The 288,358-nt window shown below is 40.3% G+C and overlaps 2 protein-coding genes and 2 non-coding genes across 6 annotated transcripts; 2 read left to right on the top strand and 2 right to left on the bottom strand.

The window, feature by feature from the left end:
* The first annotated feature begins 12,028 nt into the window (after positions 1-12,028).
* LOC126268208 (serine palmitoyltransferase 1) lies at positions 12,029-115,809 on the top strand. Its single transcript, XM_049973836.1, has 10 exons — positions 12,029-12,596; positions 40,597-40,704; positions 40,796-40,894; positions 62,675-62,837; positions 80,555-80,687; positions 86,992-87,121; positions 94,519-94,716; positions 100,675-100,786; positions 112,538-112,791; positions 115,394-115,809. The coding sequence occupies exons 1-10, from the start codon at positions 12,510-12,512 to the stop codon at positions 115,652-115,654; spliced, it is 1,545 nt and encodes a 514-aa protein (XP_049829793.1). The 5' UTR covers positions 12,029-12,509; the 3' UTR covers positions 115,655-115,809.
* Trnas-cga (transfer RNA serine (anticodon CGA)) lies at positions 78,851-78,925 on the bottom strand. Its single transcript has one exon. It is a non-coding gene; the product is annotated as a tRNA-Ser (tRNA).
* On the top strand, positions 79,256-79,330 carry Trnas-cga (transfer RNA serine (anticodon CGA)). Its single transcript has one exon. It is a non-coding gene; the product is annotated as a tRNA-Ser (tRNA).
* Positions 115,810-137,964: 22,155 nt separating the features above from the next.
* Positions 137,965-249,940, bottom strand: LOC126268207 (PMS1 protein homolog 1-like). 3 transcript variants are annotated; one of them, XM_049973834.1, is made up of 13 exons: positions 249,660-249,939; positions 249,451-249,571; positions 232,786-232,950; positions 232,391-232,671; positions 220,040-220,165; positions 207,289-207,435; positions 180,078-181,043; positions 176,418-176,556; positions 176,026-176,335; positions 168,269-168,463; positions 151,192-151,319; positions 150,948-151,105; positions 137,965-138,836 (listed from the first exon to the last, which is right to left on the bottom strand). In XM_049973834.1, the coding sequence occupies exons 1-13, from the start codon at positions 249,795-249,797 to the stop codon at positions 138,678-138,680; spliced, it is 3,033 nt and encodes a 1,010-aa protein (XP_049829791.1). In that variant the 5' UTR covers positions 249,798-249,939; the 3' UTR covers positions 137,965-138,677. The 3 variants fall into 3 exon arrangements, 2 of the variants coding, with proteins under 2 accessions (XP_049829791.1, XP_049829792.1); XR_007549113.1 differs by lacking the exons at positions 137,965-138,836; positions 150,948-151,105 and adding an exon at positions 162,904-162,989 and having other exon boundaries at positions 151,231-151,319; positions 249,660-249,940; XM_049973835.1 differs by lacking the exons at positions 150,948-151,105; positions 151,192-151,319 and having other exon boundaries at positions 138,738-138,836; positions 249,660-249,940.
* Positions 249,941-288,358: the final 38,418 nt, after the last annotated feature.

Here is a 288,358-nt window from a genome sequence, read left to right as displayed (position 1 = left end):
GATGTCCGCTGATAACTGTTTAGAAATATTTTCCGCTTAATTTTGTCGTTATATTCAAATTGCCGACTATGTATGGCCTTTTGAAATAAATGTCTAGCATACTGTGTACCAGTTGTTTGCTGTTCTGCCAGTAGCATGATGGTTACACGGAGTGTGTACTTACATACTAGCATCATACATAAGATGTAAGTGAAACATTTTGTGATTTTAATTCAAACAGAGTGCACTAGTGAGGATGGGAGTATTACTTTCTCGAGAAATTTCATCTTTACATTTAATCTGCACTTGTGTAAGACTGAAGACTTCGTTTTTCACTTCTACTGTCTGTCTCTGTATTTCATTTGTAAGTATGCATGGTTCTCCTTTTTTCATGTTAAGTGTACTGTTGTTAATTGGTTGGATTCAATATTTACCAGCAGAAAGAGTGCACAGATGACTTCATTAGTAATCTTAATTTGGACTTTATATCTCCATATTTTTTTTAAATCCGATTTTGATGTTCTTTGGCAACATACGCTATGTAACCCATCCAAGTCCATTTTTTGCATCTGCTGAGCAAGTACTACTACTACTACTACTACTACTATTTACTGTTACAAGTGTGCATTTATTCTCACATGCTTATAAAAAGTAATTTTTGTTTATACGATAATAACATGCGAACCTGAATACTTTTATCTAAGTCATTGTTTTGCATATTTCAGATAAATGAAAGTTCTAATGAAAACGATTCTGTGGGATCTTCTACAAATAGTGGAATAATGATATTGACTTTGCAGAAGAAATGGAGATTGTAGTTAAAATCATGCCACCAGCAACGACGAGTGTAAGGCAGAATGCTGCATCAGGAAAAATAAAGAAAACTGAATGAGATTATACAGAGTGTTACAAAAAGGTACGGCCAAACTTTCAGGAAACGTTCCTCACACACAAATAAAGAAAAGATGTTGTGTGGACATGTGTCCGGAAACGCTTAATTTCCATGTTAGAGCTCATTTTAGTTTTGTAGTATGTACTGTACTTCCTCGATTCACCGCCAGTTGGCCCACTTGAAGGAAGGTAATGCTGACTTCGGTGCTTGTGTTGACATGCGGCTCATTGCTCTACAGTACTAGCATCAAGCTCATCAGTACGTAGCATCAACAGGTTAGTGTTCATCACGAACGTGGTTTTGCAGTCAGTGCAATGTTTACAAATGCGGAGTTGGCAGATGCCCATTTGATGTATGGATTAGCACGGGGAAATCGCCGTGGCGCGGTACGTTTGTATCGAGACAGATTTCCAGAACGAAGGTGTCCCGACAGGAAGACGTTCGAAGCAATTGATCGGCGTCTTAGGGAGCACGGAACATTCCAGCCTATGACTCGCGACTGGGGAAGACCTAGAACGACGAGGACATCTGAAATGGACGAGGCAATTCTCCTTGCAGTTGACTATAACCCTTATGTCAGCGTCAGAGAAGTTGCTGCTGTACAAGGTAACGTTGACCACGTCACTGTATGGAGAGTGCTACGGGAGAACAAGTTGTTTCCGTACCATGTGCAGCGTGTGCAGGCACTATCAGCAGCTGATTGGCCTCCACGGGTACACTTCTGCGAATGGTTCATTCAACAATGTGTCAATCCTCATTTCAGTGCAAATGTTCTCTTTACGGATGAGGCTTCATTCCATCGTGATCAAACTGTAAATTTTCACAATCAACATGTGTGGGCTGACGAGAATCCACACGCAATTCTGCAATCATGTCATCAACACAGATTTTCTGTGACCGGTTGGGCAGGCATTGTTGGTGATGTCTTGATTAGGCCCCATGTTCTTCCACCTACGCTCAATGGAGCATGTTATCATGATTTCATACGGGATACTCTAGATGTGCTGCTAGAACATGTGCCTTTACAAGTACGACGCAACATGTGGTTCATGCACGATGGAGCTCCTGCACATTTCAGTCGAAGTGTTCGTACACTTGACAACAACAGATTCGGTGACCGATGGATTGGTAGAGGCGGACCAATTCCATGGCCTCCACGTTCTTCTGACCTCAACCCTCTTGAATTTCATTTATAGGGACGTTTGAACGCTCTTGTCTACACACCCCCGGTACCAAATGTAGATACTCTTCGTGCTCGTATTGTGGACGGCTGTGATACAATACGCCATTCTCCAGGGCTGCATCAGCGCATCAGTGATTCCATGCGACGGAGAGTGGATGCATGTACCCTCGCTAACGGAGGACATTTTTAACATTTCCTGTAACAAAGTGTTTGAAGTCACGCTGGTATGTTCTGTTGCTGTGTGCTTCCATTCAATGATTAATGTGATTTGGAGAGAAGTAATAAAATGAGCTCTAACATGGGAATTACGAGTTTCCGGGCACATGTCCACATAACGTATTTTCTTTCTTTGTGTGTGAGGAATGTTTCCTGAAACTTTGGCCATACCTTTTTGTAAAACACTGTATAGTGCACTTTAGTTGATTGCTTACAGACTGCAGTCCAATACCAGTTATGATGTTGCTATATTTGTTAAATACTTAGCCACTTGCGAAACTTGTTTATGATGTGGTAATCAATCAGTAAATGTGTGAATTTTGTGTGCTGTTTTTTATTATTTCATGGAAATACACAAATTCCTTATTACCTCCTTAGATATCAGTGTATCCATATGATACCTGGCTTATCAAAATAACTGTCAGCAGTAGTAATGTACCTTTGAGCTGGCAAATCACTTTAAATCTTGTCAATCATAAGAACTGCGTGGTATGGCATAGATGTTGTCATATTTTGATCATCATTTATAGGTACAGCTGTGTCAAGTCATACCATACTTTCTTGAATTTGCCCATCATTGGTGTGAGCTGCACTATAATCCTTAAAGCAATACATGGTAAACCAATCTCAGAAATGTTGTATAATTTGTATACCATAACTATGGGACCAAATGAAATATGATAGCTGCATGATTTGTGTGCAACAGTACTGCTGACTGTATTTTGATAGGTAAATCACTTCAAAACTTAAATGATATATGGCTCTAAGATTTGTGTGTATTTGCACCAAAACTCCCACTTATAGTGTACATTTTAAAAGCCAAATAGGTTAATTTTTTTAGTTGCCAGTTTATTAGAGGAATGTCAGTGAGTATAGGTTTTACAGATAAATTAATTTGAAGACATAAGTGGTTACTGTAGCGTTCAACCACAATATTTTACATTGAATGTGAGTAAAATCAATACCTAGAGGCAATGTCTAACATCCAGTTTTTTCATCTTTGTAACCAGTAGCAACAGAATTATTAATGTGTTATCAGCAAGTATAACTGTAAATGACTTATAATCAAGTACATAATAAAACAAAAATAAACTCATTATAATAAAGTAAAAAATGATGAGAAAATTTTTAGGCCTCTAATTGGCTTCAAATTCAGATCAAATTGTCACAATCATGGAAGAATTAAAACTTTGTCATGGGATTGTCAGGCAACTCAACCATACAGCAGTCTATATTCTGTTGATAGTTTAATGTTCCATGGATCATTTTCATGATAAACTGTAATGATTTAGAACAAGTCATTTTGTGCACACTTTGCAAATTCACTTTTAAATGTGGCTACATGCTGAAGATTTAGAAAGTTACATCTGTACATACATACATATGTTAGTAATTCCTACCCATCATGTTTCACATACTGTAGAAATTCTTCTACAGAAGAGAAGTTAAGGAGAAACTTTAGTTTTCAAATTTTACTTTGCTGTTTGTCAGACATATTAGACCACTGGGTAATTTACTAAATTTTTGTGGCAGCATAGTGCACACCCTTTTTGTGCTAGAGGGACCCTACAACCTATGATATAATAGCTATTTATATTCACCCTTCTCTAGAACTGTGAGTGATAAGCACAAGTGCTAGACAGCTAAAGGTCGGCCACATCTCTTTCCAAATATTTTCCTTGACAGCATGAAAATAACATAGGCAGTATTTACAGCATCATCTGTTTCTCATAGCAACTGCTGTAAATCTTTACTGTTAAGGAAAACTGTAAAATTTTTCCAGTGCTAACAAAATCAACTTTTGTGATGCGTATTATACTTGGGAAAGTATGTTAGGTTGTTGATTACAGTTTATGTATACAACACATATTGAATGCAAAATGCAGAATAGAAACATTGAAGGGTTTACAAAAAATTTGTTTGTTATATAACAGGTATAGAATATGTGAATTATTATCACATCCAAATCTGTACAAAAATATATCACATAGAAGTCAGTACTGTTTGTTAAAGTTCTACATTAGTCACCACCTCCCAGAATCAATGGACCCTTCTTGCCAAGGGACAGCACCTATGGAGTTGAAATACATCTTGAAGTCATTTCTGGCTTTCAAAGCATCTGCAGTTGCATGCTTGCAGTGTTGTCTTGGAACCCCTTCCACCCCAGAATTCACAGCTGTGTTATGCGTGTCTCCTGGAACATACCACCTCAGATTCTGTTTCATGATAAAATTGTACGGAGCACAACAAGTTCTTATCATTGTCTTGGAACCCCTTCCACCTCAGAATTCACAGCTGTGTTATGCGTGTCTCCTGGAACATACCACCTCAGATTCTGTTTCATGATAAAATTGTACGGAGCACAACAAGTTCTTATCATTGTGACAATCTTATTTGAAGCTAAACGAATGGGGTTTAGCAGAATACCAGATTCATTGGATATTATACCAAAAGCATTCCCTGCAAATCTTCAGACTCTACTTAATGTAATTATTTAAACACCCTTTGGTCTTTTGACAACCCTCTTTCTGGATAGGTTTCCATCATATACAGTTTGAGAGCAAATGCGTCATCTGTTACAAATATGTATGGCAGGTCAGGCCCACAAAAACTCTTCACATTCTCAGGAGGTGACACATTCGTGTTATCGCTCTAGAACATGTCTGACAGTTTCCTTTGTATAAAAACTGCCTCTTCATTAATTCTACCATTGGCACCAATGTTGGTATGTAGGAAACTGTAATTTGTTTCACCGAATGTTAGGAGCACAGTGCTGTGCTGTGAAGTAGGCTCCTGTTGGTCTCAGTGCCTGGAATGGAACCTTTTTACTATCAACTGCACCTATACAATGTGAGATCTGCCGCATTAAAATAAGTGAATGTGCTACTTGTTTGCATTCATTAGCTATGTTTGGAATCTGAAACAAAATATTTACATTGTCCATTAACATCTTTAGTGAAAATCTTATAAAGTCCCATCTTATAATCGAGGTGAGTAATTTAAAATGTTAATTTTTAAATAACTTAGCAAAACAGTCCACAAGAAGTAGTTTTCACCATGTGAAATGAAGCAGTCTATTAAGAACAGTTGTTCTATGTAATAGCAAAATAAAACATAATGTTATCGTTCATGAAAGTCTTTCACTTTAAAGCTATCACTCCTTTCCAAAATATGCAGTCTATGTCAACCTGCTTCAAGATGAATAATAGTTCTTGTACAGCTTAGCGGTATGCATTACAGACCGCTGGTCTATGCAGAAAAATACAGAATGTAGTGTTGCAAGCTGCTACTGTAGAACTGCCTTGTGGGAAGAGGGGGACATATGTCTATAGAGCATGAAGTGGTAAATCACTACTCACATTATACATTATCTGGTACAAAGTGTGTATTATTGAAAAATGTTGTACAAAGGGACCAGTACAATGTTGCAGTGCAGTTATTAAGACACTGGTTTCATATGTGAGAGAATGGAATAAGTCCTGTCCAGCCATCCTGATGTAGGTTTTCTTAAATCATTTCAAGCAAATTCTGGGATTATTCCACCAGCAGGGCCACAGCTGACCAGCTGTACTACCCTCAGGAAAATATAGTTACATATTCTGAGTGTACATACGTTTTAGTTATCTTTCATTGTACTATGCTGACAGATACTATGTTACAGATTGATGATCGCAATATATAAGTAAATAAATACACAGACATGGTTACCAACAAAATTGGACAGCACTATATACTAATATATATTACAGATCATTACATTTTCAAAATCAAAATTATGTTCACCCCACTAAAAAAGAAACCAAAATGCAATAAACGAAAGAGAAACTTAGATCCCCACCAGTTAATTAGAAATGATAAATATAGAGAAGTCAAACAAAACATAAAACTGACTGATAATTTAGAAGAACTGGTTCAAATTCTCAGGCAACCAGCAGAAACTTTAGCCCCATTGAACCCACATAAGAGACATTTCTGGTGGAACTCAGAATGTGACAAAATTCATGAAGAAAGACATCATCATGGTTAAAATTTCAAACACACAAAACAGAAGAAAATGCAACCAACCTAAAAAATACGAGGAAAAATTATCAGGCAACCCAAGAGAAAAACACAGAAAGATCTAATCGACTCAACAGAAGAAAATTACCATGAAACGAATTCCAGAGACATTTACAAAATGTTTGGAAGACAATTACAAAAATTTGCCCCTGACACCTTAATGCTGAAAAGGAAAGATGGAAAGAGGTACAGCATGACAAGGAAAATGCCGAAATCATGACAAAAGCATTTAGCAAACTTTTGAATTGTGAGGAACCCCAGGAACTTCCAGCAATTAATACAGACATACACATCAAGAATCCACGTCATAAATCCTCCAACAATCCAAGAGGTGGAAATGGTACTCAGAGAGATGAAAAATTATAAGGCATGCAGGGAAGATCAAATTATTCCAGAAATGTAGAAATATGCCAGTGATACAGTTTGAACATCCTTACACATATCCCTAATAAAAACCTGGACAGCAGGAAAGTTTCTCAGACATTGGACCACAGCCGTAATTCACCCACTCCACAAGAAAGGAGATAAAAGCAACCCAGATAATTACAGCGGTATCTCTCTCTTAGACTGCACATACAAGATTTTCTCCAGAATCCCATACAAGTCTCAAAGAGCAACTAGAGGAAGAATTAGGTGAATACCAAGGAGCCTTCAGACCTTGGCGAAGCATATTATAAGAAACGAAATGCACCTCATGTGATAACCTTCGTGGACTTTAAAAAAGCATATGACTGTATCCATAGACCTTCAATTTTAAAGTCTTAAGATATTTTGGGATCCACACAAAATTAATCAAATTGATAGAACTCACCTTAACCAATACTATATCAAAAGTCAAGTTAAGGCAGGAACTCTCTGAGCCATTCATCATAAAAACAGGTTTAAGACAAGGAAATTTCTTGGCTCCCCTCCTGTTCAACTGTGCTTTAGTATACATAATGAGGGAATAGTACACGATTAACCCAAAAACATCCAAATTGGAGACCCAAAGACAACATAAGTTTAAATAGTCTAAGGTTTCTGATGACCTTGCTCTCTTGTCCAACAGTATTCAGGAAACCAAACAACAAGTTATCTCACTACAGGAAATAGTAGAGAAAACTGGTCTTGGAATATCCTTTGAAAAAACAGTCATCATGTTAACTGACCCAAAATTTATAAACAAAATTGTCATAGGAAACCAAGAAATGAAAATTGTAGATAAATTTAAATATTTGGGAGAAGTCATAACATATAACCTCAATGAAAAGCCAGCATGACATAACAGATTAAACAAATTGACTAGAGCACAATATATCACCAAGAACCTTTGTCAGTAGCAACAAAATTAAAACACTGCAAAACAATTATTCAACCAAAATAACATACACATGTGAAACCATCTTCAAAACAACTAACACTGCACAAATAAACAAAATACTCAAAATACAAGACTCAACAGAATGTGCATCAACAAGTCGTAACAGAAACATGGACACTAGAGAGTAGCTACAAATGAAACAGTCTACAAGGAAATAAAACCAGTAATCGGTACAATCAGGAAGAAACGCATTTCAGTTTTTGGACATCTAATCTGAACTCCAGAGAACAGGACCATCAGGAGAATAATAGAAAAATTCTTTAATAGTAAGTGCAACATTAAGTGGATTACAGAAATCAAGGAGGATATGAATGAGCTACAAATTACATTTGAAGATCTAAGAAACAAAACTGACATAATCAGGACACTCACAAACAAACAAACCAAACTGCAAACGAGAATCAACAAACAGACAATAGGAAGGGTGATTTCCGATGAAGAAAGAAGGATGAGAGCCGAGAGAATAAAGAAGTACTGGGCTGACTGGAAACTGAAAAAATATTTTGTATAAAATTGGCTAATAAAGACCATGAAATGTAAATAAATAATAAATACATTACGCTTCCTGCAGTACACAAAACTAGATAATAAGATCACCATGACCAGTTAGTGAGTAAGTAATGTATGTATGAGGTACACATTACCTTTGTGCACTTCTTTTACAAATTATTAAGAACTGCCTGCAGTGTTTCTGGGAAGATTTTTGACAATGTATTTGGCGCTATTTTTGTTGTGTAATCGGGAGACTGGAATGTTTTTCCAGTCGCCAAAGATCTTAAAGTGACTGCCAGTGTCCACCAAAATAAGGATAAACATAATAACATCACACACAGGACCTTGTTGCTACCAATGAGCATTTAAGTAGGAGATACTTACCTATCTCCCGGTTTCATTGATTCTCTCATATTCGTACATTGGTGGCAAATGTCATTGATAATTATACTCAGTAACTTTGAAAAATGTCCTCATCCATTCTGGTGAAGTTCTGAAGAGACTATGAGTGTTGAAATGTAAGTTTTAAAGTAAGTTACAGAAGAGCAGTAATTCTATAAAAGTTCGAGAAAAATGTAATTATTTAATTGAAACCTGAAGGTTGACGCTATATTTTAACTGTATCCAATACATTCCAAAATGTCTGACAAATTTTGTATTGTTGAACAACTACTGCAGGCATGTACCTCTGATCATTGTGCAACATATGAATTGTTTCTCTACCATTACCATGCAGCCGAATGCAGCGACGTGTCCATAAAATTATGCAGGTTTTTTTCTGCTCATCTTCCACAATAGACAACAAGGCCAACAAATCTAATTCAGTTTGATTTATTTTCACCTTTTACTATGCGTGCTTCGCTCGCCAAGCGAACAGCTAATGATTCGTCCAGCAAAAAAATTCAACAATTGCCGCTAGAGAAAGCTGAGTGTGCGAAATAAAGTTAACTTGCTCATTACGTGTGCCGACGGCGCTGTGTCTCGTGACAGCACTGTGTCTCGTGACGTGGGATTTCTCGTGCACGTCCATGTCAACTTTAGCTACCTCGTTCCATGTGTTGACGACTTAAGGACCAGTTGCACGGCCCCCGGTTAGCAGTCATCTAAGCTCTATTCTTGGAATTGCGTGGAAAACGGAGATAACTGAAATGGTGATTCTGGCAGGGTCAGTGAAGTTACCCAGGGAATAAGTTTCGACAATGGCAGGAATAGTTACAGAATTAGTGATGACAAGATTGTTTGTTAGAACGAGGAGGGAGAAGAAACATCACACAACTATATGGAAAAATTTGACGATTCCAAATTTATATTAAAAAATTCATACTGCTAATCTACTTTCCGATCTCATGAGATTGCTACTTCCTGAATTATATTCTGTCATGTAATTGATGTAAATGAGGCACATAAAGATGGCCATAGGTCTTTTTTGGCGTGTGTTACTGTTGCTTCAATATTAGGAAGGCTTATTTTGTTTTATCTAGGATACAGTGACAAAATAGACACAATAACATAGAGAAACCACACCAGTCGTTGGTACTCTTCATATTAACAGCTTTTTCAGACCAGGCAAAGACATTTTGATTTTTCTTGTAGCGAAACGTTTGACAAACTTTGATAAGGTAATAGATTCTTTAACAAGGGGAAGCATGCCATGTAAAGCTGTAGTAAGATTAGAGAAAAAATGCTGGGACCTACGAACTGAAGAAATGTGTACTGTCTTGCTTGTCTGTTGTATTTACTGGATTTATCTTTCGTATATTTTAACCTTATGTCACACAAAAGAGAAAGTTATTAGCTACTAGGCAATAAAGAGTCCAAATTTTCTGAAGAGTTCTTATTCTCCTAGTCACAAATAATCGCATCCAGTATTGACTGTGAGTTTTTTAAAGGGTTTATAACGTTAAGTGCCTGTCTGTAACTTAACATGTCATCTTTCCAGTAAGTAGCAATCTATCTTTTCCTACATGGTAGATCCAAAATTGATTTCACTCATCCTAAAATGTTTTCCGAACGAAATGTCGTCTTCGGCAGATAGCTCTCTTATTAGCATGTTGGATGTCTCCAAACAATTTATTCGAGATATCCATTTCTGAGCAGTACATTTGCTGGTCCTTTTTGTCAAATTCACTATAAGCTCTTTGGCTAAAAGCTGCACAGCCATATTAACTATGGCATGAATAACTTCACTTGTCACCTTCTTGAAAGTCAGGTAAGTAGTGTTTCCAATTTCGGCACGTGGAAGCGTTAACTTGTATGTAAGGGTAGTGTTGGGGGGATACATTTGTAAGTATTTAGTGCCTATGGGAACCTGGCTTAATGTCAACAGTTCACAAACAAAAACTACTTAAGACCTTTATTGGTACGCTGACACTCCAGCTGGCCCAGGAGATATCGGTGTCCAGCTACAACGCTAACACCCCTCCACTAACACATCCGAGCACCGACACACGAACTGTCGCTACTGGCATTAATCTGCCTGCAGCTCCACTACCCGTCCCACTGTCGCACAGTTTTTTTCCCATGGCGTTTGCCGTGGCATTTTTTCTCTCTCTGCCCTTAAAACCATCAACCTTCAATAGTTTTCCTGTCTACTATCGTCTAGATGGAATCGTATTAGTAACCGATTGCACCCAGACGTAAGCCTAGCTTATACGACGACACTAGGTTGAAGTCAACTGCGCTAACGGCCACTGCGCATGCGCGCCGCTCGTTTTCCCAACTCTTCGGTGAAACTAGACACTTTCGGCGTGATCCTACTTTGGCGATACTTGTAGCATGAGTTTTGAGGTTATGTGTGCTCGTAGAGTGAGACAAACTGAAATATGCAGTGAGGACGGAGTACAATGTTCGCTCTTTGGATTTCTTTGCTTTGCATAGGTGTTTGTGGGATTTCATTGATGCTGACTACAAAAATAAGAAATATATTGCTGCTCATGGGACCTTCAAGTGCGATCAGAACACACAAAGTTTGAACATATCTGAGCTGCAGGGCAAAATTTATTGAATTAGAAGCACATATACAACAGAATTAAGAAAAATACAAGCAAATGTAATTCTAGCTGGGGAAATGCTGTCTACAAGACTAAAATCCCATCGTTTGAGTTGGCCGACTCTTTTTTTTTTTTATGGAATGTAGTTGACAGGAGGGAAGGCTACACAAATCAAGAAGCTGCATTCTTTATTCAATATTCATCTTTTTAAAACGTCGCAGCAGTGCTAAACATTCACGTATGTTTGAATTTTGAAATATTGCCACTGCCAGATCTATCTTCAAGACAGTAGTTTGCAAACAATTCTCTTATTAATGCGGCCTGTTCGAATAATTACTGCTGTTAATGTTAATAATCATTAATGTTAATAATTATTGGCGTTAATGAAAAAAATGTCATCGCCAACTAAAACCGCATCTTATAGCATGTCGAGTGTTCTCAATTGTAATCCACGCAATGTGATATGTAATTTCAGTTCTGGCCAAGTGCTTCATGCATTACAGTATCTTTATTCCTTATAGCAAAATTAACTCTATTTAGAAGAAACGTGAACAGTTCTGGTGACATTCTAAGGTAATTAAAATAACTTCTTGAGACTTCCATTACAATTTATCTCAGCAAGAATGCCGAGCAACCGAGCTGACGTCTTTTCTTCGTCCAGTCACGAATCGAAACAGGTTTCTTATATTTTTCTTATGCAGCGATTTCACGCAACCAGCTTTAACTCCACCACAACTCGGACGACGTGCACCTGCCAAAGCTTTCATTTTAGACACGACTCACGAGCCCACAAAATGACGGAACTTAAGTGTATACCACGAAACCTTTTGCGTGCAACTCATTCCACGCAACGAGTGGCGCAACCCAATGTCGTCGTGTAAACTAGGCTGTACGGACGACATCACAGTCCCCCGTGGTATGCTTCTTGATTAGCATACTGACACTTTTTGCTGAGGTGACAGTAGTACTTTTTGTGTTGGGCACCATGCTAGTAGAAAGTAGGTTCAGAAATGGAGAAACCACCATACGTTGAAGCTGTTGGGCGGTAGTGGGGAAATCACGCGAGACTAAGCTAAACTGTTTTTAGCCTTTCTGACTGTATGATGTATGTGTTGACCAATTGGTCGGCACAAGGGGGGAGGTATGAATATGAAAGTTTTCATTGCCTATGGAAGCTTAGTTAAAGACAGCAGCTCTACAGAATATATCTTTGTAATGGGGACTTTGACATGTTACGCCCTTTTGATGTGAAAACAAGAAGTGGTTGTAGTTGTGAGTGTGGATGGCTGGTGTATTAGCGTCGTCAAGTGATTGATACTGAATTTGTGTGTTGTTACGATGGCTACGAACAGTGATGATTCGTTATGCTTGTGCGTCAAAAACCTGGAGAACTGGTTCCCTGTTGTTATGTTTGAAGGCCTAAATGTAAGTCTTGTTGTCAAACATTGCAAGATAATCCATAAGTGAATTTTAGTTCTTATTGTGGTGGCAGAACTGTACAATACATCTGGATAATCTTATAAGAATTTTTATGTTTACATTTATTGTGCGTGTTCTTACTATTTAAAATATGATTTACTATCGACGAATGAGTTTCTTATTCTACGGTGACATATTTTAGGTCCCTTTTTCACTAAATAGTAAACTGAAATTGGTCACTTTTCTCATAACATATATATATTATGGCCTACAGCTCTTGGAAAAAACAGATTATGAGTACGTTATGTAGAGTCTTTACTCGGTGGTCATAATGTTTAATCTGGCACTGGACTATCAAGGCTTGTTTGCGTGATATGGAGCACAAGAAAATACACATTTAAAGTAAAGTTTCCAACAAAGTCTAAAATGACATAGTTAGATATGTGATGTTTACGGAAGAAGAAATTAGAAAAAAAATATTTATTTACCTGGGAAGATCAGGGCCCTCCTGCTCTCTTATACATACAAACATTCATACATAATTAGCAGAATTGCTATTTTCTGGAGTGACTTGATAGCATTAGAGTAAAATTGTTAAATGTTTATTATCCACATCATTGTTTTGTTAAAAAATAGCCTAATAACTGCAATAACAACAAGAGTAATAACAGTGTCACTACTAAGATGCTTGTCAGATTACTATTAATTCTGCTCATAATGGCAGTAACCTAAAGTGAAAAAATGAAATGATTGTATGGCATTCATGGCTGGGAGTCCCCACCTGGGAAAGTTTGGCCACCGAGTTGCAAGTATTTTCAGTTGATGCCACATTGGACGGCATGTGTGTCAATGATGATGCAATGGTGATGAGGACAACAGAACACCCAGTCCTTGATCGGAGAAAATCTGCTCTGGAATTATATCAGGGCTCACTGCATGCCAGTCAGACTTGCAGGACACTCATATAAGGGGACGAATAGTCACTTGGAGTGATTAGGAACTATGGACCATTTGAAATGCTGGGTACACATTGTAATGGCTATGTACAGTATGTAACTGAGCAGATGAAGAAAAAAGACTTTTGGAATTTGAATGCAATAAAATACCTTTTTCTAAGTTAATCGCAAACTATATCTCATAGCCCTTGGTGATTTTGAGAGATGCCAAGAGCCTCAATACTTCAAGAATAAATTAAGTAAAAATTGAAGATATTGCCAGAATAATGATAGAACTCAGTAACGTAGATAATAAGCCATATCAGTTGAGGAAGATAGTAGCATGGATAAAAAATGTTACAAAACATAATCAGCTGCTGTCTGATAGCCACTGCTGTGTAAAAGCATCCTTCAGACTTCCCCCATGCATTATAGTCTTCAGGCATGGCCATTCATTTTACTCCTTGCTGTTTGCCGGCCGTGGTGGTCTAGCAGTTCAGGCGCTCAGTCCGGAACCGCGGGACTGCAACGGTCGCAGGTTTGAATCCTGCCTCGGACATGGATGTGTGTGATGTCCTTAGGTTAGTTAGGTTTAAGTAGTTCTAAGCTCTATGGGACTGATGACCACAGATGTTAAGTCCCATAGTGCTCAGAGCCATTTGAACTCCTTTCTGTTTTCTCATCTCTCAGAAGCAGATTTTCTGTTTCCTTCAAATACTTAAGCCAGTTTCTGGGCGGTTCCTTCTGAAGGGAATGGCCAATTTCCTTCCCCACCTTCCATCTAGCTGAGCTTGTCATCCATCTCTAATGAACTTGTTGTCATTGGAACATTAGGCCCTAGGCCTATTCTTCCTTCTTGTTTTTCCTTTTGACCCCCCAATATCTCTCTCCCTCAGTTCAGATGCACTACTTTATCTATTTATTTTGGGGGGGGGGGGGGTGGGAGGGGGGGGGGCTCATTTGCAGCTAATTCTTGTCTCTTGATGGGGCAATTGGTTGGAAGTGTGTGGGAAATCTAGTCTGCAAGCAGATTTCGTCATGACTCCATAAATATTATAAAAATGGACCACGTGTGTGTGTGTGTGTGTGTGTGTGTGTGTGTGTGTGTGTGTGTGTGTGTGTGTGTGTGTGTGTTTTCCACAACTCTTAAACCACAGGAGTGCTTTCAACCAAACTTTGTACACATATCACTTACTTTCTGGAAAGAATCGCTGTTGCGGTAAGAACCACCCACCTATCAAAGCATTGGGATCAGGGTGAAAAAGGAGTGTAACCCACGGCTTGCAAAATCCAGAATTTATTCATCGAGTATTTGAGAATGAAAGCACTTAAATGCCTTGGAGCAATTTTTTACACATAATTTTAAACCTTTATCAAGCTATTTCTCACTGATAGTACCCACAAAATGCTGAAAGGAAAGAAAATTTATCAAGACATGATGTTTTCATTTATTTTTCTTTTGTACTAACTGTATTCAAGACACATTTTGCAGATAGTGTTCAAAGAACCTCTGAATGCAACTGCAAAATTATGTCATTGTATGACCCAAAGTTCCAGAGACATGACATCATAAACAGAGAAATAGGTCCTATGTGAAAAACTGCCACCTAATGCATGATTTGTAAATTTATGACTTCTTTGCTACTTACTCTATTCGCAAAACATTTTGCAGACAGTGTCCCGATTTGCCACTAAATGTACCTACCAGATTATATCATTGTGCATTAGTTCAGGGTGTATGACGTTATAAACCTTAAGCTGTGTGAAAACAAAACTGCAGGACAAAATTCGCTGGAGATACAGGTTAACTATTTGTACAAATATGTTAAGTGTATGTGACATACATGTGATATGTGTGTATGCAAGCAAAGCCATGGGTGAAAATCTGCTCCTAAACCCCACTACGTAATGTCAGGAAAGAAATACTGTAAGGGCAAGAACCAGCAACCTCATATTGGGAGAGGGGTGACACCATGGAGTGAGAAGTGGGGAAGAGGAGATGGACAGAGAGGGGGAGGGGGAGATGCACAAAGAGAGGGAGAAGAGCAGAGTGACAAAAGAGAGGGTGTGAGGAGGAGATAGAAGGAGAGTAGGTAGGTAGAGACAAGGGAAGGAGGAGATGTACAGAGGGCGAAGAACACAGATGGACTGAAACAGTGGAATGAGGATATGGACAGTTAGAGAGGGTAGGAGGTGGGCAGAGATAAGAGTTGGAGAGGATGGATTAGTAAAGGATTGGAATAAATGCATATCTGTTGGGTAATACTAGATACTCAGCTAGGTGTGTATGTTACATAAGTCTTACAGTATTCATTTGGAGTGTAGCATTATTTGGAAATTGATAAACAGTAAACATTGCTCATCACATTTTTGCAACTTCACAGATAAATGCTTTTAATTGTGTGCTGAAGTTACTAGCAATATGTTTCTCTTCACATTTGGTAAGCAGAAATATTTTTTCCTACCATATGAACATCAGCATAAACTTATCCGAGCTATATTACAAATATTTGTGTAGTTGATGCAGGTCCCCCTGCGGGTCCGAGGGTAAGAATAGGCCCACGGTATTCCTGCCTGTCGTAAGGGGGGACTAAAAAGAGTCTCAAACATTTTGGCCTTAATGTGATGGTCCCCTAAAGGGTTTGAGCTCTATTTTTCAAAGTTTTCTGTTAGTGCATACCATATGGGGAAGGATACCTTATGTGGTGCATCATAAATCCATCTTGCCCTAAGATCCAGCACACTCGATATTGTCATGGAGTTGGGCTTACACCGAGCTTCCGGCCACTTCGGCTGCAGTGTATTCCAGGTAGCATACATTCTCTCCATTGTGCACTTCCATCTTCGCCCTCATGATACAAATGGATTTTCGACACCCGAAATCCAGCACCGTAGCCAGTCCATTGTGGTGGGGTCGTCATGTACCCTCTTGGTGGTAGCCCCGTAACTATACAGGGATCGCACTGCTGATACTTGAGCTGCTACCTCCCAGTGTATGCTGAGGGGTAGATGTCTGTCTGCCTGGGGCATCAGCACTCCCGGCAAAGGCCATCCTGCCAAGTGGTCTTTGCTGTGGCTGGGTGGCACCCATGGGGAGAGCCCCTGGTTGGAGTGGGTGGCATCAGGGCGGATGATCTGCAATGAAGCGTGGGCCTCCACCAGCAGTCTCTAAGCGATCGAGGTCTAACCTCAACGGCAGGAAATATGATCAGAGATCATTCCCCTCCCTGGCCACTTCATGGGAGGAACGCATGGCTATAGAAGGCAGCAAAGGTTATTCACCTTGGTACCTTGTCTGTATGTGAGTTGATGGCGAATAATTTATGTCAACAAAGCCTCAGTTTTTTTGTGGAGCATTTAGAGGACATGTTTGGGGAGGTGGAGGGCTTGTCAAAAATGCGCTCTGTGTCAGTTTTGATCAAAACAGCATCCTTTGCCCAGTCGCGAAGGTTACTCGCTTGTGACATGTTGGGGGATGTTTTAGTTACCATCACACCTCATAAGACTTTAAACATGGTCCAGGGTATTATATTCCACAGGATCTTCTTTTTCAGTCAGACGATGAACTGCGCGCAAACCTAGAACGACGAGATGTTCATTTCATCCGGTGCGTCCACTGGGGTCCGAGGGATAATCATGTAGCCACGGGTGCCCTCATCTTGGCCGTAGAGGGTGATGCCTTACCCGAAAAGGTCAAGGTGATGGTTTACCGCTGTGATGTGAAGCCAGATATCCATCCTCCGATGTGGTGTTTTAAATGCTGGAAGTTTGGGCATATGTCATCTCGATGTACTACTGTAGTCAGGTGTCGAGATTGTGGACGTCCTTCACATCCCAATACTCCGTGTGCCCCCCCTCCCATCTGTGTTAACTATGGAGAACACCATTCCCCTTGCTCGCCGGACTGTAGGATTGTACAGAAAGAACGAAAGATAATGGTATATAGGGCCCTGGACCGCCTGACCTACACATTGAGGCTAAGCGGAAGTATGAGAGACTCCTTCCTGTGCCTACGACATCTACCTATGCCGCCACTGTGACAGCGGTTCTACCATCTCCTGTTATGTCACATACAGTTGTCTCTCTGATTCGTCAGACTCCACCTGGCTCCTTGATGGTGGGGGGCACTTCAGTCCCTGCTGCACCTGCTCCACCTACTTCAGGAGCAACATCTCCCCAACCATCAGGGACATCAGTCCCCACTTCCTAGCTGGAGAAGCGTAAGGTTTCTTTGGCTCCTCTCGCCAGAAGGGGTCTCTTGGGTCCCTCGCTTCCCAGGTTCTGACCAGTGGAAAAGTGGACACCTGCTAGTCGCTGAAGCAACGACAGGTCGCTGGTTGTAGGGCTTCACAGTCCTCGTCCGTTCCAGAGACAGACACAGTGAAGCCCTCCCAGCCAGTATCACTGAAGGCACAGCAAGAAAAACAGAAAGAAGAAGGCACCCAAGAATCCAGACCTTGCAGTGGCACCCATCCCACTGCTCCCTACACCTCTGAGGACGAGGTGGAGATTCCGGCATCCGCTGAGGACCTAGATCTCGCCGGACCCTCAGACACAATGGATGTCAGTCGCACAGGTACCCAATCGGTGCCAGCAGGTGACCCAGCGGCATAATCTGCCTTCTCAGTCCCTTCACACCTTTCTCGGCCATGGACAATGTCATCCTCCAGTGGAACTGCAGTGGATTTTTCTACCATCTTGCTGAACTCCGACAACTTCTCAGCCTTCACCCTTTCCTCTGCGTTGCTCTTCAGAAAACTTGGTTTTCAGCTATGCGAACCCCTTCCCTCCATGGCTATCGGGTTTATTATAAGAACCGGGCAGCTTATGATAAGTTATCTGGTGACATCTGCATCTACCTCCTTCACTCTCTTTACAGCAAGAGTGTCCCTCTACAAACACCTTTAGAGGCTGTCACTGTTCGGGTGTGGACGCCCCAGGCTGTTACTGTCTGCAGTCTCTATCTTCCACTGGATGGTGATGTCCCGCAGCATGTCCTGGCTGTGCTGATAGCCTAATTGCCGCCACCTTTTCTGTTACTGGGCAACTTCAAAGCCCATAACCCTCTGTGGGGTGGATCAGTGGCAACAGGCCGAGGCAGCGTCATTGAGCAAGTGTGGCACAGCTCGACCTTTCTTTCTTAAATAGTGGTGCTTTCCCACATTTCACTGCCACAGCGTCACTCTTCTGGGCGCCCCTGTTGATGGGCTATGAATGAGGCTAATTGGGACTTGTTAACCTCCATTGCCACTATTAAGCCTCCTTCCAATTACACCAGTGATGCGGTGGTTCACTTGGTCACCACCGGTATCGTTACTGCTGCAGAATCTGCCATTCCCTGTTTTCTGGGTCCCCTTGGTGGCAGACTGTGCCTTGGTGGTTGCCTGAAATCGCCGAGGCGTTTAAAGATCGCAGGCAGGCCCTTCAGCGTCACAAGCGGCATCCGTCATTGGAACATCTCATCGCCTTTAAACAGCTCTGTGTGCAAGCCTGCCGCCTCATTCGCCGATGCAAGCAGGAGTGCTGGGAAAGGTATGTCTCCACCATTGGCCTCTGTACCTCTCCACCATAGGTTTGGGCCAAGATTAGGAAAATCTGTGGCTATCAGACCCCCATCAGTGTACCTGCGCTTTCACTGAATGGAGCGATCTGTACTGACTCTGACACATTTGCAAACCACTTAGCAGAGCATTTTGCTCGGAGTTCTGCTTCTGCGAATAACCCGCTGGCCTTCCGCTCCCTGAAAGAGCAGTTGGAACATTGGAGCCTTTCATTTCACACACGCCACCCGGAATTGTACAATGCTCCATTCAGTGAGTGGGAATTCCAAAATGCCCTAGCTGCTTGCCCCTGATACGGCTCCTGGGCCAGATTGCATCCACTGTCAGATGCTCGAACACCTCTCGGTAGACTGCCAGCGATGCCTCCTAGACCTTTTCAACTGTATTTGGGTTGAGGGTGAGTTCCCGACTCAATGGCAGGAAAGCATCCTAATCCCCATGTTGAAACCTGGGAAGACCCCCCAGAGGTGGACAGCTACTGCCCCATTAGCCTCACCAAGTTTCTTTGCAAGTTGCTCGAATGTATGGTGAGCTGGAGGTTGAGTTGGTTACTTGAGTCTCAGGGCCTTCTGGCTCCATCTCAGGGTGGGTTCCGTAAGGGCTGCTCTGCTGCCGATAATCTGGTGTGCCTGGAGTCTGCCATCCATACTCCCTTTGCCCGCTGTCAGCATCTGGTCGCCGTCTTTTTTGACATGCGGAAGGCGTACAATACAACATGGCAACATCACATCCTCTCCATGCTTCAAGAGTGTGGTCTTCGAGGTCCGCTCCAGATTTTCATACAAAATTTTCTGTCGCTTCACTCATTCCGTGTGTAAGTTGCGGCCTCTCATAGTTCATCCTGAGTTCAGGAGAATCGGGTACCGCAAGGATCTGTCTTAAGTGTCTGCCTCTTTTTAATTGCAATTAATGGGCTTGCCGCAGCGGTGGGAACGTCGGTCTCAGCTTCCTTGTATGCTGACAACTTCTGCCTATACTATAACTCCACTGGCATTGCAGCTGCAAGGTGCAGTCTTGGGCTGTAGCTCATGGCTTCCAGTTTTCGGCTGCCAAGACCCGCATTATGCATTTCTGCTGGCGTCGCAGTGTTCACCCTGAGCCATGGCTTTACCTTGATGGCGAACCTCTTGCTGTGGTGGAGACGCATAGCTTTTTTGGGTTTGGTTTTTGATACCCCGTTGACCTGGCTGCCTCATATTCAGCAGCTTAAACAAACGTGCTGGCAGCATCTTAACGCTCTTCGTTGCTTGAGTCACACCAGCTGGGGTGCTGATCCATCTACCCTTCTACAGCTGTACCAGGCTTTAATTCAGTCCCGTCTAGATTATGGTAGCGTGACTTACAGTTCGGCAGCACCTTCCACATTATGGTTGCTTGACCCCATCATTCACAGCGGGATTTTACTCGCCACTGGAGCTTTTCGGACAAGCCCTGTCAACAGCATCCTTGTGGAGGCTGGTGTCCCTCCAGTGCAGATCCGGCGCCACCAAATGCTTATGCTGCACAAGTTTGTAGCTTGCCTGGACATCCTAGTTACCATCTGCTGTTCCCCAACTTGGTTGTCCATCTTCCGGAATGGCGGCCCCGGTCAGGGTCATGCCTTTGGCTCGATCTGGCACAGGGACCGAAGGACTCAGTCCCACCTGAGGCCCTCCGTCTCCGTTTTCTTTCTATACTTGCCGCATTTTGAGACTCTGATGTGGTCTGTACCGATGGTTGCTGGTCGCATAGGTTATGCTCTTACTCTGGGGAATCATTATGAACAACGCTCGTTGCCAGCTGGCTGCAGTGTTTTCACTGCAGAGCTGGTCGCCATCTCTCGCGCCCTAGAGCATATCCGCTCCTGCTCAGGTGAGTCCTTCGTTATCTGTAGTGACTCCCTGAGCAGTTTGTGAGCTATCGACCACTGTTTTCCTCACTCTCATCTGGTGATGGCTATCCAGGACTCAATCCATTCTCTTGCCCGTTGTGGCCGCTCCATCGTTTTTCTGTGGATCCCATGTCATGTCGGCATCCCGGGTAATGAACATGTTGACACCCTGGCCAAACAGGCTGTCGGTGCATCGGCCTTGGAGATAGACCTTTTGGAGTGTGATCTCCAGTCAGTTTCGCCGCAGAAGGTACTCGGTGCCTGGGGTGATGAATGGCGCACCCAGCCTTCACCCAACAAACTTCGCATAGTCAAGGCGTGATTTGACTCGCCACTGGAGCTTTTCGGACAAGCCCTGTCAACAGCATCCTGGCACCTCTCCTTGCAAGCCTCCCACAAGGACTCAGTTGTTCTCTCCCGGCTATGCATTAGCCACACCTGGCTGACGCACAGTCATCTCTTGCGCCGTGAGGACCCACCTCTCTGTCGCTGTGGATCAGTGTTGACAGTGGTCCACATCTTGTTGGCCTGTCCGTGTTTAACCACGCTCAGGCAGACGTTTGCGCTGCCTGATATGCTCCCTGCACTTTTATCGGGCACCGCCGCTGTGACAGACTTAGTTTTGAGTTTTATTCATGCAGGGGGTTTTTATCGCTCAATCTAATGGTTTGTGTCCTATTTTATGTTGAGTCTGGCCTTTGGCCTCCAGTTTTAGATTGTGGTTTTTAGTGTGTTTCTTGGTGGTTGGCTTTTCCTTTTTTGTTTTCATGGCTGGCCAACCACTGTCACACTCTGTGTGATTTTAATTCCTTTTGTCTGGTCTCTGTCTGTGTCTTTCTTGTCTTGTGTCGTCCCTTGTCGTCTCCGTTGTTTGTTTTTATTCTTTGTGGGTGTTTAAAGTTCGTGGAAAAAGAGACCAATGGCCCTTGTAGTCTGGTCCCTCCAATCCCACAAACCAACCAGCCAAGTTGATGCAGGCGCCCATCTCTGTATTTGTATTTAACGCATTTAATTCAGTTCATATATACTCAATTGTTACATATTCAGATGAGGAACTGAATGAAAAACAAATAACGTACTTAATTAAATCAGGTACTGGGTTCCCAGTTTCAGAGCTAATTCTCAGTTACAATAAAACACAGTACTATCAACTCCTTACATATTCTGTTGATGTCACATTGTCGTTTCAATAGTAAGGTGAGATAAGGGATCACTCTTACGACTGTGTGAAGAAATTGAATACACTTATGTCACAGGTTGGGTGCAGTGACCACTGCAGAGGGGTGGAAGAGCTGTTCTTATTGTTTGTAAGGATGGCAATGTCTTTTCTACAAGGGCATTGTGGGTTTGTTGGGTTGACAAGAGCTACGGAAATCTGTTAAAAATGAAGGTGCCTGCAGCAAGACATAGATGGTGGGCATGTAAACTATTTATCATTCCAAAAAGTTACAGTAGTTTGAAATGGATGTCCGTGTTTCGCAGGCATGTTCAGACGTTGGTCTTGTGCCACACACTAGCGAGAAGAGGTGTCAAGAAGATGCTAATAGCTACTGCCCTAGTAGTGCCAAAGCCTTGCATGATTGGCATACTAGCCCATACTGCATCAGATGTAGCAGCTTTATGTTGTTATACTGCTGGTGTGGTGGCTGAGTCCTGTCCAGCTGAGGCAATAGATGGGAAATGCAAGGTGTCCACAGCTCGGTGACTAGGAGGGCGTTGGTTCGACTGTCAGTGGTAGCAGCAGCTTGCAGTGGAATGGGTGGCGGCCTCACCAGCCTTACGGCACTGGCCAATGCACAGCATACACCAGTTCAAAGCCCAGCTGTGACAGCATCCCAACCTGGCTGCATGAACAGCTTTTATTCACACTCAGGCAGGTCTTGTTGCAGTTGAAGTCACATACATGGCCTGACAAGTGCCGTCGAAATATCTTGAAACAAAAGTTGCTGCCCCAGCAATGGGTGGAGTTGCTGGTGTGGCGTTAAGTGCTGAGCTCATGAATGGTAGCGGGTGTCTAGATTTTGACAACAGACCCTGGGTCAGTCCCTTGTCACTACATTTACCTCTACAATCAGTTTGTTGTCCACTATCAGCAACTGCTATATACTGGATTGTTTTGTATGCTTTTACTCTTTGCTGTCATATAGTATGACATTGTAGGTTAACAGTTAAATAACGGGGCACTTTTTACCCAATAGCATAGCATTCTTGTGACCTGTGGTGTGACAGTGTGAACCATTATTTAATACACTCAGAATTTTTATATTGTCATTACACTAAATTGACTCTTATCATGTTTGCTGTTGACCACATGTACTTGTTTCAAAGGAACAGTTACATCAGTTTCACAAACACATAGCAGAGAAATAACCAGTGTGTTGACCTCACATTCTTATACATCATTGTGAAAAGTGTGCAGTACTCTTCTGTATATACAACAAATGCAATAGATGTAGTTTTATAACCACATTGTTCAGATGGAAGAAACTGTGCTGAAGTAAGTTAGCTTCACGTTCCAGGGTTCATTTGCACAATTAATCATGATGATGTGGAACAAGTCATTTCTCATTCACGTCAGATATTATTTTGTAAATATGGCTACATGCTTGTAATTTAAGATTTTTTTAAGGAAAACAGAGACATACAGATGTGAGTTATTAATTCCTACTCGCTACCTTCTACACATTACATTAATAGAAATTCTTCTATGGAATAGAAGGAGTTATCAAGGAGAAACTGTTTCAGTTTGTTTTTGAAATTTATGTTGATTTCTGTCAGACATTTTATATCACAGGGTAAGTGATCAAAATTTTGGTTTCAGCATTATGCTCCCCTTTTTGTGCTAAAGACAACCTCAATGTGACATAAAGAATGCCATTTTTTCTTCTGGTGTAGTAATTGTTGTGTACAGCATTGTTCGTTTTGAAATGCAGTGGACCATTTACAACTAACTTCAAGATGAAATAAATATACTGTCAATCAGTAGTCAAAGTGCCCATCTCCTTGAACAGATGTCTACAAGATGATCATGGTCAAGTGCCACATATTGTTCTTACAGTATTCTGAGAAGGCAAATTGCTGCTTGCTCACCATATAGTGGAGATGCTGAGTCTCAGATAGGCACAAGAAAAAGCTTTTCACATTTAAAGCTTTCGGCCAGTGGCCTTTGTCAGTAAAAAACACACACACACACACACACACACACACACACACACACACATGCAAGCTACTCACACATGCAACTGCAGTCTCAGTAAACTGAAACCACAGTTGCCTGAGACTGTAGTCGTGTGTGTGAGTTGCATTTGCATGAGTGTATGTTTTTACGTATGTGTGTCTATTCTATTGTTGACAAAGGCCATTGGCCGAAAGCTTTAAATGTTTTTTTTGTTTGTGTGTGTGTGTGTGTGTGTGTGTGTGTGTGTGTGTGTGTGTGTGTGTGTGTGTGTGTGTGTGTGTGTGAGTGTGTGTGTGTGTGTGTTTCCAGCATTTCCGCTATATGGTGAATGGCAACTTTCCTTCTCAGAATATAGTTACATTCCATCCTTGATTTTCCATTGTTTGTTATTGTTCTTACAGCACATTTTTGAGCAATGAAGACTTTCTTTCTTAATGAGTAGTTACCCCAGAACATTATAGAGTGAAAATATGCTAAATATGTCAGCTTACTGACTTGTCTCTTCCCAAGATTTGCAGTGATTTGAAGTACAAATGTGGCTGAACTAAGTTGTTTTAGGAGTTTTAAAATGTGCTTTTTCCTATTTAAAAACTCATCAATATGGACAACTAAGAATTTGAAGTTTCTACCATATTTGTTATTCCGTCACCAAGTTTTACACTTATATTTGGTGTTATACCTCTATATGTGCAGAACTGAACATTTTGTGCATTGTTTACCATTTCTTCAGTTGCTGTATGTGTGCTTGGATTGATTACAGTACTAGTTTCAGCCGCAAAAAGAACTTAATTCTGCTTGTACGATGTGGTTAAAATTAAACTTTCACTACTTGTGCCTGTGCAGACAGAAAACTATTTACCATATGGGTACGCAACCTTATAGGAATGATGCTCAGATTGTACGTAGCAGGAATGTGTTTGTAGTCTATTGTCATCATTTGCCATTAGGCAGTGGTACTGGAATGGCAATGTAGGGTAGAAACACAAAAAGTCAGTGCATGTTACGGCTACTGACAATTGACATGGATCTGGGCAAAGTGAGCAGGGCTTTACTTGTAAAGCTGTTTTATGAGAACAACAGCAATAGTGCTGCTGCTCTTCGTGAGTATTGACTCATTAAAGGAATACAGAGAAGTCCTCCTCCTTCACTCTGTTTGAAGAACATTATTCGGAAGTTCGAATTAACTGGAGATTTGGGAAGTGCTCATGGGAGAAGCTGATGGACAGCTGCACCGCAAATTGTTTAAGAAGTTACTATTGTCATGGCTGAGAGTGCTGAGAATGTGCAATCTTCAAGAAGATCAGGAGCTGTTACGATAGCTGAACATTCCATAGGCCATCATTTGAAAAGTGCTGCGAACGGTTTTGACATGTATCCATGCAAACTTCGTTATTCACCAACTTTTAGTGTGTGATGCAGACATTCAACTAAATGTTGCTCTTACATTTCTTTCAAGGGCCGAAGTTGACAATATGTGACCTTGGAAAATTTTGTGTAGTGATGAAACACACTTTACGCTTATTGGGGCAGTGAACACTTACAGTTGTTGCATTTTGGGATTTTCACCACCAACGAATATTTATGAAATTCCCCTGCATAGTGAATGCATCACTGTTGTATTGTGGCTTCACAGCAAAGTTCATGATTGGTCCATTTTTCTTTGAGGATTTCAGATTCCAATGACCAAGAAAATGCAGTGTGAATGGCACACATTACTCTCATTTCCTTCACCACATAATCCATCCTCTGTGAGAAAGAGGTGCTGTGGACGCATCTGTTTTGATGCATTTGGAGCTCCACTTCACATTGCTTATGAGGTCACTCGGTTACTCTGTAACACATTTGGAGAAAACAGAATAATTGGCCAATCGTTCCGTGGCTACTAAGATCACCAAATTTGAACCGTCTCATGTGGAAATTAAAAGGTGTTTTTCATTGGTTTATTTGTCATTTCTCTTCCGCATATCCTTACAAATGTTTTTACAAAGTTCCATTGTTCTATGATCTCTCATTTTTCATGCAGACTCTCTCTCAAGTAGCAAAAGTTTAATATATATGAGGAACAAAAGCAGACCTAAAATTGAATCTTGGGGAATCCCATAGGTGATTTCTCCCCAGTCAGAATAATATACAACTTTCTGCATTCTTTTAATAATGTGAGACATTATTCATTGGTTGCCTGTACCATCAGTCTCACGAAACCTCAATTATCTAGGAGAATATTGTGTGTCATAGAAAATACCAATAGGCACTATTTTGTTATTTAATGCTTGTAAAATTTTGTGGATGAGCGTGTCAATGGCATACTCGGTAGAGCAACTCTTCTGAAATCCGAACTTTGGTTTTTGATGTTGTTATTGTTCCTCAGGTGAGATACTCTTCTAGAATACATCACCTTCTCAGAAATTTGGGAAATTGATGTCAGCAGTAAAATAGGTCAGTAGTTATTGATATCTATGTTGGGAACACCATCAAATTTATATGGGCTTTTATTTTTGAAAGAATATGTAATTTTCTTAATTTCAGAAGGAGAAGTAGGTGATACACTCTATGATTGAATTTTATGAGAATGCGTTTTCAATATACTGCTGTGATTTTTCTCTTGAACTGTTTGTCCCTATATTGTCTACTATAATTAGAAAATGGTTATTTGACAGATCTCATACATGTGATCCTGATCATTTAAAGCCCTTCCATTTGATGCAATAGAGATGTTATCCTATTCTGTGGCTGCTTGTCTTGTGTCTCATTTCACTACAGTCCATCTAGCCCTTAAGTCTGTTCTCAGAACTACTGATTTCTGACACAGTGTATCTGTTTGTTAAGTTAATAATGACTTTTCGTTGTAATTTTGAGTAGTTCTTGTAGTTTACATGTACTGCACGATCTCCACTTGTTCTTGCCATCAGACACATTTTTTTATGGCTTGGTCTTTATGAGGGGGCGAAGACAACACACAGATGAACAGTTCATGGTCCTGCAGCAGAATAAAAAATAAGAGCCACTTTCGGTAGAGTGACCTAGTTCTCACTAGTCACAATCAGTGTCCTCATCAGTGTCTGGTCAATTTCTGGTTGATGTCCTAGATGATTATCCGGTTGATGTCTGGGTTGGTGTCTGGTTAAGTCAGTAAAGGCAGGTTGTTTTGTTGGTTGGAGTCTGGGGCAGCACTGGGTCACATCCAGTCAGAGATAAAGATGGCACTGAAGACTGCTGCTGAGAGCCGCTACCAATGGATGGGCCGCAAAGAGCAGTTGGTGTTGAAGCTAGTGGGGGAGCGAATGCTGCTGGTTAGTAGTTGTGGAGCATCTTAAATAGTCCAGCAGAAGGATGTCTGTGAGGATCATGTGGATGTACTTCACGTGGTGTGTGGACAGATTATAGTGCCGAGGTCATGGTGCATTGTACTGGCAGCCAATGCTGGTACCACTTGTGTAACCCTCTGGAGTCTGGCGTGTGCACAGAGGGATGCGCATGTTGCTGTTACCCTCTGACTTGTACACAGTGGTATGTGTTGCTGTTTTCATCTGGTGCATACACAGATTGGCTTGTCTGGTCGGAGTTGGGATTGATACAGAGGATGGCCAAGGGTATGGAAACTGGCCAGCCACATGTGTGTTCTGTTGTGGTATGTTGCCAGGCAAGTGGCCAGATACTTCAGCCACTACCCCTTAAAAAGAGATGGTGAAGCCATCGCATGTCGATGGGTGGAGGGAAGGAGGAAATGATCAGGAGGTGGAGAGGTGGCTGTGGGTGTAACAGAGGCACCAAAAAGTGGAGAACGGTTATGAGCAAGCAAGGATGCTGGAGGACAGGGAAAAGGCCCATGGAGAGGGCACATCAGATAGAAGAAGCTGTTGTAGGCTGTGACTTCAGTTATGCACAAGGAAGAAATGGACCAGAACATTTGAAGAAAAGTCACTGAAGGAAGGGAAAAACCTGAGCATGAAGAATGTGTGGTGACGGTACTCACGACTCAAGTGAGTATCTCACTGTGGTCGATAAGCCGCACTCGAAACAGTTGTAGCACAGCAGCTGTTTGGGTTGGCAGTACAAACTAAACTATACCGAGGTCCGCAAGGGGCCACAGGTGCCATCCCATGGGCATTGTGTGTGTGGGTAGCGATTGGTCAATGTGACCTTAAATACTGGAGCACTGAGATACAGTGGACAGTTCTCTTCAGAGAACCAAGTCATGTTCAGTTTCCACTTCCTGCCGAGTCTACAAGCTGCAGTGTTCGTCCATTGTCTCCAAGACTTAGGCTCCATAGACATTGTAGGCCATCTCTGGACTCTACGTAGGCATCACTGAAAGGAATAGTGACAGGACTTTAATATTTTGGAGGACTTTCAATAATTTCAGACGTCTAATAGTGCTGTACATTTCACAAGAAGAAACACCATTTAAGTTGAGTATTTCCTCATATATAATAAGTATCATTTTTTTCTAATTGTTGGGAATCTTCCTGATTGAAGATCACCTACGCCATCCTCCTGCATTCCCAGCAGACTGCACTGATGAATACATTTGCATTGAAGAAGCACAAAAGGAAAATGGAAGACTTATCCAGAAAAGTTGGCATCAGAAAGTGTAGCAACACCTTGCAGATATGTGGGCCCAGATCCAGTTACGGAGGCAGCCACAGGTGCGGGAGGCTGAAGGACATGTGTGGACACCTGCAGTAGTGCACATTGGAGCATGGCAGTGTGTATAGGAGCATGGTGATGCATGTAGGAGCACAGGAGGGAACATAGGTGGGGATCTCAGTGCCAGTAGACAAGGTACGCTACCCTCGAAGGGCAGGCTGTCCATGTCTGGGTGCATCATCGCTACAAAGGGACAGGAGGACGGAAGTAGTGTCGGGCTCATGGCTAGAGGGAGCAGCAAGTGAGGTCAGGTGCAGTGATGAGTGCTGTAGGAAGATTCGTGAACACCCTGTTGCGCCAGCATGTGCACAGAAGCACCCTCGAGAGAAGAGACGACCATAACACAAGTTTCAGTCATCAGTCAAGATGCTCAGTAAAACTGTGAAGCTTTTGTTGACTGCAAAAAGCTTCTTAGACACACAAAAGAAATCTGCATGCCAGTGATGGTGGTTGAAAAGAACTTCGGATATCTAAGCGTCACGAGCAGCCCCAACTCACCCCTAAATACGAATGCACGGAGGCATCTGAATCAATTCAGGAAGGACAGCTTAGTGTCGTTGGTGAAGAATCATGTTCCACTATCACCACAGACAGTGCAGGGAGGAAGCTACTACCAAATTGGCAATAGGCTGTGGTGTAACCGAGGAACAATGTTGGCGATTGACAGTCAGTCTACTTACAATTTTCATATCCTTTGAAATCCAGAGTAGAGGAAAGACAGACCAAGTGGCCCACAGTAAAACACTGTATCAACTCTGGGGATCAACCACCAATTATCTGTATCAGCCACTGTAACAAATGCTAATAATGGAAGCAGGTGACAAACTACCTCTGGGGCATCTAGTACAAATCCCGGCTGCAGCAGTGACATTCCACCAAATTGGAATTGACCTCTTGGGTATGTTCCTGAACTCAACAAATGGGAATCAATGGATCTCTGGATCTGATGTGACCCCCAGGGAAATACTGAAGACATTGCATGATCACTAGTCAGCAGTATTTGCTCTTGCTCCGGTATCAATGCCAGCTGCTTCTTGCAGCTAATCCATCAGTAGCCACACTGGACTCGCATTCGGGAGGATGACTGTTCAATCCCGCGTCCAGCCATCCTGATTTAGGCTTTCCGTGATTTCCCTAAATCGCTCCAGGCAAATGCCAGGATGGTTCCTCTGAAAGGGCATGGCCGACTTCCTTACCCGTTCTTCCCTAAACCTATTAGACCGATGACCTGGCTGTCTGGTCTCCTTCCCCAAACAACCCAACCCAACTCCATCATCAGCCACCTTCAGCACTGCCCTGATCTCCAACCAAATGTCAATCCAGCGAGGTCCAGGACTCCACTTAGCACCTACACTGGCTGGATCACAGTCTAGGACATCAACCAGACAATGATTGTACACCGATTTGGACTATAGTGAGAACTATCATTCAATCAGAATGGCTCTTATTTTCTGTTCCACATCAGAACATGAACTGTTAATGTGTGTGTTTTTTCATTGTAAACTGTGGAACAACTTTATTATGTGCTGTCCTTGCCAACTTGTAAAGACCAAGACATAAAAGTGGTGATTAGGAATGATCTTACATGTGCTACTTTTGTTTCATGGACATGTCTCTAAATCATCATTGTGATCCACATGGCTCCTCCCATACTAGAACTTCACTACTGTAATTTTTCCAGCTACTGGGTGTGCAATTAAAAGTCTCAGCCAGGGCATTGCTTGCTTGGCTCAGCACTAATTGGTGATAATGCCCCCATGTGCCACAGACAGGACAGCACAGCTTCTCCACCTCACACATCACCACCTGTGCACCACTGAACTTCTTCGACGGCACCTCGCCTCTGCCAATGCACAAACTCTTACCCCTGCTCAGAACAGTTGCCACCATTTCCTCCAGAGCTCGAAAATGTTCAGGTTTGTGAACCGTCTTCATTGCAGGAGTGAACTATCTTCTCCACATCTCTGCACTTCCCAGTGGTTCTCTCCTGGCTGCCACTGTCTCCTCTGCCTGCAGCTGCTCCACCTCTGGCACTACCATCTTCAGTGCCTTTTCCTCAGACTTCAGTGCTACCCCCTGCTCTCACTCACCTTTGGACTCTGGTACCCTCTCCTGCTCTAATGCTTCCTCGCCCTCCACTGCCTTCTCTGGTTCTGACACATGTTTTGGTTCAACTGACCTCTCCAACCTTGCTGTCTCTTTAGGCTCTGCCACTTCTCCTCAGCCTGGAAGCCTCCTCTGAACTAGTTCCTACACCATCAACCCCACTGGCTTCACTGCCTAGAGCCCCATCAGTTTCACCCCCACAACTCCACACCCCCACAACTCCAATGCTTCCACCTGCGACAACACTGGCTCCTATGCTGCCCGCTCCAGTGCCACTGCGGCCCTCACCACTGGTCAATGCACCCATCCCAGCTCCTGAAAGGCCAGCTCTAGCACCACTGATCTGTCCACCACTGGCCCACACACCTCATGTCTTCGACTCGCACGCCACCAGCCTACCCAACCTCCACCCTGCTTCAGACCTCAATCGCTTTCTGTGCCCTCGGTTCCCACCCATTCCTTGGACCCCCTTTCTTTGTCCAATTGTGACATTGCCGCTCTTTTCTTTTCTGACTCTGTAGGCCCAGGCGTGTCACCTTCTGACATGTTACCCTTTGTTCTGCCTTCCTTTCTGCTTGCTGCAAATGATTCCCCCGTGTCCCTGGTCCCTTGGTAACCTCCTGGGCCTCTTTCTTCTGTGCGTGGGTCATGCCCATCTCGTTGCACTTTCCTGGCGATGACTTTGCCTGTCTCATGCTTTCTAGGTCTACTTCATGCCTTGTCTGCCACTCTGTTCTGTTGCCCTTCAACAGCCATGCTTCTCCTGAATGATGCAAGCAACTGCACTCAGCAATCTTTGTTCTGTGTGCATGTTGGAATAGCTTTGTCAGTCTGGAGCTCTGATCTATCACAGTCTTTGACTGCTTGTGATCCCTGGAAGAACTCCCATCTGAGAATGTCATTATGACGACTACATTCTGTTAAAATGACAAATTCAAATACTAAGTTCTGTCATTGATGGTTATTCTTGGCAGTACTTGTTCCATCGTCTCAATGTACTTTCCATTTGTGACATTCTGCACAATCACTTTTGTATCACAAAACATAGTTTCCTTTAGCTGACGACTACAAGCAATTAACATTACTGAAAAAGGAAGTCCGGCTCAACTAGTGGCCGCACAAGTAGCTACCAATGATGATGTCCTGGCATCTTGTGACTGTTTTCCATGGAGTATTTTCATCTATGGTGGCCTCACCACCATTGGTTATCACCTCACTTAGTTTTCATGACTTTGGTAGCCAACTAAGTGTCTGGTACATCTGTACAGCAACAGGGAATGGCTACGGCGTGTTAGTGTACGACTACGTCCAAGTACAGTGATTATCTTCGCCCACATGTTGACTATAATTGGCTGCAGTAAACTGTTGCTATTAGGACGGTTGTGATGGTTTATGTCTTGCAGCATAGTAATCAGACATGTATTTTCTCTCTCTGCAGTAGTACACAGCATGCCCAAGGCACTTAGAACAAAAAAATACCTGCATTTTGTTCTCTATCCTCCAAATGTCTGTTTGTCTGCTGGCTGTTGTACTTGGCAGAGGAGTTGATTACCCCAGAGGGATCACAACTCTTTTGTGAGTTTGTGCTTGCTCAAATGGGGCACCAGACTTTGCAGCACTACTCTGCTGCAAGTGTACACTTCCACCATCCCTGTCCTCCTCTCCCTTTCCATCAGATGGTGTTTCTAGTTCAGACACAGCTGGACCTGGTATGTGATTTAGGACCTTGGTTCTCCTTTGCACTCCCACTGCTGTGTACATCTTGTCATTAATCAGTACATGGTCCCCATTGTGGGTTTGACCTGCCATCACTTTCCAAATTTTTCAGAAATTTAGATCAAGCAGGGAAGGTCGCCCAGTGTGGTGTATGTTACTCCTTTGTGCCTTCCCATCTTAGCACCCTTCATTTCTAATAAGGCAGAGTACACAATTCGCCCAGAACCGACATGGTAGCCATCCCTTTGTATGGGGGTGGGGGGGGGGGGGGGGGGGGGAGGGAATCGTCAAGTACTTGTCTGGAAGTAGCTCCCTGACAATTCAGGAATCACACTTTTGCTGCCTGAGCTGGAAATTTCCTACGTATGCCAAGGATTACCTGCCCATCATGACAGGTACCAGGACTCCAAGCAATGGATTTCTCACCAGAGGCTGGGTGGCATCCATGTGGAGAGCCCCCGTTCAGAGTGGGTGGCATCATGGCAGATGCATGAAGCAGATGAAGGTTTCTGATGCTGGTGATAATATGGCCCCATCTGTCTCATGAGAAGAAAAAGAATTCATTCTACATGAAGAGATACAACCCCAAACTATTTCCTTCTCTGGTTATGTCATGAGAGGAATGTAGGATTAAGAAACAAGCAGAGAAATACTCCCCCAGTACCTGATTTGTACAAGGACAGATTAGGATTCTTTTTTGGCCAAAGAGCATTAATTTATTCTTTGTAGAGAAAAAAGAGCACATGTTTGGAGAATTTGCACCCATCTCTAAGACACAGAGTGGATTAATTCTGATTGAAACAGCGTCCTGTGCCCAGTCACAGGTGTTGGTCACATGTGACAAGTTGGATGACATTCTGGTGACTATTACTCGCCATAATAGTCTAAATCTGTATCAGGGCATCATTTTCGGTCATGAGCTGCTCTTACAGTCTGATGATGAGCTGCATGCCAACTTGGGGCGACATGGTGTACACTTTGCCCATCATATCAATAGGGGGCAAAGGACAGTAAGCTTGCTACTGGGGCCTTCATCATGGCCTCTGAGGCGATTCGTTCCCTGAAAAAGTCAAGGTGATGGTATACTGATGTGACGTGAAATCTCCTGCCTCCCGCCCCCTCTCCTCCGGATGCGGTGCTTCAAACGCATGAAATTCAGACACGTCTTCGTGTTGCAATGACAGCCCAATCTAAAGGGACTGTGTATGACTGTTGCACACAAATGTTGCTTGTGCCCCTCCCCCCCCCCCCCCCCCCCCACACCCATCTGTATCAACTGTGGAGACCAACATTCTCCCTCCTCATCAGACTGCGCTATCTTTACCGAGCGAGGTGGCGCATTGGTAAGGCACTGGACTCGCATTCGGGAGGACGACGGTTCAATCCCGCGTACGGCCATCCTGATTTAGGTTGTCCGTGATTTAGGGAAATCACTGCAGGCAAATGCCGGGATGGTTCCTCTGATAGGGCACGGCCGACTTCCTTCCCCATCCTTCCGTACACCGATGAGGCCGATGACCACACTGTCTGGTCTCCTTCCCCAAACAACCAAAGAAAGAGAAAAAAATACAGGAATATAAGACTCAGGACAGACTAACATACCATGAGGCCAAAAAAACAGTACAAGTGTCTACTTCCTGCAGCATGACAATGCTGTATGCTACAGCTATGACGTCACCCTCTGGCAACAGTACTTTCGCCCATTATGCCTCTTACTGCAGGCCTAAGTGTTACTCGACCATGCCTGCCCCCTTGCTGGTCGGGTGCTCTCCTTCTGCTCCTTCACACACACACACACACACACACACACACACACACACAGTAGGAGCAATGGCTCCCCACCCGCCAGGGACAGCAATCCCCATTCCTCAGCCAGAGATGCATCGCCCTTCTTTGGCTTCTTACACCAGGAAGGAGTCCCTTGGGACACTCCCCTCCAATATTTCTGCTGTTCTACAACTAGATACCGGCCAGTGGCTGAGGAAGCCACAGGCTGCTGGTTATATGACTTTGCAACCTTCCTCAGTTCATGAAACTAATTCAGAGGAGCCCCCCTCCCCCCCCCCCCCCCCCCTCCATGCCACCAGATCCTGCATGTTCTGCTTCTGTGGTTGAGGCAGAGATCCTGGTGGCTCCTGAGATGTCAGATTGCAACAGACAATGTGTCTCAGAACCTATTTGTGTTGATACCATAACCTCTCAACCAAAGGCAGCAAGTGACACTGGGCCGTAACCTACCATCTTGGTCCCTCCACGACCTCACAATATACCGACAGCATGATTCTCCAGTGGAATTGTAGCAGTTTTTTCCACTACCTGACTAAACGACATTTCTTAATCACCTCCCTACTGTAATGCCCATCAGGACATTTTCCAGCAATGTGGACCCCTGACCTCAACAGATACCAGGTCTATTTTAGGAATAGTGCCGACTGTGATAGGGTGTTGGGTGGAGCTGGTACATATGTTGTGGATAGTGAACTCGTGCCTCCTGATACAACTTTATAGGCTAAGGCTTTTCGGGTAACGGACTCTTAGGATTCTACCATCTGTAATGTTTATCTTCCTCCTGATGGTGAAGTGTCTCTTACTCAGCCATTGATCTTTCCATTTGCAGCCCTGGTCTTCTCCCATCTGACCACTAGAGTGTCCACGATGACCTGTGTGGTAGTGACCACTTCCCTATCTCCCTCTCCTCCCTCAGCATCACCCCCCTTGTCACCCACTCAGAATGGCTCTCAACAATGCCAACTGTGACGATTTCACCTCCAGTGTAGTCCTTAGCTCCCTGATACATGGAGGTGTTGATATGGCTGTCCAGAGTACAACAGCAGCCATCCTATCAGCAGCCAACTTAGCGATCATTTATTCTTCAGGATCATGCCATTGGAAAACAGTGCCTTGATGAACCTCAGAAATCACCAAGGCTATTAGAGATAACAGGTGTGCTCTGCAATGCCATAAGCAGCTCTATTGGTGGAGCAACTCATTGCCTTTAATTAGCTCCAAGTCTGGGTATGCCACCTAATAAAATGACAGAACCAAGACTGCAGGGAACGGCATGTTTCAACCATTGGACCACAGATCATTCCTCCACAGGATTGGGTGATGATGAGATGCCTCTACGGATACCAGTCCTCTGCAGGTGCATGTGGTACTTCCTTGAACAGTGCTGTCTTCACAGACCTAGATGCTGTCACTGAACAGTTTGCTCTGCACTGTGCTCCAGCCTCGGTGTTTGAGAACTATCAACCTTCCTTTCATGATCTCAAACAGCAGTTGGAGCGAATGCACTTATCCTTCACTACATACCGCCTGGAGCCGTATAATGCTCCATTCAGTGAGTGGGAATCCTTCAGTTCCCTAGTCGTTTGCTCCGATACAGCCCCAGGGCTAGACTGTAGCCAAAAGCAAATGCTAAAACACCTATCACTGGAGTGTGAGTGTCATCTCCTTACTATCTTCAACCATATGTGAAGTGAGAGTGAGTTCCTATCTCAGTGGCAAGAAAGCGTCATCATCCCAGTGCTGAAACCATGTAAGCACCATCTAGAGCTGGACAGGCATCACCCAATTTGCCTCATCAACGTTCTTTACACTCGAACACATGGTGATCTGGTGGTTGTGTTGGCTGCTTGAGTCTCGGGACCTTGTGGCACCAGTCCAGAGTGGTTTTAACTAAGGCCGTTCTAGTGCTGATAACTTTGTTTGCCTGGAGGCTGCCATCCGGACAACTTTTGATCAAATGTCAACATGTTATTGTTGTCTTCTTCGACCTGCAAATGCACGTGATACCAAATCCTTGATACCTTACGTGAGTGGGGTCTGCAGGGCGTGCTTTCAGTTCTTGTCCAGAACTTCTTGTCTCACTGTTCTTTCTAGATACAATTTGGTGCTTACCACAGTACCCACCAAATCCCATATATAAGAAAACAGTGTCCCACAGGGCTCTGTGTTGAGTACCCCCCCCCCCCCCCCCCCCCCGCTCTCTCTCTCTCTCTCTCTCTCTCTCTCTCTCTCTCTCTCTCTCTCTCTCTTTGTAGTGACCATCAGATCTAGCAGCAGCTGTGGAGTCCTCGGTACCACCCTCTTTGTATGCCGATTATTTTTGCTTTTACTGTTGCTCCTTTAGTGTGGTTGTTGATTGAACTCTGACTGCAGGTCACCATTCAAAAGGCAGTCATGGGCCCTCACCCACTGCTTTTAGTTTTCAGCCGCCAAGCTTGGGTTATGCACTTCTGTAGATGTTGTACTGTTCGTCCACGACCAGAACTTTACCTCAACCACAGATTACTCAATATGGGGGAGCCTTACCACTTTTTGGGACTGGTCTTCAATGTCCATGTGTCTTTCCCATCTTAGGCAAAAGTGCTGGCTATCCCTTAATACACTTCACTGCCTCAGTAACACCAGCTGGGGTGCAGGCCACTTTACCCTTCTGTGGCTTTACAAAACCCTGATACTGTCCCATCTCGATTATGGGAGTCTGGCATAAGATTTGGCATCAACCTAAGCATCATGGCCACTGGACCCAGTACACTATTGGGGGGGTCCAACTTGCAACAGGAGCTTTTAGAAATAGCCCTGTGAACAGCCTACTTGAGAAGGCTGGGGTCCCTCCCTTACAGATCAGGTGCCAACAAGAGCTACTCAGTCATGCTACACGCCTTTACAGCTTTCCTGAGCATCTGAACTACCATGTCCTTTTTCCTAGTAGGGAGATTCACCTCCCACCATGGGGATCCAGAACTGGGGTCACAATTGCAGTTCGAATACAGTGTCTATGCTCGGAACTCCAACTTCTACAGTCCTTTGGATGGAAAAATTCAGTTGTCCCCAAGGTTTTTTGTCGCCTGTTCGTCACTGTTCTCAGTGCATTTCCAGGTTCAGAAGCAATGTACACTGACAGCTCAACAGTCGATGGATGAGCCGGTTTTACATATGTACATGCAAGGTGGAGTGAACTATGCTCCTTGCTGAGTGGATGCAGTGTCTTCACTGCAGAATTGGTGGCCATCAAACAGGCCCTTAGCCATGCTCGTTCTTACATATGGAAGATGTTTCTGATCTGCTGCGATTCCCTGAGTAGCCTTCAGCCTATAGATGAGTGCTACCATCATCACCCATTAGTCGCAAACATGTAGAATCTTCTTTCTGATCATCTGGATGGCCAGTCATCTTTGTTTGGACCCCTAATCATATTGGGATATCAGGGAATGAACTTGCCATAGCCCAGGGTCCTCCAACAGCATTCTGGACCGAGACTCGCTCATCTTACTCCCTCTTACTCCTCTCCTGCTTCTCCCTTTTTTTTATCTCTGTGTTATTGTATCTTTGTTGCCATCAGGCTTCCCAGGATTTGTGTTTTGCATCCTTCCTTTGACGATTACGCCTGGTTCAGTAGATACAGGATGATGGGACTACTGACATCACAGTTTGTTCCCTTTAACTCAAAAAAAAAAAAAAAAACCAACCAACCAGAGGAATTGGTTGTACCTGTCTTGGTTGGATGCTATTGGCAGTGGTGGTGTATGCCAGAGATGGCCAAGTTAAATCTTCAAGGGACATTGCACTGGTAGAAGGATTGGTACCAAAGACTGATAAACCTCCTGTTGTTCTCTGTTACCTCCTGTTGTACAGGGTTAATGTTCATGGGTGCTACCTCTTATGTACTTGGTTAGACAGTTCTGGCTCTCATAAAATGCCGTTTGTCTTCTCTCACAAGCTGGTATGTGAGAGAAGTGAGGTATTGGTGGTGTGCCGTGCCACAATTGCCAAAGGGACTACACTTGAGAGTCAAACATGGCTCTTTCATCTGACTCTTTTTCTGTTGCATTTCCTTTATGCATTTTCACTACTTGATGAATTCTTGTGTTGTGATGTCCTTTCCAGAAGAACTTCATACATGTCCCCTGTGACTCCCTTCACAAAGTGTGAGGTTTCGTTGGCTTCTGTCATATTCAGATTTGCAATGTTCCAAAGGGCCACACTACCCTGTCTGTATGACTGTGTTGGTTCACCATGTTATTGGACTCTGTTTTTCAATTGTTCACTTACTAAGAGGACTTGCTGGTGACTGTCACTAGATGTTTCCTTCAGTTCAGCCTGTAATTTTTTTATGTTCATTTTTCACATCTAGTTCCATAGGACCAAATTGAGGAGCAAATCTCCTAGGTCATGGAACATGTCAGTACTTGAAATTACAACTTAAAAGTAATAACAGATAAAATAAAATATTTATGAATCCAAAAAAAGACACGCCATAAGTTTACGTAAACTCAATCAACAATATAACACAGGAATCAGCTTAATTTTTCAGGGAACTCCTTGACACAATAGAAGGAGTGACCCATGGGGAAACACTTCAGCATGAATTGCTGCTAAGATCTTTGAATTATTGTAGTAGCTTATTCAAAACGGATGGAGCAATATACTGCACACCTTTTCTGCACAAGAATCAAGGAAGTGTGATCCAAATGCAGATTGAATTTCTGCCTAGTACTAATTGCGTGAAATCTGCTAATTCTTGGGAATAAGCTGATATTGTTAACAATAAACGACAGTAAATAATATGTATATTGAGAGGCCAAAGCTAGAATATCCAGACTTACAAACAGGGGTAAACAAGAGGTTCACAAACTTACACCACTTATTGCCCAAACTGCCCATTTCTGAGCCAAAAATATCATTTGAGACTGGGAAGACTTACCCCAAAATATAATACCACATGTCATAAGCAAATGAAAATAAGCAAGGTAGACTACTTTTCATGTTGAACTATCTCTTACTTCAGATACCGTTTCAATAGTAAAATGGCAGCATTGAGTCTTTCAACGAAATCCTGAATGTGGGCTTTCCACAAAGGTTTACTATCTATCTAAACACCCAGAAATTTGAACTGTTCAGTTTCACTAATCATATGCCCATTCTGTGAAATTAAAATGCCGGGTTTTGTTGAATTGCATGTTAGAAACTGCAAAAACTGAATCTAGCTATTAAGCTTCTCCTCATTTTTCTGAAACCACTGTTGAACTGAGCTTCCCAAGTAAAAGTACACATTTGCAAAGCACAACATTTCATCCCACCTGTTGTATGTGGTGACTCAGCTGAATCCTTTCATCAATTTTGCTGTTTTGAACAGCATTTCCGCCTATTTGAAGCCACAGTGTTTGTGGTTTGATGTAGTGGTAGCCAGTGCTCCCACCTAATGATGTCATGTTGAAACCACTATTAAGTCCAAAGCAAGGTCGTCAGTGAAGTAAGACACTTAGCACTGAAAGCACGTTTATTACTGACACCAACATACAGCCAAAAGAGAACTGATCTCATGTGCAGAGCTTATAGCTATTTATGCAAGTATTGAATATTCCATAATGCTGGTACCTATACAAACCTCAAATACTCCTGCTCATACAAATATCATAAACATAAGATATTTCAAGAACCCTCCAGAAATGATGAATACTAAATAACAAATGATTGCTGATGGATGGGGATGAACTGGTGACCTGCAGCACACCAGCCAGCATGGCTAACTACTATGGTACACTGCACACACTAGAGCTCACGGCAGTATATCTGATTATAAAGGAGAACCTTCAGGAACATACAACAGGTCACGATATGCATTGGCAGAAAGAGAAACTTGCCAAAAATAAATACATGAGGCTGTTTTAGTAACTATTATTGAGTTGTTGTACTCTGTTGGTGCTTATGCAGGCTCCAAATAATAAAGTAATAAACTTCGAAATATTCTCAAGTCATAGTATTTCTGTCTCCATGAATTGAGGGATTGATCACAAGAAATATTTTAGTTTAATGGTATTATTCATTTAGCCTATTTAATTACAGCTTTTAATAATAGTTCTGTCTGTCATTTGGCATAATATGTTTTCTTATTATGCCATTTATTTCTATTTTTAGACTCCCAAATTATGCGGACAAATAGTTGGATGGTATCAGTGGAAGTAACGTTATTTCCTTGCATTCACAGGTACCAGCATATCATCTTGTTCTGGAAATATTCTTGGGATTATGGGTCCTATGGCTTATATTCCATAAAAGCTACAATCCTAATGACTTGGTGAAGTTGTCCAAAAAGGTATAGTATGTCTTTGTTATTGATTTTACTGAGTGCTTTTGCTGGAGAAAGATGGAAAATTTTAAAATTTTTATGTTAAATATATGTACAGGAGAAAGAACAACTTATAAAAGAATGGCAACCAGAAGAACTTGTTTCGGATGTACCAGAAAATCACAGAGCATTGAATCCATACATTCTGAGTGGGAAGGTAATTTCTTTCTAATAATTATCAGTTATTGAAACTATTTACATATGTCTTTAACTTGCACCATATTTACTTAATTAAGAACTATATGTCTTTAGGGTATTTCTAAAATTCACATGCCACTATGACCTTCAGTTTGGAAGGTTAGCACATTACTTTACCGTGGCATTTCTAACACTGAATATACTCAGATGTTATTTTTTTTAAAAAAAAGAAGGCATTTTTGTTAATCTGAGAGCATATTTCTTCCTTGATTAGAACTTCACATGTGTATTTCCTGTTTTCATTGTACTTGGGTAGCACAGTGGGAGAGGAGATAAATAGCAATAGCAATAGTGGTAGTAGTAGTAACATCAGCAGATTATACAACTGAAGATCACTGTTAGAGTGATGTTGGACATTTTGTGGTAGTACAATTTAATAAGAACAAGGAAAAAGACATAAATCATATATACAGGTGTCTACATACAGGTCTAGTTTGGCAAGGATGGGACAGCTGGTTAGCTATGACCTAATAGTAGGAACCATCCTGGCACGTATGTCTCAGTTTTGTAAAATTGTGTTGTTAAAATTATAAGAATAATTACTCACATTATGGCTGAGATTTGTCTTGTACTGTCTGCTGTTGGACCCTTATTTACATACATGTCACGTTCTAGTGTTACCTAAACTGTGAGCCCATTCTATAAGTTTTCTTTGCACATCCTGCTTTTGTTTAGATATTCCAGGACTTCTGAAATTAACAATAAATCTGGGTGAACAAGTGTCTTTTAAGTACTTTGTGAAGCACCCTCAGCTAAGTTACTGGGCCTGTATTAAAGCTTAAAATTTTTATTACCCTTAAATGGCACAAAATGCATATATTATACCCATATATCTATTTATTCCTATTCAAGAATTCATCTACGTTATAGAGGAGACATGATTTCAATTTATTTTTAAAACTTACTGCTGACTGTCAGACATTTTATTTCATGTGGTAATTTATCGAAAAATTTACAGCAGCATATCTTACCCATTTATGTGCCAAAGATAGGCTAAGTAGAGGATAGTGTAAGTCTTTCTTTCATCTGGTGTTATAATAATGAGTGTCACTGTTGTTTTTAAACGAGTCCACGTTATTGAGACCGAGCGAGGTGGCGCAGTGGTTAGCATACTGGACTCGCATTCGGGAGGATAACGGTTCAAACCCGTCTCTGGCCATCCTGATTTAGGCTTTCCGTGCATAAGGCAGATGCCGGGATGATTCCTCTGAAAGGGCACGGCCAATTTCCTCCCCATCCTTCCCTAATCCGAGCTTGTGCTCCATCTCTAATGACTTTGTTATCGATGGGATGTTAAACAGCAATCTCCTCCATGTTGTTGAGAACAAATTTCGTTACTGAGTAACTGTACTGTGAGGCTATTGTAAGAATTCCTGACCTTTTAAACAGATGCCTTCAAGACATGTGACTATTATTCTAACCACTTTCTTTTGAGCAGTGAATACTTTTTGCCTAAGTGTTGAGTTGCCCCAAAATATTATTCCATATGACATCAGAGAGTGACAGTATGCGAAGTATGTTAGCTTGCTAATTTCTGTATCCTCAAAATTAGCAATTTTTCTGATTGCAAAAGTTGCTGAACGTAGTCCCTTTAGGAGATCCAAAATAGGAATTTTCCAATTGAGATTATCACTTATATGTACACCCAAAAACTTAGTATGCTCTACTGTGGCTACTGATTTCTGTTGATGTGTTATATTTATTGAAGGAACTGTACTCCTTGCAGTAGAAAATTGGATGTAATGTGTTTTATCAAAGTTCAGAGCAAGTTCATTCACAGGAAACCAATCAATAACTTTTCCAAAGACATTATTTGTATCATTTTCTATTGGAGTTTCTTTTATTGGATTAATAATGATGCTTGTATCACCAGCAAACAGTATCAGTTTAGCTTCTCATTTCAGATAAGAAGGGGGTCATTCATGTACATCAAGAACAGAAGGGGGCTCATAATTGAACCGTATGTAACACTTAATGTAATTTCACCCCAGTTAGATAAAGTGGGAAATTTCCATAAATCACTTAAACCATGTAAAGAAACTTTTTGCTTCCTATTCTGTAGGTATAACTGACATCACTCATATGCTGTTCCATTTATACCATAGAATTGTAATTTATGTAACATAATGCCATGGTTCACACAATCAAATGCTCTGGATAAGTCACAGAACATTCCTGTTGGTGATATTTTACTATTTAAAGAATCTATTACGTGGGCAGTGAAATTGTATATTGCTGTCTCAGTATAACAGCATTTTTAAAATCCCAACTGTGATTTACTAAGTATCCCATTATTGCTGAGATAGCTAACCACTCTTGAGTACAATACTTTCTCAACAATATTTGAAAATGCTGTGAGCAAGGCTACTGGCTGGTAATTGTTGACATCCGTGGTATCCCCTTTTTTTTGTGGAGAGGCTTGACAGTGACATATTTTAACCAGTCTGGGAAAATACCTAAGTTATTGATGCATTACATATGTGACTGCTCCACATTGTTTTAATATCTTGTTAGAGATGTCACCTATTCCAACACAACATTTATTTTTCAAAGATTTAATGGTTTTCCTTATTTCACAAGAGGTTGTTGGATGAAAACTAATCTGACTAGGATTTCTCAAAACTGATTCTTCCTTGTACTGCTTGACATTTTCTTTTGAACTATTCTCACCAATTTTCTCACCTACATGTAAGAAATGGTTGTTAAATACATTAGCTACTTGTGTACTGTTGGTCAAGATGGTCTCATTCTCTTTAATAGTAATACTACCTACTCCAGTGGTTACTTTTCCTGTCTGTCTTCTAACAACATTCCATACCGATTTGATTTTATTGCCCAAGTTGTTAATTTCATGTCCAATATGCATATCCTTTGATTTCCTGACAACTTTCCTCAGTATGTTACAATAATTTTTATAGTATGAAATTATCTTTGGGTCTTTACTAATTCTTGCTGACTCATACAATTTTCTTTTCCTTTCTGAAGACAGTTTAATACTTGTAGTGATCCAAGGTTACTTTGAGGACTGTTTGGTGTTACCTATAGTATTTTTTGGGGTGCAACAATGTTCTAAAAGGGATATAAATTTATCAAGAAATATGATGCATTAATAATTGGCGTTTGGCTCATTATATACATCTCCCCAATTAACATTTCTTATACTTTCTCTGAAGTGCTCTATAGATACCGGTTTACAAGCCTTACACTTTTACTTAATGGTTTCTGAACTGCACACCCTGCATTTTGTAAGTTAATTAGTTGCCCATCATGGACTGATAACCCATTTATCACAGGCAAAGCATGTGTTAGTTTTACATCCTTGTGCTGCATGAATACATTATCTATGAGAGTACTACTGCCTTGAGCTATACATACAGGGAAATTGATCACTGATTGTATGTTACATGTCATTAATAACACTTCTAGTTCACTTTTCCTATCAGAACTGCATAGAAAGTTTACATTAAAATCACCACAGATTAATAACTTCTTTTTGTCTACATTATCTAGCTGTAGTTCACATGCACAAACTTCAAAGTGCTGATAGACGCAAAATTTGCTTCCTTCTACAGTTTTGTACTTATAACTGACACTTTCCATCCCCACAGTTACATGATGTTCAGAGAGACAAAACATATTAATCTCATTCTTATTGTTGAGATCATCTAAACACACTAACAGCCTATCTACTTTATTTTGTATTCCTCTGATATTTTGATGAAGTAAATTGACACTGCCCTTAACCTTATCCCTATTTACTGTACATGAAGCTTCTTTTATTTTATTTTTCTTGATTATTGTCTGTCTGGACTTTGGATTTAACCTAAAAAAAAGCCCATCTGCCTGGTCTCATTAACCAAAGGTATCATCCCTTGTGTGACTGTGGCCCCTTTACAATATGTGCTAGTAGAGAAGCTAACTTATCTTTCTCCCTCCTATTTAGCTGCAGGCCATGTGTAGTGTACCCCAACTTACAAATAGCATCAGCAGGAACAAAACTCGTGAGATTTTGACAGTGTCTGGAGCATCCTGTTCAGCTCAGTGTTAACATGCCTTACAGCAGAGTTTACCCAGAGCCAATTATGGCGCTGAAAGACCTCCCCAAGCCCCACATTTGTGTGCCCAGTTTCTGCTCCTATTTTGTCCACGTCACTCCTAATACTATATAAGTGGATTCATAGACAGGCTGTTTCCTGCTCCCCAAACTATAATTACCTGATCTTCCTTCCCAAAGTCCCTGCATAGATGACCTATGTTTTCTGTCATCAGGCTAAGGCTAGCACTTGGTTTCACAAAACTTGTGACCTGGTACCCTTCACCCAATTTCTCCTGAAGCTACTGGCCTACAGCCCTCCCAACACTGCTATCTAGAAGCAGAATTCTTCTTTTCCTATTCAGATTTGATCCTGACCTGTCTTTTTTTCTTTAAGCTAATATTCTGCGTCAACCTACATTGAGCCACAACTGGGTCTGGTTTTCATAAGTCATTGCAGGCAAATGACCAGACGCTCCTTTAAGTGGGCCGCATTCTAAAGCTCTGCATGTGAGCCTCTTCTCTGATGGTCTTAGCATCAAAGGACATTAACTCTTTTTTTCTTGTTAGGAAACTTTTAATTATATTGTATTTGACAGTATAGTATGTAGATGTAGAGTCATATGCAGTCCGGAAGGTGCAGCATCATTCACGCCGGTTTTTAATTGTCCTGAAGCCAAAATGCACATAAAAAGCATCAATCACTTCGGTTTTTAATTGTCCTGAGGCCAAAAACCGCATAAAAAGCATCAATCAAAATCGAATCAGATTATTAATTTCCTTGGGACTGGCACAAAACAAGTTCAGTATGCTGTCCACCATTTTCTGCAACACATTGAAATCGAGAAATTGCATGTTCCACAACTGATTGAAGTGTTTCTGGGATCATGTTCAGGATGGGTTGTGCAATGTGTGCCCTCAGTGCAGCTAAGTTTACAATCGGAACACTGAATACAACATCTTTCAGATAGCCCCACAGCCAGAAGTCATGTGGCTTGAGATCAGGTGATCGGGACAGCCAGGTTGTAGGGAAATGGTGGCTGATATTCTAGCATTTCCGAAATGGCGCTTCAGCAGCTGCTTAAATGGATTTCAATGTGCGGAGGTGTGCCATCTTGTATAAAAATGATCCCATCCATATTGTTGGAGAGATGGAATGATGTGGTTTTGCAAAAGACACTCATTGCGCTTACCAGTGAGTACAGGTAACAGGACCGGAAGCACCTGTCCCCGGAAGCACCTTTCTCTTCAAAAAAATTTCACCCTATGATAAATGATGTCGTAAACCTGCACCACACAGTGACCTTTACAAGATGAAGTGGTGCTGGTTGATTTGCGTATGGATTTTCCATTGCCCATATTCGACAATTCTGTGTATTGACATATCATGTCAGATGGAAGTTGGCTTCATATGTCCACAAAATCTTCCACAGCCAATCATTGTCCACTTCCATGTGAGCAAGAAATTCTAAAGCAAAGGTCTCTCTTGCTGGCAGGTCAACAGGAAGCAACTTGTGCACATGAGTAATTTTGAATGGATAACAAAGAAGGAAGTTTTGTAGGATTTTATGCACCTTGCTCACAGGTATGTCCAGTGTTCGGGCAATTCTCCATGCACTACACATTTGCACACCACCACTCATCTCCTCGTGCACTGTGTGGCCACTGTTTCCCCCCCTCTTATCCCAACAATGAGTGGTAGGGGGGGGAGAGAGATCTCCTGATCACAGCACGCATTTCTGGCATACAATAGCATATAAACTCACGTTGTTGTGTCTAGCTGCACGAAATATGTCGGTAAGAAGTTCCACCAAGTGCAAGCCACGTTCTATGATCCGCTTCCTACTTGCAGAAGAAATAACACCTACCAAAATTTCTTCGGGAATCAAAATGGTTTATGGCAAAGACATTATGAACAAAACAGCCAGTTTTAACTAGTGTATGAAGTTACAAAAAAGGAAACTGTTCATTAACTCTCTTTTACACTCACAGAAACACTGGGATACCAGGAACTGTGTGCAAGATGGTTTCCAAAACAGATGACAGAGCAGCACAAGAAAAATTGTGTTAAGAGTGCCCATGAGTTACTTGAGTGACTTGAATTGGAGGATGTAGATTTTCTGCACTTTATTGTGACAGGAGATGAAACATGGGTGGCCCACCACATACCTGAGGCAGAAAGACAATCACCACAGGGGCTCACACTAATTTCCCATCTGCCAGAAATTTCAAAATCACAGTGTTGGGTAAAAAATCATGGTCTCGTTGTTCTGGGACTGAAAAGGCATTGTTCTCGTTGGGGAAGAGATGAACACCAATTCACAGCAATATTGTGAGACCCTAAGAAAAATCAAATGGAGCATTCAAAACAAAATGAGGGGGATGCTTATGAGAAAAGTGTGCTTGTTGCCCAACAATGCCCATCCTCACACAGCCTTAATCACCTAGGTGCACTTGGACTCATTTGGTTGGAATGTTTTGAACCCCCCACCCTTCCAACACTGCCCTGACGTGGCGCCAGCAGACTGTCATCCACTCTCCTTGGTTGCACACCAAAAGAACCCATCCAAAGCATTTTCTCCAGATTCACGGCAGTCATTGGACCAACGCCTTTTTTAAAACCCTTCAGTGCCTGGAACTTCTGCAGATCAACCTATGCACAGTAATCATTCTTGTAATACAGCTTTACAAGCAGAGTGCGATTCTACATTGAGACAGTCACGGCAAACATCGCAGACATGAAAGGAGGAAAAGCCGTGTGCCTAGTGTGTTTATACAAACTTCAATGGGTCGTGCGCATGATAGGTGTTTTCATTTCTGGATATTCTGACACATACAGCGCCATCTATTGATCAATTTTCACACTATTTTTTTTCTTCTGCTGACATCATTCTTACCAGTGGTGTTATTTCTACAGAGTTTTCAAAGTTTAACTTTCGTTATAAAAAAGTGTAATTGAAAAAGAAACATTATATTGTTGATTATTTTTGACATAATTGCCATATGTTTCAAAGCATGTGTTGAGCCGTGGCACAAGTTTCTTTATTCCCTTCTCAAAGAACTCTCCTACCACCTACTTCCCCACATCAGAACCTCTTTCTGCGCATGCTCATTGGTTGAGAAGTTAATTCTACTTATGTGTGCCATCTGGGAAGAGAGTGGATGACAGTCTGCTGGCGCCACGTCAGTGCAGTGTTGGAAGGGTGGGTGGGTGGGTGGGGGGGGGGGGGGGGGGTTCAAAACATTCCAACAAAATGAGTCCAAGTGCACCTAGGTGATTAAGGCTGTGTGAGGATGGGCATTGTTGTGAAACAAGCACACTTCTCTCATCAGCATTCCCTCCGTTTTGTTTTGAAAGCTCCATTTGATTTTTCTTAGGGTCTCACAATATTGCTGTGAATTGGTGTTCATCTCTTCCCCGACGAGAACAATGCCTTTTCAGTCCCAGAACAACGAGACCATGATTTTTTACCCAACATTGTGATTTTGAAATTTCTGGCAGATGGGAAATTAGTGTGAGCCACTGTGGCGATTGTCTTTCTGCCTCAGGTGTGTAGTGGGCCACCCATGTTTTATCTCCTGTCACAATAAAGTTCAGAAAATCCTCATCCTCCAATTCAAGTCACTCAAGTAACTCATGGGCACTATTAACACAATTTTTCTTGTGCTGCTCTATCATCTGTTTTGGAAACCATCTTGCACAGAGTTCGTGGTATCCCAGTGTTTTTGAGAGTGTAAAAGAGAGTTAATGAACAGTTTCCTTTTTTTTGTAACTTCATACACTAGTTAAAACTGGCTGTTTTGTTCATAATGTCTTTGCCATAAACCATTTTGATTCGCGAAGAAATTTTGGTAGGTGTTATTTCTTCTGCAAGTAGGAAGCGGATCATAGGACGTGGCTTGCACTTGGTGGAACTTCTTACCGACATATTTCGTGCAGCTAGACACAACAACGTGAGTTTAGGTCACAGTACACTACTTTCTGAATATGCCTCATAGATTACATGTTTGATTGAGTGAATGATTTCCATACTTACCACCAAGTGAGTCAGTTTACAACAGTGAATATTGCCCAAACTATTCAACATGTTCATTATTTATTAAAACAATAATGAGACTTTCAGAGCACACACATATTCATGTAAATGAGTAAGCATAGATTACCACATATGTGGTATTGAAGGTAACATTCCCATGCAAGCTGTCATTTCATTGTTCTGTGGAAGTACCAGGATAACCATTAAGTAGGTTGCTATCAGTTAAAATATTCTTGTTCCATGAAGTTTTGAGCAAACTGCTAGATGTCTGCAACTCACTGCCTTAGTATTTCAGCACAGAGTCTTCTGGTCATCTTCAGGTGAATACCAGCAAAAATACACTGAGCTCCAATATTTAAGACTGTGCTGGCACATGCTTGGTGTACCCAGTCGGTGCAGCACAAATGCCGCTTGAGCACTTTAGTTTCTGCTGCAACTCTGTATGCTGCTTCACATAATGCATGGTGAAAGCTCAGCTCATCAGTATCAAATTGACTATCTTCACATGGTAAAATCACAGAACAACATCTGCTGCATCATGCATAATATTTTCTCCATGGTTTTATTCCATGCAGAATTTAACTACAAACTGCCATCCTGATTGAATTCCACTGTTTCATTGATGAGGGAACTCCGAAAGTTTGACATGTGAGCCACAATTTTTGCTTCATTGTATTTCATCAGATGACCTATAGAAATACTCCGTTCTAAGATAATGGACTTATTGACTTGGAGAAGGTGAGTACATCACTGACATTCCATGATGCAGTCTTGAAGTGGTGCATCTTTTGCTCTATGTGGGATTTGTCACATTTGTATGGAATCCTGTAAATAGCTGGTTTGCTTAACTCTAAGTCAATTTTGATAGATCTCAGTAGTGCCGAGAGTTTGGAAGGATGAGTAAAGTTCGCTTTAACTTTAGGTCGTCTTAACCTCCTAATGTACCTACTCGTGCCACAAAACTTTCAAAATCTTGTCTATTTTGTCCTACTTAATTTTACACTTTTTTGAAAATATATTGTTTTGGCAATTCATTCCTGTGTTTATCTTGAAAATATAAGTCAATATTGTGGGTGGAAGTGGATAAAAAGTATTACCTCGTGATAACTCAGTTCATCAAAAATCTCTGCAAATAGTCATCATAACACAGTATTTCTTCCAAAGATGAAAATTTTTTATTTGAATATACAAGTAAGATGTTAGATAAGATGTGCATATGAGAATCACACATTAAAATGGTATTAGAAATCCATTAGTGTATGATAGCTTCTGAAACACGGTATGACACACAGGGGGACCTGGCACTGGGGGGGCAATAGTATCGTGTTTTTCTCAGGACGTGGTTTCCACATGCATCCTGCTTCTTGGAGCAAACAATACACACTTTTGTCAGGTTGCTTTTTTCTTCTCTGCTGGCTCGAGTTCTTCTGGGAAATGTCTTTCTGTCAACCAAAGAGGGTGGGGCCTTTATCCATGCAGCCTGGCTTAGGAGAAATTACACTCCCTTTATACTTCGTACCTGTTTTTTCTGAGAGTTTTACGATAAATTCCAGTGAGTCCTTTTCCCCTCCAGATATGCCATGCAAAATAAGTGAATTTCACACAGAAATTTCCAGCAAACAGTCAAAGGTTTTCTTACAATACTTCTTGCCTTGCTGTCTGAGTATTATATGCAATGCGATTCTCTGATTGGCTCGATCCACTCCTCACAATTTCAGTGTAGGGAAGCACAAGCTTTGGCTTCATTATTTTCTTTGACCTTTCCTCAGTCTCCATCGTATACATAGTGTGGATACTTGAAAGAACTTGTCCTTTCATTGCAGTACTATAACTTTACCTTGTCTTTCAGGTACAATTTCCTCGTTTCACAATTTTTTTTATTTCGGAGAGATTTTGCCACCTCTTTCCAGGTTATTTTTATTGTTCTATAACTACCAGTGGACTTCAAAATTAGCAAACCTGCTAACTGTGGGGATGTGTAAAAGTTGTATGTCAGTAGACAGTAATCTTGCTTCAGGAGTGGTTTTGCAAGTGTTAAAACAACTTGTGATGACATTGGAAAATCCATAAAGTCTGAATTCAGCTTTGTCCCTTTCCCTGTGTAAATAATCAGGCATCACTCATATCCACTAGGCAATTCAAAAAGCATGTAGAATTTTATTCCAAAACTTGCTCTTTTCATCAGCATATATTGTACCCAACCCAGTTCACCCTTGTACAAAAGTAGACTTTCATCCATCATAATGTCCCATTCATTAACATAAGAAGTTTTGAATTTGTTTACAGGGTGTTGGTAAACTTGCCAAATTGTGTTCAGCTTTTTAGGATTTGGGTGATTTTCAGCATCATACATTTCATAACTAGAAAGCTGAAGGTACTTTTAGATTTGGAGAAACGTCTTGTAAGACATTATGTCATTGAAAAATGGATTTGATATTCTTGCCCACCATAACCAGTACATCAAATTCCTGAACAACACTTTGTAGAATGATTAGAACAAGGAAAATTCTAAGTGCTTCACATGAAGGCACCAAAACATAACATCTGGTGGTTGAAACACATTGGCTGGCATATTTAATTGTTTCCACCTGTATCATTTCCATCAGATCTCTATCAAAAGGGATCTTTACATCTGGTATTAGCAGTAAACCAAGCGAGGTGACGCAATGGTTAGCACACTGGACTCGCATTCGGAAGGACGACGGTTCAATCCCGCATCCGGCCATCCTGATTTAGGTTTTCTGTGATTTCCGTAAATCGCTCCAGGCAAATGCCGGGATGGTTCCTTTCAAAGATCACGGCTGATTTCCTTACCCATCCTTCCCTAATCCGATGAGACCGATGACCTCACTATCTGGTCTCCTCCCCCAAAACAGCCCCCCCTCTCCCCCCCCCCCCCCCCCCCAGAAATAGGCCATTAGCAGTAAATGGAAATCTTGGGTGAGCACTATCAGTATTTGGCTCAACAACATGCCACACTCTAACCTGTGACCAATCTACACTCCTGGAAATTGAAATAAGAACACCGTGAATTCATTGTCCCAGGAAGGGGAAACTTTATTGACACATTCCTTGGGTCAGATACATCACATGATCACACTGACAGAACCACAGGCATATAGACACAGGCAACAGAGCATGCACAATGTTGGCACTAGTACAGTGTATATCCACCTTTCGCAGCAATGCAGGCTGCTATTCTCCCATGGAGACGATCGTAGAGATGCTGGATGTAGTCCTGTGGAACAGCTTGCTATGCCATTTCCAACTGGCACCTCAGTTGGACCAGCGTTCGTGCTAGACGTGCAAACCGCGTGAGACGACGCTTCATTCAGTCCCAAACATGCTCAATGGGGGACAGATCCAGAGATCTTGCTGGCCAGGGTAGTTGACTTACACCTTCTAGAGCACGTTGGGTGGCACGGGATACATGCGGACGTGCATTGTCCTGTTGGAACAGCAAGTTTACTTGCTGGTGCAGGAATGGTAGAACGATGGGTTCGATGACGGTTTGGATGTACCGTGCACTATTCAGTGTCCCCTCGACGATCACCAGAGGTGTAAGGCCAGTGTAGGAGATCGCTCCCCACACCATGATGCCGGGTGTTGGCCCTGTGTGCCTCGGTCGTATGCAGTCCTGATTGTGGCGCTCACCTGCACGGCGCCAAACACGCATACGACCATCATTGGCACCAAGGCAGAAGCGACTCTCATCGCTGAAGACGACACGTCTCCATTCGTCCCTCCATTCACGCCTGTCGCGACACCACTGGAGGCGGGCTGCACGATGTTGGGGCGTGAGCGGAAGACGGCCTAACGGTGTGCGGGACCGTAGCCCAGCTTCATGGAGACGGTTGCGAATGGTCCTCGCCGATACCCCAGGAGCAACAGTCCTCTAATTTGCTGGGAAGTGGCGGTGCGGTCCCCTACGGCACTGCTTAGGATCCTATGGTCTTGACGTGCATCCGTGCGTCGCTGCGGTCCGGTCCCAGGTCGACGGGCACGTGCACCTTCCGCCGACCACTGCTGACAACATCGATGTACTGTGGAGACCTCACGCCCCACGTGTTGAGCAATTCGGCGGTACGTCCACCCGGCCCCCCGCATGCCCACTATACGCCCTCGCTCAAAGTCCGTCAACTGCACATACGGTTCACGTCCACGCTGTCGCGGCATGCTACCAGTGTTACAGACTGCGATGGAGCTCCGTATGCCACGGCAAACTGGCTGACACTGACGGCGGCGGTTCACAAATGCTGCGCAGCTAGCGCCATTTGACAGCCAACACCGCGGTTCCTGGTGTGTCCACTGTGCCGTGCGTGTGATCATTGCTTGTACAGCCCTCTCGCAGTGTCCGGAGCAAGTGTGGTGGGTCTGACACACCGGTGTCAATGTGTTCTTTTTTCCATTTCCAGGAGTGTATATCTTTGTCTTTTTCCTCACTGGGATGAAAGTTCAAAAGAGTCATCACCAGTTTCCGAAGCAGGGATCTCTTCCCACTGCTCTTCCTCGCTGGAATAATCACTATTCATTTTAGAAAACTGCAAGCACACATAATACAACTGCACCAGAATGCTTTGAAACAAGACAGTAATATTGCAACAACTTTATGAGTTCAAGCCAGTAGCAGTACACTGCAACAGAATGTGACCCTGCAAAAAAACACTAACTAGTGACAGCAGAAGGAACTACAATGTTTATAATCAGACACACAAAATTTGGGACCCAAGTTATCTTGGGGCAGTCAGTTAGGAGGTTAATATTCTGCATATTTTTGTGGGAACATGTCCAGTAACCAGTCATTCTGAAGGCCTCATCCTCTTCTCTTTCCTATCACTTATATATCCGTAGCATTTTCTGTACTTGCTAAGATTAAAATCTGTTGTTGAGAAATGCAGTTTGCAGGTGTTCCGGTTCCATTCACAGATTGTCAGCATCTGAGATGGTATAGTTTCTGTGTATTAAGATCCTCAAAATGTGCCTCGTTTGTGCTGGATGGTGGCAACTAGTAGCTTGTAAAAACAAATCTGTACGAGTGGGCTCCAGGAACACTGAGTTGCTCTAATGTCACACCAAGACATTTAAAAACAGCAAACAACCTTCTTTATACATCTTCATAGCAAATTTGGTGTTTTCATGTAAGGAGACTGTCCAAACCATGAGGCCAGACTACAAAAGTGCCACCATTGTATTGCCAAAATACTGTCACTTTTGAAAAAGCCGAGACAAATGCTCGCTTTTCAAAACCTATAAAGAGGTTGGCCACCAGGGTTGACAAGTACTTCCCATGGCGACATTGTTAAGTTGTTTGAAAAACTCTTTTCAGAAATCCATCGAGGAGAGAGTTTGCTCAAACAATGCTCTAATGACAGCCCCAAAACATTTGCTGATGTGGTGTAGTGAGCCCACAAGAGGCGCATTTGTAAAAATTGAAATGACCTCAAAACTGACCAAAAAGTCATTGCTTTCCAACTTAGGTGACTTAAGTCTGCTGATAAAATGAGCACAGTTTCTTACACGATGTGGACACTTGCTTACAGTGGGTTGGCCAAATCACAGGTGGATACTTGCAACAGAATGTAGAAGCAAAATACAGGAATATAAATCTGTTGACCCGGAAAGCGCCGGTAGATAGGCACAATAAATAAAACACACAAACACACACACAGAATTTCTAGCTTTCGCAACCGAAAGTTGCTTCTTCAGGAAAGAGGGAAGGAGAGGGAAAGACGAAAGGATGTGGGTTTTAAGGGAGAGGGTAAGGAGTCATTCCAATCCCGGGAGCCGAAAGACTTACCTTAGGGGAAAAAAAGTACAGGTGTACACTTTTCAATGTCTGCTTATGTCTGTGTATGTGCAGATGGACATGTGTGTGTGTGCGAGTGTACACCTGTCCTTTTTTCCCCATAAGGTAAGTCTTTCCGCTCCCGGGATTGGAATGACTCCTTACCCTCTCCCTTAAAACCCACATACTTTCGTCTTTCCCTCTCCTTCCCTCTTTCCTGAAGAAGCAACCGTCGGTTGCGAAAGCTAGAAATTCTGTGTGATAAATGCCTACACCCTGTTGATATGATGACCAATTATGAAAAGTCACAGCTTTCATCCCAATACCTCAGTTTTTTTCAAACCAGTTCTACCACTGCCCTCCCCTTTTGTGTTTCCCGTGGCACCATCTTCGGAAACCAATTCCCACACACAGCCAGAGACGCAGCTCCCTCCTATGGCATTTACCATTGAGTCCCATCTCCCGGAAAACTACAGATCAGATGCTGAACACCAGCCAGTGGTTGAAGGAAGTGTGGCTTGTGGGTTCCAAGGCTGCCCACTCTTTATCTGTCCCCATGCTTCCAGAATGAGATTTTTCTCTCTCTGCATGGGAGTGTGCACTGATATGAAACTTCCTGGCAGATTAAAACTGTGTGCTGGACCGAAACTCGAACTTGGGACCTTTGCCTTTCGCAGGCAAGTGCTCTACCATCTGAGCTACCCAAGCATGACTCACGACCCATCCTCACAGCTTCAGTTCTGCCAGTACCTCGTATCCTACCTTCCAGACTTCACAGAGAGCTTCTGCCCTCATGCTTATTGCACATAGACCCTCGCAAGAATCTTGGTCACCAAAGACTACAAAGGAGAAGAAGAATCGAGGGAAGGCTACTCCACTGACCCTAGAAGCACCAGATCCCCCCATACAGCCAGTTTCTGAAAGCCAATCGCCACTGATGTGTTTCCATCACCATTAATGACAGGCAGTGATTCTGGGACTTGACCAGTGTGCCTGTCCCCTTAACCACCTAACCTGGACACCCATAACGGGAACATTCATTGGAAATGTACTGAATATTACTATCACCTGTCTGAATTACAGTACCTTATTTTCTCGTCTTCTGCAATTTGCATTGGTCTGTAAGAATCATGCATGACAGATGAGCATTACCCAACACTCTGTGGGCACTGTGCATTCTGTCATAAGTCCTGGACCCGAGAAGTTATCTATAGAGTCTGTACATTGATTTGCACAGATGTCGGCAGTGAGTGGATTCCCCTTCATACAACAGTTGCAACAATAGCAGTGTGGGTGCAAATGGCCTTAGTAATCACCGTTTGCAAAGGTCTCCTCCCCTGTCCCCTTTTTCTCCTTCTTGAGAACTTCAGTGTTCACCACATTCTATGGGAGAGTACCATTTCATCTGGTAGGGGCCTCCAATTGACAAGCTTCTTACATACCATAATCTGTGTCTCCTCAATGGCAGTGCTCCTCCCCTCTTCAGTGCTGCCCATGATACTTATTCAGCTATCGACCTAACGATCTTTTCCCCAGTCTTGTGACTTCACATCATACTCCACAGACCAATCTTATAACTTTTACACATCTTCATGCTATGTGACGATCCTTGTGACAGTGATCACTTTCCAGTGATCCTTCACTTCCTTTCCACCACTAGATGGATTAACTATCACACTGGGTTCTTCGAAGAGCTGATTGACAGTTGTATGCCTGTGCTGTTACCTTTGCCCCCTCTCCGCAGATTGGTTCAACAAGGTTGTGCAGGACATCTCCGACGTTATCACCTATGGCACTGGAACTGCTATTCCCCTTTCCACAAGTCCCCTCCATTGCCAGCCAGTGCCATGGTGGACCAAAGGCATTTCAGCAGCTGTTCAGGATTGCCAAGGAGCCCTGCAATGTTTTGAGGTACTTCCTTCACAGGTCGACCTTATCACTTTAAAGCATAATCATGCTAAGGCTCACTATCTAATCAAACACAGTAAAAAGGAATGCACCACTATGTCTCCTCCCTGAAATATGCCTTGTCATCCCAGCTGAAGATCACCCTCCGTAGCCGTCTGGGCCACCACAGAACTACATTTGTACTGGGTTTCTTACGTAGTGATAGTCTCTGTACCCATACATCACCTCTTGCTGAACTCATTGTGACCCACTCTGCAATGGTGTTGGTATTCTCTTCTTACGCAGCTGCCTTTTGGATGCATGAGCAATGAATTGAAGACATCCATGTCTGCTATGCCCCTTGGCATGCCAAAGTGTACAAAGAACCATCCCTTGACTGGTAATTGCTTAAGGCTCTTGTCTCATCTCATGATTTACCCCAGGTCCTGATTCCATTCACATTCATACGGTGCAATATCTTAGTGTTCCTCAATGGCTACAACTCTTCAGAGTCTTCAAATGTATTTGGCTTGACAGAGTCTTCCCTTCAAAATGGCAAGATAGCACCATCATTCCAATCCTTAGGGTAGGCAAAAGCCCAACATCCTTTGACTGTTATTGGGTTTATTAGCCTCACCACCATGCTCTGCAAACTGTTTGAAATGACAGTTGTATATTGATTGTGCTGGTCCTCAAATCTTAGAGCCCTTTGTCTCCCTACCAGTGTGGTGTGTGGGAGGGGCAATACATAACTGACCATCTGGTTAGGTTGGAAATGGCAGTCCGACAGGCTTTTTCTAATTGCCGACATTTCATTGCAGTATTTTTCTACCTACTCATGGCTATGACACTGCTTGATGCCATGACATTTTACTTACCATACATGATGAGCTTTTGAACCTCCCTACCCATTTTTATCTGTCAGTTTTTATCCGACTGGTTGTTCCATGTTACAGCTGGCACTCGGCACAGCTTTCTACAGATCCAAGAGAACAGCATCGTACAGGTCTCCATGCCGAGTGTATCGCTTTTCCTCAATTCCATTATTGAGCTTGAGATCTCTGTTGGCGATATGGTCACTCCTACACTATGTGTTGATGACTTGCATTTGGTACCGCTCCCACAGCCTTGGCTGTGTGCCAATTTCAAGGCACTATGCCACAGCTCTCTGCTTGGATCCTACACCATGGTTTCCAGTTCGATTATGCAAAAACAAGGGCTGTGGATTTTTGTCATTGTACCACAGTTAATCCTTACCCAGAACTTTACTTGGTTGCACAGCATCTGGACATTGTTGCACTGTCCCAATTTTGAGACTCCTCTTTGATAAGAAGCTGAATGGCCTCACCCACATTTGTCAACTAAAGACTAACTGCACACAAAATCATAAACCTCTCTGCTTCCTTGCCCACATCTCTCGGAGTGTAGATAACGCTACTCTCCTTCATATCTACCAGGCTCTGCTCTAGTCTCACTTGGACTATGGTCGCCAGGTTTATGGCTCAACACCCTCAGCTTTGAAATTGTTAGACCCATTACATATTCCATCATCCTTAAGTGTGACTGGCCACTAGCACCTTCCAGATTAGTACCATAGACAGTCTACTTGTCAAAGTGTTGATCTTCCTGCTACAGTTCTGACAGTACCAACTGTTGCTTGTCACTTTTCCTTCATTTCTTCTGGAAATAATCCACTGTTGTATGTCGTCTCTACATTTGTCATACCAGGCCAACCCATAATTTTGTTTTACTTTATGATACACCGCCGTGTTGTTGTGGAGCGTTACTGACAGTCGCTCATATGCTGTTAGAATGTTCCCTCCTCCTGGCCGTCCATGTTAAGTATGATCATGATCAAAACTAATTGTAAAATGATTTACATAAGGTATCTGTGTGGTGTAAAAATTGGCAATTGACCCAAAATAATGAAAAGTGCGAGGTCATCCAAATGTGTGCTAAAAGGAATGTGCTAAACTTTTGTTAGACAATAAATCAATCAAATCTAAAGGGCGCAAAATTCAATTGAATACATCTACATCTACATCCATACTCCGCAAGCCACCTGACGGTGTGTGGCGGAGGGTACCCTGAGTACCTCTATCAGTTCTCCCTTCTATTCCAGTCTCGTATTGTTCGTGGAAAGAAGGATTGTTGGTATGATTCTGTGTATGTTGTCGGAACTTTAACAAAAGCCCGTAACGAGCTACTGAGCGTCTCTCCTGCAGAGTCTTCCACTGGAGTTTATCTATCATCTCCGTAACGCTTTCGCGATTACTAAATGATCCTGTAATGAAGCGCGCTGCTCTCCGTTGGATCTTCTCTATCTCTTCTATCAACCCTACCTGGTACGGATCCCACACTGCTGAGTAGTATTCAAGCATTGGGCGAACAAGTGTACTGTAACCTACTTCCTTTGTTTTCGGATTGCATTTCCTTAGGATTCTTCCTATGAATCTGTCTGGCATCTGCTTTACCGACGATCAAATTAATATGATCATTCCATTTTAAATCAGTCCTAATGCCTACTCCCAGATAATTTATGGAATTAACTGCTTCCAGTTGCTGACCAGCTATTTTGTAGCTAAATGATAAGGGATCTATCTATCTATGTATTCGCAGCACATTACACTTGTCTACATTGAGATTCAATTGCCATTCCGTGCACCATGCGTCAATTCACTGCAGATCCTCTTGCATTTCAGTACAATTTTCTATTGTTACAATCTCTTGATACACCACAGCATCATCTGCAAAAAGCCTCAGTGAACTTCCGATGTCATCCACCAGGTCATTTATGTATATTGTGAATAGTAACGGTCCTATGACACTCGCCTGCAGCACACCTGAAATCACTCTTACTTTGGAAGACTTCTCTCCATTGAGAATGACATGCTGCATTCTGTTATCTAGGAACTCCTCAATACAATCACACAATTGCTCTGATCTTCCATATGCTCTTACTTTGTTCATTAAACGACTGTGGGGAACTGTGTCAAACACCTTGCGGAAGTCAAGAAACACGGTATCTACCTGTGAACCAGTGTCTAAGGCCCTCTGAGTCTCGTGGACGAATAGCGCGAGCTGGGTTTCACATGACCGTCTTTTTCGAAACCCATGCTGATTCCTACAGACTAGATTTCTAGTCTCCAGAAAAGTCATTATACTCGAACATAATTCGTGTTCCAAAATTCTACAACTGATCGACGTTAGAGATATAGGTCTATAGTTCTGCACATCTGTTCGACATCCCTTGAAAACGGGGATGACCTGTGCCCTTTTCCAATCATTTGGAACGCTACACTCTTCTAGAGACCTACGGTACACCGCTGCAAGAAGGGGGGCAAGTTCCTTCGCGTACTCTGTGTAAAATCGAACTGGTATCCCACCAGGTCCAGCGGCCTTTCCTCTTTTGAGCGATTTTAATTGTTTCTCCATCCCTCTGTCATCTATTTCGATATCTACCATTTTGTCATCTGTGTGACAATCTAGAGAAGGAACTACAGTGCAGTCTTCCTCTGTGAAACAGCTTTGGAAGAAGACATTAAGTATTTCGGCCTTTAGTCTGCCATCCTCTTGTTTCAGTACCATTTTGGTCACAGAGTGTCTGGACATTTTGTTTTGATCCACCTACCTCTTTGACATAAGACCAAAATTTCTTAGGATTTTCAGCCAAGTCAGTACATAGAACTTTACTTTCGAATTCATTGAACGCCTCTCACATAGACCTCCTCACATTACATTTCGCTTCGCGTAATTTTTGTTTGTCTGCAGGGCTTTGGCTCTGTTTATTTTTGCTGTGAAGTTCCCTTTGCTTCCGCAGCAGTTTTCTAACTCGGTTGTTGTACCGCGGTAGCCCTTTTCCATCTCTTACAATCTTGCTTGGCACATACTCATCTAATGCATATTGTACGATGGTTTTGAACTTTGTCCACTGATCCTCAACACTATCTGTCCTTGAGACAAAACTTTTGTGTTGAGCCGTCAGGTACTCTGTAATCCGCTTATTGTCACTTTTGCTGAACAGAAAAATCTTCCTACCTTTTTTAATATTTCTATTTACGGCTGAAATCATCGATGCAATAACCACTTTATGATCGCTGATTCCCTGTTCTGCATTAACTGTTTCAAATAGTTCGGGTCTGTTTGTCACCAGAAGGTCTAATATATTATCGCCACGAGTCGGTTCTCTGTTTAACTGCTCAAGGTAGTTTTCAGATAAAGCACTTAATAAAAATTTCACTGGATACCTAGGGATTACAGTTATGAACAACTTAAATTGGAAAGAACACACTGAAAATTTTGTGGGCTAGGCAAATCAAAGGCTGCATTTCATTGGCAGAACACTTAGAAGATGCAAAAGGTCTACTATAGATACGCTTGTCTGTCCTCTTTTGAAGTACTGCTGCTTGTTGGGGAATCCTTACCTTATAGGATTAACAGAGTACATCAAGAAAGTTCAAAGAAGGCAGCATGTTCTGTATTATAGAGAAATAGGGGAGAATGAGTCATGGACATGATATGGGATTTGGAGTGGGCATCACTAAAACAAAGGCGTTTCTCATTGTGAATGGATCTTCTCACGAAATTTTGATCATCATCTTTCTCCTCTGAACGCAAAAATATTTTGTTGTTACCAACCTATAGAGGGAGAAATGATCAACATAATAAAATAAGGAAAATCAGAGATCTTACAGAAAGATATAGGTATTCGTTTTTTCCGCATGCTGTGCAAGAGTGGAATAATAGAGAATTATTGTGAAGGTGGTCCAGTGACCACTCTGCCAGGCACTCTGGGTTGATTTGCAGAGTAGCCATGTAGCTGTAGATGTCAATGGATTATTTGCCTCTCGTATTGGTGTCGACTCATGGCCAATTGAACTGGTTCTCCGTCTTCTCCACGACAGTGATTTTTGTTCTCAGATATAATATTTTAAAATCCCTGCAGGGGGAGATGGGGGAAGGGGGAGGGGGGTCTGGGGGACCATGTGTGCTTTGTCTGCTGCCTTCGTTATCCCTCCTATCCTTTGTTTTACTGCTTTTAGGCAGTATGCCTCTTTTTCTACCACAACCTGTTTTCTGCTTTAGAAGTAGCACTCTGTTGATTAGTGGGTACTATCCTCCTCTTTAATGTTTTGCTGAATAGTGAGTGCTAACCTCCTTTTTAATGTTTGGCTATGTTGGACTGGGGGTGGAACAGCTGTGGGAGGGCCTGCCCCTTCGCATGCAAGGCCTATGGGGGACATCCCAATTGATGTTCTTTAAATACTTGACCTTTTCCCTTTTACTTTTTCTGGATCTCTTCCCTAGAAGACATTCTGTAGTCTGTAGCTGTCTTTGCCCTTAATGGGTTGCGGGTGTCAGATGCGGGTGGGTTTTCTCTCGCCATGGCTGAGCCCTGGGAGACAAGGACACTCATAACTGGAGACAAAGGGCACCTCCAGCCTCTTCCTAGCTCTCAGGGGAAGGAAAAACTATGGTTTAGTCAGGTGTTTCTCTTTCAAAAAAGTATTACACAGGTCTTTAACAGGATCAGAACTGGGACTTATTTATGGCTGGTTTTAAGTTGCATTCACATGAAAACTTCTTGCTTAGAAAGAACAAAGTGATATCAAGCATTTTTTATTTTTGATCTGGGACTTTGATATATGATTTTCATGCTGATAGGGTGACACACTAATTGGTGCATACATAATATGTAATTCATTACTCCAAGTTTTAAAATATTTCAATATATTTCATTATAAGAAAAGAGGACTGTACAAAATGTTTAATACTTCTGCTTTTAGCAATAATACAGGGATCACTTTGTTGTAAGGGCACACATTAAGTTTGCAAGAAGGGTGGTTCTTACTGTTAATTGTAAACTTTTTTGATGTATGTTATCAAATATATCTGTGCACATACATTCCCATTTTTGGAGTAGCATGTTTAACTTCCACACCAGGACTCATGTTGCGGTCCATTTTTAAGCTGATGTCCTTGTCTTCTTTGTTTAAGGCTGGAAAGTACATAACATTAAGTGGACATCATTGCTTGAATTTGGCTTCCCACAATTATCTGGGATTTATTGGAAATGCTGAAATTGAAGAATGTGCTGTTCGAACTTTAAGGAAATATGGTGTTGGTTCATGTGGTCCAAGAGGATTCTATGGGACTGTTGGTAAGATCTGACTCTCTTGAAAGTTCTCTGTTTCTTATAAAATTGCAGTAATGTGTATTAAAAGGTATTATTTCAGCCATAATTCTGTACAGGTTGGAGATTAATGATGTTAGAAGTATTGAATACACACAAAACTCTCGACTGAACACAACTAAGTAAAAATCATTTTTTAAATTATTCTATTGAACACAGAAATTGACAATTGTAGGTGGCGTGGATTTATTTAAAAAAATTATTAGCACCTGTGGGACAAGATTCAAAGAATTTTTTTTAAATTGTAGGACATAAGTAACATATCACGGCTTTATTGTAATTGAATAATGACGATCGATTCAACATCCACTGCTGGACTGTGTTTTTGGTCTTCAGTCATAAGCATCCATGTTGCTCCTGCATGTTTCTAATGTCACTGTCCCCCACTCATTGGGTCATAGTCTTGTGAGTTTGTGTTATGTGGACTGCAACTCAACAGAGTACTTCCTTTCTCCTCCTACTACCTGTTCATCCGGCTACAGGTTCCACACACCTCCATTTCATGCTCAGTATGGTTCATAATTATTTCATCCATTTCAACTTGTTTCTGCGAGGGTCTCCCCTCCTCAGCAGTTTCCAATGTCAGTGAGCTTCTCTCCATTTCTGCTGTGGAACCACCCCCCCCCCCCCTTTTCCCCATTTTTTAATAGTTTAGGCATTGAAAGGCCATGTCTCACTGCCCTCATTATCAAAAGCTTTGTTATGAAAAACTTGTCAATTTTACTAAAACACTCTAGGCCATTTATACTTTATACTTTTAATTATAGGACATAAGTAACATATCACGGCTTTATTGTAATTGAATAATGACGATCCATTCAACATCCACTGCTGGACTGTTCTTTTGGTCTTCAGCCATAAGCATCCGTGTTGCTTCTGCATGCGAAGTTCAGAAGAACGCGAAATCCCGAAGATTGGCTAAAATTTACAGATGCGCGAAATTTGCCATGGACTTCAATGCGAGATGCCTTTAATAGGTTCCACAATAAAACATTTTCTTGAAATTTGGTAGAAAATTCGAAGAAATTCTGGTCGTATGTAAAGTACACAAGTGGCAAGACGCAGTCAATACCTTCGCTGCGCAGTACCAACGACTGTGCCGCTAAAGCAGAGTTATTGAACACAGTTTCCCAAAATTCCTTCACCTGGGAAGACGAATGCAATATTCCAGAATTTGAAACACAAACAGGTGCTAGCATGAGTTTTTTAGAAGTAGATACCTTAGGGGTTGCGAAGCAACTCAAATCGCTTGATACGGGCAAGTCTTCAGGCCCAGATTGTATACCGATTAGGTTCCTTTCAGATTATGCTGATACAATAGCTCCCTATTTAGCAATCATATACAACTGCTCGCTCACCGATAGATCTGTACCTACAGATTGGAAAGTTGCGCAGGTCGCACCAGTGTTTAAGAAGGGTAGTAGGAGTAATCCATCGAACTACAGACCTATATCATTGACGTCGGTTTGCAGTAGGGTTTTGGAGCATATACTGTATTCAAACATTATGAATCACCTCGAAGGGACCGAGCGAGGTGGCGCAGTGGTTAGCACACTGGACTCGCATTCGGGAGGACGACGGTTCAATCCCGTCTCCGGCCATCCTGATTTAGGTTTTCCGTGATTTCCCTAAATCGTTTCAGGCAAATGCCGGGATGGTTCCTTTGAAACGGCGAGGCCGATTTCCTTCCCAATCCTTCCCTAACCCGGGCTCGCGCTCCGTCTCTAATGACCTCGTTGTCGACAGGACGTTAAACACTAACCACCACCACCACCACCACCACCACCACCACCTCGAAGGGAATTATCTATTGATACGTAATCAGCATGGTTTCAGAAAACATCGTTCTTGTGCAATGCAGCTAGCTCTTTATTCGCACGAAGTAATGGCCGCTATCAACAGGAGATCTCAGGTTGATTCCGTATTTCTGGATTTCTGGAAAGCTTTTGACACCGTCCCTCACAAGCGACTTCTAATCAAGCTGCTGGCTTATGGGGTATCGTCTCAGTTTTGCGACTAGATTCGTGATTTCCTGTCAGGAAGGTTGCAGTTCGTAGTAATAGACGGCAAATCATCGAGTAAAACTGAAGTGATATCAGGTGTTCCCCAGGGAAGCGTCCTGGCACCTCTGCTGTTCCTGATCTATATAAATGACCTGGGTGACAATCTGAGCAGTTCTCTTAGGTTGTTCGCAGATGATGCTGTAATTTACCGTCTAGTAAGGTCATCCGAAGACCAGTATCAGTTGCAAAGCGATTTAGAAAAGATTGCTGTATGGTGTGGCAGGTGGGAGTTGACGCTAAATAACGAAAAGTGTGAGGTGATCCAGAAGAGCTCCAAAAGAAATACGTTGGAATTCGATTACTCGATAAATAGTACAAATCTCAAGGCTGTCGATTCAACTAAGTACCTGGGTGTAAAAATTACGAACAACTTCAGTTGGAAAGACCACATTGATAATATTGTGGGGAAGGCGAGCCAAAGGTTGCGTTTCATTGGCAGGACACTTGGAAGATGCAACAAGTCCACTAAAGAGACAGCTTACACTACACTCATTCGTCCTCTATAAGAATATTGCTGTGCGGTGTGGGATCCTTACCAGGTGGGATTGACGGAGGACATCAAAAGGGTGCAAAAAAGGGCAGCTCATTTTGTATTATCACGTAATAGGGGAGAGAGTGTGGCAGATATGATACGCGAGTTGGGATGGAAGTCATTAAAGCAAAGACGTTTTTCGTCGCGGCGAGATCTATTTATGAAATTTGTCACCAACTTTCTCTTCTGAATGCAAAAATATTTTGTTGCGCCCAACCTACATAGGTAGGAATGATCATCAAAATAAAATAAGAGAAATCAGAGCTCGAACAGAAAGGTTCAGGTGTTCGTTTTTCCCACGCGCTGATCGGGAGTGGAATGGTAGAGAGATAGTATGATTGTGGTTTGATGAACCCTCTGCCAAGCACTTAAATGTGAATTGCAGAGTAGTCATGTAGATGTTATAATCAGACCATTCATTTTTAATTATACTATATACAAGAACACAGCTGGTATTATGACTTCATACAGTTTTCCTTTGGATGTGTCCATTGAACATTACATTAGTTTTATTGTAATTACTTTTTAGACCTATTTTTAAGCATGTCATATTAAGTTTTTTCATTTATTGTTGAAATATATCTAGTCTAGTTCACTGACTACAATGTCATCAGCAAAGTAAAGATTGCTTTATTTATTTATTTATTTATTTATTGTTCCGTGGGACCAAATTAAGGAGAAGTCTCCATGGTCATGGAACGAGTCAATACATGAAATTATTACACGATATTAGAAACAGATAAAATGAAATATAAAAAAACATATTCAGGTGACAAGTCGTAAGTTTAAATAAAGAAAATCAACAATGTAACACTGGAATTTGCTTAATTTTTTAGCTCTTCCCGGAGCTCCTGGACAGAATAGAAGGAGTGAGCCATGAGGAAACTCTTCAGTTTAGACTTAAAAGAGTTTGGGCTACTGCTAAGATTTTTGAGTTCTTGTGGTAGCTTATTGAAAACAGATGCAGAAGAATACTGCACTCCTTTCTGCACGAGAGTCAAGGAAGTGCATTCCACATGCAGATTGGATTTCTGCCTAGTATTAACTGAGTGAAAGCTGCTAACTAATATTGCTAACAACAAACAACATTAAAGAAAATATATACTGTGAGGGCAATGTCAGAATTCCCAGACTATTGAATAGGGGTCGACAAGAGGCTCTCAAACTTACACCACATATAGCACAAACAGCCTGTTTTTGAGCCAAAAATACCCTTTTTGAATCAGAAGAATTACCCCAAAAAATAATACCATACGACATAAGTGTATGAAAATATGCGAAGTAGACTACTTTTCGTGTTGAATTGTCACTTATTTCAGATACTGTTATAATGGTAAATAAAGCAGCATTTAGTTTCTGAACAAGATCCTGGACATGGGCTTTCCACAACAGCTTACTATCTATCCGAACGCCTAGGAACTTGACCTGTTCCGTCTCGCTTATAATATGCCCATTCTGTCTGATTAAAATATCAGTTGTTGATGAATTGTTAGTTAGAAACTGTAAAAACTGAATCGTACTGTGATATAGCATCAAATTATTTTCCACAAGCCACAAACTTATTTCATGAACTACATTATTTGATACTGTTTCAATATTACACACAAGATCCTTCACAATCAAGCTGGTGTCATCAGCAAGCAGAAATATTTTTGAATCACGTATAATACTAGAAGGCATATCATTTATATAAATAAGAAACAGCAGTGGCCCCAGCACTGACCCTTGGGGAACACCCCACTGAACAGTGCCCCAGTGGGACTGAACATCACAACCACTCTCAATATTGCGGAGAATTACCTTCTGCTTTCTGTTCTTAAAGTAAGAGGTGAACCAATTGTAAGCTACTCCCCTTACTCCATAGTGGTCCAACTTCTGCAGTAATATTTTGTGATTAACACAGTCAAAAGCCTCCGTTAAATCAAAGAAAACACCTAGCGTTTGCAACCTTTTATTTAATCCATCCAAAACCTCACAGAGAAAAGAGAGTATAGCATTTTCAGTTGTTAAACCATTTCTAAAACCAAACTGAACATTTGACAGCAAGTTATGTGAATTTAAATGCTCCAGTAACCTTATATATACAACCTTCTCGATAAATTTAGCAAACACCGATGGCATAGAAATAGGTCTAAAATTGTCAACATTATCAATGTCTCCCTTTTTATAAAGTGGCTTCACTACCAAGTACTTTAATCGGTCAGGAAACCGACCAGTCCTAAAGGAAAAGTTAAAGATATGGCTAAGTACTGGGCTAACATACATAGAACAATACTTCAGTATTATGCTAGATACCCCATCATATCCATGAGAGTTCTTGGTCTTTAGTGATTTAATTATTGACTCAATCTCCCTCTTGTCAGTATCATGGAGGAGCATTTCAGGTAACAGTTTCGGAACACTTTTTTCTAAGAGCACTATATGATTCCCTGTTGGGACTAGGTTTCTATTTAGTTCATCTGCTATATTCAGAAAGTGATTATTAAATACTGTACATATATGCGACTTATCAGCTGTCTTTGCAAACTAGCCACTTCCTTTACGACTGACCATATGGTTTTAATTTTATCCTGAGACTTAGCTATTCTATCTGCATACCGCATACTTTTTGCCTTCCTAATAACATGTTTAAGCACCTTACAATACTGTTTGTAATGGGCTGCTGCATTTAGATTTTGACTGTTTCTAACGTTTTGATATAATTGCCACTTTGTTCTACAAGATATTCTTATCCCTCTAGTCAGCCACCCAGGCTGCCTGTTTGTGCTAGTACCCTGTTTTGAACGTTCTAATAGAAAGCAACTTTCAAAGAGCACGAGAAAAGTCTTGAGAAAAACATATTTATCGTCTACTGTATCAGTGCTATAAACATCTTGCCACTCTTGTTCCTTGATAAGGTTTACAAAGGTCTCTACAGCAACTGGATCAGCTTTCCTAAACAGCTGATGACTATATTTAACACGTGTTGCAGCACAAAAATGTTTTAGAGTTAAAATTTGTGCATCATGATCTGAAAGGCCATTCACCTTTTTGCTAACAGAATGCTCTTCTAGTAGTGAGGAATGAACAAAAATGTTGTCTATGGTTGTTCTACTGTTCCCTTGCACTCTCGTTGGAATGAATACGGTTTGCATAAGATTATATGAATTAAGGAGGTCTACCAGCATCCTCTTCCTTGCACAATCACTTATACAATTAATATTGAAGTCACCACATATAACTAATTTTTTGTATTTCCTATAAAGTGAACCAAGAACCTCCTCTAGCTTTAGCAAAAATGTTGTGAAATCGGAGTCTGGGGATCTATAAATAACAACAGTTAGAAGTTTAGCTCTGTTAAATTTAACCACACCTGCACAACATTCAAAAACCTTTTCAGTGCAGTACTTTGAAACATCAGTTGACTCAAATGGGATGCTGTTGTTCACATACATGGCTACTCCGCCACACCGCAAAGAGCTCCTTGAAAAGCTGCCAGCCAACCTGTATCCTGGTAAAGGAAGCCTCTGAATTATCTCCTTATTTAAGAAGTGTTCAGATATACCAATAATTTCAGAGTCAACACCTATAAGCAGTTCACTAACTTTATCTCTTATACCCTGTATATTTTGATGAAATATACTAATTCCCTCATTAATCGGATACCTAAGCTTTGTCGAAAGTGGTTTCTTTGTTAGAGGGACTTCCCTTAAGTAGGAATACCTATCAGCTGACTTCAGTCTAAAAAAAGGTGCAGCTCTAACACCCACTGCTGCAGGAATTTTCCCATGAGTGATCCCACCAACCCCACCTATGCTGTCACCTATAAGCTTTGCCAACCTCCCCTTCTCATACCTATTGAGGTGCAGGCCATGTCTAGTGAAACCTGTCCTGCTGATAGACTCCACCGACACCACTGAAATGTGACCCATGCTTTTTGTCATCAGTGCACCCCCAAGTCTCTTGTTATTATGCCTGACGGCTGTATTAAGATGAGGCCGATCGTGAAGCTGAAACAGTTCCATGAAATGCACATTCGTGTTGCCAGTCTGAGTGGCTATCTTTTCCAGGTCACCATCTATGTCATACTCCATATCCCTATCAATACTATTACCAGCCCCACCCACAATCACTACCTGATCCTCTTTAGTAAAATCCCTACATAACACCCCCCCCCCCCCCCTTATGTTAACAGTCACCTGAGCCAATCCTGCATTAGGCTTCACAATGCTGGTGACCTGGTACTCACTCCCCAGCATTTCCTGCATCTGCTGGCCTACACCTCTGCCATGAGAACTACCTAACAGCAGAACCTTCTTCTTCCTCTTCGGCTTTGCAACTGTTCTAGCCACCATAACTACTGAGGTCTGCTGCATACTTCCTACATCTACAGCTACTAGAGATTCCTCTCCACTAGACACTGACATTTGGGCATATCTATTGTAAACACCAATAGTAAAACTATCTGAAAATCTTCTTCTCCTAGCAGATCTCTTGCCAACAGCTAGCTCCCATTCCCCAACCCCCTTCTCCCCCCTCATCCTATCTAGCTCCTCCTGTGCGTTTTTCAACTGCACCTGAAGAGCACAGATCTTACGCTCCTGCTCCTCTATCACATCCTCTTTCCCTGTTTTCCCAGTTTAACAATTTGAAAACTTCCTTTGGAATTGCTGAGAGTAGTTCTGGTGATACAGAATCTCTTTGCCTGCTCCTTTCATTTCTAATTTCACACTATTGTGATGAAATCAGAAACTTGTTCATATAATTTTTCTTTTGTATACTGACTTAAGTTTAATTTTTACCTTGCTTCTCAAGGGCTGTTAGTACAGATTTTTTGGAAACTGAGTCAAATGCTTTCTCATAAACGATGAATCCCAGGACCAGTGATGATTTATACTCATTGATTCGTACCATAATTATGCTAATATTTTGTTCTACTATGGTCTATCCACTTCTAAAACCAGTGTGTTCTTTTGCTTTATTAAAACCAGCTTTTTTCCTATGTGGCTGGTGATAATTCTAATGAATATCTGTTTGTTTGTCTCATTTCTTCAGAAGTATAATGATTACATTAACTGTAATCAAATATAATTGTCAAATCATTAAAGAAACATTGGATGACTACAGATATCAAAGTCACACCAAAATGGAGAAAGGACTTGCATAAAATAGCCAGAAAAAAGTAATGAAATCAGTACGGAATATTGCTAAAAGAAAGCCAGGGATAGAAGCCACAGAAGATGACATTACTTCTGTTCAAGAGAATAGAAGGATTGTAAAAGGATGTTCATATGTGGCAGATATTTTTAATAATTAATTTTTAAAAATAGATGAGAAAATTGGTGCAAGTAGTTCAGAAGAGAAACCAGAACAGTGAACTGAAGATGCAACACAGATATTTCATGAATTAAAAATTAATCTCCCATCCCAATCTAAAATAAGGAAGATTGTGACAAAGGTGTAAAGTAAAAGTTCAAATGTAGTGGATAATATCTCCAATAAGACACAAAAAGTTTGTGGCCCTGTAATATGTAATGTTCTTAATCATTTATGTAATGCATCATTAAGGCAGAGTGTTTTTCCTGAAAGATTGAAGTATGTAATTGTTAGGCCTCTTATAAAGCAGGCGACTTTGCAGATGTTAGTATCTAGCACCCAGTGACGCTCCTTAGATCAATTTGTAAAATTTTTGAGAAGGTACTGTTGCCCATCTGTGCAGTAGTGGGATACTTAACCTATCATAGTTTTAACTTGAAAAGGGGCTGTTCTACTGAATAAGCTATTTATATATTTGATGAGAACATAATAAAACCTTTAAATGATAAAATATCATCAATTGGTTTCATTTGTGACTTATCGAAGGCATTTGGTTATCTTAGTCATGTTATTCTGTTAGAGAAGTTAAGTTTTGTGGAATACATAGTTCAGTAAATGCCTGGTGTAATTCTTAATTACGAAGCCGAATGCAGAAAGTTACTCTAGGCTGTTCAAGTAACACAAAAAGGGAGCCACACCATCAGCATGGGGAGGAATTACAATTGGAGCCCTACAGGGTTAGATCATAGGTCCACTGATGTTCCTGCTTCGTGTTAATGAGCTGCCATTTTATTTGAATCAGGAGACAGAATTAGTCCTATTTGCAGGTAATACAAGCATTGTTGTAAAGCCAAGCAAAGAACCAGTAACTAGGAAAATGTTAAATGATGTGTTTTTTGAAAGTTAGTAAATGATTTTGCACAAATGGGCTAGCTTTAAACTTTGAAAAAACACAAATTATTCAGTATGGTACTGTCAAAAATATTCCACCTCCTATTACTGTAGTATATCAGTGAGAAACACTAAACTAGGTGGAAAATTGTAAGTTATGAAGTGTGCTTTGTGATGAGAAATTAAAATAGAAACACCGCATAGTAGACCTGCTAAAATATTTTGGTTTAATTTCTTTTGCCATAATAATAATGGTCAACTTTGTGGATAGCGAAGGCAGTTAGTTAACATATTTTGCATATCTTCGTATATTGATGTAGTATGGGATAATACTCTGGGTTAACTCCTCAGTTAGACAAAAAATATTCACTGCACAAAAGAAAGTAATTAGAATTATGTATGGAGTTCACACATAAAAATTTTGCAGGTATCTCTTTAAACAACTCAAAATATTAACCACAGGCTCAGAGTAAATTTATTCATTTATGAAATTTGTTGTCGACAATCCATCTATATTTGAGAGTAAGAGATCTACAAAGTGCAACATCAGAAGGAAAAAGGATCTCGTCACCCTTTAATGAATCTAACTTTTGCACAGAAATGGGTGAAATATGCATCTATAAATCTCTGACAATCTATCCGTGGAAATGAAATGTCAGGCAGCTAGCAGAAATGTTTACAAATGTAGATAAGGAGTTATCTTTTTAGGAGCTGCTTCTGTAACTCAGAGGGAGTGTTGCATAGAGGTAGCATGTGTCCATATAAATATTAGTTTTTACGTGGATGTATAGAAGCGTTCTAAGTTTCTTCTCTTGACATATTCTACATCAAAATGTTTAACATGAATTTGATCTGTAGAACAACTATGTAACATTATTCATCTTGAAGTTGAAGCTTATTCTCATGTCTGTGTTTGCTTACAAATAAATTTGTTTTTGGATGGGATCAGCCTTGAGTAAACACATTTTTCTTATTCTTTCTTTTTACCCATACATGTTTAGCTGAAATTACAGCATCAATGTGTGTTAATAAGAAAGAAGGAGAAAAACGACTGATGAAGCTGTAACATCAGCTAAACATACTGTACACAAGAAGAAATGACATTAAACAATTTGAAAATCCAGGATGGAATGTCACAATATGACGGAAATGATAGTTGTTACTCACCATATAGCGGAGATGAATTGTTAAACAAGGGCTCTAGACTTACAACCACTGTTTATATCAATGTTGACACACAGTTATCAATTACAATTGCATGGGGCATAGGATCCTATCTGCAACTCAGAAAAAAAATTGTTTGCTCAAGGCAGATTCCATCAAAAAAAATTTAACAGCTTTATTTTAGTTAATAGGTATTGCTGTCCTCTGGAAATACTCTACAAACAATGTTATATATTCTTTCTGTATATTCTTGACTGCAACTTTAACTGTTTCTATTAAAACACCATCTCCCAATGCCTTTCTTTTCTTCATACCCCATATGGCTTTGTACATTCCATCTGGCATTAGTTTCTCATTATTTTCAACACTTAATATATGTGTTTCTGATTTATCTCTTTCAGTGAAACCTGGGACTGCTTGTACAATGTCCTTTTTGTTGATGTTTCTTGTGCCATCTGCCATCTTAGCTAATTAAACACCATGTCTGCACAACAAGAATTTCTGTTCTGTTTCTTTGTATTTTCATGGTTTTCAGTTATTTCTTTTATCAAATTTTCATTGTATTTTCCAACATCCTCTTGAAGACATTGTTTAATTTGGCATATGTTGTACTGTTCCTAATATCATTTTTTTTACACTCGCATCTTATTGTTAATAATTGGGGTTTGATTTATATTTTTCTTTTCTTGTGCATTCTTCATACTCACTCATAAAATTGTTTGTTGTGTGCCTAAGTCCTTCATTAACCCTTTGACTGCTGCATTGTGAACTCAGTGGATGTACTTCAGGACTTGTCTCTCAAAATTCCTTGGCTTTTTTGTTGTTCTGCACTGCACATAGGCTCTTGATGACTTAGGAGTATTCATTCACAATATTTACTCTATATGCTGCAGTATTTAACATTTAGTCTCACAACAAAGCACAACAACATAAAAGTCTACTGAAAACTGAATGTAGTATGAAATGTCACCTATTATATTTACACCAAACAGTGTATCTGTATACAGCACATTGAAATGCCATGGACCTCTTATTGTACCACAGCTAAAAAATAAACAAGCATATGTCTGAAAAATTGAACAGAATTTCAACTCACTAATTACAGATTGCCACTGAACTGCTGTAGCAGTCAACAGCACAGGGCGTGGCGCACTTCGACTGCTGAGGTAGCCAGTTGCATACAAAAAAAACTGAACAAGCGCCTCTTTATCCTTGTGTACATAATCTTTGTTTCCTAAGATGCTACACTTGTTGGTTAATTTAATGTGCCAGTATGAACTGTCCAAAAAGCATTTTGCATGCCCCCCCCCCCCCCCCCCCATGACTTTCATCATTTGTTTTTTTGTTATTGGAAACTACTTTTTCAGTACTCTTCTGAGCACAGAAAATCACTACGTCCAACTACCTGTTTAACAGACATAAAAGCAAATCTACATTCTCAGTAGTGCACACTACCTCTCCAACCACAAATGGGACAGTCCAGCTTGTGTGCACTTTTCAATCTGCCAACATGCATTTAAGGGTTGTTTGAAGCATAGGCCATGTGTACATTTTATTTAATAACAATAAGTGTTATCAACAGTGAAAGTTGGCCACAAAGTTGCCATGTACCATGACGACACCATTTGAACATTCAGCCGCTATTGTGAGTTATAAAACAACAAAGACCTGCTTCGTAATGATTGCCTACAGTCAAAAACACGAGCCCACTACATAATGGATTGAAGATACCCAGATGAGAATGATACAAAACCGTGTGCTGCCTCTTGGGAGGCAATTGGGAGGGCTGTGTAATGTCAGGTGGTACACAACCATTTCCACAGTGTCAGACCAGCCTTTAGGGATCTATTGCAAACAACAGTGCAAAGCTTCCAACACTTTTGTGCACTATGGTGGTTTGCAAGGGAACACCTGCAATAAAATTTAGGGCAACAGCATTTGGTTCTCTTCACCAGCAAATAGACAAATTCTCTGATGTTTGATGACTCTCATGTATGTTGGTGGAGGTGGAGGGGTACCAATGCACATCTTGTACATGCACTTACATGGGTTCAGCAGGGATGTTCAGCCCAGCATCTTGCATGAGTATCTCATATGTCTTGTCACTACGAAGAGGATTTCGTTGGCTGGTGCAGTAATGCAGCAGGGTCCTCCAATCTACTGTCCAGCCTCACAATCAAAATTAGTCTCTCAAGATGATGTATGGAAATAATATCTGCTGCAGGATAACATGATAATGTTCAGTAACATGTTGCTCCAGGCTGTGGATTACTATGCCTATCCACTTTTTGATGGGCATCCTCCTGGGGTAACCAAGCCTGTGAAGAGAACTCTTCCAACATTCTGTAAGTTTCAACTATACACAAGAACGCTCATTTGAGTTCATGTCAGTAGCTTGATTTACACCTGCCAAATGAATGTGTTCATGAGGTGGTCACAGTCTGCTCACACTTTATCATTTTGAAAGACTAATGTTGATTGTGAGGCTGGACAGTAGATTGGAGGACCCAGTTGCATTACTGCACTGGCCAACAAAATCCTCTTCATAGTGACAAGACATATCAGATACTCAGGCAAGATACTGGCCTGGACATCCCTGCTGAATCAGGATCCACATTCGTGGGTGCCAGATATTAGATACCTCCCCAGTTTAACTGGCCCATAGGGAACAGGACAGGTGGACATTCCTGCAAACAGCTTGATCACAAGTGAGACCTTTTCTGTCAGCAGGGGTGGGAGTGCCATACCTGGGAGCAGTAGTTCAGCCTCTATAGGCTTCCACTAGTTTTAGCCATTCTGAGAACAGAGACTGTTCTCATGATTCGCCAAGGGTTGAGATGAGGAGCGTTGGTGAATAGAATGTGGTAGCATGGTCAACTGGACTTGTGATGGCAAGGTCATGCCAGGCAGTGTGGGTCATGTAGTTTTTGTGATTGCACCCAGTATGTGTCGCACTATTTTCTCTTGTTTCGCAACTTCTTCCAACAGTGGAAACCCCTATGACCAGTGATGACCCATTGAGTCTACTCCAGTGTATCTGCGAGTGCAGACTGTACGTTAGCACATCTGTGACCTTTTGGGCTGTGCTCACTGGTTTGGGCCCATCACCATTTTGTTCTTTTAAAACATGAAAATCCTGACCAACTGCTCTACTTCAAAGTTTGATGCAAAGTGAAAAGAAGTCATGGTCATGTGTGTTAAGCTTTCTCTTTGGAAAAGGAACAGAACTCAGCCAGTGTGAACTGTAGGCTACTGTCACATATAAATGCATGTGGCGCTCCCTCTATAGTTAAAACTGTCACTAGTGCCCAGGTTGTAGCTGAATGTTGTTAATGACATCTGAACAACAAAGAAAGTTAAAGAAAGCATCCACCACAAGTAACCTTGTAGTCACCTTTAACAGGCTTCTGAAGGTGATATGACACCTTATCAATGCCTGTACCTCAATATCCTCCAGTGTGCCTTGTGTAGTAACTTGAGGGTTTTAGGTTGAAACATAGTCAGGATTATCACCTGGCACTCGGACTCCTCTGTGGCCAGCAGGTGTTTCTGGATGGATTTATCAGTGACTTATAAAAAATAAGTCTGTAGTATCAGTTTCTTAGCTTTGGATAGATGCTCTGACCAACTGAAACATGCCTAACATTGTACTTCGCTGAGTGTGAGGCCCTGATCTGTGAGTCTACCCACCTGATAGGTCTTCACAGTTAATTTGTCCTCCATGTTCCTAATACTTTTGTGAAGATGGAGAAAAAGTGATTCTTGCTTTTTGAAATTATTTTCTGAAACCACCAATAAATGCAACAGGGCTTTGGTGTGGTGAGCTGTGGGGTTGGGCCAGCAGTGACGTTTCGTAATGGTAGTTGCTAAAAAAACAATGCCAATTGCACTAATCATCACACCATCTTATCAAGTAGATTTACTCAGGGTAAAAAAAGTGAAATTAGTTATTTGTGGTCTGTGATCAGGTGGAATTTTTTTGCATGTGAGATGCAGAAATTTTTGATACTAGAAATAACAGCCGGTACCTTTTTGTATTTGGCTGTAATTCACCTGTGCAACTGTTAATGTTTTATATACTATTCAATTGGAGCTCCACATCGGTGAATTTACTTGACATTGCAGTGTATCTGTTACCAGAACTAAATATTTTCCTGGTGTAAACTTGGGCAGGCAGAAAGCAAACTTCAAATCAACACTTTCTGAAAAGTAATGGTTCACTGAAATTTGATTCCCTTTCTTTTAAGCTGTTGGGTGGGGTGGGGTAGGGGGGGGGGGCATGGTGAAATCAGTGTAGCATTTGATATATTAATTTACCTTACCCAGGAACTAACAACTGGCGTTACTTAAAATGTTTAGGCGTAGTTGTTTCAATGTGGGTTGATGTATGTGTGGGACCATATTTGTTCAACATATGGTTGAGGTACTGAACACTCAGGTGGAAAATATCTATACTTACCTATTTTATATTTGAACCCACCTAGTAACTCTAGGTTTGTTAAATAACTGTTATAAGTTGTTGAGGAGATGCTCCTGAATAGATACAGAGACTATCGCCATGTAAATACATTAACAGAAAAAAATAGCAACAGCAAAAAATAAATAACACTGAGTAATGAAATTTCGGGAATACATTTGTCAAGGTAACATATTTAAGTGATTAACATTGCAAGATCACAGGTTAATGTAAGTGCAAAATAAAGCATTGCAAATGTGAAATGCTGGTACATTAATAACCAGTTTAACTACCAGAATGTTGAATGCAAGCAAGTAGCTGTACAGGCATTGTGTCGCACAGATTCCATATGCCGGTTTGTGCGATGGAGTTCCATGCCTGTTGCACTTGGTTGGACAAGACAGGGATGGTTAAAGCTGTTTGTGGATGACACTGGAGTGGTTGTCCAGTGATGTCCCATATGTGTTACATTGAAGACAGATCTGATGTTTGAGTAGGCCAATGTAACGTGTTGATACTCTGTGGAGCATGTTGATTTACAGCAGCAGTATGTGGGCGAACGTTGTCCCATTAGAAAAACTTCGTGCAATGCTGTTCATGAATGGCAGCACAACAGATCAAATCACCAAATTGACATACAAATCTGCAGTCAAGGTGCTTTGGATAACCACAAGAGTGCTTCTGTTGTCAAATGAAATTTCTCCCCCGACCATAACTCCAGGTGTTAGTCCAGTTTGTCTAGCAAGTAGACAGTTTAGTTGCAAGCTCTCAACTGACCTCATTCTAAAAAAATAAATAAATAAATAAATAAATAAAAACTGGCACTGAGACAGAACCAGCTTACTTCAGAAAACGCAACAGACCTCCACCCTGCCCTCCAATGAGCTCTTGCTTGACACCACTGAAGTCACAAATGGTAGTGGTTTAGGCTCAGTGGAATGCACGCCACAGGGCCTTGAAGTAAACGATGTGTAACAGTTTGCTGTGTCACTGTAGTGCGAACTGCTGCCCAGATTGCTGCTGGAGATGCAGTACGGTGTGGAGGAAAGGGAAGGAATGAATGATACCAGCTGCATCGGAATCAGCAGCGGCAAGTGAAAATGTGTGCTGGACTGGGACTCTAACCCAGGATCTCCTGCTTAGTAGGCAGTTACGTAACAATTGCGTCACCAGGACACAATGTGTATTACAGATTTGTGGACTGTCTTGGCACACTCTCTGGCCAGCACGCATTCCTATCGAGCACCATCTACCTGCAATCCCCGTTCAAGTCTTCCATGGTCACTAATTTTAAATTCCCACTGGAGGCCAAATGTAAATGTGCATCTGCACTGAAGGTTGTGGGTTCATTGCCCATCAGGGTGAATCAGTTATATGAATGTGTGGTGTCTGTTCTTTCTATGGCTGAAAACGTAATACAGAGCAAATGTTAAGAATGCAAGTAATGTGTGCTCTAATTGGTGCAGATGAAAATAAAAGCCATAATCATCTTCAGCAACACCACACACAGTGTTTAATAATCAATTCAAAATCCAGAAAGTGAGTTAACAGTTGAAACTTCCTGGCAGATTAAAACTGTGTGCCCGACCGAGACTCGAACTCGGGACCTTTGCCTTTCGCGGGCAAGTGCTCTACCAACTGAGCTACCGAAGCACGACTCACGTCCGGTACCCACAGCTTTACTTCTGCCAGTATCCGTCTCCTACCTTCCAAACTTTACAGAAGCTCTTCTGCGAAACTTGCAGAACTAGCACTCCTGAAAGAAAGGATACTGCGGAGACATGGCTTAGCCACAGCCACAGCCTGCAGAGTGAAAATCTCATTCTGGAAACATCCCCCAGGCTGTGGCTAAGCCATGTCTCCGCAGTATCCTTTCTTTCAGGAGTGCTAGTTCTGCAAGTTTCGCAGAAGAGCTTCTGTAAAGTTTGGAAGGTAGGAGACGGATACTGGCAGAAGTAAAGCTGTGGGTACCGGACGTGAGTAGTGCTTCGGTAGCTCAGTTGGTAGAGCACTTGCCCGCGAAAGGCAAAGGTCCCGAGTTCGAGTCTCGGTCGGGCACACAGTTTTAATCTGCCAGGAAGTTTCATATCAGCGCACACTCCGCTGCAGAGTGAAAATCTCATTCTGGAAACATCCCCCAGGCTGTGGGTAAGCCATGTCTCCGCAGTATCCTTTCTTTCAGGAGTGCTAGTTCTGCAAGTTTCGCAGAAGAGCTTCTGTAAAGTTTGGAAGGTAGGAGACGGATACTGGCAGAAGTAAAGCTGTGGGTACCGGACGTGAGTCGTGCTTTGGTAGCTCAGTTGGTAGAGCACTTGCCCGCGAAAGGCAAAGGTCCCGAGTTCGAGTCTCGGTCGGGCACACAGTTTTAATCTGCCAGGAAGTTTCATATCAGCGCACACTCCGCTGCAGAGTGAAAATCTCATTCTGGAAACATCCCCCAGGCTGTGGGTAAGCCATGTCTCCGCAGTATCCTTTCTTTCAGGAGTGCTAGTTCTGCAAGTTTCGCAGAAGAGCTTCTGTAAAGTTTGGAAGGTAGGAGACGGATACTGGCAGAAGTAAAGCTGTGGGTACCGGACGTGAGTCGTGCTTTGGTAGCTCAGTTGGTAGAGCACTTGCCCGCGAAAGGCAAAGGTCCCGAGTTCGAGTCTCGGTCGGGCACACAGTTTTAATCTGCCAGGAAGTTTCATATCAGCGCACACTCCGCTGCAGAGTGAAAATCTCATTCTGAGTTAACAGTTGTTTTTGGATATCAGTGTAGTATGGGCTTCAGTGGCGAAGTATGAACTGCCAATCAAGCCACTTGGTTGGATATGCATCATCAGCACTATGCAACGTATTTGGTATAACAATTAGCATCCAGGCCACCGCAAGTGGAGCTATCTGCTACATAGAAACTATCGCCATCACTGTCTTAGTCAGTTGTGATATCTCAGAAGCCAGAAAATCAATTTCCATGTTTTGTATTTTTGTTTTTAAAGTGTGCTATACAGTTCATTACATCACTTACAGTTTAATTCTTCTGTCAGAAACAGAAACATATTGAAGGAATTTGTTCACTAAGCACTATCAAAGATTAATTTATTACATTACCATTTTTGACAATGCCCAGGACATCACCAGCTTATAGGACCATGTGCCATAACAAGTGAATTCAACTTACGTTGCATGTATGTGGACAGACAACCTGATCACAAACAATTGCAGCATATAGTTATATGGTAAAATTAAAAATTCATTGTCACTTTCTAACTGTGGTAATGGTTTTTTTCTAACTTTCTTCCAGATGTTCACTTGGAGCTTGAGCAGAAATTAGCCGATTATATGCTAATGGAAGATGCTGTTGTGTATTCGTATGGATTTTCAACTGCTGCGAGTGCAATACCTGCTTATTCCAAACGTGGTGATATAATTTTTGTGTGAGTTGTAAGAAGAGATTGTAATGTGTTTAGATAGATTGGCCAGAACTAGTTTATGCTTTCGACACAGAAATTTCACTTTCATGTGTTCACACAACAGAACACACTGTGGTAATCTAGAGGCATTATAGCCAGTGGTTGCAATTATTTTGAAACATAGTCGTTGCACGTACGTTGAATGAGTGGAGGTGACAACTCACCATATAACTGGAACATTGAGACTATAAAAAGCGCTATTTGAGTGGGGTAACTTTGCTGTAAATGAATAATTTTTTTTTTCAAAAATCAAAAATAATTTTTTTATTCTTAAAGAAAGAAAGAAGAAGAAAACAGAGCTCATAGTTGAACATTGAGTGGCTGAGTAGTCATTAGGCACATAAACAAGATTGAAGTGTTAATAACCTTTCAGGCCCAGTTGAGCAGTGTTAGTACAATTAGGACACCAATACAACATTCTCAGTCTTTTTTATATGTCTGTCAACAGATCAGTGCCTCATATATAGGGTGTGTTGAGAAAATAAAAGGAAATTTTGTTTTTTGGGAAGAATATTATGTAGTCATCTACATCAGTGTTGTCGGTGATAGTTGTTGTTGTCTTCACCATTGTTGTGGTCTTCAGTCCGGTGTCTAGTTTGATGCAGATCACGTCATTGTTACCTGTCAATATAGTCCCCAGTAGATATTATACATTTATGCTATTGCTTCGTCCAGTCTCTGAATCTACTGGAGCCCAGTCTTTGAGATAGCTTTTAGCTCTCTCAGCAGTGTGCTTTTAATTTTGTCTATGCTTTTAAAATAATAGACCTTCAAGGTTTTCTTGGGTTTTTTAGGAACAGAAAAAATTGCATGGGGCTATGTCTGACATATGTGGAAGCTGATAACTTAATTTCTGATACTACCAAAGCACATGTAACATTTTGGCAGCTGAAATAGACTAAATGTCCAATACAACTAATACTTTGCAAATACATTTCATGCAGGATTACATATACAACAAAAACAAAATTGCACAAATCAGACTAATACAACACATGAAATTACAAAATTCCTATTATCTTTTTTAGTTCTTCCATCATTTTTATATTCCATCCAGGTTTTGCCATTATCATAGTTATATAACATTAAAGCATACAAAATCATTAATACAAATTGAAGTTTCAGTAAACACACATTGGCCATACTGGACCACACAGTGTACATCAAAGGACATTTCAAAGTTTTGTTTTAGGCCTTTTTTATGCTCGTGTTACTTATATTCTCTAAGAATGGCTTCTTTTTCTATTATCAGACCAAGTAGTTTCAGTCTCCTTTGGTTTTTCTACCAGGCTAGGTGTCTAGTCATGATTTTTCTGCTAAGATTTCTTTTGCCTGGTACGCCATTTTGAGTTAGACCTGATTCTTTCACATCTTCTTTTACTGCACAGATCCACTTTTGTTTCCTGAACTTTCAGCTCTACTGTGACTTTCATAGAATTCAGCATCCTGTCTAGTTAATCTGGTTGTTTCCATTCTGTTTATGTTCCCATAAAATTTTATCCTATGTTTTTTCATATCCAAATAAATGTTGGCATATTTCTCAGTTTTCTTATTTGCATTTAGCGTGTGTATTACTTATTCAGTATGATTTGGTCAGGATATGTATACCTGACAGCTTGGCTAAATCAATTTTTATTCCCATGTTCAAAAAAGGAGACCTGAAAAATTGTGATAACTACCAAGGATTAAGCTTATTGAACTTGAAATATAATATTTTTTCCAACATCATCAAAAATAATTATACAGACAATATTAAACCATCATGGGTGAGGAGGAAATTTGTTTTTGAAAAGGAAGGTCATGCTGTGATGCCTATTTTTCCATTGAAAATGCTTATAGAAAAACATGGAGAGTTCAATGTAGAAACACACATTGCCTTCATTGACTTCACAAAAGTTTTGATAAAGACAATAGAAAAAAAATTATTTCAGTTTCTGGTAGATGACCATGTTCCCCAGCAGCTTATTGATAGCATATTCAAAATTTACTGAACAGATTTAATCTGTGTCAAGTAAGAAGACAAATTATCGGAGTGTGGCAGACTATATGCAGGAGAATGACAGCGATGTGGCCTTTCACAACACTTTTTATTATTATTTATATGCGTAAAATCATCCAAGAGTAAAGACAAATGCCACAGGGCTTCATTCAAATCAACAGAAAAACAAAGCTTGATCTCTTACTACTTTCTGCAGTTGATTTAGCTCTTGTAGGATCTTTAGAGGATGACCTGCAGTGTTCTGTACACTATTAACAGATTTATTTCCAAGCAATACAGCATAGACATCAAAACCTAAAAAACGAAAACTATGCGCTTCTGCGGAAAAAACCCAATATGAAGTAAGGTCTGTTTGAGAAAAACCAGGCATACGAAAAGAATGGGAGTCATTCATAATGTGATTAAACCTTCCATAGTCCTGGAATGCCACAAAACACACCTTTATAAGACCTTGTAATTGGATAATAATAATAATAATAATAATAATAATAATAATAGTAATAGTAATAATAATAATAAAGATTTTATTGTCTTTAGCCCATTACAGCAATTGACAATGTCAAATGAAGATACAATTTATAATACAGTGTGACAAGGTATTGATTACTGAAATATTTTAGCTTACATTACCATAAATGTACAGTGGGTCATCTGTTGGATTACTGCATTTTACAGTTGAAGAATTCAATGATATCATAGAACGGGTGGGCAGCAAACCATTCATGTAGTCTTTCTTTGAATGTACGTTCAGGAAGATCCTGTATAGCATGTGGCAGCTTATTAAATAGTTTGTACCCTGTAACTTCATAGCTATTATTGATTTTGATAATCTGTGGTAAGGTGTGTATCTGTGTTTGATGCTTCTTGTGTTGTAACGATGTACATTTTCTCTACGTTTCACATCTTGTAGGTTTTTCTTCGTAAATGTTAAGACATTGTATATATATATAGAGGTTTATTACTGTCATAATTTTTTGTTTAGTAAATAAGGGTTTGCAGTGAGCCTTATGTGAAGAATTTGCAATTATCCTAATGGCTTTCTTCTGCAATAATAGGATGTCATGTATATGACTACAGTTACCCCACAAGATAATGCCATAGGATATTATACTTTGGAAAAATGCAAAATAAGATTATCTGATGTATGTTTCAGGTACACAATTTCTGACTTGTCTTAATAAATAAATTACTCTAGATAGCTTACTACTAACATAGTTTAGATGTTGGCCCCAGGATAACTTTTCGTCTAAATAAACTCCCAGGAATTAAACAGAACTAGGGTCATCAGATAGTGGCTTGTCTCTTAGAGTGAAGATTACCTGCTGAGTTTTATTTTCATTTAGCAGGAAACCATTTGCTCTGAACCAATTTGCTGCATGAGTGAGTGTATTTTCAGCACAGGTTTTAAGATCATTAAGATTGTTACTGCTATGAAGAAAAGTCATATCATTTGCATACAATACAGTGATGGATCTAATAAACGAGGGGAGGTCATTGATCATTATCAGAAACAGGAAGGGGCCCAGTACAGATCCCTGAGGCACACCTACTTTAACATTTTCTATGTTTGACATTTCCTTACCAACACAAACTACCTGTTTACGGTTGTTGAGATAAGCTTTTAATAGTCTGAGACTGTTTCCTTCGATACCGTAGAATTCTAGTTTCCCTAGTAGTGGCTTGTGCTCAACACAGTCGAAGGCCTTGCTTAGGTCACAGAATGAGACCTGAGCAAAGCATTTGTTCTCAAAAACTTTGAGGATGTAACTGACTACCGTGTCGATTGCATCAATGGTTCCTCCTAAACCCGTATTGTGTAGCATTAATTATTCCTAGATACTCAAAGTGAGATGATAATTGTTGGTACATGATGCATTCTATTACCTTGGAGGGCACGGGTACTATTGAAATAGGCGTATAACTATATGGAGAGTCTTTATCTCCCTTTTTGTATACTGGAACGATCCTAGACAGTTTTAACTCATCAGGAAAATATCCCTAGTGTAAGCACTTGTTTATGCAAAGGGTTAAAGAGTACAGAATGCAATCACACACTGTTTTTAGCAGGTTGCATGATATGCCATATATATCTAAGCTATCAGATGATTTCAGTTGTTTTATGACCCCTTGTACAAATTTAGGCGATACTTCATAGAAGGTTAGCGTGCTTGTATTTAGTGACTGTCTACCCCAATTTTGGGAGAGTAACTCTTATGGACTAATGTCAGGTTTGATAATTGACTCTCCTATTTCTTTCACTGAATTAATAAAAAAAACTCATTGAGTGTTTGAAGTGGGATATTAATTATGTCTTTTTTTAGTATCTGTGGCAGCACTGTTAATTACTTTCCAAGCGGTTTCTCATTTATTGGTGGAATTGTGTATGCTGTTGGCATTGTAGGTTTTTTTGGCTTGCAGGATGGCTTTTTTTGTATTCATTCCTGCATTCCACATAGGCTGATTTGGCATAGTCAGACTTCATACTATTGTATGTGTTGTACAGTAACAAAACTTCTTTCTTTAGATCTGTCTGCTGTTTAGTGTACCATATATTTTTTCTGTTTTGAGATCTGGATTTGTGGCTGCCATCCATTATTTTTATCTTCTTTATGGGAATACTATGATTAAATAGGGTCAATAATGCATTTAAAAATCTATCACTTGATGTGTAGTGTCCATTGACACTACAATGGCCAAACCAGATAAATAAAAACTCCAACACACACACACACACACACACACACACACACACACAATGATTTAACTTTTACAAGTTTTCAGAGACAGTGGCTCCTTCTTCTGGAAGAAGAGTTGAAGAGGAAGGAAGAGGAGCGAAGGAAAAGGTCTGGATTGGTTTAGGTAAAAGGGTACAGTTTAGGAAAGTCATCAAGAACCCCGTATCAGGGGGGACTTACCAGATTGTTTGAGAAGGAAAGACCTTATTAGCAGGACACCTGGACAATAAAGGCTAAAGATACAAAAAGACTTAACAGCCTATGAAATGAAATTCTTGAGACAGACAGCTGAGTATACCAAATGTAATCACAAAGGGAATGAAGATTTGTTGAATGAACCCATCACACATTATATTCTGAACTATTAAAACAACTGGAGAAAACATCTACATCTAATGAGCTCAAGGAAGATCCCAAAATCCATGTTACACTACACCCAAATGGTGTGAGATTGCTAGATTGACCACTGAAAAGATGGATGGAGAAATAACTTCTCGATGACGCCATAAGAGTCAAGAAGCTTAATATTTGTAAGGTGCTGGTGGTGGTGGTGGTGGTGATGATGATTACGATTACAGGTGATTGGTCCTGATTACTAAAAGGATCGTTTCAGCCCCATAAAATAGGCACTCTGGTTTATAACTGCAAAGCTCTTGTTTTAGTTTATTTGTTGTTTTTTTATTGCCAGATGCCATCAACATACATCATTGTTCCTATATCCTGTACTTCATAATATTTAAGTAATAAATTAGAAAGAAGTAGCATTGTGTTTTAATTTTTTCCAGTCATTTGCATTTTAAATGTTCTGTTTCTGATTATAAACCTCCTGAAAGCATGATTCTTTCTATGCTATTACTATTAGTTACACCAGGAAGGAAAGGTTCAGACATAAAATCAGAGTCGATGAATTAACTCTGTGAACTGTGGTGAAATGGAAGGTGAATTACTTTTTATCTTGTTCACTAAAATTTATTACATGGTCATTTAAAGAGTAGAGCAAGACGTATCTACATTACATGCTCTGTTTTACACATTTTTTCAACAAGTTCAATGTTGTATATAAGATTCACTCATTGCAGCTGCCAGACCATATTAAATGTTTTGGAGGCAATGTGATGAATTTGTAGGTAGAATTAAAGAACTTTCAATTGGGCAACTCTTCCAAGTCGCTGAAGAATATCTTAACATAAACACTAAAAATGAATGTTTTAAGTTATGGTAGAATTAATATTAGCACTCACTTGAGAAACGTGTAAAATTGTGAGACAGAATGGCTGTCCAGTAATTACAGTTCGTAGGTGACATGTCGAAACTATTGATATGCACATTAAATAAAGAAATAAGCATGTTGTTGGAAAAAGTATGACTTTCCATGAACATACGTATATGTGTGTGTTTGTTTTCATTTTGCCAAAATCTAAGAAGAGCAGCTACTTCTTATACCTTTCTTGAATTTTTAATTTTGATTGCTATTTTCTAAAAGCACACTTAGCTATGTGTCACTAATGTCACTCATTACACATTATAATTTCAGGGATGAATGTGTGAATTTCGCTATTCAGAAAGGACTTGATGCATCTCGAAGTACAATACAGTTCTTTAAACACAATGATGTTGAGCACTTGGAACAGCTTTTGAGAGCTCAGTATGAAGAAGACATAAAGGTATGAATATATATTACTCCTCATATTATTGTTTTGTGCTAATTTTGTTCTGTTGGAATGCCAGGGGACTATTTCTGTCAATTTTCTAATGTGTGCAATAATAGAAAACTCTTATGGAATAAAACATGAGTCAAGACTACAACTCTCTGTATAGACGAATTATTGAGAAAGAGGCAAGAACAACAATTCGTTCAGCAGAAACTAATGATTAAGGCCATTGTTTGCAATAAGAAGAAAGTCCAAGCTTGAGTCCTAGTCCGGCTGTTTGCAGGGAAGGCCTTCAGACTGCTTTTTCAAAATTTGTATTGGTTGGTTGGTATGTCATTCTAATTTTTGTCTTTAATGCAAATAGCACTGCTATTCTTTCAGTGTGCTACTGATTGTGTACTTGTTTATCATTAAACAAGTAGAATGGAGATACCTCCAAAGAAAGTATCTTAAAATTGTTCTTAAGTGCTGCCAAGGACAGGAACAGAAAGGCCTTGATACCCTATTATAAAGAAGTGAGCAAACTGTGCAGATTATTTCAAGGCACTGTGAGAAGGCCAGAAATAATGGAACATATTATAACATTGGACAAACACAATACCAGAATTCCCGGCAACCAACTTTAATCTACGTACATGTGAAGGAACGTAACTAAGACACTGAGCGACTTAGTAATCAGTATATCCACACAAAACCAAGGAGTCAATTATGGCACATTTTGAAAATGAGGTGTAAATTTTTCCCGTAAATTTTAGAGTGACAGAGAGCCCAGTGCACCAGTTTATATAAGGCTGTTTTTCACACAGCGCAGTGCTTGCTGCACCATCTGTGTTGATGTGAGGCAGTCTCTTTAGGCCAGCCATGGAGGCACGCACTATTTAATTATGCGCTCTCCTTCCCCTTTTGGGGGATAAATGTTCATCATGCAGATGTCTATGTATTCATCGGAAGAGGATGACTGCTGGAGCAGGTGTCGTACCATCATAAGAGAAAACAGTCTGAAATGACACTGGTGTGGACAGATCCTCACGAGAGACTGTAAAGGAACACCAGCGACGGAGGCACCATATCCATGTCCATATCCAGGCAGGCACTCATTGACAGGGGCAGCAGAGAAGACAAAGGCAGCAACTGCAGTATCGACAGGAGCTGCAGAGAAGTTTGGAAAATACGGACCATCTGAACTGCATCACCATTGGACTGAGTATGAAATGGAGAGGCCATAATGTGCCAAATGCCACTCTTTGCACAAAAATCTTCAAAATTCTTCGACACAGAGTAAATTGTAATCTTTCCAAGGGTAAAATCTTTGCGAGGGCCGTGACCTCAGTTGCCGTGGATGTGGACAAGCAATGAAACATATAAGGAAATTTTGAGAAAGTGTCATTGCAACAAGCCAAAAGGATTTAAGGAAGGGACCAGCAAAATGGGCATGAATACACTTCCAGGGGCACTGGGGAGGGGGGTTATCGAGGAAGAGAGGGGAAAGGTGCTGCTTGATGGGTGGCACACTGTAGGCAGGCTGACACTACACTCATGAACTCATTGTCAATAACCGTCCAAAAGCCATGGCAGCAGGCCAGCAATTTTGTATGAGAAACACTTCAGTGGTTTAGGTGCAGACGGCGCATGACATCCTGGCATAATGCGGACAGGGTCACAACCCTGGGTGCCTACTCTTCAGTAGCTAACAGTAAGACACCGGACCGATGACCGTAGCAGTCTGGTCCCTTTAATCCCACAAACGAACCAAGTAAGACACCATCAAGAATGGAGAGCATAATAACTACTCAAGGGATCCAACACCTGACCCAGCAGTTCATCTACAAGGCATGTTTTTTAAGTAAGTACCATTTAGAAATTAAAAAAAGATATCGTAATAATTTTATTTTTACATGAAAGCCTGTATCTTAATCTACTATTCTACATACTTTCCGTCAATATTGAGGCACTTAACATAACGTTGTATCAGTTTTTTTAATACTCTCCTCATAGAAATCTGCCGCCTGACTTGTTAACCACTGCATCACCACTGTTTTGATTTCGTCATCGTCTTGAAGACACTGACTGCCCAGGTGTTTCTTAAGTGCAGGAACAGATGGTAGTCACTGGGCACAAGATCGGGGCTGTATGGAGGATGATCTAGAGTTTACCATCGAAAAGATGTGATGAGATCTTTGGTCTGATTCACCGCATTTGGACGGCCATTGTCTTGCAGTAAAACAATACTGTTGCTCAACTTCCATGGACTGTTGCTTTGATTCTGGTGTGATGTAGGCCACCCATGTTTCATCGCCCGTAACAATTTGGCTTAAGACGGTGATGACCGTCGTCGTGGTAAGCTCAGGGAAAGTCAATGCACTGTCTAAACATTTGGTTTTGTGCACATCTGTCAACACTTTCGGTACCAAATGTGCCCACAATTTTTGGTAATTCAAGTGCTCGCTCACAATGCCATACAAAAAACTACGAGAAACATTACGAAAGTCATCCCGCAAGGAGGAAAAAGCATCTGTTTTCTCTCACCTTATTGTCCACTTACTGCACCAAACTTTCATTAACGACCCAAGGACACCCACTCCGTTGTTCATCATGCACATTTGTGCGTCCATGTTTAAATGCTCTCACCCACTTTCATACTATTCCATCACTCATAATGTTTTCTCCGTAAACTGCACAGATCTCACGATGAATATCTATCGATTTTAGGCCTTTAGCACTAAGAAATCTTATAACTGCCCGTACTTCACAGTTGGCGGGACTCACGATTATCGGAGGCATCTTAAACACTCATTACACAATGTACACAAGTAAAATCAGACTGTAATGGCGTCAGTACGTAGATTAAGGTACAGGCTTTCGTGTAAAAATAAAATTATTGAGATATCTTAGCACATCTTTTTTTAATTTCAAAATGGTACTTACTTTAAAAAAACATGCCTTGTAGTCAGCTGTGGTGGATAAGTTGAACAACCTGACTTAAGACAGGATCAGTTTCGACAGCTGCCGAAATCTGGCATCTGGTAATAGGAAAACCATTCATGGCATTGCGGGTGTCAACGTCTAAATGAAACCACAGCAATGCACCTTGATCAAATGCTGGATTGGGTCCAGCCGGCAGTCGAGAAAGAGTATCGACATTATCGTGTTGTGCTTTGGAGTGAAAATGTAGTTATAGTGCAACAAGTGATGGGTCACTTTGTCCAGAACAGATGCCGAAGAATGGAACAGAGAAACCAGAAGTTTATGATTAGTAATTGAATTTAGAACCTATAGGAAAACATGAATTTTTTTTGTGTGCTCACAACAGCAAGAGCTTCTTTTTCTATCTGTGAGTAATGCTGTTGTATATTATTCAGGGTTTTGGAAGATGGAGCGTTTGGAACTGTCCACTTTTTGTGCACGAATACTGTCCCAGGGCCATACTGGGAGGTGTCTACAGCCAAAACGAGATATTGGCTGGTTGGGAGGTAACCAGACAAGGTGCCAAGTGTAATTTTCACTTCAACAGGGTAAAGGCACAATCACAGTTGGGCGGCCAGTGAAAAGCAACACCTTTATGTAAGAGAGCGTGAAAGGGCTGAGCCACTGTGCCCACATCAGGAAAAAATTTATGGTAGTACGCAATCTTTCTGAGAAAGGCCTGCAAGTCTTTGACATTGGTAGAACGCAGCAGCAAAGCCACAGTGGTGTCAGCATGATGGCGTCACTGCTTTACACCAGGGGTACAAGACTTCAAAATTGAGATAGACAGTAGAGGGTGAAAAAATTGTAATCTGTCAAAGTTACATTTCAACGCAACGGCCTGCAGCACTATGAACAAGGCACAAAGGTTCTGCAAGTGTTCATCTGTTGAGTTACTGAAGACCACAATATCAACCAGTTAGTTAATGTACCCTGCCACGGGGGCAGTGAATTGCCCCAAAAATCATTGGAAAATAGCAGGGGTGCTAGCTGCGCTGAATGGCAGGTGCTGGTATTGCTATAACTCGAAGAAGGTATTCACTGTGAGGCCATGTTGGGATCATCATCCAGATGCAATTGCAATTAGGCTTCTGACAAGTCTATTTTGGAAAAATATTGGCTCCAGGAGAGTCATCCTAAGAGTTCTTCCTGACAGGATAAGGGCTAGATATCTGTTACAGACTGTAAATTTACAGGCTTTTTAAAATCGCCACAGAGGCAAAGGTTGTCATTAGGTTTTGTGACAATTACCAATGGAGCAGACCATTCACTAGAGGAGACAGCTGTGACAGTTGATGGTACAGAACTTGATCCCATACCAGATGTATTTTGTCAGAAAGAGAATCCAAAAATTCTGAAGACAACTAACCCAAATGGTTTTCAGTTTTGGCATTATCCACCACCTGAAATGTCAAAGGTTGAACAAGCGCTTTATATGCTACAGGAGTAGAAAACTGTCCCAATATGGGTATTTGTTGTTTGTTTTAACTCATCAGCCAATGAGAGACAGGGGACAATGCCTGTGATCCAAGATCCACATAGGTTTGAGAATGTAACAAAGTTACTACCACACCTCTATCTACTTGCATTTTTTAATGTCTTGTTTATAACACATACTTCAATATAAAGTTTGTTTCAGGCTACCATCAAGTGGGAAACATTGTTCACATCAATGTTCATCTCTGATGGAGGAGTTTGAGGGCTGCACACAGAACCAATATGTCCCTTCTTTTTTACAACAGTTGCATGTCACCCAATGCTTTGGGCACACAGGCCACTCATGTTGAACAAAACAATAAGGTGATGACGCGAGAGGAGCACATATTCACCTTTATGACAATGACTGCTGTTGCTGTTTAGTATGGCACTGCCCCATGCATCATGGAGATTGTGACGGCATGGCCACGAAGTCATCTTCCCCCAATGTACTAACCAATGGTGGCTGAGGAGAAGAAGCAACGGCTACTTCAAACCAAGCTTCTATCTGATTTTCTGCTTCCCTAGATACTTCCAAAGATTGGGCAGTGTTCAAAACCCCTGTGAGAGAGAGGTTTTCACATTGTAAAGCGTGTTCACGAACTTCTGTATCAGGGGCTAAGAATATTATAACATCACAAACCATCAAATCAGCATATGAGTCCCGGTGACCTCCAGTAATAAACTGGAAGATGGCTAAGCCTTTGATGTTCCCCTGCACAAACTCTGTACGACTGCAGCTGCTTTTGGCAGTGCCAGAACTCATCACAAGCAGCAATATCATGAGTAAGTTTGCAGTGATACATAGAGAGCAACTGACACGTTTCATAAATGGAGAGATTGAAAGGTTCCTGAAGAGGAGCTAGCTGACACAAAAGGTGATGAACACATGGAAAAATCCATTACACACAATGGGGTCGCCAATGCCAAAAGCTTTGAAATGTTTCCGAAGGGGTTTTTCTTGTGCATCCCAATTTTCTGCAGCGTCATCATATGGTGAGAAGCAGTGAATTGTGGTATGTGAAAGATGCTACAAGATTGTTTACTGTCACAGAGAGAGCTTGCTGCTAGTTGGTGAGAGCTTGCTGCTAGTTGGTGAGTGCTTGCTGCTAGTTGGTGAGTGCTTGCTGCTAGTTGGTGAGTGCTTGCTGCTAGTTGGTGAGTGCTTGCTGCTGTTCAACAAGAAACTGATGAATTTCTTCTGCTGACAAATTGGCCATAGTGAGCCATGAAACGAAAACACATGGAACAGATACCATATTCATCATGAAAAATATCATAATGTTGCACAAACACAATATCAGAATTCCCAGCAACCAACTTTAATCCACTTCCATATGAAGAAATATACTAAGACACTGAATGCTGTTAGGAAATCAAGGAGTCAGTTATGGCACAGTCTAACAGTGAAGTGTACATTTGTTACACAAACATTAATGTGACCGAGGGCTGGCGTGCCGGTTTATGTAAGGCTATTTTGCATATGGCGCAGTGCTTGCTGCACCATCTGTGCTGATGTGAGATAGCCTCTTTAGGCCATAAGCGGAGGCTTGCGCTATTTAATTGTGCCCGCTCACTGTGTAGAGTTACAACAGAACAGACAGAATACACTGCCATACACCAACATGTCCACATTATCTCGGCCAACTGTTTTGTACTGGTACTGCAGTTTGACTGGTTTACATAGATGGATTCATATTTGGTACACAGCAAGTAATTCTTGTCAGCATGATGAGATTCCAGAAGTCATGATAAACCTATGTGTTGGAGTGAGAGAGATTATAATGTGGGCTAGGAATTCAATGGACTCCACTGAAGGCACGAAATATGATTCTAAATTGGTGTCGCAAACTACCAAGATAAGATGAATATTACAAATTGCATTAAAAAGTTGGATGTACTAGTCATTTTACCTCCTCCCCCCCCCCCCCCCCCCACTTCCCCACTGCGAAATGCATTATTGTGCTTTGATAGTATTGTTGAAACCTTTCCAGAGACTGTTTCTATAGATTCCTTGTAAGAATTGAACACCCATGTATAAAAGAGCTACAGATCTCTGATTCTTTACAAAGAAGTTAATGTGTAACATATTTGGTGTTAAGTGTGTAAGTGAGTAGTAGTTTGGAAAAGGTTTTAAATTACATTTAAAGTTTGTTGGAACACAGTAAGTGCTCTCATTATGAAACCCTGGATGAATATATTCTGGGTAATATGTGCTCTGCTTTAAGCAAAACATAGTTTTCACATGTATCGACATTTATGATGTTGTAACTCCTAAACTATGTATATAGTTAATTTTTCCAGCACATGTAGTGACATATGTGGATACTGTGCGAAATGTGTTGTGAACAGAGTTAGTAGTAAAGAAGTAATAAATTAAAACATGGTACCTGATGCTGAAGTTTCATTGTTTGAACAGCAAACATGCAGTAAGCAATAATTTTTTTTTTCCTTTCGTTCTTTTATGGGGGAGGGGGGGGGGGGTTGTCAGCAATAAAAATCTTGGAAAAGGTTTGAATTTATGTGTTGGAGATCGCTAAGTCCTCTCATTCCCAAATACTGGCAGAATGCAGTCTGGGTAATTTACATGCCGTGAGTTACACAGCCTCAAGCCCTATACACAGTTCCTAACTTTAATACTTGACTTTCTGTGTTAAACCTATAACATAAGATTATAATTCTTAATGAGTAGATTATGACAGCTTTTTATATTTGGGCAACAATTACATGAAGTATTGAAAATCAAAATTTTGTTGCACCTGGAAACTATTAGATAGCCAGTGTGCAGCTAGAAGAACTGGGTTAGCCGTTTAGTAAAGAAGTAATAAATTAAAACATCGTACCTGATGCTGAAGTTTCATTGTTTGAACAGCAAACATGCAGTAAGCAATAAAAATTTTTTTTCCTTTCGTTTTCCTTGTGTAATAGCAAATTTATGACTCTAATGTATCAAATTTCTTTTTTTCCAGAATCCAAAAAAAGCGAAGAGAACTAGAAAGTTTTTAGTAATTGAAGGGATATATTTAACTCAGGGTGATATATGTCCCCTGCCTGAGCTAATAGAAGTTTGCAAAAGATACAAATTACGAATTTTCATAGACGAAAGTGTTTCTTTTGGCACACTTGGTGCACATGGGAGAGGGGTTACGGAATACTATGGAGTTGATGTGAGTATTGTTTTGCAAATTATAAATTATAACTAATGAGAATCTTTTGTCTATGATTTGTCCTGTATATCTTAGACTTGCATGGTGAAAATGTCCAAAAGCCGCTTGCATGTGTACTTCACTTTCATGCAGTTGCAGCTTGTGATTTCCATACTGGAGAAATCTGTGAAACTGTTACCAGTGTGGTGTGCGAGAGCCCTGCTAATTCTTTTGTCCACATCAGTTATTACATAAAGTACATGTTTTTGCCAGTTCCATCTAACACACCCATTGTGAAGAAACCTTCAAAATGCACCTCAAGTAATAAAAGAAATTTTCACTATATCAAACAAACACAGTTCTAAGCAAGGAACTTCTTGGAAATTATTAAATAGTCTTCAAAAATCTTGTAAGGTTCCTCTAAAATTTTAATTGGTTTATTGTGAATTTCTTAACTTTTTCTTATGGCTTGTTTTGGGATTATCACACCATCTGATTTTCAGTCCAATGTAGATTTCTCAGCAGTTAAAAATAATGGCATTATGTAATCATTCATGAAACTTTCAGTATGTCATGACAAATACAGGGTGTTCATAAGTAAAGTTCCAGTTTCAAAACACTGTAGTGAAAAAAAAAAAAATGCCAATAGATGGTGCTGTGAGGACCAGAATATCCACATCAACAAATGTGCAGCAGTTCCCCATTTTGCGTCCAAGATGCCCGGCATGGCTGTCTCCATGAAGGATCGCGCTGTTTGTGAAGCTCTTTTACAAGAAGATTGACTGTGTGCCAGTAACTCTGCAGGAGTTCTAGACACTCAAGGGTATGAAAAAAGGCATTGGTCTGATGTCTGCTAAGAGTCAGGAGAAAATCATTGCAAAGTTTGTAAAGACAGGTTCTTTTGAAGTGGAATTGGCAGAGGGTAAACACCATGAGAGTGTTTTGCACACCAGCATCATTTCAACCCTTCAACAGGATGGAGGATGTGTTGGTAGGGTCATTTTTATGCAAGATGGCGCACCTCTGCACTTTGCACAGTGAATGAAGGAGCTGCTGCAGAGGTATTTCAGAAATACTAGAATTATCAGTTATCATTTCTCTACAGCCTGGCCATCCAGATCACCTGATCTGAATCTATGTGATTTCTGGCTGTGGGGTTATCGGAAACATATTGTGGTCAGTGCTCCAGTTAAAACTGAAGGAATGCATTCTGAATGTGACGCCATGAGTCCCTCCCATGTATTGTGAAACATGCTATTTCTCAATTTCAACTTGTGCAGAAAATGGTGGACAACATATTGAACATGTCTTGCACCATCTCACAACAATTACAAACCAACATCATTTTGCTGTTTATGCAGTTTTTGGGCCCAGCACAATTAGAAACAAGTGTCATTTTGTTTTGTTCTTTTTTATGTGGTTTTTGGCCTCAGGTCAGTTAAAAACTAATTTTTCCCATCCAATGTGGTATGACCTCACCATGGCAGATTGGCTTACCTATCTAGTAGTGCACAACTGTTGACTACCAGACTTGTGCAGTAGTGCACATTGAACAGTATAGATGGTATTGTGATTTATGTGTCATTTGAAGCCGACCTCATTTGTATTAAGTCTCTTACAGCACCATCTATTGCTAAAAATTTCTTTACATGGTTTTGTTCCATGTTGTTTTGTCCGACATCAATAATGCACTCATCAAATACATCTCATTCTGAGCACTGGTTCTCTTTTTACAGCCTTTTTGAAACTGGAGCTTTAATTATGGTCATCCTGTATATCCACGGATTCTAGTGCACTCCTGTGAGACAGTTACAAACTTGACATCTTCACTACAGTGGATAGAATTTCCATTGCAAGAAGCAACACCATCAAAACATGAGTATTAAATATTGATTAATAAAGCAACACATCTTAACAGAGCGATATAGAGATTGAGATTCGAGATGGAAGTTCAGGAGTCCTATTGATTCCCCTTCTTTGTACGTAGCAGAACTTGAAAAGCATATCAAGGTTGGCAGAATACCTTAGGCTATGACTGTTAAGCCTTGTAGGGGCTCATAAGAGCCTTACCGCATAGAACCCAAAGCTCCAAACCCCTGTCACACAAAACTGAGTTCATGTCAAGGTGTAGCTTTAGCTACTAGATGTTTTTCCAAATGATCTAAATTCTGTAATACGTTATTGGAAAATATATTTTAATCTATCTTTTGGCATGGCTCCAGTGCAGGGCTTTTAACTGTGAGTGACTCCTGCTTTTATATACCAGTACTTTCTTCAACACACATGGTAATGCTACTGGTACGCAGAAAGTTGTTGATAAAGTTGCAAGTTGTTATACACTGTCCATCATTTAGAAATCAATAAAAATCCATCCATAGGCTGAAAATGTGAACAATTTTTAGGCATTTTGTAAGTAGACTAACACTGATACACCAGAAAAGCATTTAACTGAACAATAATATGGCAGTGTAAGGTGCTTGAGGGAATATACATAATAGAAGGAGTGAAGCTAACAACTCGCCAAATATTTGAGACATTGAGTCAGTAGGCACTTAAAAAGGCTAGGAATCTTTGTTAGCTCTGAAAAAATCTTTCTTCTGTTATACCATTACATTTATGCTTTATCATTTGCAGCAGAAAGGCATAAGCCATTAGATAGCATTAAGCCAGGAAATAGCATTAAATATTTGTATTAAATTATTCTTCACTCAGTCTTGCTAAACATTCTGTACTTAATTTATAGAAAGACATCCATGAGTCTTCTTTTGATGTATGCCCCTTCTGACAGATGAACTGTAACTTTAGTTAACCAAACATTATAATATAGCATAAATGTGGACAACAGATGATGGAAGTGACAAATACAGGATCACAAATTTAATATAATAGTTAATGCAGGTTAAAATTAATATTTGTAAAGCATAACAGCTATAATTATTTTGGGGAAAGACAACCAAATTTCTTTCCTTCAAAAAATCTGTCAATGAAATATACAAAGAACATGATTGTTAAAAACAAGATGCGTAACACTTATTTACGAATTTGGATTTTATGGTAGCATGATTTTTGTCTATGGTATGATTTGACTCATGATGATTTATGCCCTGCCTCTCCTCCACCCCACCCTTTTCCTCATCCACAACCTTTTTCATTTATATTCAGTTTAAATGTTTTTGTGATATTTCAATTGTTGAGTCAAAGATATTGAATGAAACAACAGGTTTGCGCTGTTATGATTCACTGTTTAATTTATTTCCACAACACATTTAGAAGGTTTAAACGTCACATCAGGGGGACTTTCTCTCTCTCTCTCTCTCTCTCTCTCTCTCTCTCTCTGTGTGTGTGTGTGTGGGGGGGGGGGGGGGGATTTGCTTTATGATTTTGGGGTAATCAAAGTTAACTTTTACTCTCGAGTTTATGCCACACACCTTTCAGTTGTAACATCTTTTCCAGAATTGTTCACCACAGTGCTATTTCTTTGAGGAGAATACTTGTCTGACAATGGCCTTGGTAGCTGAAAACTAACAAACAAGATTAATAATTACTGTAGATATAGTGTTCTCTTATCATTTTATTTGAAATACATAAGAAATGAGTGTTGGACGGTATATGCAGAACAAAAGTGAACATGTATGCAACACGCTTGGAAATAGAATGAGAAGAAAAGTCCATGAGAATTGTGAGTAGCCCGCATCTCGCGGTCGTGCGGTAGCGTTCTCGCTTCCCACGCCCGGGTTCGAGTCCCAGCGGGGTCAGGGATTTTCTCTGCCTCGTGATGGCTGGCTGTTGTGTGCTGTCCTTAGGTTAGTTAGGTTTAAATAGTTCTAAGTTCTAGGGGACTGATGACCGTAGATGTTAGGTCCCATAGTGCTCATAGCCATTTGAACCATCTGAATTGTGAGTAAGCAGTGTGATTAGGGTTAGGTGATACTAAATGAAGTTGATATTGGGAGCCAAATGTGGTGTGTTTTTTTAAGTGTGGGTGTTATTTATCTCTTTCTCTCTTCACTGTTGAAGAACAACTACTATAAATATCAGTAAAGTACCATTGTTGGTGCCCAGGCTGCTTCTGCTGAAAACTGGGTCTCAATATATTTCATAGAGTAAAAATAATAAAATCATTTATGTACCAAATTAGATAGAAATGCTGTAGAATACTACTACACATATTCAGGTTAACAAAACATGTTAAAAATTCTTGAGTTAAATATAGGTATGATAAAATAAAAGGAAGAGAAAGGAAAATTTTTAAGAAATACCTAAGAAACTTAACTCAGAAACAAAATCAAGGGACAGTCACACATTAAGCGATAAGACCTGCGTTAGCTGTGAATGCAACAGATGAGAATAGAAAATTTAAGTACTGTTTACAAAAGTGACATAGGGAACAGTGAGCAAGTGAGCAAATCAGCAGATGAAAGACAAGAGAAGGAAAGACTAGGAAAAGTAATGTACACTATATGATCAAAAGTATTTGGACACCTCCATCTAATGCAGCATTGACCGCTAGATGTCACGAGAGGCAGACGCACCAGTATAAAAGGAGATGGGGAGTATTGTGTTGTCATCAGATAAGCAGTAACAGCAAAGTGGTTCATTGAGAAGAGCTCAGTAACTTTGAACATGGACTGGTCATTGGATATCACTTGAGTAACAAATCCTTCAGAGACATTTTTACCCTTCTAAAGCTTCCCAAGTTGACTGTTGGTGATGCAACTTTGAAGCAGAAACATCAAGGAACAACCTCAGCTAAACCAAGACTGGGCTGATGGATGAACATTGCGGAGGATGATTTTAAAAAAATCACTTTAAATTATTGGAAGGAATCACTCATGAGTTCCAAAGTGCTATCTGTAGTGCTATCTGTAGTCCAGCTCGCACAATGACTGTGCATAATATTTCCTAATAAGCCACAGATTTCTGTAATCAGTGCTAAGTGCAGCAACATTTGAGGTCATGCAAAGAGCGTGGCCAGTGGATGACTGGAAACAAGTATTTTGGAGTGATGAATCATGCTGTACCCTGTGGCAATCCAGTAGAAGGGTTTGGGTTTGACGAATGCCTGAAGAATGTTATCTGCCATAATGTGTAGTGTCAGCAGTGATGGACAGAGGAGTTGGTGTTACAGGCTAGGAGTTTGGGGATATTGCAGTTGTAGCCAAGGTATGGTCTCCATATTACACATACAAAAATGCTAAATACAGAAGTATATGAATACATTTTACAGCATTGTGTACTGCGCAAATAGACGGGCAATTTGGAGATGATGAGAGTTTATATTAGAGTGACAGTGCACCCTGTCACAAAGCAGTATTTATGAAAAAAAAATTGTGGACAGTATCATTGCTGGAATGGATTGGCTTTCCCAGAGTCCTAACCTGAACCCAATGGGATGAGTTAGAACATCGACTTTGCTCCAGATCTCAGCAACCAACATTGTTACCTTTTGTGGTTTTGGCTCTTGAGGAAGAATGAGCTGCTATTCTTCTACAAATATTAAAACACGTAATTGAAAGTGTCCCCAGCAGAGTTCAAACTGTCATAAAGGTGAAGGGCAGACTCAACCAATATTAATATCCTCTAATACGTGTCCAAATACTTTTGATCAGATAGTGTACTGGAGATGCTGGTATTTAGATGTTGAAATAGAACAAACAAGTTAGGATGGGAAAAAAAAAACCAACTTGGCGAAAGCAGCATAAAAGATTCAAAATAAATAAAAATGATTGAATGATGAAAAGTGAAATATTGAAAGGTAAGCGACTGGTGAGAACAACACAAAGGCTTAAATAATTACGAGGAAATGAAGAGATTGAAGGTGGAAACAAATTGCCATCTGAAAATATAATTTCATATAATTTTACTGTGTGTCGGAATTTGTGTTGTTTAAATGTCACAGTAATCTTCGTTAGACATCTTCATTAATAGATTTTAGAGTTGACACACATTAGAGTGAGTTATATCTCTCTCCTGTTACAGCTTGCAGATGTTGACCTGATAATGTGTAGCATGGAATGGACATTAGGCACAATTGGTGGATTCTGTGTAGGAACATCCTTCATTGTGGAGCATCAGCGCCTTTCTGGCTTAGGTAATGTACTGTTTGTAAAGATACTCTGCACACTTTAAAATGTATATTTATATTCTTTATTTCAGTATAGAGTATTGGCTTATATTTCTCATCATCTATAATTTCTTGATCTAGTTTGTTAAATTATTATACAGTGGTGAGGAAAAAATACACTTCTAGGTTAAACTTTTGTTTCTAACATCCTGCTGTTTGAAATGAACATCAACTACTGGATTTTTGTTATTATGTACATATACAATAATTCCACATTCAAGTATGCATTGGGCTCTTTTTTGTGTAACAGACTCCTTTTATTTCCCCAACATACTCCTCCTTTTCACTTTTCACCTGTTCCTCAACTGTAAGAATTTCACAGTTCTTCAACTGTTAACATATGAATTGAGTTAGATTGTCACTCTTGATGATTTTGTCATTCACCACACCAGAAAACTACTTCCTCACTTTCACAAATGATGGATCACCATCAGAGATGGACTCTTGGGTATACAGTTTACTCCTGTAGTACCTAATAGGCTACTTCAAAAAATAGGTTTCTCACTACCAAAGGGCAATATAATATAGTGATCAAAAGATAATTTTTGTCTTAACTTTCTCTTTGTGTCCAACATATGAATGGCCATTTGTGTGTGCTGCACCCGCTCTGCCATTTATTTATGCTATCGTTTGGAAAGTTAATAGCATAAACATTAGGGTTTTTTCTGTACATCTAATTGCTTCAGTATATGACGAATAAACCATTTTTATGATTCAGACTTCATACTTTCATAGTACTTTGCTAGAAGTTTCTTAATTTACTTGGAACATTACTGTCTTGAAGATTTGCTGTTAATGGTACAAACATTTCAGATATAGCAATAATAAAAATTCCTGGTTGGATACAATGGAACAGCAGCCACTCACCTACAGAGACTGATGGGTGCTGCATAGATACATGTCACAGGAAACCGTATTCACTAGCTCTTGAGCTCTCACTGTACTTCTACCAGAAAGTAAACACATTCACTCACACAACGACACAGACACCCAAACGCACACTATGGAGGCCAAGGCAACACTGATTATTGAGAAAAATTGCTTAGGCTGTGGAATGTGTAGGAAAGGACTCTCGAAGCAAGGAGGCTGTTGAATAGTTTAAGGCAGATGGCACAAAACAAATGAAGTTCTGAGGGGGGTAACGAGGATATAAGAAATATAGAAAGAGGAGAGGGCGAAGGGAGCAGGCAAATGAGGGATCATGAGGGGCTGCAGGATGTACTGGAGAGAGAATTTCAAACCTGAGGAGTTCACAGAAATTTGTACTGGAAAGGAATATACAAATGGCATGCATAGTGAAGCAGCTATTAAAGTCATTTGTGTTGTGGTGTACATCATGTTTGGCAGTGGATGGTCAGTTTTGCAGTTTGCCATTCGTGTGGTTAGTTCCGTCATGCCCACTTAGGATGCTGCCCAGTAATTACAGTGTAACTCATTTATAAGATGTGATGATATAACAACAAACACAATCAATTTTTGACAAAATAATTTAATTGGATGGATAAAAAATCTACTCACCAAGCAGCGGCAGTGTCTTTCTTTCTCACCCCTTTGTGGTAAGTCATCCCTGACCCGCGGTTCTGGGTTACTTTCCCAAAATCTACCCCTTTTTCTTAGACCTCTCCAGTCCTTTCCCTTCACCCTACTTACTTCCCCTTCAACCCGTCTGCCTGAAGAGGGAGCCACTGGCTCCGAAAACTTGCCTAATTACAACTCTCTTTTATGTGTGTCTTCTGCCGCCGGTTGGTGAGTAGATTTTTTTATCTAAATGGTTTATAACGTGGCTGCTTTCACATGTGGCCGTGCCTTTTATTGGATAGGAAATTCCTGTGACTGGGCTGTCATAGGAGGTGGTGGGTGGGTGTATGGAACAGGTCTTGCACCTGGGACCTGGGTCATCCTTGAGGAAGTGATACGGAGGGGGGCGGGGGGGGGGGGCAGGGAGCAGGATTGGAATAGGCATGGACAAGGAATATTTGCTATGTGAATGTAGATATTTCCACATTTGAGTTTCTTGATTTCTCATGGCTTTCACTTTCTACATCTGAAATAACTTACATTACAACCATGTAATGCAGCTGGACAGAACTTTGTCGATACTGTAGTTTTTGAGTATGCTGGAATTGAAATGCTTCAACATGTATGAGACTGTCATTAACAGACAGGAAGAATTCCCTACATTGTCTCAAAAGTGCAACAGCTTCATGTGTTTGCAACTTTACAACTTGGAGAGCTGGACACAAGTTGAGTTCCTAGCCTCCGACATAAAAGTTGTAACTCCAATAAATCTTTTGGGTTAAAGGATTGATGTCACCCCCCTCCACACCCACACCCACACCCACACCTATGCCACTACATGGTGCCAGCTGAAAGTACACTACCAGTGTTGCATTTCGACAGGTAGACTGTTTTTTGTTTTTTTTGGGGGGGGGGGGGGAGGATTCTGGCAGGTGGGGTGCATATAGGGGGAGAGAGGCAGGATTCATTTAAAGGGATTGGGGGTGAGTGGCTAATGGCTCAGAGTGAGGCAGTTGGTTTGCAAGCTAGGAAAGCAGGAGGGCGGGTGATGCACAGTTGTCAGAGCCAGTTGTGGGCAGCACACACTGAAGATGACGTGAGGATCTGAATTGGCAGGGGGTGACACAGCAGAGGAAGGGGGAGCTGTTGAGTGGTGGATGTAGTGACTGTGTTTTAATGGAAGTTGAGGTCAGGACAATTATGGGAGAGAAGTGCGTGTTGCAAAGAAACTCCCATCTGTGTTGTTCAAAAGTTGGTGGTGGCAGTGGGGGGGGGGGGGGGGGGGGGGAATCCAATGGCCCACATTGCGAAGTAGCCATTGGAATTGAGCAGGTTATGCTTGGTTGCAAGTTGTGCAACCAGTTGGTCATCATTGTTCTTGGCAACAGTTGGGCTATGGTCATCCTTCCTGGTTGACAGCTGGTTGGTAGTCATACTGACATAAAAAGCCATGCAGCATTTTCAGCAGAGCTGGTATGTGAGGTCAGTGCTTTCATAGGTGGCCCGGCCACGGACAGTGTAGGATAAGCCTGTGACAAGACTAAAGTAGGAAGTGGTGGGTCGATGGATTGTGTAGATATTACACCTTGGTCTACCACGGGGATATGATTCCTGTACCAAAATGTTGGGAGTGGGAGAGGTATAGGCATGGACAAGCACATTGTGGAGGTTAAGGGGATTATGGAACTTCACTTTGGGACAAGTGGGAAGGATCTTAGTGCAGAGTATTATACCACAAGGAAGCAATGGAGGGAATGTTGTTACGGTTGGCCGGTATCCTCTTTCTACAACACAAATGCACAGGTGGATTAATATGATTCTTTATCCACATAAACTGGAACATTTATGTAGCTTGAATAGAGTCCATGTTTGTGGTACAAGGTCATCAGTAATAGTCCTCCTGTAGTCACTAAGTTGGTCACTATGCACTATCATAGCCTGTGATTAACTAAATCACCTTTGTGAGTAATTGACAGATGCCAAACTGGATGACTGGGTGAGTGAGGCCCTACAGTTAGCGGTGGCAACCTAAACACATGCTGTCGAGAGGGTATTGATGGCGTATTGATATTGCTTGTGGGAATGTCTCTGGCCTCTCTCATGATAGGCACACTAGATACAGCACCTACTAATTGATCTTTGCACTTCATCTTTGCTGACGACAACTTACACCAGCGCATTGCCCCCCCCCCCCCCCTCCCCCCAAAAAAAGGATGTGGATGACAATGGGGGAGAGGCAGGTTGCTGGATGTAGAGATGAGCCAGGAGCCGTGACTGTGGAGGACAGTGTACTTCGACCAAATCCCACCATCTGGCCTGCGAGGCAACAGGAACATCCTCCAGAAAACTGCTGCCTGGGCACAAGTCAAGGCCTGAGGGCGTGTGCTGGGGTGGTGATGGCGATGGCGACAACGAGTCCACATCCATTGGGTTGGCAAGCGGGGATGGCAGGTGCGAGGCCACATCGTCCACATGCTCCTCCTGGGATGCCCTGGTGGCATCAGCAATTGGCTGCACGGTTCTGTAGGCCGTGAATCTGGGGGAAGAAGAGTAGCAGAATCACAGGGCAGATGACACCCATGAATTTGGTTCTGGTGGTGGCGCTGTAAACCATCAGACCTGCAATCAAGTACATAAAAGAGCCAATGCGTTCCTGGATCACACTTCTTTGACAGTGCCCACAGTTGCAATAAAGCCTGAAAAGAACAAGATTGCACAATGGAAAGCGATACTTGTGGACCATTGGTGGTGCCGGATGCTGTGGTGGTTGTAGCAAGTGGAGTAGCACTCGATGGCGGCGGCCATGCAGAAGTTCCGCTGGTGGTGGTCCGTCTCATGGGTGGGAGTAATAGGAGGTGAGGAGGAGTTGCAGTGCCTGTTCCCGTGTGTGGGAAGTGCAAAGCTTCACAATCTGTTGTTTAAAAGTGGCCGACGCGGTTGACGCGAAACACGTAATTCGGCATTAGTCACTCTCTGTTTCGTATCACTCGCGAATCAGAATTAGTGAGGGTCCACACCCCGACGATCAGGGGGACGTGCTCACTCGTCATACTCCAGAGAATTTTACCGTTTACAACTCACTCGACCACCATTCTTGCCTGTCTCTCCAGCACTACTTCTCACTCACCACTTTCCCATACTACTCCACACTCAACACTCGTCTCACTGCCTACTGCAGTGCTTGACAATCGACTCCTGTCTGCTATTGACCTGGGCGTTGGATACTAGTGTTTATGTTTGTGGGATCACGGATCCCTTACACACAGCAGTGAAATTTATAGTTGTGCTTGTCAGAAATATTCAGCTGCTACAATTTAAGCTGTGCTCTTGGGATCCTACCTAAACACATGCTCGGTGAAAACAGCAAAAATTTTTTGAGGATCTGTATTGTATGTGTAAAGCTTAGCTTTACTTGATGAAAAATGTTATCTAGTAGTTGCTTTTCGCAAAGCAAGAATACATATTATTGCACCATATTTTCCTGAATTCGATGGTCACTGCCAGGCCATTCAGAGCACTGAAATGGTCTCTGTTTCCATATTGTAGCATGATTTTGGTGTTCTGTGTATGGAAACTACTATACTTTATTTGGTGGATTTGAATTTATACTTTCGTGATACCAAAATATGCTGGTGTACACATTGTCACACATTAAAGATATCTCTCTCTCTCTCTCTCTCTCTCTCTCTCTCTCTCTCTTTGGGGTGGGGCGGAGGGGGGGGGGGGGGCGGTATTGTCAGGAAAGTGTACACTGGTGTATAAACCCTTTACGATGCAAAGGATTCATACCTTTTGCAGCTCTGAGGGAAAGCATATTGTCACTTAACATGGAAAAAAATGTACTTTCACCTGGGCTATAATCTATTTTCATGCAGGAAAAAGCGCATTCACTCAGAGTTTCTAAGCAGGAAATCTGGAGAAAATCCAGGAATTTTTTTTCTTTTCTGGTGTACTCCCTGACATCCTTATCCATCTGTTGCAGAATCTGTTTTTTGATTTCAAACATAAGGGAGGATCGCAAACAGAATGAACTACTCAATGCTAACTAAGATGGATTGTGAAAACATCAGTTTGTGCAAAACCCATCTTGGGCTTATATCACATGACATCCTAAAAGCTATGGGTGCAATACTTCTTGACTACTAAAAAGCATTTTACTCATACCACACCAATGCCTATTAACAAAAGTGCAGGGTAGTTATAATTAAGCTACTGCTACTTGAGTGTGCTCCCATGAAAAATGAGTGAGTGTAGGATAATGAAACTTTGTGGAAACATTTGTAAGGACATGTGGAAGAGAAGTAACAATAAATCATTGAAAGAAACATATTATAATTTCCACATTAGATGGTAACATTCGTTAAATGTGTACCATGTTTACGTTCCAGGTTGCAAACGTTGCTCCATGTGATGACCATCTGCATCCACAGCATCCAGAACCCGCACTATAGATACCATTTCACAATTGTTCGCAGCACTTTTTAATGGTGGACCGTGGAATGTTCAGCTGTTATGACACAGCTTGCGCACTGCGTAATGATTGCACATTGCATCCAGCATTCTCAGCCCTGGTAACAGTAACTTATTCAACATTTTGTGGCACAATTGGCTGTTGGCCTCCCCAAGAGCAGTTCCCAAATGGCCAGTTTATTTGAACTTTCTAATCATGGTCTTCAACCCCAGTCTGAATAGAGGACCTCTCTGTATTCCTTTAATGTATGGATACTCACAAAGAGCAACTGCACTATTGCTGTTGTTTTGATAAAAGACCTTTACAAGTAAAGCACTGGCCACGTTATCCAGACTGTCGGCAACTATAATACACATTGGTGCTTGAGTTTCATCTCTTTACGTCACCATATAAGTACCAGTGCCTAATGGAAAGTTATGAGACTAAAACTACTAACAGCACAGATCCTGCAGCACAATATGCTGAATATCATTCCTAGATAGTTGGGTATCCATAAAGTAAATATTTTCCATTATACTGGGTCAAGTAACTAAAGTTTAATCATAACCATCATATGCAATTATAGGAGTTATCATACAGAATTAATGACTGACTTGTGAATTTATTGGTAGAAAGAGTGCAGCATTTTATCCTACATGGAGAGCCACTGACAGGTGTAGAACTAACTAGAGGCACGCCTTAACTTTCATGTTGTACAGGGTGTCCGAAAAGTCTTTCCCTGATTCCATAAATTGATATCTCAGGCTAGAAGTAAGATAAAAATATGAGGCCGGTGTCTAATTGTTTACAAACTATCGAAGTTTTTTTCACACATCAGTAAACTTCCACATGAGCACCCTTGGTAGCACGTAGCAGATCTAGACGATATTCAATTTCTGTCCACACATTAGCCAACATCACTGGATTCAACGAATGTGGTTATCTGTTGCTGGAGGGTTTCAAGATCTGCTACATGTGTTAGGTAGATCTCGTCCTTGACATAACCCCATAAAAAGAAGTCTATTTGGGTTATGTCAGGAGAGCGTGGAGGTCAAACCGTTGGCCCATTACAACCAATCCATCACCCAGGAAAGGTCATATCGAGATAGGCACAGACGTCCAAACCGCAATGAGGCTTTTTTGCACCATCAGGGTGATACTGAAGCAGCTGAAGAACAGCATACAGTTGCAACATGTCCAGATACACTGCAGATGTGATGGTAGCCTCAGCGAAGAAAAATGACCTGATAATTCGATCGTGCAATAGAGAGCACCAAACATTCACCTTTGGATTGCTTCTGGTGCATTCCATGACCATGCCAAGGGGTTGTGAACCCTAAATGCTCACATTATGGCGATTCCCTACTCCACTGACAAAAAACGTTGCTTCATCGGAAAAGGCAATTCATCTGAGATAACCTTCATCGTCCTCAATACGTGATAGCATTTCGACCACAAAGTCATATCAATGTGTACTGTCATTGGGCAACAAGGCCTGAACGATTTGCACTTTGTATGCACGAAACAATAAAAGTTTGTGTAAAATGTCATGGAGAGAGCTTTTTGGCATCTGTAATTCACGTGAGGCCCTGCGCACCGATTTCTTCGGACTTTGCAGAAAAGACTGCCTTACAGCTTCCACCCTGTCTACTGAGGTTCTTGGTCGACCAGACCTCGGAAGGTCAGCAACTGATCCTGTGTTCTTGAACTTCTCATACCAGGCCATTCCATCCAAATGTTGTCTGGAAGTGTCTCAGCACTGTGGTTGGTGATCGTGTCTCATGGTACCACAGGACACACTGTGCCTTCTCCTGATTAGTTAACATGGCTTCTTGGGCACTGCACCTCATCCACTACTTACGTACTGCGAACCTAAAACAGAAAAAAAACTTTGATAGTTGTAAACAATTCGACTGAAGTTTCATATTTGTATCTTACTTCTAGCCTGAGTTATCAATTTATGTAATCAGGGAAAGTCTTTTCGGCACCCTGTATATTAATGAGGTGGGGAAGAGAATATTAATAATAACCTCAGATGTTTTGTAGATGATGCAGTTATCTCTAATTAAATACTTACTGAAGTAATCTGCACAAATATTCAATCAAATTGTGACAAGATTTAAAAGTGTTGCTAAGGCTAGCAAATCCTTTTAAACGTTCAGAAATGCAAAACTGAGCACTTTACAAAATGAAAAAAAAAAACATAGTGTTCTATTACTACAATATCAATGAATCACATTTTTGATCTGTAAACTCTTACAAATACCTCGGTGTAATAATCTGTAAGAATGTTAAAGCAGGCAGCAGACTTTGGTTCATTGGTAACAGATTGGGGAGATACAGTCAGCCTCCAATGGAGATTGCTTACTAAGCACTCATGTCACTCATTTTAGAATATTGCTCAGTTTTGTGGGATCTGTACCAAACAGGACAGATATAGTTGACGTTGATATACACTGTTAGCTGCCCCAAGCAGAAGAAATGCATTGTTGGTGCTCCACAGTTATCACAATTTTGACTGTGATAATCTAGTGCTGTAGTGTTCATCCTTAGCATGCCTGTGTACAAGATGTCACAAATTCACCATGTTTTTCTGTTTTAATATCTCATGTTAGCTGTTAATAACATCAATTCTTAAAACCAATTGGTAGTACTGATTACATACCAGACCTGTAAATTAAAAGACAATCAGGAACCTAAGTTTTAATTAAAGTTATTCGTTTACTGTTCTGTAAAATATTACACTAGCCTCAGTTGATCTCAGTATGTATGCTATTCTCAGGCATAGAATGAGTTAGTTGATGTTCATAAGGAGTTGGAAATTGCCCTGGCTACTGTCAAGTGACTTAAAGCTTCTGCTAGTGGATGTGCTGGGAGGCCTACTTAGAGTCATGTACCAGATTTACCAAAAGTACATCAAGTACTGTCCTCTACTATGGATACTGATCCCTTGACAGGAAGCACAAGATCTCTCACTGTTCAATTACTTGACTGTGAATAATAAGTCAAGTAGGTCTAGATGCTCTATATAGGGGAGACAGGGACCAGAGAACTCATGGTATTATACAAAGCTGCCTAGCTGACAATGTGGAGGTGCTATCTTCCATTGAAACCAAATTGAGCCACTGAGATTCACTTCACTGTTGGGAAATGTGTTGTATTCTGTGTCAAGGAGAGGCAGTGTAAAATGATAGGGGTGTATCAATCCTCGGCAGTTCAGACAAGCAACGAATAATGTTTCCCCTGAGAGAAGTGTCAGCAATGGATTGGAAGTGAACTCGGTGTATATGCCTGGAGGCCTTTCCGACAGCCATTGAGGGAACATGGCGCAAACCAACAGCAGTTTTTGGCACATGTTGGGACAAATGACGCTTGTCATCTGGGCTCTGTGGTCATGTTTGAGTGGTTCCAGCAAATGGCGTAAAAGGTTGAGAATATTGAGTTCAGCAAAGCTCACAATCTGCAGCATTGTCTGCAGAACTGATCGTGACCCATGGTTCTGAATTAGTTCGAAGCTACAAAGAGATTGTAGAGGTTCTGTGGCAAGCTAGGCTCCTTCCTAGACTTGGTCCATAGATTTAACTGTAGGGACACTCTAAATGGGCCAGCTGTGTACTACATATCAGAAGCTGCTATATGGGTAGCTGACTGTGTGTGGGATGCACACAAGGGTTTTTTAGAATAGGGAAATATCAATCCAGTCCAGATAACAAAGTTGTAAGAGACCGAGAAATATCAGTGTAAGATCCAAAGAAATGTGCCCCCCCCCCAGGCAAGAATTTTAAAATCCTAATGGTTAACTGCAAAAGCATTCACAACAAAGTTCCAGTATTTGAAGTGCTCCGAAGAAGCGGTGAAACTCACGTGATTCTAGTTACAGAAAGCTAGTTAAAGCCGACAATGTGAGAAGCCTTAGCTGTTTATTATCAAAAGATCTCGCACTAAACCCAAAGAAATACCATTTGTATGTAAAGGCTGTTAGTGGGTCAAACTTGGTGTACAAACACTCATGAGTAAGGCAAAGCTCCAGGGCCTGATAGAAACCATGTTAGATTCTATACTGTATTTGCCATTGAGTTGAACTCAGAGATGATGAAGTATCCCAAACAAAATGAGTTAGTCACATGGCACTATTGGCTGAGAGTAAGGGGTTGTTCAGCTGCCTGAACAAAATCATTTTCTTCCTCCACACACAAATGCTTTCTTTCCACAGCTCATAGAAGAGGTACATCGTCTAAAGTAAATTTTTTGAGCATAGGTGATCGCAACGTGAGTGTGTGTGTGGGGGGGGGGGGGGACTGTACCACCAGGATTCAAACTGGTAACTTTCAAATTGAACACCACTGCACAGATGTGCACTAGCACCCTTGGATATAAAGATGGATTTGAGGCACCAGTCACAATAGTTTGCTGAGTATGGGTGTTGGTGCAGAATGGACCACTAGCAAGACATAAGCAAAATAATAGAATGGAGCAAAGACTATGAATTAGACCTTTGTCTGGATGTCATAGATTTTGAGAAAGCTTTTATTTTAAAATCAGCTACCATTCTTTGAGAAATGAGGCATTGATTCAACATATGTTAGTGCACTGAAGAATGTACACACCAAGAGACAAAATGGCGAGTGTAGATTAGAGGTTTCAAGTGGCCCTAAAGGAAGTTTTTGGAGCTTCAACTATAAAAATGGAGGAGGAATAGCGTTATCAGTGATTGTTTATCATTTCTGCTTGTTTGTCTACTAGTTTTCTTTGTTCAGTGATCTCTCATTTTGTAGTGTATTAATGACCATCTGTCCTTGTAAAATTATCAACTTAGGGTCTCAGAAACCTGCCCCTCCACCCATCTCCCCACCCCTCTCCACCTTCAAATCTTTCCTGTTTTCTCCCAGTAGAGGCATAGTTAGTGGTTAGTTATGAAAGCTAAGAATATTTTTATTTCTCAACATATAGCGAAGATACTGAGTTGTGCATATGCACGCAAATGCAACTCTCACTCGCAAGTTGCATTTGTGTGCGTGCGTGCATGTGTATGTTGTCAATTTTTGACGAAGGCCTTGTTGGTCGAAAGCTTATTTTGTGACATTCTTTTTGTTGTGCCTATCAGCTACTGAGCATCTCTGCTATATGGTGAGTGGCAACTTTACTTTTCATAATATTGTTAAATTCCATCCTGGATTTTCTATTGTTTAATATTGTCTATTTTCTATTTGAAATGTTTCTCTTGACAGTTGTGAGAATTGCACCTCCTAAAGAGAAGTACTGGCCAGCCGTTTTGTCTTCCTTTAATTTTAAGAAGTAAATATTTTGCTGTATTTCAAGACATAAAGGAAAACTAAAAATCTGATCAATAGTAACTGGGTGTATAACATTAGAAAACCTGCTGAAGTAGCATATCTGCAGGTTGCTGAAGATCGTATGTGGTCTTTATCCAACAGAGATGTCAAAAGATAATTATGATAATATGTGGTCCTTTCGTCATACTCATACCTGACAGTAAATTAATTAAATTTCACTGCTTGTAGTTGAGTGTAGTGCAACCTGCCCATTTGTGATAAACTAACATTTGTTTACATAGCTGACAAGTAATAGTTAGCAGGCTCAAGTATTGATAACGGAGCAGTTCTGAAGGTTTGAAGAGTGCTGTTCCATAACAATTCTCGAAAATCAGCTAATCAGTTTCCACCAAATAGTGTGAATGGTATTTTTTACAGTGTCTGGGAAGCAATAAAGGTTCATTTTGTTCTTTTCAGGTTATTGCTTCTCAGCATCTTTGCCACCCTTGCTCGCAACAGCTGCTATAACAGCTTTGGAACTAATGAATAGAGATCAAAGCATGTTTGTGGATCTTCGGAAGAAATGTGAACTTGTCCATAGCAAATTCCAGTCAATAGAAGATCTGAAAGTGATAGGCCATTGTTATTCACCTGTAAAATATTTGGTATTTAAGGACCACATAAACTCTGGACTGCATTCCAAACGTACATATGAAGCCATTGCTGACTATGTAAGTTGCTATAATAATATACTCTTTTATGTTTACTGTGAAAGGTACTTGATCATTAATGTACAAATGCCTGGAAATGTAGTCTGTTGTTGGTACTCATTTAATATTTTTTAACATTTTCCTGATTTCAGTGAAATACTATCAGAAGTCTATGAAACGTCTAGGCTATCCAAACATCTTGTTATATTTTCTTTGATTGGCTTATAGCCAGAAAGTTGTGGAGACTGCAGAAATTTTTTTCAGTTTATTTTAAATATATAGTTTAGTTTCTTAAATGACTCCATGTGACATTCAAGTGTTAATTTCAATATTATAAGAAGTCAGTGCCCCACAGTTCATAAATATTTGAAAAATGTCGTGATCACAACCAAGAGCTGCTGATGTAAATGTCCTTATTGTACAGTGAGTTTCAGTCTACAGATCATCATCAGGTATCATAAGATATTCACTACATCATACAACAAAGTATAAAATCAGTGACATCAAATAATGTAAAATCCATGAGTTCTGTCATCAAATAATGTAAAATCTATGACTCATCACTGTTGTTAAACAGTATTAAAAATTACACTGTCAGTAAAAACGTACCAGACACTGTTCTCCTCTATTCATCCCACACAAAAAAAAGTTCCTATTTAGCTTGGTCACCTGTGGGTGGTGTATCTGAAGTGACGAAATTCCCTTGCCCAGTATGCTGAAAGTCTACAAAGTTCTTCACATACAGGCACTGTTCCCTAAATATAGTCCACAAACAGTTTTCCCACATAGCATTACACACCACTAATCCTCTGACCAGCACGAGAACCAGCTAGAAAGAAGCACCCCCTCAGCATACATTATCATTCTGGACTGGAGCAACTAAACCATGTCGTTCATCAGGGCTTTCAACTAACTGTCATCATACCCAGAAATGAGGTACATCTTACTCATGATCCCTGAGGCAAAACTTGAGAGTGGGAGTGGCATAGGGAAGAGTCAGGTTGTTTTGTAGGTTGCGGGGTGATGGAATATCAGTTTTAGGACGAGTGGAAAGGATTGGAGGTAGGATATGTCTAGATAGTCAAAACCCTGGTGAAGGACATAGTTCACTTACCCCAGTCTGCGACGACACTGAGGTGATGAGGGGTGTGCTCCTTTGCAGCTAGCTCTTGAGAATGATGGGAAGATTACGGGAGCGTGATGCTATGGTGTGGGAAATCTGTTTGCGGACTAGATTCAGGGATAGTGTCTATGTCTGTGAAGGCCTTTGTAAGACCTCAGCAAACTGGACAAAGGAATTCTTATCACTACAGATGTGGCATCCATGATTGGCTGTTAAGTGGGAGTGATTTTTTGGTGTGGAAGGTATGACAGCTGTCAGAATTCAGGAACTTTTGAAGGATAGTTTGCTTGATATAGGCAGAGGTATGCATGGAACCAAGAGAGAGGTGAGGTCAATGTCCATGAAGAGGGCACATTTGACTGAGGAGGACCAGGTGAAGCAGATGAAAGAGAAGGTTTTGAGGCTGTGGAGGATAGGTTGTCTTGGCCTAGACCCAGATCATGAGGATACCATCAATGAACTAAACCAGAGAAGAGGTTTGGGAGGCTAGGTAATTTTCTTCTAGATGTCCCAAAAACAAAACAAAATTTTGATGACCAATATGACATGTGAAAGCTTTATCTTTACTCGTAGCTGTACTGTATGTATATTATTTTAAACCATTAACTTTTCCTGTTTGTGTGTTTGTATGCTATACTCTGAATATCTGCTGTCATTGGCTCTCAAGATCATGTGACATGAGCTGTGATTGTTTGACAAAAGCGCATTGCACAATGTTATCTTATTTCAATGCTTAGACACTGCTGTGCTATATTTGGTGGAATTCATGTTTACTCTTCCGTACAAAGATATGCAGTGTGCATGTTGCCGCACATCAAAGATCTTTCCAAAATGAATTGGTTTTTTGCTAGGTTCATTTTTGAAAGAGCCCGCAAGTTATTTGTTGGTGTATAAAACCTGCACCATTCAGAGGAACAATAAGGTTTAGTGCTTTGAGGAAAAGTATATTGTCACATAACAAGAAAAATTGTGCTTTGGCCAGGGAAAAAGTGTATTTTTAATTGGGAAATCCAGGAATTCAAATTTATTTATTTACTTTTTCCATGGATACGGCCTGCTGATTTTTGATTCGGTACTTCATCTCATGTTTTCATAGGTTTACTGAGATTGAATATTGTTGCAATTCAGTATAACAGTTATTTCTTTTGACAAGTGAATTATTACCTTCATTTCTTGCACATTCAGGACAATGACATTTCAAACCTTCATCCAGCCATTTTGATTTAATTTGTCCGTGATTTCTCTAAATCACTCCAGGCAAATGCCAGGTTGGTTCCTTTGAAAGGGGACAGTTGATTTCCTTCCCCATCCTTCCCGAATCTGAACTTGTGCTCCATCTTTTATGACCTCATTGTCAATGGGATGTTAAACACTATTCTCCTCCTTCCTTTCCTGTTTAATATGTTGTTATATCAAACCTATGTACACCTATTTTTCCTTAAAATGAGTTGTTTAGCAACAATTCTAATGGCTGCTGCTATAACATTTTCTTATTTGCAGTGTATCAAGCATGGTGTAGCGGTTATCACGCCATCGTATCTAGAAGACAGAGAAAAACTCGACAGGGAATTGCAAAAAGGCATTCGTGTGACAGTGAATCGTTTGCTGACTGAGGATGAGATTAATCATGCTGCCTCTGTGATAAATTCTGCCTGTAAGGAAATCCTGAAATGTTCAAGTGACTCTGTTGTGAACAGTAACTGTAAAGATTTATTGAAAGGTTACAGAGTGTCCGATACATTAATCAGTGCTGTTGCATGATATTCAACCTTTTTAAAAGCCATTCCATGAAGTTTGTAGATATGTTGAAATGCACCTGTTTATGGGGAGTTGTAATTTTATAAAGTATCTAATGTCACAAATTCGACTGTTTGTTTTATGTACATTACAATATACACTAAATATTTTCCAACTGAGTATTGTGTCTGTTTTATGTAATTCAACTGAAGTGACAGCAGAAAATTTGTGCTGGCTCAAAGACGTAGACCAAGAATTCCTGATTTTACAGACAGTCACTGTGCTGTTAAGTTTTTCAGGTGCTCTGATCCACCTCAAAGTCTCAATGTCATCCACTGTTCCCTATTATATGTAATTTCTTGCAACACAAAAAAATTACCAGGTACAGAATAAACAATCCTCATGAAAATATTAATTTTCAACAGATGGTTCACAAGCATGATTGTCTCATGAAGGAGGGAACTGGTAAAGTACAATCTGTATTTGGTCCACAACTAGATGGTATACCAGAATTTCTGTTTATTTTCAGAATTTAAGATTTTTTGTAATGTTCTAATGCATAATGGTAATAATTCATTGGTATTAATGATTTACAAACATATGGCTTGTGCTCTGATTTTTCTGCCAGCATCTCCAATGCTTTGGAACACAAGGTCTACTGTTCCTTCTGTGATTGTGCAATTTCTACGTCAGCTAATAACAGTGGCAATAACTTGGTGGCAAAACCTTATGAGATACATAGTAACATTTAGTATAGTGTGGAGGTTAACTGTGTGGCAATACTGGGACCAAATCCTATTGATGGTGGCAGATTAGGGAAAAGGACAAACACACAACCAAGGTTCCAACAATTTATTTTTAAAAAAGAATAATTTTTTCTTTTTCTTGGAATACACTACCACATGCAGAATTTACTGTACCATGTTAACAATACATTTTACTATCAATAAATCACTAGAAATAAGTTTTAAAAGACCAAGGAGCTCTGTTGAAATCTAACCTGATACGTTTACCCAGGATGCTTTTATAATCATCAGTTGAAATTTCCTTTAAAAAAATTATAAGGTATATACAATTTACAGCCAAGATATTTACACTGAGCTTATACATCTTTTAATTAAAACATAATTCTGTGAGAGAGAGATTTAAATAACATTTAAAACACTATACATACAGAATTAAGCCACATCACAATCCAGTCTGTAGTAGCTGTCTCCAATTTTGTTTTGGGAGCTGAACATGTTGGAATGTATTACCTTCAGTTATCCACATCAACAAGAAATTGGGTTCATGGACATGCCCCTTGTACACATAAAAAAGATTATCTTCTTAGTTAAGTGTAGAGTGTCTCTGAAGCACAAGTACTTTGTGAACAATTCAAGTGATTAGTTTATACATAGCCACAGCACAAGTTTCACTATAGATTCCTTCAACAAGTATCATACTCCAATAACTGCTCACCATTGTGAAAGCGAAGCCAGAAAGAACATGAAAAAAATACATAAAAACACATAGTTCATAATACTAGTCTGACAAGGCTGCATCCGTGTAGGAAGAATCCACAACTACAACTGTCCTACATACACCCATTAAAAGTCACAGTGCTGAACATATAAAACATACCATACAAATACGGAGTCATGTAGAGTCCACTTATAATGTGCATCTGTCTGGACCAAGCCACACCTGTCACCCAATGCTCAACACACTTTTACATGCGACAGATATTCCCAAGGATCTGCTTAATAGCAAATGTACTTAGTACTCACGTCTTTATTTGCGGCTGTCATACGGGTTCCACCTGAAAGAAATTGTGCTCTGTATAATAGCCACTTAAGAAACATAGGTAATTCATGTAAACAACTGCCCAGCAGGTAATCTCTTTCAGCGTAAAGAATTATCACACTGTTCCACCCAGAAACTTCCGAACATAGGCGTCTCGCACACTACTACTCAGTCGTTGCCAGTAGAGAGAGACAACCACACCATGCGACTGCCCAGAACTACTAACTTTCCTCTTCACTCCATGGACATGCCACTCCACCTCCCTGCATCACAATGGTGGCTAATTTTGGTGCATACAATACACATCAGTTTTTTTTATCATTACTGTATCCTTAGGTCCACTGTGTTCCTCAACTGAGCTAACTTCGAATAAACCTACCATCCAGCCACTTATAACCCTATTTTGTTTAATCTTTTCTTACCCCCTTTCTACTCCAATAAACCCACACCCATGGGGAGAGCTGTAGGTCAAAGTGGATGACACTTTGGTGACTCAGTCACAGTGAAGAGAACCAAGCTGAACCGCACTTGTTGCCTTATGGGCCCAGCAGTCTTAGCAGAGTGATCAGTTTACTTTTTTTTAACACAGAGGGTCCTCACCCCAGTAAGTTTGCCTCATTAGTTGCTAACAAGATGAAAACCAAACTGTCAAACAACGGGAAATATATGAGCTTCAATTCTTCATCTGTAGCAGGCTGACGGTGCATTCTTCTTAAGCACAAATTGGTTTTTTGCGGAGGAAATTGAAGACAAGTACAGCAAGGTCACTTGAAGAACCAAAATTTGGAATGGATCCATACTGCTTAAAACTGCCTCCCACAACTCACAGGCATTATTAAGCTGTGAGAAACTTGCAACATCCCAGTCACAATTACCCCTCACAGGGATCATATACAGGGCTACTCCAAACGAAGGAACAAGTTTCAAACATTTATGGCTTCCAAACGACAAAAGATAGAAACACAGTTCCAATGTTCCTGGAGAGAGAAAAGTTCAAATTTATAGGCATTCAATGTGAGCACCATGTGTTATGATGGCTCATTTCCTATCACACTCGAAGCAGCTAGTCTCTCATTATCGAATTCACAGCTCCAATATTGTCATGTTCCTGAATTTCAAGAGTGTCAGGCATAGAGGGAGGAGGGGGGGGGGGGGGTAGAAAAATAAAGGTCACAAGGTGTGAGGTCTGGCAACGTCCTGGAATGGTGTCAATCAAGTAATGTCAGACGTGCTTGGAGAATTTCTCTAAGGACATCCAACATTACCTGAATGACACCATTCCAGGATGTTGCATTAAAAGCGAAGGAGCAGAGAATCTCCCCCCTCATTGGAAGCCAGTTCCATGGTGGATTGAAGAGATTGTAAAGACTATTGAGTGCTATAGAAGAGCAATGTGACAGTATTAGTGCCATTTGTCAAAAGACACTCATATCATCTTTAAAAATCTTCAAGCCACAGTCTACTACCTCATAAAAAGACAAAAGAAGGAACTGAAATTTGTACTTTTCTCACAGACATGGACCAAATTCTGGTGTATCTTTGGTCAAGAAAGAATTACTTATATCACAAGCAATTGTAAGGATGGCGTACTGATATCTGAATCTACTGTCATCACCGGCTATCTAGCAGTGCACTATGTCCGAGCTTCAGTGTCTGACATCTACATTCCCCTCCCTGCCCTTTGTCCCACAAAAGGTTAGCAAGAAGTGCCACTGTGTCTTTAAACACGAAATGTTTGGCTCCCTATAATGCCCCTTATTCTGAATAGGAACAACCCAGTGCACTTAATAAACTGCTGAAATACAATTCTGGGCCTTGATCAAATACATGATGAAATGTTATGGCATCTAGCCATTAAATGCAAGCACTACATCCTTGCAATTTCTAATCAAATCTGGCTTGAGGACCAGTTCCCTCCCTCCCCAATGGAGGGAAGTATGAATACTCTGCTTTTCAAACCAGGCAAAATCCCACAGGAAGTGGATAGCTGCACACCAATCTGTCTTATCAATGCCCTTTGCAAGAGGTTTGAGCACACGGTAAGCCAACAACTATGGTGGGCCCTAGGGATGAAGAGTGTATGGCCTAACTTACATTGTCATTGGTCTGCAGGTGGTCATCTACTCTGCCTGGAGTCTGTTATATCTGCTTCGGGACTGATGACCTTAGCTGTTTAGTCCCCCTTAAACATCCCAACAACCACCACCATATCTGCTTCTACCTTTTGTCACCATCTTATAGCTGACATCTTTGACCTAAATAAGACTCATGTCACCACCTCACACGAGAGGGGCTTCCATAACTCCCTCGCTATCAACAATTTTCTCTCAGTGATTCTTCACAGTTCAAGTTGGTAATTCCTACACTGTTTCCCATGTACAGGAAAATGGAATTCCGCAAGGCTTTGTTGTGAATGTGACTCTCTCCTTAACAGCAGTCAATGACCTTACACAGGCAGTGAGATCTATAGTCTCACCATTCTTATATGACTTCTGTGTGTACTACAGTTCTTCCAACTTTCCAAAATAAGGGTTGCTGAGCAACAAATACAGAGCACTATCAGGAAAGCAGAATATCGGCATTAACTGATGTGTTCAATACAGCTTCACCAGCTCACAACCGCGCGCATCTTGTGGTTATGCGGTAGCATTCTCACTTCCCACGCCCGGGTTCGATTCCCGGCGGGGTCAGGGATTTTCTCTGCCTCTTGATGGCTGGGTGTTGTGCGATGCCCTTAGGTTAGTTAGGTTTAAGTAGTTCTATGTTCTAGGGGACTGATGACCTAAGATGTTAAGTCCCATAGTGCTCAGAGCCATTTTGAACCAACCAGCTCACAACCAAACTGCAACCTTTCAAACTAACGTAGACCTCAGACTGTGCTACAGATCAGTCAAGTCACCACAACTTACGTTCAAGAAAATAATATAGATGCAACAGAAATATTGACAGTGATGTGTTCTCTTTTTGCACTCTAAAATGTTATGTAACACATCATCACTACTTTATAGGATGAAGCTGATGTCCAGAATAGGTAAGTTCCATGGCCCAAAATATTTGGCAGTTAACATCATGATGATTTTTCCATTGGCAAAATATTCTGGATTAGTCCTCCATTCATGTCTTCGAGAGGGTACTGCTAAAGGGAAGGTAACCCAGAGAAAAAGATTAATTATTCAATTAAAGGGTAACACTGTATGAGATGAAATGAGGAATGTCAAAATTTGAATGTTGTAGGAATGCAGAACAATGTGAAAAGGGACATTCAGGGCACAATCTGGATGTAGTAGGGGTCATTGGAGTGAAATGGAAATAAGATAAGGATTTTTACTCTCATGGATATAAGGTAATATCAACAGCAGCAGAAAATGGTATAACGGAAGTTGGATTCATTACGAATAGGGAAGGTAGGTAAGAGAGTGAGTAAAAGCGAACAGTTCTATGATACGGTTGTTACCGTCAGAATTAACAGCAAACCAATGCCAACAACAGTAGTTGAGGTATATATGTCAACACAACAAGCATAAGATGAAGAGGTAGAAGTAGTATATTAGTATAAAGAATGAGTAGTTCAGTATGTGAATGGCAATGATAATCTAATAGTCTTGGAGTACTGGAATACAGAAGAATGAGTTATTGTAGAATGTGTGCTGGGAATGAGAAAGGCAAATGACGAATTGAGTTCTGCAATAAATTTCAGCTAGTGATAGCAAAAACACTATTCAAAAATCACAAGAGGAGTTGGTACACTTGAAAAAGGTGCAGAGACATGGAAAGATTCTCACTGGATAACATAATGTTCAGACAGAGATTATTAAACTAGTTGTCTTTTAAGGCATGCCCAGGGCGTGATAAAGACCCAGATCACAATTTAGTAACGATGAAGAGTAGACTGTAGTTTGAGGATAATTTGGAATAATCATTGTTGAAAAAAGTGGGATGCTGAAATACGGGGGAGTGATGAAATGCATTTGAAATTCATTAAGGTCATAGATGTTGTGATAATGAATATCACAGTATGCAGTTCAGTTGAAGAGGAATGGACAGACAAACATAAGTACAAGGAAGGCAATTATGAAGAAACCTGGGTAACATAACTGCTACAACTGATCAATGAAAAAAAGAGAAATACAAAAAAGTTTCAGGTCACCATGTTGTAACACCCCCCTTATGCTTACAAATACATTGACCAAGTGCATAGGGTGATACAGAAAGATGAAATGTAGTTAGCAAAACAAGGAAAAAATGTCCTGTAAACATGGGCTCTAAAGTGCAAATATGAGGTCTATTAAAAAATTCCGGAACTTTGTCCACACAATTTTTTTTACACTTACCTTTTAGTTAATGTACACGATTTCCTTCGAAATACTCGTCTCAATAATTGATACACAACTTCCAACATAGTTTCTCCTTCCAGAAGCAGTCTTTGTACACCTCTTGCTGGTGGATTGTGTGAAGCGCCGTCTGCAAATTTTCTTTTATCTCGTCTTTGTCCAACTATCAGGGTTTTCAACTTTGCAGGGGGGGGGGGGGGACGCAAGGGCCAGGTCTGAAGATTACAGAAGATGAGGGAGGACACTGATTCTGTTTTTTACACAATAGTCATGCACCAATAGGGATGAATACGCGGGTGCATTATCGTTGATGCAAGAGCCATGAATTGTCTCACCACATTTTAGGCCATTTCCTTTTCAAATTTTCTTACAGTCATCCAACACGTTATAATAGTACCACTGATTAACAGTTCGTCCCTAATCCTGCAAAGTGAAAGAAAACTATCAGCATGGCTTTGAAATTTGACCTGACCTGTTGAACTCTTTTTGGTCTTGGAGAAGCTTTCCCGATTCATTGTGGAGATTAAACCTTGGTCTCAACATCATAACCATAGACCCATGTCTCATCACTAGTTTTGATTCTCCTGGGGAACATCTTGTTCTCATTTGAGCGATCCAAAAGCTCTTCACAAATTGCAAGGCAAAGTTCTTTCTGGTCTTGACTCATGAGCCATAGGATGAACTTGGCAGCAACACAATGCATTCCAATATTCTGTGTCAGGATTTCATGACACGATCCAACTGAAATTTTACATCTCGTACAGTCAGTCTTCGATTGGCACGCACAGTTTCGTTGATGTTCCTGACATGAGCGTTGTAGGTATATGTCGAAGGGCTTCCTGAACAAGCTTCATATTTAACTTCTCTCCAGCAATTTTTAAACCATGTGAACTATTTATAACACCAAGTATGGTTTAAGCACTCATCACTGTAGACTTCCTTCATCATTTGGTGTGCCTCTGTAAAGGTTTCCTTGAGTTTCATGCAAAATTTATTGCAGACGTGTTACTCCTCTAACTCTGCCATTTCGAAATTCACAATGTTCTGCTCAGTACAGCACTGAACAATACCTAACAGACATACAACACTGAAACTTCCAGCAGTTACACATTAAACACGTATGCAGGGATGCCAATTGCATTTTGCTCCAGCAGTTACACATTAAACACATATGTGGGGATGCCAATTGCTTTTTGCTCCAACACACCATTGGCATGAAATTACGGATGTTCCAGAATTTTTTGAACAGACCTCATTTTAAGTTTATTAGCACTTTTTGTCTCACTATTGCGAAACAGCAGCTCCCACATAGCTCTTAAGGTATGCATTGTAGAAACCATATTCACCAGACAATTTTTTTCTTGTTTAGCTTCATACTACCCCCTTCCAAACTATGGAGAGCAAAGAGCTGTATATAAATGCACTAACATGATTGAATATTTGTATTCCTGTTTACATGCTGGTAGCATTGTCTCGCATGAAAAATGTTACTGTCGCAATATGAAAATATCCTAACCAAAATGCAATGATTACTGTATGTTTATATTATCCTCTGATGGATTATACACTGAGGTGACAAAAGTCATGGGATACATTCTAATATCGTGTCGGGTCTCCTTTTGCCCAGCATAGTGCAGCAGATTGATGCGGCATGGACTCAACAATTTGTTGGAAGTCCCCTGCCAAACTATTGTGCCATGTTGCCTCTATAACTGTCCACAATTGTGAAGTGATGCTGGTGCAGGATTTTGAGCATGGGCTGACCTCCAAATTAAGTTCCATAAATATTCAGTGGGATTCATATTGGGCGATTTCAGTGACCAAATCATTCACTCAAATTGTCGAGAATGTTCTTCAACCTAATCATGAACAAGTGTGGCCTGGTGACATGGTGCATTGTCATCCATAAAAATTCCATTATTGTTTGGGAACGTAAAGTCCATTAATGGCAGCAAATGGTCTCCAAGTAGCCGCCATTTCTAATCAATGGTCAGTTAAGTTGGACCAGAGGATTCAGTCCATTCCATCTAAACACAGCCCACTCCATTATGGAGTCATCATCCACAGGCACAGTGCCTTGTTGACTACTTGTGTCCATTCGTGGGGTCTGAACCACAGTCAAATCCTACTGTCAGCTCTTACCAACTTTAACAGGGGCTCATCTGACCAGGCCACAGTTTTCCATTCATCTAGGAACCAACCAATATGGTCACGAGCCCAGGAGAGGTGCTGCAGGCAATGTGCCGTTAGTAAAGGCACTTGTGTTGGTCATCTGCTGCCATAGCCCATTAAAACCTAATTTCGCCCCACTGCCCTAATGGAAACATTCATTGTACGTCCCACATTGATTTCCGTGGTTATTTCATGCAATGTTGGTTGTCTGTTAGCAATGGCAACTCTACCCAAATGCCGCTGCTCTCGATAATGCCTGAAATTTGGTATTGTTGGCACACACTAGACACTGTGGATCTTGGAATATGGAATTCCCTAACAATTTCCGAAATGGAACATTCCATTTATCTTGCTCCAACTATCATTCCTTATTCAAAGTTTGTTAATTCCCATCATGCAGCCTTAATAACATCAGATACCATTTTACATGAATCACGTGAGTACAAATGACTTGTGTAAGTGGTACTACTGCCATCTGTATGTGTGCATATCACTAACCCATGACATTTGTCACCTCAGTGTATTATCTGCATCAATTCACTGCTGGTACAGGGTGCAAATTAAGAAAACATTTCTTCGCTCCTTACAAGTATCGTATTCTTCAGTGTCATGTGCAACATATCCTTAAAAAGTTTCCATCAGTTTTAAGCTATTGTTTAAACTTAGCAAACAGAAGAAAATTGATTCTGTTTACATTTTAGCTCCTATCGTGAATAAGTAAGAAATGTCTGTACTGTTCACTACATTTATACTTCGCGTGAACCACACGATGTCTGCATGTGTGTATACCACAAAAACCATAGTAAATAAAAAAGTTACAACCAGCAATTACAAATTAGTAAGTGGCACTTGTTGAGAAACTACTCGAGAGAAAAATAAATGTATTTAAAGATAGACAAGTATTATACACATTGTACAAAACATTTTTATTGGACACACTGCTGTCTTTATTGCTTGTGCACTTTACTCGAAAGAAAGAAATTAAACACATTGCTATGCTTTTTATTCTTTCTGATAATAATGTTCATAAATCACTTCACAGTAATGTTTTGATGTCAGGAGTACTGAGGAGGCTACTGAAATCTCTAATTAAACGGCACTGGGAATCCGCTGCCCTTTTATGTAGGCTGCCAACTTAACTTTCGGGCTATCTTGAACATTGCATCACTTGTGAAACTTTGCCATCTGTTTCACTCCCTTCCAGGCACCACAGTGACATCTTGTATGGGGAACGTAGCAGATGCAGTCACTGTCAGACCTAAGCCCCACATGGCGACAGACCATGAAAAAGTCAACCAATGTGCCGCAGAACATTTGCCGTGTCGCTCTATATGCACATGCTCACAAGAATATAAAAAACTGTTCTGGTCCTTGCCTACTCTGTGAAGTTAATAAATCATGCAAGCACAGTGTATTCCGGTACAGTCATTCATGTTCACTTTACAGCCTACATAACAAGCACTTATAATATCACTGCAGTTGAAGCACCTAAACTATTATAACTCATTGCAGCTGAATACTGGCAGCCTCTTGCAACATATGTGGTACATAGTTTATTTGTTCAATTTATTCACATTCTGCAAATAAGTTTACATCTCACTAGTTTCTCCGGCATCCTGATCTGGATTTGCACTTCTCATCACTGGTGATACAACCTGATGTTCTGTATATGCTGAAGCCAAATTGTTTCCCCAATACAACTTATTTTGCTTCTGCTGCATTTGTGTGTACAATCTTAATAATATCAAAGTGAACCCTTATAAATTAGATGGAATTTCTATATCTTGTTGGTCAATTTCAATGAGTTACTATGTGTTTTAACTATAGTCTGATTAAAATTACTTGGTAGTTGACACTTCACGTGTTGGAGCTTTCTTTCTTGAACCAAGCTCTCAACATCACACAAGAACTGTTTGCCATAGCCAAACTGCCACAGCAAATAGTTAACTTCCAATTCCTTGGGTGGCATATTTTATTCTTGTGTTTGAAGCCCCAACCCTGGGTCCGGCCCTTTTATTTCGCATTTCACCACACACACACACACACACACACACACACACACACACACACACACACACACACACACACATGCGCGGCCGCATAAACGTGGTAATGAAATACGCACATTTTGTACACACCACTAGCCAGAAACTACTGGATCATTTAGCGCAAAACAATTAGGCTTCATATTTTCATTTATCATCACAGAGATCAGTCTACAGTAGGTAAAATTCATACAATATGGTGTAAAACTGAACATTTTGAAGGCACAAAATGATTGTTACAACTGGTTGTTTGGATACACAAATATAATGATATAACCTGAAGGTTTTTCATATTGCAATGGTAATTGCACAGTGTACAATGCAAAAGGATGTGTGTTCGAATATCACGAGGTGACAATTATTATTTTCACTCTTTTTTTGTGTTTAATCTTTTGTTCCATCATTATATTGATGTTTTTATTTGCTCTTATTTTTCTTCCTATCACTCTTCTTCCTCTTGGAATCTGCCTGTGTCGCGCATAACCTATAATTGAGATGCAACTAAGACTGCTCATCGGTTGGTATTGCATCAGCTTGCATAGAAAAAGAGCCAAGTTACAATTTGCTTTTTGTGCTGAAACTGATTTTTTTTCTGTTCCTGGTTTTGTCATGCACATACGCTTCAGTCACTGTGAGCAAAGCGAGCATGATTAATAGTTCTGCCGCAGATTGCTGACCGCTGTTTTCTCAGGTACATTGCATGTCAAGTGGTTGTGCTTAAGTTAGTATATGAGTGTAAATTCAGGGCTACAAGAAACGTCTGCTGCAGTTCAGTCACTGGTCATTTAAAATCAGCTGTGGACAGAGCATCCCATGTTCCTGCCATACATGATGGCAGCATCTTCAGCATTGGTCCGCCATACATGGACAACATTTCAGCACTTGTGGACTGACCCTCTGTGTTTGTGTGTTACCTTTAACTGAGTAGTAGCTGATGTGGCACACTAGCAACAAGTGACAAACATCAACTATCAAGTAATTTTAAATGGATTATAAAATCCAGTTCCCCACATGATATATGATTGGCTTCAACAATTTATCATACCATTTCTTCCTCTCTTCAGCTCTTTTTCATATCATCTCCAACATTGATTTAATCAGATCTTCTTTCGACATTGATTCTCCTGTTGGAAAACCTATCATAGCAGTAAACCAGCTAACTCTTGAGACTTGTTTAATTGAATAGACATTTAGCACATACTTTATGCTTATTTCTGCAATATGTCCTAAAAGAGATGCCCTAATTCTTTCAGTGTGTGTCCCAATGGGTTTGATCCTGGGTCCTAGTAGAAATCCAGATCTGGTTTGGTGCTGGATGGCAGTGGGAAATCCAGATCTACCTTAATTCATTTGATGTTCAATAATGTTTTCAAAACAGTCTTCTTGCAATTTCCTAATTATGATATCTGCATTATCCTCTCTCAACATATATTTTACAAATTTCAGAATCAAATCGTGTACCACTATGATATGTATAAAGATAACCATAGTGGTGATATTGATCAATGGCAATCGTTTGTCCAAGCTGTTCTGGATTAAGTGATGCCTTAGTTCCTGGTGTTGCACAGGCAAAAGTGTGTTTTTATGGCATTTGTTACACATTTGCAGTAGTTTTCTAGTTTATTTCAACATATTATCAAAAATACAGTGTTCCTGCAATTTGCATGCATTCATTAGGGCTAAACTGTGTGGACTTAAGGTGCATATATTTTTCTAATTCATCTATGGTGTGATTGGGAATTCATACCTTCCATTTATCAACATTTGAATTTGTTCATCTGCACAGAACTTCCCAATACAACAAGACAGTATGTTCTTATTTTTTTTATGTGAAATATCATTATACTTATCTTTTATCATCTGCAGAATAAGGACAACATCTTGTTTTGGCTTACTTCGACATACAGTATGTACCAGGGGGGATAATACAGTACCAGGCACACTTTTACATCTACCCAGAGGCACTTTCCAAACTGCAGCGGATGCCACAAATCTCTGTGCGCTGAACATTTTTATGTTATGACTCACAAAGGCAGTGTAAATGAAAGAAAAGAAGAATGTCTCATTTAAAAAGTAGTGGTATGCTATTTAATTATTAACATTGCTGTTGTGCATTATTTTCTTTGATTATACAGCTGACAAAGTGATGTAAATCATTAACTTCTTGTTATAATTTTTTTACACATGCACACACACACACACACACACTCTTTCACTGCTGCAGAATATGAGTATTGTTAAAACAATATGGAATGTGCAAGAGATTGAAATATCATATACTCATTTTACTTATTTTTCACATGTAATAAACACATTCTCGAACAAGATTTTTTTCAAAACATGTTGGACACATATAACCACCTAGCTTTCCTCTTCCTTTCCGTTCAAAATATGATAAATAGGAGGGCACTGGTTACGACTCCACAGTGTAGTGTTCCACTCACACATTATGCATCTGTAGAAGGACAAAAGTGAATGACACAATTATGCATGCAAAAGTTTGTTATGACCTGACAGCACAGCTTTCAGAGTACTATCAGAATTATGGCCCAAACTAACACGCGGGATTGGTTGCTGAGGCTGATATCATGCAAGTGTGTGTTTTTCTCCTTAAAATACAAGGTCAAGTTGGTGATGTCTCCCTATTAGATAACTATCACTCACAATGCTGGTGGTAGCAACACTAACTTCTTTCTGTTTAGCTTAAAACATTGTAGCAATTTCTTCACACAGTATGTCTCGCTTCCAAACTTGGTAGTTACACTTTTGCAGGAGATGTGCAGATTTGACAAATTTGTTGCTGCGACTCACTACCGCGACTGAACTCTGCTGGTCATTTCAGTAAATGATTCTTTGTTTGCCTAGCATACACCTTTTGTTTATGGGAGTTTGCTGTTCAGTTTCTTATTCTGCATGGATAAATTTGTCGTTTTTAATCACACCACACTTAGTGTTGTACAAATTCTCCTTTAAAGACCTTGAACCTCATTTTCTCTCTCTCCTTCTCTCTCTCTCTCTCTCTCTCTTTTTTTTTTTTTTTAAAGCAACGTTTATATGACTCAATGCATCATCTTCAGGCCTTAAGCTTCAGTTGTATACTTAATCTCATCAGTGGCTAAAATCTATGAAATGGCTTCCTTAGAATACTGTAACAGTGGTGAAGTGCCAGCAACCATCAGCTACCAACAGACTCACAGAGTCTAAATCTACAGCTACAAACATACTCTGTGAACCACTGTGAAGTGCATGCAGAGAGACTGAGTGTGGTAATACATTTTTTTTCTAATCATGTATAAATCACAGAATGAATTACTGTTTAAATGTTATAATTAGTTTAATCTTGCCTTCACAGTCATTAAGGGAGTGATGCACATGGGGCTGAAGAATGTCTCTACATTCTTCACTTAATACTGATTCCTGAAACTCTGTAATCAGACTTTCGTGAGGTAACAGGCATTTAACTTCATGCATCTGCCAATTCAAGTCTTAACATTTGCGTAACACTTGCCTGTGTGTCAGATGAACCAGTAGCTGTTTGTGCAACCTTTCTTTGCAGACTTTCAATATCTACAGTTAATCCTGCTTGGTATGGGTCCTGCACAGTTGAGCAACATTCTAAAAGGAGGAGCCCAACCGATTTGTAAACACTCTTATTTGCAGAATTATTGCATTTTTCCAGTATCCTACCAATAAACCAAAGTTTGCCACCTGCCTTGCCCACTATTTAGCTCATGCGACCATTTCACTCATATCCCTACAAATTATTACTCCAGAGTATTTGTACGAATTTGATTCCAATGATTAATGTGTTGACATACTGGTACAATACTACATATATGTGTTTTGTGAACTATAGTTTTACATCTCTGAACATTTAAAAAGAGTGCCAATCAAACACCAATTTGAAATCTTACCAAAATCTGACTGGATATATTTGTATAGCTTTCTATAGACAACTGCAAAAACTGAAATGTTACTTGTAAAACTTGTCTACCAGGTAAAGTATACACCATGAAAATCAAGGGTGTGTACGTAGTTTCCTGGGGCATGCCTAAAGTTACTTGTACATCTGTCGATGATTCTCCATCCAAGATAGCATGCAACTTCCTCTCTATCAAACTGACTCTCACCCCATATAATTGTATTTTATTAATAAATTTTGATGTGATACCAACTTTACAATAAACCCATCTCTCTCTAAGTGTAAAATAGAATTTGCCTGTTAACATCGCTGGCAATGCTATCAAAATAAATTTGTCTTCTTGTGCTTCCACCACACTGCACAGAAATCTGAATTCTCACGAAGTTATTCTTGCTAGATGAATCGAACAGCACAACTATGATAGTAATACCTAAGAAATGATGTAGCAACCACTAACTGTTTCATTAAACTCTACCGGTTAACTGTTTCTGATGCTTTCGCATCCATCTTCTAAAGCTACGCGTCTCTTATGCCATCTTAACACATTTTAGATGTACTGAAACAATGGTTTCTGTTTGCCTCTGTTTCTTCATCTCCACTTAAACTGCAGCCCATTTCTTAACCTTTTAGTAAGCAGTTTGTGATACGCCCAACACTCCCAAATGGGTGTTGTGTTGGTTTTATCCCCTCAGTATGTAAAGCAGCATGTAAAAATGTTATAATGTGCACAGTGATTCCACACTTAACATGACTGCAGCATGCACAGTGATGGATGCTTCACTGCCAGGCCAGGTCCCAGTACAAGTCTCTGCTGTCGCAGCTGGCAGACTCGTGACAGTCAGTGTTAGTCAACAAGCCTGAAGGACAAATAGTGACAGCTACATTTGGACAATGCTAGTTTCTACTACTTGACAGTGAAGTCGGCTAGGTGCTGGCAGTGTATGCCTGAAGTTCTACTATTCAGCCAAGCCATACTCCTCCCGATGTCTCTGTCCAGGAATCTTAGTGCACCACTAACTGCCATTCAGCCGAGTGCTCCTGAGACAACCAAGGGTGTCTGAAGCTGGTCTTCATTTTACTGCCCCGAGCCATGAGTGAAAAGAACCATGAATTTAGTAAAATAAAAAAGAAATCTGCCTGAGGGCATAAAATACCTGGGATGAATTACAGACTGTGCCTTTTTACTGATCTATTCTGTCAGTAGATCAAGGAAATAAATATTAATTTTTTCTAGTTGACTTTCAGTATCTTGACCACAACAGCTAGTTTGCTGTGTGGAATAGGCTGTGGCCCTAATTTTGCAGTGTGTGTGTTGCCTAAAACACTAATGATTGCACCCCAAATGTGTAAATATACCATGAATCCTGTGGAACTGACAGTTTACTTTTGACATAAGGTGTGACTGCTGGATAAACACCTGCAAAGTTGTCTGTAGCTATGCACAGTGTGTATTACAGATCACAAGATTTTGGAATCAGTGATTTCCTGAGTTGCAGCAATACAGAAAAAGTAATTTTGATTGTGGTTAGGTGTAACATAGCCAATAAAGAGCCTGACAAAAAAATGAATTTACAATCAACACAACTAAAGGTATAATAGCCAGTCAAGTACAAAACTGTGTGTTAAAGAATGTGAGTAGCAATGACATGCAAAGATAACCAGAAGCAGAGGCAGTTTATCCATGCAGCATGCCACATACTGTCAAGAGGCCCACAGCTGCAGTGCCGTATTTTGAGGTAAATTAACCATTTGCAGTTTTGCAGTAAAAATAATAGTACCATGGATGAATATATATGCATGATTGTACAATACTTTTAAAGTACTTGGAATAATAAATTAAACAATGGAATATCCAGGATGGAATACTAACAACATTATGAAACGGTTAGATTGCTACACACCATACAGCAGAGATGCTGAGTCGCAGACAAGCACAACAAAAATACTGCTAAACAAGTAAGCTTTTACTCAAAAGGTCTTCTTCTGAAGTAGACAATACCTACCTACCTACACACACACACACACACACACACACACACACACACACACACACTAAATCACTGACAGAGTTGTTTGTATTTCTAAACAGTTAAAGAATGCAATAGTTATTCCACATTACTAAACAATATGTACACACTGACTTAAAGTGTATCACTTTAAGTTCTGTTACATGCTGCTCTGTAGTGCCATTAGTACAAACTTGCAGCACAATATTGTCAAAAGAGATTCTTTGCCATATGTTGTTAATACTTTGTACCTAAGAAATTTTTGTTACATACCATCACACCAAATGACACAGGCCACTAAACTTAGCAATTGGACAACCAGAATACTTCTAAAGTCAATTTGAAATAAACTTTGCCATTTTGATTCCAATTTTCACCACTTCAGCACAATGCATATTCAATATTGTGAGGAATTCCCTTTTGTCTTTCCGCTTGCAAACAACACATTGTTATTTCCCTGCCATCAGATCCTTCTCCAGTTTCATAGCAGCTGACAATTTTGGGTCTGTCTTTCTCGTATCGTGTAATGTTACAAACACACAGTTTCGTCATAACTATAGAAATTGTCAATATAAAGGATTAAAACCTTTGTTGAAATAGGTTTTCATCGGGTACATAACAGTTTTGGATACATGGCACATCTCTTCCTTTTCCTCTTATTAGCTGTAACAGATTTTTGAGAGCAACATTATTACATTCACAACATACTTGGGCTTCAATGGTCTTTATGTATGGTTCACAGCTGATGTAAATTTATTAAACGGAGTAATTTTTCTGTATGGACAGTTTTACTTATTCTTTTTAAGATTTTGACATATATATAATGTATTATGTATGCTACTATGGTGAAAAAACCATATACAGATTGCACTTTTAGAGTTTTCTTATTATGCGGTTTGACAGTAATATTGTATGATATTTATATTTTCTGGCTTTTTAGTGCAATTATGTTGACGTGCAAACAGCTTGCGTCCATACTTACCATGGCTCTGCTGAACTCTTACTAGGGACTCCATTACATATTTTTTTCCACGTTGCTGTAGGTAACATAACCTGCTGTGAGCTTAACATAATTGTAGGTGTGATGTAGTTAACTGGGGTGAACACTTTTATGTTTACCCACTTTTTTATAGTAAGTATTTGTTAAATTACTTTGAAAGCAGCGAAAGAACACACACACAAAAGTGGATTGTAATTGGGCAAACTTTCAGAATCAGTGGCTCCTTCTTCAAGCAGAAGGGTTGAAGGAGAAGGAAGAGAGGTGAAGGAAAACAACTGGAGGGGTCTAGGAAAAGAGGTAGATTTCGTGAAAGTCATCCAGAGCCTTGGGTCAGGAGAGTCTTAATGCAGGGGACGAGAAGGAAAGACTGATTGTTGGGGACTGGACTGGACGAGATTTGAAAACCTGAGAGCTTAAAGGTGGAAGACAGGGTAATATGCAAGACACAGATTACTGCTTAAACATTATGTATGACTTAATAAGAGTGAAAAGCTAAGCACATTTTACATAACAGAGGTGGGAGGGGGGAGGTGACAAATAGACGGGTAAGACAACGAAAGCTGTAGTAAACTAAAATGGAGTGAAGAAAAGAGTACTTACTGTGAAGAAATGCTGAGATGGAAGAAATTAAGGTAAATTAAGGCCAGGTGGGTGGTGAGTACCGAACTGAGGTCACAACTCTGATGTTGTAGAGCATGCTCTGCAACAGGATATTGTGTGTTGCCAGTATACACCCTCTGCCCATGCCCAGTCATCCTAACCGATAATTTGGTGGTACGTCTTGCCGATTTAAAAGGCAGAACAGTGTGTAAACAGCTGTTATATGACGTGTCGTTTCACAGTTTTCTCTCCCTTTGATAGTGTTTGTTCTGCCAGATACAGGGTTGCTATAGGTGTTAGTAAGAGGGCGCATAGGGGAAGTCTTGCAACAGGGACAGTCACAGGGATAGGAGCCATAGGGTAGGGAAATGGGTGCAGGAGGAGCATAGGAACAGACTAGAATATTGCAGAGATTTGGAGGGTGACAAAATGCTATTCTAAGTGCAGTGGGCAAGATTTCAGACAGGATGGATCTCATTTCAGGGCACGATTGTAGGAATCATGGCCCTGTTGAAGTAGCTGATTAATACATTCCAGACCAGGATAATACTGAGTCACCAGTGGTGTGCTCCAAAGGTTTTTTTTAATTTTTTTATTTTTATTTTGGAGGGCTAAGCAGTGTCAGGATTGGATGTGATGGCCCAGGAAATCTGCTTTTGAACTAGGCTGGTGGGGTAATTACATGCAGCGAAGGCTGAGGTGAGAATGGTGGTGTCTGCATCTGAACAAACACATTTGTATTGAATGCCAAGGCTGTATGGGAGGGAACGTCTTACACGGAAAGGACGGCTACTGTAAAAGTGTAAGTACTGTTGTTTTCTGGTGGGTTTAATGTGGACAGAAGTGTATAGCTGGCCTTCGGTGAGGACAAGATCAACATCAAGGAAAGTGGCATGGGATTCAGAATAGGACAATGTGAAATTTAACTGGGAGCAGGTATTCAGAGACTCCAGGAACTTTAATAGGTCAGCCTCGCTGTGGGTCCATATGGTAAAGATGTCATCAAAGTATCTAAACCAAACCAGAGGCTGAAGACTTATGGATCCCAGGAAAACCCCTCCTAAGACACCCATGAGAAGGTTGGCATAGCAAAAAGCCATCCTGGTTTCCATGGCCGTACACCTGATCTGTTTGTAAGTATGCCCCTCAAAGATGAAGTAGTTGTTGGTAAGTATAAAGTTGATTAAGGCGAACAGGAAGGATGTCATAGTTTTGGAATCAGGTGGGTGCTGACTGAGGAAATGTTCAGCAGCAGACAGACCATGTATGTGGGGGATGTTGGCATCAGTGGTAACAAGCAAGGTGCGTGGTGGGAGTGGGATGGGCAATGATTTCAGTCGATCTAGGAAATGGTAGATGTATCTGATATAGGAGGGAGTCTTTGTACTATGGCTTGCAGATACTGACCAAGTAAAGCAAATATATGCTTGAAGGGTGCTTTGAAGCCAGCAGCTGTAGGAAGGCCAGGATGACTAGGTTTGTGGATCTTAAGAAGAAGGTAGAAGGTGGGAGTGCGTGGTTTGGGAGGAGTGAGAAGTTCTATGGACTGAAGTGTTAGTCTTTACGAGGGGCCTGAGATTTTAAGGAGGGACTGCAGGTCAGTTTGAATCACAGGGATGGTCCTTCACCAACATACTCCTTTTGGTCAAGTACTACAGTGATAGATTCTTTGTCTGTTGGGAGGATAATGATGGAGTCATCAGCTAGCCAGTTAAATTATTTTGTCAAAAATTGATTGTTTTCATTGTTAAATTACTTTGAGCAACCCATAAAGCCAAAGGAAGCAAAATTAACTACTCAGAAACAATGAAATAAGTTTTTATTTCAAATAAAGTTATCTTGCTGCATCAAATTAAGTAAAGAACTGGGCGAAATTTTATGGAGTTTACAGAGGTAAAAAAAGGAATTAGTTGACTTTGGATATGGTTGATTTTAGTTCATACATTGCCGTGAATGAAACATAGATAACATATACAAATTTAGATTGAAATTGAGAGCATAATTATATATTATTTTGTTCTAGAGATACTGGTTTTTGTGGACGGTGTGGCCAGTTGTGTCCATGTGGGCTTGCTGGCTTCTATGAAACACTTTCCCACTTTTAACAAAGCTCTTCAGTGAAAAAAATTGATTTCTGCACACCTTACCATCTGATATCTTCACTCAATAAGGGACACAATTTGTCATAATTACTGTATTGCACCAAGTAAAGTAAAGCATTGCACAAAATTTTTGAGTTTGTAGATACACATTGCTTATACTTTACATATGATCGATTCTGTGTCATACATTGTCACGTAAGTATGATACAGAAATAATTTAAAATTGACAGTTGAACAATATCTCATCTCATTCTTGAGATATTGATTTTTATATCTAGCAGACATGTGTGCACTGCACACCCAATTCTGTCTCTGTGCATCAGGAATTATGTTCATAATGGATCAATGTATCAAAATGAGGTCTTTTGCAAATGATAGCAGCCAAGGAGGCACCTCTGTTGTAGAGTAAATACTCGAAACTTTTATTCACTGAAATATGGAAGTATTTCTTCTGGAACAGTGAGGTCAGTGGAGTAGGATGCATAAACATATTAATAACACTTAAGGAACACCCAAATGCCATGTTTAAACGTGTTCTCAGCACCTGGGGAATGGCAGAGCATGACAAGTTAACTCATCCACAGCAGTCAAACTGTTAAACCACTGATTTGCCAAAGCAGAACTTTTTGCCTGAAATGTAAATAGTCAGTAACTCAGTTAATTCTGTAAAATTGGTCACTGGATTGCAATGGCATATCTCAAAAGAGAAAATGGTTCAGTAATAGATTAAATTTATTGCAATGTACCATCAGACCATACAAATACACATCATTGGTGAACTCAAAGCTCTATTCTTTCAATGATTGTCTTCTACTATTCCAAACTTCACACAATGCCTGTTAACTTTCTACACTAGACTCATGACAGAAAAGATGGGGGACGGCGGGATGGCTGACCTATAAAGCACACACTGATTGCAAAGGTCTTTTTCTGTGCAGCTTACTGTTTAAGTAAATGTAAAAAGGAAGCCATATATGTAATTTGGAAGAAATCCTAACGAGTTACACTAGCAATCAATTCGGTTTGCCAAAATCCAAAATTTTCTTCCAGATATTGCTAAAGCAACACAAAAGTTAAATAAAAACAGTATTTTTCACTATACAAAATGTGTTTCAAAAATTCAAGGTATTTCAAAACAAGCAGAAAGGGAAAAAGTAACAGGGACATTCAAACAATGAAAACGCCAGGTTGGAATATCAACACTGTAGGAAAAGCTATATTTTTACTCACCATAAAGATGACACTAAGTTGCAGACATGCGAAATCAAGACACTTACACATAAGTTTTCAGCCACAGCCTTTGTTAAAAAAAAAGAAGTAAGCACACCTAATGCACACTCCGGTAGCGTGGTGCTTGCTTGTTTCAGTGAATGGTGTGTGTTTCTTTTTCTGATGAAGGCTAAGACCAAAAGCTTATGTGTAAATGTCTTTTAATTGTAGAAATAGATTCCTACTTACTGTAAAGCTGGATTCCAGTCTGAGATGCTGGAGTTAGTGTGTGTGTGTGTGTGTGTGTGTGTGTGTCTTTCTGATGAAGGCTGTGGCCGAGAGCTACATGTGAGTGTCTTTTACTCATGTCTGTCTGCAATTTGATGTCTCTCCTTTACGTTAAGTAGCAATCTATCTTTTCCTACATTGTTGATATTCCCACTTGGAGTTTCCATTGTTTGATCTGTCATTTAATTGTGCCTGTCTGCATCTTAACATGTCATCTTTACGGTAAGTAGTAATAGGGATATTATCAGGTAACCGTTTTTTGCCACAACAGGACAACTGTAAATTCTTATAGCTGCATTAACACACAGAATGATTTTGGTAGCAAGCATATTCCCTTTGAATGCACTCTTAGGCCATTTCCTCCTTCCCCTTCTAACATACTACCATTTTCTGGGTAGTCTCGGAGGGAATACAAACAATGGAATGTGTAAAGGTAAGCATTAATAACGTAGTTGAGGCAATGAATGCCAGAAATGCACACAAACAAGTTTAAGGTTTTTGGACAATGTCCTTCTTAGAACTAACAGGAGGGGGATGTGCTTTTCTGTCTTTCAAAGCCTCAACAATGCACTGGGTGGTTGCTTTCACTCCTTCCACTGTTTGAACTCTGCCATTTTCCCTACACAACTCTTTCTGCAACACATAAAGTTTATGAATAAAGTTATGAACTAGGAAAAGTGATAGTTGTATCATGTTGTCTAACTGGTCATCAGTGTACCTGCAATTAATATAACAAATCACTAAAAGTACTAGATGCTACTGAGAAAATGATGTTTCATTACAAAAAATATAGCATTATTGCACACATTAAAATATATAGCTAAGAGTGATAGTTGAATTTTATTAACTTGGAGGAGAGAATCAGAACTGTCACTGGCAAAATTACCAAACAAAATTTTATTTACACAATATACATTGTTTTTTATTCGCTTCCATAAAATCTGAAACACTGTGGATGACCTTTTAACATTTTATTCTGACAATGATGCTTAAAAATAATCTCACTTGTAAATTATTGTAATTAATGAAATTGTGTGACATGCTCAAACATTGCAATTGCAGGCTTTCTTGGTGTATTCCATTGATGAACTCTTCTTGAGTGATAGCCGAGTGGTGGCGTCATCTTGTTGCAATGTTTTGATGCGTTTTGTACCCATCATCATGGAAACATTTCAACAAGACAACACCACTGCTCAGCTCATCACCCGAGAAGAGTTCATCAGTGCTCCAACATTAATGCTGCTGATTTTGTTTTCAATTCTAAGTTTCATAAATGGCTCTTCTGAAAACTATCAGAAGTGATTTATGTGCACTACCCAAGATTAACTCAAATTGCCATGTTTCTGGTGATCTTTTCTAGTACACAAAAAATATTTCTGACACACTGGTAGGTGAAATGTGGTCATATAACATTCATGCCTAATCAAATATCTGACACTCTCACAGTCACATCTGTTTCACAGATATTTACAAAACAGTGTAATGTCAGTATGGAACAAATTAGTTTAAACCAATCTCTAAGTATTGTACACCATCAAGTATTGTATACCATCCATTAATTTCGGAAATTTCTTCTGTTTGGTATCTTCAAGAATTTATTGTATGGAATGGCACAAAAATCTGTTTCCTGTGTAAGCACGATGAAGATTGTTCTTTTAAATATTTTTCCCAGTAGGTAAGATTAGTTGTCAAGTCACTGTAATTCATTGTATCTGCAGCTTTACGGCATATGGTTACAGCTTCACTCTGAAAATAGAGAAAACACTGATTAAAACCTGACACTTTCTTGGATTTCTTAATAGAGGAAACAACATATACTAGTTTGTTGACAATAATTCTCTACAATAAATAAAACAAATGGGATTTCTTTTGCACCCCATAAGCACCCCCAAAATGTCTGTATATTATACTCTGTGTTATTCTATCAGTAACCACTTCCTTTTATTCTTGCGCTATCCTATTCTCTTATCATTTTGGAACTAAAACTAGCATAGAGCTTCCAGCTGCCTTTTTTTAGTTTTATTATCTATGATTTCTACCTAAACTAGTTGTCAAACTGCAGCTGTCTGAGTGTGTCGGCCAAAGATGCTCATATTTACTTTCTCGTCTAACAACAACAACAATAACAACAACACAATGGCCACAAGGTATCATGAGAAAATGAAAGAAAATACTTTTTGTTTCTGAGCTCACATTAACCCATTACATCAGGTGTTCCAGATTTTAGGTGAAGTACAAATGAAATGTTTCAAAACTAGTGCAAAAAATTGTGATAATTTTGTTGTATCACTTCAAAATTTGTGAGAGCCCAGGACATTGGAATACCCATTACAAAATTGATTCTGCTTCATTTCCACTCACAGATACCATATTGGCCAAAACTTTAAGTAGGCTTAACTCCTAAAATCTACTGTAGAAACTAAACAAATGTGTGTTGATAAATTTCACACTGTTTTGCTCAGATGCACTACTATTGATGATAAAACTATGCAAGTACTCATTAAGTATTAAAATTTGCAAAAGCACCTACTTCTCAATCTAAGCCAAAATACATTTTCACATACTTAGTATGTGAAGTGATGTATTGCATACTAGTATTTATGTTGCCACTCAGTGAGGTGACAGAAGCCATGGAAACCCTTCTAACATGATATTGGACCTGCTTTTGCCTGGTGTAATGCAGCATAGTGACATGGCTTGGACTCAACAAGTTGCTGGAAGTCCCCTACAGAATTAGTGAGTATGCTGCCTCTGTACCCACCCATCATTGTGAAAGTCTTGATGGTGAAAGTTTTTTTGCACAAACTGACCTCTGGATTATATCCTATGAATGTTCAAAGGGATTCATGTTGGGTGACCTGGAAAACCAAATCATTCACTTGTATTGTCCAGAATGTGCATCAAACCAATCACGAAAAACTGTAGCCCTGACCGGTGACGTGGTGCATTGTCATCCATAGACTTTCCATTGTTGTTTGGAAACATGAAGTCCATGAATGGCTGCAGATGGTCACCAAACATACCCATTTCCAGTCAATGATCAGTAAAGTTGGACCAGAGGATCCAATCCATTCCATGTAAACACAGACCACACCATTTTGGAGCCACTACTAGTTCGCACAGTGTCTTGTTGATAACTTGGGTCCGTGGCTTTGAGGGGTCTTCACCACACTCCAATCCTACCACCAGCTCTTACCAACTGAAATCAGGACATACCTGACCAGGTCACGGTTTTCCAGTCATCTAGGGTCCAACTGATACGATCATGAGCCCAGGTGAGGCACTGCAGGCCATGTTGTGTTGTTAGCAAAGGCACTCAGTCAGTCATCTGCTGCCATAGCCCATTAATGCAAAATTTCACCATATTGTCCAAATGGATATGTTTGTGTCTGGCTGCCAGGCCAGACTAGTGCTCTGCATGCACCATTTATTCCATCTCCCTCACTGCCTCCCCTTCCTCTTCTTTCCCCCCCTCAGCCAGCACTTGTTTTTATATTGTCAGCAGTACAGATGGTTGCAATGAAAGAAGCTGCACAAAGCAATTTAAAAGATGACCGATTGCCTCACTGTTCAACAACAAGCACAGATTGCTGCACATTATTAGGTCTGGAATTCTGCCACCATGGTGCAGAGATGCTGGCATTCTGAATGGAATGAATGCCACAATTTGTCCAGAGACAAAGAAGAATTGTAACAGAAAGTTAATGACCACCAGTGGACTCACAGAGTATGCAGTATGTCAGATCATGCATAAAGAATTGAATTACTGAATGTGAAGATCTTATTGCTTGCAACAACTTGCACAATTTGTGGCTCATGCAAAGGAAGAAACTATTCTGGTTACACGGGCAACTTATAATTTGATATTGTAAACTAAAGCTGATCTGACAGCTTCCTACTACAATAACCGTAAGTCAATGTGTGGTGTTACATATCCCTCCAGGAGAGTAGAGTGAACAGTATGTCCACCTAGCTGGTGAATGATGGGTGGTCATCATATTTAAATCATATAATAGTTTAGTTGTTAGAAATGGGAAACTGTTTGGGTATTTTTGTTATCTGTTTTGCATATGACGCATTGCAGTATTACCACTGAGTTGCATAACTGCGTGGGCTCAGTTTATTCTCTTTGAGTCAGCATCCTGTACTGGAGTAGTGCAGTGCAAAAAAGGTTCAAATAACTCTAAGCACTATGGGACTTAACATCTGAGGTCATCAGTCCCCTAGACTTAGCAATATTTAAACCTAACTAACCTAAGGACATCACACACATCCATGCCCGAGGCAGGATTCAAACCTGCGACTGTAGCAGCAGTGGGGTTCCAGACTGAAGCGCCTAGAACTGCTCGGTCACAGCGGCCAGCTAGTGCAGTGCACCACCGAGTAAAATTGTGTGCCATAACAAAGCAGCATGATAAAAAAGAGAGGGAAAGAAAGAAAGAAACCAACTGAAATGTTAATTAATGTATTCTTAAGTATGAATTGCCCATGGCCTTGCTGCAGAGGTAACACCAGTTCCCATGAAATCACTGAAGTTAGGTGTTGTCAGGCTTGGTTAGCATTTGGGTGGGTGACCATCCAGGTGTTGGCAAGTGGGGTGCACTCAGCCCATGTGAGGCCTACTGAGGAGCTACCATATTTATCCAATTATAACACAAGGTTTTTCCCCCAATTCATCATTCAAAAAATAGAGGTTTGTCTTATATTCACTGATTAAACTATGGCTGCCGAGGTTAATATTTTTACGTTGTTTAATAAAGTATATAGGGGTTGTCTTACATTTATCCTACAGATGAAGCTCTGGCTATTGAGGTCATCTGTAGGTTTTGTTTTTAAGAATTTGGAATGTTAGGGCTGGGCAAATGATACTCGCCTTCGAACAGGCTCAAGTTTCCCAATATGCCAAAACATTCGATACAGTATCGAAGTTGCTCGAATAATCATGTGACATTTGACTGGCACAGTGCTAGTGCAAGGGATACACAAGAAACTATAAACTAGCCACTACAACAATCTATTGCCCTGCTTAAAATTTGACAGTTTTGTGAAACATGGGACGAAATAGCACCAAATTCTATCAGCTTACAAACTCTTGTTGTATTTGAACAGGTTTGCAATAAAAGTTCTCATACATGTATGGATGCCGTCTACAAACATTATGCTGCTTTTTAATTGAATGTAACATTCAACAGTGAAAATGTTACTCTTCAAAAAAACATTACTTGTTTCTGCAACCAGATCAATATTTTATTTGATTATGAGAGACCGCAATGATTTACTAAGTGGGTTGCAATTGAGAAATTCAGCCACTATCCATGTATTAGAATATGGGATCAAAACATTACCAGCTTGCTATGTTGACATTTAGATGAAACACAAAGGAAAATTTGTCCAGAATGAAATGTCTATCAATCAAAATACACTGACTGTAATTTCTGCTGCGAGAATAAATTACAGCAGTACGACTCACAGTCGGAGGTGGTACCAACAGATGGTGGGATGAATACAAGCACGTGAATTGGATCATGATTGTGATCTTTTATTTGTGTATTAGTTGCTGTTGTTACATATGACTTGCACCCTAGATTATATTGCAGTCTGTGTTTCACAGCTGCTCAAGCTTAATACTCTGGTAGGATTGGAGGGAGTGAGAGTGGTGAGTGGGCAGCAAATTACATTGTTTTGCCAACCATAGGAATGTATACCATATACTTTGGCTTTTCAAGAATATTTACCACATATAAACTACAGTTTGACTAATCCATTTGTTGTTGTAATCACCTATCCCTCAAAGGCAGGGATACCTGTGAAACCAGTCATGTGATTTAAAAGCAAAGCTGCAACCACTGTGCTGCATTCTATGTAGGCACAACAACCAACAAGCTGTTTGTCCGCATGAATGGCCACCGACAAAATGTGGCCAAAAAACAAGAGGACCACCCTGTTGCTGAACACGCTGCCAAATATGATATCCCTCATCTCAATGACTGCTTCACAACCTGTGCCATATGGATCCTTCCCACCAACACTAGCTTTTCTGAACTGTGCAGGTGGGAACTTTCCCTGCAATACATCCTACATTCCCATACCCCTCCTGGTCTCAGGCTTCGTTAGTCACCGTCCTCACCCATCCCTGTTCCAATTTCACCATTACAGTGTCATCATTTCACCGCCACATACAGTCTTTAAATTTCTTTTTATTTGTCTCCTTTCCGCTACTCCCCCCCCCCCCCCCCCCACTTCTCTCCTGCCCTCCGTCTAAACTGCAACACTTCACTGTCTACCGCCCCCCCCCCCTCCCCATACTACCCCTCCTCCTCGCTGCACTAGCCTCCTCCTTACACCCATCCGGTCGCCTCTCCCGTCATGCACTGGTGCTGCTGCTCGCAGTGTGGTTTCAGTTACCTGAGACTGCAGATGTGTGTGCAAGATGTGTTTGCGTTTGCATTTGCCCGTGTGTGTGTGTGTGTGTGTGTGTGTGTGTGTGTGTGTGTGTGTGTGTGTGCGCCCCGGGCGCGTTTGTATTGTGTCTATTGCTGACAAAGGCCTTAATGGCCGAAAGCTATAACTGTGTCAATCTTTCTGTTGTGCCTATCGCAACTCATCATCTCCACTATATGGTGAGTAGCAACTTTCCTTCCTAATATGGTTTTTAGTATTTATTATTCAAATGGCTGTGGCTAAGTGTGGATCACATTATTATAATCCCAATGACCATGAGTTCACCATCTAGTTACTTCTAGACCTTTTCTGTCATCAAATGTGACTTAACAAGATATGAGAGCTGGTTCCCAAATATAGAAAGAACTATTATACAATCATGCTTAGTAAATAACTGGTTTTCAAACTGATCTATTTAATTTTGTTAGGTGATGCACACCTCAGCCCAAGAGATATGAGGACCACATGAAAATGTCAGTATTTACTAAACTGAGCTATTGTGTCACACGAATTTCATGCAGACACTAACATGGTCCAAGGTATTTATCTCACATGCTGTACTAATATATTTATACCTTTCACATAGAAGCCCACTGTCAGGTGTTGCGCACATCCCACATCACTGACCTGCAATTTCTCATTTATTGTGAAATGCCTCCTCCATACTGCTACTTCAGATGTACAAACAGATTTAATCTACTTTTCATTACAACCCAGTTAAAGGAAAATTATAAAAAACATCCAAATGAACTGGAGGCACAGTTGCCATAGCAAAGGTGGAAACGGCTGGATGAGTGTTGTCCTGAAGAAGGACCATAACTAATGACAGCATTCATCCTTTGCATATTCTGCACAGCCCTCTGGATAAATTGTAATGGTTCAGAATGCTTCAAGTCAATAAGCAGCTCTCCTTAGCCACCCAAAACTCTGCGGCCAAGTAATTCTAGTCTGAGGAAATAAGATCAGATACACTGTTTGTTCTGTAGACTCATAGTGAGAAAATCCACGAGGACACAGAAAAGCCAGAAAACAAAAACATTTAATACATATTTACAAAAGACCTGAATATGTTGATATTCCTTCTGCAGATCCTAAGGGTGGTGAGCACCAACCAAGAGAAAGTAAACTAAAGTAGTAAATCACTAAGAGAGAAGGAAATCGCTGTCTTCCATTAGAGAGTACTGAACTAAAGGAGTAAATTAAAAAATGAATTAATTTTTCATTTACTCTTGAAGTACTTATTTACTCCGTAACTGGTGGAGAGCACTATCAATGAGCACACTACTGCATTAGCAGCTTCAGGAAGAAATGAGGCCAAAATTTACTCGTAAGCAGTAGTAGGAGTTAAGTTAGAAAGTAATGTGTGTTCTTTGGTTTCTGTGTGTTAAATATCAAATCCTATGGATTACCTGGACTATGAAGAATATATGGAGATGGAGGAAGAGGTAGCTTTCCAAATATGATGGTTTTAATGGGGAGAACAGACACATTTGCGATGTACAATGACAATGATTTTAATGAGCAGTTTCGTTTTGTGAGGAATCTTTTGAGTCAATGCTTGGTATGCTGGAGCCGTTAGTTTAGTTGTGATCTTCAGTGACTGGTTTGATGCAGCTCTCCATGCTACTCTATCCCGTGCAAGCTTCTTCATCTCCCAGTACCTGGAGCTGTTATTGCAGCATAATTTTGACAGGAACTGTGCTTTGTCTTCTAAGCTGCAAATTCTCTGTGGACTGTGAATCTTTTGTGCTGGTACTTATCAAATCACAGCAGGGGATCTCATTAACATCCATCATACTACTTCTGAAAGAGCTTTTAACAGTGCAATAGAGTTTAACTGCATTAAAGCCACTGTTTGTGTCCATGCCACAGATCCAAGACAATATATCAAAGAACAAAAGTGAATTCTATCGAACCGGTGGATTCCCGAATGCCATAGGAGTCACAGATGGTGTACAGATACCTGTACATTGTCCTTCTGGAGCAAAAGCATAACTATACAGGAATTGCAAGAATTCATTTTCCATTAAAATGTACAAATTGTCTGTGATTCCAATATGAAAACTTTGAATGTAGTAAGCTGCTGGCCAGGTTCTATGCACAATTCCCGCATTTGGGGCAATAGTAGAGTTGCAGCAGAATTTAAAAATGGACAATATAATGGGTTGCTTTTTGGAGATAGTGGATATGCTCTATCCAAACAACTTATGACTCCCATGTTTTTACCACACACAGGAATCTAAGGGCACTGCATTAGACCCCATATTGTTGCCAGATGTGCAACAGAGCGTACATTTGGTGTTTGGAAGAAAAATTCTCAAACTCTCACTAAAACAATGTGATATATGTGAAACAAGTGTGGGAATATTATTGTGGCTGCTGCAGTTCTGCACAACCTTGGAGTAAAAGTTGGAGATGTCTTTCACCCTGATGTTGTGGAGGTGAATGACACTGACCAACAGTCATTTCAGCCATAAGCAGAGGCTGCAGGCCAAGGTATCAGGTGGTCTGTTCTACTTAATTGCTTTAATTAAAATTGTATTTAATTTATTAGTAAAATAACAAGTTAGTATAGAGGCTTTCCCTTATTAAATTAATGAATAAGCACTGGATTGTTACTACTGCTGTAAAAGGTGACCCATTTTATTTAAGTTTAATTTATAGCCATGTTTCTCTATTTTCTTCTTCTTCTTCTTTTGCAAATCGGGGATTAACATTTTAATTTTAGTTTTTGCTACAGTATACAAAGTTATTGAATACAGATGTTTCGATTATTTCTAAGAAAAACAAGAGGTCTACTTTCATAATCTTGCTAAATACAAGTAAATATTAAAATGTGGTAATTAGAAAAATTAAATATACTGATGCTGAATCATAAACACGAATACTATGTAATGAGAAACAAGATCATATTAACCATTGGAAAAAGTATCCAGAAAATAAAATTTGTTTTATACATATAAATCATATTCATACTCATTTACAAAAACCTAAATTTCTTGAGCACATTGCCTGAAGAATGAGTATCTACCGTTTGCTCCATTTCATTCATGAATTTATTCCTAACTTCCATTTTAAGGTTATGCTCTTCTTTCGTGATTTTTCTTTGTCTTTCAAGTCACAACATTTTTGCATTAAATTCCTCTCATAACAAACACATTTTTAATGAATGAAGTTCATCTGCTTCTTCCAACAACTCCCTGTTCTTCACTACAATTGCATGTTCTCTGCCTTTTTTTCATTGTTGCGTCTTCTGACAAGCTCCCACCACAGAATGCAAGCTGAGGTTCATGACTACAGGATAAAGTTTCACATTCAGCAGTTTCATCGGTATCTTCAGAGTACTTTTCATCATCGACGTTGCTAGAAATGATCACACTGTATTCAGTTGTGTCACTGTCATTAACTCCAGCTAGGTCCTCAAAAACCTGTGGGAGTGTATCAATATCCATTTGGCATAGATTATCTATCTCCAGCTCGGCTACTCCACTGCCAGTTTGGAATTGTTCTTGGTTACATTCAGGTTTCATTTCCTTTTCTTTGGCTTTCATTTGTTTCCACATTACTTTAAGCTGCTCTTGTGATCTTATGTGTAAGAGCTTCTGCATTGTATTCAATGTGTCTTTTTCCCAAGCATCCTTTTTCCTTTTTAGCATGTTGACATCATGCTTTTTAAATTCAATAGTAGTTATGCACTTATTATTATTTCAGCACACTGCTCTTTTTCACTTTCTGGTGTTTTTTTTTCCCCTTAACACTTAAATTGTCCTTGGCTACCTCCAGGTTGCTGTTAGCTCATATCTCAAGCACAAAAAATATTGTATATGGCGCTGCTTAAAAAACGCATGTCCCCCCACCCCCAACAATGTACAGTGGTAGTTATAGATGGTGGGATTAAGGACTGAATAATACATTCATCCATTAACAGCATGTTTATTTTTCATAACACACAAATCTTATCATTAATGCAATAGCATTTAGCTTTTCTGAATTTTAATAACTCTTTATAGATAGAATTGTCAAAAGGTGATGCAATAATGTCTGCCGAGAATCAATATTTTCTGAGAGAAAACAAAATGCACATGCCAGCAGTGTGCAAAAATGACTTACTTCTTTAGTAAAGAGGTGTTTCTACTATAGTTATAACTAAAGAAGTAAACAGAAATTGAGCTCTCCAACAGTTACTATATTACTATAGATGTAGTTTACTAACGTAGTCCAGACTGAAGACGTAAGAGTTACTACAGGAGTAATTTATACTAGTCTGATGCTCACCACCCTAAGTCAAATGGTTCTCAAGAATGTGAAAAAAGTGAAACATTTCATAGATATTTCATTTAAATATTAATTAAAAAGCTTACCACAAACAGTTAAACATATACACTTTAATATCACACTGCTGCAACAAAGATGTGCCGAAGTCATTTGTCTTGTAGAATTTATGTTATGTGATGTAGTCAATAGAAAGTTCAAGTGGTTCTGCTAAGAAATTCATCACTTGAATAGAAGAGTTGGTTCCCAATAAATCCTTCTCGGCTCATTTTAAGAGCATGCTTTATTAGTTGCTAAGTTTTATGCTTGCTGGTGGGAAACTGAAATTATAGGTTTCTAAATAATGGACAACTTTCTGGGAAAAAGCGAATGAATTTTAAGTCCCTATAAAGAGAGTTCTTATTCTTGGCACTGATGCCTTGACTTGAACTGTTGTTTTGAGAGAGAGTTAGGTAACTGATCTCTCTCTCTCTCTCTCTCTCTCTCTCTCTCTCTCTCTCTCTCTCTCTCTCTCTCTCTCTCTCTCTCTGTGTGTGTGTGTGTGTGTGTGTGTGTGTGTGTGTGTGTGTGTGTGTGTGTGTGTGTGTGTGTGCGCGCGCATAAATATGTAATTAAATATGTAATGTGTACTCTAGCACATTAAAAGATTTGTCTGCCCCCCCCCCCCCCCCCCCCTCCCTACTAGGTTCTCCGTTATCATGCAACATGCAACAGAGGATCACTTTGGGAACTTTGAAACTGTCAACCAATACACGAAAATTTGTCTAATGAGGCATTTCTCCAAATTCCCTATCAATCTGAAATCTTTGTCAACACAATTTCCCTCACCAGTTGATATTTACACTCAAAGCCAACAGAACATACTTGATACGAGAGTACTGCAGAGAGGCAAAGAATAGAAGCAGACCATAAAAACTGTCTTCATTTTAGATACATGTGTAAAACTAGTTATGAGTACCTTCATTATTTTTTACATGGGTACATGTCATAAGAGACTTTTTGAATGCATTAGTTTTTTGTTCTTTGTGTGGAGCTTCAAATGAGTTTGTGCAATATATATCAATAAAAATGGAAGCTTCCTATATAGAATAGAAAAAAATAGTGGAAAGGCTTCCGTGAGGAGAGCAGAAAAATACTGGATTTATGGAGTGAGACCCCACTAGGGCTAAGTTCTCTAAGTTAAGTTAAGCTTATAGAAACAGGGGTTAAGAAATGGACTTCATTACTTTTCTGAATTTTTATTTATCACACTTCATCTTGTGAGCAGCTCAATATCAAGGGCGATAATGCTGATACGTGATTATAAACTGAACTTGCTAACAATACAGGCTTCAATCACAGCAAAAATAGTATTTCTAATGGTCGCAACTGCATTAAGAGTAGTGGTATAAGACTAATGTCTCAAACTTCTATTTTATAAAGACTGACTGTCAGAAACTGGGAGACTTCTATTTCATGTTTCTTCTATGCTCCAGTTGCTCACTTACATGTATCAAAATTTATACTACATTATTTATCTATATCAAAAGAAAATTCAGTCAAGAAAACTAACAAAATTATGAGGCAGTGCTTACCTGCAGGAGCAGAAATATGTAGTACTGCTGAAACACTTCTTATCACTCAGAACTAATAGTTCCTTCCTCGGGGAAGAGCATGGCTTCAGAAAACATCGCTCTTGTGCAACGCAGCTAGCTCTATATTCGCACGAAGTAATGGCCGCTATCGACAGGGGATCTCAAGTTGATTCCGTATTTCTAGATTTCCGGAAAGCTTTTGACACCGTTCCTCACAAGAGACTTCTAATCAAGCTGCGGAGCTATGAGGTATCGTCTCAGTTGTGCGACTGGATTCGTGATTTCCTGTCAGGAAGGTCGCAGTTCGTAGTAATAGACGGCAAATCATCGAGTAAAACTGAAGTGATATCAGGTGTTCCCCAGGGAAGCGTCCTGGGACCTCTACTGTTCCTGATCTATATAAATGGCCTGGGTGACAATCTGAGCAGTTCTCTTAGACTGTTCGCAGATGATGCTGTAATTTACCGTCTAGTAAGGTCATCCGAAGACCAGTATCAGCTGCAAAGCGATTTAGAAAAGATTGCTGTATGGTGTGTCAGGTGGCAGTTGACGCTAAATAACGAAAAGTGTGAGATGATCCACATGAGTTCCAAAAGAAATCCGTTGGAATTCGATTACTCGATAAATAGTACAATTCTCAAGGCTGTCAATTCAACTAAGTACCTGGGTGTTAAAATTACTAACAACTTCAGTTGGAAGGACCACATAGATAATATTGTCGGGAAGGCGAGCCAAAGGTTGCGTTTCATTGGCAGGACACTTAGAAGATGCAACAAGTCCACTAAAGAGACAGCTTACACTACACTCGTTCGTCCTCTGTTAGAATATTGCTGCGCGGTGTGGGATCCTTACCAGGTGGGATTGACGGAGGACATCGAGAGGGTGCAAAGAAGGGCAGCTCGTTTTGTATTATCGCGTTATAGGGGAGAGAGTGTGGCAGATATGATACACGAGTTGGGATGGAAGTCATTACAGCATAGACGTTTTTCGTCGCGGCGAGACCTTTTTACGAAATTTCAGTCACGAACTTTCTCTTCCGAATGCGAAAATATTTTGTTGAGCCCAACCTACATAAGTAGGAATGATCATCAAAATAAAATAAGAGAAATCAGAGCTCGAACAGAAAGGTTTAGGTGTTCGTTTTTCCCGCTCGCTGTTCGGGAGTGGAATAGTAGAGAGATAGTATGATCGTGGTTCGATGAACCCTCTGCCAAGCACTTAAATGTGAATTGCAGAGTAGTCATGTAGATGTAGATGTTGTAGAGGTCTGAAAAGGAAGGGCAGGTCAGTCAGACCACCTGCAGTGAGAATAAGGATAGGCAGAGTTGAAGCTTCATCTGTCTCCTTCCAGAGGAAGACACTATTAGTACCAAACTAGGAAGTGTGTCCCATTTATGTATGTCTACTGGCAGTAATTAATTTTTTACAGGGACTAATGAGGCCCACCACATTAAATCAGTTAATGCTTCAAATCAGTCATTCTCAGATTACTTTCAGCTTCCATAAAAGAATAAAATAAAGTACTACTGCCACCAATAATTCTAGTTTTATCTGATGTTTGGGTCATTACCTTGAAATAGTTAAGGATCTTTAAAGGTCGGCAGTGCTCCAAGGCACAATTTGAGCCTTTCACTTTCAATATTTGCAATATCTCTTTTAACTCCGTAACATCATAGAATCTAACAGTACTAGCAATGTGTGAAATGGAAGCAGAATCATCGTCTGGGCCTGAAACATTGTGAAATTCATACATACATTGGCACTGGTATTTGAACTTTAAAAAGCACGGCCAATCATGAAGAATGTAAACATACCTTCAGATATGACAATTCGGAATCCATTTTTACTTATAAATGGACTTGACACAATTATTTCACCAGATGCAGTATCAAAAGAATGCTCTAAAGATGTAAATATATTCCACAGTTCTGGACCTAGCAAACTAAGAAATACAGTATTTAATGTCAGTTTTGTTGGGAAATGGCAACACAAACAAAAAAATATTTAAAAAGAAAGCAAACGAATATTCTTATTAACTTGCAGAAACATAAATATGGTTGTTCATTAAGCATTCAAGTACTAATACAAGGATGTATTAGCAAGACTTGTAAATTTCTATTCAATAATGGGAAATTTTGCTCAGCAGCATGCTCACTAATAGCTACGATTCTTGTTAAAAGTGTCGTAAATTTCACTCTCAATAACTGCCTTGGACGGTCACCAAACATGATATTAGTAATTGAAGATTGGGTGAAACTGGAATGAGAAAGTTCAGAAATTATCAACATCTTGCAGAACATATGTTGGAAAGATGCATGGGGCTCTCCAGGAAGTGTGGGTGCATAGCAATAAGCAGGAGCACTAGGATTAGCAATAGGGATGGCGGTTATCAGTGACACTACTGGCTTTCAGTTATATAGGTTTTTTCCAATACCAGTTTAACCAGATTTTTAAAACTGCACAAAATAACCAGTTTCTGAAATAAGTGTTTTTCAGTTTCTTATTTCTATTATTTCATATATTAAATGTAGAAATCACAGAAAGATTCAAACATTATGACTTAAAGATACATAGAATCAAAATATTAAATTAAACAGGCTAATAAAAGAAAAGTTAGTCTGTCCACAGTTCCCTGCTTTTTTCAAAAAGTGATGAGCGGCTGACTACTACAAAAAATTACCTGTTGATTCTAATTTTTTTTAATTCTACTCAAAAATCATGTTGTAATTCTGGACCATTCGCTATTTGGACAAAGTCAGTGCTAAGGCGTGAAAATTGAGTTTGAAGACTCTGTTTTTCATGTTAATATGTCCGTTTTCAAGAGCAACAAGCAGGTAAAGGCATATGAGGTTCATTAAATGAAACCTGGTCAGTGCGTCTGCCTTTGCCTTATGCATAAGGTGGCACCAAGTAACTGGGGGAATAGATCCTGACACGTGTGTACCGTTTGATGTAGTATAGCGACAATGTGGTTTCACGCTGAAGAGAAGGTGATTAAACACGTTATCGTCCACTACCAAACATGCAGGAAAGTCAACAGGAACAACAAGGAGTGATTCGATTTTTGGCAGCACAGGGAGGTAGGTGGAGGCCATGAAATGTATCAACGGATGAAGGCTGTGTACAGTGAGTACAGTCTGGGTTGTTCAAGTGTTGTGGAATGGCGTAAACGATTCCTTGGGGGGGCACAAGTCACTGGAAGATAATGCTCATCCTAGACAGACTCATTGTGTCATCACACTGTAAATGGTTGTGGAAGTGAATGCTTTAGTCTTGGGCAACCACAGAATCACCGTGGATGAGATTCATCAATTACTAGGTATTAGCATGAGCAATGTCACACGGACAACAAAGTGTGTGACTGGGTCCAAGCCTGGATCCGACAGCAGCTTCTTCAAGGATGAGACAAATGTGCAAACAGTTTTGGCAACTATTTTTGAGTATGTGTACTGTGTATAACTACATTTTTGAGTCAATAAAATCATTACCCTTTTTACTAGCGACTGGGTTTCATTTGAATGCCTCTTCTATTATATAGACACAGGCAGCAGATCAGCTGCTTTCTATTTCCATTGCAAACTATTTTCTCCTTATAGTACATCACAAGTTTGTTGAGGTTCCTCCCATTTTAATCTTTTAAAGCAAATGGGGCATTGTACTTCACTAATACCACACTTTGTAAAAACTTCCAGACTAGGAATAGTGCCATTCTCTAACACAGTTGATGACCGACTGTCATATAAACCAGATGGGGCAAGTCCTGCACACAGCAGGTACATGCATCCCATACAAAAGGCCATTCCACGTGGTATCAGGTACATTATTGTCTCAGCAAAGCTGTACCAATTCTTATGCCATGTGTTTGTTCCTTGTTTCTGCTGGCATTGTTATTAAAATCCATAGCTTCTCCCATTTTACATAATAATGCAATATTTCAAAGCAATGCAAATTTTACAAATAAAAATTACTCATTCCTTGAAAAAGGTTTATTTAAAAATGAAACATTTCAGTACAGCTGCTATGAATAACTGATGTTTTCACCTGGTTATTAGTAAAAAAATACCGAAAAATACTGGTTATTCTGAACCAAAATCGGTCAGTTTTTACCATCCCTAGTTAGCAACTGCCAAAATAAAATCATATTATCAGGAGTAACTGACTAAGGTGACTCAGATTAATAATCAGATGTTTCTGCTGGCCCAACAGTCTCAAAATAATACTGAATATATTTTATCAGAAAACTGCCTTAAACAACTAGCCTGAGGTACCACATATGAAAGAAATACTTTACAACTTTTGGCTGCAGCCTTTTTGCTTTCTTCTTGGGGGTGTCACCAAAGAGAAAGGGTTTAGCAAACATGATATTACTATTCAAGAAGGTGAATTGCTATGTACTAAAAATAACATATAGATGCCCTAAAATGCCAGAAATATTCATTAAAATCACGGAAATTTACAAATAAACATGGAGAATACGTATCAAAAATGTGTCAACCATGCATTTTAAAGTAACACACCAGTATGAAAAGGGCACCCCTTACTGACTTAAAACACTTTTTTAGTTTTTTCTAACAACTTTTTTTTCCAACAACTTTTTAACAGGTACTAGTTGTGTTTGGTGCAAAATGTTACTAGGTAAGTTTCCAAATTCACTGAAATATATGCCTCTTTTGTCCATAAAAACATTTCCCTAGTTTGAAAATGTCCCCTCCACTTCACATGACAGCAGGCATTAAAAGCGCAACACAACAATGTAACTAGCCCAATATTCCTATAAATGTTTCTCTGAATTGCTATCGAGTACCAAGGTGACACAACATATACAATGTAAGGCCAAAATATTTGCCCCTGTCTGCTAAAACATTGAGTTTCCAATGTCACTATGATGCTGCTCCTTGTAATGAAAGCATAAAATTCCATAAAATACCTGCCAGTCATTTGATTAATAATGCTAACCTGCAGAAGTGTGACTAGATGTATACAAGCTGGTTCTGAATTCTTGCTTTCCCTCAAACTTGAATGGGAACATGGATGAGTTTGAGGCATGCAAAATACTTATAAATGTTGTGGGAAAGTTCTTGTAGAAAGTAATTATTTTAGGATTAAAGGAGACCATTGACCGAAAAGCAGAACCATTGTGCTGTCGATAAGCTCATACAAAAGAGGGAAAACTTGTTGTTTTCAGTTATCCTTTGATGAGATAGAGTAAAACACACACACACACACACACACACACACACACGCACACACACACACACACACACACACACATATATATATACATGGTGCCAGGTAGACTGACAGTGTCAATGTTATTTTATGGCAGGTGGACTGGTTGTCGTGGGGTAGTGTCACATTGGTTGTGTAGAGGGAGAGGGATAGAGGACGCGGCAGGCAGGGAGGGAGGGAGGGAGACTAGGACTGGGTGGCTAGTGGCTTCGAGAGAAGTGGCCAGTTTGCCTGCTAGGAACACAGGATGGAGGGCAGGTGTATGGGCTTGGATGATTGTAGCAGCTGGTGGGAAGTGGCACATGCTGAAAGTGATGTGGGGAAATGAAATGGGAGGGAGTGACAGAAGGGAGGACAGTTAAACTGTTGGGAGGAGGGTGCAGGGACAATGAGTTACCTAAGGTTGAAGCCAGGATGATTACAGTAGAGGAGGATGTGTTGTAAGAATAACTCCTATCTGTGCAGTTCAGAGAAGTTGGTGATGGAGGGAAGAATCCAGATGGCTCTGGTTGTGAAGCAGGCACTGAAATTGAGCACAGGATTTCCAGTTGTATGCTGTGCCATCGGGTGGTCACTTTTGTTCTTGACAACAGTTTGGCAGCTGTCATTCATCCTGGTAGACAGCCGGTAGGTAGTCACACCAAGATAAAATGCTGTGCAGTAAGTGCAGTGGAGTATCACACGGCTGCTTTCGCAGCTGACCTGGCGTCTGATAGGAAAGGATAAGCCTGTGACTGGGCTGGAGTAGGAGGTGCTGGATGAGTGGATTGGGCAGGTCTTGCACCTTGGTACACCACAAGGATATGAACCCTGTGCCAAGGGGTTGGGAGTGGGAGTGGCATAGGGATGGACAAGGATGTAGAGTAGGTTGGGTGGGCAACAGAACGCCACTTTAGAAGGGGGTGAGAAGGGTCTTGGGTATGACATCCCTCATTTAAGGTCAGGACAAGTGATGAACAAAGCGCTAGCAAAGGACATGGTTCAGTTGTTCCAGTCCAGGGTCACACTGGTTGACAAGGGGAGTGCTCCATTGCAGCTGATTGTTTGGGGGGGGGGGGGGGGAGGAATGAGAATATGGTAAGGAAAATTTGGTTGCGGACTAGATTCGGGGAGTAATACCTATCTGTGAAGGCCTAAGTGAGGCCTTCAGCATACTGGGCAAGTAAATTCTCCGTCATTCATTGCAGATATGCTACCCATCAGTGGCTAGGCTGTATGGAAGGCATTTTTTGGTGTGAAAGAGATAGCAGCTATCAAAATGCAGGTACTGTTGGTGGTTAATGGGTTTGATATGAACAGAATTGTGGATGGTGGTGGTGCGTTGAGCAGAAGAGGACCAGATGAAGCAGATGGGATAAAAGGTGTTGAGGTTGTGAGGAATGTGAATAGAATGTCTTGGTTCTGACTCCTCTATCCTGCCACCCCCACCCAATTTATGTCCCACTTTGTCTTCAGCGTGTGCCACTTCCCACGAGCTGTTACTATCCCATCTACCAGCCCATATACCTGCCACCTCTCTCTCCCCCATTCCTAGCCAGGAAATTGACAGCTTCTCTCCACGCCACTACCCACCCACCCTCAGTTCCTCTCCCTGCCTCTTGCCTCCCTCTCCTTCTATCCACCAACCCGACACTACCTCCACCACAACCTGTCCACCAGCCGCAAAACAGCATAAGCACTGTCAGTGTAGCTGGGACCATCTAGAGGCTTAGGTGTGTGTGTGTGTGTGTGTGTGTGTGTGTGTGTGTGTGTGAGAGAGAGAGAGAGAGAGAGAGAGAGAGAGAGAGAGAGAGAGAGAGAGAGAGAGAGAGAGCAAGTTAGTGATCAATCTCATGGAAACCATTATGATGTGGAACGTGTCAAGTGCATAAGAAATGCACATATGAATCGAGATTCTTTTTTTTTTTTTTTTTTTTTTAACCCCATTTCCTTAAATCGGACAAAATGCATGTATTAAACCTAAAGATTTATTTATTCCAACTAGCTCTGCAGATGACGAAGAAATTGAAGCAATGTATGATGAAATAAAAGAAATTATTCAGATAGTGAAGGGAAATGAAAATTTAATAGTCATGGGTGACTGGAATTCGAGTGTAGGAAAAGGGAGAGAAGGAAAAGTTGTAGGTGAATATGGATTGGGGCTAAGAAATGAAAGAGGAAGCTGCCTGGTAGAATTTTGCACAGAGCACAACTTAATCATAGCTAACACTTGGTTTCAGAATCGTGAAAGGAGGTTGTATACATGGAAGAACCCTGGAGATACTAAAAGGTATCAGATAGAATATATAATAGTAAGACAGAGATTTAGGAACCAGGTTTTAAATTGTAAGACATTTCCAAGGGCAGATGTGGACTCTGACCACAATCTATTGGTTATGAACTGTAGATTAAAACTGAAGAAACTGCAAAAAGGTGGGAATTTAAGAAGTTGGGAACTGGATAAACTGAAAGAACCAGAGGTTGTACAGAGTTTCAGGGAGAGCATAAGGAAACAATTGACAGAAATGGGGGAAAGAAATACAGCAGAAGAAGAATGGGTAGCTTTGAGGGATGAAGTAGTGAAGGCAGCAGAGGATCAAGTAGGTAAAAAGACGAGGGCTAGTAGAAATCCTTGGGTAACAGAAGAAATATTGAATTTAACTGATGAAAGGAGAATATATAGAAATGCAGTAAATGAAGCAGGCAAAAAGGAATACAAAAGTCTCAAAAATGAATCGACAGGAAGTGCAAAATGGCTAAGCAGGCATGGCTAGAGGACAAATATAAGGATGTAGAGGCTTATCTCACTAGGGGAAAGATAGATACTGCCTACAGGAAAATTAAAGAGACCTTTGGAGAAAAGAGAACCACTTGTATGAATATCAAGAGCTCAGATGGAAACCCAGTTCTAAGCAAAGAAGGGAAAGCAGAAAGGTGGAAGGAGTATATAGAGGGTCTATACAAGGGCGATGTACTTGAGGACAATCTTATGGAAATGGAAGAGGATGTAGATGAAGATGAAATGGGAGATACGATACTGCGTGAAGAGTTTGACAGAGCGCTGAAAGACCTGAGTCGAAACAAGGCCCCTGGAGTAGACAACATTCCACTGGAACTACTGACGGCCTCGGGAGAGCCAGTCCTGATAAAACTCTACCATCTGTTGAGCAAGATGTATGAAACAGGCGAAATACCCTCAGACTTCAAGAAGAATATAATAATTCCAATCCCAAAGAAAGCAGGTGCTGACAGATGTGAAAATTACCGAATAATCAGTTTAATAAGCCACAGCTGCAAAATACTAACTTGAATTATTTACAGACGAATGGAAAAACTAGTAGAAGCCGACCTCGGGGAATATCAGTTTGGATGCCGTAGAAATACTGGAACACGTGAGGCAATACTGACCTTACGACTTATCTTAGAAGAAAGGTTAAGGAAAGGCAAACCTACGTTACTGGCATTTGTAGACTTAGAGAAAGCTTTTGACAACATTCAAGAATTCATCTATGGTGTAGAAGAAGTTGCCAAGGACATGTTGTTGTTGTTGTTGTTGTTGTTGTTGTTGTTGTTGTGATCTTCAGTCCTGAGACTGGTTTGATGCAGTTTTCCATGCTATTCTATCCTGTGCAAGCTCCTTCATCTCCCAGTACCTACTGCAGCCTACATCCTTCTGAATCTGCTTCGTGTATTCATCTCTTGGCCTCCCTCTACGATTTTTACCATCCACACTGCCCTCCAATACTAAATTGGTGATCCCTTGATGCCTCAGAACATGTCCTACCAACCGATTCCTTCTTCTGGTCAAGTTGTGCCACAAACTTCTCTTCTCCCCAATCCTATTCAATACTTCCTCATTAGTCATGTGATCTACCCATCTAATCTTCAGCATTTTTCTGTAGCACCACATTTCGAAAGATTCTATTCTCTTCTTGTCCAAACTATTTATCGTCCATGTTTCACTTCCATACATGGCTACACTCCATACATACACTTTCAGAAACGACTTCCTGACACTTAAATCTATACTCGATGGTAACAAATTTCTCTTCTTCAGAAACGCTTTCCTTGCCATTGCCAGTCTACATTTTATATCCTCTCTACTTCGACCATCATCAGTTATTTTGCTCCCAAAATAGCAAAACTCCTTTACTACTTTAAGTGTCTCATTTCCTAATCTAATTCCCTCAGCATCACCTGACCTAATTCGACTACATTCCTTTATTCTCGTTTTGCTTTTGTTGATGTTCATCTTATATCCCCCTTTCAAGACACTGTCCATTCCGTTCAACTGCTCTTCCAAGTCCTTTGCTGTCTCTGACAGAATTACAATGTCATCGGCGAATCTCAAAGTTTTTATTTCTTCTCCATGGATTTTAATACCTACTCTGAATTTTTCTTTTGTTTCCTTTACTGCTTACTCAATATACAGATTGAATAACATCAGGGAGAGGCTACAACCCTGTCTCACTCCTTTCCCAACCACTGCTTCCCTTTCATGTCCCTCGACTCTTATAACTGCCATCTGGTTTCTGTACAAATTGTAAATAGCCTTTCGCTCCCTGTATTTTACGCCTGCCACCTTTAGAATTTGAAACAGAGTATTCCAGTCAACATTGTCATAAGCTTTCTCTAAGCCTACAAATGCTAGAAACATAGGTTTGCCTTTCCTTAAATCTTTCTTCTAAGATAAGTCGTAGGGTCAGTATTGCCTCACATGTTCCAACATTTCTACGGAATCCAAACTGATCTTCCCCGAGGTCGGCTTCCACTAGTTTTTCCATTCGTCTGTAAAGAATTCGCGTTAGTATTTTGCATCTGTGACTTATTAAACTGATAGTTCGGTAATTTTCACATCTGTCAACACCTGCTTTCTTTGGGATTGGAATTATTATATTCTTCTTGATGTTCTTACAAGTGGTTCTCTTTTCTCCAAAGGTCTCTTTAATTTTCCTGTAGGCAGTATCTATCTTTCCCCTAGTGAGATAAGCCTCTACATCCTTACATTTGTCCTCTAGCCATACCTGCTTAGCCATTTTGCACCTCCTGTCGATCTTATTTTTGAGACTTTTGTATTCCGTTTTGCCTACTTCATTTACTGCATTTCTATATATTCTCCTTTCATCAATTAAATTCAACATGTCTTCTGTTACCCAAGGATTTCTACTAGCCCTCTTCTTTTTACCTACTTGATCCTCTGCTGCCTTCACCACTTCATCCCTCAGAGCTACACATTCTTCTTCTACTGTATTTCTTTCCCCCATTCCTGTCAATTGTTGCCTTATGCTCTCCCTGAAACTCTGTACAACCTCTGATTTAGTCAGTTTATCCAGGTCCTATCTCCTTAAATTCACACCTTTTTGCAGTTTCTTCAGTTTTAATCTACAACTCATAACCAATAGATTGTGGTCAGAGTCCACATCTGCCCCTGGAAATGTCTTACAATTTAAAACCTGGTTCCTAAATCTCTGTCTTACCATTATATAATCTATCTGATACCTTTTAGTATCTCCAGGATTCTTCCATGTATACAAGTACATATGATTTCAATTTATTTTTGAAACTATTACTGCTATCTGTCAGACATTTTATTTTATCCGGTAATTTATCGAAAAGTTTTACAGCGACATTTTTTACCTCCTTCTGTGCCAAAGATAGGTTAAGTAGAGGATAGTGTAAGACTTTCTTTCTTCTGGTATTATAATCTCGAATGTCACTGTTGTTTTTAAATTGGTCCATGTTGTTGAGAACAATTTCATTACTGAGTAATGTACTGTGAGGCTGTTATAAGAATTCCTAACCTTTTAAATATTCTAACCACTTTCTGTTTAGCAGTAAATACTGTTTGCTTAAGAGTTACTCCAGAGAATTATTGAGTATGACATCAGAGAGTGATAGTATGCAAAGTATGTTAGCTTGCTAATTTCTATATCCTCAGAATTAACAATTATTCTGATTGCAAAAGTAGCTGAACCTAGTCACTTTAGGAGATCGAAAATATGAATTTTTCAATTAAGATTTTCCTCTATATGTACACTTAAAAACTTAGTATGCTCTACCCTGGCTATTGACTTCTGTTGATGTGCTATATTTATTGAAGGGACTGTACTACTTACAGTAAAAAATTGGATGTATTGTGTTTTTTCAAAGTTCAGAGCAAGCCCTTTCGCAGAAAACCAATTAACTACTTTTCCAAAGACATTATTTGTATAATTTTCTATTAGAGTTTCTTTTACTGGATTAATAATGATGCTTGTATCATCAGCAAACAGAGTCAGTTTAGCCTTCTTGTTTCAGATAAGAAGGGAAGTCATTCACATACATCAAGAACGGAGGGGGACCCATAATCAAACCCTGTGGAACACCGAATGTATTTCACCCCAGTTACAGCAAGTGGGATATTTTCTTAAATCACTTAATCCATATAAGAAACTTTTTGCTTTGTGTTCTGTAGATATAACTTAACCACTCATATGCTGTTTCATTTATACCATAGAAATGTAATTTCTGTGACATAATGTCATGGTTCTCACAACCAAATGCTTTGGACAAGTCTCAGAAAATTCCTATTGGTGACATTTTACCATTTAAGAACCCTATTATGTGGGCAGTGAAATTTTATATTGCTGTTTCTGTAGAACAGCATTTTTGAAATCCAAACTGTGATTTATTAAGTAACCCATTACTGTTGAGATGGCTAACCACTCTTGACTACATTAATTTCTCAACAATTTTTGAAAATGCTGTAAGCAATGATACTGGACGGTAATTATTGACAATTGAGGTACTCCCTTTCTTTTAGAGAGGCTTGACAATGGCATATTTTAACTTGACTGGGAAAATACCTTGAGTTAGTGATGCATTACAGATGTGACTCAGAACATCAGCTTAAATGCTCCACATTATTTTAACAGCTTGTTAGAGATGTCATCTACTCCAGCAGAACATTTGTTTTTCAAAGATTTAATAATATTCTTTATTTCACTAAAGTTTGATAGATGAAACCTAATGTGACTAGGGTTTCTCAAAACTGACTCTTCTGTGTATTGTAAGGCTTTTTCTTTTAAACTATTCTCACCAATTTTTTCACCAACACATAAGAAATCGTTGTTAAATATATTAACTACTTGTGTACTGGTGGTTAAAATGGTCTCATTCTCTTTAATAGTATACTACCTACCCCAGTGATTACTTTTCACGTCTCTATTCTAACAACATTCCATATTTATTTGATTTTATTGCCTGAGTTGTTAATTTCATCTCTAATATACACATTTTTTTCTGACAAATTTTCTCAGTATGTTACAACAATTTTTATAGTGTAAAATTATTTCTGGGGCTTCAAAATACATATTTAAAAATTGAAAATTAGAAAACTATAGATATATATAGTGTAATCAACTGCTTCAATGTACTGTTTACTCTAGAGGTAATTTTGCAGTTTGGATTAGAAAAAGTTGGGGACACATGTGACGTCAAAAATATTTTAAAACTGACAGTGTGGACAGCTTTACATTTGTTCAATCTGACTGACTGCTTAAGATTTCACTGTACTAAGAGAAACATACCTTTGTAACAATTTCTAATTGTAATTACAATATAAAGTAACCTTGTGCTATGTGCCTCACCTCCTACAAGAGGTTCAGGGAACAACGTTTTTATATCATCATCTTCAAAAATTCTATTCTGGAAGCATCTAAAATGAACACATTACCACAACATTTTCTTTAGGATGCAGGAATCTCAATTATTCCATTATTATGATATGTTCCAACCAAGTTACATCTTTTAACATGAGGTGGAGAACCATAAACTATTCTGATACCTGTGTCTATACGACTGTATCTGTGACAATGATGAGGAACATGTTTTCATTTTCCAAATGGATCACAAAATAACAAAAATTTAAGATTCCAAAAATATTGTGATGATGAACCCACTATGATATAATGGTACCATTTGGGAAAATGTTGCAAAAATAGAGACTGTTGCACTATTTCTGCAATACAATGTTTAGCAGAAAGGATACAGAAAACTTAAGAGCAACCCATACATCTGTAAGAAGGGCCATGTATGATGCTTTCAGGTGAGAGTAGGTGAAAGATTTATCAGAAAATCCACCAGACATTGGATGGAAGGTTTGGAACCAGTCTAGTGTTGAAACTGAGGACATCAGACAAAAGACAATTACTGAATTCTGGATTTAAAAATATTTTTACAAGTAAGGACATAATAGTATAAGTGTTTGACCATAATAAATGAGATATACTGAAATAACCGTAATAAATGGTATTAAAGAGTAATTAAAGACCACTCACAGAAAATAAGGCACAGGCTCTGTGGAAATTCAACATTCAATATGTTGTAGAATTAGCCTCGTTCCTCACTCACATTTATCAAAAATCTGAAACACAGTAAATATTCCTGCACAACTGGAAAAGAGTACTGGTCACTTCTGTTTCAAAACAAGTAAAATGATGTATGCAGAAAGATACAGACCAGTTATTTCAAATTATCGGCATGTGTACATAAAGAAACACACATGTGAAACACAGCTTGCACTACTCACACACAAATATTTTGCAAATAGCAGATGCAGGTGAACAACTAAGTTCCCTCTTCCTACATTTCTACAATGCAATGAATATTCAATCACACTAATTATCTTCTTAGATATTTGATTAGCTTGAAGAATTTTTGACTAGTAGAACTGTTAAGAGTTAAAGTTAAGCGAGTGGATAACAGCTCCTATACTTGTTCCGATTTTGTAACTAAATTATCTTTGACATTTCTGTTATTTAAAAAGACAGTGAAGAGACAAGAAGATTTCATTCTGTTAAAAGGTGTAGTTAGTTTTTCTTCTTTAATGGAGAAAACAGTTTTTCTTTCAAGAAATGTTAATGTGTGTAATATTCCACCATAACAATAACCGAGTGTACAATAATGGACAACAAATATTCAACAGAAACAAAACATTGGACATATGTCAACAGAAACATAAGAAGAGCACTAATATTCTCAATAGAAGTAAATAATTTTTCTAGAAGAAAGAAAATTTTGATAAGTTTTCAGATGGGTCCTTGTTCAAAACTAAGAAACACACATACACCTGGCGGAAGAATATAGTTACACAGGTGTAATAGTGTGTAGTGTATCCTCTTAGTCTTGAAGGACGAATCTTCCAAAAGCTTGGAAACTCTTCCTGCCTTGTTTATGTGCCAATTAACCACACAACACCTAAACTATGTCACGATTTGCTACCTTTAGTCCTTCCATTATTTCCATTCCATCAAGGAATTTCTACTGTCCCATTTATGCAGTTTATAACATACTGCAGTAGCACTGTCAGATCATTCACTGGATCATCACAAGGAAACACAAAATAACTTGACTTTAACAGCTTCTCCAGCTGGTGTAGAAGCAGTTCTCTTTAAATTTGTATAAATGTAAGAGAATTCCAGTAATAAATAGAAAAAACCCAATAGTATTCAATGACAAGATTCGTGGAATATTCCCTGTGCTTGATGCACTGTTGAAATAGTAATAGATTATACTCTGAAGAGACATGAAATCTGACAACCGCATAAAATCAACTGTAGGGAAGGTGAATAGAGAGCTAGGATTTGTTAGAAGAAGTCTGGGAAAGTTGGAGCATCTTTATAGATAACTACATATGAAGTACTACAGGGTAGTGTGACATATTCTAGAGTACTGCTCCAATGTTTGGACCCTTTAGCAAGTAGGCAGACGACAGACATTGTATAAATACAAAAATGCGTATTTCAGGTTGCATCTAGTTGGTGTAAGCCCATATCCTCAGGGAACTAACCGAGATCTTTGGAGCAAAAGCAGGGCAAATGTTGGGAAGTATTTTTTGATGAAGATTGCAACAATTCTGTTGCCACCAACGTGTATCTTACATATGAATTAGTGCAAATAGGTAGTATACTGACAAGGGAGGTCTCCAGGGATGGGATCAACTTTTTGAAACCACCTATGTGGTGTTGCAGTTCAGTGTCCCAGTTATCACACCTTGCAAGGCTGCAACCTTTCACCCTGGTGGGCCACTATTTGTTAGTAATCTACCACACTCATTTTTCATGATCCACTACAGCCTTGCAAATAGGAATGATATTCATAATGGTGCTGTAGCCTATTGGTTAAGTTATTTGGTTGGTATATTCAAGGTTGTGGATTTGACTCCCCCTGGATTTTCTATCAAAATGACTATAATGATTATTTTTTTCAAATTAATTGGTGCACACACGCACACACACACACACACACACACACACACACACACACACACACACACACACACACAGACAGAGTTAGGTGTTAAAGTCAGTAGTAATGAAATAACTAAGATTACAGTAGATGATAATGTTCTTGTAACCCCAGCTCAAATATCAGAGTGTTGAAATGAATTCTTCATAAATGTAGCAAAGTCAGAAGTTGATGTAGCAGGGTATCAGAGTAAAGTAATCCCCTTTGGACTCGACCAAGAAGCTGAGTATCTCACAAATTTTAAAATAGTCACAATAAAGGATGTGAAAAATGTTATATTGTCATTAAAAATAAAAATTCTGCTAGGTGGGATGGGACACCAAGTAAAGTGATTAAAGCAGTATATGACATAATAGCTCAGCTGCTAGCTAAAATAGTCAACCAATCTTTTGAACAGGGATGCTTTCCTGATGTGTTAAAATATGTCCAAGTGAGACCTCTGTCCAAGAAAGGGTCGAGGGAAGATATGGGAAACTATCGCCCTATTTCTATCCTCCCAATCCTGTCAAAAGTGTTAGAGAAAGTAGCTGCAAATCAGATCAAAAATTTTATCGTAAAAAATGATATTACCACAAGTAACCAATTTGGATTCCAACAAGGAAAAAACACACTGGATGCAGTAAATAACTTCATTGAGAAGATATGCAAATCATTGGATCAGAGGAGTAAAGTCGCACATATCTTCTGCGATCTTTCAAAAGCATTTGACTCGGTGAACCATGACTTGCTTATCTACAAATTAAACAAATATGGGATTAAGGACAAAGCTCTGAAATGGCTCACATCATACTTGCACAACAGAAAGCAAAGGGTAAGTGTCACATCAAATGCAGTGAATTATTATTCTAAATGGAGTACAGTATCACAAGGTGTGCCTCAAGGCTCCATATTGGGGCCAATCCTGTTCCCATTCTATGTAAATGACTTGCCCATAAATATAAATTCCCCATCAGTTCTGTTTGCGAATGATTCTGCTGTTTTAATTGAAGATGATGCAGAAAAAATTCAAAGCTCCACTGTGAGCACAATTGGTACTCTAGAAAACTTGTTCCAGTTAAATGGCTTGAAACTGAACATTGCAGAAACCAATATGGTACATTTCAAAACCAAACATTTGAAATGTGTGGATCTTAAAATACATCATCACAATCACCCTATGGAAGAAGTTAACACAGTCAAATTCCTAGGACTAAATGTGAACAACAACTTAAACTGTAGTACACATATTGAGTTCCTATCAAATAAACTAAGCAGCTTTGCATTTGCAGTGCAAATAATAGCAAACTCTACTGACAAGAGTACACAAAAACAGCATATCATAGTTATTTTGAATCTGTCATTAGTTATGGTATCATTTTCTGGGGAAATTCAAGTAGTGTATCTCGAATACTGAAACTGCAAAAGAAAATTATAAGATACATGTGTAGTGCACAACAAACAGAATCTTGCTGCCCATTATTTCGGAACCTTAATATCCTAACAGTTCCCTCCATATACATTTATGACATTATAATCTTTGTAGACAACAGACAAAAATTATTTGAGAAAAATCATTTTAACCACACAAACAACACAAGAAATAAAAATAATTTTTTGTTACCCACACACCATTTGAAATTATATGCACGAACTCCACAGTATATGGGGATGACAATATATAACAAGCTAATGGGCAAAAATATATTTAATATGAAGCCAGAGAGTCTAAAAATAAGGCTACAGAAGAATCTGTGGGAGAAGTGCTACTATTCAGTAGAAGAATTAATAGAGGATAATTTGAGCAAGGGGTAATTAATTGTTAGTCTTTTATTGTATGTGTAACAAAACTGTATTATTATTATGATACCATTTGTTAAAATGAGTTGTAATTAATTGTTAGTTTTTTATTGTATGTGTATTTTTATATTGTATTATTGTTATGGTACCATTTGTTAAAATCAGATGCTGTATGTATGTGGTAAAACTTTGCCAAAATTTTGACGTGTCTCCTCTACCTGAATCAAATCATTTAGATTATGTACATTATGAGGCTAATAAACCACAATTCACACACGCACACACACTCTTTGCTGCATCAGTTTTTTCCTGTTATTCTTTTTTCATTTTGAATCTTTGCTCAAGCAATTCTAATTATTTTTATGTATTTACTTTGATTTAATTGCTTACTTTTCATTATGTTATGTTTGCTTCTGCGCTGTTGCAATCATTATTTGTATTATTTGCTTTAATTTCATTTTATTTATAACACCTTCTTTCATTTAAATCTACAGTAGCATTATTTTGTATGAGGCAAGAAGGACTTTTATGATGATAACCATCCAAAAACATGTACATGTCATAATGAAAAACAGTTCGATCATCGTTTTAAAACTTTAAATATAATGATAGATAAACAAAAATAGTTAAAAATACATTGATAAAGATACTAACGGAAAAAGTATGAAAGGAATTAAAAAATGAGAGCAAATAAAAAGGTTAACACAATGATTAAAATGCTACTACATACGGGTATAGATGAAAAATAAAAATATTTAAACCAGTTAACTGAATAAAAATAATGATCAAAGTCATGTTGATAAACGTGTAAAAACAATGAAATTATAAATGGTGCCCGGCTGGACTCAAAGCCACAATGTTTAGCATTCTAGCCCATCAACGTATCTGCTACGCTACAGTACCATTTCAAAACTTGGTACTACTTTCAAGGCTCTAGCATACTATGAAAAATTCATTGTTGTCAATTATTAGAAAATGAAACAAGTTGATCCCAGCCCTGATGATCTCCCATAGTGATTCATACACACAACCATTTATTACTCATCCTGTAACCAAATAAAATAGGATAGAAAATCGCTAATATTAGTATAAACCATCTTCCATCATGCATAGCACTGTGTATATAAAGATACAAATCAAAGCATGCAAACCTTACCAATACATTCTTTCTCATTTTATGCTGTAAGTACAGTATTTTGATTTAATAGTCACACTGTCATCTCATATTCAAAAGAACACAAGTATTATTTAAGAGCCTTAACAACGTAACTAGAGGATACTGCATGTACATTTAACTCAACAAGCTGAACTCTTCATTATACGATGATGTACTACTTTTAGTACCCAAACTGAAGCCTCAAATCAAAATCACTTAGTACTGATCATATTCTACTTTTATAATTAAAATTGTGTCTACACTGTCCCTACGTTATCCATTAATGATCTGCTTCTGAAGACAGTAGTTACTTTTACACTGCTACTATTTTGGTTTACATTTTGTGGTTATGGCTACAAACATTAAAACTCATACTATTTAAATTTGCTTATCTCTTTCATGCGATATAGTGTGTGACAGACTGTAGCATCATACACATAACATGCAAACATAAGATATATTACCTAGGTCTAAGAGGTATATTGTTCATAACTGGAGCCAAGGGCACTGATGTCTCCTTCATCATTTTATGAAACTCGACAGTCTCCTGCAATGCCCAATGCCTGATTATCCCAATCTCTCTGTTTTTCATATATAACCACACACCATGTGGTCGTATTTGGCCAATCACAAATATTTCACCTGATCCTTTGCCTGAACTGGAAATTAAATATATTAAATGAAATAATTCAATAAGACTAATGTTACTGAAATTAAAATAATCTTAAAAATTAAAAGCACCTGCAATTATTTCCACCCACACATTAGAAGAAACTAAGTAAAACAGCATGATATTCAACAGACTCAACCATTCAACATGAAGTCTGAACTGAGTATCTGGCACATTTTCGAACCAGATATTTCTTCAAAAAACCATAGCCATACAACTTGAGTTGATCAAGAAAAGAACAGTGGTCTATGATTAAACCACAACCAAACATAGATAAAACAACACAGTAAAGATTATTGTCTCACATATATTTTAGCTTAATGTGGAGACAACAGATAATAGATGATGACAGACTGTCAAATGTAAAAAAGCTGGTAGAGTCGATACCTTTCAAAGTATGTGCCTACTTCATAAATTTGAGAAAAATGTGAACTAACAATGGTTAAGCAGAAAAGTCACCCAGAATTCCATACCGCAAGATGATACGAGGAAAACCATTGTCTCTTGTTGGCAACTCATTGCTGATTTTATTCTTGCCCTGTCCTGCAGCAACACCTTGGTAAAGGGTACTTGGTTACAATCCTGCTTGGTCTTTGTTAAGTCTCACTGCATCTAAGCCTTTACCCTCTCTCTTTCTCTTCCTTTTGCTGGACACAAGAACTCTGAGCTATGGATCATACAGTTTGCAGCAATACTGTTTCAATGAGTACCATTACTTGGGCATATACAACAAACTTAAAGTCAGCCTGAAAAGTTCCAACATCAAAAAAATGTGCCTGTTCAGATCAATCGTGAATGGTATTTCTAGTAAGAATTTAATACATGACATACATCAAAAAATTGTATGCTACTAATGATCCCAAAAAGTTTAATCATTTGTTATTGATCAGGTATACCATTACAATGCAACTATGCTCCGCTGAGAGGGTGATGAGAGTGCCCAACACTTTTGAGGAAACAAAGACCTGGTTCTCTGTTGAATAAGCTGAAATTCACACACTTGCCAAATCACTGACATGTAAGAAACTGGACAGAGGTCCTCGATAGTGAGTCAAACGAGCTGTCAACTAGCTGATAGGTATCTTCTATTTGCCTGAGCAATTGAGAAAGCCCATGCAACTTGTAAGTCCTCCTACATCGGCTGCCTGAGTCACGGAAGTTCCACATAAAGAATGTACCATTAAGATATGTCTTTAAGTGCTTTTGACCTACTGACATTTTCTGTGGTACATTTTGGAAATAGGAACTTTGTTAGATACTCTGCAGTCACAAAGTATGGTACAGATGTATTAATAGTACATTCGAACAATGGAAAGTCCAGGTTGTAACATCAACAATATTTTGTAAAGAATTGATGGCTACTCACCCTAAAGATGTGGCCAATGCCTTCTTCAGAAATGAAAACACACACACACACACACACACACACACACACACACACACACACACACACACACGTAAGCACATCTCGCATTCACACATGGCCACTATCTCTGGCTGCTCTGACCTGAATGGTCAGAGATAGCGAACATGTGTGTGTGAGGTGTGCATACTTGTGTGAAATGGGTGTGTTTTTTTTTTTTCCTTTTAATGGTACATTCGTTACATGTTACATTCCCACATGTCCTGATACTCAGCAGACCTCAGTGAAATGGGACTATAAAAGGGGCAATAAAGTCAAGATGCGAGTTCGAAAGGGGTAGGTAGACCAGGCCCTGGGAAATGGCACATAATTTCGGCACAAATAGGGCACGGTATGACAGTCATGCACGGATGGAACTAGTCAACTGAAAAGGTCATACACAGCAAAAACTGACAAATGGCCTACACAAACGTGATCGCAAGTCTGGACGACAGCCATCTTGTTCACAAAAGACTGCAGAACATCACCCATGAAAGTCACTCAAAGACCAAGTAGCAATGGTTTGAACCCATCTGTGTGAGCTGGACTGTAGCATGGTTGCCACTGCATTCGATTCATTGTACAGACACCACAAAACCCACAGACTGCGATGGATTTATCAACACCATCACTGCAAGGGTAGGCAGCAGAATGTGGAATTTTCAGATAACTCCCCCTTCAATGTGTCCACTGTGATTGTGTATCAACAAAGATTCCTCAGATGAAAATATCCAGGTCCTCTGTTATATTTACGAGGCTCTGTTCATAGCATATGAGGGCTGCACACCATACTCAATTCTCCACAACCGAGATCTTGAAGAATTCTGCAATCCCTAACATTTGTGTATTGTCCTGTACCTAAACTGTTATATAAAGCTTATTTCAGTCATTTGCATTAATCTTGGTGGTGTCATACTCACAAAGGTTTGTGTACATTCAGCAGTGCTCCAACAAATATAAAACAAGTGTGAGTCTCCTGCATGACCCGTGTTATAAATAACCCCAACCTAGGTTGAGGACTAGCATTAAAACCACACCAGTCACCAATAGCTTCATAGAGCTGTAATGGTGTTTTTCCCTATGGTTTTGTTCTGGAAGTTCATTCTATTGGTGGGAGACAAATTAAACTGAGTGCTAGTAATAGTATAATTAACAATGCACTTTATGCTTGACAAGTTATGAATTGTTACCACAGAAGGCTAAGTTAAGATCTGGCATTTAAACACTGCCTTGTGCAACATAAAACCTGCATGATGAATTGTATCTATAACTTTCAAGAAAGAGAGCTTTGGTGATCTGTACACACTGCATCCATAATCAAGAACACGAAAGCCGTTAAAACTGTAGCAAGTGTGTTCTATGTGCTCTCATTGCATTTCCATGGCCACACTCGTTTACTGTTTCAATGAATGAGACTCAAAGAAAATTAAATTGAAGATTAAGATCATTCTGAGTAGCCAAGTACAGCCTCAACTGAAGAAAATGTTAAGGCACATTTGGAGCATGACTGAAAAGTACGTCCACCAAATATACTAATACATTCAATGAACCTTTAGCAAAAGTGTTGAAGTGGTAGTCATTTGTTGCCCTCTTCCCTAATGATATTATCCAATAAGAGAAAAGATCATGAGGAATGTGTGCAAAAGATTGGTACCACGTAAACAGCAGCAATGACACAGCACATATACTAACCCTCATTAAGATTGATTCCAACAGAAGCTAGAAAGCTGATGGTTTATTTTACAGTATTATGTAGACACATAGTGATAAAATTTTTATCAAATCGAACTTTAGTGAGAAAATCTTAAGTTCAATGTAGGTCACTACACTTAACACAATTCAGTAGAAGATATAACATTTTTCACCTGATGAGTACCTCAAATGCTATAACGGCATTCAGTTCATTATCAGTACAGCTCACTATTTAACCCATCTTGAGATCCAATTTTGGGGAATGGAGTTGCGGTATAGCCAACAGATGGCACATGTGTTAAATCATTTCTCACCATTGTTAAGACCAGTTTGGATGATGCAAGCTGTATGAATGGTGATTATCACGTTAAATATAAAAATACTTCATTCACAGCAAAAGTTCTCAATGAAGTTAAGCTCAGATAACAACTGAAAGATCATTCATTACCACTAGAAAGTAACAGGAACTAAGTCCGCTAGCATTATACTATTTCCGAGGGAAGCCTCATGCCAAGTGGCTATAGGAATGGTGTCCATGTGGATGTGCAGTGTGGCATACTGTGAAGCAGTGCAGATATGGTGCAGTGTAGAACAGAGTGTCTGGGCTGATCTCTACGAGTTCTGATTGATGACATATGAGGTGTAGCCAGCTCCTGGCCCAGAACTGAGCGAGCAGTTAAATGCTGTTGCAAGAGGTTGATTCAACAATGTGCCAGTGTGAGACGGTATGGCACTGGCAAATATGGAGTGGCAGCAAAGGTGAAGGTCTTGGAGGCTCTGGGAACCCTGTGGCTTGACCAATGTGGCGACAGCAAGATAGTGCTGACATCAGGTGCGGTGTCAGTGTGTGCTGATGAACCTGTGGTCAGCAAGATAGAATTACTTGCTGTTAGAGCAGGGGGGGGGGGGGGGGGGCAGAAATGTGAAAGTGTGCATAAGGAGCATGTGAGGGGCACATGAGAAGTGCAGTGATGTAGGAGTAGCGTGGAGGGCAGTGAGATGCCACTAGGAAGAACAGAAATTGCAAAAGCAGAAGGGAAACCACAGTGGCAGAAAGGTCTTTGCTGCAATGGGCACAGGAGCACAGAAACAACTGAATGGAAGGAGACCAGAAAGGCTGAAAGTTTGCTGCTGCTGGGTGCATAAGAGCAGTACCTAGAAGCAGGGGCCCTTGAGAGGAAGTAAACCATGGCAGCTTTGGGCAGAAGCAATGGTGCGTGTTGACATGCAGTGCTGGGATTGACTATCAGAGTACAGCATTTGGTTTTACTGTAGTGGAGCCAAGGGACAAAACTAGAACCGTAAACTTCTTGCTCGGTAACATATTCCTGGTTTTACTTCTTGTTAGTGAAAAGGGTTTGCTACCGAAGAAAGGCAAACATACGTTTCTAGCATTTGTAGACTTAGAGAAAGCTTTTGACAATGTTGACTGGAATACTCTCTTTCAAATTCTGAAGGTGGCAGGGGTAAAATACAGGGAGCGAAAGGCTACTTACAATTTGTACGGAAACCAGATGGCAGTTATAAGAGTCAAGGGACATCAGAGGGAAGCAGTGGTTGGGAAGGGAGTGATACAGGGTTGTAGACTCTCCCCGATGTTATTCAATCTCTATATTGAGCAAGCAGTGAAGGAAACAAAAGAAAAATTCGGAGTAGGTATTAAAATCCATGGAGAAGAAATAAAAACTTTGAGATTCACCGATGACATTGTAATTCTGTCAGAGACAGCAAAGGACTTGGAAGAGCAGTTGAACGGAATGGATAGTGTCTTGAAAGGAGGATACAAGATGAACATCAACAAAAGCAAAACAAGGATAAAGGAATGTAGTTGAATTAAGTCAGGTGATGCTGAGGGCATTGGATTAGGAAATGAGACACTTAAAGTAGTAAAGGAGTTTTGCTATTTGGGGAGCAAAATAACTGATGATGGTCGAAGTAGAGAGGATATAAAACGTGGACTGGCAATGGCAAGGAAAGCGTTTCTGAAGAAGAGAAATTTGTTAACATCGAGTATAGGTTTAAGTGTCAGGAAGTCGTTTCTGAAAGTGTATGTATGGAGTGTAGCCATGTATGGAAGTGAAACATGGACGATAAATAGTTTGGACAAGAAGAGAATAGAAGCTTTCAAAATGTGGTGTTACAGAAGAATGCTGAAGATTAGATGGGTAGATCACATAACTAATGAGGAAGTATTGAATAGGATTGGGGAGAAGAGAAGTTTGTGGCACAACTTGACTAGAAGAAGGGATCGGTTGGTTGGACATGTTCTGAGGCATCAAGGGATCACCAGTTTAGTATTGGAGGGCAGCATGGAGGGTAAAAATCGTAGAGGGAGACCAAGAGATAAATACACTAAGCAGATTCAGAAGGATGTAGGTTGCACTGGGTACTGGGAGTTGAAGAAGCTTGCACAGGATAGAGTAGCATGGAGAGCTGCATCAAACCAGTCTCAGGACTGAAGGCAGCAGCAACAACAACAACAACAACAACAACATCGAAAAATTGGACTTAATACTAGGAGATTCGTTGCAGTTTCATATTTTTCCTGCTTAGATTACTACTGTGCATCTGCAGCATGATGAAACAGAGTCATAACATCAACTATATACGAAATAAAAGTCCTTATCTAATACAAAATCTGTCACAGAAAGTCTGTAGTCGACATCAGGAACAAGTCAGAACAGTGCACATGGCAGCACTGGCACTTCTGAAATGAGGGGACATGAAGGCCCTTCAGGACAACAACAACTGATGATCCCAGGTGCTTCAACAAAAGTGGACTCGAACCTCATCACCAATGGATATCAAGATGATGCCAACCTCAGGGGAAGGGCTGACCACAGCTGCAATGGACAGAACAGTGTCAGGCAAGGCTGGAGATGGGAGGCGGTTAAGTGGTGGACGAGATGGAAAGTCAGTGAAGGCACAGGGGGTACTGGTGCAAAGTCTGAGGCTGGATCAGCTCTGACCCATGGGCAAGGAATACCAGCCATCTCTCACAAAGTGTCCCTGTTGACACTGTTTCGCCATGGTAGTGACTCCAGAAACACAATAGAAATAGCAACAAACAACATGGTATTCAAGTACACAAAGTGCAAAAATGTATACATAGCGGGACATCATCACACAGTTAAAGTATCCAACCTGGGTAATAAAACAATGTCTCCTAAAATGGCAAGAGAGCATGGCAGAAAACATATCTTTATCCTCGTTATCACTGTTAAGTCCCATTTTTATCCTCTACGAAAATTATTTAATCCTCCACTGCCACGGTTGAAACTCTTTTGGGTGATGCACATTGATAAATCATGATACCAAGGTTGAATGTAAGAACACTTTATTAACAGCACAAGTTCACAATAAAGTTAAGTTCGGATAAGAACTGAGAGATCACTTGTTATCAGCTGAAAGCAACAGAAATAAATTCTACTGGCGTTACAACAATTCTGAGAGAAGCCTCATTCCAAGTGGCTATAAGAACAGCGTCCAGGAGGACCACATGGTGTGGTATACCTTTTAGCAGTGTGGAGACAGTGCAGTTTAGAATGCAGCATCCAGACTGGTCTCAGTGAATTCCAATTGAAGAGGTAAGAGGTGTAGTTGACCCCTGGCCCAAAACTGAGCTAGGAGTTGAATGCTACTGCTGGAAGTTGCGCTCCACCTTAAGTATCCAGCAGGTGGAGGTATGACTGTGACCATGCGACATGCGGACGGTAATTTGTTCTTCGATAGCAGCGCCATCAGTTTCCTGAGGTGCAAGCTACTCATAAGCAGGACTGGTGCCCCTAGTTGTGGCCGTAATGAACAGTTCAGCAACAGACTGTTTGTACATAGTATCATGTCCACAACACACAATGCCTTTCTGGTATTTGTAAGCAGCCTCTGAAGGAGGGAGGCCTTTGTAACAAGAGTAAGCAACCCACAGGGCGAAAGCAGTTTGCAGGAAGCTTAATATAGTCATCCAACAGCCAATATACATGATCAATATCTGTTAAGGTTTTATTTTGGAAATATTATTAAGATTTAAGCTGAAAACCAGCACTTCATGGCTTAAGAGTGTGGATTTCATACAAAACTAACACAAGCCTATATTCTGAAAGAGAGAACAGAAAATTCTACCACAAATGCCATTAGGGGCCACATGCACACAAGAATGAAGGCTTCTGTGGCGTGTCAGTACAATAAAATATGCACTAGTTACCAACTGCATCAGTCCACAACATTTCAGGAAGCTTATTCTCTCATCCAAACGTTGCTAAAGTAATGGAATGTAGAATATGCTACCAAAAAGTCGCTGATAGTGTGGATTGACACAGTAATGTAAGAACATTTTATTACAGGTAGCACTATTTCATTGATGTTATTAACATTGTTACAAATAACTACCATCTGATCACTGAAATTTCATGCACAGTACATTTAACATGTTATTAAAACAACAGTACATGCAGGTTTACCTTTTGTGCTTTAATGCTATTTCTTCCATGTTTTGATTAATTTCTGTCATAGAACAAGGCACACAGCCATCTACACTATGGAGATCATCCAATGGAGGTTTCCTCTTTGGTGTGGTATTCAGCATTTCTACTACACTTGGAGAACATATTTTTTCAGTACTTTTCCTAATGGGAACATTGTGCTTCCTCTCTTCCTCCTCTCGTGCTATTTCTTCATATTTAGCCTTCTCTTCATCTGTCAGTTGTTTCCAGTGCTCAACCAGAAGGCTAGCAACTTTTGTGAATGCAACACCAGGGCTTTCTTCAAGAACTACAAAATTTATATAAAAAATATAATTAAGTTCTGAAATACACATTAAGGGGGACACATGCATAAGACAACAAGTACATACGTTTTGGACGCATATGTCTTGAAAATTTTGTGAATGCGCTCTGCTCTTTACAGCCCATTTGACTGCTGACACTGTGCAAGGACAGATCAAAAAAATCCTTTTTACTCTTGTTCACTTTTGGCAGTAAGAGTTTAGCACCCTAAACAAAACATAATAAAGGCTCAAATATATAAAAATTTAGGGTATTTAAGGTTCAAACACTACCACAACTGAAAAAACAACCAATATCTCACACCAAAAGATGGATGGGTTAACAGGCTTAATACATAACTGTGTAGGAAACTCACCATCAACACAATAACAACACTGATACGTAGATGCAAATAATACAAAGAAGTGTAGAAAGCTTTTTTTGTTACCAAACTTAGTTGAATATGTGAACTTCAGCACAACAGCCATTCAAGAATGTATGTGCAAGTCCTTCACTTCTGGCAGATGAAACATCTGTTACAGGCAGTGAGCTCAAGAATCAATACAGATATTCAATGGTGTAGGCATTTGCTATTTAAATTATTTTCATTTTACTATTTTGCAAGACTATTTCCATCTACTTAAAGAAATTCACATTACACCATAAGCTGCTTTCAGTGAATGACACTTAGTGATTCCTAGTTCCAGAAGGACATAGTGTTTTCAAGTAGATGTAAAAATACATTACAACATCATCATCTTGCTAAGACAGGTTAATACAAAAAAATTTCACATCCAAGTTGGCTGAGTTGGCCATGAAAATATACATCAAAACTTTCTGTACTGCTATCAGCTGCTCCATTTGAATTATCAACATAGGTATGTCACAGTTGTTGTACAACAGACATCGTCTTTTCCAGTTTTCCTGCAGTTTTTTTTCTTCAAATAATAATTATAATTATAATGAAGAAAATATTTAAGTTCCTAGCTTTCTTGCCAAGGAATATAATGTAGTAGATATACTCTAAGAGTAGTACTTGCCGTAAGAATGATCCTTACAAAGAGACAGTTTCAGAGACCACATAATAGCGAGTTTGGTGTAAAGTGAGAATGAGGTCACACAAGAATAAAGAATTGTATTCAACACTGATTACTTAAATGCAAATGACTTCATTATAAATATCACTGAGTACAGCTACTACCTTAAAAATTTAAGTAGATATGGTGCATGCCATAGAACACTTTTGTATTATAATATGGCCTGTGTGACAGGCAATTGAATAATTTTCTCTTTTTTAAAACGTCAGTAGCTTCTTCTATCTTGTACAATGTTAATGAGGCACTAGTTCCCACAGGACCAAGACATATAAGATATATAATTAGAGGAGCTTGATTTATGTGATATGGAAGTGATCACTAACATGATGAAGGCCCTGAGATCTTTTTACAGAAATTATGAAACAGCTTCTCAATCAGTTTTTGAGTGAGTATGAATTCTTGGAAGTATCACATTTTTAATTTCTATATCCTCAGGTGAACCTAATGAATGCTGTTGAGTTTTGTATGGATCGCAAAGGAGTTTACTGGCTCTAAAATAATTCAATACACAGTCAAGTAATTCCTGCATTGTCCTGTCAAAAACTGAGAAGTTATGATAAGAAGTATACAAGGTTGTACCATTGGTATAACAGAGTACCCGGAATGGCAGATTAGACGCGCTTTCTGCCCCACCACTACAGCACAGTGTGTGGAGACTGAAAAAGTCACAGAGAAAGAGATAGCCAGTGCCTATATATCATATACTGGAGCACTATCGGGGAAAATAGGACGAATATTGAGGAAACACCGAGTAGGAACTGTCTTTTGCCCACCAAATAAAACACGAGCATTATTGGGATCTCGGTTTCTGGAAGGCCGGCATATACCAGATTCCGTGTCAATGTGGGAAGACTTATATGGACAGACAGTGCGCACCATCGAAGATCGTTACCGAGAACATCAGAGGCACACTCGACTTGGGTACCCCGACAAGTCGGCGGTCACAGAGCACTGTCTGTCCGAAAATCATGAAGTGGACTACCAACATACCATGGTCTTGGCACAGACATCTAAATACTGGGACAGCGTCGTTAGAAAGGCTAATGAAATTTGTACCAGGGGCAGACTCATCAATCAAGATTGCGGCTACAACCTCAGCAGGGCATGGGAACCAGCACTGAGTCTAATTAAAAAGACGCTCAGCAAAGGAAACGAATGGGCAATTAAGGCGGACGAGGCAATTACACAAATGCAACTACAGACGCCAGCGTCTAAGTGACCGGTGACGCGGACTGCGGAGAGAACATCTCGTGAGAGGAGGGGATTTATTACAGCTGCCCGCCCTCAGGAGCTCAGTTCATCAGCGCACCTGATGATGGCAACATGTCTGAGTGCCGAAATATTGTGCCCGTTGGACACTGTGGACCGGCAGTACAACTGTGGACTGTTCGAGCAAGAAACTTTATAATTTTCTAAGGAGAGTAATGGTTGCGTATGTGAATGAAGTGAACAAGCATGTTACCAGAAAAAGTGTCATTCAACACTTGACTAGAACGAAGAATTGTCTGCCTTTATGTTCTGTAGACTTTTAATATCCAGTATCTGCAATTAAGATGTGGCCTGAAGAATGAATGCAATCAGGTACATGACATGAAGCAGGTTTTGCACCACTTCTCTGTTTCGGCATACCCTTTAAAATTACGGGAAGAAAGAAACGCACCAGTGATATATCTCATATTGGGATAAAAACTCTAAAAATCCTATGATATGAAACCAAGACAATGAAACGAAACAGTTCTATTACAAATAAGCTCTTGCTGTTACATGAAGAAACTCATTTATACACTATGGACATTTCTGTATTGCCTCAGCCCAATCAGCAGGGAGTGCAGTGATGTCAGCCACCGAGCAATAAATCTAGATTGGGTTGAAAATCAATGGAAGAGCAACTGTTTACAAATCTATGAATCAATGTAACATAACATAAAATGGTGATGTAGAGCTTTCAGGAATGCATATGTAAATCATTGTTAGGCAGCAGAAATAAATACAGAGGCATTTTTAAGACAAAATTGTGGCTAGGAAAGGAAATACTTAGAAAAGAAGAAACTCATAACACAATTTATTGCAAATCATTAAGTTTTGTATACTGTAAGTAATGGACCATTGATAAACGAATCAATGAGGAAATATCAATGCAGTGGAAGAAATGGACCTGTAGCTACAGAATGCACAGACAACAACAAAGATTCCCTATGACATCAAGCCTGCGAGAGGTAGAACAACTGAACAACAATCAATGCAGTTCAATGCACTTCTTCACCTTTCCTTGCCTAATCCCATAACTGATTCATTCTCAAATAGAATCTCAGAACGATTTTTAACAAAATGACTCAGTAGATTTCTTTAATTCAAAAGTCATTCATAATCCCTGAATCTTCCAAAATTTGCTGAGAATTCATGACTTTCCAGGTTTTGTTGCCACCCTGCCCTCAACAACCGTAATTATGTTGTACAGACGGAACCAATAACCATAATACTAATATGCTGCCCATTGATTTTTGTTACCTGACAACATGGCAGTAACCGACAACGTTGACAAAATACAAAAACTAGATTCAAAAGTGTTAATAACTACAAACCATTGTATAATAATACACATGTAAACTAATAACAAAAGTGACTAAACACACAAAAACATTCTGAGCATACCTCAACTGTACAGCCATTTTTTGTTTTAATTGAGCCTTTGCTCCACTGTTCCTTGTTCAAATCTTCCAAATTAGCAGATTTGCCCATTTTTGCAGTTTCAACAGATTTTGCTGCTTCTAATGCCTTTTTTGCTCTCTCCCTTTCCCTCTGACTAGCATCTTGCTCAGGCGTATCAAACCCAAAAAATACATCCTCTATATCATCAAGCACGTTGAAAAGACTGCTTTCAATTCTGAGAGAAGTATCATTATGTATTTTAGTATGTTCTGTCATATCTGTTAGTGTTTCATGCCCAACACTGTCTTTAGACTTACTAATTTGCATGTCAACTATCTGTTCGGGACCAACAGAATTTATTTGCCCAGTTTCTCTCTCCAACTGAGTAGTTAGTACCTCTCCATTGGTGACTGTAGAGTTCTTTGGCAAATCTAGTGAGCTGTGGAGAAAATTGTATCTTGATTCAACAGTCTTCAGTTCATTATCTCCGTCATGGAAAGTACTGTCTTTTATTCCTTGCAAAATGTCACAGTGCTCTGTTTCTTTATTCTCAGCACTATTCAAAAACTCAGTCATTGCAGACTCTTGGCACACACGTGCCAAACTTTCAACCACTGTCCTGTCTCCATTGTGATCTACAATACTTCCATTTGCATTTTGCGGATTCTCTGACTGCTTAGAATGTGCACCATGATCTACAATATTTTCATTTCCAATTTGGAGATTCTTTGATTGTGTAGGAAGTGCAGTGGTACTTATACTCGGGTTTTGTGAGGATTCTAATGTACTAGAACACTCAGCGATCAATTTTGAGCGTTTAATTGGCCTATCCTCTTCAACAGTGGACTGAGGTTTAAGCTTCCTGTTAATTTTGGACACAGGTTGCTTACAATTTTCTGTGTCCTCTTCTTCATTTTGAAGTCCATAATATTCAATAAGCATTTCTTCAATAGATGATAGGATTGTGTTCTGCAAAGAACAACCATGCATTAATACACAAATCATTTATGATATAGTCAGAGTTTGAACTTACACAAAAAATGAAATACTTTTATTTTCTTTAAATAATTTAATTATTTACATTTTGCTCTAACTTTCAATATCACACTTACTTTCACTAATATGTTTAGATTACACAAAAAGACTATATATACACCACTGAAGTACCAAAGAAACTGGTATAGGTAAGCGAATTCAAGTACAGAGATATGTAAACAGGCAGAATACGGTGTTGCAGTCCGCAGCGCCTCCATAAGACAAGTGTGAGGTGCAGTTATCAGATCAGTTACTGCTGTTACAATGGCAGGTTACCAAGTGAGTTTGAACGTGATGGGATACAGTATCACTGAGGTAGTGATGAAGAGGGGATTTTCTGGGGATTTTCCCGTGCGACCATTTATCGAGTGTACCGTGAATATCAGGAATCCGGTAAAACATCGCTGCGACTGGAAAAAGATCCTATAAGAACGGGACCAACAATAACTGAAAAGAATTGCTCAACATGGCAGAAGTGTAAACTTGCCCCAAATTGCTGCGGATTTCAATGCCGGGTCATCAACAAGCATCAGCATGTGACACATTCAACAAAACATCATTAATATGAGATTTCAGAGCTGAAGGCCCACTTGTGTACCCTGGATGACTGCACGACAACAAAGCTTTATATCTCACGTGGTCTGATCAACACCGACACTGGACTGTTGATAACTGGAAACAGGTTGCCTGGTAGGACGAGTCTCATTTCAAATTGCATCAAGCAGATGGATGTGTACAGGTACTGAGATGACCTCATGAATCCATGGACCCTGCATGTCATCAGGCGACTGTTCAAGCTGGTGGAGGCTCTCTAATGGTGCGGGGCTTGTGCAATTGGAGTGATATGGGACCCCTAATACATCTAGACACAACTCTGAAAGGTAACATGTATGCAAGCATTCTGTCTGATCACATGCATCCATTATGCATTCCGACGAACTTGGGCAATTCCAGCAGGACAATGCGACACCCCACACGTCCAGAATTGCTACAGAGTGGCTCCAGGAACACTCTTCTGAGTTTAAACACCTCCTCTGGCCACCAAACTCCCCAGACATGAACATTATTGAGTATATCTCAGATGCCTTGCAACATGCTGTTCAGAAGAGATCTCCACCCCCTCATACTGTTACGGATTTATGGACAGCCCTGCAGGATCCCTGGTGTCAATTCCCTCCAGCACTACTTCAGACATTAGTCAAGTCCATGCGACATCATGATGCAGCACTTCTGCATACTTGTTGGGGCCCTACACAATATTAGGCAAGTGTACAAGTTTCTTTGGCTCTTCAATCTATAAAGGGTGAACACACAACCAAAACACAAAACACAATTACTGCAACAACTCTCCTCGCAAAAGTACTGTGATGCGGTTGCTGTCAGTGTAGGAACAGCTCATGTTTGTGTCCTTGTGCCATTCTTCTATTGCATTTAGCGGCGTAACATCATTTTTGGTAAACTGATGTGTAGGGAAGAATGGAAACTGTCTCTTCACAATAACATGCTGATCAAACAATGGAAAATCTAAGATGGAATGTAACAAAACAAGAGAAGGAAAGTTGCTACTCACCATATAGCAGAGATGCTGAGTAGCAACTTTCCTTCTCTGGTATCGAATAACATGCCGACATTCTCACTGACTATGTCCACCACAGTAAAGGGTGTGGAAATGAATCAGAAACTACAAGAGGCAGGGATATTCAATAACTTACAACATAAGAGTAGAGAAGAGGGTTGCCACCTGTGATCACTATCTGCAAGTCAGGACTGCATCTGTACCTATTCAAATGGATATGCATTGGGTCATGCCTAACTGGGACCCAGATAGGTTACTGCTGTAGATCTCTTTGACACATTGTCTGTTTCCAGTGATAGGTGTTCTTATATTTTTATTGTATTGGACATTTGCTAAAAATACATTGGTTTTTATCCCATTGGGAGGGCTACAGAAACTGTGTTAGTAGGTAAACTAGAAGGGGATTATTTTATGTATATGGGTTTGACATCTATCAGACATCTGGCTGAAGTTTGTTCCACTTGAAAGAAAGCAGATTAAATAAATTTGCATTTTGCCAGAATTTATGAAATCGTGGATAATTCATGACACGAATTGCAGAGTTTCGCCCACGTGAACTGATTTTTGGAGGAAAACCTGCTAACAGCAGCGGGGAGAATGTGAACTTTCCATTCCCGCAATTATTAACAATGGTGCAAATGAAATAGGAAGCCGAGAAAGGCCACTGCAGAAGTTAAAAAGTTTCTCAAAAAATGGCTCTGAGCACTATGGGACTCAACTGCTGTGGTCATTAGTCCCCTAGAATTTAGAACTATTTAAACCTAACTAACCTAAGGACATCAAGCACATCCATGCCCGAGGCAGGATTCGAACCTGCGACCGTAGCACTCGCACGGTTCCGGACTGCGCGCCTAGAACCGCGAGACCACCACGGCCGGCTAAAAAGTTTCTCCTAGTGTACCATGGACCATACATGATTGAGAGCTCACCATATCCTAATATGTACAGGCTGGACTACACTCAGCCCAGATAATAATTTGGTTATGTAACTTAACTGACTTGAAGCCATATATTAGCCAATGAAAGGTTTACTTTAGTTACCATTACTACCACACCTGTGAGAAGACAGAAGCTTGATGTAATGCTAATCAGTGCATGTGTCTTGTGTACAGCTGAAAGAGTTCAAGTGTGAGCAATGACAATTACATTTTTATTTTAGATTTGAAATTTCAACCCAATGAAGGCAAGCATCGTTTTTAAGGTAATAGTGGTGCACTCTTTAAGACTGTGTAACTGTGAGTACTGGAAGTAAAATAAAAGATGAAGAATTTTACTTTTTCAACACTTATAGCTATTGAGATTAGTTATAAAAAGGAGAGATTTTATTTTCACACAAGAGTTAATCTTTATCTCCGTAGCATTAACATAATACTGATTTCAATAGTTTTCATATGTAATAACAGGGTGCCTATTCGAGCACATTTATACTTTCCAAAAAATATAACAACTTTTATTATACACACACGATGTGATCAAAAGTATCTGGACACCTGGCTGAAAATGACTTACAAGTTCGTGGTGCCCTCCCTCAGTAAAGCTGGAATTTAATATGGTAATGGCCCACCTTTAGCCTAGATGACAGCTTTCACTCTCGCAGGCATACGTTCAATCAGCTGCTGGAAGGTTTCTTTCGCAATGGCAGCCGATTCTTCACGGAGTGCTGCACTGAGGAGAGGTACCGATTTCGGACAGCGAGCCCTGGCATGACGTCTGCATTCCAAAACATCCCAGTAGTGTTCTATAGGATTCAGGTCAGGACTCTGTGCAGGCCAGTCCATTACAGGGATGTTATTGTTGTGGAACCACTCTGCGACAGGTCATGCATTATGAAGAGGTGCTGATCGTGTTGAAAGATGCAATCACCATCCCCGAATTGCTCTTTGACAGCGAGAAGCAAGAAGGTGCTTAAAACATTACTGTAGGCCTGTGCTGTGATAATGCCATGCAAAACAACAAGGGGTGCAAGCCCCCTCCATGAAAGTCATAACCACACCATAACACCACCGCCTCAAAATTTTACTGCTGGCACTACACACGCTGGCACGGTATTCACCAAGCTTTCACACCATACCCACACCCTGCCATCAGATCACCACATTGTGTACCATGATTCATCACTCCACTTTCCACTGTTCAGTTGTCCAATGTCTATGCTCATTACACCTAGCGAGCCATCGTTTGGCATTTACCGGCATGATGTGTGGCTTATGAACAGCCGCTCGACCATGAAATCCAAGTTTTCTCACCTTCCGCCTCACTGTCATAGTACTTGCAGTGGATCCTGATGCAGTTTGGAATTCCTATGTGATGGTCTGGATATATGTCTACCTATTACACATTACGGCCCTCGTCAACAGTCGGAAGTCTCTGTCAGTCAACAGACGAGGTCGGCCTGTACACTTCTGTACTGTACGTCTTCCTTCACATTTCCAGTTCACTATCACATCGGAAACAGTGGACCTAGGGATGTTTAGGGTGTGTAAATCTCACACACAGACGTATAACATAAGTGACATCCAATCATATGGCCACGTCTGAAGCCCGTGAGTTCCGCGGAGTGCCCCATTCTGCTCTCTCAAGATGTCAATGACTACACTGAGTTCACTGATTTTGAGTATCCGGCAGTAAGTGGCATCACACTGCACCTAATATGAAAAAGGTATGTTTTGGGGGGGTGTCTGGATACTTTTGACCACATAGTGTAAATTGAAATGAGGAAGTTGTATATTTGTCCACTGTCAACAGCTTTAACGAATCCAGATTTCTTTGAGAAAACAAAAAGTGGTCAAAGAAGTTATCGGATTAATGTAAATCGGATAACTAAATGACCAATGGGTATTATATAACAAGAAAAATGTCAACATATATGGCACTATAATATTTAGAGGAATTAGTTGAGAGACCTCCCAACTATAGTTAATGATTTGTCTGCAAATGGAACTATCAGAGAGGTATGGGTGAGGGTTTGGGGTTCCTTTGACTGCCCTTCAGTCTACCTTTCAGTTCTGTGGCAGGGACAAAGGACAGCCTTGACTGTGGACTCATTGTCTTACCTTACCCAAGTGAGGCACTGCTATGGAAATAATTTTTACTGTCTACCTATCTATTTGAAACTAAAGAAGCAACAGTAAATAGTGGTGACAAATGTACTGTTATTCATGTCTACAATGAATCAAAAATTGATTCTCAGGCATGGGCACCAATGGCCAATGTGCACCTTCACAACATTTTAGTCATCCTTTTTTATCCATGCGAAGAGTACTCGAGCTCACAAGAATTAAGAAATGTTTCCAACTACAGTATTAGGAGATTACATTCTTACAAAATTGTGCAATTCCAAGTAATCAGATAAATCAGGAGTGTTATGAACTCCAAACCATTATTAAATGAGATAAATGTTGTGTAGGTTTAAGAGTGTCTTGATAACTTATCATTTATGTTCTTTTTCACTGGCTTTAAAACATCTCCATATTTTAAACCAATGAAGGAGTGGAGTGGTGTCGCACAGCAATTAGGTGAGATCCACTCTCCATTCCGTCTCACTCCACCTTGATTATCAAATAATTGATTGAATGTGCTTCTGTAATCTCAATGTAGTTGAGTTCAAAAAAAGATAATGAGTTAGGAAATATTTATTTTGTTTGCATGTGATTATTTTCATGAGCTAATACGGGCTCGAATTATGCACCACAGGAGAGAGTAAGCATAAAAGCATTGAGATCCAACAGGGCCCACTTGATGGTGAATTCTCACCTGAAAGAGATGCTTGGCATCTGGAAGCTTCTAGACATGTTGGCAAAATAATATGGCTGTTATTTCCTCACCTTAAGATGTAGACTTCCTACAAGGACACCCCTTCTCTGCAAAACTGGAACTGCCCGTTTTTCTGGGCAAGGGAAAGACACAAAGTAGTGGATAGCTTTTTTAGATCTGGCAAATCTTTTTTTAGAGCTGCATAGCAAGACTTGAGGCATGGTGCAAGAATTAACTTTATTAAGTTCCCTAGGTACACACAGAAAAAAATCTAGTAAAAGTAATGGTTACTTCCCACTGTACCAAAGTTATGAGTAGATGCACCTTCTGGTTTTTGTGGAGAAGGCACTGGGACCAACCATTTGGAAGAAGCATGTGTGGGTGCCTGACGAAAACAATGACACAGATGAAAAGATATTGTGAAGCTTATCACGAAGAGGTATAGAGAAGCTACCAGTCCCTCTTTCATTCTGTATTACAATGAAGAAGAATCTGGCATTGGCGATTCATTCCAGCAGCTATAACACCATTCCTGGGTGTTAGCATTGGCAACACTACTCCGCAGCTTGCCTCACGTCTTACCTGACAAGCTAGCACCTTCTGTTTGTGACTTTCTGTGAATAAATGAAACTGCTGAGAGTCACTGGGCCATGATAAATAACATAAAATGCTCTAACATTAGATGACATTTTGTGACATGTGGAAAAATGTGTAATGGCCATAGCTTTCTGCTCCGTTAAGTGTTTTGTATTTTTTAAGAAGCCACTAAACTTCAAAATAAATGGTTTCCTGTCAAAAATTAAAATTTGTTTTGATTTATCTTTCAATCCAAACATTTCCTTAACAAAGAGAAGTGTTTATCCCTGTATTAGCCATGTTACAGAGACTGCACATCAAGTGTTTACAATTTTTGTCAAAGACAAGTAGGTGAGTGTTGCAGGACTCCAGCCCTTCAGTCGGCAGGATATAAGCATTGCAAAGGTAAGCTTGTATAAGTGGAGTCATTAACACGCTATCTGGGCATCGGCAAAAAATGTGGGGTTATGTGGCACACCCAGTCAACCAAACGCACATGACAAAGCATGTTGTGGTCAGAGAAGAATGTTCCTTTACAAATGAAAATCCAGGAGAATTGCCACAATTTAACCCTCGTACCACTGAAACGACAAGTGGAATCAGTATGACGGTCGGTGGTGTTAAGAACAACTGAACTGGATAAAACTTAAAACAGCTCTAAGGCCCAATGGAATTTCTATCAGATTCCATACAGAGTTTGCGGCTGAGTCAGGCCTTCTATCTATAATCTACCATAGCTCCCTCAGACAAAAACTGTTCATAGTATTTGGAAGAAAGCACTGGTCAAGGTGGTTAGTAGAAGTGTTCCATAAAACCACCATCCAATATCCTTGTCTGCAATTTGTTGCAGAATCTTAGAACATATTCTGAGCTCAAACATGAGGTATCTAGAACAGAATGACCTCCTCCATGTCAACAAGTAAGGATTCCAAACACGTCAATCATGTGAAACCCAACTAAAACTTTTCTCACATGACACACTAAAAACTTTGAATAAAGGAAGTCGGGTAAATGCAATATTTCTTGATATACGAAAGACATTTGACTCAGTACTGCACCTACACTTATTGGTAACAGCTCGATCATATAGTGTATGAAGTGAAATTTATGACTGGACTGAGGACTTTTTAGTAAGGAAGACACAGCATATTATCTTGGATGGAGGGTCACCGTCAGATGTAGAAGTAACCTCAGGTGTGCCCCAGGAAACTGTGTGGGACCCTTGCTGTTCATGTGGCATATTAATGACCTTGTAGACAATATTAGCAGTAACCTCAGACTTTTTGCAGATGATGCAGTTATCTATACTGAAGTACTGTCTGAAAGAAGCTGCATAAATATTCTGTCAGATCTTGATAATATTTCAAAGTGGTTCAAAGATTGGCAACTTGCTTTAAAGGTTCAGAAATGTAAAACTGTGCACTTCACATAATGGAAAAACATAATATCCTATGACTGTAATATCTATAAGTCAGAGTGGGAATTGGTCAACTCTCACAAATACCTGGGTGTAACACTTTGTAGGGATATGAAATTGAATGATTACATAGGCTCTGTTGAGGTAAATCAGGTGGTAGACAGCATTTTATTGGTGGAATTGCAATAAGTCTATAAAGGAGTAAGTTTTAGAATATTGCTTAAGCATATAGGATCTGTACCAAATAGGACTAACGGGGGATACTAAACGTATACAGAAAACAGCAGCATGAATATATGTGAGTGCAGGCTTTCTCGCGAATTTCATATATGAACTCTTCACGGGTTGTCACCTACGAGACAACGACGTTCCTCGGCTGACAACCCGTGAAGGCAGCTTGTTTGACCCTTGGATGTGTGTCACAGAGATGCTGAAGCAATTGAATTGGAAGACTCTTGAGGATAGATGTAAACTATCCTGAGAAAGTCTACAAACGAAATTTCATTTAAATGGTGACTAGTAATATACTACAACACCCTACGTACTGTACACATAGGTATCATGAGGACAAGATTAGAATAATTACAGCAAGCAGAAAGGCATTCAAGCAATCGTTCTTCCCACACTCCATATGGGAATGGAATGGGAAGAAAACTTAATAATTGGTACAACTGGACACACCCCCTACCATATACTTCACAATGGTTTGCAGAGAATGGGTGTAGATGTAGATTCAGATACAGAAGCTTGTCATGGTATGGAATGCACATAATAAAAACATTACACATTCAGTGAAACAAGTCATTTTCCCTTTTTTCCCTTAGTATATCTTGTGTCTCTCTTCCTCATCTATCACTGTTCACAGTACAATGCTACTGTTCTGGTTGTGAATTAACGCTGTGAGAAATTGAAATTGTTACACCTGTAGTGCCAATCCAATATTTATCAAACTTTGTGGACATGTTCATTAAATAATGAAAATTAAATGATTAAACTTTCATTTCATTAGGAACTGAGGTTCATCATTAACATTACCATGAGGAGTGACCCCCTTTGGGCATTAATACATTCTTGCATTTGTGTCATGGAAGCAATAGACCTCCAGACATCATCTTGAGGAATTTATTGCCATATACGAAACACATGCTGTGTCAGTTCATGAAGATTGCTGGCTGGAGGCTGCTCTGGCACTACAAGTCTTATTGCATTCCAGACAAACACTATGGGATAACAATCTGGAAATAAGGTAGACCAGTCATGGATCTATACATTCCAAAAGGCATCTGTGGCATTAATTGCAATGTGGGCTCTTGCATTATCCTGCTGGATTATACCATTTGGTATCCTGGTCCCAAAAGGTATGAGAACAGGATATACCATCCTTGGCACATACCTGTGATTACTTACTCTTGCTTCAACAATTAAAAAAACAGTTCTGTTACCACACTGTATTTGTGTAAATACGAGCTGCATGTGAATGTAGGCCGCACATAAACTTTTGTACCGAGATTACTGTAAAAAGTAAATCTCGAATATAGGCCACACTACTAAATTTACTTCTGATTATGAAATAGTACTACTATGTAAATGATGCAGACATTAAATTATGTTGCCAACCTTAAATAACAACTTCAAGTTATAGACTAAGCATTACACAAAGGTACACAGAAAGCAGGAAGCTAGATATAAATTTCATGTAGATGAAAAAAACATCGTCAGTGATGTGCAAGTGACAAGAAGCTCTTATATTCTTTGACATGTTAGTGTTCAATATGATGGCAAAAGTACAAATATCCAGATGTGGAAAAAGACTTGTTTGATTTTGTGGCTCAACAGAGGAAATATGAATGTGCTGCTACAACTGAAATGATTCAAACTGAAAGCTGCAAAACATCAGTTAAAAGAAACATTTCACCAATGGAAATTAAATTTTGTATCAGTGGGTTTGGTGATTTACGCAACAAAATAATCTATCTGTTCATCACACGACTCCAACTGCACAAAAACTGCCTCAAGTTTATGAAAACAGTTTGATATCTTTTCAGCATTACGCAAGCCAGCTTCAAAAATTTTTATTTATGCTCCCAAACAGGGAATGCAGACCAAATAAGTCTATTTTGATATGCTTTACAGCATTACAGTAAGCAGTGTAGGGGAACATACGGTAATGTGCAAATACGTACATGTGGTGCTGAAAAGCAGTGTTGCAGAGGTTTCTTTTTTCAACAACAGCTATTGTATTTGAAAACAAGATATAAGTTTTTCTGCTATTTCCTTCTTAAGTCTTTGATGGTTTACAAAAATAACTGCAATAATTTATGATGGTATTAACTTCAACACACAAGATACATGTCCATGTCATTTTGAAACTAACGATTGGTGAGCTGAGAGGAACAAATCTCATTTATCGGCTACGCCATGATTTTTCAAGCCAAAATCTAGGGAAAAAAATGTGCCCTATAGTTGCTCAAATTGGTATCCATGATTCTAGGAATGGAGACGTATGGGACTCAAAACTTGTTGCTTCCTATGTCCATTCTTCAGGTTACTAACAGAAGTACTGGCATGAATCAAGCTGCCATAAACAAGAGCACGACTCATCACTGAACACCACAGAGTTCCACTCAGTGTCCTAGATGACTTGGTTCTAAGTAAGTCTCTGTTATGTGAGGCATGGTGTGAGTGGTAAATGATGCACAGCAACTTGAGATCTCTGTGTAGCTTCCAGTACTTTGTTCCCAACAGTCTGTGGCAACATTCCACTTGTAACCTTCACTGCATTTTAGCTGTTTTCCTCTGTCTATTTGTCAGAGCCAGTCGAACTATCCTATGATCATTTTGTGTCATAGTCCATCTGGAAGGACTTGTGCATGCTCTTCTTGCCACACTATTATCCTGGGTACATCTTGTCAGCACTCTTCTGCAGTCATAGCTCCACAACCAACTGTCTGTCCTATCTTTCAGTATGAAGCTCCCATGTCCCTCACGGCAATAATTCAGGCTTTCTCAAAGTCTTAAAGATGAAGAAAAGTTGAATGTGCACATCCTCTCGGTCCCAGGAATGTCAGACAGGCCCAACAGCCATTGTGTATTCACAATATTCTTCATCTGTAGTAATGACTTTTTTCTGCCCTAAAAATAAGCTCACATAAGGATGAAATTTTAATCATTGAATCACACAGACATGTAAATAATACTGGAGTATCAGTTTTGTAGTATCTGGTCATGGTGTTTATAGTCTAACACTGTCCATTTCCATCACTGAACATCTGCTATTACTATCAAATTCGCCTTTGTTGCATAGTTGGCAATTCTGCTGATGGTCTCAATAGAGGTTCCCATTTTATGTTTGTTTGTTTGTTTATTTATTTATTTATCTGCAACATGCTCCATTACAACTTTTTGTAATTCTACGTGTGTGTGTGTGTGTGTGTGTGTGTGTGTGTGTGTGTGTGTGCAATGTTTGCTTTGCGTTATTATTATTATTATTATTATGAAAGAAGGGATAGGATGAAACACAGTGCCACCGCATAGCCTATTCCTTGCAAATAGCACCAAGGGGTCCGCCAAGCATAATGTCCCCATCCACTGGACAGATCATCAACAGTCTCACATGCCCTCACTATATGAGACACTGCAGAGGGGTTGGTTTTTAAATCAAGACACTGGTGCAAAGTCTAAACACCTTGAAGTTTACAACACCACTTCTCCTCCCATTACCGACGAAATTCTGGTGGTGAAAATTTTTTCCACCACCAGGATTCAAACTGGCTAACCCCTGGGTCGAGCAGCACTGCACAAGCATGCATTTCGTGATAGTGTGTTGTGCGCAAAGATCATTTGCCTTCAATGTAGTAAATTTTGGATTGGTTAGTATGGTTGCCTTCATAGCATTACAAAGCTTCACTACGAATCTGCCATCAGGTGGTATTCCTGTCGGCCAACTATTGAGGGTATAGTGTTTCTAGAGCCATACTGCAGCCTCTATCACTTCCTCTGTCATTGCTCTGGGTTCTGCACGCACCACTGAACTCTTCACTGCATTTAGCTGTAACAGCTTGACACTAGGAGTGCCATGTGATCCATAGAATTTCACAGGTGGCTAAGCATGTCAAAGTCTTAACTACCTCTCTATGATATTATTGAGATTCCATCCTTTGGATTGCCATAAATAACTTTTTCAGAGAAGTCAGAGTTCTCTGGGATTTGTTGGTAGGTTATAAGACCAAAGGTGTATTCAATTGGTTCGTTCTTTTATCGGAAACAGATGGAATCATTCTTGTTAACAGCCTTTATATTCTATCTATCTGTTTTAGCTAGGTGATTATAGTGTTTAAAGAAGTTCTCATCTCCACTACTACCCATGGAAAGTATACTGGCAATTCATAAATGTGCCTCATCAGCCATGTCACTGTTGTTAATGAAATTTGTGTGTGTGTGTGTGTGTGCGTGTGTGTGTGTGTGTGCGTGTGTGTGTGTGTGCGCGCACGTTCGACATGCACGCATGCATGTTAATATCTGAACTGTAAACACAAAGAGTTACCAGTGATAGTGCAGTGCTCAGTGACAAACTTATGCACTTTTTAACATGACAGAAAAAGTAGTGAATGCAAAGAATTCTGTGATGACATTCTGCTTATTGACTACATGTTCATCAACACTCATTTTGAAAATGATACCCATGCAGTGAAGAAAGCGAGTGTTGCTCCCACATCTGGCAACAACCAACCTATGGCAAACACTCACCACATGAACTCAGATATTTACTAACATTAAATTGTTAAGTTCTCAATAACAGTAAGTTAGGGATATCTATGATGTAAAACATTATACACTGAAGAGCCAAAGAAACTGGTAAACCTGCCTAATATCATGTACAGCCCCCGTGAGCACGAAGAAGTGCTGCAACATGACTTGGCGTGGACTCGACTAATGTCTGAAGTAGTGCTGGAAGGAATTAACACCATTAATCCTGCAGGGCTGTCCATAAATCCCTAAAAATATGAGGGGGTTGAGATCTCTTCTGAACAGAATATAGCAAGGCATCCTAGACATGCTACATAATGTTCATGTCTGGGGAGTTTGGTGACCAGTGGAACTGTTTAAACTCAGAAGAGTGTTCCTGGAGCCACTCTGTTGCAATTTTGGATGTGTGGGATGCCACCTTGTTTTGCTGGAATTGCCCAAGTCCGTCGGAATGTACAATGGGTGCAGGTGATCAGACAGGACACTTACGTACGTGTCACCTGTCAGAGTCGTATCAAGACATATCAGAAGTCCCCTATCACTCCAGCTGCCCCCTCCCCCTCCATTACAGAGCCTCCACCAGGTTAACAGTCCCCTGCTTACATACAGGGTCCATACCTGAGTACGACCATCCACTCAATACAATTTGAAACGAGACTCGTCTGACCAGGCAACATGTTTCCAGTCATCAATAGTCCAATGTCAGTGTTGATAGGCCCAGGAGAGGTGTAAGTATTTGTGTAGTTATCAAGGGTACACAAGTGGACCTTCGGTTCAGAAAACCCTTATCTGTGATGTTTTGTTGAATGATTTGCACGCTGACATTTGTTGGTGTCCCAGCACTGAAATCTGCAGCAATTTATGGAAGGGTTGCAACTCCATCACACTGAATGATTCTCCCCAGTCATCGTTGGTCCGGTTCTTGCAGGATCTTTTTCCGGCAGTAGTGATGTCGGAGATTTGATGTTTTACCGTATTCCGGATATTCACAGTACATTCGTGAAAAGGTCGTAAGAACAATCTCCACATCATCTTTACCACAGAGGTGCTGTGTCCTGTCGCTCCCTCGCCGACTGTAATACCACTTTCAAACTTACTTAAATCTTGATGACCTGTGGTTGCAGCAGCAGTAACTGATCTAACAACTGTGTCAGACACCTGTTGTCTTATATAGGGATTGCCAACCACAGCACCATATTCTGTCTGTTTACTTACCTCTGTATTTGAATACACATATGCATGCCTATACCAGTTTGTCTGGCACTTTAGTGCATAATTAGTACTGAGAAATTTCACTGTTCCAGCAGCACATGTACAATGTTCAGAACTAGATCCATGCCTACAGAAATATGCAAAAAAAAAAAAAAAAAAAAAACAGGATTATCTTGGAATGTACATAATCAGTTATGAGGTGTACGACATAATTAGGCCTACAATGAAGGCCACCCAGCAACTGTTGCTCTAAGACAGATGACAAAGTGGTACAACACTGGCCTCATATTCAGAAGGAAGGCGAGTCAAATTCAAATCTAGCCATCCAGATGTAGCAATATTATGAAAAGGAAAGTTGTCACTCACCATATAGCACAGATGCTGAGTTGCAGATAGGCACAACAAAAAGACTGTCATAACATAAGCTTTCAGCCAACAAGGCCTTTGTCAAAAATAGACAACAAACATGCAAGCAAACACACAAATGCAATTCACACACATAACTGCAGCCCCTTGCAGTTGAAGCCACACCGGGAGCGACGGCAGCAGTGCATAATGGGAGTGGCAACTGGGTGGGGGTAAGGAGGAGGCTGGGGCGGGAAAGGGGAGGGATAGCAGGGTAGGGGTAGGGGACAGTGAAGTACTGCTGGAGAGCATACAAGGATGGGGTGGAGAGAGGGTAGGGCAGTTAGATGCAGTTGGGAGGTCAGACAGAGAGTACAGGAGAGGTGGGTGGGGGAGGTTCGCAGAAAAGGAGAGAAGTAGCAAGAAGACTGAATGCTTTGGTGGAATGAGGGCTATGTAGTACTGGAATGGGAACAGAGAAGGGGCTGGATGGATGAGAAAAATGACTAACGAAGGCTGAGTCCAGGAGGGTTGCAGGAACACAGGATATATTGCAGGGAGAGTTACCACCTGTACAGTTAAGAAAAGCTGGTGTTGGTGCCAAGGATCCATATGGCACAGGCTGTGAAGCAGTCATTGAAATGAAGGATGTTGCGTTGGCAGCGTGCTCAGCAACAGGATGGTCCACTTGTTTCTTGGACACAATTTGTTGGTGGCCATTCATGTAGACAGTCAGTTTGTTGGTTGTCATGCCCACATAGAACGCAGCACAGCGGTTGCAGCTTAGCTTATAGATTACATGACTGTAACAATACGAGAGAAGGAAAGTTGCTACTCACCATATAGCAGAGATGCTGAGCCATGGCAGGCACAATAAAAAGATTCACACAGCCATCGCTTTCGGCCATTAAGGCCTTTGTCAGCAGTACACACATACACACACGCACACGCGCACACACACACACACACGCACGCGCACACACACACACACACGCACGCGCGCACACACACACACACACACACACACACACACTCTCTCTCTCTCTCTCTCTCTCTCTCTCTCTCTCTCTCTCTCTCTCTCTCTCTGAGACTACCTATGTGTGTGCAAGTTGCGGCTCAGCATCTCCACTAGATGGTGAGTAGCAACTTTCCTTCTCTTATATTGTTACATTACATCCTGGATCTTCCATTGTTAGATTGTATGACTGGTTTCACAGGTAGCACTGCCTTCGATGGGATAGGTGATGTTAGTTACTGGACTGGAGTAGGTGGTGGTGGGAGGATGTATGGGACAGGTTTTGCACCTGGGTCTATTACAACATGGCCTCCTTCATTTCAATAACTGCTTTGTTACATTCCATCCAGATGCAGGTTTTCTATGATTTCTCTAAATGACTTAAGGCAAATTCCAGAATAGTTCCTTTGAAAGGACATGACTGATTTACTGTCTCATCCTTCACGAAACAAGGTTGTGCTTCGTTTTTAATGAATAAATATGATGTTAAACCCTAAACTTCCTTCCTATCTTTCTAATCTTCCATCGTTCCTTCCTTCTGAGGGCTATATTAGAGCATCTAATCCACATCTCCTACCTTCTGTTCTCTGGTTAATAAATGTTAATAAATGAGCAGCACATCTAATGTTTCCATGCTCCAGCAATATTAATGTATGCATCACAGTTCTCACATCTTTGATTTTCCTTATATTTTAGGTTATGTTCGATTAAGTAATAAGAGGATGTGTTACACATAAAAAGAACACCTACTGCTCAAACTGTGATTTTACACTCAAAGTATTAATGTGTGTTAGGATAGTATACAGTAATATTTAAATAATGATTGAATATGTGACTTTTATTAATGGAATGTATGACCTGCCATACTACCTAAACAACACATCATTAAGTTCCTGCAGAAACGTGTTACACAGTTATGAATTAAGTTATCTCTTGGAGCACCTGAGTGGTATCTGACATAAGGTCTACACTATACCACCACAATCAACTTGCATTTAACAAACTTAAAGGTGCAAACCACCAGCATGGTTTCTGCATACAACACATTCTCATAGTATCCTGCAACTTCATCCTGATGGAATTACTGAAAGGAAACTAGGGGAGGATTCTCCATTGGAAGGTATGCTCTCGAGATAACGGCCCTCATAACTGTCACACAGCAATCTTTTGAAACCTCAGCGGCAACTACGAAACCCTGTATCACTGTTTAAAGTCTTACAGCCCGTAATGGCCTGTGCATGGAATTTCGTCCTTGTACTCACATGACATTTCGTATGCTCTTTAATTGGATTTTGACTAATAGTGAAATTATGGTACAACAGATTTAAAAAACAAGTTTTTAAACTTCAAACATTTCTAGGTATCGATGCATACTCTGAGCATAATTTATTAGTCCTGAAAGGCAAAGAAGCTGCAAAAAGGTAAGAAATTATGGAAATGGGGTTTGTATAAGGATTGCATAAAGAACACAGACAATAACTGAGAATCAGAGGGGGGGGGGGGGGGAAATGCAATAGAATATGAATGTGTAACTTTGAGAGATGAAATACTGAATGCAACAGAGAAACAATGGGATGAAAAGACAAGACACAGAATTAATCCTTGGATAATATGAGAGATGATATAAGTACACAATAGTGTCCTGCCCCTCCAATCCCTTCCCCCTCCCCCTCCTCCCCCAGACACATCATGCTAGTACTGAGCAATACTGTCTCTAGCCTTGATACTAGCCACAACTCAGGTATGCCAAAATCCAACAGAATCCACTTCCTGATGATCAGATCCTGCAGAGTTAAAAAACTGTAAGAATTATGATTGCTATGTTTCACCCGCTATTCTGTTCAGTTCCAGGTATTTTCTATGGAATTAAGCTTGGAGAACCTAGCAATAATGGAAATTACCTAGTGGAACAATATGTAACATAAGAGAAAGGGGACCTCATATATAGTCACTGTTTTGTTACATGTGCCTATGCACTACACATCAATCTATTTTAGGTGAGTGGTTGTGTTTTCCTTATTTTTCAGATTGGGTGATTTGGTACTTTAGTCAGGCTGTGATAAGATGCTTGAGTCTTAGGAGCATCCAGCAACCTACTCGGCATGAAGATGTAGACAGAAGGGAGATACCGGTCACAAAGAATGTTGAAATAAACAGGTTCACGATAACCTGAATGAGTGAATCTAGGTCATGTATGAAAACCACACCCAAAACATTCCAGAAACACCTCCAGCCTAAACTGCACACTCCACTTACACTGCAGTTTAAACGCTTCCATGGGCTGTTGGTGCAGTCACCACCTTGCATTATTTGACAAAGGGACAAAATCAGACCATACTTCCTGTCAGCTGCTATCTAGTTTCTGTGTTGTTGTGTGTAACTTTATGTGTCCCTATAAGCAGGGGTCTTTGATGAAGTTCATGTCTTCAAATGTTTGAAGTATGCAGTTCCCTTCCAATGTTTGACTGGAACCTAAATGACACAGACATTCATTTACTGGGAGCGGCAATTCCTGTTAGAATTGAACCTTTTGTCATTGAAAAGGCATGACATGATCTCCAGTTCCTGTTGGTTAGGATATTTTTACAGCCACTCTTCTTACACTATTACACACAGCTGCAAGTGATATCACATTCCTCATAGACAAACTGGACAGTTCGCATAGATGCATCAACAAACTGGATATCTTCATTCAAATTATTGTCACGGGCATGTCCAAATACAAAGAGACACATACACATTACTTCACTGCCATAACCCATGCCAGCAGTAGAAAGTCACATGCCACCACGTACCAGCTCTACACCATTTCCAGAGCACCAAAACGAACACAGTGCTTTTTTAATGAGATAACTAATATTTTATTCCACAATCTTGTTTAATAGATGGAAGGAGAAAATATAAAAATGTAACAAATGAAGCAGATAAAATGGAATAAGGTTGTCTAGAAAGAAAAACTGACACAAAATACAAAATGGCAAAGCAGAAATTGCTAAAGGAAAATGCAGAGTTGTCAAACAAAGAATGACTAAAAGAAATATAGGTGCACTTACAGAAAAATTAAAGCAACAGGAGAAGCAGCTAAATGATCATCATGCTCTCAGATGGTAAGCAGCACTAAGCAAAGAAGGGAATAACAAAACTGGACAGAATACTTAGGAATCCTATACGAAGGAAAGAAACAGGACAACAAGATTATAGAAATGGAACAGGAAGCAGATGAAGATGAAATGGGCCACAAGCAATAGTACGAAAAGATTTGATGGTGTACTAAAAGATGTACATCAAAACAAGGCAGATGGAGCACACGAGATTCACTCAGTAGAATTAAGACCTTAGACAGAACCACTCACAACAAAATGGTTCTTCTGATACATAGGATATATGAAACAGGCAAAATAACCTACGACTTCAAAAGGATTGTAATAATCCCAATACTACAGTAGGTATATGTGACTATCACTGAATCATCAGTTCAATAAGTCATAGTAACACAAAATTAACACAAACTACCTGCAAAATAATGGAACAATTTGTAGAAGCTACTTGACCACACAACTTATCTTAAATGATTGAGAAGAAAGACAAACCTGTATTTATAGTATGTGAAGATTTAGAAAAAGAATTTGACAATTTTGGCTAAACACACTACAGTCAAACCTTGATATAACGAATTTCATGGGACCATGAAGATTAAATTGTTGTACCAGGGTTATTGTTATAATGAGGTTTTGTTACTGTGACTCGGAGCAAGGAGCCATGTTTTCGTGGCTGAGAAGTACATTACTGTAGTACTTTTTCTGATGAAAAATTATGTTAAAAGACAAATAATGAAATATATTTTGTTCACTTTATTTATTAATACTGTACCTGTAGAATTCCTACTTTTGTGTACAGAAATATTCACTGTTTCTTTTTTATTAAAGATTATCTTGTGAATATTGTCTTTATCTCCTGTAATGCAATCAATTGCTGCACTGAAACACTGAGGACTGAAGATGCTACTTGCTGAATGGTTTTCAACTGACCTATTAGCTCCATCAGAGGAAAGGGATTCAAACTTATCACATCACTGTCATTGTCACAATCTTCAGCAGGTGTATTACCCTTTAACTACTCGATGATAGATTTGACTGGATATGCTTCAAACACCAATGCCTCATTATCCATTGACAAGTATTCAACTACTGTAGCACCTACGGTGTTACCAGTAACTGTTGGATAAATCTCCAGATCACTTTGAATATCATCCTGCATTATTTCATCCACCACAACATTCTCACCAACATCTTCACTTGCAGAAAGTCTTGCATTTTTCTAGCAGTTCGCAATCACATTCGGCTGTACACTGTTCCAGGAACTAGCAATCATGTCACAAGCCTGCTTCACAATGAGACTGTAGGGATTGCTCACCTTTCTTTCAATGTTTGCTATCACATGTTGAAATAAATGTGACTGGTATTTTGTTTTAAGGCTCTTAATTATCCCCACATCTAGTGGCTTACGAATCAAAGTACAGTTCAGGGGGCAGTAGCATAGTTCAACATTCTTCAACACTGGCATGTTGTTATGCACACTACAGTTATCCACCAGCAATGTAATTTTCTTATTCTTCATTGACATCTCATTATCAAGCAAAAGCAGCCACTAATTAAAAAGAGTAGACGTCATCCATGCTTTTTGATTTGTCTTTTAATTGACTGCAATGAAAGAAATCACATTTACAATATGACTGTAGCAAAACATTACAGCTGAAGCTACACTGTACTGAATTAATTTATAAATTAAAGGAATTTATGTACTGTCTTACTGGTAAGCTTCTTACATTTTTGAAGCACCGTGGTTTGCTGATCGTCAGATAACCAGTGGTGTCAATTTGTGTGTCCCTGATGCGTTGCTGCAGAGAACAGTTAGGCATACTTTAGACTACTTCCCTCCTTTACACTTTTCTCCTCTAAAGGCCATCATATTCTCTGCCATCAGATGATAAAACAGTCTCATCTGATCTGGATTGTCCAAGTTTTAAGGATTGTATTTTTCTAACAGTTTACACAGTGTTTTTCCTGAAAAATTCTGCATCACCTAAAGGTGCTGATTTTTCTTCTCCTGAAATCACTTTAAAAATGATACCATGCCTGTTCTTAAATCCTTGCAACCATCCATTACTTGCCTTAAAATTAGAATCACCAAGCAACTTAGCAAACTTTAAGGCTTTTTGACAGACTATTAATTGGTACATTCTGCGGACGCATCTCTTTAAACCATCGCAGTTTAGCACTGTCCACATCGTCAGCAGCAGCCGTCTTCATTCTTTTTCTTGAAGGGTTAAATTTGCCACCTACAAAATTTTCTTCAATTTCTTTTCGTTTTTTAGGGATGGTAACCAACACTGATTGTGCAAGTCTATACTTCCTTGCCACGTCTATTTGTTTCATTTCGTTATCAATGTCTTTGAAAACCTCAATTTTCGTCTCCAACCTTATTTGTTTCCAAGTTCTAGCCATTGTCCAAATTAGGGAAGTCCAAATCATTTACATCAACTTTCACAGATTGCAAAAATCATGAAGATAAGCTGCATATGAGCCCAACAAAACACTTCTCTCTACTATTGAAGCTCAACAATGGACAAACTAAACACTCTTTCACACGAAGGAGCTCTTTGATGTTTGCCACTGAGCACAGCTCACCCGCAGCTGTATGGTATTCTCTTTGCTGCTTGAAATAAATTCAGTATTGTAGTATGTAGCGAAGTTTCTGGAAATAAATTGCCAAAATTCTAGTAGCTAAATAAACAATACCTACTGCTGTAGTGAGCTTCTTAGAAGTAGGAAATGTAAATTCCTCAAAATTTTGTCTTAGGTATAACAGGGTGTTGCTAAATTTACTTCATTGTTGTAATGAGGGGTAATTAACATAGTACATATAGGAAATCAGCCAGGGCCATATAAAACTACACTGTACCCAGGAGTATCATTGTATGGGTAATCGTTATACAGAGGTTTGACTGTATTTGAAATTCTCAAGACATACACGATAAAATATAGGGAATTAAAGGCTATCTACAGCTTATACAGAACTCAAATTATATAATAGCTGGAGCAGATGAAAAGGAGGCAGAAGTTATAAAGCCGAGAGACAGAGTTGCAGCCTACTCCTAACAAGATTCAATCTGTAGAGACCAAGCAATAAAGGAAAACAAGCACAAATCTGGAACAAGAATTAATTAAACTTCAAGAAGAAATGGAAACTTCAAGGTTTGCTGATACCATCATAATTCTATCAAGTATGGCAAAGGGCCCGGAACATCAAATAGAACAGATTATTATTTCCTGTTAACTCACGTCTATTGAATTTATTAATCACAAAATTTTCTATATGGACTTTATTAATTGTATTTATTTATGATCACAATTTTGTCAGTTGTGTCACTCTCAAGCAATAGCTGCAATGACACACAATTGCTAAAACAAACGATATCAGATTGTATCACTACATTTGCTTGTTTTTTTCTTTTTAAATAGTACGTTGTTACGGCTGTCACTTGAGAATTCACAACTGACAAAATCACAATTGCAAATGAGTAAAATTAAGAATAGTCTACAAAGGAAATGTTGTCATTTCTAAAGAGGAATGGACAATGTCCTGAAAAAGAGGTTATAACAAAATCAAATAATGGAAACTCCAGGTAGGAATATCAACAGTGAAGGAAAAGGCAATTTGGTACTTACTGTAAAAAAAAGACACATTAAGTTGCTGACAGGCAGAGAGAGAGAGAGAGAGAGAGAGAGAGAGAGAGAGAGAGAGAGAGATTTTGTGTGTGTGTGTGTGTGTGTGTGTGTGTGTGTGTGTGTGTGTGTGTGTGTGTGTGTGTGTTTTACTGATAAAGATTGGGGCTGAAAAATTTATGCAAGGGTCTTAATTGTGCCTGTCTGCAACTTAACATGTCTTCTTCATATTAAGTAGCAATCTGTCTTTTCCTAAATTGTTAAACGAGGTTATAAGATGAACAGAGAAGTAAAACAAAAGTAATGGACAGCAGCTAAATTAAATCAAGTGATGCTGAAAGAATGAGATTAGGAAATGAGAGACTAAAAGTTGTAGATAAGTATTTCCATTATGACAGCAAAATAAAAGATGACTGAAATAAAGAGGTTATAAAATACAGACCATTAACACCAATAAATATGGTTCTGAGAAAGAGAAGTTTTTTAAAACTGAATATAAGTTCAAGTATTAGAAAATCTTTTTTTCTGAAGTTTGGCATTTTAAGGAAGTGAAATGGGGATGATAAGCAGTATAGGCAAGAGGATAATAGAAGCTTACAAAATGTGGTGCTACAGAAGAATGCTGAAGACTAGACAGATTGAGTAACTAATGAAGAGATACCAAATTAAAGAAAGAGAAAAAGAACTCTGTGCCAGAACTTAAATAACAATGATCAAATTAAATTTCAAGTGAACTTTGGCACAAAGGATACAAAATAAGTTTCATATAGCCTTTAAAAAAAAAAATCGCAACCTACTAGTAAGAATGCTTTGCAGCATGTAGGACTTGAAGAAGTTACTCGGAGTTACAAAGCAACAAATTTAGAAATAACACTAACACAATAAATTATTTTTATCTGAGTTATCAGGATTCTGAAGCTAAAAATCCCTGTTGAAAACAGTGTCAATACTGAAACTGAAGCCTGTTCTTACAATTATTATTGTTTAGTAAGTATTACACATTTAAGAAATGTGAATTACTTAACGCACAAAGCCATAACTATACTGCCCCACCACTGCTGCCCAACTATTCAGTCAAGAAGAAAAAGGGAAGCAGACAGAGAACTTAGAGGAAGATACAGACAGAGAAAAACTCCAAAAGAACCTAGAAGTAAATAAAACTGTGGAAACTGAGCAAAATGAGGAGAAAGAAACAAACATAGCATACAAGAGCAATGTAAGTTACAGCCACGTGAATGGCAACTGCTGCCACAAAAAATACAAAATAGGCTTCTACCATTCTTTGTTCATTTGATCCAGGAATCATTTTTTAGTTTGTTGTTTGTACATATGATATAAGACAAGCGTAAACATAATTAATTTACAATGACAACAGTCACTGTGACTACACAGTCAATACAATCAAAGTACATAATAATATAAACTGACTTACCACATTGCTTCTACACGCAATAGTGGTAGTAAGTGAGACAACATGATCAACGCATAATAAATTATAGTGTGAAATGACACAATAAATAATTAACATATCTGGCAAACGAGGTTTACTTACTATGATGTTTTAGAAATTCAGAGCCAGAGCAGAAGCAGTGGTCAAGAAAGAACTGTTTCAACTTTACATTAAGTGCATTTAATACTGTTATGTATTTTAAGTAAGAAGGCATATGGTTATATAATTCTGGTGTAATACACCCCTTTTCTGCATAAGCTTGTATGTGCGGTATTTATATGTAGGTTCAGTTTCTGTCTAGTTTTACATGGATGTATATCATAGTTATGTTTGAAGAATTTTTTTTAAGATGCTCCCTTTTGTAAACATTAGAATTTCATATATATACAAACAAACCAGAGACAGTATTTTCAGATTTTTAACAAGAGGTCTACAGGAAGCCCTGCATTTAGCTTTCTTTATTACCCAGATAATCTTTTTCTGCTTCTTAAACGGTCAACTGGGCCAGCTAGCAAAAACCATCATAGTTTTGGTGGATTGTAAACATTACTGTAATGCATAATATATATTCAGTACACTGAAACACAAATAAATTTTACTCATCTACACTCCTGGTCATTAAAATTTGATCAGGGAAGACAGCTAACAATGAAATTTTACTTATTATAAGTATACAGTGAGTAGGAAGAATACAAGTTTCAGTTTGTCAGTGATTTGGGGTATACAGGGCGCAAAATTTAGTACGCAGAGGTGCCACCTCTAACAGCAACAATGGCTCTCATCCAGATGGCAGACGGGCACCAAATTGAAAGAGCTTGGATGACAGATATGGGTATGTCATGTGTAACAATATCAATGTCAATCTGGAAATGTTCTTTCTACTTGGAGCCTCTACATACTTATACACTAATCATTATGCTGGATGCAGAAACTGGACTCATCCTAAGATGCATCTTGGTGCCACACCTGTGCCCAGTGTTGTTGTTTGGTGCACTATTGTTAGTGGCTGAGTGGTTCTAGGCACTACAGTCTGGAACCGCGCGACCGCATCAGTCACAGGTTCGAATCCGGAATCGGGCATGGATGTGTGTGATGTCCTTAGGTTAGTTAGGTTTAAGTAGTTCTAAGTTCTAGGGGACTGATGACCTCAGAAGTTAAGTCCCATAATGCTCAGAGCCATTTGAACCATTTTTTGCACTACTGTCAGTCCATCTTTCTCTGCTAACAAGTAAGGGAAGCTGCAACAATTCTCACTGTGCTAACAGTTTTTAATGCTCCACATTTTGTCATGCTCTTTGTATGGATACTCTGTAAACAACCCCTTTTCTTCTGAAGGTACTTAACACGTCTGTAAAATACTGCATGGATGAGCAAATAATACGTCTCTCCTTTCAGCCACTAGTCAAATGGGACCACAGAAATCCTCCATGCAACAGAATATAGTTCTCCTAAATCCATAGATCCCATACTTAAATGACAGTCTTGGGACCTCAACCAATGCAAGCAGCAATACCGAAGAAACTGCAGCCTACTTAGATGAAGATCCTGCCATTTTAAAGTCAGGCACATGCTGATAGAAGTTCCTTCCCCTTACATAATGTGTAATAAGATTTTTTCACGAACAATCCACATTCAAATGTGATTTCTGAATTAGAAAACAACTGTATAATCTTTCCCTGCACATACAGAATGTAGGTGGTTTAATACCTACCTACATTTTGCGGTTTTACTGAAATTATAACAATTTGCATATCCAGGCATACAGTGAACATCAAGCCAATTTGATGTTCATAGCATGCTGCCTTCATGGTGCTGCAATTTTTAGCCTCTACATGTAGTTCTACTCTGACAGATGTAATATTCTTGAACTAAATAAAGGCCATGAACATTTTAAATAACATTCATCAACTAACCCTTGCAATGCTAATGCAGTAAAACAATACTTTGTTGGATTAGCAACAATACAACGAAAAGGATAGATTGCTCCTTACCATAAAGCTGACACATTAAGCTGCCGACATGCGCAATAAAAAGTTTGTCACACATTGAGTTTTTAGCCAAAGTCTTCTTCGGAAAACTAAACACACACATACACACACACACACACACACACACACACACACACACACACACACACGCACACGCACATTAGCATGCACACCTCATGCAAACGACTGCTACCTCTGGCTACTGTGGCCAAAATGCAATTCTCGCATTGAACGAAAGTAAAAGCAGCAATCCGTAGAGGGGTGGAGAAGGGGGAGGTATAGTACGGTACTGGTAAGGCGGATGGGAACAGAGGGGGAAAAAAAGAAGAGTGCTGTCTGGCAGAGAATGCACAATTTGATGGCGGCAGGGCAATGCTGCCAAGTGCAATGCCAGAAGGCTGTGGGGGAGGGAGAGAGGAGGAAATGGGAAGTGGAAAGGAAAAGGAGAACGAAAGGGGAAAAAAACAGTGAGTGCAGTGGCACAGAGTAGTGCACAATGAGGGTGAGGGGACAAGAATTGGGAGGAGGTTACAGGACAGAGGCGGCACACATTGTTGAGTGAACAGTGTGGAGATAGTAGGTTACTGTAGGTTTAGCTTCAGATAATTTCAGGAGCACAGAATGTGTTTTAATGGTAACTCCCATCTGCACATTTCACAAAAACTGGTGGTGGAGTGGAAGATCCAGGTATCCCAGGTAGACAAGTAATCAAGTATGTTACATTCAGCTGCCTGTTGTGCCACAGGGTGGTCCACTTTGCTCTTGGCCACAGTTAGGCGGTGGCAATTCCCTGCTATCCCTCCCCCTGCCCCACCAAATGGTTCAAATGGCTCTGAGCACTATGAGACTTAACATCTATGGTCATCAGTCCCCTAGAACTTAGAACTACTTAAACCTAACTAACCTAAGGACAACACACAACACCCAGCCATCACGACACAGAGAAAATCCTTAACCCCGCCGGGAATTGAACCCGGGAACGGGAAGCGAGAACGCTACCGCACGACCACGAGATGTGGGCCCCTGCCCCACCCCATTACAATGTGTGTGTGTGTGTGTGTGTGTGTGTGTGTGTGTGTGTCCTTTCCTGAAGAAGGCTTTAGCCAAAAGCTCAATGTGTAACACTTTTCATTGTGCCTGTCTGCAATTCAATGTATCACAATGTATCCTCTTTATGGTGAGCAGCAATCTATCCTTATCATAATAGTGTTAAGTTTACAATAATGATTTTATCTTCCATCATTACAGGTACTTTTCATCTCTCTGAATATATAATCACATACAACAGAAAGTTATGTTCTGCTGAATAATTATAAGGCATCACAAACGATGTAATCAAATGTATCTGTTTTATCTGTTAAAAGGATTATTCTTACCTCTTCTTTGCAGAACACTTTTGTTTTATTTGGTTCCAAATTTACATCTAAAAGGTCTGCAGGAAGAGTTACAGATACAACACAGATAGGATACTTCCTCTGAGGAAATTTTGGGCCAAAATACTGTTTGATGATTTTTGTGGTTACCTGCAACATTCAAGAAAATTTCTATAAATTTATGTACCTTCGGCAGCACAAAAAGCGGACCACCGCTGAATTCCAATGTGTAGGCTGCACCTGACTGTATGCAACAAAAATAGCATGGCTGTGTTATATGTCCTCTAAACCCTCCGTAGTACAGTCTTTGCAGCAGTCAGTCCAGAAGTAAACCAATACCATCATACAATAAATGTTAGGAAACGTTGTAAGAGAGGAGACAGTCCTTAATGCTTGTAAAATAAACTTCATTACAAAGAGATACTGAAGAAGTCTCATTACAATCATTAAATGACAAGACAAGCTGTTGTTCATGATACTAACTTGAACCCATTGTTAACCAAAAAATGCTCGCACATCTGATCAAGACTCGACTAGGCATAAAGAGACGTAAAATATCAAAGTGTTCACCAGTATCAGTTTACAAGGCTGAATATCCGAACAAGGAAATAATGACTATACGTTTAGTACTGCATTGGGAACTACATGAAGCTTATATTGCTCCTGAGAAATAACCACAAAAGGTATGTACAAAAATGCTGTGCTCAAGTGTGAAACGCCATGAAGTAAAGCTGTGGTGGTGGACAGGAAGTAGAACCAAGTACCTATATGTATTGTTAACTAAGCACAATCAGATGTCAGATATTAAATATGTCCACCAATAGCAGGATATTGGAACCTAAAATGATGATAAAAAAGATTTTTGCCTGTCAGGGATTCGAAGCCGGCACCTTTCACTATTTTCTTATACTTACGAATAGACACAAAGTACTTATTGTTTCTTCACCAGTAGTGAGATGTGCACGTTTCGCCAAAGGTAGGCCAACAAATAGTTCTGTGCTGTCTGGGACTCCAACCTTGCGCATAGCGTCATCGTCGAGCCCGTACGAAGAGTTGTCAACTACCAAATTCCCTTTCCTAGCAGTTAGGATCATGCCATTTGTATATACCTTGGCCTCATAAGCAAACAACGACATGATGGGATAGTATCATCTCAAAGGGTTTAAATCCACAGAAGATTTGAAATCAGAGCTCTAATTGCAGTCCTGTGCCAATATTTTCAGAATCTTGGAGTCACTTAAAATACGAAATGAATGTTGCATGGTGTTACATGAAGACTGGTTCGTGAACTAAAATAACATTACCAGTGTAAGAAAGCTTACTAGAGACAGAGTTTCTGCAGGCAGCGACTTCCAGCTCTGATGGTCAAAACTAATCCAACTCCGTTGCACTCAGTAACAAACAGACATATTTAATGTGCTTTGGAAACATGGCACTGTCCTGTGTTCTTTACCTGGTGTTACTGGAGGTGAAGAGGGTATGTTCGTATCTGTTAAAAATTGCTACCCCCAGCAGCTATTACAAGCCATTACAAAGTAGGCGCAACCCAACCAACCACTGAATTTCACACGTGTTAGAACTGCGTGTTTTCATAATGGGGATGCAGCACAAGGTACGTGATCTGTTGACTTCCACTTGAGCTGCTGTTTTGAATAACTTATCCAATGGTCAAGTGCTCTACCATCTGGGCTACTCAAGCACGACTCACAACCCGTCCTCACAGCTTCAGTTCCAGCAATAACTAGTCTCCTACCCTCCAAACTTCACAGAAGCTCTGCTGCAGACCATGCAGAACTACAAGGTGTACAACTTTGCTTCTGCCGTTTTCTGATAGGTGACGACAATGGTAAGTAGCGGTCGAAAGAAACAGATCACAGACATCAGGCAGTTAGCTTGGACCTCGGTCAACATAACCTCATTCAAACATCAGACGATTTGTGTCTGCATCATAAAGTTGTTCTTGATTGAAACTGTCAGTTTACAAGCCTAGTTCTCGACATTCGTGAGAGGTGTTACTGCTTTGTTTCAATACGAAGAAAACAGCAGCTGAGTCTCATCGAATGCTCTCAGGTACATACGGTAAAAACGCTATTAGTGAAAGAACGTGTTGTAAGTTGTTTCAAAGCTTCAAAAACGGTGATTTTACCAACGTACACCGGCAAAGTGGTGGAAGAGAGAATGTTTTCGAATATTATGCAGAATTGGAGACATTTCTGAGTGAAGACGCATGTCAGACCCAAGAAGAATTGGCACGATTTGTGGGAGTGACACAGAACGCCATTTCAAAATGTCTCAAGGCTATGGGCATGATTCAGAAAGAAGGAACTCGGGTCCCGTGTGAGATGAAACCAAGAGATGTTGAATGGCATTTGTGTGCTTGTGAACAGTAGCTTCAGAGACAAAAACAGGAGGGATTTCTGCATCACATTGTGACAGGGGACAAATAATGGGTTTATTATGATAACCCTAAACGCAAAAAATCATGGGGATATCCCGGCCATGCTTCCACGTCAATGGCCAAACAGAATATTCACTGCTCCAAGATCATACTCTGTATTTGGTGGGACCAGCTTGGCGTCGTGTACTATGAGGTGTTAAAACCAAGTGAAACAATCACAGGTGATCATTATCGAACGCAATTAATGCGTTTGAGCAGAGCATTAAAAGACAAACACCCACATTACAGCACGATAAAGTGATTTTGCAGCATGACAATGCTTGACCTCACATTGCAAAAAGAGGTCAAAATGTACTTGGAAACGTTAAAATGGAAAGTCAAAGCCTCAAATGTTGGGGAAAAAAATGGCAGAAGCAAAGTTGTACACCTTGTAGCTCTCCTGGAAGAAAGGATATTGCGGAGACATGGCTTGGCCAAAGCCTGGGGGATGTTTCCACAATGAAATTTTCACTCTGCAGTGCAGTGCGTGCTGATATGAAACTTCCTGGCAGATTCAAGCTGTGCGCCAGACCAAGACTTGAACTACGGACCTTTGCCTTTCACGGGCAAGTGCTCTATCATGTGAGTTACCGAAGTACGACTCACGACCTGTCCTCACAGCTTCAATTCCACCAGTACCTTGTCTCCTACCTTCCAAACTTCACAGAATTCCTGGAAGAAAGGATACTGCGGGGGGGACAATTTTAATCTGCCATAAGATTCATATCAGCACACACTCTGCTGCAGAGTGAAAATTACATTCTGAATAACCTGTTTGTTGTCTGGTAGTCAACGTAATGCAGTGCCAATGTAAAGCCATGATATCAAACCCACCCTTTTCCTCTCTTTTTAAGCCATATTCCGTCTCTCTAGTAAGATCATCAGTCTGACAGATGGTCAGAGACAGTTTCGTTCATTTTCTAACCAGCCAATAATAGAAACACATGTTTGTAAAAGGATAGTGGGTGTCTGTCATGGTAAGACCAATTTCAGCACCATCAGCCAGAGGCCACTTGATACAGACCGCCAAACTATGCTTCAGCATGATCCTTTCCAATTTTGTATGGTATGTTACTATAAAGCATATTTAACTATGGTCTTATTTTCTTCAAGTTGGTAGTGTAGCTCATGCCAAGACAAATGGAATATTTCTCATTTTTGACATTATGAGGAGCGTTGTTCATGCATTAGAAAGCAGAGCCTGAAACGGAGTAAAGATTAATATTTATGACATTATGTCCTGTCTGTGTTTAGTAAAAGGCTGAAATCAATGTAGGCAATTAGAAATGCCTGTGGCCTCTGAGGAGTGAATGCTATTAACAAAGTCAGGTTGTGTCATTTCAAGTATGATCATTTTTTAGATAAATTAATCACCATGTTCATGAAGACAAATGGGCATTCATAAAAGACTTTCCTGTGATTTACTACTATGGTCAATGACAGTGTATCTCATAATTCACAGATGTGATGATCAATTAACCTTCAAGCAACATTTGCGTTCACTAGTCATATTGAGATAAAAGAAAGGAAGGAAGATTATTGTACAACATCTCGTCGAAAACATGATTACAAATATATAAATCCATAAATAAGTAAATAAATGGTGATGCGAAGTACTGTGTGGTAACTTCATAAGGAGAACATCAAAATGGCAAAAATGTGAAATACTTATCCTGTCCTGGCACGAGCTATACTACAAATTTGAACAAAATACGACCATAGTTATATATGCTTATAGCAACATGCCATACAAAATTGTCATGGAGCATGCTGAAACATAGTGTTGTATCATCTGCAAAGTTACATAATGTTATACTTGCTAATTCAAGTACAGTGCTGGAGATCATAGGCTCTATGCCTAATGCATCATGATCACTTCAGCGGACACCGATCTGCATGAAGCAGCTGCTGGCTGATGGTGCTGAAATTGGTCTTACTATGATAGACACCCACAAACTATTTCACAAACATATTTCTGCAAGATTTTTCTATTACTGGCTGGTTAGAAAATGAACAAAACTGTCTCTGAGCTTCTATCAAATTGAAGCTATCAGCAGACAGATGGAATATGGCTTAAAAAAAGAAATAAAAGGACGGGTTTGATATCATGGCTTTTCATTGGCACTGCATGATGTTGGCTACTAGACCACGGATATGTTATTCACAACAGCAGCTCAAGTGGAATTAAACACTTTTTGTACCAAGTGCTGCGTACCCCTTATGACACAAATATGATGCAAATACATGCGAAATTCGACGGTTGGTTGGACTGATGGTAGATTGTAGGAGTTAAGGCGAGGGTGCCGGGCATACCAGTTCTTAACAGACACTAACATATCCCCTTCCCCTCCAGTAATGCCAAGTAGAGAACAGAGGACAGTGCCCTGGTTCCAAATTAAACATGTCCATTCACTACCGAGTGGAACAGAGTAGAATTAGTTTTGGCTGTCAAAGGAGACAGTCACTGCTTGCAGAAACTCTTGTCTCTAATAAGCTCTCTTACACTAGTTAACATTATTTAAGTTCATGAAACAGTCATCAAATAAGGTCATACAACCTTCATTTCTTATTTTAAATGACCTTCAGCTTTGAAAATACTGACACTGGACTGCGTTTTGATCTCAGATTCCAATTTTTCCCTGGGTTTGAACCCTTTGAGATGATACTGTCCCATCATTTCCTCATGATGCCAAACTCCTCCAGGTCTCTAAGAATGGTGTAATTCCAACTACTTGTGAAAGAGAATTTGACAGCTGACACCTCTTCGTGTGGAGACAACAACGACTACATGTGCGGGGTTGGAGACCTAGGCAACACAGAATTATTCATTGCATTACCTCTAGCCACATATGTGCACACTTCACTGGTGAAGAAACAAAAATGTTTCATGTCTATTTGTAACTATAAGGCAATAGCAAAAGCTGCCTGGTTCGAATCACAGCCAGGCAAAAATTATTTGTATCGTCATTTCAGGTTCCAGTATCACCCTAATGGTGAACATATTTGATATCTGGCATCTGATTGTGCTTAATCAACAATACAAGTATGTACTGGGTTCTACTCCTGTCCTTCACCCAACTTTACTTCATCGTGTTTCATGCTTGTGTGTGTTGTATCCAGAAAGTGTGGAACCACAAAGATTGAAGGCTTGTGTTGAAAAAAAAGAATGTTTAATCTGTCAATTGAAGTTCATGTAAGATCTGAATGCAAACACTGTCAGATGGAATTGTGCACTGAGTCCCTATCACAATCAAACAACACTGTCACATGTCCATAGTTACAAGTGGTGTATCTAAACAGTTCACGAGACTGCAACCTGACTTTGCACCTCTGTCCATGGCGGGATGTGTACTTTTTAACAAGTCCAGGTGCATATAAGTACACAGGCCGCTGGTGAGACCACAGTGGCATGGCATGGCGTGATTGGCCCGTAGTTGGTAGGTTGTTATTTTCCTTATGTGCCCTGACTGTCGTTGCTGGGGCTACTGTGGAAGCAGCTTAGGAGTGATTGTGCCTGCACTTTTAAGACACGGTGGTGCCGCTGCCTATTGACCATGAGCTGAATAAAGTCTGATACCTGACCATGAAGCACTGTGAGCAATGGTGCGGTCATTGATGATACTGCAGTGAATGGCACTTTTTTACATACCTTATCTCGTTACTTCTCAAGAGTAATATAAGCTTCATGTGGTTACCAGTGCAGTGCTAGAAGTATTGCCATTATTTACAGATTTGGGCATTTAGTCTTGTAAACTGACACTAGTGAGCACTTTGATATTATACATCTCTTTACGTTTAGTCAGTTCTCGATTAGACACACAAACTTTGTTTGGTTATCAGTGGGTTCAAATTTGGATCACGAACAACAACTCTTTATGCCATTTAATGAGTGTGGTAAGACTTTTGAAGTGCCACTTATTGTAATGAAGTTTAATTTACAAGTGTTAGGGATGGTCTCATCTCTAATAATGTATTTTATAATATTTGTTGTATTTTGGTATTAGTTTACATCTGGATTGAACACCATATTGAGCATTTTCCTCTTGTCTTGTGGTAATCACTGTGTATAGTCAAATAACTGTACCCCACAGGGTTTCAGCATTTAGAGGACCTAGGACAGAGATACAGTATGTAAGTTGCATTCAGCAGTGGCCCACTTTTTGTGTTGTCAAGTCTACATGCTTCACACAAAAATCCAAAATTATTAGAAACTAGAAATATTGTTACTAACAACCAGACATTTCTCACTTATTGTCAAATAAAACAACCAAAAGGAAACAGCTGAAGTTCTGTAATAACTGGTAGAAAAATTACCTACACATCTGACACCTCACTGTATTTGTTTCAGACTAGTTACTCTTTTACAATATGCCTAAAAACACAAATTAAATTCAGCACCTTTCTGACACATTATCCCAAAACACTATTAATGTCTCATGGACAAGTGAACATCTGTTAGAATAAGACTTCCTTTGTTAACAGTGGTGTCGAAGTTCATCATGCTTGTGATTATTTCAGCTCATAACACCATAGTTTGAGTGCTACGCATCCAGTCCCCCCCCACCCATTTGCTTTTCTCCAAAGTTTTCTTCATCATTACAAAGTGTGAAAAGGGCTGCAAACACTGACAAGAAAGGTTCCTTTCGCCCCCAATTCGTCTTCGTTTTTTAACATTAGGAGAAACAGCAGGCCTTATTTTCCTCAGTCTTTCGTAATTTTCACTGTATGGAGGCACCTAGAGACGTGACATGGCACTTATTGGCTGAGCAGAGCTCTGAAGCACAATCACATGAATTAAGTCCAACAGTTGGGATGTTTTATTTCCCTCATCTGTTGACTGATATGATGCCCAATTCTGGATACTACTGATATCAGTTGTAGGGTGGGGGATGAGGGGAGGGGGGGGGGGGGGCAAAGGGACCCATGCATATATAACACAGCACTCATTCAAATTGACATCATTTGCTGGGAAGAATCAGCTTTGCATGTTCATTTGCAACCACGAGGTCTGTCTAAAAAGTATCCGACCTTTGATTTTCCCACGCAAAATAGAGACGATAGTGCAGCGCCACTGTACACAGTAACGGAAGAGTCCTTTACGCACATGTGTGAATTTTGTCCCCACCTTCCAGTGCATCGGTCGCTGGCTGTTGGTCACTGAGTGAAGTGCTACACAATGTTTTCGTTGGATTACCGATTCTCTCAAGACAACTGAGCAAAGATACTGCATCAAATTTTGTCAAAAACTTGGTGATTCTCAAAGCAAAATAATTTGTAAGATTCAGCAGGTGTTTGGAAAAGATGCAATAGGTGTAACACAAATTAAGGAGTTGTTCAATCAATTCAAAAATGGCCGCACAGAGTGACTATCATTCTGGCACACCCCAAACTGCTCGGAGTGCAGCTGTTGTTGAGAGGGTGCAAAATTTGGTGATGGTAGATTGTCGTTTGACGGTGCAGGAGATTGCCCAAGAAGTTGGAGTGAGTAAAGATTCTGCACATGCAATTTTGTGTAATGATTTGAATGTGCACCGAGTGGCTGCGAAATTCGTGCCCAAGTCGTTGTCGCCAGATCAAAAAGACCTCCGTTTCAATGTTGCACAGGACCTTCTGGACACCACTAACACTGATCCTGGGTTTCTGAACACCGTGAAAACTGGAGGTAGTCACGGGTTATGGGTACAACCCATAAACAAAAAGACAGTCGTCGCAATGGAAGCATCCCGAGTCTCCAGGGTTAAAGCAAGTGCAGCAGGTGCGAAGCAAAATCAAGGAGATGCTGAGTGTCTTCTCTGATGTCCGTGGCATTGTGCATCACAAATATGCACACTGGAACGACAAAGAGAGACAAAGGAGTACTATCAAGCTGTTCTCCGGCAACTCCGTGACACAGTTCGGCAAAAAACTGGCAACTGCATCACGACAGCTCCCCCGCATATTCATCCCACTTGATCCAAATTTTTCTTGGTCAAACATGGAATTACAGCCATTCGCCAACCTCCCTACTCTCCAGACATGGCTCCTTGTGACTTCTGGTTGTTTCCAAAATTGAAGACGCCACTGAAAGGATCCCATTTTGAGAGTAGAGAAGAGATAATGCAGAACACGACGATGGAGCTGAACATCATTCCAAAAGAAGACTTCCAGAGGTGCTTCCAGCAGTGGAAGGATCGGTGACCTAAGTGTGTGCAACCACAAGGGGCCTACTTTGAAGGAGTTAGGGTCCCAACCCCATCATGCCAAAAGTCGGATACTTTTAGACAGGCCTCAGACAGGAGCTGATGGTGGAATTATTTGGATCGGTACATAAATGATAACATTTCATACAGGTCTCTTCTAGGTGATGAAAAAGAATGTGGAAAACATAGGCAACAGAGATGCTTTACAGCTCCATACCACTGCCACCACCACCATCAGCCATTCAACATCCCCAGCTAGATGAAGGACTCAGCCAGATGCCCCCATGCAAAGTATCCCCCCCCCCCCCCCCCCCGAACATGCACTGCTTAACAAGAAAAAGGTGAAGCACCCAAAGACAGGGTGAGAGTTAATGTAATTTCAATCATGTACACACCATTGGTTGGTATGTAAGAGTTGCAGTTCTTTCTCACAGATAGAATGGCCACCAGAATTCATCAGAGTTGTTACCAGAGCTGGTAGGGTATAAAAGATGCATGAACAGTGTCAAATGTTAAGCAACAACTGTAAAAGATATCCAGATCATGGAAGTAGAATAAGACTGAAATCTGAAAAATACTTTTGTTTACATGGTATTATCAAGCTTGGGTTGCAGTCTAGATCAGGGACAGTAACAGTCACAGTGGTGTTTCTCTACCGCTCATGGATTGACAATGCATGTTGCAGGTAGTCGATGAGATGATATTGTCATGTACCCGAGCAAGAGGCAAGAAAATGAATGTCTAGCACTGAAAAGAGACCATTCTCTTCTTCACTGTTGTCACAAATGTTTTTTTTTTTGTTTTTTTTCTGAACATTTCAATTACTATGTTGTGATTGTGTTGGGACCTAATAGCACAGCTCCAATAGTAGAAGTCAAATATAAGAAAGATTATAAACTTCACTGCAGTGAATGCATGCAGCAGTGAAATTTATATTCTTGCTTGTCACAAACATTCAGCTTTTTTTTCTGAATATGTTGCAATTTCGAAGAGTTTAGTTATGCTCAGACCACAGGGTACAGTTAAATTTATGATCTTTGTCATAAGAAATACTTGACTCCTGCCCCTTCCCTCCAGGATGTCAGGAATTATGGAGTTAGCCGTTGTTAGTTGGAATGTGACAGTGTGGTTGTAAGTTACACAAGCGAACAAATGTGAAAGCTATATACCTCATTGCAATAACATATTGATCTGTAGCTTAGCCTTTGGATTAGGCTAAGTTGTAATGCGATAGTTTTATTTGCAAAAATTAAATAAAAAATCTGAGTTATAGCCTGAGTCAAGATTTTATGTAATTACATATTTTGTTTCTTTATATGCAGTTATAAGAAACACTGAAAAGTCAATGACTTACACTGAAAGGCCATTATTTCCAAGTTTTAAATTGCATATTTTAGGTATAATACATATTTCACACTTAACTAAAAAAAATTACATATTTTAATATTACTGTGGGATTATTATACATTTTTGTAAGTCCCATACACTTTCTTTACATAGCAAGACAGGAAAAAAAATTTTTTTAATAACGTGTTTCTCACACTGTCATCAATCCCATTACACTCAAAGCTAAATTGCACCAATTCAAGTGAACAACAATGACTCATTTTAAACACTTTCCTTTCCTGTTCTCAAATGCTTCACAATATGTGTCACTTGCATTTAAGTTAACCATGGTACCAGTTGCATCTTCATTGTCATCAAAGCTGGATTTCAATGCCATACGATCATTTCATTTTCATTTCTATTGACAGAGCTTTAACCACTGATAGTAAAATAGTCCTCTGCCAAACTTGTGATAAACATATAGGATGTATGATCAAATCTCAAACTGAACAACATTTACAAAGCAATCTATGTATTAGGTATAAACAACAGATTATAGAAACAAATCCTTCTTACACAGTTGCAAGGACAGTCTACATCATCTAATAGTGAGTTTTACAAAGAACTGTTATTCACATTGATTACAATGAACAGACTCTGGAACGAACTTCAGGTACCTGAATTCAAACATTTCTTACAGGAATACTGCAACCACAACATTCCTGACAAGACCACCCTCAAGAAGAATTACCTGGATTCTTGCTATGTTGATATATTACAAAAAATCAGGGCTCACATTGGAAAATCACCTATATGGAATTCTGCTGCTGTGATGACGGCCATTTCATCGCTAATCTAATAGTGGGCAAGTTGAAGTCTGAGGCTGCACTAATTAATTTACTGTAAATCTTTCAAGGCAACAAATAGTTCAGCAATTGTTACGTTCATTAATGATGGATTCAAGGTACTATGGCCAGATGGCATAAAGGAAGAGAGGGTCCTACTGATGTACACACATGCTTGATAGTGGGGAAACTGCTTAACGTATTTTATCCGAACTCATTGCATGTTACTTGTATGGCTCATGCACTGCAGCAATTGACAGAGACAGTTGGGCACCAATTCCCAGAAGTAAATACATTGATATCAGCAATGAAGAATGTTTTCTTGAAATGTCCTTATCATGTAAAATACTACAAGCAGCAGCTACCTGACATATCTCTGCCTTCGCAACCAGTGATAACAAGGTTGACAATATGGACTGAAACTGTGATTTTCTACAGTAAGCACTTTGAAGCTGTGAAGTCAGTGATGAAGATTTTCTTCTGATTCTGGAGAGTCTGAATAATCCATGTCAGCATTTAACAATTCTAAAGTGCTCAGTTCAGTTTCATACATTACAAGTCCCTTCAGTTGGCTTCCTGAGAGTATCAATAAACTGGAGACTTCAAGTGTGGCTCTCCAAGAAACTATGGTAATGACAGAAGATGCTGTTCCGAAGGTGAGTGTTAAATCAGGGGAAGTGGATGGTGTAACTTCCAGTAAACTGCAGTCCATGCTGAATAAGAATCCTAGGTGTTCACACCTTGTTATATTGTATCAGCGAAATTCTAGGATCTTTTAGGATATTGTTCCTAGCAAACTCCCTCTATATAAATATGCACAGTTTACTTCTTGCGAAGTTCAGCAACTTTCTCGGTTTATAAAAACATATTGTAAGACGGAAGACTGTGCATGGCAACAAAACATCTGGATTCGTATTTTATAATTAATTGTGCATCCCATTCCAGTGTGACGTAAGTGATGGAATAGGAAACACTTTTACTTCAGTACTTCGTAGCAGAAGTGAACTAATTAAGAATTAACGTAGATTCATATAAAACTTATGGATTTTTTACATATAACTGCATCATTATATATGTCAATTTTGGTAGCATATTTGTGTACATATTTCTTAATTTGATATTACATAAGAGCCAGGCTCTAGTTATGACACATATTTGACTTTTTCTTCAGAATATCATGAACTACAAGAATGCAGTTAGGTTTTAAATTAATAGCATAGCATAAATTAATTAATAATCTTCGTTGTCAAAATATTTCTCCATTTCTTCCACAAGCATTATAATTTTGAATTTTGGAGGTTGTGGTATTTTGACATGAAACTGTGCAAATATTACTTCGAAACACTGTCTGTCCACTACTCTCTAATTGGCTGCGCAGACCCATCAGCTGACATACCCCTGTCTTTCCCATCATACTTCACGGCAATTGCTGATAACACTGCTACGTGAAACATACGCCAATGGCCTTGATCTAGACTTTTACTCCAAACTTGCTACAAATATGTAAATGTATGTACATTGAAGTACATAAAATAATGCTTAGGCTATTGTAGCCACACACCATCAAACATAAAGCAGCTTAAAAAACACTTATTTACATTAATCACACTACAGCACTGAAGAAGTTCACATTTTCTGAAATAATACATAAAGAATATTGAAACACATAATAGGAGACTTAAACCACACACTAATATACATGCTTACAAGATAAGCTGTACTGAACTGTCTGTTATTACAAGCTAAATAAGTTAACTTTATGAAGCCACTAAACGACAAGGAGTGATCGAAGAGGAGACAATATGGTAGCGCGAAACTCTACATTATTTATGCCTAGTCACAACATATCAGCAGACATTTTTCTTGTGTTCTGGAGTTTTTCAAAGCAGAAAAAAACATGCCTGAATTTACTACTATTGTAGCTGAAGTTAATAAAGATAAAAATATCTCACTAATACTGAGCTCACCTTCTCAATTTTTGCATATTTTACAGGACGTTTATTAAAATACGTCATAATGCTGTTAGAACTGGCTTGACACAATGCTGCAATATCAGTGCAGTTCTTCAAAGGAACTAATAGTTCAAAGTTCACCTGAAAGAAAGAAGAGCTGCTAGTGTAAGGCTTTTCGTCTAATTTTTTTAATAATAGGTTTTAACAGCAAGGTGATGGCAGTTAATCAACAACAAATACAAGATAAAATAATTTTGAGCTTTTAAAATAAGTGATCCGTCCACCAGGAAAGTGAGAGGGAATAGTACTGAGACCTCGGGCTGGCCTGCTTATTGTGTGTGAGCAAGTAACACAACTCATTTCTGCTGTATCCTAACTCACTTCTGTTTCTACACTGTCAAAATAACATGAGAGTCCCACAATTTCAAATTACAGGTGGACAACAAACAGTTAGGTGCATTCTGTTCCAAGAAAGAACGAGATCACAAAACGGTTTTACTGGCATGCAAGTATCCTGGTTTCATTGAAAACTGACAATCCTTCAGGATCAGATTCCTCATGTAAACATAACAGAAAAGTCAATGTGAAAATTCATAGTTTGCAAATATTGTGATGTCAAATGTAGCATCTTAGCTGAAGGAACTACACTTGCCACTTGCTTTACTTTACAAATGGTTCACAACACTCCACAAAAAGTGTCCAAGATATTCATAATATACCTGAATACAAGCTTCAGCTAGCCACTGCAGTGAGTTTTGAACATGCATATATTGTCTATTGACATAACCTGATACACAGATGTAAGACAGTCATGGAAATTGTTCACCTCTAACTTCCAATGATGAGGTTAATACTATTTAAGCACAACAGAAGAAGAATACAGAAATCACCACAATTACAATAGCTGGATATGGATAGCTGTATGCCGCTCTTCACAAACTTGGGAACATAAAAACAAATTTAATAAAAATTAAGATAATCATAATCAAGCTAACAAAAACAGAATAAAGTTAGAGTACCGCAGCTTGACTTGGAAGAAGTAGTGCTATATGACAATAAAGCTGTAAAAATGTTTACTGTTTCATACTTCAAATATTTGCTTGGAAGAGAAATTTAAGCAAACCACGAAACAATCACTTAAAGTCCTTTCTATTCAGTTAAAAAGTAAATACTAAATACAAAAATTGGAAACAGGCATACAATGCAATATAATTAAAATGTGCAGAGATCGACAGGTAGTAGATTCAAGACGTGTTCTTATGAATGGAGGAACAGAAATAAAATGTGTAATTATGTGTGATGCCATCAAATTTATGATATATCTGTTGCAGCGGTGATTAGGACTGCTCAACTTTGTTCATGTGTATCTTCCAATCCTGCTAGAGTGTGTAAATTACCCACACTCTGAATTATGTAGAACAATAACTTCTTTTATCAGAAAAGTGAAAACCAGCATTCAACTCAGTTATAAACAGCTGGGAGACTTTTACATGAGTGTAGAATCATATCTTAAAAGGCCAAAACAGTTAACAATGAGTCAGCACTTAAGCTATATGTAACTATGTACAGTCCCTCTGAGATAAGTGAAAAGCAAGGCATAAAGAGCACTCTCACTGCAACATTATCTGTGGCAGCGTGCACAATTCCACTTGACAAATACAATAAAAACACACAGCAGATGACGATGACGAGTCGTCACGTCAGTCTTCACAGTGGAAGTGGAGTGGCATCTCTGAAATGTGCAGGAGAATGCACTGGCTGTCAACAGCATATTATGCTTACTGGTTGTGGAACTGAGTCAGACAGTTGTTGCAATTTCAGTTGAATTTGAGGTCGTGTTCCCTTGAAACATCAGCTGGCAATATGCCATGAAAGATGTACACCTATTTGACATGGTCAATGTAAACAGTCGTTGTTATTGTTGTGGTCTTCAGTCCTGAGACTGGTTTGATGCAGCTCTCCATGCTACTCTATCCTGTGCAAGCTTCTTCATCTCCCAGTACCTACTGCAACCTACATCCTTCTGAATCTCCTTAGTGTAGTCATTTCTTGGTCTCCCTCTACGATTTTTACCCTCCACGCTGCCCTCCAATACTAAATTGGTGATCCCTTGATGCCTCAGAACAAGTCCTACCAACCGATCCCTTCTTCTGGTCAAGTTGTGCCACAAACTTCTCTTCTCCCCAATTCTATTCAATACCTCCTCATTAGTTATGTCATCTACCCATCTAATCTTCAGCATTCTTCTGTAGCACCACAATTCGAAAGCTTCTATTCTCTTCTTGTCCAAACTATTTATCGTCCATGTTTCGCTTCCATATATGGCTACACTCCTTACAAATACTTAAGAGAAACAACTTCCTGACACTTAAATCTATACTCGATGTTAACAAATTTCTCTTCTTCAGAAACGGTTTCCTCCCTACTTCGACCATCATCAATTATTTTGCTCGCCAAATAGCAAAACTCCTTTACTACTTTAAGTGTCTCATTTCCTAATCTAATTCTCTCAGCATCACCCGGCTTAATTCGACTACATTCCATTTCCTCATTTGGCTTTTGTTGATGTTCATCTTATATCCTCCTTTCAAGACACTATCCATTCCGTTCAACTGCTCTTCCAAGTCCTTTGCTGTCTCTGGCAGAATTGCAATGTCATCTGCGAACCTCAAAGTTTTTATTTCTTCTCCATGGATTTTAATACCTACTCCGAATTTTTCTTTTGTTTCCTTCACTGCTTGCTCAATATACAGATTGAATAACACCGGGAAGAGACTACAACCCTGTCTCACTCCCTTCCCAACCACTGCCTCCCTTTCATGTCCCTCGACTCTTATAACTGCCATCTGGTTTCTGTACAAATTGTAAATAGCCTTTCGCTCCCTGTATTTTACCCCTGCCGCCCTCAGAAATTGAAAGAGAGTATTCCAGTCAAAATTGTCAAAACTTTTCTCTAAGTCTACAAATGCTAGAAACATAGGTTTGCCCTTCCTTAATCTAGCTTCTAAGATAAGTCGTAGGGTCAGTATTGCCTCACGTGTTCCAACATTTCTACGGAATCCAAACTGATCTTCCCCAAGGTCGGCTTCTACTAGTTTTTCCATTCGTCTGTAAAGAATTCGCGTTAGTATTTACATCTGTGACTTATTAAACTGATAGTTCGGTAATTTTCACATCTGTCAACGCCTGCTTTCTTTGGGATTGGAATTACTATACTCTTCTTGAAGTCTGAGGGTATTTCACCTGTCTCATACATCTTGCTCACCAGATGGTAGAGTTTTGTCAGGACTGGCTCTCCCAAGGCCTTCAGTAGTTGCAATGGAATGTTGTCTACTCCGGGGGCCTTGTTTCGACTCAGGTCTTTCAGTGCTCTGTCAAACTCTTCACGCAGTATCGTATCTCCCATTTCATCTTCATCTACATCCTCTTCCATTTCAATAATATTGTCCTCAAGTACATCGCCCTTGTATAGACCCTCTATATACTCCTTCCACCTTTCTGCTTTCCCTTCTTTGCTTAGAACTGGGTTTCGATCTGAGCTCTTGATGTTCATACAAGTGGTTCTCTTATCTCCAAAGGTCTCTTTAATTTTCCTGTAAGCAGTATCTATCTTACCTCTAGTGAGATAAGCCTCTACATCCTTACATTTGTTCTCTAGTCATGCCTGCTTAGCCATTTTGCACTTCCTGTCGATCTCATTTTTGAGACGTCTGTATTCCTTTTTGCGTGCTTCATTTATTGCATTTTTATATTTTCTCCTTTCATCAATTAAATTCAATATTTCTTCTGTTACCCAAGGATTTCTACTAGCCCTAGTCTTTTTACTACTTGATCCTCTGCTGCCTTCGCTACTTCATCCCTCAAAGCTACCCATTCTTCTTCTGCTGTATTTATTTCCCCCATTTCTGTCAATTGTTCCCTTATGCTCTCCCTGAAACTCTGTACAACCTCTGGTTCTTTTAGTTTATCCAGGTCCCATCTCCTTAAATTCCCACCTTTTTTGCAGTTTCTTCAGTTTTAATCAACAGGTCATAACCAATAGATTGTGGTCAGAGGCCACATCTGCCCCTGGAATTGTCTTACAATTTAAAACCTGGTTCCTAAATCTCTGTCTTACCATTATATAATCTATCTGATACCTTTTAGTATCTCCCGGCTTCTTCCATGTATACAACCTTCTTTTATGATTCTTGAACCAAGTGTTAGCTATGATTAAGTTGTGCTCTGTGCAAAATTCTACCAGGTGGCTTCCTCTTTCGTTTCGTACCCCCAATCCATATTCACCTACTACGTTTTCTTCTCTCCCTTTTCCTACTACCGAATTCCAGTCACCCATGACTATTAAATTTTCGTCTCCCTTCACTATCTGAATAATTTCTTTTACTTCATCATACATTTCTTCAATTTCTTCATCATCTGCAGAGCTAGTTGGCATATAAACTTGTACTACTGTAGTATGCATGGGCTTCGTGTCTGCCTTGGTCACAATAATGCGTTCACTATGCTGTTTGTGGTAGCTTACCTGCATTCCTATTTTCCTATTCATTATTAAACCTACTCCTGCATTACCACTATTTGATTTTGTGTTTATAATCCTGTAGTCACCTGACCAGAAGTCTTGTTCCTCCTGCCACCGAACTTCACTAATTCCCATTATATCTAACTTTACCCTATCCATTTCCCTTTTTAAATTTTCTAACCTACCTGTCCGATTAAGGGATCTGACATTCCACGCTCTGATCAGTAGAACGTCAGTTATCTTTCTCCTGATAACGACATCCTCTTGAGTAGTCCCCGCCTGGAGTTCCGAATGGGGGACTATTTTACCTCCGGAATATTTTACCCAAGATGACACCATGATCATTTAATCATACAGTAAAGCTGCATGCCCTCGGGAAAAATTAACGCTGTAGTTTCCCCTTGCTTTCAGCCGTTCGCAGTACCAGCACAGCAAGGCCGTTGTGGTTATTGTTACAAGGCCAGATCAGTCAATCATCCAGCCTGTTGCCCCTGCAACTACTGAAAAGGCTGCTGCCCCTCTTCAGGAACCACATGTTTGTCTGGCCTCTCAACAGATACCCCTCTGTTGTTGTTGCACCTAGGGTACGGCTATCTGTATCGCTGAGGCACGCAACCCTCCCCACCAACAGCAAGGTCCATGGTTCATGGGGGGAGGGTAAACAATCATGGTCTTGCTATTGAAGGAAATATCTAACGTCCATGCACCTCTTTGTAACACATGATGTGCGCTCGTGTATGGAGCTTGTACAGAAGATATCACAGAGTCTGTGTGAAGTGTTAAGTGTGAACAGCTGACCAAGTTGTGATACAAGTAACAGTATGATGTGCCATGTCTGGAACCTTCATGTAGATGAAAATAAGTGATGCACTCACACAAGTGACACAGAAAATCTGCTAGATCTCACCTCTTGGACTGTAGAGAATTGGTGTTGACGAATTCACCCGGAAGACGTAGCACTATGCTGAAAATCAGTTCTGGCGCTGAAGCATCTACGTCTGGTTCATAAGCATTTCACTGACCGAATAACATAATTGATAGAGGAGTCGTCCAAGTTGTGCTGAAGCACAACAGTGTCTTCACTCTATTAGACGCTTGCTTGCTGGGTGGTAACTCATGGTTTTAAGATGGAGCTAACCACTGAAAATGCAAGCTTGGCTAATAACTCTGATTCAAATGGCCTACTGCAATCTTTTGTTTTGCACAGTGGGAAACCAAATCTTGATAACCTTGTGAACACGAAGGCGGAGGCAAATGTTTTCTCAAAATTGTTGTCCAATGGCATTTCTTCTGGCAATCAAGTGAAACAATCTATGACAGTCAACAAGTATTGCTGACCATCTGATGGACTAAATCGACCCACAATGTTGAGATGTTTAAGATGTACATGCACAAAACATGAGATAATGTTGGGAAATTTGCCCACTTGTGCATGTATGTGGCAAGATACTTTGCTGCATTGGAATGGCATATACACATGTGTCCACTTGCAGCAGACTTTCTTCATTTCTGACCAGACAAACTGCTTCAACATCAGAGAGAAAGACCACAGGATCATTCAAGCTGTGTAAATTGTTTGTGAAATTGAATAAGCACGAAAGGTTGGGATTTTCCTTGTGAAACACCACAGTATATTTTATCATCTGCACCAGAGACACTAACAAGTTGCAACTGTAATACTGAGTCAGCATCATTCAGGAAAGTTCTTGGTCACTCTGCTGCACCTGGGCGATCGTGTTGAAGTCAATTCCACTCCTTCGCACTACCATCCATGTAGGGCCTTGGCCTCTCTGACAATCACAGCCCAGTCATGATGATCTGCTGCTCATTTCCTCTGTCTTCTTACTCCCATCTTTCTCAGATCATTTTCCACGTCCTCCAGTCATTGTTTCCAGGGTCTCCCCTTGCACCTTCTGCCACCTGGGTTTCCTCTGTAGACCTTCTTCACAGATTATTCTCTGATGTTCTCTCTATGTGGCCCAGCTATCTCAGACTGTTACACCTGATTTGCGTACCTCAGTCGGCTTTACTGTGCATTTCTTCCAATTCCTCGTTCTCTGTTTTCTCCATGCCTTGTCTCACTCACAGCTCCAGAAATCTTTCTTAATATTTCCCGCTCCCATCCTCTCAAGAAATCCTCCTCTACTACTGTCACTGTCCATGTTTCTGAGCCTTACGATTTTTCAATAGACAGTCACCTTTGATTTTCTACCCATGAACTGAAAAATCTTAATCGGAGCCCAGTAAGCTTCTGCAGCAATTCTTGCTTTTATTTCTTCTCTTATACTCTTCTCCTCCATAACCAGCACTCCAAAGTATTGGAATTTCTCACATCATGCATAATTGACTCCATTCAGCTTAAGATATTTCTCTTTAACAACAGTATTTTTCCTCTTTACACAACACAACACAACACATTTACATTCTTCATTGTTATGGAAATAAATATTTGTGTTAAAAATCATGTAAAATAAATATGGTCCAACTTATTACAAACATGGATAAACTTGTTCTCTGTTTGTTCACATCCTTCAGGAAAATGAACGATTCTTAGGCATACCATTTAGAAAAGATACCTCTTCTCTCGCTGATCCTGATGTCTTTGACAAAGCACATTATTGAATTCACGGAGGAATTGTGACCTCAGGTTATTAAGTTTGATGTCCAATTCTTCATCAGAAATACTGAATAAACATGCTAGCTGGAAAACTGCATCGTGTTTGGTGTTCTGGTTTATACAATCGGGGAATGTGTTCGATTAACTTTATGGTGTTATTTTTTGGCTGCTCCATCGAGGTGGCCTGTGAACTGTGCATGTGCAGTAGAAAATGTATCTGAGATTTGTGCCATGTATTCAATGAAATGAAATGTCGTGTGACGAGGGCCTCCTGTCGGGTAGACCGTTCGCCTGGTGCAAGTCTTTCGATTTGACGCCACTTCAGCGACTTGCGCGTCGATGGGGATGAAATGATGATGATTAGGACAACACAACACCCAGTCCCTGAGTGGAGAAAATCTCCGACCCAGCTGGGAATCGAACCCGGGCCCTTTGGATTGAAAGTCTGTCGCGCTGACCACTCAGCAACTGGGGCGGACTATGTATTCAATGAGCAAACAGATATAGGCACATGTGCCAGAACAGAGTATTTCTCGGAATTCTAACATCAATGTTGCAGGTATATGTCACAGGAACTTTTAACTTGTGCCATACTGCATTGGCTACATGTACCAGGCACAAATCTGTGACAAATCGACCAATGTGAATGTAGCTTTATGATACCATCTCCTATCCATCTGACCTCTTGAACTGCTGCTACTCCTACACAGTATTTCTCCATCTCTTGTTTGAGTCCACGTAGAGCTCCTGGTTTGCTCCAAAATCTTACATTGTGCCACTACTGTATCAGACCAATGCTTCCTGGCTGGTAACTTGTGGTTTTATGATGGGCATACCCACAGAAAGCTGTACGCTTGTCTAATAACTCTGATTCAAATGGCCTGCTCGAATCTGTTATCATAGGCAGTGGGCAACCAAATCTTGATAACCATGTGAACACGAAGGCAGAGGCTAATGTTTTCAGGGAGAGGTTGCCCAGTGGTACTGTTTCCTGCCATTGAGTGAAACAATCTATGATAGTCAACAGGTATTGTTGACCACCTGAGGATGTAATCAACCCATAACGTTGAGATGTACATGCAATGAACATGTGATGATGTTGGGCAATTTGCCCGCTGGTGCATGTATGTGACAAGATCCTTTTCTGCATTGGCATGGCATACACATGCATGTCCACATGTGGCAGACCTTCTCCATTCCCAGCCAGACAAACCACTTCAACATCAAACAGATCATCCAAAGGACTGCACGATCAGACAAGCTGTCCTTCCGATGATCGATCTGCTGTCGAAGTGAAGCTGAACTGACAGGAAAGGTTGGTATGTTCCTTGTGAGACGATGCAACATATTTGAACATCTGCACTGGGGACTCTTAATGAGTGCAACTGTAATACTGAGTTGGCATCACTCAGGAACCTCTTGGTCACTCTGTTGCACCTGGGTGATCATGTTTAAGTTAATGGGGCTCAAAATGCTGTTGATCCACAAAAGGCAGTCAGCTGCTGTGTTGTCCACACCAGAGATGTGCTCAATGTTGGTGCTAAACTGCACGATAAAATTCCAGATGATTATACTTCCACAGTGAACAGTTAATGGTATTCTGCCTGAACACAGGTGATCTACATCTACATCTACATCTACACCTACATAGGTACTCGGAAGCCACTGTACGTGGTCCATATAGACAACCAAATCTCTCGCGTCTACCTGCAGCTGGCTGTATCTGGTGGCTTTGTACACGGCAAGCAGTTCTCAGTCATATGTACTCCACTTTTGTTGCAATCGCGACAGTTTATGAGAAGAATAGGCTAGAGATTGCCATCAGCCATCTGTCCACTGTTGTAATATGGCACCTATGGCTGTTAGGTTTGCATCAACCACCATCACTAAGAGTGCATCAAGCTTAGGACGCAGCATTCGCCATATTTTGTTTAACAGTGTCAAAGACAGAGCTCACTGCCTCAGTCCTTTAACTTTATAGACAGAAAGTGCTGCAGTTAACTGTTCTTGTAGCTCTGCTGCCAGTGGTAATGATGGTGATAAAAATTTAGCTTCCTGAGGAAACGACGTAGCTCTTTGATGGTGCTTGGCTTCTATATACACGGACTAACTACAACCTTGTCCAGTGGGGAAGGGTGCATACATCTGGCTGTTTTCAAAATAACACCATACTGTTCCAATTGATTGAACACATCTTTAACATGTTGTTGATGTTCTTCTTTGGTGGTCGAGAAGGTTAAGATATCATCAGGGAGCAGAGCAGAAGGGTAGACCTTGTAGTACAGATTCAACAAATCTTTGCCAGGTCTGGGATGCATTTTGTGAACCAAAGTTCATAAACATGCTCTTGAATAGCCCAAATGGTGTAACATTGCTGTTTTTGGTATATCTTCTCCTGCCACTGGTATCTGAGTATAACCCTTGGCACAATCTAAAGACCGTTGCACCACATAAGACATGGTTATCATCTCACAACAATGGAACTGGGTAAAGTCCGATTTGTCTCATGCATTAAGCATTCTATAATCACTGCATGGACGACATGCTCCACTCTTCTTATGAACCAGGTGCACCAGAGATGAGCATGGGCCACTTGATGGTCGGATAATGCCTTCTTTTAACATGTGGCAACTTGACATTAGCTACTACAATGTGGTTTGGTGCCAAATGTCTAGGTCTACATGATACTGGTGGGCTGTTCATGGTTTTAATAAAATCCACAGTATTATGCTGCACCTGATTTGGAGATCCAGGGGGCCTAGACAGTGCTGGATATCGGAGTAATATAGTAGCATAATTACAGTCCTTCATTTGCATTAGTTTGGCACTCTGTGTGGTCGTGCCACAGCTGAACCCAATTGAAGCTATGCCTGTCACGCTGTCCACAGGTCAGGAATTCACCACATCCAGCATCAGCTAGCAGTATGGTGGGGAATCCGTGCTCATGACTGGCTCTGAGACATCAACGAGAGTGAAGTGCCAGACCAATGCACAGCATAGTGCGAAGTCCAATTCCACTCACTGAGTTCCATCATTGATATCTTGGAATTGTTAGCAGCTGACAAGAAGAACATGGTCAGTGGTCAACAGAGATGAACCAAGGTCCACAGCAATATCTTCAAATCCAAATCTGTATCTACTAGATCCTTTAGTCCAGACCTCCTGTAACTAATACACAGGCACTGTGATCCTGTCCAGCACTCAGCTGCACTTAAGCTCGACTGCAACTGGTATTTCAGAACAAGCTCAGACTTATGCACTTTTGTACCTGCTCACCAAACTTCTGATGGTACCTAACTTACAAGACGTGATGTTATTCAAGAATCGATTCCTGTATCTGCAATGATTACGTCTTCTGACCCTGCTGGTACCTCATCGAGACAGTAGTTCACTGAGCTGTTTGCACAGAATGTCTACCTTCACCACCAGCAAATCAATCAGTGTGTGTGACCGCTGCTTGGCCCTACCATGGTGCTAACTTGTGTGAGAATGATAGTCTCCTATACATGGTCCACAATTTCTGTAGTGGTGTCCAGTGACATCACAGGTTGTAAGGAACAGTACCAATGTCCACTTGCTCTGCAAGTGCCCAAAGTACTGAGGCAACTTACAATCCCTCGACATCATCTTGTGTGAGCACTTGTTGGATGCTTTCTTCTCATGAAGAAGCTACTCTTCGGATGAGCTCAGTTTTTAGCTTCCTATAAGATTATTCCACCAGTAGCGTGGTTATATCTTGAACTTCCTAAGCACATTAAGAGTCTAGTTGGCTCACTACCAAGGAAAACATTGTTGAATCATCTGCATCATGAAAACTTGCCTCCACTTGAGAAAACCGAAGTACAAGACTGTATGACCAGAACAGTAGCAAGAACGTGGCTAATTGCAATACTTGCATTTTGTGCTCGTTTTTTCTGTTTAGTTTTTTAGGCTCAGATTACGTTGGGGTCACCAGTTGTCAGTGCAGCTGTGATAAGGACTGTTACACTTTGTTAGGTCTGTATCTTCCAAGCTTGCTAGTCTGTGTAAATTATCCACTTTCTGAATTACACGGAACAATAACTTTATTTATTGGAAAACTGAACAGCTGCATTCAACTCACTTATTAAAATTTGTGAGACATTTTGCTTGAGTGCAGAATCACCTTTTAAATGGCTGAAACAGTTAATGATGAGTAAGTAGTCAAGATATAAGGAACTACGTACAGTCTTTTCGAAGGTAAGTGAAAAGCAAGGAATAAAGAGCCTTGTCTCCGCAACATCACCTATGGTGGTGCGCATAATTCCACTTGACAAACATGAAAACAACACACAGTAGATGATGGTAGACAATGCGTAATTACTTACCTTGATAATTATGTGGTGTGTGTTGTCATTACTGTGTTCAGCTGACAATGTAAATGTGTACTTGGATCTGATCCATACCCGTACAACCAAAACTGCTCCCCTAAACTAGACAGATAAGTCTACGTCTACAACCTCCACAGAAGAGGTCACTGGTCTTTTCGAAGGTAAGTGAAAAGCAAGGAATAAAGAGCCTTGTCTCCGCAACATCACCTATGGTGGTGCGCATAATTCCACTTGACAAACATGAAAACAACACACAGTGGATGATGGTAGACAATGCGTAATTACTTACCTTGATAATTATGTGGTGTGTGTTGTCATTACTGTGTTCAGCTGACAATGTAAATGTGTACTTGGATCTGATCCATACCCGTACAACCAAAACTGCTCCCCTAAACTAGACAGATAAGTCTACGTCTACAACCTCCACAGAAGAGGTCACTGGTCAAAGCAAAATGGCAGTATCGCAACCTTCAACACACTTGCCATTTCCAGTAGACTCATACAGATCTAGTACAAAACACAATGTACGCAACCATTCACAAGAGGAAAAAAAGAAGTAATATACTAAACATACACGACATCTACAAATGTAAATTACAAATGAAATCACCAGAGACACAATACAAGTAATACAACCATACATTGTTTAGCAGACTGTTACTGGCAGATCATGTAAGAAATACCAGTTACAACAGTTCATGGATTTTGTATGAGCAACTGAAACACACACACAAATGAGACAGCAGCCACTGTCAACTCTGACATTAAGCATTTGTTGACTCTCTTTGGAAGATATCTTCCTTTACTAATAAATTATCACGTGTCAACTAAAATAATAGACAGAAAAATCATTAGGTAATAAAGATGCATAAATATGTCACCTGTTCCTTGCGAAGGGCCAGCTGTTCTAAATTGCTTGAAATACTGTAACCAAAAATTTGCATGTATGATTCTTGTAGTGTAGCCACCACTGGTTTCTGCCACAGACTGCACTTATTATGGCAAAAAGTAATTCGCACTTCCGGATGGATTACTGCAATGCTTTTCACAATTTGTTCAGTTCTTCTAATGTCTTCAGCAGCATTTCGTGAATTGCTTAGATATTGTTTGCGTACAGGCAGATTCTTAAAAAGATCTGTCACCACAATGTGGGTGCCTGAAACTTAAGATTAAGGGATGAGTGTATAATTATGATGCAGAAACTACCTATAACCAATTGTATGGGCACTTTTCATAAAAACAGTACAATAAGATGACACAATAGTTCAGAATATACCATTGCCAAAATGAGAGGGTCTTGAGTTTAAGATACTTCCATCTTGACTGATCATATAGGTCATTGCAATGTTGTCACTGGCAGTCTTTGTCGTGATTGTAATACTTGACACCTGGCACAAAGAAGAAAGTGCCTCTCCTCTAAATCCATATGTAGAGAGTCCACCTGCAACAACAGTCACAATTGTTTTTAGCAAATATTTGCATCCATTCACTGGCCACAGAAATGCCGGCTGGAGTAACTAATATTTTCATACCACTACTTGCCTAATAATAAAAGCAGTAACACGCTACAGGCAAAACATTTCGTCTAGTTTCTGTTCTCCACATAATTCTGTCAATGTCCTTGTTGCCACACACTATTTCCTTAGATTTGTACTTCTCCCTACTTGCATTACCGTGTTACCTTAGTTTACAAATTTCAACAGCATCCTAGGGAGTTTTCTTGCTCCCTGGGTATTCTTTTATTTCACTAGTTTCTTAATGGTCTTCATACACTCTGAAGCCACATCCTCCTCCCCCTATTCAACCACACTTTTTTGAGTACTTCGTTAATAAAGTCCAAACTCAGGCCAGTGGGAGTCCTACCTGCACATACTTTACGGTTCCATCTTGCTAACCTTTGTTTACTTATATTCATTTCCAAGTCCCCCCCATGAACCATGGACCTTGCCGTTGGTGGGGAGGCTTGCGTGCCTCAGTCATACAGATGGCCGTACCGTAGGTGCAACCACACCGGAGGGGTATCTATTGAGAGGCCAGACAAACATGAGTTTCCTGAAGAGGAGCAGTAGCCTTTTCAGTAGTTACAGGGGCCACAGTCTGGATGATTGACTGATTGGTTGGTTGGGTGTGGGATTGAAGGGACCAGACTGCTAAGGTCATCGGTCCCTTGTTCCACGATAAAATCACACGAAATAAAAACTGTCAGTCGTTAAAAAACGGAGAACTGAGACAAGGGACGACACAATACAAGAAAGACAGACAAAGACCAGACAAACGGAACTAAAATCACACCGAGTGTGAAGGTGGTTGGCCGACCATGAAAATAAGGAAAAGCCAACCACCAAATGACACTAAAGCCCACAATTTAAAACCACAGGCCAAAGGCCCAAGTCAATACAGGAAAGAAAAGGACAAACACTCAAATCATACGATAAAAACCCCCTGCCCGAATAAAACTCAACACGAGGTCCGCCATAGCAACGTCATCACATAAAAGGGCAGGGAGGGTATCAGGCAGCGCAAACGTCTGCCTGAGTCCTGTTAAAAGCGGGCAGTCCACCAAAATGTGGACCACCATCAGAGCTGCCCCGCAGCGACATAGCGGTGGGTCCTCCCGGCACAACAAATGGCCGTGCGTCAGCCACGTGTGGCCAACGCGCAGCCGGCAGAGGACGACAGAGTCCTTCCGAGAGGCCCGCATGGAGGAGCACCACACACCGGTCGTCTCCTTCACCGCCCGAAGTTTGTTGGGCGTGGGGAGGGTGCGCCACTCGTCACCCCAGGCACCAAGCACTTTCTGGCGCAAAAGTGACAGGAGATCACACTCCATAAGGGCGAGTTCCAGAGCCGGTGAACTCACTGCCTGTTTAGCCAGCGTGTCAACCCGCTCATTGCCCGGGATGCCGACATGACCTGGGGTCCAAACAAAGACCACGGAGCGGCCGCAACGGGCAAGAGCATGGAGCGACTCGTGGATGGCCATCACCAGACGGGAATGAGGAAAGCACTGGTCAAGAGCTCGTAAACCACTCAGGGAGTCACTACAGATGACAAAGGACTCACCTGAGCGGGAGCGGATATACTCTAGGGCGCGATAGATGGCAACCAACTCGGCAGTGTATACACTGTTCCCGGGTGCCAGCGACCGTTGCTCACAATGATCCTCTAGAGTAAGAGCGTAACCAGTGCGACCAGAGACCATCGAACCGTCGGTATAGGCCACGGCAGATCCGGGAAACTCGGCAAGGAGAGAAACAAAGTGGCGGCGGAGGGCCGGAGGAGGGACCGAGTCTTTCGGACCCTGTGCCAAATCCAGCCGAATGCATGGTCGGCGCACACACCAAGGGGGCAGACGGAGATTGGCCCGGAATACAGGCGGGAGAGGAAAAAACTCAATCCCACACAGTAGAGCCCGGATGCGAACCGCGATCGTACACTCTGACCGGGGCCGCCTGTCTGGAAGATGGACGATCGAGTGCGGGAACAGGAGACGGTAGTTGGGATGCCCTGGCAAGCTACAAACGTGGGCAGCATAAGCGGCCAGAAGTCGGTCGCGCAATGGAGGAACACCAGCCTCCACAAGTAAGCTGTCAACAGGGCTTGTCCGAAATGCTCCTGTGGTGAGTCGGATCCCACACTGATGGATGGGATCCAGCAATTGCAACGCTGATGGCGATGCCGAACCATAAGCCACACACCCATAATCAAGGCGGGACTGGATCAGCGCTTGATACAGCCGGAGAAGGGTGGACCGATCGGCACCCCATCCGGTGTGGCTAAGGCAACGGAGAGCGTTTAAATTCCGCCAGCATGTTTGTTTAAGCTGCCTAATATGAGGCAGCCAAGTCAACCGGGCATCAAATAGCAGTCCCAAGAACCGATGCGTCTCTACCACAGCAAGAGGTTCACCGTCAAGGTAAAGACGTGGCTCAGGGTGAACCGTGCGACGCCGGCAGAAATGCATAACGCAGGTCTTTGCGGCCGAAAACTGGAAGCCGTGCGCTACAGCCCACGACTGCGCCAAGCGGATAGTGCCCTGCAGCTGGCGCTCAGCAACTGCAATGCCAGCGGAGCTGTAGTAGAGGCAGAAGTCGTCTGCATACAACGAAGCTGCGACGGACGATCCCACCGCCCCAGCGAGCCCATTGATCGCAATTAAAAACAGGGAGACACTGAGGACAGACCCCTGTGGGACCTCGTTCTCCTGGACCCGGGAGGAACTATGGGACGCAGCAACTTGCACGCGGAAGGAACGAGACGACAGAAAATTCTGAATAAAAATCGGGAGCAGGCCTCGAAGACCCCACCCATGAAGTGTGGCCAGGATGTGATATCGCCAAGTCGTATCGTACGCCTTCCGCATGTCGAAGTAGACGGCAAACAGATGTTGGCAGCGTGCAAAGGCTGTACGGACGGCAGACTCTAGGGAGACCAGATTATCGACGGCAGAGCGGCCTTTACGGAACCCACCCTGAGACGGAGCCAGAAGGCCTCGAGACTCGAGGAGCCAACTCAACCTCCGGCTCACCATACGTTCTAGCAACTTGCAAAGAACGTTGGTGAGGCTTGTGGGGCGGTAGCTGTCCACCTCCAGCGGGTTCTTGCCAGGTTTCAACACGGGGAGGACGATGCTTTCTCACCATTGAGACGGGAACACACCCTCAACCCAGATGCGGTTGAAAACATCTAGGAGGCGTCGCTGGCAATTCACAGAGAGGTGTTTCAGCATCTGGCTGTGGATGCGGTCTGGCCCAGGAGCCGTATCAGGGCAAGCAGATAGGGCACTCTGGAATTCCCAGTCGCTGAAAGGAGCATTGTACGACTCCGCGTGGCGCGTGTGAAAGGAAAGCCTCCAACTTTCCAACCGCTCTTTCCGGGAGCGGAAGGCCAGTGGGTAATTCGTAGATGCGGAACAGTGAGCAAAATGCGCTGCTAACCGGTCCGCAATCGTGTCGGAGTCAGTACACACCACTCCATTCAGCGAAAGCCCAGGGACAGAGACAGGCGGCCGATAGCCATGGAGTCGCCTAATCTTAGCCCAAACCTGCGATGCAGAGGTACGGACGCCAATGGTGGAAACATACCGTTCCCAGCACTCCTGCTTCCGTTGGCGAATAAGGCGTCGGGCACGGGCACGGAGCTGTTTAAAAACGATGAGGTTCTCCAAGGACGGGTGCCGCTTATGGCGTTGAAGAGCCCGCCGGCGATCTCTAATCGCCTCTGCGATCTCGGGCGCCCACCAAGGCACAGTCCTCCGCCGAGGGGACCCGGATGAACAGGGAATCGCAGATGCCGCCGCAGAAACGATGCCGGTGGTGACCGACTGAACCACCGCATCAATGGTGTCAGGGGAAGGAGGTGCGATAGTGGCGAGAGAGGAGAACAAGCCCCAATCAGCCTTATTCAGAGCCCATCTGGAGGGGCGTTCAGAAGAGTGACGCTGTGGTAGTGATAGAAAGATGGGGAAATGGTCGCTACCACATAAGTCATCATGGACACTCCAGTGGATGGATGGTGAAAGTCCGGGGCTGCAGATAGAAAGGTCGATGGCCGAAAATGTGCCATGGACGACGCTGAAATGTGTCGGCTCTCCCGTGTTTAAGAGGCAGAGGTCAAGCTGCGAGAGAAAAGTCTCGACACCTCTACCCCGGCCAGTAATTGCGGCGCTACCCCACAGGGGGTTATGGGCGTTAAAGTCGCCCAGTAACACAAAAGGAGGAGGCAGTTGTGCTATCAATGCAGCCAACACATGACGCGAGACATCACCATCTGGCGGAAGATACAAACTGCAGACAGTAATAGGCTGAGGCATCCACATCCTTACAGCGACAGCCTCTAAAGGTGTGTGAAGAGGTACACATTCGCTGTAGACAGAGTTAAGGATGTAGACGCAGACTCCACCAGATACCCTCTCATAAGCTGCCCGGTTCTTGTAATAACCCCGATACCCACGTAGGGCAGGGGTCCGCATTGCCGGAAACCAAGTTTCCTGTAGGGCAATGCAGAGGAAAGGGTGACTGCTGATGAGTTGGCGAAGCTCAGCGAGGTGGTGGAAAAAAGCGCTGCAGTTCCACTGGAGTATCGCTTTGTCCATGTCCGAAAAAGGCGTGAAGGGGCCGAGGAGGCAGATCACGCCACTGGGTCACCTGCTGCCACCGATGGAGGACCAGTACAATCTGCTTCCATGGTGTCCGAGGGTCCGGCGAGATCCAGGTCCTCAGTGGACGCCCGGATCTCCACCTTATCCTCGGACGCAGAGCCTGTAGGGAGCAGTGGGGTGGATGCCACCGCGTGGTCCTTGGCCTTAGAGGTCTTCTTCTTCGTCTTGTCTCTCTGGTCCTTGGGTTTCATTGGCTGGGAGGGCTCCAGCGAGTCAGTCTCCGGGACGGAGGAGGAGCGGGAAGCCCTGCGACCAGCCGCTGGTCTGCTTTTCTTCCATTGGCTGACGTCACCCTTCCCAGAGGCGGAAACCTGGGAAGGAAGGGACTCAAGGGACCCTTTCCGTGCTATTCGAGCCGGGGAAGTTTCAGGCTTCCCCAGCTTAGAAGTGGGGACTGATGTCCCCGATGGTTGGGGGGTTGCTGCTCCTGAGGCAGGTAGAGCAGGAGCAGCAGGGAGTGAAGTGCCCCCCACCATCAAGGGGGCAGGTGTAGCATTCCGGCTCTGAAAGGTGGCAGTCTGAGGGTGAGCTAATGGGGCCATAACAGTAGTAGCCGCGGTGTAAGAGGCAGTCATTCGAACAGGATGGAGGTGTTCGAACTTCTGCCTGGCCTCAGTGTATGTCAGTCGGTCCAGGGTCTTATACTCCATGATTTTGCGCTCTTTCTGGAAGATCCTGCAGGCCGGCGAGCAAGGCGAGTGGTGCTCTCCGCAGTTTACACAGATGGGAGGCGGAGCACATGGAGTATTGGGATGTGATGGGCGTCCACAATCTCGACATGTGAGGCTGGAAGTACAGCGGGAAGACATATGCCTGAACTTCCAGCACTTAAAGCACCGCATCGGGGGAGGGATATATGGCTTGACGCCACAACGATAGACCATCACCTTGACCTTCTCAGGTAAAGTATCACCCTCAAAGGCCAAGATGAAGGCACCGGTGACAACCTGCTTATCCCTTGGACCACGATGTACGCCCCAGACGAAGTGGACACCTCGCCGCTCTAAATTGGCGCGAAGCTCGTCATCGGACTGCAATAGAAAGTCCCGATGGAATATTATGCCCTGGACCATATTAAGACTCTTATGGGGCGTGATAGTAACCGGAACATCCCCCAGCTTGTTACAATCTAGTAACCGGCGGGACTGGGCGAAGGACGCCGATTTGATCAAAACCGAGCCCGAGCGCATTTTGGACAAGCCCTCCACCTCCCCGAACTTGTCCTCTAAGTGCTCGACAAAGAACTGAGGCTTCATGGATGTAAAGGATTCACCATCAGCTCTCGTACACACCAGGTAGCGGGGCGAGTATGATTCGCTGGCATCCTTAGTCTTTCGTTCCTCCCATGGTGTAGCCAGGGAGGGGAACGATTTGGGGTCATATGTAGTTGCGTTGTATTGAGCCCTGGAACGCTTAGAGACTGCTGGCGGCTGGCCGCCAGCAAGAAATGATGTACCACGCTTCATTGCGGGTCATCCGCCCTGATGCCACCTACTCTGACCAAGGGCCCTCCCCACGGGCGCCACCCAGCCTCAGCAACGACCACCTGGCAGGATGGCCATTGCCGGGAGTCCCAATGCCCCAAGGAGATAGGCATCTACTCCTTGGCATACGTGGGGAGTTAACGGCGCTGGCATCAGCAGAGTGATCCCTGTGTAGTCAGGGGGCTACAACCAACAGGGTACATGGCGGCCCCACCACTACGGACTGGCTACCGTGCTGGATTTCAGGTGATGTAGTCCAATATCGTCATTGGCGCATAAAGCGACACAGCATAGCAGACTGCAATAAACTAGACCCAAGAACAAATCCACGCCCAAGAGATGGTAGGTGAGCGGGACTGCTAAGCGATGACGACAAACCTGGCTAGAGATGGTAATGCATGATGGACACATCGCTCCTTGTAAGGCGCCCTTCCCCAATCGGCTCGCTCTTCGGAAAATTTAGAAGGATTGAGGTCAAACCCGTTAGGGGACCATCGCACAAGGCCAAAACGTTTGAGACTCCTTTTAGTCGCCTCTTACGACAGGCAGGAATACTGTGGGCCTATTCTTACCCCCGAACCCACAGGGGGGGATGATTTACTGATCTGGTCTTGTAACACTAACCAAAACGGCCTTGCTGTGCTGGATCTGCGAACGGCTGAAAGCAAGAGGAAACTACAGCCATAATTATTCCCCGAGGGCATGCAGCTTTACTGTATGGTTAAATGATGATGGCGTCCTCTTGGGTAAAATATTCCAGAGGTAAAATAGTCCCCCATTCGGATCTCCGGACGGGGACTACTCAAGAGGACATCGTTATCAGGAGAAAGAAAACTGGCGTTCTATGGATCAGGGTGTAGAATGTCAGATCCCTTAATCGGGCAGGAAGGTTAGAAAATTTAAAAAGGGAAATGGATAGGTTAAAGTTAGATATAGTGGGAATTAGTGAAGTTCGGTGGCAGGAGGAACAAGACTTTTGGTCAGGTGAATACAGGGTTATAAATACAAAATCAAGTAGGGGGTAATGCAGGAGTAGGTTTAATAATGAATAAAAAAATAGGAGTGCGGGTAAGCTACTACAAACAGCATAGTGAACACATCATTGTGGCCAAGACAGACACGAAGCCCACACCATCTACAGTAGTACAAGTTTATATGCCAACTAGCTATGCAGATGACAAAGAAATTGAAGAAATGGGTGAGGAGATAAATGAAATTATGCAGGTAGTGAAGGGAGATGAAAATTTAATAGCCAAGGGTGACTGGAATCCAATAGTAGGAAAAGGGAGAGAAGAAAACGTAGTAGGTGAAAACAGATTGGGGGCAACAAATGAAAGAGGAGGCGCCTGGTAGAATTTTGCAGAGAGCATAACTTAACCATAGCTAACACTTGGTTCAAGAATCATAAAAAAAGGTTGTATACATGGAAGAAGCCTGGGGCTACTAGAAGGTATCAGATAGATTATATAATGGTAACACAGAGATTTAGGAACCAGGTTTTAAATTGTAAGGCATTTCCAGGGGCAAATGTGGACTCCGACCATAATCTATTGGTTATGAACAATAGATTAAAACTCAAAAACTGCAAAAAGGTGGGAATTTAAGGAAATGGGACCTGTACAGAAAGAAGATGGCAGTTATAAGAGTCGAGGGACAGGAAAGGGAAGCAGGGGTTGGAAAGGGAATGAGACAGAGTTGTAGCCTCTCCCCATTGCTATTCAATCTGTATATTGAGCAAGCAATAAAGGAAACGAAAGAAAAGTTTGGAGTAGGTATTAAAATCCATGGAGAAGAAATAAAAACTTTGAAGTTCGCCAAAGACATTGTAATTCTGTCAGAGACAGCAAAGGATTTGGAACACCAGATGAACGGGTTGGACTGTGTCTTGAAAGGAGGGTATAAGATGAACATTGACAAAAGGGAAACAAGGATAATGGAATGTAGTCGAATTAAGTCAGGTGATGCTGAGGGAATTAGATTAGGAAATGAGACACTTAAAGTAGTAAAGGAGTCTTGCTATGTGGGGTGCAAAATAACTGATGATGGCCGAAGTAGAGAGGATATAAAATGTAGACTGACAATGGCAAGGAAAGTGTTTCTGAAGAAGAGAAATTTGTTAACATCGAGTATAGATTTAAATGTCAGGAAGTCGTTTCTGAAAGTATTTGTATGGAGTGTAGCCATGTACGGAAGTGAAACATGGACGATAAATAGTTTGGACAAGAAGAGAATAGAAGCTTTTGAAATGTGGTGCTACAGAAGAATTCTGATGATTAGATGGGTAGATCACATAACTAATGAGGAGGTATTGAATAGGATTGGGGAGAAGAGAAGTTTGTGGCACAACTTGACTAGAAGAAGGGATCGGTTGGTAGGACATGTTCTGAGGCATCAAAGGATCACCAATTTAGTACTGGAGGGCAGCATGGAGGGTAAAAATCATAGAGGGAGAGAGAGAGATGAATACACTAAGCAGATTCAGAAGGACGTAGGCTGCAGTAGGTACTGGGAGATGAAGAGGCTTGCACAGGATAGAGTAGCATGGAGAGCTGCACCAAACCAGTCTCAGAACTGAAGACCGCAACAACAACAACGGGACCTGGATAAACTGACTAAACCAGAGGTTGTACAGAGTTTCAGGGAGAGCATGAGGGAACAATTGACAGGAATGGGGGAAAGACATACAGTAGAAGACGAATGGGTAGGTTTGAGGGATGAAGTAGTGAAAGCAGCAGATGATACAGTAGGTAAAAAGACGAGGGCTAGTAGAAATCCTTGGGTAACAGAAGAGCTACTGAATTTAATTGATGAAAGGAGAAAATATAAAATGCAGTAAATGAAGCAGGCAAAAAGAAATACAAACGTCTCAAAAATGTGATCAACAGGAAGTGCAAAATGGCTAATCAGGGGAAATACGGAAGCGTCCAATACTGCCCGTCTTCGTTGACCCATGACATCACAAATATGGCGGAAACGACCATAAACCACGATTCCAATATGGCGCATATAAAGTAGCTACGTACACATTATGAAGACGAAAATACATCAAAAAACAAACACACACACGTTCCACAAAAAGCCTAATGACACTAACAGGCAAGTGTGGGAAATGGGGGGTTTTTGGGTGGAGACAAACTAAATATAAACAAATTTAGACACCCACCCTCATACAAACCCACACAAAACGACGAAAAAAACCAACACCACAAAACTCCCCAAATATCACTAAACACAATATCATCTGGAATCGGACACTTCCCTTGACCTATATAGCTCAACAGCAGCTCCTGATCCCATAAATTAGGATCATACACCTCCCTTGACCTATTGTTGTTGTTGTTGTTGTTGTCTTCAGTCCTGAGACTGGTTTGATGCAGCTCTCCATGCTACTCTATCCTGTGCAAGCTGCTTCATCTCCCAGTACCTACTACAACCTACATCCTTCTGAATCTGCTTAGTGTACTCATCTCTCGGTCTCCCTCTACGATTTTTACCCTCCACGCTGCCCTCCAATGCTAAATTTGTGATCCCTTGATGCCTCAAAACATGTCCTACAAACCGATCCCTTCTTCTAGTCAAGTTGTGCCACAAACTTCTCTTCTCCCCAATCCTATTCAATACTTCCTCATTAGTTATGTGATCTACCCATTTAATCTTCAGCATTCTTCTGTAGCACCACATTTCGAAAGCTTCTATTCTCTTCTTGTCCAAACTATTTATCGTCCATGTTTCACTTCCATACATGGCTACACTCCAAACAAATACTTTCAGAAACGACTTCCTGATACATAAATCTATATCCGATGTTAACAAATTTCTCTTCTTCAGAAACGCTTTCCTTGCCATTGCCAGTCTACATTTTATATCCTCTCTACTTCGACCATCATCAGTTATTTTACTTCCTAAATAGCAAAACTCCTTTACTACTTTAAGTGTCTCATTTCCTAATCTAATTCCCTCAGCATCACCCGATTTACTTTTACTACATTCCATTATCCTCGTTTTGCTTTTGTTAATGTTCATCTTATATCCTCCTTTCAAGACACTGTCCATTCCGTTCAACTGCTCTTCCAAGTCCTTTGCCGTCTCTGACAGAATTACAATGTCATCGGCGAACCTCAAGTTTTTACTTCGTCTCCATGAATTTTAATACCTACTCCAAATTTTTCTTTTGTTTCCTTTACTGCTTGCTCAATATACAGATCGAATAACATCGGGGAGAGGCTACAACCCTGTCTCACTCCTTTCCCAACAACTGCTTCCCTTTCATGCCCCTCGACTCTTATGACTGCCATCTGGTTTCTATACAAATTGTAAATAGCCTTTCGCTCCCTGTATGTTACCCCTGCCACCTTTAGAATTTGAAAGAGAGTATTCCAGTCAACATTGTCAAAAGCTTTCTCTAAGTCTACAAATGCTAGAAACGTAGGTTTGCCTTTTCTTAATCTTTCTTCTAAGATAAGTCGTAAGGTCAGTATTGCCTCACGTGTTCCAACATTTCGACGGAATCCAAACTGATCCTCCCCGAGGTCCGCATCTACCAGTTTTTCCATTCGTCTGTAAAGAATTCGCGTTAGTATTTTGCAGCCGTGGCTTATTAAACTGATAGTTCGGTAATTTTCACATCTGTCAGCACCTGCTTTCTTTGGGATTGGAATTATTATATTCTTCTTGAAGTCTGCAGGTATTTCGCCTGTCTCATACATCTTGCTCACCAGCTGGTAGAGTTTTATCAGGACTGGTTCTCCCAAGGCCGTCAGTAGTTCTAATGGAATGTTGTCTACTCCGGGGGCCTTGTTTCGACTCAGGTCTTTCAGTGCTCTGTCAAACTCTTCACGCAGTATCGTATCTCCCATTTCGTCTTCATCTACACCCTCTTCCATTTCAATAATATTGTCCTCAAGTACATCGCTCTTGTATAAACCTTCTATATACTCCTTCCACCTTTCTGACTTCCCTTCATTGCTTAGAACTGGGTTGCCATCTGAGCTCTTGATATTCATACACGTGGTTCTCTTCTCTCCAAAGGTCTCTTTAATTATCCTGTAGGCAGTATCTATCTTACCCCTAGTGAGATAAGCTTCTACATCCTTACATTTGTCCTCTAGCCATCCCTGTTTAGCCATTTTGCACTTCCTGTCGATTTCATTTTTGAGACGTTTGTATTCCCTTTTCCCTGCTTCATTTACTGCATTTTTATATTTTCTCCTTTCATCAATTAAATTCAATATTTCTTCTGTTACCCAAGGATTTCTAGCAGCCCACGTCTTTGTACCTACTTTATCCTCTGCTGCCTTCACTACTTCATCCCTCAGAGCTACCCATTCTTCTTCTACTGTATTTCTTTCCCCTATTCCTGTCAATTGTTCCCTTATGCTCTCCCTGAAACTCTGTACAACTTCTGGTTCTTTCAGTTTATCCAGGTCCCATCTCCTTAATTTCCCACATTTTTGCAGTTTCTTCAGTTTTTATCTGCAGGTCATAACCAATAGATTGTGGTCACAGTCCACATCTGCCCCTGGAAATGTCTTACAACTTAAAACCTGGTTCCTAAATCTCTGTCTTACCATTATATAATCTATCTGATACCTTTTAGTATCTCCAGGGTTCTTCCACGTATACAACCTTCTTTCATGATTCTTAACCCAAGTGTTAGCTATGATTAAGTAGTGCTGTGTGGAAAATTCTACTAGGCGGCTTCCTCTTTCATTTCTTAGCCCCAATCCATATTCACCTACTATGTTTCCTTCTCTCCCTTTTCCTACACTCGAATTCCAGTCACCCATTACTATTAATTTTTCATCTCTCTTCACTATCTGAATAATTTCTTTTATTTCATCGTACATTTCTTCAATTTCTTCATCTTCTGCAGAGCTAGTTGGCATATAAACTTGTACTACCTCAGTAGGTGTGGGCTTCGTATCTATCTTGGCCACAATAATGCGTTCACTATGCTGTTTGTAGTAGCTTACCCGCATTCCTATTCTCCTATTCATTATTAAACCTACTCCTGCATTCCCCCTATTTGATTTTGTGTTTATAACCCTGTAGTCACCTGACCAGACGTCTTGTTCCTCCTGCCACCGAACTTCACTAATTCCCACTATATCTAACTTTAACCTATCCATTTCCCATTTTAAATTTTCTAACCTACCTGCCCGATTAAGGGATCTGACATTCCACGCTCCGATCCGTAGAACGCCAGTTTTCTTTCTCCTGATAACGACATCCTCCTGAGTAGTCCCCGCCCGGAGATCCGAATGGGAGACTATTTTACCTCCGGAATATTTTACCCAAGAGGATGCCATCATCATTTAATCATACAGTACAGCTGCATGTCCTCGGGAAAAATTACGGCTGTAGTTTCCCCTTGCTTTCAGCCGTTCGCAGTACCAGCACAGCAAGGCCGTTTTGGTTAAAGTTGCAAGGCCAGATCAGTCAATCATCCAGACTGTTGCCCCTGCAACTACTGAAAAGGCTGCTGCCCCTCTTCAGGAACCACACGTTTGTCTGGCCTCTCAACAGATACCCCTCCGTTGCACCTACGGTACGGCCATCTGTATCGCTGAGGCACGCAAGCCTCCCCACCAACGGCAAGGTCCATGGTTCATGGGGGGGCCTTGACCTATGTAGCTCAAAAACATCTCCCGATACCAATACCAACATTCATTCACAGCCACACATTGGGATTGAACACTTCCCTTGACCTACATAGCTCAATAGCAGCTCCCGATCTCATAAATTGGAATCGAACACTTCCATTGACCTATATAGCTCAACAGCAGCTCTCGATCCCATAAATTAGGATCAAACACTTCCCTTGACCTATGTAGCTCAGAAACATCTCCCGATACCAATACCAACATACACAGCCACACATTCCAATAAAACATTTACCACTTCCCTCGACTCCAACACATTAAAAAAAAAAAAAAAAAGTTCCGCCCACAAACTAGGTTGGCCACCACAATCACACACAATCAAAAGAAAAACCCGACCCACCCACAACTCAACCCCCCCCCCCCCCCCAACCATCCCAATCTCCTCCAAAATACAAAATATAAAACCCATAAACAAAAACCAAATGCAACATAAAAAAATCTCAATCACACACTACAACTCAACAAAAAAAAATTCAACAAAATAGATCCTCCACAACTAAAACACAAACAAACACACTCCACCCCTCCCCCCCACCTCACAAACACTCTAACACGAAATAAGCCACCCTAACCAACCACTTTCGGCCTATACATTTTACTAACAGCCCTTAAAAAAACCCAAAAAAGACAATAGCCCTCAGGGACACTCTTCCCCCAACAGTACTCATCTAAATGAGACTGAAGGTTGGAAGAGTGTCTCTTCCCCCTTCCAAGAACTGACTTAACAGACCCCCACATCCCCTCTATTGTATTTGCGCCAGCCCCTGTCTTATAATTTTTGAACTCTAAGCTATGGTTAACGACTAAATGATTGAATCCCCTCTCACCCAACCCCCTATATGAAGAAAATGTATCTGAAACTACTGTGGACCCCAGTTCTATGTACTCCTCAATTAACCCCCACTAATTCCACCTCAGACCTCCCTTTCACAACCCTAAACACACATTCAGAACACCCACCCCCCGGAACAGCAGCCCCCCACACCCACACACCAACCACAGACTTAACCCCTCCCATACTTCCTTTTCCCAAACTGTGATTTGTCCACCTCGACAACAACCACATGCCCCCCCCCCCCCCCCAGCTTACCCCTGTACTTAATGAACTCTGAACACACTTCACGAAAAAAAGAAAACCAATCATGAAGACTCCTCTCACTCACACCAGTCTCATGCACACAAAAACTGAGTGGGGATCTATAACATAAATAATAAGTCACCAGTACAATATCGCGCATGCCCAACCTAGACTTCTCGAACCAGGAACCACGCTGTATGGAAGGCCAAATGTCACCCTTTCGACAACGCCACATATAGCCGTCCCTGGTCCGAAACGCCGGAAGTTAGCGAAATCATTTCTTCGCCACAAATGGAGCACTTCACGACCTCGGCAATTAAACTGAACAGCTGCAAAAACGTTATCAGTTCCAAAGTGGTGTTCCCCATCATTTCCCTCGGACGCGTGCTATTAATTTTATCCGTCATATCCATTCCTGAACAAAAATCCCGACCACTTAATTTTACTAAAATTACCCCACGATGTACAGCTAACAACACCAAATCAACCTTCACACAAATCCACAAAATCGTTAACTCACTGAAACGAATTCCACTACAAACACAGCCAACACTCGAACAATTCTGTATAATGAGCAAGAGCAAACTGAGCCCATTACACCACACAAATGAAAGCCCTGAACGTACCACCAGAGGGCACAACAAACCATAACATGACGACATCTAGAAACACGCCACACTTACAAACCAAACTCCGCGCCGTCACGACATCACACACCAAAATACCCTTATGTCACGAGTCAAAGCCGACACGTGGGATCGGACGCTAGAGAACAAATATATGGATGTAGAGGCATGTATCACTTGGGGTAAGATAGATACTGCATACAGGAAAATTAAAGAGACCTTTGGAGAAAAGAGAATCACTTGTATGAATATCAAGAGCTCAGATGGAAACCCAGAAGCAAAGAAGGGAAAGCAGAAAGGTGGAAGGAGTATATAGAGGGTCTGTACAAGGGTGATGTACTTGAGGACAATATTATGGAAATGGAAGAGGATATAGATGAAGATGAATGGGAGATACGATACTGCGTGAAGAGTTTGACAGAACACTGAAAGACCTGAGTCGAAACAAGGCCCCCGGAGTAGACAACATTCCATTAGAACTACTGACGGCCTTGGGAGAACCAATCCTGACAAAACTACCATATGGTGAGCAAGATGTATGAGACAGGCGAAATAACCTCAGACTTCAAGAAGAGTATAGTAATTCCCATCCCAAAGAAAGCAAGTGTTGACAGATGTGAAAATTACCGAACTATCAGTTTAATAAGTCACAGCTACAAAATACTAACACGAATTCTTTACAGACAAATTGAAAAACTGGTAGAAGCCGACATCGGGGAAGATTAGATTGTATTCCGTAGAAACACTGGAACACGTGAGGAAATACTGACCTTACGACTTATTTTAAGACTTAGAGAAATCTTTTGACAATGTTGACTGGAATACTCTCTTGCAAATTCTAAAAGTGACAGGGGTAAAATACAGGGAGCGAAAGGCTATTTACAATTTGTACAGAAACCAGATGGCAGTTATAAGAGTCGAGGAACAGGAAAGGGAAGCAGTGGTTGGGAAAGGAGTGAGACAGGGTTGTAGCCTCTCCCTGATGTTATTAAATCTGTATATTGAGCAAGCAGTAAAGGAAACAAAAGAAAAATTCGGAGTAGGCATTAAAATCCATGGAGAAGAAATAAAAACTTTGAAGTTCGCCGATGACATTGCAATTCTGCCAGAGACAGCAAAGGACTTGGAAGAGCAGTTGAACGGAATGGACAGTGTCTTGAAAGGGGGATATAAGATGAACATCAACAAAAGCAAAACGAGGATAATGGAATGTAGTCCAATTAAATCGGGTGATGCTGTGGGATATAGATTAGGAAATGGGACACTTGAAGTAGTAAAGGAGTTTTGCTATTTGGGGAGCAACATAACATGATGGTCGAAGTAGAGAGGATATAAAATGTAGACTGGCAATGGCAAGGAAAGCGTTTCTGTAGAAGAGAAATTTGTTAACATGAAGTATAGATTTACGTGTCAGGAAGTAGTTTCTGAAAGTATTTGTCTGGAGTGTAGCCATGTATGGAAGTGAAACAGTTTGGACAATAAGATAATAGAAGCTTTCGAAATGTGGTACTACGGAAGAATGCTGAAGATTAGATGGGTAGATCACATAACTAATGAGGAGGTATTGAATAGAATTTGGGAGAAGAGGAGTTTGTGGCACAACTTGACTAGAAGAAGGGATCAGTTGGTAGGACACGTTCTGCGGCATCAAGGAATCACCAATTTAGTATTGGAGGGCAGTGTGGAGGGTAAAAATCATAGAGGGAGACCAAGAGATGAATACACTAAGCAGCTTCAGAAGGATGTAGGTTGCAGTAGGTACTGGGAGATGAAGAAGCTTGCACAGGAAAGAGTAGCATGGACAGCTGCACCAAACCAGTCTCAGGACTGAAGACGACAACAACATTTCCATGTCTCACTGATTATAATTGTGAGCTGTAGCTATAATGTAGAACCTGTCACTTTTAGAGGATGACGAACAAATAACTCACCGAGATCGGAATAGTTCTGTATTTTGGAAGTATAAGATGAAAGGCAAACATTTGCAACATCAGATGGTTTGATTCCACAACCATTATCCTTTATCTCTATTTTCTCCAGACCGTTTCTTTCCTGAAATCAATAACGAAGCGTTATTGCCGTGACCGTAACAGCAAGATGTACTAGTTATTGTAAAACAAGAGTTCAAGCGATCACTTGCCAATCTAACTTCTATGTTTGTAGCACCAGCATCCAATGAATTTTCAATTAATTCTTTCACAACACTCGACACCGTTGTAATTATTTGTGTCGTGGTCACTAGCCTGATTGTAGACGATGGCAAAAGTGCTACTGACATGGCAGAATGATCTGCACATTCCTGTACGAAAAACTCAACAATTCAAAACATCACAATCAAAACACTAATTTTCTGAACTTAGCGCCAAACACTGTACTGTGTCTGCCCGTGTCAAAGATGTTCTCGAGCCCGCAATGGTGCAATACGTCGAAGCTCACTGCAATACGACCAACTAAAAAGAGTATGGTACAATTGGCGTGAGGCCCAAATCGCCCGATGGTATGGTGCGAATGAAAACATATAGGTCTCTTTGTTATCACACCCTTTATTCGGCATTCACATTCGTTGGCTACTCCAACTCACAATCAGATTATCAACTTTCAACTTAATCTATGCCTTGGGCTGCACAGCAGAACAATCTGTCACCACGAATAAAACGACTGATTTTAGTACCATGTTAATTTGGAGACTTATAACATGGCTCTAATGATGCTAGATTTCATGTTTTGTAAGGCACATATTGTCAGATTACAATAAATAATATATTTTAGAGTAGCGTATTTCTTCTCGAGCGTAGCTATTAAAGGTTTCATTTTCCTGACCTAGTGACCTTATTTACATCGAAAAGGAAGTATTTCGTAAAGGCCGGTAGCCGGTAACTTTGTTTAAGTGTTTTAGGGTTACATTTCGCGCGAGTGTAGATTTTCGTTTTTGTCTAGAGTTATAGCTTCAAAGCCAAATTAATTTTTTTTTCTGCCATACAGAGTTTAGATAGTTAAAACTTTTGGAAGTAAGTTTATAAGTTGGTTTACATTAGTGCTTATTTACGGATTACTACAGGTTACGAAACTGCTGTGGGCTTCTGCCAAATTATTCTCTTCTTTTATGTTAAATTTTTCTATGAAACCATATGCGACAAATGTGGTGGTTGCTGAAGAAATTTGAAAGAGGGAGTGTTCCGTGTAGAGTGTAAGTATTGGTTTACTTGGGGCAAATGTAGCGGCGAGGAAACGAGGGTAGAAAATGTGGCTCTTCCATGGCAGTGCAGGTTATGTAGAAACGACAGAAAAATCGCTGAACGCAAGACAAAAATTTGTGCCCTTAAGGCTGAATTAGAGAACGCGAACTTGGAGTTATGTAGGTTAAGGGAGGAAAAAGGAGACTGTGAACTGGAAAAGGGTAGCAAGCAAACTGCAAAAAAGTGAAAACACTTGAGAAACTCCAGCAATACAAACATTAAATCAGTTTGGCTTGCTATCTGAAGTGGAGGAAGGGCCTCATCCAGATGTAGTCGATAGTAAATTGAAGCAGAGTATTAGCTTAAAGAAAAAAGAGAGGTCGGGATCAAATAGGAAAAGAAGAATTCTGCTTATAGGCACCAGTCATGGCAGGGGTGTGGGCAAGAATCTTAAGGAGAAATTAGGTGCGGAGTACCAGCACTGGGTAAACACTCCTGTAAGGCATGTTAACACTGAGCTGAACAGGATACCCTAGACACCAGCAAAATCTCACATAAGTGTTGTTGCACTTAACGCTATTGGTAGGTGGGGAAATATTACACATGTCCTCCACCTGAATAGGAAGGGGAAAAGTAAGTTAGTTTCTCTTTTAGCAGAAACTGTAAGGGGGGCAACAGTCTGACAAGGGGTGATCCCTGTGGTTAATGGGTCCAGGCAGACAGGTTTTTAGATAAATGCCAAAGTCCAGACAGACAACAATCAAGATAAAATAAAAGAAATTTCATGTATAGTAAATAGGGGCAAAGCCAAGGGAGTATCAACTTAGTTCATCACTTATCAGATGAATAAAAAATAAAGTAGATGAGTTATTAGTGTGTCTAGATGATCTCAAAAATAAGAATGAGCATGATATACTCTGTCTGTCTGAACACCAGGTAACTGTGGGGGTGGATAGTGTCAGTATAAAGGGGTATAATTTAGCATCTTTTCACTTTTAGATCTAGGGTGGATAAAGGAGGAGTTGCCATTTTCATAAAACAAGGGTATAAATACAAAACTGTAGAAGTAAGCAAATTTTGTGTTCATCGGTACTTTGAGGTTTGTGCACGTGAACTTCAGCTAGATAATGTAGTATTGATATTAGCAACAGTGTACAGATCCCCATAAGGAAACTGGGAGCTTTGCATAAAAAAGTTTGACTCATTATTATGCTGTCTGTCGGACAAAAAGAAGAAGTTATTGACCTGTGGTGATTTCAATGTAAACTTTCTAAGTAACTCTGATAGAAAACGTGAACTAGAAGTGTTATTAACAACATATAACTTAGAATCAGTGGTCAGTTTCCCTACACATATATCTCAAGATAGTAGCACTCTAATAGAAAATGTATTTGTACAGAAAGAGGATATAAAACAAACACATGCCTTCCTGCACAACTAATTAACTTACAACATCTAACAGTGTGTACAGTTCAGAAACCATTAAGTAAAAGTGTGAGGTTGCTCAACCTGGTATCTATAGAACACTGCAGAGGAAGTTTAATAATTTTTAATTGGGGAGATGTATATAATGAGCTAAATTCTAATGATAAATGCAACACATTTCTTGATAAATTTATATCCCTTTCCAACATTCGACAAGACTAATATTACTTCTGGATGTTAACATGGCTTCAGACCACAGAGATCAATTGAAACTGCCACTGTCAATCTGATAAACCATGTCTTAAATGCAGTGGACAAACACAGAAATATCTCAGGGCTATTCTTGGAATGTTGTAAGAGGTGTGCCAAATCAATGGATTCAATCATATTTGGAATATCGCTCTCAGGTAACTGAAATTAATTATACAGAAGGAAAGGAACTCCAGGTACACCTTTCAGAAGCATGTGGATTAAGTCATGGTGTTCCACAGGGCTCCATTTTAGGTCCCTTTCTTTTTTTTGGTCTACAGTAATGATTTCCCATCACAAGTTAGGGATTCTGAACCAGTGCTGTTTGAAGATGACACCAGTCTATTGATTTAAGGGAATAATGAAGAAAATCTTAATGCATTTGCAAAAGATATTACAAAAGGAAACAGGCTAATAGTTAATCCTCAAAAAACGGTACTCATCAATTTCCACACTGATCAAAATAAAAATCCGGCAACAACCTGTAATATGTATAGATAACCAAAACATTAGTGCTGTCAATGAAACTAAATTTCTTCAGGAAAGTCTTAAATGGAACTCTCATATCACAGCCCTAAATTCAAAACTAGCAAAAATGAGCTATGCGGTAAGAATTCTTTGCAACAGTACTAGTGCAGAAACAGTTGGGGCTGTATTCTTTGCTCGCGTACAATCAATACTGAAGTACAGTATCATTTTCTGGGGAAATGTACATCAGGCCATAACAGTTTTCAGGAAACAAAAGGCAATTATAAGAATAATGAAACAAGTGAGCAGCAGAAAATCATACAAACCTTTCTTTAGAGATCTAAAGATTCTACCCCTTCCCTGCATTTATATACTGTAAGTAGTCACACATGTCAAAAAAAAGCATACTGAGAAAAGAAAACCTTTTCCCTCAAAACAAAAGTGTCCATGATTATAGTACCAGGTCAGACAGTGACATACATATTAATCATTGTAACACCACATTATGCCAAAAAGGTGTTTATCACGCATGAACAAAACTTTACAACAGATTACCAAGGCATATAAAATCTCTTACTGAACTACAAAGCTTTTAAAAGTCTGTGACATCCTACCTTCTGAAAAACTGCTACTATTCAATCTCACAGTATTTTATGCAAGAAAAAATGTAATTTGTATCTTTAATTGTAGAAATAAGGTATAAATATACAGTATTTTCGAAAATTGGTAATTATTAACTGTATAGATCCAGTTTGCCATAAAAATTAATAAAATGTATGTTTGACATTTGAAAATCCAATAGCTAAAAAGGTTTTCTGTCCAATATCCTGTGTACAATATATGTACTTAAAAAGAGATTTATATGGACAAATAAATAAATAAATAAATAAAAGAAAATTACTAACTGCAACGCCCCACACGCTTCAAAGAAACCTTGGATTACTACAGGTATTAAAGTGTCTTCAGAAAGTAGAAGAAAGCTATATGAGACAGCAAGATCTAGTAAAGATCCAGAAGTAGTTTTAAACTATAAAAATGATTGTAGCACACTGAGAAAAGTTGTAAGGAAATCAAGAAATATGTATGTTAGAGAATAAATTAACAACTCTGGGAATAAAATCAAATCAATATGGAATGTTGCTGGAAAGGAGGCAGGAAAAGTAACCACTGGGGTAGATAGTATTACTACTAAAGAGAATGAGACGGTCCTAACCAACAATTCACAAGTAGTTAATGTATTTAACAACCATTTCTTAATGGTAGGAGAAAATTTGGTGAGAATAGTTCAAAAAGAAAAAGCCAGGCAGTACATAGAAGAGTCAGTTTTGAAAAATTTCAGTAAGATTAATTTTCACCTAACTACCACTTGTGAAATAAATAAGATTATTAAATCTTTGAAAAACAAATGTTCTGCTGGAGTAGATGACATCTCCAATAAGATATGAAAACAATGTGAAGCAGTTACAGCTGTTGTTCTGAGTCACGTCTGTAATGCATCACTAACTCAAGGTATTTTCCCAGACAAGTTAAAATATGCCATTGTCAAGCCTCCCTACAAAAAGAGGGACACCACAGATGTCAATAATAAACGTCCAGTATTCTTGCTGACAGCATGTTCGAAAATCTTCGAGAAAGTAATGTACTCAAGAGTAGTTAGGCATCTCAACAGTAATGGGATACTTAGTAAATCACAGTTCGAATTTCAAAAATGCTGTTCCACTCAGACATCAATATACTATTTCGCTGTCCACATTATAGAGTCTTTAAACAGTAAAATGTCACCAGTAGGAACTTTCTGTGACTTGTCCAAAAGATTTGTTTATGAGGACCATGAGATTATGTTACAGAAATTACAATTCTATTGTGTAAATGGAAAGGCATATTAGTGGTTTAAGTCATACCTACAGAACAGGAAACAAAAAGTTTCTTTATACGAGTCAAATAATTTAAATAAGTTTGCCACTTCATCTAAATGGGGTGAAATTACATTAGGTGTTCCACAGGGTTCAATCATGTGTCCCCTTCTATTCTTGATATATGTGAACGACCTCCCTTCCTATCTGAAACAAGATGCTGAACTGACGCTGTTTGCTGATGATACAACCATCATTATCAATCTAGTAAAAGAAACTCCAAAAAATGATACAAATAAGGCCTTTGAAAGAGTCATTAATTGGTTTCCTGCAAATGGGCTTGCTTCAAACATTGAAAAAAAAAAAAAACACAGTACATCCAATTTTCTGCTGCAAAAAGTACGGTTCCTTCAACAAATATAACACATCAACAGAAGACAGGGTCAACAGTAGACAGGGTAGAGCATACTAAGTTTTTGGGTGTACATACAGATGAGAACCTTAATTGGAAAATTCATATTTTGAATCTCTAAAGTGACTAAGATCAGCAACTTTTGCAATAAGAATAGTTGCCAATTTTGAGGACGTAGAAATTAGTAAGCTACCATACTTTGCATACTTTCACATCTAATGTCACGCAAAATAATATTTTGGGATAACTCAACACTTAGACAAAAAGTATTCACTGCTCAAAAGAAAGTTGTTAGAATAATATGTGGGATTCATAGTCACACGTCCTATAGGCATCTTTTTAAAAGATTGGGAATTCTTACAACAGCCTCACAGTACTTTTACTCACTAATGAAATCTGTTCTCAACAACATGGACCAGTTTAAAAACTAGAGTCACATTCATGATTATAACACCAGAAAAAGAAAGACTTGCCCTATCCTTTACTCAGCCTATCTTTGGCACAGAAAGGGGTAAAATATGCTTCTATAAAATTTTTTGACAAATTACCAGATGAAATAAAATGTCTGTTAGACAGCAGTAATAGCTTCAAAAATAAACTGAAATCGTATCTGCTTGACAACTCCTATTTTGTAGATGAGTTCTTGAATAGGAATAAATAAATCTATAAATATAGTATATGCATGTTGCGCCAGGTCATAGAAGGGGTAAATAATAGAAATAGTAATCTTTAACACCGAACTGTAATACATACCTATTTTAAAAAATCTTATTTCATATCTGCATTTCTTGTCCACATCATAACAGCTACTATACCGTGCGATTTATCAATGGAACACACAGCCATCTAACTAACTAACTAACTATGCCTAGTAAAACATTTTGCTCACGGTTTATGGACTTCAGCTCTCAGGTAATTCATAAAGGATATGCTGTTACTGCAAAATAAGCTAGTAAGAATTATTAAATTGTGTAGGTGACAGGAAAGAAAGTGGTCCATTGTTCATAACATTGCAGCTAAAGATTGTTTACAGCCATTACGTAGTTTTGTGCCTTCTTCATGTTAAGGAAACTCTAGAGTCCGTCATCAAGAGGCATGAGATACACGATCACAGCACCTGAAACAAAGAGAATATGAATATAAAAACCTGTTGACTGTCCAAAATAAGAGACAGTTTCCTGACTGTTGGCCTGAGAATTTAAGTGCAGGTGTTGCCACTTCGTGAGACTTATAACTACATTCAGGTATTTCTTAACTGCGAGGAAAGTGAACGGCTTTATTGAACTTTCTCCTAAATTAGTAAATTTGTTAGAGAACTAAAATAAAGTGTCAATGGTAGATACAAGGGTCACTTCAAAAGAAACGCACACTATTTTTTTTAAATCCATCTTTTATTCTACATGTTTGAAAGTTTCACTGTGTGTAGATACATCTTTGAGGAACAATATTTTCATTTCTCCACATAATTTCCATGCCTCTCAACTGCCTTACGCCACCTTGGAACCAGCGCCTGTATACCCACACAGTAAAATTCTGGACCAGCCTGTTGGAGCCACTGTTTGGCAGTGAGCACAAAGGAGTCATCATCTTCAAATCTTGTTCCACGAAGAGAGTCTTTCAGTTTCCCAAAGAGATGATAGTCACATAGAGCCAGGTCAGGACTGTAAGGCGGGTGTTTCAGTGTTGTCCATCCGAGTTCTGTGATCGCTTCCATGGTTTTTTGACTGACATGTAGCCGTGCATTGTCATGCAACAGCAAAACATGCTGATTTTGCCAATGTGGTCGAACACGACTCAGTCGAGATTGAAGTTTCTTCAGTGTCGTCACATATGCATCAGTATTTATAGTGGTTCCACTTGGCATGATGTCCAAAAGCAAGAGTCCTTCGGAATCGAAAAACACCGTAGCTATAACTTTTCCAGCAGAAGGTGTGGTTTTACATTCTTTTTTCTTGAGTGAATTTGCATGATCCCAGTCGATTGATTGCCTCTTCGTCTCTGGTGAAAAATGATGGAGCCCTGTTTCATCACCTGTCACAATTCTTTCAAGAAATTCACCTCCACCATTCTTCTACTGTTCCAAAAGTTTGCTGCATATCGTTTTTCTTGTTTCTTTGTGAGCCACCGTCAACATCCTGGGAACCCACCTGGCACAAGCCTTTTTTAACGGCAACACTTTCAGTATTCTGCAAACACTTCCTTACCCTATCCCAGTGCAGCGTGACAATTCGTTTACTGTGATGCGTCTGTCAGCAGTCACCAATTACTTAACTCTCTGCACATTGTCTGGAGTGTGTACAGTACAAGGCCTGCCCCTGTGAGGACAATCCTCAATATTACCATGCTCGCTTTCATCATGTAACCTGCATACCCACCGACTAACTGCAATCGACAGCAGCATCTCCATATACCTTTTTCAGCCTCTTGTGGATGTTTCCCACTGCCTCGTTTTCACAACACAGGAATTCTATGACATCACGTTGTTTCTTCCTGACGTCAAGTGTGGCAGCCATCTTGAAGACATGCTGTGGCAGCGCCACTCACGGGAATAGGTTGAACTAAGTTTGACAACAAGCGGGAAAGATATATCTACACACTGTAAAACTTTCTCACTTGCAGAATGAAAACTATATTTTTACAAAAATAGTTTTCATTTCTTTTGGAGTGCCCCTTGGAAAATGTATCTGGAGTAAAACACTTAATCTCTTAAGATTTTTGGTAATTTTACTTATTATTTGTGTTGTTATATATCAGTTTTATAATATTGGATACAGAGTATTGAGCATACATGGTAATGAACTGCAATAATAACTGGTAAATCTGCTGCGGCAGGTTGTGAGTGTGTCTTGTGCAGATGACTAAGATAGAATTTACTGCCAAAGGAAAGTGTTAAGAGCACTCAAATGATATTTATATATAAATTTCATACCAACGATGAATCCAGTGTGCATCTCAGTAACAATTATTATTGTGTCCAAGACTTATTTTGAACAAGCATACCACTGGACAATGGGGCACAAAAATTGTGCTATTTGGTCACAACCTAAGGTATGGATATTTGCCACAGTTCAGTTATATTTAATTTTCTATCGATTATATGTACCCAATTCCTTATGTGTTAGAGCATGTATATGTATTACAATATCAAGTATTTTACTGCTGCTTCTCTTGTTACCAGCAAGCCATTACAGAAATGTACTGTAACACATTTACCTTATGTTTATGATAACAGGAAAGAATTCATTGTTTTACAAAATACTCAAAAAGATTCATCAATATATATATATATATATATATATATATATATATATATATATATATATATATATATATATTGTTAAGAAATATTTATGTGTTGTTAATAGATTTACCATTCCTAATTTATTATTATCATTACTTATTTATATCCAGTTCCATGTCATAGCTAGACAGACTCGTCGAAATTACAATGATATTACTACAATAAAATGAATAAAATATTGCAATTAAGTACATTAGTGACCTTTTGTAACACAGAGACTTTCAGGGCCGTTTGGAGCATGTTGCAAAGTCCCTATAGCTGCCTAGTCCAGCCCTATTATAAAGAGAGAGAGAGTAAAATTAAATTAAAACCTCGTGTACAGCCACAGATTCGGTATTATAATGCAATTATGAGTTCAGTGGTAGGAGGCACAGGGCTATGCACCATTGAATTAAATTTTCGAAATATTTAATCTACTGATTTATACATTAAAAGTAATTCTCCCAATTGAAGTCATTAATAGTTTGTCTGGCTAGAGGACTACCAATTGGCAGGGGTGGAGTCATGTTTATCACACTGCCCCTGTCTACATGCTAGCTACACATGCCTACTCATGACGAATTACCTTTGTTTGTGATTCAGATCTTAGCTCTAATTAATGCTTCAATACTCTCTCTAGGGACTGGACTAGTTGTCATTATTTATGTCGTGTTTTATATCATTTTATGTACTTTTGGCTCAGCTCATAGTAAGCCTGTGGATTTCCTGTGTGGTCAAGTTATGGACTCGGAAGTTTCGATTTTTCTTTGAAACGAGACTTCATTACATTCTATGCTTTTTCAGGATGTGTGTGGTTTTATTTTATCTGTATGACTGCTATTATTCTGTAGTATCCCGTTCCCATCATTAAACAATTAATTTTCATCAGTACTCCTGCAAGACATGAAGATGTCCAATGGCACCACACTTCAGGCATTTTATTCTGATAGTAGGGAAGACTGTAATAGGCAGAAAACATTGCTTTTACAATTCCTATGAAGCTTACACTGTACAGAGTTGGCAATCAGGGAAGGAAAAACAGAGATTTTATTAATTACAGATGCGTTATACAGTCCTGATTGCGAGTGATGAACGTGGATTTCGGAATGATCCGCCTTAGTAGTACTTCAGCTACATTTGGTTGAGGCGTTAGTGGTGATGGGAGTACATTTCACTCCCAATAATCCCTTCTAGTACTGTGGGTGGCGACCATTTTCCTGGTTTCATTCCATGCCAGTAGAAAGAGTCAATTTCCAATTGTTGCTTGCCGCAACCATGAGTGAACGTTTGCATAGTCAGACAGACAGCTTAATGAACAGGAAAGAGAGAGAGAGAGAGAGAGAGAGAGAGAGGGACAGATCACCTTGCAAGGTACCACTTCCCATCCCACTGTTTATGGAGAGACCAGGCCCTTTTGCCATGGCCCATCCCACTACATGTACAAAGCCAACGGCCCATGCTGAGCATCCACCCGCCATACTGAGTGTCATGCCAGGCGAGCATCTCGCAGGCCATCACTGGCAAGTTGTCTGTTGGCGAGACTCTTGCTAACACTGCCCCTTCCCCCATGACATCTCAGCTGCAGCCACCCCAATAACTCCCCTGCCACCCCCGACACTACCGATCGTGATGACACTACCACCATCGATACTGAAGCACACTGAGGTCGAGTTAAACACTGCCTGTCAGTCGACACTGCCTTCTATTGCAGTTGCAGATCATCAAAAGGCAAGTTTGGCCTTGCACCAGCTGTTGTTGCTAGCGTCATGCAAGCTATGTTTGAATAGTAGGTGACAGAATTGAAGGTAGATACATTCAAAGCTTTTGAAGTCAGTTTACCAAAAAAGTTAGAGGCACAGAGCTCGTAATTAGAAGTACAAACAACTGAGAACACGTTTGCTGACGCTTCCCAGGCTCACAGCAATGATGTTCAACCCACATCGAAGATCAGGCTCTAGCTTTTAAGAAGCAAGGCGAGATTTATTAACTAACATTATTTCCAGATTGGATACTAATCAGGGTGGATGAGAAGATGGCCATCCTGTAGTCACTGAACGAATGGGTAGGAGAGATGAACACTGTCATTTCTGTCCACACCAAGTTGTTATGTGATATCAAAACCAAGGAGTGACTCGACTGAGATATAATTAGAGAAACTCAAAGCAAATCACCTTCAGTCAGACCTGGTCGAGAAGAAAATGTCCAAATTCTATTTTATATAAGGTGGCCATTACCAAGTGGAGAAGGTCCTAGGCGATCACTCATAATGGTTGTAGACCCAATACTTGCATTAGAAGGGTATACAAACTATTAGAAACATCGAAACATTTATTAGTTATGTCCTTCCCTTAGAATTTATATCGACAAATAATTTTAAGTTGTGGCAAGTTAATGGGCAATACCAGCCGATTTTGTATCATAATATGATTGCAAGTATGAACTACCAAGCTAAGTTTTCTTTTTATTGTAGTATCGGTATTGTGTTCAGTTTGTTTCAGACGTAAGTCCTAAAATTATTGCTTAGCTACTGGCAGTTCCGCTAAGAGAACCAAGAGAAAAAAGTTGAGGAAATACTCTGTCAATGATGAATTGCTGAAATGGCTGAGACAGACAAGAGTCAGAGAGACAGAAAATGTAGTGGAAGTATGGACACATGTTCCTGAGTGTGATGAGCTATTAGCAAGAGTGAAAATACCAGAAGAGCTGTTCCCCCCGCTACACAATACACCCTTCAGGCGGCTGCCACATGCGACTGTACATAACCGGTGCACTGACGAAATCCCCTTGACTCAAATATTTGCCGAAGTCAGATCGGATCAGGGGATAAGTATGTGATTATGACGTGTTTCACCAAGTAGGCTAACTCCAGTTGATTCAGTTAACCACTAGACAACCAGCACACACATTTGAGGCATGCACTAAAAGCAACAACTGAGCAAGGAGGAGTTGTACATTACATAACAACAGTTACATGCAGTGAAAAGGGCAGAGGAAGTCGTTGCAACTCCAAGCACAAGAAGTGTATGCTACAATCACAAAAATAAATCATGATTATGGGATTATTAGAAGCCAATATAGTAATTAGCAAGGTCTGACCAGACACTGAGAGAAGAAGTGAAGTAAAACATTGGTTATTAAAACATGGGCAGGACTCACTGAAAATCCACAATGACCAAGTAGACGGTACATGGTTTCGCCTCTAATTCAGCCAGCGACTCTCATCATTACAGGAAAGGATAATATTTTATGGAAAGAAGAAAGGCAATCACTTATCCTCTGATAGACATTCTGTCTAATAGCTCCTACTAAAACAGCGAAATTACAAAAGTGAGAGTCCTTTGTAAATATGAGAAAGAGGAAGAAAGAAGGAGTAAAAAGGGAATTGAATGTTGTTTGTCGAGAATAAAGGGGAAAACCCTGAAAATTAATATAAATAAACATCAAATTTTAAGTAGTAGTCTAAAGAAAGTAAATTTGTCTGTGTGTATGCCACCAAACAGAATGAGAGCAAGAGATCGAGAATTTTGAAGAAAGGCGATCGTGGGAGTTGAAATTTCAAGCAGAGTCTGCTCGCTGTCCCATAAATATTATTATGTCTCTTACAAGACTGTAGCCTGAGGGAAAGTTTCCTGCATTTGAGTCCTCGTAGCTCGTTTGTTGCTAGCAGCTCATGTCAAAAACGCTAAAAGCGTGGGCAAACTGCAATGTTAGGAGTGTACCGCTAACGAACGGTTTAGAGTGGCAGCAGCTGAGTTATTGGGTCAAATAGCACCCCTCCCCAGCATCTCAGTGGACAGGGGGTCCACAGACTGGAATCCGAGGCAAGGGAATATTGTTACAGTGTAGCACAGGTCTTGATGAGACTCAAAAGGGAAACCGGCTATGGCCTTTTGACTGAATAAACTGCTGCAGACCATTTCCCTGTCCACATGAGACAGCTGGCTATGGAGATGGTCGGCTTGGCAGTCTTTTCAGTAGCAATTCTCGCCAGACCAAGTACACAACAATGTTTCCATCAACATGAAAGCTGACTGGTATATCCTTTCCCTGTTGCTAAATAACTACAGAAAGTTTAATGTCGCCATTTGGTTTTGTTTGTTTGTTGTGTTACAAATCTACATGTACCCCTGTTAAATCTTGAAGGGACACTAATGGATGGATAACCTTGTGTAGTGACATTCAACAACTGCAGAAACAGCATTTGTTTTTGTCTTAATGCTCCTATTCAAATAAATTGTCACAATCCTTTGTGTCTACTAAACTGAATTGTTTTCTCCAGATCTGGCAATTGATTAGATCGAGCAAAGGGAACAGGATTCTAAAGTGTTGTTTAGGCTAGCTGTTTTTCTTTTCTATGTGAGAACCTTTTGTACATAGATAGTCTTGGAAAGAGTTCCATTTTGATCTCTATAAAATGTTTTAATGTACTTGTCATTCCTTGTTTGTATAAAGGGTGGTCCATTGATAGTGACCGGGGCAAACACGTCACGAAATAAGCGTCAAGTGAAAAAACTGCAAAGAACGAAACTCGTCTAGCTTGAAGGGGGAAACCAGATGGCGCTATGGTTGGCCCGCTAGATGTCGCTGCCAAAGGTCAAAATAGGAACCTCCATTTTTTATTACATATTCGTGTAGTACATAAAGAAATATGAATGTTTTAGTTTACCACTTTTTCGCTTTGTGATAGATGGTGCAGTAGTAGTCACAAACGTATAAGTACGTGGTATCACGTAACATTCCGCCAGTGCGAACGGTATTTGCTTTGTGATACATTACCTATGTTTACCAATTGCGGAAAAGGTCGATATCGTGTTGATGTATGGCTACTGTGATCAAAATGCCCAACGGGTGTGTGCTATGTATGCTGCTCGGTATCCTGGACGACATCATCCAAGTGTCCGCACCGTTCGCCGGATAGTTACGTTATTTAAGGAAACAGGAAGTGTTCAACCACATGTGAAACGTCAACCACGACCTGTAACAAATGATGATGCCCATGTAGGTGTTTTAGCTGCTGTCGCGGCTAATCCGCACATTAGCAGCAGAAAAATTGCGCAAGAATCGGGAATCTCAGAAACGTCGACGTTGAGAATGCTACATCAACATCGATTGCACCTGTACCATATTTCTATGCACCAGGAATTGCATGGCGACGACTTTGAACGGATAATTGGGCCCCCGTTTTATCGATGGCAATCTAAATGGTGCAGTGTATGCTGATTTCCTACGTAATGTTCTACCGATGTTACTACAAGCTGTTTCACTGCATGACAGAATGGCGATGTACTTCCAACATGATGGATGTCTGGCACATCGATCGCGTGCGGGTGAAGCGGTATTGAATAACATATTTCATGACAGGTGGATTGGTTGTAGAAGCACCATACCATGGCCCGCACATTCACTGGGTCTGACGTCCATGGATTTCTTTCTGTGGGGGAAGTTGAAGGATATTTGCTATCGTGATCCACCGACTACGCCTGACAACATGCATCAGCGCATTGTCGCTGCATGTGCGAACATTACAGAAAGTGAACTACTCGCTGTTGAGAGGAATGTCGTTACATGTATTGCCAAATGCATTGAGGTTGACGGACATCATTTTGAGCATTTATTGCATTAATGTGGTGCTTACAGGTAATCACGCTGTAACAGCATGCATTCCCAGAAGTGATAAGTTCACAAAGGTATGAGTATCACATTGGAACAACCGAAATTAAATTGTTCAAACGTACCTACATACTGTATTTTAATTTAAAAAGCCTACCTGTTACCAACTGTTTGTCTAAAATTGTGAGCCATATGTTTGTGACTATTCCAGCGCCATCTATCACAAATCGAAAAAAGTGGTCCAACTAAAACATTCGTATTTCTTTACATACTACATGAATATGTAATAAAAAATGGGGGTTCCTATTTTTAAAAAAACGCAGTTGATATCCGTTTGACCTTTGGCAGCAACATCTAGTGGGCCAACCATAGCGCTATCTGGTTTTCGCCTTCAAACTAGACAAGTTTCGTTCTTTGTAGTTTTTTCGTGTGACACTTATTTCGTGAAATATGTGGCCCACTCACAATCAATGGACCACTCTGTATATTCAGTGTAGGCCTACATATGTTTCGTTATTTGATTTCAGTTTATGTTTGATGAGTAGAAGGGAATATTATTATCACAAGGGCTGCTGTCCATCCCCTTGGAAACCTTAAAGAGGGTAACTTCTAACACACAGATTTTCAGAGACGTTCAGAGCATGCAGTGAAGTCTCTATAGCTATTCAGCCTCGTCCCATTATAAAGAGAGAGACTAAAATAAAATTAAAACCGCGTTTCCAGCCACAGATTCAGGTTGCTTGTGCAAGTATGAGTTCACTGGTAGGAGATATGAGGCTGTACACCTTTAATTTAAAAATTGACAAATCTAATCTGCTTATTTATACATTAAAAGTGATTTTCCCAAGTCAACTGAAGCCATCGATAGTTTACCTAGATAGAGGACTATCGGATGGCAGGGGTGGACCAATTTACGTGATGGCCAATCATTTAACTGATGAAATACATCAGATGGCGAAAATATATAAAAGTTCCAGTGGCCGTTCAATCAGATTCAAATCTAGATAATGGTTAGGTGAAGGAACACCAATCCTTCAGGCGGTGAGAGTTGACACTATCCTCAGGAACACCAAACTTCGTGCGGGCGGGCCGAACTGACACTTGGCACAAAGACTAAGCGATCATCGCTTTGTTCACACCCATTTAAGTTGACCGCATAAACATTCTGCTCTCAGATGAAGCTCACAGTGAGTTGGGTCCGAGGTAACAAGAAAGAGGTTCTCTTTACTATAGTTCGTTGCAGTTCTTGATGGGCTTTACTACACAACCAGCAGAAACGCGGTAGTTTCCACCACGTTTGCGATTCAGCAAATACACAATGCGCCCTGACGAGTTATCTTAGCGATATCTATTGTTTCAGAACAGTAAGTATTGTTGCACTGCCCCTATCTGCGTGTTCGCAATACGTCATTGCCGTCGTTTGTGATTTAAATCTAGAGTTTCACATCTCATTTACTAATACCCTAAATAATGAAAAGTGTGAGGTCATAAACATGAGTGCTAAAAGGAATCGGCGAAACTGGTTACACGATAAACCAATCGAATCTAAACGCCGAAAAATTCAACTAAATACATAGGAATTGCAATTACGAAAAACTTATGTTTGGAAGGACACATAGAAAACTTTCTGGGGAAGACTAACCAAAGACCGCGTTTAAGTGGCAGGACAATTAGAAAATGTAACAGATCTACTAATGGACTGCCTACACTACGCTACGTTTGGAGTACTGCCGCATGGTCATATAGGATTAATGGGGTACATCGAGAAAGTTCAAAGTAGATTAGCACGTTTTGTATTATAGCGAAATAGGTGAGAGGGTGTTACTGATATGATACAGGATTTGGGGTGGACATAATTAAAACAAAGGCGTTTTTATTTGTGGTGGAATGTTCTCACGAAATTTCAACCACCAATTCTCTACTCCAAATGCGAAAATATTTTGTTGACATCGACTTACATAGGGAGAAACGATCACCATAAAAGAGAAATCAGACCTCACATGGAAAGATATAGATGTTTCTTTACGCGCGCTATTCGAGACTGGAATAATAGACAGTTATTGTGATTTCCAGAGTATCCATATAGATGTAGATGTACAGCATCAGTACTCTTTTTGGAGGCTGGACTAGTTATCATTATTTATTTTGTGTGTTACATGGTTTCATGTACTTTTGAATTGGTACAGAGCAAGGTTGTGGATGACCTGTGTAGTCCAAACTTGTGGACTGCCAAGTTCAAACCTTACTCTGTAACGAGACTCCCTCGGATTTCTAAGTTTTTTGAGAATATATCCGGTTTGGGAACTCCCTGCCAGATTAAAACTGTGTGCCGGACCGAAACTCGAACTTTGCCCTTCGTGGGCAAGTGGTAAAGCACTTGCCTTCAAAAGGCAATGGTCTCGAGTTCGACTCTAGGTCTGGCACACAGTTTTAATCTTCCAGGAAGTTTCATATCGGAGCACACTCCGCTGCAGAGTGAAAATTTCATTCTGTATCCGGTTTTGTTTGAGATGTCTAATTGCTAGTAGTCTGTAGAGTGCCCCACGTTCCCTTCATTAATCAATATCTTTTAACTGGCAGTCGAAACTTCTGTAAACACGAAGAAGCCTTTTCAAGAAATACTACTAAAGAAATTTAGAGAACTGGCATTTGAATTTGTCTGCAGAACAGTTCTATTGCCGCCAACATATATTGCACTTAAGGACCATGAAGATAAGATACAAGAAATTAGGGCTCATATGGAGGCATATAGATAGTCCGTTTTCCCTTGCTCTGTTTGAGAGTGAGACTGGAAAGGAAATGACTAGTAGTGGTACAAGGTACCCTCAGCCATGCAACATATTATGGCTTGTGGAGTATCTATGTAAATGTAGATGTCTCCATGTGGTCGTGAAACAAAATATGTGATAAATTTGCAATAACTGCAAAATATTAATATCACACTATCATTGTCTTTACTTAATTAGTTGAAAAAGACTAGCAGCCTGGGAATATTACACACAACGCACTGCAATCTATACCTGGAAAGTTCCAATGATGTTCTAAGCACTCAGTATCACACTCACACTCATACCCTTCTTTACCTAATAGGAATTGCTTTAGCTATATTGAAAATAAGTTCGCCTAAACATGAAATTTGGCCCTCAGGTATGGAAATACTGGAGTATCAGTCTTGTAGCTTTTGATCAACGATTGCTGGTGTAACAACTTCCATTTCCATCAGTGTATAAGTGCATAACTGTAAGATAGGATAATGGGAAATCGAGGGGGGGGGGGGGGGTGTTTTTCACAACAGCAAGAAACTCAAATTCACTGAGACAGAAGTTGGCACTGATTGCAAGTTCACTTGGCCAAGACACAGAATCAAGGGTGTGTATAAACTTCTAATTGGGTCCTTCTGTTAAGCTCCAGACTCACGCCCAAAAGGCACCCAAAACTTGGAGAAAACTGCTGCTTGCTAATACATGTCTCCCAATCACAATATTATTTGCGGAAGAGATTTTTATCACCCAGCAATCAGATGGGATATTTAGAGTTCTATAAGTGGTGAACAGAATGGGACACCATACAATACTAAATACTGTCTCTGAAAGCTACTTAGAATAGATGGTCCAGAAGGCCACACAAAATGAGTGCCACAACAGTGGCAAAACATTGTCCAATGTTATCACATGAGTGGTAATCAATTATGGAAATTAGTTCCAGAATGCACTGATGGGGAGGGGTCTGTGGAAAGCTAAATGGGTGTGTGAGGACAGCACATTCCATTGTTCATTGATATCTAAAATGATTATTATAGTGAAAACAAAGATTCCAAGACTTACCAAGCAGGAAAGCGCCGGTAGATAGGCACAAGGAATAAAACACTAACTCACACACAGTATTTGAGCTTTCGCAACCGGCGGCTGCTTCGTCAGGAAAGAGGGAAGGAAAAGGAAAGATGAAAGGATGTGGGTTTTAAGGGAGAGGGTAAGGAGTCATTCCAATCCCGGGAGCGGAAAGACTTACCTTAGGGGGGAAAAAGGATAGGTATATACTCGCGCACACACACACATACGCATGTCCATCCATACATACTTATTATAGTGAGCTGATTGAATTCATTCTACCCGATTGTGCCCTGTATCCCCTCATCCCCCTTTGTTAGGATAAAAAAAATATATATCCAACCTCTAAATGACTGCACAAAGATTTATTAAAGTGCCTGAAGTTAACCTAAGATCAACAACAGAACAACTATATATTATTTTAAAACTTCACAGATCTTTAATACAAAGAACAAATACATCAAACATTAACTTTGAATCAAAGATACTTGCACACATATAACAGAAACAAATATGATCTTGTAACATCATTTACAATCCTTTAACACTCTCCTGCAAGTTCATATTTCATCACCAAATCAAGAATTTAACTCAGTCTTTATTTTCATTAGTTACTTCCATCCCAATCACAGTTTTCATTCTTGATAGCTTCTTTGCTCATAAGCCCTTAGTAAGAATTTCATGTGCCTGATCTTGCGTTGTAACACTTGACATTGATCTTCTTCTCATTAACTGACTGTCGTACATACTGATAGCACGTTTCAATATGCTTGGAGCGTTCATAGAATTCTGTGCCTTTGATATATGTAATAACACTTTGGTTGTCAATGTGTAAAGTAGGAATGGAACTCTTTTCAACTATGTCAATTTCTTTGAATAAAAATCAAGCCATACTAAAGATTTACTTGCCTCACTGACAGCAACAAATTCAGGTTCCATTGATGATTGTGTGACACATTTCTGTAGTTTACTTTTCCACATTACTGGTCCACAACAAAAATTCATTAAAACTGCACTTGTTGAATGTCTAGTCAATTTTTAACCTGCATAATCAGCATCACTATAAGCTTCTGTAACAGAATTGTTCATTTTCCTAAACTGAATTCTGTCATTTATTGTACCCTTCAAATAGCGAAGAATTCATATAATTAATTTTAGGTGTGCTTCAGTAGGCGAATCTTGTGCTCTTGAAGCAACATTATAGCATAAGCTAGATCTGAACGTGTCCCCAATGTTAAATATATGAGACTGCCTATATTTTATCAATAAGTGTTGGTATCAGTAGCTGGTGGTGAATTACCAGGTATCCATCCAGTCTCAATTGGTAATGATATTGGCTTTGCATCAGTCATATGATACCTCGCTAACATTCTTTTTCATATTCAGTCTGATTAATCTTCATAAAATTATTAAATCTTTGGACTTGAAAGCCAAGATAACAATCCAATTCACCTACTACCATATCAAACACTTCAAGTAATTGTTTTGTGTAATTATGAACTGTTTCACTAGGTCCCATTATAAATCCATTGTCCACATGAAATAAAAAAATTAAATTTTCATTAAAATACATACAAGGATCAGCACTACTCTCCCGCAAATTTGATTTCTTAAGGTATAACTTTAAATACTCATACCAACATTTTGCTGCTTGCTTTAGTCCATACATGCTTTGAAGCAATCTGCAAACATGACCTGTGGCATCATCATAACCTTGTAGTAGTTGCATGTAAATTTCTTCCTCCAGTTTACCATTCAATAATGCTGTTTTAATGTTATATTGTTTGATGTTCCAATTTATTTGAACAGCAACACACAAGAGGGCTCTCAGAGTTTCAAACCTAACCACAGGACTGAAAGATTCAGTCCTGTTGGCTAATACCTTTTCCAACTAGCCTTGCTTTGTACCATACAATGTCATTGTTATTATCCAATTTAATTGCAAATGCTCATCAATTTCCAATAGCCTTCCTTCCAGACATCAACATTTTGATGTGAGTCCACTTCTTCATCCATTGCAGCTTTCCAATTTTCTACATCTGGGGATTTCACTGCTTCATCATAGTTCCTTGGAACTTCTTTCAGCAGCATCATCTAGGGTTGCTCAGGTTCATCTAGGTAATGTATCGGTGTTCTAATTGTTTAAATGATTAATGGAAAATCTCATATAAAGATGAGATGTGAAACAAATACTAACGAAGAGATGGAGGGGGTGGCCAGTACTTACCTCAGCTCAGTACAGCCGACAGCTACACAAAACAGAAAAGAAAATTTTTATCCTAGCTTTCGGAACTTTGTTCCTTTGTCAGAGAGGAGAGAGGGGAAAAAAGGGGAAGAAGAGAAAGTGGATCCAGTTACTCACAACTCAAGTTATGAAGCAACAAGGGAAAGGTAAACAGGGAGGGTAGCAAAGATGGAGGCATGGGTGTCAGAGGGAAGCCAAAGATATTGTACTGTAAGTACTGTACCAGCTTCAAACCAAAGAGGATACATACAGAAGTAAAGAGGTATATAGTATAAAGATAAACACAACTATGTAGGATGAAAAGATGTGTGAATGGCTAAAGAGGAAAGGGAAAGAGGAAAAGACTGAAGAGTAAATGGGAGTGAGGTTGGTTAATGTAGGTTCAGTCCAGGGGGATGGCGAGATAAAAGGATGTGTTGAAGTGCAAGGTCCCATCTCCGCAGTTCTGAGGGACTGGTGTTGGGCGGGAGAAGCTAAATGGCATGTATGCTGTAGCAGGTTCCTAGGTCCCTAGAATTATGCTGGAGGGTATGCTCTGCTAGTGGGTACTGGATATCTCATAGGCAGACAGTTTGTCTGTGTCCGTTCATGTGCTCAGCCAGTTTAGTTGTCGACATACCAATGTAAAATGATGTGTAGTGCAGGCATGTCAGCTGATAAATAATGTGTGTTGTTTCACATGTGGCCCTGCCTTGAATTGTGCATGTTTTACCAGTAGTGGGGCTTTAGTAGGTGGTTGTGGGGGGATGCATGGGGCAGGTTTTGCAGTGGGGTGGGTTACAGGGGTAGGAATCACTGGGTAGAGAAGTTGGTCTGGGAATATTGTGGTGTTTGACAAGGATGTTATAGAGGTTAGGGGGCGACAAAAGGCAACACTGGGTGGTGTGGGGAGAATATTGTCAAGGGATGATCTCATTTCAAGGCTTGACTTGAGAAAGTCATATCCCTGGCAGAGTAATTTGTTGATGTATTCGAGGCCAGGATAATATTGGGTGACAAGGGGGATGCTTCTGTGTGGTTTGGGGTTAAGAACATTGTTGTTGGTCGGGGAGGAATGTATTACTCAGGAGATCTGTTTGTGGGCAAGGTCTGTGGGAAAGTTGTGGTAGAGAAAAAGCACTGGTCAGGCTACTGGTGTAATTGTTGAGGGATTCGTCACTTGAGTAGATATGTTTTGCCATGAATACCTAGGCTGTAGGGAAGGGAATGTTTGATGTGTAATGGATGGCAGCTATCAAAGTGAGGGTACTGTTGTTTGTTTGTGGGTTTGATGGGGACAGAGGTGTGGATGTGAGCTTCAACAAGATGAAGGTCAACATCCAGGAAGGTAGCTTAGGTTTTCGTGAAGGATCAGGTGAAATTTCAGGAAAGCCTCTTCTATGCAGCCCATGAGTAGGTTGGCATAGGATGGAGCCATCCTGGTTCCCATGGCAGCTCCCCTGATTTGTTTGTAGGTCTGGCCATCAAAAGTGAAGTAATTATGGGATAGGATGAAGTTGGTAAGTGTGATAAGGAACAAGGTTTTTGGAAGATCTTTGGGTGGGTGTTGGGAGATGCAGTGTTCAAGTGCAGAGAGACCATGGGTATGTGGGATGTTTGTGTAAAGGGATGTAGCATTTAACCAGGGCAGTGTTGTTGAATTTAGGCATGGGGCTAAAGTTTAAGCCTTTTGGTAGAACAGATGTCTCTGGAGGAGAGAGGGATATGGATGTGAGGTTTAGAACTGAATTGGGACTGGAGATATGTGGCATTTGACTGTGGTTATAGCTGAGATTTGGTCTTTGTGGGGTATGTGCTGGGCTTGGGAGATTGAGTAGGTTGGCTAGGCTAGGTTTGATGGCTATGAGGGGGGTTTGTTAAAGGTGCTGTTGTGGTTGGTGTTTGTGAGGGATAGGGAGAGGGATCCTACTTCTTAGGTGTTGCACTAGCACTGAGGATAGTTTTTTCAGGTGGTATGTGGCATGGAACTCAAGTTCCGTTTGTTTGTTTCCCCTGATCTGGACATACTTGCTTGGTCTGGTCAATCTTTATCCGTACTTTTCTCTTTTCTTCAGTATAGTGTTTTTCTTATTTAGTGGTCTTCCTTTGGTACTGAACATCACCAACAATTTTCTTTCTCGTTCTTCCCTCCTTTTTTTATTCCTTCTTATTATTACTATTTTAACTTTCTTTATTTAATTTCCCTACCCACCAGTTACCCACTATTAATCCTATTCCTATACCACATTATTTAAATTCATTCTGCAAACATGCATTCACTGTAGCCAAACTGCAATTCCACATACTTTTCCTCTGGTCCTGCTTAACCTTCGGAATTACCCCTAAAGGACTTACCTTAAAAGTTCCCATCTCTGGGTGCAATCCCTCCTTCCGCCAGTCTCTCCTGGACTTCAAGAACCTTCAATCCTTAGCCCTTACCCAACTTGTTCTGAATCTCTACACTACTTCGTGTAACCACCACTCCCAACAGATCCTATCTCTCTTCGAAGTCCTCCACCTCTCTAACCCCTGCTTGGAGAACACACTCAGGAACATCATCCTAGAAGCCAACTGTAAACTTGAGTTCCATGCCATACACCACCTGAAAAAACTATCCACAGTGCTAGTGCAACACCTAAGAAGTGGGGTACCTCTCCCTGTCCTTCACAAATACCAACCACAACAGCACCTTCAACAAACCCCCCTCACAGCCAACAAACCTAGCCCAGCCACCCTACTCAATCTCCCTATCCCAGTACATACCCCACACAGACCAAATCTCAACTATAACCACAGTCAAGTGCCACATATCACCAGTCCCAACTCAGTTCTAAACCTCACATCCATATCCCTCTCTCCTCCAGAGACATCTGTTCTACCAAAAGGCTTAACCTTTAGCCCCATGCCTAAATTCAACCACACTGCCCTGGTTAAAGATCTCCTCTCATTCACCCGGAACCTCAACTGGAAATATCACTTCACCACCCAAACACAGCCCCCAAATACTAGACTCAGTGTTGAACCCTGTCTAGAACAGTTCTGACCGCCTTCTCAAAGGGATCCTCCTCCCCTCCCCCAAAAACATCCCTTGCAGACATTTCACAAATTCCTCATATCCAGTGTTGCCTCCCAGTCCTTCTTGAAGAACATCCCGACAACCCCCAACATCACCCCAGCAGAATCGCATGCCATTAAGGAGCTGAAAACAGACTGCTCTATTGTCATCCTCCCAGTGGACAAAGGCTCCACAAATGTGGTACTTGACTGTGTGGAGTATGTGGCAGAAGGACTGCATCAACTCTACGACACCTCAACGTACAAAGCTGTTACCCAGGATTCCATTCCCTCCATCCAGACTGACTGCAGAAAATCCTAAAAATCCAAGGTCCCTCACAAGGCCTCACAACGTCTTCCATAGACCTACTCACTCCACCTGTGCCACATACCCCTACCTTGTACCTATTACCCAAAATCCACAAAGAGAATCATCCTGGCCATCCCATTGTGGCAGGATTCAAAGCCCCAACAGAACGTATCTCAGCTCTGGTAGACCAACACCTCCAAACTATCATTCGCATACTCCCATCCTACATCAAAGACACAAACCACTTCCTAGAACGCATCAAATACATTCCCACTCCCCTCCCACCTGAAACCTTTCTTGTCACCATAGATGCTACTTCCCTTTACACAAATATCCCACATACCCATGGTCTCTCTGCCCTTGAACACTGCTTCTCCCAACGCCCACCCAAAGATCTTCCAAAAACCTCATTCCTTATCACACTTACCAACTTCATCCTCACCAATAATTACTTCACTTTTGAAGGTCAGACCTACAAGCAAATCAGGGGAATGGCCATGGGAACCAGGATGGCTCCATCCTATGTCAGCCTCTTCATGGGCCATGTATAAGAGGCTTTCCTGAAAACCCAACAGCTGCTTCCCCTGGCCTGGCATAGGTTTATAGATAACATTTTTGTGCTCTGGACTCATGGTGAAGAAACACTGCTTGATTTTCTCCAGAACCTCAACTCCTTTTCGAATCTGAATTTCACCTGGTCCTTCTCCAAAACCAAAGCTGCCTTCCTCGATGTTCACCTTCATCTCGTTGAAGCTTACATCCACACCTCTGTCCACATCAAACCCACAAACAAACAACAGTACCTTCACTTCGATAGCTGCCACCTATTACACATCTAATGCTTCCTTCCCTACAGCCTAGGTATTCATAGCAAACGTATCGGCTTGAGTGACTAATCCCTCAACAATTACACCAGTAGCCTGACCAGTGCTTTTCTCTCCCACAGCTTTCCTGCAGACCTTGTCCACAAACAGATCTCCCGAGCAATACATTCCTCCCCATCCAACAACAATGTACCTACCCCCGGACGACACAGAAGCATCCCCCTTGTCACCCAATATTATCCTGGCCTCGAATACATCAACAAATTACTGCACCAGGGATATGACTTTCTCAAGTCAAGCCCTGAAATGAGATCATCCCACACCACCCAGTGTTGCCTTTCTTCAGGCCCCTAACCTCCGTAACATCCTTGTCAAACTCTACAATATTCCCAGACCACCTTCTCTACCCAGTAGTTCCTACCCCTGTAACCAACCCCACTGAAAAACCTGCCCCATGCGTCCCCTTACAACAACCTACTCCATCCCTGTTACTGGTAAAACATACACAATTCAAGGCACGGCCACATGAGAAACAACACATCATTTATCAACTGACATGCCTGCACTGCACATGCTTTTACATTGGTATGACGACAACTAAACTCGCTGAGTGCATGAACAGACACAGACAAACTGTCCGCCTAGGAGATGTCCAATACCCAGTAGCAGAGCATGCATCCAGCGTAATTCTAGGGACCTAGGCACCTGCTATGCCGTGTGTGCCATTTGACTTCTCCCACCCAACACCAGTCTCTCAGAACTGCAGAGATGGGAACTTGCACTTCAACACATCCTTTCATCCCGCCATCCCCCTGGACTGTACCTATGTTAACCAACCTCACTCCCATTTACTCTTCAGTCTTCTCCTCTTTCCCTTTCCTCTTTAGCCATTCACGCATCTTTTCATCCTACATAGTTGTTTTTATCTTTATACTATATACCTCTTTACTTCTGTATGTACCCTCTTTGGTTTGAAGCTGGCACAGTACTTACAGTGCAATATCCTTGGATTCCCTCTGACACCCATGCCTCCATCTTTGCTACCCTCCCTGTTTACCTTTCCCTTGTTGCTTCATAACTTGAGTTGTGAGTAACTGAATCCACTTTCTCTTCTTCCCCTTTTTTGTCCTTTCTCCTTCCTGATGAAGGAACAACCTTCTAATTGTTTGTCTGTCACTCAAAACTTGATGACCATCTGCATTCACGTCATATCTATATGATCTTGATGATCCAGACTTGTAATATTTTATTTTGATATTTCATCATCATTAGTATCAGATGTTTCTGTACCATTCATAGTTGATATGTCAACTAGTTTGGTAACTTCACTCTTCAGTGTTTGCTAGAATATTTCATCCATGAATTTTACATCTTAGTTAACAATAACTGAATGCCTATTTGGAAGGTATACACAATAGCCACAGTCATCATAACCAACTATATAACCTTTCAAAGATTTGGCATCAAACTTTCTCCGTTTCTGTGCTGGAATCCAGACAAAACATTCTGTTCCAAATACTTTTAGATGATTAAACTGACTCTTCCTTCTCAAAAATAATTCTATTGGCGTCTTCCCTTTAACCTTTGTTGGCCCAGTTTGGATCAGAAAACGAGTAGCTGCAAGTACAATCTCTCCCCATGAAGCTTTTGGAATATGCTTTGCTGACTGAAGCCATGGATGTACTATTTCACAGATAATCCTGTTTTCATGCTCAGCAACTCCATTGTGCTGTAGTGCATATGGCACAGTCAAAGAATGTCTCAATCCAATTGACTCAGCATATCTTCTCACATCATTATTGTCAAACTCCTTGTCCGCAGTTCTTTAATGGTACATTGAGTTTGTGTTTTCACCATCTCAATAAATATTGGCAACTTCTCCTCTACACCATCCTTTTTCCGTAAAAGATATGTCACTCTGAAGCTTGAGAAGTCATCTTTAAAAACAAGAAAATATCGATGGCTAGCTAAACCGTTTTCTTCCACTGACCCGACATCAGCAAAGATAAATTCACCCGGGCTTGTGAACCAAAAAATAGCCTATGATGCTTACCTAACATACAACCTTCACATAATTCACTGTCTCACATTACATTGATATCATGAGCGGTCAAAAAAGATTGTACATGTTGTTTGTTCTGGTGCCCAAATGTTTCATGCCACAACTGAAGAGTACAGAAGCTTCCTTTACTACACAGGACTTTCCTTGCTTAATCACTTTCACTGCCAAGCGATAAAGTTCATTCTTGCTTTTAGATAAGAGCAATAGCAATTGGATTATTGTCTCTATAAAATGACCATATTTTAGCACCATTTTTGATGCTTTGATCAATACCTTTTTCTCCAGCCTTTATAACAGAAAATAAATTACAAGCACCATACATCTTCAAAATATCGCCTGGTCCACTCTTTTCCATTAAAAGTTTCAACATCAATGCAACCACTCCCAAATCCTTCAATATGCACATTATTTTTAGCACTGTCCATTTTCTGTGGTACATCAAAAGGAGTGTATAAAACATACCAGTCTTGACAATTTGTAACGTGATGTGTCGCGCCACTATCAATATACCACTCGTCACATTCTGATACATCTACATTGGTAGGTAAATTACATACTTAAAACAAAGTTTCTTCTAGAATTTCTCGTGACAATGTTATCACAGCTGATAACATTGCAGAACCACCACCACCACCACCACCACTAGGACAGTTCCTGGAGATATGACCTTTGCTTTTGCATGTAAAACACACTATGCCCGTTTTGCAGTCTTTCAAAATGTGTCCAATCTTACCACATGAAAAACATTTCCTCACATTGTGGTAGCTTGAATTTTGCAACTTTTTCACTTTATCTAATTTAATTTTGCTTCATTGCTATGTAGATACACTGCCTTTGGTTCCTGAAAACATTGCAGCAACTACATTTGTTTCTTCTCTGTCTTGTACTTGCAGCTCATAATTCAAACACCTTTTCTGTAGTTTATGCCATGTTTTGTCAGCTTGTGGTAGAACATGCCAAATTACGTAAATATGATCAAATTCTTTTGGCAGTGTCTGAAGAAAATGTGCACACAAATCAGCTTCATCTATTGGTCTATTTAGCATAGACATCTTTATTTGTACTTCGTCAAATTTTGCTAAATGACCTTGCATACCACCTGACCATTCCCATTTGATATTGTGAAACTTATGTCACAACAAGTTGATATTTTCAGCAGACTGAATATCATAAATCTAGTGTAATTCATCCCAAACATCTTTTGCAGTATAGCAGTTTTGTTTCTAGCGACAAAACAAGCTGTTTCTTCACTTTTGAATTCACTTTTGTACAAGCACTTAATTTCATTAGATAACCTTCAACATTTGTTTCCAGTTTCACAAACAATCTGCATACAACATTGTAAACAGTATCACATTCCAAAACAGCCGTCATGAGAATACGCCAGGTAGCCCAATTTTCTTCACCATTCAATTTTTCAACTGTTGTTTTTCTTCAGTCATGATGTTTTGCCCTTATTTTCTGTTTACGCTTACAAACACATCAAATAACTTCGTAAACTGTCTGCAAAAAGGGTGATCGCGTCACCTGCCATCTGCTTGAATTAGTCGATTCTGACACTATTAAACACGTCTCAATTATACATCAAATCAATGCTAATCGGAACCACGCTCCTCTGCTACCATGTTAGGATGAAAAAATATATATCCAACCTCTAAATGATTGCACAAAGATTTATTAAAGTACCAGAAGTTAACAGCAGAAAAACTATCTATTATTTTAAAACTTCATGTATCGCTAATACAAAGAACAAATACATCAAACATTAACTTTGCATCAAAGATACTTGCACGCATATAACAGAAACAAACATGAACTTGTAATATTATTTACAATCCTTTAACACCCTCCATTCAAAATCTAATCATGTCCTTGTAATTAAATCTTAAAATATGCATGCATTCATGCACAATTAAAGGAAATATATGGAATACCAGAATTCCATCTTTTTCTGATACATTTATTTTATTTTAAAACAATCTAAATTTTTTTCCAAATTCTCCATTGATTGAAGTAGCTCTGCACATTGAGGAGCTGAGTTGAGTTGAGGTAAATCTGTGGATTCAAGAGGCAAGATGGTTCGAGTTGTAATCTTACTCTCCCACACATTCACTGTCTGAGTATCCTTATTATTTTCAAAAGCTTTGTGTGTAAGATATACAAAATAATAACTTTTTATTTATCTTGACTTTCGTTGTTGTTGCTGGCTCAAAAACTTGTTGTGTACAGAAGTCATTCTTGCTCCTGAAAATTTTGATTAAATGTTGTGGGTTCTTGTTGCACTAAATAAATGGTGAGGATTTGCCATTCTTCTATACCACACTGACTTGACAATTTCCATTTTTGTCACAGCACAAATTACATTATTAGAGACAAGATTAGCATAATATGTGCATTTCCATGTGCATGCCCACCACTACCTACATTTTGCACTACACACACAATTCCAAAGAGTTTACAAAGCAAAAGAGTTTACAAAGCAGAAGATTTTACAAAACAAAAGATGAAACATCACTAAAATGTATCATTATTTTATAACTGAATCCAGAAATAAATTTAATAATTAGCCTTAGATTGTACAATTGATAATATGAATTTTAAGTATACTAGAAATTTTGTAATTTCAAATATTTTTAAAAGAAGAGTAATTTTAACTGTTAGTACGTAACGATTGTAACACATTAATTACTTTTTATAGATTTTAGCCTGAAACATAATACATCATATTCAAAATGATATGTAATTCTTTTAGTGAAACAGCTGAGATAATTTTGAACTATGCAAGAATCGATAGTATACATAGTATCTATATCTCTATAAAAAAAAGGTAATGTTAGAAGAGGGTGACTTGTTATAATATCTCACTCACAAAATTTGGAAACAGAGTGTTTACAATATTTTGTGACAGACTATAAGGTTTGCCAAACAGTGTACAAAATTATGCCCAGGATTGCAGATGGATTTATAGAAGTAAGTGTCTAGCTTCAATCAATGTTGTACATTCTCTTTGAGTATACAAACACACAGTCATGATGACCAGGGGTACCCAAAACAGAGCTAAGCATAAGCCTGTTCACAACTCAAGATGCAATCAGATACAACGCTGCAACACTCAGGATAAATTCAGGTAAACATAGACATAAATTAGCTTTGAATGATGACATGATCCCAACCAAAATCAGAGTATGAAAGCAGAATGTATACATCCTATTTAATTGTCCATACTGGTAAATGTTGTCCACATTAACCTATGCACACAAAGACCTAGAAGATTCATGTACAATTAATAAAAAATAAATAAATAAAAAAATACTGATTGAAAGTTACATAATGATTGGAGAGTCAATCCCCCAATAAAAATAATTGCATTTATGCTAAATAACACTGTCTTTAGCAGTCTTGATTAACAATTCACAAAAAATCTGACAATACACATGCCAGTCGACAGATGCTCAAGTTCATTACCCAGCACCCACAATCTCTTGCAAGATGACTGGTTCAGCAGGGTATAGCCACACAACAGTGTGCGGAGTGGATCTCCACACATCTTTCAGCTTCGTCCTTAGAGTTATCGTCACACACTCCAATGGATAGGTAACTTTCTCTCTAGCATTCACAACAAATCCTGAAACATTGTTTTGTGTACTAAATATGTTGTTCAATACATCCTTGATATCACATGAGGTGTGTTCCCCTTAGTAACTTTTAAAGTCAGTTATATGAGATTTATGTCAGGTGAAATTAAAAAGTGTTTGCGTATGAAACATTAATAAATAAAGTTAAATGTAATGAAAAAATGGACTTATAAGGTAATGCACACAGATACGCACAGATAATGAGACCTGGAGGTCAAGGAAGGCAGGATTCGGTTACGATTGTGGAAAGGACCATAATCAGTTATTATTGGTTAGCTTTTCTTTTAATCACACAAAATTTATTTAAAATCAACAACAAATTAAAATATTGTAATTAATTTAAGAACTGTTTCACAGCTGAAGGCCTTGAGGCAATAAATTAAGAATTGATTAAACTTGCTGCAACTTACAATTGCACTTATTAAAACATAAAAAACAGCTCGCTGCAAAAATACAATTGCCAAATTAAAATTTTAAGACAAGTAATGACACTCATGGCTGAAGGCCTTAATGGCAATAAATTAAGAATTGTTTTAACTTGTTGCAACTTACAAACTACTGTTATTAAATTATTGAAAACAAATCACCAAGGTCTTAAGGGTTAAGCTAAAAAACTATTGCCACATTAGAATTTTAAGACAAGTAGTGACAGTCACGGCTGAAGGCCATTAATGCCAAGAATACCCTTTCCACAAAGCCCCCTGCAGATAATACAGAGTGGTAGTTACATGCTTAACACCACTTTGAAAATAGAAGGTCTTGAAGGAAGCCGAAAGGCCGGTGCATTATCATTAATGATTTGCTTAGGAGGTCCAAACACACTAAATACGTTAGTTAAACGCGTAATGGAGGTGGCAGCAGTCACATTACGACTCAGAAGAAACCAAGTAAACCTCAAAAATGCGTCAATAATGACTAATACATACCAATGGCCTCTTTTGGTGCGAGGTAAGGGCCTTAGATAATCAATATAGAGTTTGTCCATGGGGCAAGATTCACGCTCAGAACTAAGGAACCGCTGTTGAAGAGTGTTATTCGGTTTAGCTGCACGACACAACTGACACCGAGAAACTATTTCTCTAATCTCTCGGTCAATAGACAGCCAAGTCAGATGCTCCTTAATCTTTTGCAATGTCTTATAGGTTCCTAAATGCCTGTCAATCAATGTGTTGTGAAAAGAATGGGAAACTGGGCATATTGGCGTGCTTGGTAGACAGATCTTAACATCCTTGGTATGTCCCACCCTTTTACACAAAATGCCCTTCCTGATAATGTATTCATCCAAATGCTCACCCGCCGAAAGCCATTTCTTAGCTGACCCCCAAGTGGGGTCCTGATCCTGATGGTCAGCCATGTCATTAAACAAATGAGGAATACCGTCTTAACATGACACAACTAAGATTGCATTCCCCAGTATACATATCGCTGAAGACATGCGCGAGCGCGTTCTCAGTACCTCTAATATGCTTAACCTCGAACTGAAATGCTGAAATGCATACAACCCACCTGGTGATAAGGCCAGTTTTACACAGCCTGACTAGTACCCAGCTTAAGACTTGATTGCTGGTCTCTAGCTGAAACATTCTATGTTCGAGATAAAACTGGTACTTATCCCTTGTGACAAAGATGGCCAATGCCTCACATTCGTAAACAGAATATTTAAGCTCAGCACTGGTTAACCGACGAGACGCTTATGCTAATGGTTGCCTTTGACCTTCAAACTCCTGGAGGAGGACTGCTGAAATTCCTGCAATTGATGTATCGGTTTGGACAATAAATATCTTATTAAAATCAGCGCTCCAAGAACAGGATTGGCTATGGCCGCCTTAATATGCTCAAACACGGCCTCTTGAGCAGGTCCCCACTCAAAACCCCTTTTCAGCGCAGTTCATTTAGTGGAGCCACCAACTGAGCAAACTTAGGAAGAAAACGCCTAAAATAATGAGCCATCCCTATGAACTTGGCAATCCCTCGCTTATCAATGGGTGGTGGAAGGGCTCTCAAGGCCTTAGTCTGCTCCTGATCGATCCAAATACTCTTGTCTGATACTAGGTGACCTAAGAAGGACACCTGCTGTCTGGCTAATGTCACCTTATTGGGTTTAACAGTGAAACCGGCACTCTGCAACCTAGCAAAAACATACTGGATATGTTCCAAATGCTCTTGAAAAGAACAACTATAAATTACCAAATTATCCAGGTAATTGTAAACACAGACTAATTTCAAGTCTCCAAGAATATTATCCAGGAAATGAGTGAGGACGGCTGTGCCAGTAGCCAAACCAATGGGAACCCTATTAAATTCAAACAGATTCCAGTCAGTACAAAATGATGTAACGTGTTTACATTCTTCGGCTAAGGGAATCTGATAATAGGCTTGATTCAGGCCGAGCACAGTAAACCAATTATCCCCAGCAAACCAAGTAAGGGAGTTATGAAGATCAGGTAAAGGAACCGATTTAAGGGCAACATTCTTATTTAGGCGACAGAAGTCAACAACTGTCCGAAAGTCCCGCCCCTGATCCTTAGGAACGAGGAATACAGGCAAAGCATAAGCGTTTGTAGAAGGCCTAATAATTCCCTGCTCAAGCATTTTGGAGATCTTTTCCCTTAGTATCTTCATCTTAGGTGGTGAGAGGCAATATGGGGACTGCCTGATGGGAATATGGTCAGACAGATGAATATGATAGTCAAGAACATTAGTAACCCCGACCCTATCACAAAGAAGCTCTGGGAATCTCTCTAACAAATCCCTTAGTTCAGAGGCCTGCTGGGACGAAAGATGGGTGAGAGCAAACTCACTAACCTTAGCATCAACTGTCAGCATTACTGCATCTCAATGCACTTACAATTAGTAAACTCACAGAACACAAATTTCTGACAAGAAGCGAACTTAAAGAAAAAGGTGTACTCTGAATAATCCAAGACAAGACCATTTTTACTGACAAAATCACATCCCAAATCAAATAGATCAGCAGCTCATTAACCAAGGACAAAGACAAGGGCCACAAGAAATCACCAACCAAGATACTCCCTCGGACCCAACCATGCAGAGGCAAAACCTGCCCGCTGGCAACCCGACATCTCTGCACTGAAGAAAGGATCGGCCTAAGTCCCACAAGATGACCAGATTCAAGAAACCATTCCAAGCTCAGCAATGAAAAGGAGCTACCAGAATCCAAAAGGACACAAACAGGTTCACCACCTACTCAAGAACAAATATAAGGCAGTGAGAGTGATGACCAAGCAGTGACATGGGCACATCAGGGTTTAAACCCTTGACCCTGGGGTCGCTGCCCAGCCAGGCGTAATTTTTTGACTCTGGGTGTCCACAGCTGAGTGCAAGCACAAACTAAATGGCCTGTTTTACCACACCAAAAACAACGCCACTGTTCCCCTTTGCAGACTCAGCTGATGTTGGTAATCCTGAGTTCCCTCAGCGACGACCGCGAGCTGAACCTTAACTTTATGGTATCTATCATCCGAGAGTGACAATGCAGGTACCGCTACAACAGCGGCACAAAGTTCCTCCCACGTAGAGGAATGACCACAAAAAACAAATTGTGACTTATCCACCTCTTTCATTTCCCTCAGGACAATTGAAACTAACTCCAGTTCTGGCAAATCAACGCCAAGGCCAATCAGGCCATCTTAACTCTTTCCACGTATTGATTTAACTCCTCTTTATCTTGCTCCATCTGCCAAATATAGAAACACTCAAGTTGTTTGAGAACTCCCGTGGTCAGTCTTTCCCTAATCATAAGCTCCCTCAACTGCTGCAAGGATAACCCTCCTGCCATGGCCCTGGATACCAGGGTTCTCAGTTTGCCTCTAATTAAAGGATACAATAGAGACAAAACTACTTGATGGGAAACACCAAACGCATCAGCCTGTTGCTCAAAGCAGACCAGCAACCATAACAAGCTTTCAATTTGCTCGAGTTGGTCTATAACTAATTCTGTGACGTCTCAAAACAGATGCACCAGGGGATTACGTAATTTAGCAAATACCCGTCAAACCTCTCGGAAGACATAAGGGTGTTATTCCCAGGCTCGCTAGGGTACCATCCGGAAGATAGCAAATCCTGCTTCCCGGTCCTCTTCCTGTCTAGCTCTAAACATGTGACCTTAAACTGCAATTTATTAACCAAGGACTCCAACACAGCGGTTCATTCCTTATCACGATCTTCTACATTTAATCCCATTAAATCAGATATCCGGATGGTTAAATGTATCAGCTGTGCCCACAACCTGTCTAACCGACTGCCACTAGGTTGAGTGCCCTCTCGAAACTGATGTTGTCCTCAAGACTCCTAACAGCTTTAAACAAAACCTCAATGGCTGTCTTTGTCTCACCCACAACATCCGCCATGACGTCAACCGGCTGAAGCACGGTAGCACGCAAGGGGGCTGCTCAGTCCGAAACACTACCCTCAATAGGGTGGCATCTTATTGCCAGCTCATAAGTGAGGTGGTCCTTCCTCAATAGGCCGATCCCGGGGCACTGCCTGACACTGTTACAGAACTGATCGCCTAAAACAGAACAGAATCCCAAAGACAAAAATCGTATAACACAAACAGAGTTAACAAATCAAACCAACAGTAACTGAAATGGCAAAATTACAATCACAACCAAGCTCTGCTACCATTTGAGACCTGGTGGTCAAGGAAGGCAGGATTCAGTTACGATTGTGGACGGGGCCATAATCAGTTACTATTGGTTGGCTTTTCTTTTAATCACACACAATTTATTTAAAATCCACAACAAATTAAAATAATGGCAATAATATAACAACTGCTTCATGGTTGAAGGCCTTAATGGCAATAAATTAAGCATTGATTAAACTTACTACAACTTACAATAACAGTTATTAAAATATACACGACGGCTTGTTGCAATAATACAATTGCCAAATTAAAATTTTAAGACAAGTAACAACACTCACGGCTGAACACCTTAATGGCAATAAATTAAGAACTGTTTTAACTTGTTGCAACTTACAAACTACTGTTATTAAAATATTGAAAACAAATCACCAAGGTCTTAAAGGTTGACTGCTAAAATAAAATTGCCACATTAGAATTTTAAGGCAAGTAGCGACAATCATGGCTGAAGGCCTTTAACGCCAAGAATGGCACTTATTAAAAAAATTAACAAACATACTGGCAAACAACAAGGCAAGAGGAAAAGTTAATTTAAAAGACAGGCAACTGATCACCAAACAGGTGAGACACAATTATAGTAAACTTGGTAGCACAACTGTTGAAACTTGCTGTAACGCCAGGAATGGCAATTATAATAAAAAAAAAATTAGAAACATACTGTAAAACAAAATTAGAAACATACTGTAAAACACCTCCCCCCATGAACCATGGACCTTGCCGTTGGTGGGGAGGCTTGCGTGCCTCAGCGATACAGATGGCCGTACCGTAGGTGCAACCACAACGGAGGGGTATCTGTTGAGAGGCCAGACAAACACGTGGTTCCTGAAGAGGGGCAGCAGCCTTTTCAGTAGTTGCAGGGGCAACAGTCTGGATGATTGACTGATCTGGCCTTGCGACATTAAGCAAAACGGCCTTGCTGTGCTGGTACTGCGAACGGCTGAAAGCAAGGGGAAACTACAGCCGTAATTTTTCCCGAGGACATGCAGCTTTACTGTATGATTAAATGATGATGGCGTCCTCTTGGGTAAAATATTCCTGAGGTAAAATAGTCCCCCATTCGGATCTCCGGGCGGGGACTACTCAGCAGGATGTCGTTATCAGGAGAAAGAAAACTGGCGTTCTACGGTTCGGAGCGTGGAATGTCAGATCCCTTAATCGGGCAGGTAGGTTAGAAAATTTAAAAAGGGAAATGGATAGGCTAAAGTTAGATATAGTGGGAATTAGTGAAGTTCGGTGGCAGGAGGAACAAGACGTCTGGTCAGGTGAATACAGGGTTATAAATACCAAATCAAATAGGGGTAATGCAGGAGTAGGTTTAATAATGAATAAAAAAATAGGAGTGCGGGTAAGCTACTACAAACAGCATAGTAAACGCATTATTGTGGCCAAGATAGACACAAAGCAAATGCCTACTACAGTAGTACAAGATTATATGCCAACTAGCTCTGCAGATGATGAAGAAATTGATGAAATGTATGATGAGATAAAAGAAATTATTCAAGTAGTGAAGGGAGACGAAAATTTAATAGTCATGGGTGACTGGAATTCGTCAGTAGGAAAAGGGAGAAAAGGAAACATAGTAGGTGATTATGGATTGGGGCTAAGAAATGAAAGAGGAAGCCGTCTGGTAGAATTTTGCACAGAGCATAACTTAATCATAGCTAACACTTGGTTCAAGAATCATAAAAGAAGGTTGTATACATGGAAGAATCCTGGAGATACTAGAAGGTTTCAGATAGATTATATAATGGTAAGACAGAGATTTAGGAATCAGGTTTTAAATTGTAGGACATTTCCAGGGGCAGATGTGGACTCTGACCACAATCTATTGGTTATGACCTGTAGGTTAAAACTGAAGAAACTGCAAAAAGGTGGGAATTTAAGGACATGGGATCTGGATAAGCTGAAAGAACCAGAGGTTGTACAGAGTTTCAAGGAGAGTATAAGGGAACAATTGACAGGAATGGGGGAAAGAAACACAGTAGAAGAAGAATGGGTAGCTCTGAGGGATGAAGTAGTGAAGGCAGCAGAGGATAAAGTAGGTAAAAAGACGAGGGATGCTAGAAATCCTTGGGTAACAGAAGAAATATTGCATTTAATTGATGAAAGGAGAAAATATAAAAATGCAGTAAATGAAGCAGGCAAAAAGGAATACAAATTTCTCAAAAATGAGATCGACAGGAAGTGCAAAATGGCTAAGCAGGGATGGCTAGAGGACAAAATGCAAGGATTTAGAAGCTTATCTCACTAGGGGTAAGATAGATACTGCCTACAGGAAAATTAAAGAGACCTTTGGAGAGAAGAGAACCACGTGTATGAACATCAAGAGCTCAGATGGAAACCCAGTTCTAAGCAAAGAAGGGAAGGCAGCAAGGTGGAAGGAGTATATAGAAGGTTTATACAAGGGTGACGTACTTGAGGACAATATTATGGAAATGGAAGAGGGTGTAGATGAAGACGAAATGGGAGATACGATACTGCGTGAAGAGTTTGACAGAACACTGAAAGACCTGAGTCGAAACAAGGCCCGGGAATAGACAACATTCCATTAGAACTACTGACGGCCTTGGGAGAGCCAGTCATGACAAAACTCTACCAGCTGGTGAGCAAGATGTATGAGACAGGCCAAATACCCTCAGACTTCAAGAAGAATATAATAATTCCAATCCCAAAGAAAGCAGGTGTTGGCAGATGTGAAAATTACCGAACTATCAGTTTAATAAGTCACAGCTGCAAAATACTAACGCGAATTCTTTACAGAGGAATGGAAAAACTGGTAGATGCGTACCTCAGGGAGGATCAGTTTGGATTCCGTAGAAATGTTGGAACACGTGAGGCAATACTGACCTTACGACTTATCTTAGAAGAAAGATTAAGAAAAGGCAAACATACTTTTCTACCATTTGTAGACTTAGAGAAAGCTTTTGACAATGTTGACTGGAATACTCTCTTTCAAATTCTAAAGGTGGCAGGGGTAAAATACAGGGAGCGAAAGGCTATTTACAATTTGTACAGAAACCAGATGGCAGTCATAAGAGTCGAGGGGCATGAAAGGGAAGCAGTGGTTGGGAAAGGAGTGAGACAGGTTTGTAGCCTCTCCCCGATGTTATTCAATCTGTATATTGAGCAAGCAGTAAATGAAACAAAAGAAAAATTTGGAGTAGGTATTAAAATTCATGGAGAAGAAGTAAAAACTTTGAGGTTCGCCGATGACATTGTAATTCTGTCAGAGACGGCAAAGGACTTGGAAGAGCAGTTTAACGGAATGGACAGTGTCTTGAAAGGAGGATATAAGATGAACATCAACAAAAGCAAAACGAGGATAATGGAAGGTAGTCAAATTAAATCGGGTGATGCTGAGGGAATTAGATTAGGAAATGAGACACTTAAAGTAGTAGAAGAGTTTTGCTATTTAGGAAGTAAAATAACTGATGATGGTCGAAGTAGAGAGGATATAAAATGTAGACTGGCAATGGCAAGGAAAGCGTTTCTGAAGAAGAGAAATTTGTTAACTTCGAATATAGATTTATGTATCAGGAAGTCGTTTCTGAAAGTATTTGTTTGGAGTGTAGCCATGTATGGAAGTGAAACATGGACGATAAATAGTTTGGACAAGAAGAGAATAGAAGCTTTCGAAATGTGGTGCTACAGAAGAATGCTGAAGATTAAATGGGTAGATCACAAAACTAATGAGGAAGTATTGAATAGGATTGGGGAGAAGAGAAGTTTGTGGCACAACTTGACTAGAAGAAGGGATCGGTTGGTAG

This window comes from Schistocerca gregaria, chromosome 4 (genome assembly GCF_023897955.1).
Source record: "Schistocerca gregaria isolate iqSchGreg1 chromosome 4, iqSchGreg1.2, whole genome shotgun sequence".
Taxonomy (NCBI): domain Eukaryota; kingdom Metazoa; phylum Arthropoda; class Insecta; order Orthoptera; family Acrididae; genus Schistocerca; species Schistocerca gregaria.
The sequence above is the reverse complement of the archived record's forward strand: the minus strand, read 5'-3'. Positions and strand labels throughout refer to the sequence as shown.

What these genes read in the sequence shown, in the direction of transcription:
- LOC126268208 (XM_049973836.1), top strand. Translation starts at nt 12,510, where the DNA reads ATGGCTACGAACAGTGATGATTCGTTATGCTTGTGCGTCAAAAACCTG. An exon ending in AGTATGAAGAAGACATAAAG is followed by an intron (nt 87,122 to 94,518) that starts GTATGAATATAT and finishes CTTTTTTTCCAG; the next exon opens with AATCCAAAAAAAGCGAAGAG. An exon ending in TCAGCGCCTTTCTGGCTTAG is followed by an intron (nt 100,787 to 112,537) that starts GTAATGTACTGT and finishes TGTTCTTTTCAG; the next exon opens with GTTATTGCTTCTCAGCATCT.
- LOC126268207 (XM_049973834.1), bottom strand. Translation starts at nt 249,797, where the DNA reads ATGTCAGTAGCACTTTTGCCATCGTCTACAATCAGGCTAGTGACCACG. An exon ending in TGGCCCTTCGCAAGGAACAG is followed by an intron (nt 220,166 to 232,390) that starts GTGACATATTTA and finishes TCTTTCTTTCAG; the next exon opens with GTGAACTTTGAACTATTAGT. An exon ending in AAGACATATGCGTCCAAAAC is followed by an intron (nt 176,336 to 176,417) that starts GTATGTACTTGT and finishes TAAATTTTGTAG; the next exon opens with TTCTTGAAGAAAGCCCTGGT.